At 38.9% G+C, this 288358-nt stretch overlaps 3 protein-coding genes across 3 annotated transcripts; 1 reads left to right on the forward strand and 2 right to left on the reverse strand.

Annotated features, from left to right (window-relative positions):
- Nucleotides 1-4746: 4746 nt before the first annotated feature.
- Nucleotides 4747-127874, forward strand: ADAM22 (ADAM metallopeptidase domain 22). Its single transcript, XM_062494725.1, has 33 exons — nucleotides 4747-4804; nucleotides 4980-5137; nucleotides 20936-21012; nucleotides 62759-62825; nucleotides 76038-76120; nucleotides 79684-79747; nucleotides 80327-80396; nucleotides 84733-84803; nucleotides 85316-85390; nucleotides 87424-87495; nucleotides 88430-88596; nucleotides 90492-90576; nucleotides 91026-91116; nucleotides 92928-92979; nucleotides 94832-94931; nucleotides 97667-97738; nucleotides 98169-98261; nucleotides 100664-100744; nucleotides 100966-101016; nucleotides 101288-101351; nucleotides 101855-101960; nucleotides 103034-103150; nucleotides 103823-103991; nucleotides 104960-105068; nucleotides 105915-106005; nucleotides 107305-107322; nucleotides 110220-110414; nucleotides 113210-113310; nucleotides 113863-113929; nucleotides 116741-116851; nucleotides 118931-119017; nucleotides 126473-126596; nucleotides 127854-127874. The coding sequence occupies exons 1-33, from the start codon at nucleotides 4747-4749 to the stop codon at nucleotides 127872-127874; spliced, it is 2967 nt and encodes a 988-aa protein (XP_062350709.1).
- Nucleotides 127875-137576: 9702 nt separating this feature from the next.
- On the reverse strand, nucleotides 137577-145716 carry SRI (sorcin). Its single transcript, XM_062494737.1, has 8 exons — nucleotides 145543-145716; nucleotides 144830-144916; nucleotides 141699-141768; nucleotides 140958-141001; nucleotides 139779-139926; nucleotides 139511-139624; nucleotides 139012-139070; nucleotides 137577-138337 (listed from the first exon to the last, which is right to left on the reverse strand). Exons 1-8 carry the CDS (start codon nucleotides 145588-145590, stop codon nucleotides 138311-138313), a joined length of 597 nt encoding a protein of 198 aa, XP_062350721.1. The 5' UTR covers nucleotides 145591-145716; the 3' UTR covers nucleotides 137577-138310.
- A 17555-nt stretch (nucleotides 145717-163271) lies between these two features.
- On the reverse strand, nucleotides 163272-167613 carry STEAP4 (STEAP4 metalloreductase). Its single transcript, XM_062494751.1, has 4 exons — nucleotides 167158-167613; nucleotides 165276-165803; nucleotides 164552-164716; nucleotides 163272-163541 (listed from the first exon to the last, which is right to left on the reverse strand). The coding sequence occupies exons 1-4, from the start codon at nucleotides 167611-167613 to the stop codon at nucleotides 163272-163274; spliced, it is 1419 nt and encodes a 472-aa protein (XP_062350735.1).
- Between the last annotated feature and the right edge of the window lie 120745 nt (nucleotides 167614-288358).

Here is a 288358-nt window from a genome sequence, read left to right on the forward strand (position 1 = left end):
TACTGTACTGAAAGGTGGAAAGCACTTCCTTGCCCTAGTATCATTCTGTAGATGCTCAGAATCCAAGAACTTTAAGACATGCAATTAGATGGTGTAAAGAATTATGGAAAATTCCTGAAATAGTGAAGTGTAAGACAAAACTACAATTAAATATTATCAAGCATTCATACCCTTCTTGGGTGACTAGTTTGGATGTTACTTGCATCACAGCAGGAAATTGACTCCCCTTTATCCCTCTCATTTTTTCCATTATGTTTCTTCTCATGTAAATATTCTGGAAAATAAGCTAGTTTCTTTCAAGTCCTTATGGCCACTTACATTTAGATTTAATCTCTATATGCATCTAATCACCACTGTTGAAGACAAATTAGGGAAAATTTCACCAACCAATTGATAAAGCCAATCGTGCAACTTACTTGCACAGAATATACGTAGGTGGACTAGAAAATTAATAACAAAGTTTATTTCTTAGTATAAATATGTCCTCTGGACCCTGTAAGGATATTATTTTTGCTTGCACTTAATAGCAAAAATTAATGTGGTAATACCACAGAGTCACCACTGACTATCTGTAGCAGGTGCAGATATATGTGAGCAAAGTCCATTAACCAGCTTGCTATCTGTGAAGGTGATATGAGATTAATAATTTGGGGTTTTTACCGTGAATTCTCAATTGTTGCTTTTTGGTTCTTTGCTTTAGATAATGCAACTATCCAAAGTAAATGCTGAGCACCCCAGATAGAGCACTATAAAAATACTTCGGATGGAAGGCAGATGTTTGGGTGTAGTCTAATTTCATTTGTGATAAAGAAGTAGATTCAGGTGGCTGTCTGTAATTTTTTTTTGTTTGTTTGTTTGTGGTTTATTTTGGTTTTGTTTTTTTTTTGGGGGGGGGGTGGGGTTTTTTTGGTGGTTTTTGGGTTTTTTTTGTTGAGTTAAGGGGAGATCTCACTTCAAGATTCAGTGTTGAATATTTGTTGAGTATGTGGATAGCTGGCCACAAACCCCAGACTTTGTCTGTGACCTTTAGTACTGCAGGCAGTGGAGGGCAAGGTGCTGGTCTTCTTTCTCTGGAGACTAGAGATAGGACACAAGGAAATGGGAGGAAGCTGCAATGGGAAATGTCCAGATTGGACATCAGAACAAGGCTCTTAACTGAGAGGGCGGTCGGTCACCAGAACATTCTCCTCAGAGAAGCAGTCCCCAGGTCAAGAGTTAAAGGATTGGATGACACCATTATATGGTGTATTTTTAGGTAGTTCCATGAAGAGAAGGGAGTTAGACTTTATGATTTTTATAGATTTCTTCCAACATGAGATATTCTATGAGTTGCTAGAAGAAGAAAAAAATCTGTCCCCTGATGTGAAAGAGCTCATTGCTCAGAGGTGGATAATCTGCCACAGTCCTCAGCAATGTTGAGGAACTCCCAGGAAGGCAAAACTAGGAGGTGAATCTCGATGTTCTCTGTGTGATTTCCCAAATGAATGTGAATTCATCATCAATGAAATTTAAATGTTTCTCTGACAGATTAAACCTGTCAAATCATCCATTTCTAGTCATTGTGTGCAATAAGAACAGACTTCAGACATACAGATAGGGATTTACTTCCTTGTGATTTAGATCCTTCAATATAGAAATTTTCTGCAATGTATTTAAGTCTTCTCTTTAGAATTACTCTTCAGTGTTTACCACAGAGGTGATAAATAAATAAGCCGAAGAGTAGAAGATTGTTGGGGGTTGGTTCTTTCCCCGTTTCCCTCTGTGGAATTTTCCCCATTGTCATGCTAAGATACCTGTTGACTGGGCCCTGGTGGCAAAGGGGGGGGAGAGAGGAGGGAAACCCCGGGAGATTCAAACAGCCAGAGAAGCAGATGGAAGGCTGGGCCTCAGCCCATTTCCCCGCGGAGTTCGGATGAGAAGGACAATCGGTGCCTCAGCCCCATCGCTGCCATCCCAGCGTCGGGAGCCATCCTCACTGCTATCGGACCCTGCCCTGCTGCCTTCTCACTGTAACCTGCCACCATCCAGCACTCTGCTGAGCACCAGGACCCACACCGTGAGCGGAGAGCTCTCTCTCCATCTCTCTCTCCCCCTGGGACAGCGCTGCCATCACCCCCAGCCCTCCTGCGGCTCTGCGGGACCCGCCCGCCCCCAGCACCGGGAACTGCAGCTCAGGGAAAAGGTGCCTGCAGCCAAAAAACACTGGGACTGAGTTACTGTTCTGTTTATGGGTAATTTCATAGCTGTTGTTGTTCTAGTTTGTCTTATTAGATATACTAGTAAAGAACTGTTATTCCTATCCCTATATCTTTGCCTGAGAGCTCCCTTAATTTTAGAATCATAATAATCTGTAGGAAGGAAGGATCATTTCCTTAGCAAACACCTGTCTTTCAAACCAGGACAAAGATATAAATGAGAGAGGTTTGCAAGGAGAGGAATGTAAAGCCTTTTTCATCTCTGTTTTGGCTAATTGCTTCTAGCACACACACTTTTAAAATGCCTCAATCTTTGTATTACTTGGCTGTATTAAAAAAAATAAAAAGTCCTAAGTATTATTCTTAAAATTAGTGAAGGGTTGGGCCAATATAGAGTTGGCATGCTAAAAAAAGGACTGCATTTATGAAACGTATCATACCTCACCATATCCACCGAGCACACAGACTGGATAAAACTCTGCTTTCATAGTTATTAGCTTAAAGCAGCCAAGCTTTGGCTGTGGCTGTGTTGGAGAGCTGTCTATGTGTGTGTAACACCTACACTGAATCTGAACATGGGTGAGCAAGAGAAAAAAAGAAATATATGATGCACTGATCTGGGAAATGGGTGTATAACTGTACTCTGTATCTGCTGCCACACAGTGTAATATATACCCAATATCATGACTTCTCACTGAAATACTGACAGAAGCAGCTGTGAAAGTATGCCAGTGGGGAAAGCTTAGTTTAACTGAAATAACTGCAACCTGAAATGTGAGGATTTATGACTTTTGTAAGAAGATTGAAGCATCATATTAATAACACTGATTTTTTTCTTTGCTATAAATAGCACTTTCTCATTTTCTTTACCCAACCCATAGTCTTTTTGACACCCCACACCAGAGTTTTATAAGCTGATTTTGCACTGTTTCAGCAGCTGCTTCAGGATGGATACTTTGAGGTATTAGTGCTTCTGGCATGTAGTACCTGACAGCAGTGTAAACAGGACAGCATAAAACTTACTAGCCACTTTCTCCTCAAAGTTACTATATATTGTGCAATGCCCTGCTGTTATCTTCAGCTTGCTGGACTGTCATTTTGTCTGTTTTCATATCACAGAAACAAACTCTGAGAAACTGAATTGCCTTTATCTATCCTCTAACTGGTTCCTCTAATAAAATGGTATGTGTAAGTAAGGTGAGCCTTACAGAGAAATCGGGCCAGGAGCGCCGGCATTCCCTGTCGGGTGGCTCCGGGGAGCCAGGCAGGTGCTGCCGAGCCGCTGTGCCCGGAGCATGGTGCTTCCCGTGGGGAGCAGAAGGCAGCCCGGCGGGTGGAAACGCTCCTAGGAGCAGAAATAGAGATGCCAGGTGCCCTGGCTGTTGTCTGTGCTAGCATTGCAATTAAAATTTATCTGCGTAATAGTTGAATTTTGTTTGTTTGTTTGTTCTTTGAATCTTTGAGACTGCAACGAGCAGCAGTTTTCAATGGCATTATCTGTGATGCCACCTCCTCCTTTATTATGTGTTTACAACTGGCACAAGCCTTCCAGTGGGGAGTTAGACTTGGTGTCCTCTCGGCTGGATGGGTAACGAGCTGCATCTGCCACTGCTCTGACATCCCTCCTCCTTTCTCTGCTCACCTCAGCTGCCTGCCTTGCATCTCCCCGTCCGAAAACGGCGGGGAAAGAGGTGCCTCAGGCGACCGCCAATCTTGTCCCATTTTCATAAAGAAATGTAGTTGAGGAAGGTGAGCTACACCGTGCTGAGAGGCAGCACTGCTGCTCTCGCCTTCCCGGTAGGTGGGAGTGTAGAATTGGGCTGCAGATGCAACCATCCCTCCGCCGAGGGAGAATTATTCTCGCGTTTCAGGGATCGGACAGCGTGGGGACTCCTTGACAGGCACTTCAGCCTCTTGCTTAGTCCAGGAGAGCATGTTGTAACGTGAAAGGAAGGATTCTGCGTCGTAATCCTTTCCTACACTCTTTGCTAAAAAAGCGGGGAGACAGTAGAAAATTAAGAAAGGAAGTAAAAAATGACATAGAGAAGGAAATGAAGGTTTGCTCAGAAAATGAACACGTAAAGGAGGAGAGAGGAGCTGACGGCGGTGCGGGCGGGGAGGGAGGGAAAACGCCCCGGCCGCCTCTCCAGAGAGCCCCCGCCCTCAGCCGCAGCTGTCAGCGAAGGCAAGTTTTGCGGCGGGGGTTCCCTCAGCCCCGGAGCGGAGCGGTACCGGGGCCGCCCCACGGGGCGGGGGCTGCTGCGGGATCCCTGCGGCGCTGCCCGGGCCTCGGGGCTTCCCCTCCGGTCTCGCCCCGCTCCCTCACGCCCTGGCAAACGACTACATTTCCCAGCACTTCCCTCTTCCGAGCTGGCTCTGCGGGGAGCTTCGCCGGCTCTCGCCATCTCCTCGCTGGCAGGGGGCTCGGCGCGGCGGCGGGGCGGAGCTCGCCAGCCCCGGCCCCGCGGCAGCCGCGGCCCCGCAGCCCCCCCCGCTCCCGCTCCCGCCCGTGCAGGCGCGGGGCCGGCGGCGCTCGGCGGCGGGCAGCGCCATGCGGGCTGCCGCCTGCCTCCTCTGCCTGGCGCTCGGCGCCCTGACAGCGGCCCCAGGTGAGTCGCGGTGGCGGGGCAGCGCCGCGGCGCTCGGTGCGGGGGCGGCGGGGAGGGGGGGACGCGGCGCCGAGGCTGCTGCGGAGCCCCATGGAAACGGAGCCCCCGCTGCAGCCTGCGCGCCGGGGGCGAGGGCTCAGCCGGGTGACAGCAGTGCCTCTCCCCTGCGCAGGAGGCGCCGGGCCGGCGGCGGCGGCGGGGCGGCGGGGCCAGAGCCCCTTCGCGGAGCGAGAGAGCATCAGGCCCCTGCGGCTGGTCTCCGGCGAGGGCGGCGGCGGGGCGCGGTGGCCGGCGCTGAGCACGCGGGTGCGGAGCGAGGCGGCGCGGGCACAGGTAAGCGCCGGGCGGGGGGACCGGGGCCGGCGGTGCTGAGCATCGCCGCGCCCTCCGCCGAGGGGGTTTGCACCGCCGGAGGATGGATAGCGCTCGGTGCGGAGCGATGCTCGGTGCGGAGCGATGCTCGGTGCGGAGCGGCGCTCGGCCCGACGCGCGGCTCGGTTTCCCGCAGGAGCGCGGGGAATGCCAGTCCTGTGCGAGGGCGCCCGAATTAGTTAAGATGGTCCCCGTGCCTGTTAATGCCCTCCCCCGGCCGGCAGCGGGGCCCGGGCGGGCACAGCCCGCTGCCTGCGGCGGCCGGGGCGCCCAAAATGAAAGTTGCGGTGCCTTTGCGACAGCGGGGCTTGAAGCGCTGCGGCTTCTGGCCGAAGCGTGGGCACCGTGGGTTGGTGTTCTGTGGACTCGGATGTGATTTAAAAAAATAGAAATTGTATATCGGAAGGGAATTGCTTGAAATGTAACATGTGAACTAAACACAGGACTTAACTTATTGCCTGCTACCCAACCCGGGCAGCAAATATTTCCAAATTCCATAGAATCATAGAATTATTAAGGTTGGGAGAGACTTCTAAGATCATGGAGTCCAACCATTAATCTGGCCCTATTTGTGTTAAAAACCATATTTCTGTTATAGGAAGACCAATCCCTATAACTTTAATCAACCTCATCTTGTATTAACATGCAGTGACTTTCATCTTGACCCCTTTTGTTTAAGGTGGTACATTGCTGTTACATCTGAAGGAAAGAGACATTGAGTCCATATTGTTATAGATGTAGAACATAAAATCTGAGCATTTGAGGTAACTGCTGACATAGAGGATGAGCTGCAGGCCTCTGTTTCCTCCTTTTCTAATTGGCTAGTCTGTGTTTAAAAAACAAATTAGGTGAAAAAATTCTCATTTTTTTTATAATCCATGAAGTATAAGAACCAACAATTTGCATCCTATTTGTTTAATTAAATAATAAACAAGCTCTTCATAGCAAATGTATTTGCCTCTGAATGTAGCTTACTCTATGTAAAGATGTTTTTAGATATGAAGACCATATTTACAGTACAATAAAATGTGAATCTCAAAGTTCATAGTACTTTGTTCAAAGGAGAAAAAAAAGATCCTTCAGGCATTTCAGGATTCTTTGAAGACCCCCAAAAAGTCAAACGCTTTGTCACGCGTCTGTTTTAAACTTAGTAATGGTTGCATTTGGCTTCAATATTAGGCTTAAAATACTGGTTTTACAGAACAAACCTCTAATTAATGGATTTTGTTTTTCTGAATGTCTCAGCTTTTATTCACCAAATCTTATGCTCATAAAATTTTCAAGGCATTCTGATCTAATTAAGTTGCTAGTATGAATATTAGTCTAAGTAGAAAACAAAAGGTAACAGGTGGTTTGGAAAGGGTGAAATACATTTATTTCACAACAACCTCCACAATAAACCAATGTTAATGTGTAAAAACTCCGATGTAAAAGTGAAAGGTTCTACAACTTTTACTCTTGATCAAGAAGTTTCCCTGCTGCTGCTTAAAGTATTCCCAGCCTTTTCCATGGTACCTGGTGGTTGTTACTCACAGTAGCTTACAGTGTTTTGGACAAAAAAAAAATAATAAAAAATTGCCAAGCAGGCTGAACCTAGCGAGGCTGTACAGATTTTCTGTTATTCTGGCACAGAGCATGTTGCATCCTAATTGCAGGATATTGCATCCCTTGCCCAGGGATCTGAGTCAGCTCGGCAGTAATGGACCAGCAGCATGTCTGACTTTGCTTAAGTGAAGTTGTGTAGGAGCTGCATTTAGGAGGGTAATTATCAAACTTATGGACTAACTTCACAGAGTGAACTTTTATGGTGCTTTTGGGTGTCTGGTGAACATCTCATTAAGTATAAAGATACTGGATTCTGCTCATTCTTGAAGAGACACCCATGTCTGCCCTGAAGAGTTCACAGTCAGTGGCATAAAAAGAGTAGGGGAACAGAGGTGTCCTCTACATCAATAACATTTCCATATGTATTTGTTTGTTTTATGATTAAATACACTCTGACTCTCTCCATGTTCTATCCATTGCTAATAGTCTTTGAGTAGCTGTATTTGAGAGTTAAAAAAGCAGGTCTTGACTACAGATTTCAAACCAAATGGCCTTCTGGATTAGTTAAGGGAGCATGCTTCTTTGAGGAGGTAAAGGCATTCAAGAAGAATCCCTGGTGAGTGAAAGACTAGCAACCTTGTCTAGAAAAACAAAGATACCTGAATGGGAAGGTGCATTCAGAGGACTAGCCAACAAGGCTGCAGTTGAATTAATGTAAAACAATGTAGTTGTGTTTTGAATTGGATAAAGATAAAAGGGGGGCAGGGGGGGAGACAGATAAGCTGGAGAGAAGGAAGCTGCATTAAATCGGATTGGATTCCTTTAATTCCTGGATGAAAGCTGTAGCTGCAGAAAGGGCAGAAGTTGAACAAGAAGGATGCAAGCCTGAGTTCAGAACTGCACAAAGGGAAATTAAGATGATCATGCAGAGGAATGCAGAAGAAAAGCATGGCCTTTGCAGATCAGGAGTTTTAGAACAGGCTTATGTTGGAGTTGAGCCAGAGGAGCGCAATACGAGAACAGGGGGGTGAAAGGAGATAATTGAAGGCAGAAGTGACTGGGAAGTGATGGATGGCAGATTTCTAAAAAATAATGGTTTGTTTTCAGCATTTGTTGAGGTTTTTCTCTAGCAACTTCCTTCATTTTGTTTGTTTTGGGGTTTTTGGGCCATTGCCATCAGAGTTGAGTGACTTTTCTACATGCATGCCTTACTATTAAATAGTAAAGGAAATAGTCCATATACTCATCTTAGAAACCCAGAATGTGATTGCCTAAAAAACATAATTAATATGCTCACAATTGTAGTTGTCCAAGATTGCTGAACCTCGCAACACAGCACAAGGAAAATGTGTTAAGCTATTACATGCTCATGACATTAATGTTTTAATGTACATATATAGTGGATGCTGGAGAATTCACGTGACTTTGGGCTTCTGCTTTTAATTCCATTGCAGAATAGAGTCATTACTAGTATCTGTGACACTCCTGTATGTTGATTTCTCTGTTCCTCAAAGGATGCCTGCTAGCAGCTGCACAGCACTTAGTGTATAGAATAATCAAGATAAGATATAGCTGAAAATACACTAATATTATATTATCGTGTATGCAATCCAGAATTTTAGCAATGGACAACTAATTTACTGTTGCATAAATAAGTGTATTAGAAGATGAGATTCTTCTATGTCAGGGGCATTCAGGGAAGACTTATCTAATATTTTTGTGTTTGAAAGAAGGGCAGTTCCCATCTGGGACATTTTTAAGGAACCTTTAAACTTGTAAGAAGCACATGGGAAACCACAAGTTTTATAATATTTTCCTTTAGTCAATATGGTGTAGGTATGTTCTTTTTTAAAATGTGGGAATATGTAAGTATTGCTCCGCACTGCCTGTGTTATCATTATCCATTTTTGATACAGGGAAATTAGTGAGATTTGGTGTGATTTTCAATGGGAACAGGGTTCTGACCTGCTATGGATTGAGATTCACTCATCTCTTCTGGTTGTGCCAGAAATCCATGATATTGCAATTTCTGTGTCTCAAGCTTCTGTTTTTTCACTTGCTCATTGCCCCTTGTCATGAAGGTACACTGGATTCCTTCTGAGAGAGTGAAGGGATGACCTGGTTGTAGGGAGTCTGGCCTGAAGGGACTCCAGGACTGAGCTGCATCTGGACACAGAAATGCATGTTGTTTGTAGTCCAGAGTGAGTCAGTAGTTTTCAGTAAATAACTTATTTGTCTTCTGCCGCCTGCGTTGCTTGTGAGCAAATGATACAATTGCGTACACCTATTTGGAATCATGGCTTGCAGATTTCTTAAATGATTTCTTATTGCTAATAATCAATTTCAGAGAAGCTTTGCTCTGTCATGCTGAATTTGCATAGCCTCTGGATTTGAAATCTTCATTAGTTATTCAAATGTTGCCTAGTCTTTGCAATTGGATTCTCTGATTTCCTGTTGTTTCACTCTAGTCTTCAAACAGCTTATCCCTGTTCTTTGCAGGTGCTTCTGAAATTGCTGACTCTTGCTTTCTCTTCTGAAGCTGTCAGTTTTTGTTGGTGTTGCATGTTACTGTGTTGGGTAGCTCCAACAAATAGTAATTTTTTTCTTTAAAAAAAGAGCTCTGACTGTTGAGCAACTTATGAAATATCTCTAGAGTTTGGGACAGATGGATGGTGACTCTTGGAAAAAGAGAAGTGTCATGAGAAAGTGCCTGATTAAAAAAATCTTTTTCTGCCCACTTAATCAAATGACTTCTGTCTCTTGAAGAAACTTAGGCATGATTTCTTTTCGTCCTAACACAAAACCAAAGGGAAGGAGGCTAAACTGGGAAAGGGGCTATAGTGAGTAATAACATGCATTTGGTTTATTGCTGAATTTGGTTTTCTTCCTGCCTTGTTCCCTCTTAAGGTTTGTAAGGCATTAGGTAAAATGTGTGTGATATTTTACTGTATGTTCAGTGTATGCAGTTCTGCAGTATGATAAGATACTTCACCAACATGGCACTATTTTATGAATATGTGAATGGTGATTAAAATATTCATACTCTTGATGCAGGTCTTGCTTTCCTGAAAAGGAAAAAAACCTGCTGAAAGCTAAACTTTGCTGTAAATAGTTTGTTGAATGATGTAAGGGCATTGAGGGTGTCCTTTGATTTCTGATGTAGGAGGCACTTTCAGGTACACCCTCTTATAGAAGTACTCCAAGTGTATTTTGGTATTTTATAGGCAAATAATAGTTCAAATTCCCAACTTATCCTTCTTTGCAAGCTCATATCAGGAAAAGTCTGATAATGAGATTTGTTGTGACAGTAAATGTATAAGTTCAAAAATCATCCAGCAAAAAAATCTCTGGTAGCTGCTGCTTCTGAGTTCATGTTGTCATTTTCTCATGCTAGTGCCATAGCAGACTGGAAAAGAGAGATATTTCTAAAGCTATGGCTTAGCTTCATAAAACAGGCTTATATACAGCCAAAAAGGATCTTAAAGGCTCAGATGTAACAATTTGTGTAGAAAGTATTTTCCCAGCATTTGCTTGTTGCCATGATTAATGTAGCAACTGCAAAGTCTGACAGAGTGATTTCCAGCTCTGGTGATGAATGTGTCTGTATTCACTCCTGGTCTGTGTTGGTGACCCTGAGTGCAGGACAGGATCACACCAAGTATTCTTTCTGCCATGCTTTCACCGTGTTATCTGTTTTGGGGCTTCTACAGTGGCTAATGAGCTGTATCAGCTATAACACATGGATGGTGTAGAAGTGTGTTGCACCCTGAGCAGTATCATGATAAACTTTGATGGGATTTAGCCATATTCTGGAGGAACTACCTGTGAAGTTAAGATTCACCCTGAAATATTTGCTACAAGAGCATTATGGATGTATGTGTTAAAAGGTCATGGTAGATATATTATCCTTCTGATAGTTCAGGTCCCTTTTGTAGTTTTCCCAATAATCATACCAGTCTTTAAGTGACTCAAAACTAACAACTTTTTTAGGGCTCTGCTTGTGAAAACATTATCACAGATATCCTGTCAAACACTGCTTAAAGGTCAATCAAACTGTGTAAAACCTTCAAAAGCCTGGTAGGTTCAGCTCTCTAAATTGTGGGTCCTTCTAGCTAGCACTGGCTCAGTGTTTTTCCCTCTCCAGTTAGCTCTGCTGAGGTTTGAAGTCCTTCCACTTGTTGTTGTCTCCCCTGGAGTTTCTCCCCTGGAGAGGATGGAAGATGAGGATCCTTGTCTTCCTCTCCCATGGGTTTGAGCCAAGGCTGCCTCTCCTCCCAAGCAGACTGTTCTTCTGCTTCATGGGAAGTAACTCACATGTCAGATGATTTAGTTGCCAGCCCAGGCCCATGTGTATTCTCTCAGTCTGGGTAAGTGTGGATACAGAGGGTGAAGTCCAATACTGTCAGAGGCTCAAGACTGGACACAGGATTTTGGTGTCTTCCTATGCAGTCTTTCTCTTAATCTACTGATACAGTTCAGTGTTTTCATCTAGACAAAAAAAGGACTAGATAATATTTTTCAGTATTGTTTTTTCTAGAAATAGTGTATTAGTTTGTTTCTTGCATGTTAACCATTCAACGTCTCCGAAAATTACCGTAACTCCCATCCTGTCTTCCTTTTCTCTAGTTTTAACTTGTGTAATTTATTTTAAACAATGCCAAATTTGCTATGATTGTCTGGGGAACAAACTTTCAAACAAGAAAACCTCCAATGCCCCTCTAGTTACCTTCTTTCCTCTGGCTTGCCAGTTGTCTCCTAGATAGTGCATGGATATGCTGCTCTGTGGAGATGTCTTTTGGAGCACATACAGGATCGCAGAGATCTGTCGCATGAAATTTAGCTCTTCATAGCTGCAGATGCTCCCTGATAGTGCTCCTCTGAAGCCACTGCAATAGTTGCATTAATCTGCAGAGGAGAAATAATTGCTGCAGGGGTGAACTGTGCAGCAGCAGCTGTGCTGATCCATGGCCAAGCGTGGATGCGGAACAACATTGTCCTCAGATGGAAGCATGTCCAGTGCAGATGAGAGCTTTGGACACTGAAGATTACATCTGTGCAAGCTTTTAGTACTTTAGTGGGAGGACTGTGCGAAGGAAGGCTTATGTTTTTTTTCTCAGAAAATTTATTGTTAAGCACTGAACAGAAAGGTGGCTGAAGTGCGCGTAGACGTGGTCAGGATGTGTTCTGCCAGGCTGTGGCATGCACTGCCATGATGGGGCTTGGCTGGTTGGGTAAATCCAAGTGGAAAGTCAGGGCCACCTGAGATTAAAGAATTATGAAGAAATCACGGAAAGCAGCAAATGAGGTAGAGGTGATTTAACTGTTGGGTCACTAGGAGTCCAGCTTGAAAATTGGATTCAGTTACAATAAGTTAAAAGCATGGCATTGTTGCTGTGCATTTGCCCCCAGACAATGAAATCTGTTGATTCATCTGGTAATTTGACCAGGTCAGGTTTCTCTACTTATGCTAAATACACTGTGAAGTCTCTCTTTCTTCCTTGCTTTTAACTGAAATGGGCGCTACCAGACCGGAAAACTGTAGCAAAGGACCATGCTTTAGAAAAAGTGTACTCCAGAATGTGATATTAATACAAAGTTTAGAAAAAATTGTGTGGGTAAATGCCTTCTAATGAAAGTGTGATGTTTAGGAATGTGGATGCTAGAGTCCTTACTTACAGCTCAAAAATTGCCCAGAAGAATAGCAGTATATAGGAATACACTCTGTTCCAGAAATGTCTCCTTAGAGTATTTCAACTCAAGTTTGGTGGGAATAAAAAAAGTCCATTCATCAGTTGTTTCAGAAAATATATACAGTGAAAATGTTGATTCATTTTGATCTCCAAGGCTGTATCAAGGGGAAAAGGAGTTTTGAAATTTGCTTTTCTTGCACTTTTCTACTTGAAGCAGGACTTTGATACTTGAATGTAAAGGGTGAGTCATATTTAAAAAGTATTATCTGTGGAATTGATTGAGCAATGTATTGGCATGCCTAAGAGTCTGCAAGTTTTGTCAAGCTTTTGTTAGCCTCTAATGTTAACAAGATGTTGGCAAACTTTCTGTTGGTGTCCAGGGTCCATTCCTGGGAGAAGTTAACCATGTTGGTAGGCTTTAGGTGTCAAGAGTGCTTGTTACTTCCAGTGGACGGAGCTAATCTTTTGGTAGTAAGCTTTCATTTGTATGTAAACTAAATGTAAGACAAATTAGAAGGTGTTTGAAATATGTCACTGTGCTGCTGAAAAAAGGTTTGGTCACTGATACTGGTATAATGGAGCAAAGTTAGAGGGGACTCTTTTTACTAGATTTGAATGCTTTATTTGCAATGTAAAGGCAGCTTAATGGAGGGTTTTTGTAGATTTTTCTCATAGTGGAACTCTGTTCCTTCTTTTCTGAAGACTACAAGAGACGCTGAAAAGTGTGCCTTTAAATGTTATTGATTCCTTTCAGAGCTTGAAAAACACATAGCTAAAAATGACCTCAAGGAACCATCTGCTTCAGCAAAGGAAATGCCTTCACTCCTCCCGGACTGTTGGATCTGTTGAGTTTTCCTTCTTGCCTAAATGGTGTTCTTGGACAATAGTCCTTTCTCCAGAGAGATGACACAGAGCTGCAGATGGGTTCACGCTCAAGGGTTGCCCACAGCATGTGCAGTGCTGCCCTTGTGTGCTCTGTGCCCCTGCAGATGGGGGCTGTGTTGGTTGTTTGCCTCTCACTCTGCAGCTGTGCACGAGTAGCGTCTCCTTTAGCATCTCCTTTGGTTTCTGCCCGCTTGAAACTGCCAGGGAGAGGGGGTATTTTACTGGGGATAGATTGTCCTTGTTGGAGTTCTTTCCCTCTGATCTCATGTTTGTTCACAAAGTAGTTTCCACCTCTGACTGCAGCCAGGTCCTGGGCTGCTGAGTGATGCAGATAGAACACGTTGCACTAGTGCTGCTGGACTATTTTTTCTGACTCCTAGGCGTTGCTTTTCCTGTTAGATCTGGCTTTCTGAAAATTACAGCCACTGTGGGGAGCAATGGAAACTGGTGTTTCTGGGTCACAGGGTGAGTCTTTGCTCTGCTTCCTGTCTTAGTTTTAGACTTGTGATCTTCAATGGTCATCATACTTTTTTATGAATTATGGCAGGAAAAGATTCTGAACTTTTCAAATTTTCATTCACGACTGTCTTTGTTTTCTATATGGAACCCTGTAATTGATTACTCACACTTTTAACAACCTGTTTGATCACAATTTCTCTAGCCATTAGTACTTGATGAAGAAGATTTCTGGGCACATTTTAAAAACATGAAGTTGAGCCATCAACAATTTTCTGGTTTTGCTGCAGGAGTGGTATATTTAAGACCTCTAGCACTGTACTTGTATATAAGCTTTTGTTCATGTATCCTTTCTGCTTCCATTTCAGAAAAAGAGGGCAGAAAAAGACTTCCCAAAAGTTCTTGCAGTTCTTCCTTTCACAGTGATTTGAAGACTTGCAGTAATTAGTCCCACAGGAAATCAAAACTTATAAACAAAATCTCAGAATCAAATTAACATCATCCTCTACACTTAAAAGCACAACCAATGTGAGATCTGGTGCCACAGGGCTTTACTGATGCTGGGAACAAGTGTTAGATTGCCTCTTGGGAAGCAGCATCTTGCCCACCCAATTACTCAAGTTTGTCCTATTAGATATGTGAGACCTAATCGTAGCTTGTGCTAAATTTGCTAGCAGTGACAGCCCAGTAGTTTTCCTGACTTCATTGTTCCACTTAACAGTTAACCTTGGGTGAATTTTTGAGAAAGATGAAATGGAGGTGAGGAAGGAGAGCAGGAAGAGAAGCTTTCAGGGGTCCTCAGAAGGATCCATGCTTGGAGCAGTGACACTTGTGTGACATCTTGTGCCAGTTTGTGCTTGGGACTTTTTTCCCCTTGTGCTCTTCCCCCATATATATTGAGCAAATTCAAGCAGTCTCTGTATTCAAACACACAAATGGAAAAACTAGGGGGGGTTGTTGTGATTTCTTCCCCTGCTGGGAAGATTAATTACTGGCATTTTAGAGGTACAAGTGGTTCTTGCTTCTGAGTTTGAGTTCATTGATGCTATGATGTTTATAGGGAGAAAAGCTATTTTAGGTCATGTTTATGACCACAAGGAACTGGGCCTTGGCACTACGCTCTAGCTGATGGTGTACACTCTAGTTCTCCCTGTGCTCTGCCCTCACTTGGCATGGAGGACAGATGTGTGATCCAGGACTAAAAAATGAACATACATCTGTTAAAATATTTTCTTATTTCTAGCTTTTCTTCAGAATAAATAATGGACTTACTAAATGTGCCCCAAAGAGGAAGTTGTAAAAGTGTTTTCATCAAACCATGATTCTATTCTGCAGTATTTTCATTAAATAAACTCTGCCCCACCAAATGCCCCAAAGAGATTTAGATTTATGCATTGGATAAAAAGAGAGAGCTTGCATGATGTCAGATAATGATGATTGATACAGTAAATGAATGCCTATAAGTATTATGAGAATGCTAAGGAATGTAAAAAAAAGAGATTTTGCAGTTGTTCAATATGCTATGACATGTGGATCCAGTTCAGTGATACTGAACTTTTGATTAAAATTAGATATTTTCAAATGGCAGTAGAAAGGGCCTGAGGAAATAATGTTGCAGTTATATTTTATTGTGTATTTTTGAAAGAAGATTCTTTCACTTGGGATACATATTTTTAGTATTAGAGCTAGGCTTATTTCTGAATTTTGTGTCTTAGCAAAGTTTTAATTATTTTTTTCCCAGTACAGTGAAAATGTAATTTTAAAACAGATTTCTTATTTTACATAAAGCAACAATATTCTGCAGAACTCTGAATTTATTACAAGAAAGCTGAGACTGCAGATTGTCTTTTTAGAGTGTGTACTTTTTGTGTGTTCTTTTATAGAGTGCTAATTGGCACTGCATTTCTCTACTGTAGCATAAATTTTTTTGTAATGATTATTTTCAAAACAGCAAATGTAGGTAAATCTGCATTAAATTTTAGTGTATTTTTCATTTAATTTCATAAATACATTTATTTTGATTTCCCATTAGCTTATTTCTGTCCTTAATGGACTTAAGATAACTTATATTATTTCATACACACTTAAGGGACTGTCAACAAGCTGAGGTTTCTGTTCTATGAAATGGGGGGGGAGAAATTAAATTTATATCTAAGGAATCAATTATTCTGTAAATTTGACCGACTCACCAAATGTCTGCTATAAAATCTCATTGTTCTTGCAATCTCTGAAGCACACTTCTAAAGCTTTTTCTTCCTGTAACGTCCTGTGTTATTTTATCTCTTGATTCTCTTGATGCTTTTCTTTCAAATCTACAAATTTGATCAGAATCTTTTAATTAGAAACTACAATGCTATATATAGTAGTAAATAGAAATTTTTTTACATCAAAGGGCAAACATATAAATAGGATTTTCTTCTTGATTTTATATGAGACTTTGTTCTTTTTTGACAGAAATTTTTGTTGTCTCTTCCAGGAAAACTTATAAAAATGTATCTAAGTGCTTTATTAAGGATACTTCTCAAGGAAGAAACATGTTATGAGGAATTGCACTTTGCATCACAACGTGTTTTTAATTATTTTTCCTTATTTTTTGAGGAAAAATCTTATTCATCATGTTACTGTGCTGCTTTCAATGCTCAACTAATTATACACAATGTGAGGAAAATGTCTAAATTTTTCTATTTGAAATTCTTGTTTGTTTCATTATTCAATAAAGTGCATGGCTTGTAAATGTTTCACTGGTGGTTAAGATACTTGCCCTGTTTGAAATGAAAATCATAGAAATATATAAAAGGTTAGCTGCAGAGCAGTGCACTGATGTTGATCTGTGGTGATGTGTGTTAGTTGTAGTTCATGTACATTTGCTCCCTTCACAGGTGCTCATTCTTTGGGGCCGGTTTCTGGAGAAGGCTGAACCACAGCAGGAGTACCAAAGGGACATCATTATTCTGTTGTGTTTCTCTGTAGTAATAGTCATATTTGGTACTGATTGTCCATCTCCTCTGTTACTGAAGTGATCTCTGAGGCATGGAGCAGGTGATTTAAAATAATTGGAATCACATTGCTCTTGGTTTGGCAGGAAGGTTTGCATACCACTTTTGTTTTTGTAGAATTCAAGCTTATAATCTTTGCTTTAGATAAAGCATCTCTCTGTGCTTAGTGGTTTGAAATAACCTTTTCCACTCCATTTACTCTTGATTCCTTTCAGACATTCACTGACATGCTTAAACCTCACAATCTTTAACAGAAGTTAGCTCTGCAGAGTTGCATTATGTGCATGGGATGCTTTGTGTTTTCTGTAGCGGGCCTTGCAGGTCCAGTGCAATTTATGCACCACTAGAAATTGCACCTGAAGTACTGCAGCTAGTTTCAGAGCTGTTATTGGTATTTTTCTTCTTCAGTTGCATGACATAAAAATTTCAGAACTTTTTGATTGTGTCGGAGGCATTGCATTGTGCTCTTCCATTAAGTTGTTCGATTCTCCTTTCCTGGCTCTTGTTCATGTTCTGCTTTGAGTGCATCTTCTGGTCTCCAGGAACTCCTCTTTAATGACTCAGTTGTCAGCCACTGATGTGTCAAGCTGATGGTTGTTGCAAAAGCCTCACATTTTCTGAGAGAATTGCTGGGTTTGAGAACTGAATAATGTAATTGATTGTCTAACTTCTGTGGTTTAGGGAAGCCTTTGCAAGTGTCCTTGTTACTTCTGTTTGACTGAGGTGGTATAGATGGAAAAGTACTTATTTCCTCTCCTTGGGTTCTTTAATTGACAAATGTCTATGAATGTAAGCTCCTTTGCAGCTGGCCATTTTACCTATTCACTAGGTAGATGTGCTTAACGATAACGTAGAGCCAAGACTTTAAAAAATCCATTTCTTTAAATTGTGGTTCTTAACCAGATGTTTAGAAGAACTGTAACCCTTAAAAATGCATTGTCTAGAATTCTTAAGGTGCAGCTTTTTGTTACAGTGGATGAGATTTTTGGCTGAGGGGAGAATCTGTCTTCCTCTTCATTCTCTCTTTTGAGTGTCCCCTTTGACTTCTTTCTGTTTCATCTAACCTGTGGTTTATTTAGATCAGTTTATTTGTCTGACAAAAACCAGGCCCACTCCAAGTGGTGATTAATTTTCTGCTGCTGGTCTGACTTTCTGGCTAGCCACATGAGCTGACAAGGGAGAGTAGGTAGGAAGACATGGCCAGGATGGGGCAGAACTCTTCATTTTCAGCAGCAGCCCACAGTGTGTGGTGTGACACAGACATGGATCAGGAAGGGATGCAGTTTCTGGAAAGGGATGAGTTTGTCAGGCTATCCAGAATGTCTTGGTATCTTGGTAGGTTTGAAGTGCTCTTGAGATACACTTGGTTGCACTTGAGCTTAAATTTCGTGGTAAGTTTCTGAGTTTGCATCATGTGTCTTGTGGAGCAGTTACATCTGTGTAACATTTTTCATATTAATTTATGCATGTATATTTTCTCCCTTAAATCCACATTAACAGTTTCTGTCAGGGAATAACTGTGGTCCAGGGTCACCTTAGAAACACATTAGCTTGTAGTTGTTTATCTTAGAGATGTGTTAAAGAGAGGAAATCTCCCAGACCAAGTCGATATGGTGCAATGTACCTAGCAGTTAAAAGCCAAACCAAACTGAAACAATATAGTCATTTTGGCTCTGATGGTCTATGAAGTGGCTATATTTTAATGAAATATGTTACATTTAATATATGTGCATTTAGAAATCCAAGTTAGGCTTTTTATATTCTTTCTTACTCACTAATTCTCTTCTGGTACCAGCATATGGTCATATAGAAGACTTGGTTATACTCTGTATAGAGATCCAAAGGATGACATATGTAGCTATGTTGTTAACAAGCAGGAATAATAAAATGCTGTAGAATGTTCTTTGCATTTAATGATGTAATGGGTGAGAATCAGAAAACTAGGGTGTCATTAGTCCTTTGATTAGAAAGCAGTTGTTGCAGTGCAGATGGATGAGTGAAGGTTAGCTAAGGTTGGCAAATGGGGTGCAGTGGAGCAAGGGAATGACAGAACTGCCACTGGTTCCTTGTACCTTACTTGATTCATGGCCTGTCACATCCTGTTTGTGAACAGCAGCCTGAAAATTCACATCTAACAAGAGAAGATGAAATTTTAAAATCATTCAAAGCAGACTCTGCTGCCTGAGAGGTGGAAAAGAAATAACAATGGTAATGTGATAATTTGCTGATGGTTGTTTTTGCTGTATTTGTGGTTGCCCTAGCTGCTGCAGGCCAGAAACAGCTAAATGATGGTCCTGCATGTGGATGCCATATGTGCTGTGGGTGTCTGTACATTTTGTGGGTGTCTGTCATTGCAGATGCCAGCTGGATGTGTATTTTTTAAATTTGCTTTTAATTTTTGATGCTTTTTTGATAGAAAGTAGGCTTTTAATATTGATGGTAATTATCCACCTATTATTTACCCAGATAAGGTAAATAATATGTAATATATATATTAATTTGGTCAAAAATTATACATTTGTTCAAAAAAGATGATAAATTGTCTAGAAATTGCAAGAACCACTTAGCAAAGACCTAGTGGCTTGTGTTACAAAGCAGGTTAGATGTAGTGGGGATAGACAAAAGGATATCTGACATGGAGTTACATCTACTGAGGCTCCTTCTAAGGAGCTTTCCAGTTTTACTGCATCCTTCTGAAGTGTAATGTAAAGTTGTAGTGTTTCTTGTCATGGAATTTTGTGTGCATCTCCACAGCAGTGACACAGCCAGGCATTTTTATAGAGGGCCCCCAGCCTGAGCATCTTCTAGTAAGAGAAACTGTCCCAACTTCTGGGGTTTTTTGTAGGATTCATCTGCTTGTGGATATGTATTAATGACTATTATCTTTTTTTATTTATTAATACTCAAGTTTATATATGTAAGATATTACAGGAAAATTTTGCTGTAGGGTAACTAAAAGATGTAATAAACAAACAAACAAAAATATCATGATTCCCTCAACTTTCTTTTTCATTGCTGCTGTTCTTTTCCAAGGAAGCTGGTATTCTCAGCTCTTCTGGATTTAATGCTTATTGAAAGCCTGCTAGTAATTTTAGAAAGAGTGAATTTGATGATTTGCATTATCCCATCCTGTTCTGTGTTTCCCAGAGTTTTCAATAAATCGTTTGTTACAGTTGCACTATCCTGTATATTTATTTGGAGAAGTCCAGTTTAGAGTGATAAGTGGTTCTTCAGCGTTTCCTCTTAGCTCCTCTGTCTACATGCTTCAAATCTTAATGTGCACATTTCAATGGAAACAAAATAGGAACAAAGTTGATACTGTTCCAAAATGTCTCTAAGTAGCTCTTCTTATTAATTAGCAAAATAACATGGCTGTTGTGTTTCTGGGGTGTTTTCAGGTCTAGAAACAAGTGTTGCATTTCTATTGGATAGCTGAGTATTTTCTTTTACTGTAATAAAACCCTGTTTCTGGCAGTTGGGAGTTATGAAGTGTTCCCAGGTTTGCTCAATATAGGACTGAATTAAAGGAACTAGTTTGGGGAGAATATATGGAAAAGAAAGGAAGAAAAGAAAGGAAGCAAGGAAGCAAGCTGTTTCTCTACCACTTATTTTTCTTTGGTTTTAGTAGCTGCTCAAGGGTTTGGAGTTTTGGGAACCTTTTAGAGGGTTGTGAGTCAGAGCTTTACAGAAAATGCAGCTAATTATATTTTAGCCCACTGTTGTCCCCTTGCTGTATGAGTGTCTGTGTGAATGAACAGTTTCTTTCAGGCAGCGTTGGTAAGATTTGTGAGGGTACAGTTGTCTGACCAAGCCATAATGTCTCAGCTGTGCTCTCTGGTCTGTGTCCAGTCAGGGTAAGGAACATGTGAGCCAGGGGAGGTCTCACTTTTGCTCTCTTTGCTCAGCTTTGCCCAGGATGGGAGTTTGAAGAGCCATTTCCTAGGGTGTAGATGGGTTAAAGTGGGGGCTACTCTGTGTCACAGATTGTGTTGCTGGAAATTCTTGAATAAGTCTCATAGATTCGGAAAACTGATCTTTTATTAATTAGCATACACTGTTTCAATGCAATTTTATTTGTTTAATGACATATTTTTACTTATTGTATATATTTTGTTTCTGCATTCTCAAACCAGTACAAAAGGTTTTGCCATGACTTAATAGTAATTCCACTCTTTTCCATATTGCAGTCTACCCACATTGCTCGAGCCAGCTTCCAGGTTGATGCTTTTGGATCATCTTTCATCTTAGATGTGACACTAAACCAGTAAGTAATGATTGTATCTTACACTACATTTGTCCAAGACCTGGTGCCTGTGAAATGGAATTTTCCAGTGGATTTTTTAGAGGCTGTATTATAGTAGAAATACTATTTTAGGTATTGAGTTAATTTGTAGTGATATATGTTATGTTCTGTTACTTTCTTGAGTAACACTGTAGACTTTGATGTTCCCATTGTTAGTACTTGGTAGCTATTCCACTATAACTGACATTTTAGTAGTATAATTTCACTTCACAGAATCACAGAAAGGTTCAGGTTGAAAGTGGCCACTGTGGGTCATCTGGTCCAACCTCCCTGCTCAAGCAAGGCCGTCTTAGAGCACAAGGCACAGGATTGTGTCCAGATGGTTCTTGAATATCTCCACACCCTCTCTGGACAATCTGTTCCAGTGCTTGGTTACCTGCAGATAAATAAACTCTTCCTCATACTGTGCATCAGTTTCTACTCTTTGTCTCTTGTCCTATTGTTTGGAACCACTGAGGAGAGCCTGGTCCATCCTCTTGGCACCCTCCTTTCAGATACTGACAGACACTGGTGAGGTGCCCTCTTTGTTGTCTCTTCTCAAGGCTGAACAGGCTCAGTTCTTCCAGTTTTTCATCCTAAGAAAGATGCTCCTGTCCCTTAATCATCTTTGTTCTCCTCTGCTGGACCCACCCGAGGAGCTCCAGGTCTCCCTTGTACTGATGAGCCCAGAACTCAGGCTCATCAGTACAACACTCCAGGTATGACCTTGCTTCTGCCAGTTTACCATAAAGGCAAATTACAAATTTCACACAGAGCCTCCCAGGATATAAAAGGATGGATTTCCCAAAATCTGGTAGCTCTGAGCATTGTAATAACCAAGCATAAAGTACTGAAAATACACCAATTGCACAACAGCTAATCCTCAAAAAAACCAATGACTACTTGGGAATGAAGTTTCTCCAGATGTTGTTTCCAGATGAAGTTTCTCCAGCCTTTTGGACCAGAGTAGCATTATAAGGCAGTAGCACTGTGAACTCCAGTCCACGAGAAAAGATTGAATAATTGTAAACTTACAGTGAAGTCTGGTGTGTGGCTTTCAGTAATGAGTTTTTGAACTAGTCTTTTAGCACAGCTGTTTTAACATAGGACTTTCTTTTCTGTCCTGAAGTGAAAAGAGAATAAATAATAGAGTAAATAGAAGTGTTTTGTTAAGTAAGTCAGCTCCCAATAATTCAACACTATGTTTTGTGGTTTGGTGTAAGAGTTTGCGTGCAATTGCTGCAAGTTTTTCTGCTGTAAGGACGAACTGTTCAGGTTGCAATGACACCCACTCAAATTTCAGGTTCATTTTTTCACTCGTAAATATTCTTGAAACAGTGGCAATTTCTTTGCATGCACTGATATCAATTAAAAAACACATGTGAGTCTCTGCTGGTTACAGAGAGTGGAGACACTGTGCTGCCGGAAAGAGAAGGCAAAAGGCTGATTTAGATGTATGATTTTATAACAACTGTATTTTAAAAACAGCTATAGAGGAAAAATTTCCTGCTGAAAAGCACCAAATCCTTGACACTGCAATGTTTCTTGGAAGTAGAAATTTTGTATGCATATTTATACCTTACTGAGAGTAGGCTGCACAAACTTGTTTTAATCTGGGAGGTTGGTGGTGTGGTCACAGTTAGTTTCTAAAAGATCAGCATTGTCCTTACAGTATAAATTTTAGGTCATCTTAAAAAAAGTAAACACATTTGCTAATGGTCTATGAAAAGAGAAGTTAAGGCTTTGATTTTATGAGCTGCAACTTTGTATGTATAAGGAAACTTGTAGGTAGAATTTTTTTGTTTATGCACATATGCACATAGACAAATATATGTTTGAAATTTTATTTGTTTTGAGCTGAGTACCATTTTATGTCATTCCTTTGCTGTCTTGGATCATATTGCACAAGTATGTGTATGGTAAGACCACGAAAATGCTTTCTTATTGTTCTTAAGAGTGCTGGAATCCAACTTAATATTAACTTTTCTTGAAGAGCTACATTTTTTACAATATGAAAGAAGTTCTATCACAAATGGTGCAAAATGAAAAGAAGGAGGCTGAAGGGAATCAAGATGCTTGGCTTCTATCATGATATGTAAATCAACTTTTAAACTACCTCTGAAATATCATTTGAAGATCATCCAATAAAAAGAAGGCCAGGTATACCAGAGCAACATTTAAAATTTATTTTTAATTATCAATCCTGTGAAAAAAATCATTCAGAATGTTGTAAACATATTTTTCTTTTGCAGTTCTCACTCTCCATATTGTATTCTATAAGTATATTTGGACCATAGTAGCTCTATAGTTGAAAAGTAGTTAAATTCTTGTAAGCAGCAAGGTTCAAGATTTTAGTTATCCTCTGGGAAAAAAATAGCAGTTTAGTATTCGTAACTGAACCTCTGCTGAGGTTCTTAAGCATGCTGAAACCACCCCCTGTGGTAAGATTAGCTCTTAAGTGAGAGAGCTCTTAAGCTCTCTCTCATTTGAGAAATGTTAAAGGAGGTATGGGGGACACAAAGGGAGAACTAATTTAAAACACATGGGTTATCAGAAAGGAGGGACACTCCTTGCTTATGTCAGTCTCCTTTCCTGCAGTCTTCATGTTGTTTAAAGCTTAGTGTACCTGAAAATACCTGAACATCATCTGTAGTTACCATATCAGTGGTGGTCAGACACAGTGAAAGTGTTCATTTTCCCATATGGTTCCCCAACTTATGGAGGAAAAAAGTTCAGAATTAAAATCAGGCTAGCAAAAAAGGGAGCCTAAAAATATCAGAAATTAAAATATGCTCCTGACTCCAGATGTTTGTCCACAAATATTTTTTCTTCATTTGCTGCTTTGCATGTGTGTGTTAATTTCTCTGTTCTTTTCAAATCCATATTTTTATCTGTCAGATTCTCTGTTGCCTCTGCTGCATTTGCCTGTTCTCTTTTATAAATACTCCTGTTGTGTACCCTATTTTATTTTAGATTCTGTTGCATTTGTGTATTTCCCATCTCTGTTGTTATTCAGTTCTCTAGAGTCACACATTTCTTTGTCATCTTTTTTTCATCAGGAATAGTTGTCCACTCAGCACCACCATAGGTACTGCACAAATGTCTTATTTTTCTTTATCTGTTTATTTGTTAACTTTCTATACACTCACAGTTAAGGTTGGCAGAAATGTTTGTGGTCTCCTACCTTTTTCTCTTCCCTCCTTGCCTGATACTTTCTGTTTTACCTTTTCATTTCACTCGCTACTATTGATTTGGGGTGTTAGTTGAAGCAACTTTCCCTTCTTCTGCCACCACCTCCCAGAACAGTGGTCTGCAACCAAGGGCTCACTGATTTCTGCAGTGAAACAAGCAGCGAAGATACAGGAACTGGGCAGGAAAATAAAGAAGCAGAACTTACACCAACATTTCACACATCAGGAAAACTGATGTCCAGGACAGGAGCATTTTGCATGTCCTGGATTGCAAGTGAGAGGAAGGAAATGCAAAAATTTCCAACTGGCCTTAAAGTGTGGCAGTTTAATTTAACACTGAAATACGTGTGCTTTCTTCTTGCTTATTTTGGATCTCAACCAGTTGTGAATGTGTATTTGTTCACATTAAATGCAGATGTAAAATATGTTCAAATATAACCTGGAATGATAATAAAAAGTAATAACAAGCTGTTGAAATTACAGTGTAGTTTCATTTCTTTTTCTTTCCCTAGTGATTGTGGCATTTTCTCCATATACTTCATCATATTTTCTCCCTCCTTTTTTCCCCTGAGTTGCCATAGTGTTTCTACAATGAGCTTTTTTCTAAGATACAGTGTTTCTTTTTAACTTGCCTTTTCAACTGTCTGTAGCATTTACAAAGGACCTTTCAGATCGAATCCGCTATATTTTTAAAAGATTCAATCCCTTAGGCAGAGGTTAGGGAAGCATTAGGGCTTCGGTGTGTTTGTGAGTCTGTTGCCTCGGTATCCTTACGTGTTCAGAGCTGCATCTAATGGAGCTGTTTTCTCTGGCCGTCCTGATTTTAGCCCTGCCTCCAGCAATGGCACAGCCAGGGCTGGCCAGCAGCACAGGCAGGTGATGCTCCAGCCTTCCCACCCTCCACAGGTGTCCAGCTCTGGCTGCTGACCCAGACCTGTGCAGGAGTCACGCAGACACTAACTGTGCTTCCTCATTTCCTGTGTTTTAATTCCCATTCAAGTTTTTAATGCTGAGGGGCTATCTGTGGCTCAACAAACTGTAACTTTTTGTTGTGTCCCCTGCCCTGTTGTTGGACAGGGGACAGTTCCAAGGTTTGTGAGTGCTGGCCTTTCAGGCACTCAGCTTCATGGTTTCTCACAGAAACCTGTAGTTTCCAGCCGGCATAAAAAGACCGGGAGAACAGCTCAGACTTTTCCCACAGGCTTTATTATTGTCCGTGAAGGGGTCAGGCTACAAATCCAAAGATGGGGGATCACACATGTACTTTTATAGGGTTTGGGGGGATCACAGGTAAACCAATAGAAAACAGGGTTAACACATTTTGGCCAACTACATTACCTTTCTTTGTTTGGGACAACCAATTATAAAGAGTCAAACCTAACCAATAATATTCTAGAAAGATAAGAAGACCTTACATTTCTTCTAGCAGGAATCATTCTAAGCAAGTAGTTTTTCTTATGTCAAAGAAGGTGCCAGGGGGCCTTCACAGGGGTATCTGCAGAGGGATTGTCTCCTCTACAGCAAACAGCTGTTTCTTTTTTCATGCAGAATATTTCTTCTTAAATCTAGTCACACAACCATTTACACTCTCATCTTGTGTTGTAACTATGCAATTAAGCAGCAGAGCTCATCAACCATGGGAGTCCCTTTCGCTCATGTGTTCCTGTCTTAGAGCACCTGAATCAGGGTATGTTTGTTCATGGGAGAAGCAGCTGAGACCTGATGTCAGGATGGCCCAAAGCAAGCTGTGGTCATGAGCTGGGTTTGGAAGGAGCCTGCTGCTGGATGGGTAGTTGGAAAAACTGCAGTATCTGTGCTTTCTGTCTGCAGGGTGGATGGGCTCTGAATTGGGGGATCACCCCAGGTTCACTTTATAAAAGCCATGGTGGGCAAGAAAGGTGATGCTGCAGCATCACCCTTCGTATAAAGGCTGTGGTATCTCCCATCATGGGGACAAGCAGAGAGTGTTTCTTGAGTGTGAGTTTGAAATGTGGTCACTTCTGAGGTGCACTTCATGTGGACACTGAGGAGTTTCTTGGCCTTCAGAAAGCTCCCTGAAGCATCTGACCACCTGTGTGTGCCTTGGCCTCTCGTGTTATAACAAGAAGAGCTGCGTGATCATGTCCTTTCATTGTGAGAGTCAACACATTGGTAGCCTGGGATCTTCAGGTTTGTGGTGACAGGGAAGTGCTCTGAAGGGTCATAAGCATAAATAAGGATTTCAAACCTACATTCAGTGCTTCAGGGCTGTGCTGTCCTTCCTGGTGTACAGTCGGTCTCTAGGATGGAGCAAAACTACCATCTGCTTTCTTGTCATGCAACACAAATTTAATTCCTTTGGTCCATGTTTTTGTGGAAGTTAATCTATACAGAAGCAGTAGGCTGGGTGAGATGTGATCAGAAACCCTGCCACTTCAGGAAGCTCACATGTCATCTGTTCCAGCTGAGCACCTGGCCATGTCCTGAAGGAAGACCAGCACACTGTATAAATTGATGGTTGTCATGTCCAACTACTTTCAGAAGGATGAAAGATGACATATGAGGCAATTTTTAAAAACTCTTCAATAATTCTTTTCTCTATGTGGAAAATAAACACACTTTCTCTCAGTTTATTAAAAGGTAGGCAAAACCAGAAAAGCTTAGTCAGAAAATATTGATAGATTTTTTTGTATATGCCAATCTTAATTTAAATTATTTCTGATAAGTGACACTGGAATGTTCCTGGCACCCCAGGAACTGAATTGTTTTGCTTTGCCATTGAATGTGTTATGCAGCAACTGCTGAGAAGGATACAGACATTCCTCATACCTTGTGGGGAATGTTTATTAGGAATGTCTTCTAACTAGAGTTTTGAAAACCTTACAGGATTAGATTGTAAACTTCATCAAAAATTCTGGAAGAAGAAGCAAAATAAAAGGCAGCTTGACAGACAAGTGCCAGCTTTTTCATGAGGCAAACTGCTGAAATTTTGCCTGTAATTTCTCTTGGCAAATGGTCTTCAGCACTAATATCAATGTGTCATGTAAGCTGTAAATGAAAACATATTCCTAAATTTGCTCTAAATTGTAAATATTTGGCTCTGTGGAATTCAAATGGATTAATTTCCCTGAGTGGTTTAAGAAATGCAGTTGCACTGTTTGCAACTGCTGTAGTTTTTGGTGAGTGCTTCTCCTGTTCTGCCCTTGTGAGTCTCATCACCTGCAGGACGGGAGGGAGAGAACCTGTCTGCCTTTCCTGCTCTGAAAGTGTTCTGTGCTTTCTGGTCTCTGGCACTTTTGAAGTGATTCCTGGTTACTGTTTGGGTAACTGTGTGTAGTAAGTGATGGTCAGATCAAACCTGAGGAGGAGCAGCTCTTCCTCTAAGCCCTTTTGGGCCTCCCTCTGGTCCAACTCAATCCCTTATTAGTTACTTTAGTGAATGTTTTGGCTGCACACAATTCCAGTTTTTCTCACCAGTGGCTGCAATTCACTGAGATCAAATGAATTCAAGCTCTGTTCACTTTCCTTGCTCGTGCTGCATTCAGGCTGAGGAGCCCCACTTGGGTATGATCACATTTTAGTAATTGGTTCTTACTTAAAGTAATATATTTTCACCATGTGAGAGTGCTCTGAAACTTTAATTGTAATATTTTTTGTCAATTCATGGGTAGCATGATGCAGACTGGATTCAGGTCTTCTCAATGAGGTACTGAATCATGTTCTGCACTATCTCTGAATTATTTGTTAAATAATGTTTCTCATGTGCTCTGTGATCAGGACCCTGGCTCACCCAATAGGACTGTTCTTTCTCTCTTTTGAAGTCATTCCCCATACCACTCTGTGATGGAAAAGTTACAAAACCACTATCTAGGGTGATAAGTGCAAACTCATGCAGACTCAAGAAACCCTTCCTTGCTGATACTGTTGCTTAATGTCAGATGTTGATTTTGTTCTCTGGGAGGCAATTATTCTGTTTGTTGCTAGCGCATATTTTGTACAAACTGTTTTTGAATGACTTCTGTTTTTTAATGCTTAATGAAAAATGTTGATTCTGCAGAGATTTCTGACAACTGATTCTGTTTGATTGGAAGACAAAGAAGGGTAAGGCAAAAATTCAGTGTTTTACTGGTGTCTCACTAAACATCCTGAGACGGGGGAATTTGCCTGGGATTATGCAGTTAAGTCTGTTTGTGGTATCATCACTCAGGGTTCCTGCCTTTTGTATTTGTTTGTTAGTTAGTTTGTTTTTGTTTTTGTTTTTTTTTGTGTGTGTGTGTTTCGGAAGTGTGGAACTAAAGAATTTGCCAAAATATAAGTTGTTTTGATTGCTAATTACCCTAATTGCTAAATATTTGAACCACAGCTTCAGCCTGAAAAAGCTCTGTAGCATCGAGTTTTCCTCCCACCTCAGTATGTATAGCATAGAGTGATTTTTGTTATATTCAAAATCTTGAGTTCCTGGATCTCTGATAAAATGGCACCTCTTAAGACTTTTAATAATTTCTTTACCTTTTTGATGACCTCATCAGTGTATCAGTATCCTTGCTGAATTGTACATTCACTACTGCCTTTTGTCATTGTGATGTATAAAGGTAGCACAGCTTTGGCATTTCAGATTGAAATCCTCTTTACATTGTTCCCAAAATTTGCCCAGGACTTAATTTTTTTTTTTTTTAACTTCCTTTCTCTAACCTTAGAGTTGACTATTAAGTAAATATGAACAATGTTCCTTAATCCTATTATATAATCACTATTACTTTCTAATTTGTAATCCCATTCAAAACAATACCTGGCTAATTTGGACAAGAAAAATTTTCAGTAAACCTATGCCAATTATCTGTAAGTTTATTGCCTTCCTTCAGTTTGTTTTGTACTGTTCTATTATGCTTAAAATATCTCTTGAAAGGGTAAATTGCTTTTGATAACTCAATTACATTTTGTGTATTAAAATTTAGTTTTATGTTAACAAATTTCTGTTACCCTTTATTTCTCTGTTATTGTCAATAGATTTGATTTAGTACCAGCTGCTGGAAAACACTGTTGAAATCATCACAGGTTTTCTGCTGACTTCAGCTGGATATGAAAAGTTTAAGTGATACCTGTGAAATTCCAGTGAGTGCTTTATTAGATTTTTGGTTAAAATGAGAACAAAAAGGTAATGTGTTTACCTATTATTTCCATGTGTGTCATTGCATTCCCTCATAAGATACTTCCGTGACCCCTTAAAATTTTTCTGAAAAGGCCATTCCATTGTTTTCCCCTCAGTGGATGTGATAAAGAGTATTTTACTGTATTTAGGCAAGTGCATTTACTGGAAGCAATATTTGTTTGTTTAGAGTAGACTGATTAAAACATATGGAATTATCAGCACTAAATAAATTGTCTTTCCATGGCCTGAATTTTTTTGACACAAAAATAATTAGAGAGAATATATTAGTGTATATTTGTGACTGTGTTTGTGTAGGGGAAAAAATGGTTAATTATCCTGGAGAGGTATTATCATTCTATTAGCATAAAGTTTTTCTTTCTTGATGTTATACCTTAGATTACCAGGTCATTTAGGAGAAATATATTTTACACAGAGATACCTTGTATGTACAGATCAGTCACGTATCAGTGCTATATTTAACATGTTTAAGTAAAATGGCTCAAACTAGGGAAAGAATCAAATAATGTTTCAGCACCAATGAATTTATCTTCTAAATGCCAAGTATCTCCAAGTGACAGTAACTTTAACAGTCAAATAACCTTTAGCCATTGTGAGAGATTTTACAAGAAAATCTATATTTTTGTTTTAGCCTGTAAAAGGAGCTGTGATACTCAAAGTGTAATTTCTGGATTTACTGTTGAAATAGAATGATATCCTTATATGCTAATATCAGTTTAAGCACCAGAGTTTTCACGTGAATGCTTGATTTGTATTTAGATTACTGCCACAACCGTAAATAATACAAAACAAACCCTTGACCTTTCCAATTATTTCTTTATTTGGTTATGGTTTAAGGGCTGAAATGTGATTTGTGTGTACAAGTGGCAGCCATACAAGTTGGTCTAATAGCAGCATTATTTTTTCTTATTTGCTTTCTGCCATTTAAGTTCTCAGACCACTGTGGCTACAGCACTACTATAGTCCTGTGAATTGGTACTTATAAATAGTAGGCAGAGAAAAACACAGGGAGAGGGTAGTAAAGAGGAAAATGCATGAAGTGGAAGGTGAATAGCAGGTATTTTCTCTACTATCATTTATAGGGTGTATCTTCCCTGAGTCAGCAGCCTTCCTGCTGATACAGTTTCCTTCATATGCCTCTACTAGTCTTGTCCAGCCACTGTACCCTGTTTTTTACTTTCTCCTTGAGAACTCCTTTGGCATCATAACCTTCTGTAAAAATAGCACTAACAGAAGCAAAGGAAGTGCTGGAGGACTTTTGTCTTGGGGCTTAAATATTTTCCTCAGCTAAGCAGTGAAATGAATTGAAATTTACTTTTCTAGACAAGGAGTCAAGGGATGCATGGAGATAGGAATGAAGATATGAAGACTGAAAATAGTAAAAATGATTACACTTTCTGGTGGGGAATTGGAGGACCTAATGGATGTCTGGAAAAATCATCAACATACAAATTCATGGTCTTTAACTCTGTAAGTTTATATGAGGAATAGGTTCTTCAGCCCTTTTCTATTCAGGATAGTGGTTCTTCTTAAATGTGTTTTTAGTCCAGAAACTGAATCAACAGGTGGTATTAAAACAATTTGTTGTTAACATATGGAACATCTTAGCCAGCAAATAACAGTGCTCAGCTTGCACACACAAACTCTGCTGTACCTGAACACTGGACTTGTTTGCTTTCTGCAATATCTATTACAGATGTAACGTGCATCTTTGAAGTCCACAGATATTTCTTTCTGTGGTTGTGTGAAATTTATTCAGCACTTTTTAATGTGTTTTGCTAGTAAGATTCAATCTGGGTGTGCCCATGTTTCCTCACTCAGTGGCTAGATACAGGCTTCTTCTGCCAGACATTCTGTATGGCATGGTTTTAATGTAACTGCATTTGGTTGGGACCTGCTAGAGGGTAAAACTACATTTGCAGACAATCATGTCACCTTAGTGCAGAAAGGGTTTCCTCGAAGGAAACCACAAGCAAATAAAATTCTGCACTTTGCTTTGAGAGGTTTTTCACATAGTGATGCAATTTGCCCTGGCTGTATTAGCATGAGAAGCAGCAGGTAAACACCCCAGCGTAATAACCCCTCTATGTGGCTAGACTTCTTTCCTCTTCTAAAACATACACAAAAATCAGATTTTCAAATCCCAATGCACAAATTATCAGATGCAAATCTGTCAGGAAATACTGACCCTGCTCATTGCCCTGTTTCCCAGGGGTGCTGTGGCCAAGGAAGCCAGAAGCTCCCCTCACCCGCTGGGGCTGGGTCCTGTCCCAAAGGTGCCACTGCTCCCAGCAGCTCACTGGGCTGAGCCAGGGGCATGGCCTTTTGTCACAGGGTTTTCACCCTCTTCCACCTGCATTGGAATTGTAGATGGCTTGTTGTAGACAAACATTCTACTGGTAAATCTCTTATTTCTTCAGTATAACCAAAAGCTACTCTGTTTATGTACTGTAGGTGAGGGTTTGCTTGGCTATAACAGGATCCTCTCACAATTCAAACCCCTGGACTCTTGAGACTTTGCAGGCCTTGGAACTTAACAGTTTGTGATTCATTGTTATTGTGATTCTTCTGTAAGGGCCCATCTATTTCTCTGCTTTTTCCAATTATATTAAACTCAAATTTTCCTTTTAAATGATTTTCTGTTTTGGACAGAATTCACTATGTCTCTAAAATTCTTCAAAATATCTAATTGCTTCCTATTTGGTTTTAGCTCTTTATTGCCCAAGTTGTATGATGAAATAGTAGTAGATAAATGAAGCAGTGAGAGATACCTTACTTGTACATCTTATCAAAAGAACTCTGTTTTAGCTTTTCTCTTACTTTTCAAGTGTTTTAATGAAGGATTATGGAATCTGCTTGTATTACTATGAAATAAAAGTAAAGTCATGTCAGCCAAAAATGATCCCTTTATCACTTGACTGAAGTACTGGTTGTATGATAATAGCTCTATTTCTTAAAAAAAAAAAAGACAAAACAATGTTAAAAGAGTGTTTATCTTTTGTCCTTGTTCTGTTCCATTTACTTTATTTCTATCGTCCCAAAGGAAATAAAATACTGTCATCTAGTGTGATATACAATGAGATGCTGAAGAAGAATCCTCTTGTATTTTTATTAAAGATGACCTACAAAGACATATTTCTTCTAAATTGGGCTTCTGCCCTTTTTTGAGATGTTAAAGGTCATTTGAAAAGATAAATCGTTTTTTCTCTTGATCTCCTTCACTTCTTTCTCCAGAGAAACAAACCCATGTAAAATCTAGCTTTTATAATATCTGAATTTATTTTTACCCAGTGTTTTTTACCTCATATCAAATCTCCTTGTTCTTGCTGAAGAATCTATTGGGGTATAAGTGTACAGGAAGTATTGCAAACATATGGCCTGTACCCATCTCCCAAAGTAAAACCCCTCCTGATGACATGCTAAAGGCCTAAATATCAAAGATACGAATTTTGCTTCAAAAGAACAACATTAAAACATTCCTGTCCAAAGGGCATGACAGATTTTAGGCTCTTGGTTGTGGTTTATCAGATATACCATAGTAAGAGTTCTGAGACTAAATCATGGTAGGGATAACTAAATGCCTCGTCTTAACGATTTTCTCTCTAGAAAACAGATCAGTTAGAGCAAAACTGTGCCCTTTCTGGCTGCAAATGTGCTAATTCTGCGTGGTAGCCATTCAGCCTTCCTTTCACAGGGACAGCCTGGGTGGCGACAGTAAAATTACAACTGTCTCACTGCTTATTACTGCTCTTGTGGTGAATCATGCTTTCTATTTGGTCTGTCAAATTTAGATAGTATTCAATGAAGTTTGGATGAGGGAAAGGAGAAAAAATGAGCTTGATGTAAGATTTCTATAATAGAATTATGCATGTTTTCAGAGCAAAGAAGTAAGGAAATTCTGATGTAGCTCTGCTTCCTAAAAGGACAGCTATTTCTGCATATCATCAAAAGGACAAAAAGTGTTTCTGTTTTTTGGCCATATGTTTTAGCATCACCTCTGTTTTTGCTTAATTTTAAAAGCAAAAGAATTGATGACTTGAGAGACAGTAATCCATCCAAAGTCATCAGATTATCAATGCATTTCTTCCTATGTCAGGTGGCCAATTTGATTACAGAAGAAACTTCCTAGAAATTAACCAAGGAATAAATTTAGTAAATTGTACTTCACTCCAGAAAGCTGCTCATCAGTAAGTGGCAATAACGAAATGTGAAGCTGTAGAGAAACAGCAAGATCAAGCTGAATATGATACAGTAACAAAGCTGCCAAGTCCAGCTAAAGAGATTATTATAAGTACATTTCCAGTGTTAATGAAAAACGATGGCTGGAACTTTCAATTTATATGTGAACAGTCTTTGCTTTGGTACTGGGTTAGATGGTTTCTTTTGTCTTTTTTTTTGGAAGGGTAGTTAAATCTTGCATTACAATGTATTTTCTGAGCTTGCTCGCTGATCTTTAGCCTCTACTTATCCATAATCATTCTTTGATCTTCATTTCTTTTTTGCTGTAAGAGGATGTATTTCTCTTTGGTGGTTTGCCAGAACATCACTGCTAATGGATTTCTGGTGTGCTAGAATTTTTACAATAGCCAGATAGAATTATTCCAATGGCCTGCAAATATGTGATGTACTGCCACTTGAATTAGGCAGCTGTGCTGTTATCATAATTTGCTTTCCCTTTTGCCTGTCTCTTAGCTAGACTGTGGAAATTGAAGAGATGTAATTCATCACTTCTTATGTTTCTTTTCCACATTTGGTGGTATGATTGATATAGTTTTGCAGCTGGGAATCTGAAAGACTAAGAGCTGATACTTCTGAATTTCTGCCTTTCCCTGTTGTGTTTCTTCCCAAATAGTTTGTTAAATTTTTATATTTTTTTGGCAAACTTACTATTATTCCTGGGTAAACTCTTTGTTGAAATATAGTAATAAGTGTTAGACAGCAAATGTTTGAAAAGTTTATTTTATTTTCCTCCTTCCTTAAAATCTCATATAAATAGCCACTAAAATATGGTTTTCATGTAAGTACAAACAAGGGAAGAAACTTCATTGAATGTCCCCTGAAGCTGCTGTCTAAGTTAAATTTCAAAGATACAGAAAACTTGCTGCTTCTGTTGACTATTTAGACTTTGTGCAGAAAATGATCTTCAGTCAAAGAGAAAAAGCAAAATTTAGATAGTGTATTAATAAATATTAATATATATTTACATATATTTATATCTTGGAATTGTTGTGATGGCCTTCATGTTGGTGTATGGTGTAATGCCCATGGATTACTTCAGTATACAGTTCCACTATTAGCTAATCATATAATTCAGTTGGAATGGGTAGAAGGTGTCAGGAAGTCCAAAGAAACATCTATTATTTGACGGTTCTTTGCAAAGAGCACAATGAATTGTATCAGGATCTGTAGTATCTTCCTCTGTGCTTTGTTTTTAATAAACTGTGTACACACACACACATACAGGTACGTATACACACACACATTAAAACAGAGGAAGGGTTATTTCTGCCCTCCCTCCCTCTCTCCACAGGTAGGAATGCATATAAGACTTTAAATAATTAATGAGTGGCTCCTGTTCCTAATAGCAGCACAGAAAGGCTGATACTTAAAATAAAATTGTCTAGACATTGTCCAAGTGTGCAGACAGAAGAACAAGGCAGGTAATACAAATTCTGGACTTGGCTTCTCATGTGGGAGGTGAACTTGAACACCTACCTCCTAGTGGGATTCTTTCAAATTTTCTGCTTTCTATTTCTGTCCCACCTCGCACCCCAAATGGGCAGATTGAACAAGAGGCACTTTGGCACTTCTGAGGAGCAAGATCTTTACAACTTTTGTTTTCCCTTTTGTTAAAGGGAATTTTTTATATTAAATACTCTACTTTTATTTTGGTTTCAGTTTTTGCACCTTGATAATAATGCAGATAGTTCCTGAGAGCAGATCTCGTTTCTTACTAGACGAACATGAGAAAAACAAGGCTATTTTTGCTTGGTCCTTGCAAAGCCTGTCATAAGAAAGTTTGCCTTTGCCTTCAAATACAATAGTTAACACAGTATGATTGTGATTTTTTTTTTATTTCCCTCTGCACCTCTTTCTGTTATGGAGAAATGGAGAAATGGAGAAAGGCAGCAGCATGCTGATGCTTTACTGTGCTAGCAAGAATAAGGAAAGTATTCAAACTGGTGTTCAACAAGGAAAAGATATTTTCAATAGTTTTGTTACATGGAAAGCAGCTTTAAGCTGTTTTCAGAATTGCTTGCAGGTCAGTAAATCACTGAGGAAACAATCTTTTCACCCCATGTTGCTGATAGCATAAGCTCCTTCCTGCACACGCTGGGAGAAGGAAGACCACCATGGTGCTGTCTAATTGAGAGTGTGGGTCTTGGGGAAGTGGCTGGGGAATGAACAAATCACCAGCTGGTCTCTGTATTGTTGGCCCACTACTCCTTCAATATTTCTAGGCAGTAGTCTGAGTGTTATTCAAACAAAAATACACCAGAAGATGTTTTAATACTCTTGTTTCAGCTGTGTCACCTAACAGAAAAAGAGAATGGGAATGGAATTGCACAAGGGCTATGGCTAACTAAGTCATGCTCCTAATAAAAGAACTTTGCTTTAGACCTAAAACATCTCTTGGTGCATTGCATATTCCAGGAATGTGCATCTCCCTGCTTTCAAAGTCAGAAGCTACAGGAATTATTAGTCTCTTTCACTTGACCTTGGAAAGCCAGACAGAAGGAGCTAAATATTGTGTGGGGATAAGAGGCCAAAGTTTGATCACTTTTGAGATCCCTGAAATCTGCTGCACCTTAACATAGCATTTAGGATTTTGTAAATCTGTGTGGACAATTAACACCCTGACCAGAGCACAGCAGTCTTAAACACCAGCTGTCTGTAGAAACTGCTATATATATATATGCTCACTGGGACATTGTAAGTATTTGTATAGTTTTTAAGCTGTATTTTTATTGTTATTGTATAGTGACTGTGCAGTCAAGGTTTTCCCTGGGATTTCTGAATGTAGCTGACAACCTCTGCTGTGGCTTATTGTTGGTATTTAAGAGGTAGAAGACCAACCTGTGGGAGACACCTCACTGCTGTCAGCAGTGGAGCTGGCAGAGGAGCTTTTCAGAAATCAAGAGTCCTTCCCTCTCCACTTAGATCATATGGCAACCAAAATCTTCCAGTTCATTACAAAGGAGCCATAAGATAAAGGAATTTAAATTGCCAGTGAAAGACTAAGCCAGAGCTAGGAATAATCAATATACAGAGAAACCACTTGGAGAAGTCAAAAGGCTGAAGATGTGTTAGGTATTTTGCAGCAGATTCTGATGGCATTTTATGCTGTTTTAAATGGGTAAAGCAGAATTGCCTGCTTGCTTTTAAACTGGGGACACAGCTGTCAGTAAACTAAATCTGGACTAGGAAATGTTTCTGTGTTCCTACAAGTTTCTTCATTAATGGGAAGGAGAATTCCCAGTGCCTGATGTAGAACTTGGACCAAGTTTGCCATCCTGACTGGGGGACTGGAGTTGCTGGCTGCAGAATTTGCCTTTTGGGCACCATAGCTGTTGAGCATGCATAGCAAATCAAAAGCATTTCAGCTTCCCAGTCTTTAGAGTGTCTACCTCAGATGTGAGAAACCTGATGCGAGGTTTTTGTTTTTTTTTTTTTTTTCAGAAAATCAGCCTAAGTAGGGATGTAAAAAACAGGTCTGCTATCTGTCTTGTTTTGTTAGGTGTCTGTTACTGTGTGAGAATTGACCCTGGATAGATGTTGAACTGAGATAGAGAAATGCTTCAGCAATCTGTTGTAGCTGTTTATTGATTAATCTGTTGTTAGCATCAGTCTGAAGAGCAACAAGAATTTGCTGCTTTAGTGACTAACAAAAGTTGCATTAAATTAGAGGGTGAACAGATTAGCTCCTGTTTATGTTTTTTTCTTGTTTTGCTTTTCCTTACTGATACAACAGATATGCCTTGAAATAATTTTTTAATTCGAACTGTGACCTGTCTAGTGACTTGCAAATAAATGGTCATATTCCCAATTTGTACAATAAATGAATAATGAGATTATATGAATATAATTCCAGGCTTTAATGGTGTGTGAAGTGCAAGATTGAGTGGTCCTGTTTAGTCCCCTTTGTATAAAGGTAGTTTTCTCCCTTAGAACAAACTTACTGTCTTCAGGGTTATTGGAATTTTTATCTGCAATGTGTTTTATAAAAGGTTTTTTACAGTTATTTTTTTAAATATAAAAAAAAAGATGTTAAACACAAAATACAGGTATGAAAAAAACATTAAAATAGTATCAACAACCCCAAAGTCTCAAGCAGAATGTCTGGTAAGAAACCAGGAAAGGTTTAGCAACATTTGGAAAATGTCATAATTGTTTTTCATCCAGTGTCCAGTTCTGAATGAACAGGATCTTATAATTTTCAGTTGACTCTTTCATTGTCTTTTAAGGAGGCTTGGCTGCCAAAAGATCAGTTTTGGATCTCTTTCAGCATCAGTGCGCCTGTGCTACAGAGGAGGCAGCTGATGCTGCCTTGTTGATACTGTCATCTACCTTCTCACTCTGGTATTGCTGGATCTCAAAAGGTTTAGAAAATGGCCGATTGCTTTTTCTGTCCTGGCTGTTACTTGGTGCAAGTATTCACCTGTCACCACTATTGCATTTTCCATTGCATCCTTTCTAAACCTGTGCTTCTCCCATTGATTGAATTTGTCATTTGGTATGATTTTATATATTTTTTAAGAGAGAGGCAATGCATACATGTTGCTGTCCTGGTATCACACTCAGCCTGGCTTTTTTTTTGTTAACCCAAGCACTGTTTTCTACTTGTCAACAGTCACGTGCAACACTTTGACCTGTATAGCTGGAAAAGCATTAATTTTCAGTGTCACACTGGTGCACTCTTTGTGATAAATTTTGCTTCAATTCCATGATACTGAATGTGGAGGGTCTGTGGAATTAGACACTTCCCAACTGTTACAAGAATACTGGGTGCAGGAAAGTATACCCTTTATCAGGTGCCCCTTTGAAGTCTTTCAGTGTGAGCACTGCAGTTACTTGGCTTGACATCAAGAGCAGCTTGACATTGCTCTTGCAGTCCCACAGGTGACTTTTTCCAGCAATTCTTCTCCTATTTCCCTTGGGACTTTGCCTGACTGTCTTCTTAGCTTGTGTGCTGGATTGTCTCTTCTCACATATGGTTATTTTTGCTGAGGACATCAGGTCCAGGACATTTGTGTCCCTTAACTTTATTGCACATTAATTTCAAATTGGATTTGCACTTGGAAAGAATGAACTGTCTCCATGCTGGAGTCATAAGGATCTAAGTAATCAAAGGAGTTTTTCATTTTGCCCTCAATATTTGCTTAAAGTTTTAATGTGGTTCTCTTAATTTTTAAAATTTCAGGTACCATGTGGTATCTGCTGGACTCTGGGGCTACTGCGCTCCGTATGGGTCTTAGTCCTGTACCAATTCTGCCAAAATACTGCAGAGCATATTTCTGGGTTCAAAAAAGGGAGATTTCAAGGTGACAATACAGGTATATTTATATACAAGCATTGGTTTTTTTTTTTTTTTTCCTGTACTGTTTTGTCCTTAGCTACTGTTACGTTTAGAAGCTTCATGGTTGTTTTCACTGAATGCTCAATGTTGCCTCTGTAACAAGGGGTGCCTTATACAACAAATTACCTATTACTTCATGGCAACAGTTTCCATGCTTGCAAAGTTGTGTAAGGAAAGACCTCTCTAAGACTCTGCCCAGTACACAAAAATCAAGACATTGTCTTAGCAGCAGCCCCAGTGCTTTAATCCTCACCACTTCTCTTGAATTGTCCCAAGATTTGTGCCAGGAGCTTGATGGTGATGGTGGGGTTTTTTCCCTCAGAAGTCTTGTGTTCATTTGGGATTATTTTTATGGTTTCAAACTGTTAGAACACTCTTGTTATCCAGGGATATTTTTATACAGTGATAACTTTGTTTTCTTGTACCTTCGTCATGTAGGGTATTGCCCATACAGGTTTCCAACTAATACTTAACAGAAGGAATACTTATCACATGATGAATTTTGAAATATTTGAACAACCTGCTGTATTTTAAACAGGGTAGCTCTTCCTGCCTGCTCCCCTCTCCTCCTTTTCTCCATTTTTTCCTTTCTTTGGGAGTAAACATTCACAAACACCGCTTAATGTAGTGTATAGGATCAGTCCTTAGCTAAACTCCAGAGAAATGTTTTGGACTAAAATCAACATGTGTATGTTTCTCTTGCACTGTGGTATACTCTTCCAGTTCTGAGGTGTACATAGTTTTTACATGAGGATTGCTCTTTTCCTGTTGTGGAGCTCAGTGCTGCTGCTTGTATAAACAGGAGATTATTAAGTACTTCCAGGCTTGTATTATTCTGGATTTCAATTTATAAATGAAATAGAGCCAGGATCATTGTTGATTTTAGATTGGTCTCAGATACTTCTAATTGCTTCCTGATGCCCCAGGATGTTCATATTCTGGTCCCATTTATGTTTTTTGCCTCAAGTGTCTGAGGAAGGATTAGTGCTTGCACAGTGTACAGTTAGTGTGTGCAAGAGCCTCTTCTGTGTTTGAGCTGCCTTGGTAGCCCACCCATCCTGCCTAGTGTCTAGTGGCTGTTTGCAGTTGAAGGGAGAGCAAGGGTGATTCAGTAGCCAAAAAACACCACTGGAGGTGTGCAGTCCCCAGAGCTACCATTGCTTCACCCACAGTCCAGGGAAATCACTTCATCCCACTTTAACTCCGTCCATGTCTGTCCAGCAGGGTAGTAGACAATCTGTAACTTGAAAGGGTGTGGTGGGCATTAGCATGTTAAACAGTGTAAACTGCTCGCCTAATGGGTGGACTCAAAACATGGGGGTTGAATGCAGAACGTTCAAACATGAAGGCTTTAACTTATATATAAATATATCCCAGGACCTAGTGTGGTAGTAATTTGCTGTCTGAGTGGTGCACAGAGACTTGTAATATTCACCCTCAGGAATGAGCTATCCTCTGATACTTAGATGGTGAAAATGGGTGGGCATATGTCAAAGACAGCTACTAAATGGAAATGAAAATGGGAGAAAGCTGTGATGCCTTGTGTGCTGAAACAATTGGCGAGAGAAACACTGTGGCTTTCAGCTCACTGCTTTTTCCATTTTCCCTTGGCGGGTTAGAGCTATTTTTAAACTCAGTATCTTTTAAATAATGCATAAGTTAACAATAGAGACTTATAGTACTGGAAAAAACCACACGAGTGAGCTTAAAAAACCCCAGAAAATCCTACCCAGACTGCTTCCAGGAGGGTCTCTGGGAGGCATAGAGCACACTTGTGTCTTCAGTTTCCAGACGTCTTTTGCAAAATTCCTTTTTGAGAGCAAATCTCCTGTTTTGAACTGAGATTTTTCATTTGCAAAGTGCCTTTCCAGTCAAAACAAGGGAATATACCCTCTGCTGAGAGGGGTACATCACTATGTGGGCCTTATATTTTGATGTAGCAGAGCCCAATCTGGCTGTGAAAGTACCTTGGCACCTTTTGTGTGTCAGGGGAAGCACAGGGAAAAATCTTTTCTTCTGGGCGTGGTATCCTTGGATGGTTCAGTTGAGCTGTACAACTACAGCTACTCTTGTTTCTCCAAGCAGCACCAGGTCTGTGGTCCATGTGCTCCATCCCATGCAGGGGCAGCCAAACCACCACAACTCATATGTCCATGAACCTGAAGCACTAAATGGCTGCCTGTGGAAAAGGAGAGCCTAGGAAAAATGGCCAGAAGGGGTGGTTACGTCCACATGGCTTTTGCAGCCTGTTTCCTGTGGTCACACTGGTCACACTGGTTTCTGTAGCTGGCTTGCATCCTTGGAGAAGGATCAAGGGAAAGTGGTGGCTGGGAACATTGTCACCACCAGCCCAATTTATCTGGTCCTGATGGCTCTGAGATAAAAGAGGTTGCAGGGTCTGGGCTGCTGGGCAGATTAATTATCCTGGCAGCTCAGAGATTTGTGACCTCTGCAGTCAGGAGCACAGCATGGAGCTGAGAGCATGTGAGCCCTGCCAGCAGGCAGGGACTGCACAGCTGAGCTGGTCCCTCCTGGAACCTCCCGGAGCTGAGCTGGAGGGCTGCAGCTGCTCTGCCCTGACCAGCAGGGGCTCAAGCACTGAAGTTAGAGGTGGAGCAGGACTGTGAAATGAAGAGCATTCCCAGCGGATTTGGGACTGCTGCATTTTTCATGTCATCCAGATCTAGTTTTGCTAATGATATCTCTTACTGAAGGAAAGGGAAAATGTCAGTTTCCAGTAATCCTTGTTTGCCTTTTTTTCCTAAAAAGTGAACTATAATGATCTAAAGGGGAAACGAGGAAGAAGTTGCGTATTTAGGGATCCAGTATCAATAATGTAATTTTATTCCCTTTCACTTTTGTCAAATGCTTTTGCATTATCTTGTAGACAGTAATAAATATTCACGTGGGTGGAAAGATAGCACTTCTTTTTTTTTTTCCCCAAGTACATTTGGAAATAATTTGCACTCTGGTTGTCACAAAAATTACAGTTCTGTGCTGGTTTTCAAATATATTATTTTAATGCTTTGTGAGATATTTTGGGTGAAATGGTTAGTGATTTGGAATGCTTTCACTGTAAGAATTATTTTTTATCTCTTTCCTTAAATTTCTAAGAATATGTATATAGATTTTTCTATTGATTACACTTGGTAGAGAAGGCTTAGTAATAAATGTCTGTTCTTAAGACACTAATTAATATTAATATTAAAAATAAATTAATATTAAAGAACATTAATATTAAATAATTAATTAGTATTAAAAATAAAAGTAGTATGAAGTATGTTAGTTATAGTCCAGTAATTGATGTAAAAGATAAAAATAATAATCAGCCTTATACCACCACAGCAAATTCTTTTAAGAATATTTGTAATTCCTTTTTATGTCACTGACAGGGGTGACAATTCGTGATGTCTGTTTAATTTCAAAAAACTAAGCATAAAGCGGTGGGTGTAGTACATGTAACTTTTCAGGCTATTGCTCATGGTTTTGTGTCAAGGGGAGAACTCTTAAGTGTTTCAGGATGAATCTCAGTGGAGAGTTGAACATATTCTTTCATTCACATAGTAACAGTAAGAAATGAGGGCTCTAGTTCAAAATCTATGTGTCAGTTACAAAACACTTTGTAGAGGTTGTAAAGAAGGGATCATTTTGACTCTATCTTGCAAAATCCGTTGTCCTGTTTTTGTAGCATTGCATGCAAGTATCCCTTTGAGTATTCCCCCAGATGTACAACTGGGCACTTCAAAGAGTTGGGTTTTACCTATTGCAGCCTCACAGGCTGCATGTGTTTCTTGTCTTCCCTCTTGCTGAAGGCCTAGGACACAAAAGCTGGGGAGTGTTCCCTGCTGTGCCTCTCATCCAGCTTTGGCTGCATTTTAGGATGCCCAGCTGCTCTGCAGCTGTTCTCAGAACTCTACTTTTCCTCCCCCCTTTCTTGCCCTTTTTTGTCTCATGTTGGATTCTTTCAGAGAGTTGCACTGTTGTTTCCTCTCTCTTCAAGCTTGTTGCTGCAGGTGAAGTGACACAGAACAGTCTTGTGGTCTCTGCCCTGTATAAAGAATTGACACTCCACTTTGGCTTTTCCAGGTTGCCTGGCTTCAAGTGGAGCACTAAAAATTGTTCAGGTGAACTGTGTCTCCAGGTTGTATGTTGTTTGTAATATTTTAATAATTTTCAGACCTAGAAAGATGCCTTAGATCAAAGTCCAACTTTACATTGAGGAGAAATCCTTGCCCTCAGTCTCTAGTCTCCAGGACTGTGCACAAAAGCTAGAAGAACATGAATGCCTTCATGCTCAGAGAGGTCTTTGTCTCTGCAGATGTTCCCAAGAAAGAAAAGCAATCTGCAGCATCCTTTGGAAGGCTGTCTTTACTCTGTTCTCCTAGGAGACAATTTATGTGCACCTCACACCTTGTGCTTCTGGCATCTGCAGTGGTGCTGCCCTGAAGGGTACTCTGGGCTGGGGGGATTTCTCTCATGCACCCTTTCTATATCAGCATAGATGGTCACACATAGCCATTTCTTTTTTATGACAAATGGATTGAAAAGTTTGTCATTCTAAATATTTAGGCTAAAATAAAACCTACTGTTAATGTCTTTATTTTTTTGAAGTGGAAATACTTCTGGTCCTTGAAGATCTGAGAGCTACAAATCCACATCAAAGTTCTGACTAGCTATGAACTTGTCATGGTAGAATTCTTCCATCTGTAAGACAAATATTTAAAAGTCTCAGCAATTTCAATTGAAATTCTGTCTAATTAGTTTTTGGAGTTGTGTGAACTCTGTTGTGAAATTCTACAGTAGGCTTGCCAGTGGTAACGTGTCTTCTTATCAAAACTAAAAGAAATAATTCCTGTAAAGACAAGATGATTTTCTATTAGAAAAACAATGTGCATGTTTGCAAAAATACCATCCAATATATTAGTTTTTCTGACAAAACCAACAACAGTAATGGAATTTGGGCTTTTTTTGGGCAATAGTTTCTTTTTCTTCATGTTGGGTGAGAAACAGTGGGAGGAAAGGCAGACAAAAACGTTCTCTAAAAATATTGCAAAAGCCTTTCAAGTCTTGACTTGCATCAAAAAAATACACAATATTTTAGCATTTTCACCAGCTTTGACTTAAAAAACTACTTTACTTTTGTGCTTACTATTATTTTGGCTGTCTTCTATTTCTGCAAGCTTTCTTTTTTCTTCCTGGATGAAATACTGCATTCTGTGTTTCATTCACTGATTTGTATGTTGTTGTTACTCAGTAATTGACTTCTCTTTGGTTTTAGTGTAGAGTTCTATGCTGTACAACTCTGAAAAAATTGAGTTTAAGACAAGAGTGCTATTGTGCTTTTGGAAATGATACTGTGCAAGTCTGGGATAGTAACTCATGATTCTTTTTCCATGTCCTTTTATAAACCCGTATCAATAGTACTGCTAAAATATGTATTTGTATCCTGGATAAATTACTTGGGCTCAAGTGGCCAAGCAGCAAAGAATAATTGCTTATTTTGAATTGTTTTCCAATTCATTACAACAAGTTGCTCATTTAGAAAAGATGAATAAGATTCTATTTTGGTGTTTTTCTCTTATTTAAGTGTCTTTGAAGATTAAAAAAGGAATTGCTTGGGGGGGAAAACTGATTTGGAAAAAAATGTTCATACACTCTTTCTCATTAGACAAAGGGGTCTGGTGTTTGTGTGTTGAATCACCACTAGAGAACGGAAACTCCTGATTAAACTGATAAAAGTGTAAAGCTTCTTTGCCATTTATGGTCCATTTAGGGCATGGCAAAGATGGTAACAAAGTAGAGCTTTCTGAGCTTTTACTGTGTGGTACTTTCTGTGTTTTAAGATACAGAAATGAAAATGAAATTAAAGGATTTTTGATACAAAGTTATGATGCTGCTGAGAACTATATCAACATACTGTGGGCAAAAGCTTTCAAATACATGGGCTGTGTTTAGATAGTGTGGAGGGAGAATGCTGGTCAGATAGCTCAGGGGGCTTCCTTAGGCTTCAGGAATGGGGTCACCCCTGGAATACTGAATGGGTCTGCTCTCTGCTCCTGTCTTCTGCATCTTAGTTTATTTGCAGTTCCACATCTTGTCACCTTTCTGAGGTGATGGTGTGATAGTATAAATAATACTACTTTATTATAGTACAACCAGAGTATAAATAATATAATAATAAATATATAAACATGAATAAATATGGAGAATTGTTGTACAGTATAATAATCGTTCTTTCACTGCCATTTCTCTTGAGTGCAAGGCTGGGTTGTGCCTTGTTCCCATGCTCTACTGCACACCCGTGCTTTTGAGTAGCAAGTCTAATTCTGCGTTTTCTGAATAAGTGTCACCTTCTATTTTGTTTTCTGTGAATGAAGCTGCAGCACATACATGGGTTCAGGCAGATGTACCCAATCATGCTTGGCATAGAGCAAATCACTGTAATCAGAAGTTAAGATGGCATGAGTCTTGCCTCATCTCAGAGGGTTTAGGTCTTTCAGGGCGTGGGTGCCCTTGACTCCCCCTCAATTTAGTGGGAATTGGGCAGCTTCACCTTGTGCATGCTCAGATTAAATGGACTGAAATGTGAACTTCATGTCTCAGAACAGTATCATCACACCTGTGTATTAAGAAAATGTTTCAAACAGCTTGCAACACCTTGAGTAGCAATACTTCATCTCCCGCTTCTCAGTTACCTCATTCTAAGATGAAAATATTTTCTTTCTTCACCATATCCTTAATGTGTGCTGCCTGATGATATTATATATTAATCCTGCAAATGCATTATTGAACATCAAAGAGCATTTTAGGCTGTAAACTGTTAAAAAGTGAAATGGATGTTTGAGTTAAGGGAGAACATATCTACTCTACTTTTCATTTGTTTAAATAATGTTTGTTAATTTTATACTATTTTTATATATGGCTTAGGACTTTGTAGAGAATATATCATTACATTTCAGGAGTTTGCTCGTGTTCCTGGTATTAAATTGAGTTTTATTTGAGATTTTAAACTCTAGTTCATCACAAAAACTGAGCCCATATATATTTGGATAGATTCTGTGTTATTTCCCATGTTTTCTGCAATTAAAAGCTATAGGGTTTATTGTACCCAAATGAAATAAGCTGTGGAAATGCTGGAATTCTCCATAAGAAATTAATCCATACCCCAGAGACTGTTTACCTCAATGAAGAGAAAGCCTATTGTATTTAGAAAAGGGCTCTGTTAAGATTTATGTCCTTTAAAAATACTTCATAAGAAAGTGTAATTTCATAAGAAAGTGTAATTTCTAATTTCATAAGAAAGTAGATTTCAGGCATGACAGGTGCTTCTTGTAACACAGAAGGTGTAGCAGGTCTTTGCTCTGCTCTCTAACCAAAATACGAAAAACGGTTGTGTAAAGTGTGAACTCAGTAAGGTGATGATACAGATGTTGGAAGAGCTGGAATCTGCCTGTTCTGCAGTTCATCACCAATCTGCCACTGTTTTAACCATGTTTAAACTTGGTTATATCTTTAGGGCTCCCTTACACGTTTGTATTCTCATTTTGCGTGTTTTTGCACTTACATATTCTTGGCCAAAAATATCAATCTGAAATGCACAATGCTTATTCTGGATAATGAGCTGATTTTCAAAAGTGCTTTGTTAATGGATATAATGAATGCTTAGCAGCTCAAAATACCTCATGTGTAAGTTCTTGAGAGAAAATGTCAACTTGGGAATGAAGAGGGAAGATAAATGACAGTAAGTCCAGGAGACTTAAAGCAAAGCCTGTTGTATCTCAGACTTGCCAACATTTTCCAGTTAGTCTTGTTTTTGCTTCCTTTGGTCCAATGAATCACTTGTATGGTACAAAGTAGAAATGATGGAGCTGATTACAATCCAAGTGTAGTCTGAAAAGCAATGGTTAGATTACACATCTTTTTAGAGATACTCCAGTTATACTCCTTGATCTGAATCAAGCAAATAAGGGCTTTGAATATGAGAGTACAGAGCTGGTTCTTTGGCTATGTGGAGGTACTTTCTGGGGAAAAAAACTTAAAGCAAAACAAATAAACAAACAAACCCTGCAAGAATTGTTTTAGCTGTTACGTTTTGGATTAGGGTTTCACTCTGGAAAAGTTGGGGGAACTTTTTTTGGTGTAAAACCATTTGTTGGAAATTGCTGGCCAGCATGTATTAAAAGATATGTTTTCAGGGAGTCTGAGGTGTCTCAGACATCTTGCTCTGTCCTTACACTCTAATTCCCACTTGCTATACAGCATAGTTGATTCCACCTTCACACACTGCTGGTCCATAAGGAAAACAAATATAAAGGGAAAATGCATTTATTCATGAAATGCATTGCTTAAACTTAGTCACTTCTGGGTTTTTTTTGTAAGTTTATGATTATGGCAATCAATGTTTGAGATTACATCAAGCCTCCCCAAACACTGATAGCTATATGCAGAGTCAATAAGCTTGGAAGAAAATATTCATCAACACATGTATCTTTGTGATTTAAGAAACAGCTATATTTATTTTTCTGAACTGCAGTTTAATTCTTGTCTCCAAATATTAAGATAGAATGCTGCAGATTTCAGTTGTACTAGCAGTGTTACCAGATGTACTGAAAACATTTCTATGAAAAAGCATTACAGAACTGATTAACTGGTAGTAGAACTGTAAATATATCTGGCTCTGTTTTTTTGAGGGGGAAAAAAAGTCTGGGTGTATAAAACTATATATAACCATGTATGTTTTCTAACTTAAAAACCATTAGCATTCTTGGAGGTTAGTTAGCTCTAATTTATATTTTAGCCCAGAATTAAATTCTACAGTATTATGTGGAGCTTTTGGAAGGATTTTTCTTGTTCTGCGGGCCACATTAGTGTCCATGATGATTGCTTATCAAATTCATTGCACTCTAGAACTTGAGTCTTAAATCCAGCTTTTATTATAAGCAACACATGACATGTTAGGAGAAATATTTTTAGAAACATAAATAATTTAAAGTACTGAGCAAGATTCTATAAATATGTAGTAAGGATGATGATAAGGATATTCTTATACATTTTTGGACTGAAAAAGAGAATACAGCCTTGAACATGTGCTTGTCAGTGTGAGCTGTAGGCATAACCTGTGGCTCCCTTTATCTAAATTATTGTTGTCAAAACCACACGTGGTGTTCCCTGAGAACTGATGAGCACCGTTGTGAGAGGCTCTTGAACTCTCTGCTGAGGTGCTGGGTTGTATTCCCAGAGTATTCCCCTGCCTGATTTTCAGAGGTGCCTAAATTAGGAAGCAGATCTCCCATGGTATTTGTAGGCAGCAGGGAGGGCGTGGGCTCCTGCAGAGGGTGGTCAGGGCAGGAGGCTGGTGGGAGGGCAATGTCTTGCCTTTGTCTGCTCTCTCTGTCTCTCTGCTGATTGTGGAGTAGGGCATCCCATAGGGACCAGCTTCCCAGCTGGGGAGGATGGTTTCCTTGTATCTTTAGAAAAGTCCTTCTATATCTTTGTTCTGCTGCAGAGGTTCCTTTAGGACACTGGGTTACCTCAGGATGAGGACAAGTGAGGAGCTGGAGCAGTTCTTTTGTTAGAACAGTGTGAGCACATCACGGGGATTGCCAAGCAAAGATGACAGGAGATTTGAAAGTAGGTTTCTTGTAAAAACGCTTGGTCAAATTCGGACTCGTCATTCACTGAATTAAAATTTTAGTTAGAGGCAGCTCTATGTTCAAAGGCAGACCACAGCTGGAGCCTTCTGCACTGACCATGTCCCTGGTGAGGGGATGGCTCTGCACATGCTGGGTGTGCTCCCAGCCACAGACCCCTTCAGCCAGCTGTGCTTCACATCCCACTTCTGCATTTGCCAATGGATCCTTGGATAAGCAAAAGGACAGGACTGCAAAGAGGAATGGTGGCTTTCAGAAGTGACACTGAGGTCTCTGTCCCTGTCTCTTTGCTGGGGAGGCTGTTAGAGGCCTTGTGATGAGGTGCTTTATGGAAGGAGCCATTCAGGATTAGAGTCAAGAGCTCTGAGGGGAATATATTATTCTGTGCTCTTCAGGGCAGTTGTGTGTTCTTTCGAGGCTTTCTAACACTCTGCTGTGTAACATTTAAAAGGGTCTGCAGCTGTTCTGCACCTTTAGATTTTTTTTTTTTTTTACTATAAATGCTGGCTATGCAGTTGCTTTGTGAAAATTAACTCTTTCTAAACAGACTTAACATTTCATCTTGATTTTATTCAGCTGTTTGGAAAGACTTTAACTTGGAGCCCTTTGAAGGAGAAAAAGACATGTCAGAATGGCAGAATATGTTTCTTCTCACTTCTGCATCCACTGGAATTGATTGCACACTTCATCTGCTCCTGCAGGATGCATTTTGCACCATCGCTATAGTGCTTTGCTGTGCCACGTTCAAAATGTAACTGTTTGATGCCAGATAATTGCCAGATTGCAAAGAATGCCCAGGTCTGAAAAGCCAGGTGCACAGCCTGACCTACAGAAAATATGACAGTCCTGGAAAAGAAAAAGGAATAGATAAGTAACCTCTAAGTGAAGAGGTTATTTCTTTGAAAAGTAGTGTTTGGAACTGGCACACTCAAGTATGAAGATCCCTTTTCATCTTGAAGAGAATAAGTCATGATAAAAATATATTAGATTAATAGATAATAAATAATATATTTCTTAGAAATCTATTCTCATTATAAATGAGTGTGTAACGTTTCTGTCTATAGTCACATTGTGGCTGGAAGATGAGAGCGTACAGGAAAAGACAAAATAGTCATAAGGATTTGCATTATCACAAAAAAATTTTTTTGAGTCTCTGCTGGAATCCTAAGCTTGTTTCACTGTGGCAAGCATTCTGGAGATCTAAGGAGGTGGTGATTCAGATTTAAAACTCAGTGGGAAGATTTCAATATACTTGGATCTGCTTTGACCCTGCCAGTTTTTCCATCCCAGGATATGTATTCTGAAATTTAAACCATGGCTTAGGTGGCAGCATGAGAAGTTAGGGGTGGTTTATATTTGAGCATGACAGAATAAATCATGTCAAATGCTGAAAATGTCTGTTAGCACAGACATTAGACACCGTGGTAGGCATGCAGGATAAAACAATTTGGTTTGTGTTTGAGTCTAGAAAGACAAATGTAATCTGCTATTTTCTAATCATTAGAATTTTGAGCTAGAATTCTCCCAACAGACAATTCTGCAAGCAAGGCTATGGCCTGGTCCTGATTTAAGAGAGATGAAAGATGAGAATAAAGGGATAGGAAAAAGGTGTGATGAAGGAGCAAGAGAAAATAAATAAGCAAATTGGATGCCTCATGCATAGTGTATTGTTGACAGCTGCCTCCTAGGGATGTAAACTCTATCCTATATAAATTTATAGGGATATATAGTATATAGAGGAGCTCTGTGTGTATATATATACATATATATACATGTATAATGGATGGTAGGAGCAGAGCATCAGTTAAATGAGAACTTCTACCAATGCTGAGTGACTGAACCAGCTACAAACTCTAGAATTTTATTTTTAACTTCTTTTACCAATCAGTGCACCAATGTCAGCGTACATATGATCACCACTGGTGGATATATGATCACCACTAGTGGATATATGATCACCACTAGTAATGCCAAAGATTTGATCCTGTCCCCTTTCTTACTTCTTAGAAACCAGCCAAGTTATGCCATCTACCAGCATTACTGGTCTTAATACAGAGTTTTGTTGTCTTCAGGGGTGCGAATATGGGGAGTTTTGTATATAGAGGAATAAAGCTTGTCTTAGGGTATGAAGGTTGTGAGAAATATGATAAGAAAAGGGAGAGACACGTGAAGCTGCAGGAGTTTTGCTGTAGGATTGTCAGCATGAATTGAGTCGTGGTCTCATCCATGATGTAGCAGATGGAGAACTGTCATAGCTGCACTTAGATAATTGGATTTCCAGTTGCAAATGTGGATGCAGCCAGCAGAGTGATGCTGGCCACTGTTGCTCTGTACAACTATTTGAGGTTGCATGATATGCATATGAACCATGTATTTAAAAGCAATCCTGTGCTAATAGGTGGAAAAATAATTTGTATCCTGTAAGCACAAATGTATTTTCTCTCAGTTTCAGAAGATTACTTTGGATAGAAAAGACAAAATTACTGTATTCATTTCACCTTTAGAAACAGTGACAGTGATTACACACAAAAGAAATAAAACTGCATCCTACCAGTGGTCCATCTGTCCTGGCATTGGAAATGGGAAATGCTGCGAAAGAGCACATGTGCTGGGCCACTTTCAGGTTCCATTCCACTCACCCCCATTACATCCATGACTGATTGGAGATGCCAGAAGGCACATGCCTGTGTGTGCCTTTTATAAAGTACCTGTTAATGAACTCATTCTCCATGACTTCAGTGCCTTTCAGAGGTACATTTTGATACTGTTTTCCTGTGAAGCCTCCTGGAGGCTTCCTGGAAATGTGATGCAGAGATTCACAACTTGTTGTGTGTCATAGTGCTTTCTATGATCTGTTTAAATTGGTCTTCTAATTTCTTCAAGTACTTCCTTATTTTACTAATGTGGAGTAAGGGAAATAATGGCTTTGCATTAATTCTGTCTATGGCTCACATGATATTTTAAACCTCTATCATATTCCCCCATCCTCACCCTATCCTCTCTTCAAATTGAACAGCCTTTTGAGCTTAGAGAGGATGATTTACTGGTAGATAGCACACAGGGAGGCAAAGTAACCTGCTGGGTCATCGGCAATGCCAGAGCCATCTGGCAAGTCAGACAAATTTGACTTGGTGCAGCATTAGGAGATGGATTTTTTTTTTTGCCTCTGAAGCTAGCTGTACTCTTGTAGTTGTTTATGCTAAATGATGATTGATGATTGTAAGTTTGAGGGAGCTGTGATAATTTCTTGGACTGGGGTTAAGTGATTAGTGTTGTCTCAGAATCTGGCTCCTGAGGATTCGGTGGTTAAGGGACTCTTGTCTTCCCACTCTTCATTCATTTTTAAGATGTGCCATGAATTTTATTTCACAAGTATTTGTGTCATTTGTCCTGTGTGGATATTTTGAGGTATTTTTCCAGTAATGCAGCCTACTTCTTCAAGAGACTTCCTTCCATGTCTCTCTTAACTGTGCGATTTAATTTTTTTGCTTAGTTTCAAGCTAAAATCCTGGTTCACCCACAACTGAAGTGTGAGACCTTTGACTTCTGATCCACACAATGATCCATGCTATTAAGATTTACTTTCTTTATCAAAATAGAGACATTATAATGCTACAGGAGGTAATTTAATCTTATTGCTCTTTAAATTGCCTGTCACTGAAGATGTTCTTCATGTCCTGAGTAATTTTTTCTTAACCCCTCTACCAAGAAGAGGCTTTTTCAATATCTTAGAGTTTCAAGCCATTTCTGTCCTTTTGAAATTCTAACATATTTTAATCTTCAGAACTGTTTCTGGAAACTAATCTAGTTCCTGGATTTAAGGTTTGAATTGTTTTAAATTGAAGTTATTTTCAGGTATACCCTTTTCTATAGTTAACATCTTTTGTGAACAAAGATAAAAGCAGTGGTAACCTTTTCTTCTGGTCTTTTTTTTCACTGAAATATCTCAGGTACTTCAACAGTTCATGCAATAACTAGATTAACAAAACCCCAAAATTTATCTATATTTTTTCAATCTATTTATGTGAATAATACGTATATAAAAACACACTGTTTAGAAGAAGTGATTCTTGGTGACTACTACATAAAAGATTATTGGGGCATGCTACCTTTCAAATATTCAGGATAAAATGCAAAGTTCAAGCAGCGCGTAACCATGAGTATTAGGGGGGTGATTGCCCTAAGTGCTTATAAAAGAAATGACAGCACAGTGGGGGAAAGCTTTGCTGTCACTGAGGGTGCACATTTTAAGATGGGTATGTTCAAAGTTAGTGCCAAACTGTATCTCTCTTGAAGAGATACTGACTCCTCTTCTGGTCTTCCTTGGCATCATGCAGACGTAGGAAGCAGTGGCATGGAAGTGCTGGTTGGCAATGGGATGGGCTGTGGATTAAAGGAGATGTAGGAATGTGACTAGGGAGAGGGAGGAAACTATGGTGAGGGGGAGTTTGGAATAAGGTGATGAAAGGCAGAAGCTGAGGCAAAGCATAATTTGGCCCCTTTGTATTCCTATTTTCTGCATCTTACTTTTAAAATTTTATTTTTGTAATTACACACTGTTTGTTGGCAGTGTAAAGTAGTTTGGGAGTGAAGCAAGGCTGTGCTGGCAATGAGGTGGTTTGCTGGACAGTCCTGGTTTACCTCTTACTGGGTTGTAAATTGTGTTTGTGCAAAGCAAGTGGTGATGCCTGGTCGCTTTGACAGGAGTTTTTTGCGTGGATCTGGACAAAAGTCTCCCAGACTGAAACCTTCACCCTTTGCTGTAGTGACAGTTCCTTGTTCTTCAGGTACCATGAGGAGGACACTGGGGATCAGCTCTGAAGAGCTTTAAGAGCTCCAGAGTTGTCCAGACTGCAACACAGAGCAGGACACATCTGAAATGTGTTAAGATGGGAAAGACATTGTATTTCTGCAATAGATGTGTCTGTCAAGTTTCAGACTGGGCACCCAAGCCAAACAGATTCTTTAGAGCATTTTAGTGTTGAGGGAAGTGCTAACTCTCCCTAGGAGCAGTGTGTGGAGGACTCAGTATTTGTGTTGTGCAAATACTTTGAGAGAGCATCAGGGAAATAAATGTTTGTGAGTGCAGGAATATTTTATATATTTGCTCCAGGGCAAGACTGTGTATACAGTAACTAGAATTTGAGGGCAAATCTTGAAGTAAGCTGCCAAATAAAAATATTTAATAAATTCCATTCACTAAATGATAACAGGTGTCCTATACAAAATGCATGTGCTGGTTTTTAATAGCATGAGGTACTGCTGGGGCCCTGTATAATACTTATGCATTCAATTTTTCAGTTTTTGTCCTTCAAGACAGCATTTATGGACAATACACAGCGAGTTGGATTGAAATGTGGTTGAAATCACAAGTGAGTTTACTTGGGAAATGATTTTCCATGTAGTATAAAACAGCTTTACTGTACGAAGAGACATATTAAAAACCAGGATTAGACCACACTAGTACCTTTATGCAGGGAAATGTGTAGCCTGTGCTTCTTGTGTGCATTCCTTTTCTCTGTCTTATTAATTTACCAGCCTCTCAAATACTAAAATTAACTGTTTTTATCCTGACTTTTAAGTAACAAGTGTATGAGCAGAATGGCATTGATGAAACTGCTTTGTAGTAAGGGTATGAATGCAATCTAAAAATACTTGCTCATTTTAATAGGATTTCTGAAATTTCTGTAAGAAAAAAAACAGGTAATTGCTTGAAGAAATACTGGTGTAAATTATTCATCAACAAAAAAAGAGTGAGGTTTTATTGACACTTGCATTGCCATTATTGCTGTCAGGAAAGCTCCTGGTTAAGTAGCAAAGTGAACCTTGCCCAGACTGGTTTCAACTCTGCCTGTAAAAACAAGAAATTTAGAGCTAGAAAAATCCCATTTCACCTTTCTGCCTCACAAGAATCTTGCAAACACCTGCTGTCTGCTCTTTCTGCTTGTTAAAGTCTCTAGTCTAGCACTCAGGTATCCTGAGTAGCAGTGTCCCTCCATGGATACTGGGAAGGCTGTCTGTGTGTGTGTGTGTGCAGCTTCCTTGTTAGGACAGTAGATTAAATCTCTCTGCTGTCTGAAGGAGAAGACTGTAATCACCACCCCTCCATCAGCAGCAGCGTGAATTAACTGCCATACTGAATTTGTGCCCTTTGCAGTGCTTGTGCCACATAATATTTTAAAATACCTTGTTTAAAAAAAACCCCTGTTCCTTATACAGCATAGCAGATGCTGTTTGCCAATTTAAATATTTGTATTAGAAAATAATAATATTAATATTGATTCAAGAAATATAATAAAAATATAGTTAATATTTAAGTTGCCATAAAAAATAGAACCTGAAATTATGATTTCAGAGCTACTTTATCTATGTTTTGCTACTAATTTGTGGGGTAGGGGGCATTATTCATATTTCCTTAAAATGTAGTGGTAAGAAACTTGTAGTGATATGAGTAAATGGTTAGTTTGTAAGTATGCCTCTTCCTAGCTGCATAAATTAAATATGAACTTCTAAGCTTTTTCTCCTGGAAAATGCAAGAGTTATCTGTCCATCATTACATTCTCACAAAATTGCCTGTATGGTCATTTAAATAGAGGAGCTCAAACTGAATTGCAAAGATTGTAAAGGACAGGCCAAAAAAGTCCATGGTGTGGTAAGTACAGATGGAGAGTGGCACGGTAGAGTGGCACTGGATGTACTTCAGGTGCACTTCATGAGCACAAGGCATGTCCAGCAGGGTATGGTCATTCCAGCCTGACCTTTCCAGCAACTGCTGTTGCTTCACACGCCATTGTTGTGTACTCTCCTTTTTTTTTTTGTGCTAATAATAGGAGCCATGTGTGCAATAGAAATTTGGTGAAACTAAGGAAGAATGTCTTCAACCTGCTTAAACCTTTTCCCAGCAAGAAACAAAGCCAGTTGAGAAATGAAACACATGGTGTTTGTAAGCCAGAACTGTGAGACTCCTTCTCTAAAGCCAGAGGTGGAGGCCCTGCTCAGGGCTGCAGAATTGCTCTGCAGTTTGATATCTGCACTAGGGTAATAACTATCCTATCCTGCAGGCAAAATAGATATTAAGGGATAAAGGACTAAGTGCATTTTCAAGTCAGATAGCTTTAGGGATCTAAGTGAGAAGTCCTAGAGAGGAAAAAAGTGAACAAATGTTAGTATTTAGAAGAAACATCACCAGAGATTCAAGTTGTGTAATTTTGTGAAATGTGAAATTAAGCTCCAGGAAAGGACTTAGTGGGTATTACTCAGCATTTGTATATAATCCTTTGAGAACTTAACCCATTCTTAAGCCCCTAGTTTATTTTTTAAGAAAGTCTTAAATAGTTAGTAGGAGTAGAAAAATTAGGAAATTTCTTACTCCACTCTGCCTTTCATATCAGCTCCAACGAGGACAGAAAAGCACGGTAAGAATATTTTAAAAAGGGCCAAAACTTTTGTGTAGACAAGGACTGGCTCTGTTTTTCTCAGTTGTTTTTTCCTTCCTCTGAGCAGAGACTCTGAAAATTGCTGCTGTATCTATGAGAAGCTATCTAATTCTGATTGATTAGTCCATTTGGCTAACTTAACAGATACAGTCATTAATTAAATTAAACATCCACATAAAAAGAAATTCAGCAATTCTTTTGATGGGAAAGAGGAGATGAAAGTTTCAGAGCTGTGGCTGTTAAAGCAGATTGGTTCATGGAGTACAGAGATAGCTAATCCCTCAGGAAGTGCAAAGAAAGATCATGTATGAGCAGAGAGGAGGTTTTTGGGTAGGCATGAGGATAAAGGAGAATTAAAGTGTCCCATGTAGTGAGATACAGAAATCTGCCTGCTAAGTGGCTTTTTTGAGTTTATCTTGCTGTATGTTTTAGTTAGCTTATGGCTGATACTGTAAATGTTCCAGGGCTAGAGTGTAATGCAAGATAATAAAAATTGTCCTTTGTACTCTTACTGACTGGTAGAGAGAAATGTCCATTCTGTTCCCTCTCATCCAGTTTTCCACTATCTTGCTCTTCATTTTATAACAATCAACCTACCTTATCTTTCTGGGTGTACAAGATGGGCTGTACTAAAAATGTCCCCTGATAGCCACTCCTTCTATAGCTATTATTTCTGTTTAATACTTGTTAGAGTGTGTACATCACTGGGGGAAATTATTACATTTTATGGGAAGCTTCCTCATCTTCATGTGCCTGGTACCCTGACACTGCCCATTCCTCTTACTGTAGCACTCTCAAGCATGATGTTGCAGGAGGCTTCCTTCTCACAGCTGGCTCTGCCCCATGGGCTAGCATTAATTGTGAAGTTGATATGGCATCTATCTCATACCAGTGGCTCCATCACTTCCCTGAACCTGCTCTTTTCTCTTGAAGGTCTCCATATATCTGTCGATAATTTCCTGCTGGCATTCAACTCACCCAGACCTTTCAGCTGATTTCAACTAAGACCTTGTCTTCCTTTTCAATAATGCATCATCCCTCAGATCTCTCATTTGATGTCCTTGTCTGGTACCATATTTAATCTGAAATTTCAGGTGTGTATAATGAAGAGTTTGTGGAAACAAATGAGGGTGAATAAATGATAACAAATTTCTGCAGTGTTCAAGGAGATATAGCAATGATATCAAATTATCATGGAGCCAGTAATTTTTTTGTTGTTTATAACACTGATGCTGACAAAGATACAATATAGTACTGTGTTTATGAACTCCCTTTATTTCTACCTTTCTTAATTTAGTAATTCTTCCTATGGCCCTTAAGAGAACCTTATAATTTCTGCTCCTTTTCTTCCATAGCTCTTAGGCTTTTAAATCTGGAGAGTTAATTTTTGTTCAGAAGCTGGCAATAGGCATCATCCTTCTCTATTTGAAAGTGAAAATTCTATTCAATTTGCAGGGATAATTCCCAGGATTTTCTCCATTTCATACTCAAATGCAAACCTCTTCCTTTTAAAAAATCTTTACTTACTTCCTTTTTTTCTTCTTTTGACTTGAAGTACTTTGTAATCTCTTATTTTTTCTTTCTGTTTCTTTAAACACTTGGCCTATTCTGTCCTCTTTTCTCTTGCTACCATATTTTTTAATCTCTTTTTCTTCCTGGAGCAGCCTCTTTCTGCTGGGGAACCCATCTATATCCAAGACTATTCTGTTTTATTGGATTCCCAATCCCAGTTTCATTTTGGTAAGCCTTTGATTCAAGGTAGAATTTAAGTGCATGTGTATTCATCGTGTTGGATAAGGATAATTTCCTTAGTTGGGGGTCTATTCTGTAATAAAATTCCCCCAGCTTCTGCCTCTTGTGTACTGTTGTGACTGGGAAGATTAGAAGAGCAAAGAGGAGCTTACTCTTTTTTTTTTTTTTTTTGTTTTAGCCCTTATGCTATTGAATCTGTATGGGATAGGCTCATATGGACTTCAGATAATGCTTCAAAAATGCTGTTGGTGTAAACAAAATGACACTAGTTAATTTGTGTACACTGAAATAACAGACCTCTGACAACAGAATTGCCATTATTAGCATAACAGTGTGTTTCCTTCTAAAAGCAACAGAACACATGTACTTTGTTTTCCTGTGAAATATTTTATTTTTAGGTCTTGGCATATGCAGGTTTTTTGCCACGCCTTTTCAAAAATTTTGTACCAATGCCTCAGAAAATATTTTTGAAAATCTTATTCTGCAATATTGTCAATTATAGTGTTGGTGTTTTTTTTCTATGTGATTTTCTCCATCCCTTCTATTTCTAGGATTTTTTCTCATAATTTTTTTTTTTCTTTTTGACATGCCAGTTTTATATATAATTAATACTAAAACTACCACTTATGCTGACAAAGATGTTTTCTAGGATAGATCAGCAGACAACCTAAATTATTCCTGTTTCATTTCTACCATAGGAAAGTGTTTGTTTATTTATTTATGTTGAAATTAATATTATTTTAATGCTGATTGTCTTCTCTTGCTTAAATAATTTTTAATCATGTTTTGCAAGTATATTAATCTAGATTTTTTGTATGTTTTAAAGGAAGGCCTTCTATTAAAATTATGCAGTTCTGTGCCTGTACTGTTAATGCAGATGAAACATGACTCCACCTAGGACGTGATACCTTTTGGTCTGAGTTTTTAAGATTGTGTATAATGATTAGTTTGTAGCTAAGTTTTTAATAGCATTGGCTGTTTTATTGGATCTGCAATGGTGTTGTGGTTTTTATGATATTTTCAGTGCTGTGAATCATAATAATAAAGCATAACATGACTTCATTTATGGGTTTTTCTACTGATAAAATATTCTCAGACATATCCTGCCATGTTACTTAGGATAGGCTTTAAAAATGTCTCTACATTTCAGATCTGTGGTCTGTTTGCAAGCTGTGGGCAGGACCTGTGCAGGCAGGTGACCTTGTGGTGTTTTCCTTCCAGACAGGCTCATTTCAGGAATCAAGGCACTTGTGACAGACCCTGAGAGGGGTTGGAATGCCAGCAGCTCCCCAGCTGTTTCCAGCCCTTTTGTCCTTAAAGTAAGGAGGGAGCAGCAAGACAAAATGGATGGACCTGTTTAAGAATTGTTCTTTTGGTCTAGTTTGAAAGTAAATACAACTTGAACAGCCTGGGTATGTCCATCACTGGAGTGGTGGGTGGGAGAAGAGCAGCTGGCTGACCATCAGCAGCCCTGGAGCTGGATGCTACAGGACACTAACCCTGTAACCCTGAGGAGAAACAGGACCATGCCAAGGTGCAGGCAGAGCAGCCCAGGCCAGGTCAGAGGGGCATTTGGCCAACTGCCCAGTCCCAGTAGCCCAGGGCCAATGGTGAGGGGAAAGTGGAAGAGCTGAACAAGCATGTATGAGGCTTCTCCCAGGCCCTTTTCCAGACTCCAACACTTTGAGTCAGGTGCAGTTGTCTGTGTGTTTGGCAGCTCCCAGTTAGATCCACAAAATTGTCCATTCCCAGCTTGAGGCAGTACAAACCTCCAGCATTCATTGCTTTCCTGCAAAATGTTGAACACATTGTAATCAGCAGCTATGCCAGAAAAAGTTCTTTTTAATTAGTTTTGAGCTTACTGACCTCTTTTGTTACCTTCTAATTCTTGTGTTGTACAAGGCAGAGGATGATCAATGTCTTTGTTTTCTCATGCCAGACACAATTTCCAGATTTTTGAATACATAGCATATGATCTCCCAGAATATTAAAACATTAACAGTAGTGTCTTTTAAAAAGCAGCAATTTTGTTAGACCCACATGAGAAGAATCTGTATTTCTCCTTGTCATCCCTCCAAATACAACTGTAAAATCTCCCTGAGTTAAGCCATTCTGTTTGATCTCAGTCCTTGCACTATATACTTACTTCACTATCTTTCATTTTATAATCTCTTGCATCTTTCTTGGCACAAAAACCTTTGTGTCCATCTGATAAGGAGGAGGACATTAGTTTAACTGAGCCCCCCTGAAATAATGAAGAGTAGAAATAGAGCCCTAAGGTATAAAGGAATCTTTATTAAAGTTATGGAAACATAAACTTTTGCTGAAAGAGTATAATAAATGCCAGGAAACTATATAACTAACTTCAGCAAGCTAAATGAAATACATTTTGAGAGAACATCTGTCTAAATTACTAAATCTGGAAAACGCATACAAGAGCTTATCGAAGACTTTGAGCTTCCCTCAGGGCATGAGTATCCTAAAATATTTAATATTCACTTCTAAGAAGAATCAGAGTCTTGTAATCAGTAACTCAACAGCATCTCTTTTAGCTACTCCTAATGGGTCATCTGCAGGCAGTGGTGCCAAGCATCAATATAGGAGGCATTGGGCCTGGCCAGAATTAGAGGGGTTCATGCTGGTTCTGCAGTGGTCAAGGGAGTCACTCTTTCTTTCTTCCATCCTTATTGAGAGCTGCTCATTCCCTCCTTTACATCAGCTCTGGGGCTGATTGTACCTCTTGTCAAGGGAGTTCAGTTACCTAATGCAGCAAAACCAGGGTTTTGTTGGATCCTCCCGAGTGTCCCTTGAGGAGTGGCAGTGCTGACACCAGGAGTATTTTGAGGAGCGTTGGCTCTGATGCTGGGAGGGTTTTGATGAGTGTTTGTGCTGACAGGAGGAAGGCTCGGTGCTTGCTCCTGGGGGAGCATTGAGACTTCTGCTTTCAGGAGGGACCAGCTGTGAGCTCCCTGAGTCAGAGGAAACCCCACCTCCAGGGACAATTGTCCCAGCCATGCTCCCCTTCAGAAACGTGGTAGCATCCCCCATTTTGTTGCCTCTGTCCCTTACACTTAGATACAAAGTATTTTTTTAACATCCAATTTCCATTGACTCACTGACAGTCTTTATACCTTTGAGATTCTGCCAGTATCTTCTATAGCCTAGTTAGTTGCTCCTGTATCTTGGTGTGCAAACTGTTGTGCATTCACATTCCCTCACAACTCAATTTTTGCTAGACTTCAGGAGCCTCTCTGTGTTTTCAGGTAATGGAACTTTGTAAGCAAAGCTGTCTAGTACCTGTCTGCAGTATTTGAAAAGAGGTCTCCTTTGGGAAGTGATATTAATCATACCTCAGTTTGACTGGAAATACATCTTCTTTGATGTATTCTGGGATGACAGTTGTGTTTTCCAGGAAGACATTCTATTGATCTGCCAAATCATTTTGCCAGAAACTGGTGTGGTCATGTCTCTCTTCCTTATAAATCAGACCCTCAAAAAAAAAAAAAAAAAAAGGTAATAGAAATTCCCTCCAGCCCTTAAGTGCATAAATTTGCTGTTTGTACAATTGAATTTGATCCTATTTCAAATAACCAATCCTGAAGATCATTCAGGTCTTTCCCATGGGAGTTTTTACAATCTTTTTAATTTTTCCATGCTTTCCAATTTAATGATATCAGCATATTTCACTGGAATGCTGCTGGGTTTTGCGTCTGGGTAATTAATGCAAATACCAAGCTGGCAGTTTTTAGGGTTGATATTGGAGGACCCATACTTCAATACTGTTTGGGTCTTACTCAGGGCAGTCACCAAAAACGTCCATGGTCCTGCTCCCTGTTTGGCCAGGGCGAAGCTCTGGAAAGCTGAGCAGCCACTGCCCTGGGTCCTGCTCTGCTGTTCCTGACCTCCCTCATCAGGTCAGTTCATGTCTAAGCTCAGGTGTTTTGATGTTTGAAGGAGAAATACTAAATTTTTGCCACTTCTGCTGGGCAGGTGTCTGCTCACAGCCTCCTGGCCCAGTGGCCAACCTGCCTCTTGTCAGTTTTTCTTTACCAATTTGTCATCTTTTCCAGCTTAATTGTCACTGAAGTGGAACAAGAGTGAGATTTTATACTGATTAGATCTCAGTAACATTTTGTAGTCTTTGAACATTGTTAGTGAAATTTATGATGCAGATAATGTGGTCTCTTCCAATCTTACCAACTCTGATTCTGTGGTTTGCCTTACTAGAAAATAGCTATGAGGAAGATAATGTGACTGGTTTAGAATTGAGTGGCTTAGTAAATACAGCCTGCATTTAACTAATATATATTTGCCTCAGGTCTGATTATTTTTTCTCCTTGGTGTTTGTTCCAAGTCCTTGTGTACATGGAGGCTGGGATTGCTATTGCCCAGAGCCTTTTCCTCTGGCATTGCTAAAGCTGCAGGGCTCCCAGGGAGTGTGCACACCTGCACTGTGAGCCTGCCTGGGCTGCAGCTCCTGGGGCTCTGCCTGCCCGTGCAGTGCGGACCTGAGCTCACCACCTTGGTCTGACAAGGTCATGCCATTGTTGTGCCATTGTGTCCTCTGAAGCATGCCAGCACAGCTGCTGTTTTCCCTCAGATTCCAACTGGTTCCCCATCTTTCTGCTTTTTTGTTTTTTTTGAAGTTCACCTAACTTCTATGCTGCTCTGAAAAGTCTCTTGAATTACAATCAGTGTTAGTGTTTGGATTTGGACCTTCCATGAAGAGACTCCCCTCAGTCTTCCTTGTCCCACCTTCTGCTAAAAGTTCCCACCTTCTGTTAAAAGTCTGTGTATCCAATGCACTGTGTAACTCCACTGGAGATGGTTGTTTCAGTGATTTTTATGAACATTTTAGGAAAAGTATCCCACAGATTTTGCCCTTTTCAAATGTAATTGTTAAATTGGTGCTTGCTGAGAGGGAGTACAAGAACACATGTATGAGGCTTATGGTTCTTTTTTTCTTCTTCTTGCAGTGACTTGCTGTCTTCTGAATATCTTGAGAGGCATATTGAGCAAGGTGGGAAGACAGTGGAAGTTAAAGTAAGAATTTCCTTTTTATGCTTTTCTTTTAAAATTTGCTTAGCTTTTGATGTTCATAAAAACTCACATATTCTTGTGAAAAGAGGGATAACTAATTTTTCAAGTGATTTGTTTTACTATTCTGAAGCACGCATGTTTCACGTTTTTTAACTTTCAGCTTTAAACAGGGAAAGTGCACTCCATTGTCAAATTTAGTGCATTAAAGTTTATATCAAAATGGTATCCATGAAAAATGTATTCATAATAGTTATTTTTTCTAATAAGTGTGCTTTTGGTACTTATGGAAGAAAATATTTTTGTTTTAGTATGTAACATTTTCTCATTGTACTAAACTCCAAAGTTTTTGGTTTGTTATGAGCTTCTTTGTAAATTTAAGAATAGCAATATTTATTGTATAGTATCTCCAGATACCTAGTCACCAGCTGTGTGCTTCTTTCTCTGTGTGTTTGTTGGCATGGTGACTACAAGATGCTGTTTGTTGCTGTTGTCTTGTGTGAAATGTCCCACAGCCTTTGCAGAAGTGTTTTGTTGTTTGCATGCAACATGGGAGATATTTCTTGAGGACTCTCTCTTTGTTAGGACTTATTTTGTAGATGTCAGCTATAATTTTTGTATCAGTTGCTGTAGATTATGTGGAATGTTCAGAAATATATGTGGTACAAAATGGAAACTCTAAATCTGCCTAGGAGGTAAATACTACGTAAAATTTTGTTCAAAGTTTACATTTTATTAAAAGAAATTCTCCAAATTATTTAACTAAACCTAAGATCATCTAAATATTTCAAAACAAATGTATTCATCTCTGCAATGTGAAAGTGGAAATGGGAAAAGCAGACCTTTATCCACTGGATAGCTGAAGATGCAAGTTTCCTTTGGTTTATTCCCTTCTGTCATTTGCAAATAGGAAGTCTGCTCTTCCACTATTAACAAGATAATAGTCTGCATGCATTATCAGACTGAGGCAAACACATACATGTTCCATTAAGTTGTAAAGACTAATTTCTCAGTCAGCTCTGCTCTGCAGTCAAGAAGTGTTGCTTGACTGAAGTTCAGAATATGAGTCAAAGCAGAAATAAATATAATAGCTGATATTAATAAGAACAAAACAAGCCACTTGTCTGCATTAAGATATATACACAAGTTAGCTAAGTTAATCCATCCACACCCTGTCACTGAATTGTTCCTGATGAGCAAGCCTTAATCAAGCAAGGAAATGTTTGAAATCAGCAGCTCTTCATATCTAAGTACTGTTTAATTGAATGGGAAAGTGATGGGAGGATCAGGCCTTTTAGAGGAAGGGTCAGGAAAATGTTCTGGGCAAACAGCTCCCAGCCTCGAGGGTCACAGAGATTATTTCCCCTTCATTTAGGTGCTGACCCAGAGTCAGGCTATACCTGCAGGGGCTCCTATCACTGCCTTGCTCAGTATTCTCAAATCTGCTTTAAGTACAGAGCTATCATTGCTGCATTGAGCTTGATGCTTGAGGTGAACTGAACTGGGAGTGAAAAGGGGCTGCAGAGGCTGTACTACAAAAGAGAGGGCTTGCTGCTTGAGTGGTGAGTTTGCCACCCCATGCAGCCCTGTACCTTGCATAGCCATGGGCAGGGGTGCAGGGGTAGCCAGGCTGTACAAGTGAGCTCCTCTGCCCCTACCAGTCAGCTGCTCCGGGAGTTCTGCAGGCAGCACTTGTATGGGAGCATGCTAGGAAAGGGGATGTGAGGTTTTTGCTTGTTTTGTTGCATCTGAGTGTGTGGGATTGGCAGGGAGGAAGCAAAGAGCTGCCATGACAAAATGTCAGAAGAGCCCGGTGGCCACAGTCATGGGAACATTTTCATAAAAGTTCAGATACCAAAAGAGTTTTGGAGAAGTGCAGGCTACTGAGTACACTTAAATACCAGACACTGAGTGAGGCTGATCTCAGTACTCAATAGCTGTTTAAAAATAAATCTGGTTTCCTCTGACCAGTCAGTATTTTTCAGAGACCTGTAAGTTCATTTGAAAGCTATGTTTGTCTGTTGAACAATTTCTGAAAAGACTGGCAGTATCTGTTTGCTTTTGAAAAACTGGCCTTTGGTTTTACATAAAATATTTTGAAAATCTTATTGCAATGACAAAAAATTTCCATGAAGGTGATTTATTGCCTTAGATTACTGTGGGAATTGTTTACCATAGCTGGTAACATAATTAATATACTTGATTTTAGGGAGTGTGCATATTGCTTAGATACTTATTTAAAAATAACTAGCAAAAGGGTGCAACTTATGAATAAATCACTAAAAAGCACTCTGCTATGCAGCATATTCCTAAGCAGAAGCTGAAGAGGTATTTCAGAAAGGAGACAGGTTTCTATCAGTTGCTTCAACATGCTGCTCTTCACCCACCTCTGTGCAATTTATCTTGGGCTGTAGGCAGAGACAGAGGCGGCCTGGCAACATCTCTCATGCTGCTCTGGTGGGAGAAACAGTGACAGAAAGAAAATGTCCATCTGCCATGCACTGCCAGCTGCAGGCTTTGAGCAAGCCTGTTTACACAGAGAAATGGCCTCCTCTGTTCTTGGCCTTCTAACTGGAGAGGTATTTTAAAACACTGACAGATTCCCCCTTGCATTTATTTCCCTGTGCAAGAAGATGCACAGACATGCAGACCATTGGTGCTGCTGTTGTGCCATGGGCAGTATAGGAGAAGACAGGAGCCCTGAGCCACAGTGTGAAGGCAGCTGTATGTACATGCAGCAGTTTGGGAATGTGTCTGGAAAGCGGGTCCTGCCTCGGCTCATAAGCAGTGTGGAGCTCATAACTACTTTTTCCACTCCTCCCCCTCTCCTGCTCTCCCAGTAAAACTTCCTGTGCTGTAAAATACATATGGATCTTCTGCCATTACTGAGGATGATTCAAAGGGGGGGGGGAAGGGAGAAATCTTTATACCATAAAAAATACCACTTTTTAGTAGCAAAGGGATTTTTACTTTGAGAAGAGTCCTCAGTTTAACATACCTTTTTATCATAAAACATTACATTATATTTGATTTCTGCATAATTATTAATACATTAGACCACTGTGAAGGTGGAACATATTACATGTTTTTGCAGGGTGCTAGCATTTAACTGCTGCAGAGGAGAGGTTTCTTGTTAATTTGGCACACTTAGGCAGCACCTAAGACATTCTTATTAAACCAGCAGCAGTGTGCAACGCCTAAAAAAACAAAAGGAGGTTGATGTTATTTCAGTGTTTCCCCCCACACTCTACTGCACATCACGTCTCTACTGAGAGAGCAGCAGTGTTGGCCTAAATTCCCTCTGGTAGCAAAGAGAATAATCAATTAATAAGAAAGAGAAAAACCCTTCTTGGCATTGCCTCTTCCTGATTGTGTCATTCCAGATCATCCTATGCTCATAGCACATCAGTACACAACCTGTGTACACCTAAGGTTGCTACAATATATCTCTGTGTCCTTTTATCTCTCTTTCTCCCTTTTTTTTTGGTTGTCATTCTGTCGCTGATGCTGTCAGTGAGATGAAAGGCAAAAACCAGCTATAGTGCTGAGTAATTCATATTGCTGGATTTTTCACCCTCAAAAGGAACAACTCCTATCTATTTGGTGATATTTTCTCAGTAAAATGTTTCAGTTTTCCTCTTCAGAGTGTGTAGAAATAAATGTTTCTGCTTGTATTCCCCCAAAACAATGGACACTTCTGCAAGTTCTTAGGAAATTGCTTTCTGAAAAAAATTGAGCTGTGAAGATAATTCAGTCAGAAAATTTCCACAGGTAGAGATGTGGTAGATAAATACCAGAAAATTTTGATGGCATGTTTAAATATGACTAGAAGGCACTATATTTCATATGCAGTCCTTAAAGTCTGAAATGCTTTAGTGTGGTGGTGTAAACACAGCATGTGTATTATGGGCACAAAATTACAGTGAGAGTGCTTACAGCATAAATCACTGCTTTTTGCTTCAGCCTCGCAGCATGTTCGTATGATAGCATCAAACAACATGAATGGAGACATATCAAATGCTAGGTACTGTTTTTCTCTGTTGCAGCATTAACAGAGGAGCTTTGGCCAGGCTTGTGCTGTGGATGAGGACTGCAGAATGGCTTTGTGTCCCAAGCTGTGCTGAGCCCTACTGCTGAGCCCTGCAGTGCTCAGACTGTGCCTGCTGGGCCTTTTTCAAAGCACCCCCAGCCATCCTGTCCATCTGGGGTGTCCCAGCACAGCCTCCTGCTCTGGGGAGGCCCCAGCAGATGGACCATCACTGTAGTTTGGCCAATGGGGGGTATGGGGTATTTGGGGCAAATGCACATTAATGCTGTAGAGCAAAGCAGAACTGTTGGCTTGCTTTACACAGTAGTCATTATGTTTGCATTGTTTGACCAGTAGTGTGTGCAAGATGACTTATTGTAGCTTACAGATATTTTAATGCTTCTGCACGGGGGAAGTTACTGTTCTTGCTGTGCTTGAAGCCTTGGCTAATGTGTGCCATGATGTGTATTTGAAGGGCTCTTTAAATGCCCTTTTTAATGAAAAATTATATATAATGGAAAAAAGTATTTAAATCTTGAAAGACTAGAGGAGTCTGAGTACCCTTGATATGGTAGATATTGCTTTTTCTGTTGAACTTTCTCCTTCAAATCTGGTCTGCTCGAGCAGCTGTTAAGGTACAGTCCCTTGGCCGAGGGTAGCGAGTGTCTGTGCACACCTGTACCTGTGTTTGATGAGATCTTATCTCAAGTAGCATTTCAACATTTCATTCTTATCTCCACAGGAACAAACTGATCATTAGTCTACAATAATTTGTGGTGCAGCCAGATTAAACACTTAACCAGCGAGGAGGTCATTTTAATAATTGACTGTTATGTTTCCAGTCTCATAGCGAGGTGCTTCAAACCATTAAGTCCCAGTAGGGCACTCCCTGTCTGAAAAGAATCTCTTCTTATTTTTCAGATTTTGGTAACTCACCATTTTGTAGCCAAAGAGGAAGGTGTTTGAGTTGCCAGGGAAGCCTGTATGCTAAACAGGCTTTTCTGAAAGGGAATACATTTTCTCCTGAAAAGCAGAGTGCCATTTGGGCTGGCAGAGGATGGGATGGAAGTGCAGGAAGACAGCCCTGGAGCCTGGGGCTGGTGGGGAGCTCCATGTGCATATACCTGAAACTTGCACAACCCACTGATGAAAACTGAAAAGGAGCAAATCATAAATAATGCAGGAATTATATACACCTGTTTCTGGCAGAGCTTTTTTGGCTGCGTCCAGAGACTAGAGAAGCTGTTATTATCAGAGAAATCACTCTCTTTTTTTATTTGAGAGTAGACTTTCAATAAGGTTTCCTGTAATGTTGTCAGATCTCCTCTCTCTTATGCCCTCAAAAGAGCTCTGTTGCCCTCATGGCAAATTGCTAACAAATCTAGGCCATAATCTTCTTTTAAGTGATAGCAGTAAACTAACTGAAGAAGAACTGGTGGGGAATCTGTGAGACTGACACAGTTTAGCAGGGGGTTCCTGCAAAGTTGATCTTCAGAGTGCTCTCATTAAATGTTTTCATTAATGACTTATGTTAAAAAAAGTATGTGAATATTAATGATATTTGCCAACAGTACAAAACTCAGAAGCATTACAGTGCACAGAAGGATCATCTGGAGAACTGACTTCTTTTGACCAATGGAGTAAATAAAATCCAAATAGAACAAATGGCAACTTCTTACACTTAGGGACTAATTATAGGTGTTTGGACACTACAATGAAAGTTCATAAATTGAAAGTTCCACAAGAAGGAGAAGATTAGAGTGTAGTAATGGAACAGGAATGCCAGGATGGAAGCAAACTGTGGTCCCAGAGTACACCAGTCAATTTATTTCCTCTAGGTTTTGACTGTAATTAATGTTACTGTATGTGTCTTGATGAAGAGTTGACAAAATTTTTCAATTTCAGTGTGTTTTCAGTTACTTTGAGCATACTTGGTTTTTTTTTTTTTTTTTTCTGCAGTTTAATGCTGTCACTCCAAGTCGGTAGGCACTGAGAAATATTTCATTTTCCAGTTGTAGCATTGTTTGAATTCTGGAAGCAAGACTTTTGGGATTTAGAGAATGTATCCTCTATTGGGGTACCAGGGCAAGATAATCAACCCTCATGTACAGTGCATTTGCCTGACCTAATGATCCTGCAGGCTGGCATTTTTAATGTACATTTACAGTAGCTTTTTAAAATATCTAATTATCTCCCTGCTATTACTAGCTTACTTTTTACATACATCCTGCCACTGAGGAGAAGAAATTTGAAAGTAACAGCTTTCCGTATTCCAGGTCATTCCCAGGTCATGGTTTTGAATATACTACACTAGAATGAATCCCAGATCATGATTCATGTAGGATTTTGCAGGTTTAATTATCTTGTCTCCCTTTTCTTTGTGACATGAAAAAAATAATCCTGTGGGTTTAACTAGTCCTGCAGGGGGAAAATGTCAGAAAGTGGAAGTCTTCCAGAGCTTAAAAAGTACATTTCACTGCAGATGGACTCCAGTGATGATGGGTGGTTCTGCTGAAGTGACAAGTCAAGCGACTGTGTGACCATGAGAAGTCACCTCTTGAGTACTCTGCTGCAGTTTTCTCTTCCAGTAGGAGGATAGCTTGAACTTGCAGAAAAATCTTGCCTGACTTTGTGTACCTCATGTTATTTTCCATGAGCCGCAACAACATAGGGCATACATAGCCAGAGAGTGGTAGCAACCAAGTGTTCTGTAATCTCAGACCATACAAGGACTGAGTATGACTAAGAGAAATTAATTACAGCTATAACATTAAAGAACATAAAATCACTTTGTAGCTGCCCTTATTGAAAAACAAAAGTATCTTTTTGGATTTAACTTAATCCCTTTGAGGGGGAATTAAGCTAAGCAAACAGAAGCTGCTGTACTTCTGAAGGAGTGCTTCCATGCAAGGCTTCAGTGTGCTTTAGCTTGACATTACTTTCTTCATCTTGACTTCTGTAAGTAGCTTTGCCTAGACATATCTGTTGTTCCCTATGGATACCAAACTGGTGCTGTATTATAAACAGTAGGTTAATGTTTCTAGACACAGCCTCAAGCTCTGTGAATTTTCATTTAAAGAGAAAGTTCTGTCATTCAGAAATAAGGAGCCAATAAGGACATGGGAGTTGTATTGTTTTCTGTTTTCCTCAGGACTTTATGTCCTGCTGACTGATTGGTATCCATGTAGATGTTGTGTTATGTTTATAGTAATGTCATCAATCACATTCTTACTCCTTACTCAGACTCGGGGTAGGCTGATGAGCTGATGTAGCAGATCAGAATGTGTAGATTATAAGGAATTTTCATACTGTCCCTTAAAATGTTTGTTTCCATTCCCCTGGAGCAGGCAAGCAGGAGTGGGGGGTAAAATGACTGTCATTTAAGAATGACTTATATGGCATGACTAAGAGACACCAGCCACTGCAATAAAAGCTGTCTTAAAGACAGCAACAGAGTAGGCAGGAAGAGGAAACCTCTTCTCCTCTGCCTCATCTTTGCCTGGCAGCTGATAATAAAAAATAATTTTCCCTAACACCAAGGTAAATCAAGGCACATCAAGAGTCTGTTTCCCAAGCAGATGCCAAGACAGCTTCCAGAGCAGATGGTGTTGCGTTGGCATGAGCTCTCCACACCCTGCAGTGTTTTGTGGAGCATCTTCTCTCATAGCTACTGGGCAGTAAACACAACCCTCATTTGGCCTCTGAACTGGGGAGCTGGGCTGATATCCTGTGCCATCTGCTGAAGGCTCCTGCTGTGAGTCACTGATGGCAGCAGTTGGAGCGAGTCGCCTGTGTGCAGGATCCTGTCACATACACGTGTGTCTCTGTTTGTTAAGAGGGTTGCCAACAGTCTTTAAACATGGGCATTTTGTGGAGAAGGATTAGCAGCGGCTGCGCCTTATCCTAATTTTGGAATCCATATCTCTGATTTCAGAATCTGAAAGAGCGTTGTAATCTCATGTCACTACAGCCTGTTGGCTCCGAGTTGTATGAGCACATGTGACAGCCATCCTCCTACAAAGGGACGCCACTGTTCACAATTTCAGAACATTTGGCTGTCAGGCGTCTGCAGTCCAGAAACTACTCTGCACAGAGGTGGTGCCAGGTCCCTGGTGTTGTTACTGAGCTGAGTAAGAGCTGAACTCAGGGCTCAGCACAGCCCCGCAGCAGGGACCCTGCCAATTGCTGAAGTACATGTCAATTAAAAGATGTTTTCTCTCCTTGCAGACACACATGTCAAAGTGCCAATTTGATTCTTCCATTTACTAATAGAAACCCCTTCATAACAAGTTGTTTTCTGCCATAGATGTCAGGAACGAGGGTGCATTTTCTTTCCCTTTTTCTGTTGATCATGCAGCCTTAGTTATGCATTTTTGCAGCTAGTGGCCCCACAGTGGTTAGCTCTTTAAACAGCTAATCTTTATCTGGCAGCTAATTATTATCTAGCATTCACAGAATGGTGGCTTGAACCTTAGCTGGTCTTCTGGGAGCTTTCTGCTGCAAGGAAAGAGGGAGATATGTTACAAGGATTTGAATTAAACCAGAAATCTCCTTTCCTTTGGATTAAAGTGTTAAAATGAGAATATGTAGGAGAAGGAAGGTATTAATTTTAAGGTCAGTGCCTGTCATATGAGTTTTACTGGCCAGCACCTCTCTTAATTGCAGAAAATGGCTTACTCGGATATCCGATGTAGAAAGCAGATGAATGTGCATCCTTAATTTCCTCTCCTGGGAAGGTCATAGTGTCTCTGAGGCAAATAACAAACCCTGCCAGTGTATGGTCAGCAGATGCTTTCTGCACTGTGACTTCAGAGAAGAGTGAACTGCTGCCATTAAGGACTGTCAGGGCTGTTCTTATGCTTTACCTACTTCACCCTTTATTATTAGTGTTGGTTAATGTGTTTTTTGTCTCTTTTGTGTCTGCTCAGCAGCTGATGCCTCTCAAAGCAGGGACAAACTATCCTAAAGGATAAAAAAGGAAACAGATTTTATTTGCATTGCTGATATTTGTGTCTTACTATGTTTTAGTATCTTTGTCATGCTGCATACCCAACAGGTTGCAAGAAGACTTGTACTGACATGGGTAAAAGGGTTGCATTTGGTTAGACATTAACTGTAGCAGTTCACAGAGTAAATAGCCCTAATTCAGGATTTTGCTATAATTGTCCAACTTAAGAATCAAGAGGACGGCTATGAACTGACTACAACTATCATAGTGGTTAACTTGTTTTAATTGATCCTGGGGGTCACTTTTTTTTCTACATTTTTTCTTGTTAAAAATCCATATTTTCTGTACTGCCCTCAGACATCACCAGTAGGTTCTCCCTCATGTTGAGAAGGTTCATGCAGGAAGAAAGAACTTACTGATCCAAGCAAATGGACAACGGAATGCTATGGGCATTGGCAGAAAATTTTCCTTGTGTGGTGCAAACTACAGCATGAATGGTGGCTGTGTGTCTCATGGAGGCAAAAGTGTTGAACTTCTGTCTGCTGTAGCATTAGCCTGCCTTTAGATATGGCATAAGGTCAGCCTGTATGTGTTGCAGGTTTGTGTCACAGCCATTGTCACCAGGCTGACCTTGTCTCGTAGGAGATGACATTTAGCCTAATTTTCTGCCAGACTCTAGAGTGACCAGGTTCAGTCTTAGAGCAGAAGTGGGTAAATGTGCTGCTCAGACTTACGTCTGGCATATATTCGAAGAGTGGTCTGCTTTCCTCTCATCTTACACTGAACCATTCCCCAGGAGCTGGCAAAGGCCAGTGAGGAGGTTTGATTTGCTGAGGTGGGAAATCATTGCTTTGGAGAGAACACAGAGAGGCTCTGTTAGCTGCAGGAAGCCAACAGCTCTTCTCAAAAGACCCTTGATGTTCTGGACTGAACTTTAGTTGGCGCTAATTTCAGCTCTTAAGGGAAGTCTTAATTATACGGGACCAGAATATTTGTAGGAAAAAAATGAAGTTTTTGTCTCACTCCTAAAGATACCAGTAGATAAGAGACACAAGCCCAGTCCTTCAGGGAATGTTTCCAAGAGCAGAGTAAAAGAAGATAGATATGAATAGTGTTTGGTGGTCTTAGGTCTCTCACACACTGTGATCTCTCCTCTAATGCAGTGCATTTTATAGCAGCACCTGCTGTAAAACAGCTTTAGTACAAGTCAGACACAGCACAATTTCAGCCTCAGCACTATAGTGAAACAACAACAGTAAACTTCTTACCCAAAATTGCAGGTGCTTGAAAAAACCTGCCCTGGAGGGTCCCTTCATGTGTCCTGACTCTCAGTACAGAACCACAGAATCACAGACTCATTAAGGTTGGAAATTACTTCCAAATTCATTAAGTCCAACCTTTGACCAAACACCACCATGCCAAATAAACCATGGCACTGAGTGCTACATCCAGGGGTTTCCTGACCTCTTCTGTTCTCAGAATTTGTAGCTTTAAGTATCCATACAGGGGTCAAACTCAGAACCTTAGCATTATTAGCAAGATGCTCTAACCAGCTCAGAAAATCTAATGCATCAAGTACTTGGAAAAAAGCTATCTTCATTTAAATAAGTGAAAATAAATTATTTAGCCTAAGTTAATTTTATTAACTGGTTTGAGGTGAGTTGTGTTATAATGATAGGAACATAAGTACATACATAAAAAATATCTCCCAGATATTAACATATAGAAAGGAATGTTTTGTAGTGATAAGAACTGGTCCCTGAGACTGAGATCGGAGTTGTGTTTCTACCTCCACCAGAATTACCATAAACTCTAGCAGATTGTTGAGTTGAATTGATTTGACTAAATAGAGTAGAATTTGTGTTTCTCAATCTTATTTTTCCCAGAAAATAATTTAGAGCTGTTTTTCTTATATTTTTTTTCTAGATCTGTATGCCTAATTTTTTTTTCCCATGGATTTATTGCAGAATAAATTAATTTGGAGGTACTGTCATGGGACATTTATTTGATTCTCATTCAGAAGATCAAAACACACTTTTGAGCCACAGACTGGATTCTTACTATGAAAAAATGTTCCTCCTGATTGAAAAGACATGGTTTTGCAAACTAATGGAGCCTGAGATTCTATTTCTGGTACTTATTAACTACATTTTCTGAGAACAAACCAATTTCTGTAATTACTCCAAATTCCTTCCACAGCTAGAAGTCTGTACAACTCCCTACTGATAGTCCTTTCAGTATTATTCTCATATCTATGCACTTATTCCAGTTATGTCTTTTACAGGAATACTACTTCAAAAATTCTCTTTAGAGAGTATTTTATTGCTCATAAGGTTTTAAATCATCCATATAGTTTGATTGTTAGTTTTGTTACTTGCTTACTGGAGTCTTTCTTTTTTTACTTCTTATTCATGTATTCCAAAAGGACCTGAAAGCCTTAAGCAGTTCCATGATCCTGTAGTGGGGGACACCCTATTGACTGAAAGAAAGAAAATCTCAAGTGAAGAGAGCTTAAAGTAGCTAAGATATAGGAAGTAAATACATATATAAAAGGAGGATAAAATGGAGAAAATAAGCCAAGGTTTCGGGAAAAACAAATAAGGATGTATTCTCTCTGAAATCAAATTAATGTAGGATATTGGTGGCTAAAATGTATGTGAGTGCAAAGAAGAAATTAAAACAATCTCCACTGATACTTGATGTGTGTCCCAAGTTCTTTATAGCCATGAGAAATGCTGGTCCAGGTGTGATGGCTCATACACCTGCTGCCAGACACACCTTGTAGTAGCCTGGTGTGAGTCAGCCCCAGAGCTCCTCACCACCGTGAGACAAGGAATCAAACCCTGCCTGTACGGCACCAGTTTTCCTTCAGACACCTGAGCAGCGAGGTGCCCATGGTGGGCAGCATGGTGGTTCCTCTGCGGGTCAGTGTGGTGAAGGACTTCCTTTGACCAGGCTGAGATCAAGTCTGCTTCCCTGCAAGCAGCTTTGCTCCAGCAAACAGGCTCCTATACTCTCTTAAGGGGTGCACCTCAAACCAGAGGCACCCATACAGTGTAGCTGCTTTCAGCAATAGTTTCCACATCTCATAGAAAACAGAACAGGATTTACTGATCAAAACTGCCAACATAGCCTACGTTTTCTTACCTTTAACCTGATCTTCATTAATTTTTTTTTTCATATTTAAAAAATAAAATCCAAAATGTCAGATGTCTGAAATGAATGTGCTATTCATCATGGAATATTCATCATGGAAGTGACTGCTGGCTTCTGAAAAAGCTGCAATTGCAATGCCTTTCCCTCCCTTGAGTAAATAGACATAAATATTCACAGGGCTAGGTACATTAGGCTAGGTAGATTATTCATTCATTTGTTGGAAAAAGTATTTGCAAATAAATGCTATTAAAAAAGAAAAGCAATGAAAATCTCCTTCATAGTCCTTTAACCAATCTTAGTGCATTAAAGCATAGCTGAATCTGGTGAGACACTAATAGATAGGTTCTTCTGAAGAGCAGATATCACTGAGAATTTAAGGCATGTTTGAATTGTTTTTCTAATTTTGCATACAAATATTGATATTGTGCAATATGGAATAAATTTGTTGCATGTGCAGTAGGGCTTACATCCCTATCAGTGTAACCAGGGGGGATTTTTTAAGTAGAGCCTGCTGGATTTTATTTGAAAAGTATACATTTTATTTGCAGAAGAGGAGAGGCAAATATTAATTTTCATTGTTTTCCTTTACTAAGATGTTCTTAGAGTTTCTATTAGTTTTGGGGCATTGTGACTACTTCTGATTTATCTTTTTTTTTTTTTTAATCAAGCATTATTATTATTTTATTAGCATCCTTTCTCCTCTGAAGAAGGAAATTGCCTTACCCTATCCTGTCTGATGTAGTCATGTGCTGAGCAGATGCTGAGTCTAAGCCCCCTATTTCAAACTCTTTCTCTAGTCAATGAAGAAAGATGAGCAGCTCTGGAGTAATTTGTCTCTGAAATACATCTCAAGGCTTTTGCACTGAAATTGTGAAATACACCATTTGGTGTACAGTGTCAAGGTAATGGTGTTTGTCTAAGTACCAAACCAAGGCTCAAAGAAGATGGGATGAACACCCCTATGAGTGATAGTCAATTTTTAGTTCCATGTCTTGGCAATGTGTTTATGAAAAAGCAGTCTTTGACAGGATGGAGTGTGATGCTGTGGAATGTCCCGTGGATTTACAGTCTCAATTTCCAATTTCAGGGAGGAGAACATTGCTATTATCAGGGAAAAATTCGAGGAAATCCTGTATCATTTGTTGCCTTGTCAACATGCCATGGATTACAGTAAGTCTGCTGCTTTGTTTTTACTGACCTTTGTTTTTTATCCTTTTAAGCAAAATCAAGTTGTTTATACTAAAATAATACATGTATATAGTAAAACAAGTGCTATTTATTTTCCTACTAGTTTGTCACCAATATTAAGTAATCAACAACCTTCAGAAGTTCCTTATTTTTTCTTAAACTGAGGACTTATGGCAGTGACCAGGTACTGTTTTAAGATAATTTATTATAGGGATGGCAGAATATAAGTAGATGAAAACATCCTATTCTACAAGAATAAAAACAATGCCAATGAATTATTTGAAAATTATGTTCTTTTCTTGTTGCTATAATGATATATACTTTATTTGCTTTCTAGTCTCTACAAAGAAAATGTCAGTTTTGAATTTATCTTCCACTATTAATTTTTGTTAACAGAATTTCTGTCCTTAAGATGTGTGTATGGGATAATACCTCGCATATAGTAAAATCTTGAAAAATCTAGAAGAAAAGGTATAAGAGGGTGCAATAATTTCTAATCGAAGTACATAATTTTAGATAAAATATAATTAAAGCATCTGTCAACTGAAGACTACATGAAGCTGTGTATGGATTGTACAGCTTTTGGACCTGTCTACTTTCGGCACTATGGAATAATGCTAGTCAGATTTTAGGATCAACCAAGTTCCTGTCACATCTGGGAATTACAGGATCTCAGCACTTCTGATTCTGACATCAGCTTGAAAAGTCACGGCACCAAGTGAGCCGTGTGGAGATCACGTGCGCTTTACCTTTTTCTGTGGAAGCAGGGTTTAGCTGATGGAAATCTTCTTCAGCCTATTGTCTACCTGCAACTATTCTGTATATAGTTCTGCTATCAGTCTCTAAGTTCTTTTATTTGAATAGTGTCTTTCTTTTCTAGTTGTATGTTCTTTGTTTTGAAGGGGAGAATGCATGCAGAAGACTTGTCATCCTTGCACTTGTCTGATTTACAGCTGTGCAGCTCAAGCAACTTGAGCCCAGTTTGAAGTATGGACAGTGAGCCTAAAAATAGTAGCTTCCTAATGCATCCTGTGCCACTGCATGGCTTCCATTAGCAGTGATCCATTAGGTCTTGGCCCCTGCTAACTCCTAGGAGAAAAAACAGGGATGAAGGAGAGCTTGCATATGTCTTTCCCTGTGCTCTTTTTGTGAGTTTATGCTTAAAACTGACTGTTCAGCTGCTCTGTATTCTTAAATGGCCTGATAGCCAAATTGGTCCCTTCTAAAGTTACATGATGGATGATACATTTTTTTCATTGTATAATTCAGCTCTCTCTTGAGAGGTATCTCCCTGTCTCCTTCCTCCCCCCATCTATTTTTTTCCCTGATACAATAAAGTTTCAGTTGAGTTCTTTCACTCAAGCTTACTCTAATCAGGCTGGTATTCCAAGCATCCAGTATGAGAAAATAATGTCTCCTGAGCTGAATTAAACTCACTTTCTCTGGCACTGCATTTCCATCATTGCAGCTAACTCCTACACAGTTGATTTTAAATTATAAGTAATTACAAGAAACTAACACTGGCAATCAGAACTCCTTAGCTTCAAACACACTTCGGAGTATCTTGCTGGAATATGGGTAGCTGCAGGGAGTTGTCTTCTTTAAGGTCCGTGGGGCAGGAGTTTTGCTTTCATGAATTTTCTGAAGTACATAGGACAGAACAGATGCCTTTAAGAGAATAACAAGCTTCATATTTCTAAAGGTCATGCCAGTCTCCTCTTTTGTGTATTAGTACCTCTAGATCTCGGCCAGCAACAGCAGAAATTTTTATGTGTGAAAAAATGCTGGGTTTTTAAAATTATGAGTTCTTTTAGTAATGCATGCTAAAAAAGGATGCATTGCATATTTTAAATAAAGGATGCTTTGCATCCTTTTATTAGTTAAATCGATCACACCTGGCTGACAGAATACCTGAAATTATGGATGTCTTCTTAACGACTTGGCTAACGACTGAGGTATCTCGGCAGCCTTAACTTCGAGCAAGCCATTCTGCTTGGGTTTTTGTTGTGTTTGTTTTCCGTGGGCTGTGCGGTGACCGCGGTTCCCTGCGAGCCAACAGGAGGAAGGCTGGGGGCGCAGGGCGGCGTTGCTGGGATGGACGGCCGGGCTGGAGCGGGGCACGGCCGGGATCCTGCTGCCGGCTGCTGGTCGGTGCCAGCACTGCCGCCAAGGTGACCGCCCCAAGAGCACACGCCATCAGAGTGACGGCTTCTGAGACCTTCTGCTTTCTCTTTAACGAGCCCAGGAGCGTGGTTTATTCAGAGCAGGTGTGCGGTAGCTGGTTGGAAAAGAGCCGTGAATGCTTTCAGTGGGCAGGTCAGCTCTGTAGGTCAGCTCCGACTATTATTCTTGTCACTGCTGAGTGACTTGATCAGAGGTCAGCGCTGCTGGGAGCAGCAGTCTCACCAAAAGCTCTTCGCTGACAGCGCTTCAACTTGCAGACCCTGCTTAGCTAAAGCTGCAATTAGAGGGAAGTCAATTTTACCTGGTAAAGAGCTGCAGGATCTTCCCCAATCTCATCTTATTTCCGAGAAAAGAAGCTTCAGCAGGCGCTAAAATATTTTGCTCAAACTGTATAGACAGTATTTATTTCTAAAGAATAGGCACGTGTAATTAAAAAGGTGAAACAGCTTTCATTGTAGTAATGCTCATACTTGATATATGATACGCAGTCTAACTCAGGTTACTTCTGTGAATGTCAATTTTGCTGATAAAAAAAATGCTGCATAAGAAAAAAAGTATATTCTTTTCTTGCTTGTAATTTCTGTTTTCTTTGTGTGTTTTTAACAGTAACCTAAGTAAATAAATAACCTCTCTTTCATGCTGTTGTAGTTGTGTGCTCTGTGCCAAGTTAGAAGTTACAGCTCATATTCAGGGCCAGTCTTAAACACCTTAGTAGTAGCCCTTTGAAAGGGACATGCTGATACAGCCTAATCCCAATCATGTGTATATGCCACTGCAGTAAAGGCAAAATTTAAAAATATTCTGGTTTGATTGAAGATAAGAATGTATTGATATAAGAAATAACCTTTGTTTTTCTGCTCTTGCAGAGTAATATTTGTATCAACATTTTCTTTAAATGAAATGCTAAGGAAAGAGTTAATAAAACAGCCCGTTAAAACCTAAGGATAATTCAATTCAATTCAGTTCAATTCAATTTTTATTTGGGGAAAGTTATATATATGTTCCAAATATGTGCTCCTAAAGACAGGTGCCTTATTTATCTGTTGCAGGTAGGTGTCTCCTGCATGGGAGTGAGGTTTTTGCACTGGATTTTCAGTAGCTTAAATTAGTCCATTTTGTTTTTATATGTATTATAGAGAAGGTTTGTGGAAGAAAGAAGAAATTTTGTGGTGAAAATCTTTCCTTCTGAAGTGAAGAAACAAATGATTGATCCAGATATGCATTCAGTTCCTGAAACCATTTTAAACTCTTCCTTTCCCAAATACTTAATTTTTTAAAGTGTATTAACTTTAAGAAGTTACTTCCATGTTGCACGAGTGTTTGTTTATTAAATCTGTATTTACATTTCCTGCTCTTGACAGTGGGATGTTCTATGATGGAAATCATACTTACCTTATTGAACCAGATGAAAACTACACTTCAGATGTAAGTAGAATTTACAGTAGTTTCTGCTGTGTTTTTTTGAGTACAGTCATCCAAGGGTACAGGGTAGGCATAAGACTACTCAAAAGCAGACCTCCAAAAATTGGGCAGTGGTGTGTTCTGTGTGTGTGTGCTCTGTAGCACGTGGCTGTAGAGCACTGCAGGGCTGGAGGAGGGTCCCTTTGAGCCAGCAACAGGAGCCTGTGAGTGCCCAGTCCCCTCCCCTGGCGCTCCCTGCTCTGGGTTTGTTACACCGCTCTCCTGGTTCATCCTTGACTCCAGTTCAGAAGCTCCTGGCACTCTCATTGACTCTCCCTGAGCAGCTCTGGGAGCTTGATTTAGGCCTAGCTCTGTGTGCTCAGCCACTGTGTTTGAGACACTCAGGTATAAAAGGTGATTAAATGTGGCACTAGCCATCACATTGGAGTTGGGAAAAGAAGAATGTAGAGTAATGGTGCCCTGCAACTTGTATGTTCACTGGTGTATGTGTTGGGTAACAAGAACCTTTGTCTATTTAATGCTCATGGGGAGAGATGGATTGATTTTTCCTGATGTAATATGCACAATTATTTACTATTTCAGGATGACTTCCATTTCCACTCTGTTTACAAATCCAAGTTGTTTGAATTTCCTTCAGTCGACCTGCCATCTGGTATGATTTTTTAATATTTATGACTTATTGAGTGTTTTATCTAAATTTTTTGATTATATTTGATACACGATCTTCTCAGAGTACATTATTTTGTTATATATACCTTCTTTTACCCAATTAAATTAAAAAAACACTGAACCCCCCCCCCCCCTTTTAAAACAATGAAAACACAGGAAAATAATCTGAAGCGATGTGAAAATCCTGAAACCAATGAATGAAACCTCTCCTAGACCTTCATATTATGACACGTATTTCTCTTAACAGGTCATGTGGTCTGTGGGCTGGATTATGTGCTAGTAATTGTAGAGAGGAAAGGTAGCCTAGAGGTGTAAAAATAAACACCACACTGATGGTGGTTGATAACTCTTCATGGGTTTTCCTGTTTTGAGATACGGGATGAGTACCATGGAGTGAGCATGAGCCTGGGAGACAAGAAGTTGTCAAATGTCATTGCTGTTCAGCCACTCTCATCTGCAGTCCAGTCACCATCTTTTGCAGCACTGGCAATGTTGAGGGCCATGCATTTCAGTGCAAATGAATTTGGAGGCAGAAGTGGTTTCAAGTGCTCGTAGTGATGAATGCCCATGTTGTGTGTGGAGGCAGAAAGGTTTTTTAAAAAATTGGTTTTCATCTGAGAGGCTGGCTTGTTAATTGAAGCTAAAATTGCAGTATTTATGACATATCCCCATTCTGTCAAGGATTTGCCAGTTTTACAGATGCGTTTTCCTGCTCTACAACACATATCCTAGATAAATATAACTGTCCTTCATACACTTACATTTTGGTAGAAACCACCTGCAGACTAATTTCTTCAGGAGAGTTACAGATGTTTGGCCATCTTGTTCCAAACCATTTGTCCAATGGTAACAGTTGGATCTGAGATCTTAGGGTGCACTTAATACTGCATGCAGGTCCATCCCTGGAGCACAGTTTGTACAGGTTTGCCAGTTGTTGAGCAAAGTAGAGTCATTCAGGGAGCTAATGAGAAAAGAAAGAAAAAAAATAGGAAATTGCTGCGGTCGGGTTACCTTAATTTCAGTTCTGAAGAGGGAATCTGTCTGAATCCAAACAAAAACAGTGTCCCAGCTTGGTGCCTCCTGTGCAGTGATGATGATTACCCAGATGAGGTAGAGCCAATGTTGGGATGGAGGGACATGAGCACAAAAGGCTCATGACTTTTGTACAGGGCATTGACTTCTGTGTCACAAAACTTCCGATGTACCATGCCTTACACAGTACCATGCTTACTGCCTGTGTCTGCAGAGATGGTAGTGTAGTGAGAGAAATTTAAGGCACATAAGGTGAAATAATAAAGTGCCTCATTTATCACATTTTCTTCAGGATATATAATTCAAAAGATTGGAAGTAATGCAACCAATGCTGAGTTTAAAATTAATCTTCTGTCTCAGGTTGTTAAAATAAGACACTGCTAGTGTTGGTACTTACTTACTATCTATAAGCTGCTTTATAAGATTTCCTAATAGTGACATTTTCTGTTTTCAAGATTTTGGAATAAAATTGTTTTCTGCTTTTAAAATTATGAAAAGGGATTAATTGCAAATAAATGCCCCAACTTCACCTCCACCAAAGCTTCTTGATTTTCAAAAACCTGTCAGACTAGGGCTTCATGGTCTTGTTTTGTTTATTTGTTTTTTCCCACAAAAATCCAGACATGCTTGCACAGTTTTGATTTTACTGTAGATAACAAATACATAGTTGCTCCCTGGGTATTAAAAATCCCCCACAAGCTGAAAATAATTTACTGTACTGTATTTTGCAACGGTCTGAGGAATAAGGAGGATTTTAAAGAAGGAAGCTTGGACAGATGACTTGGCATACTTAGAGCATTTGACTGTATTTATTGGACTGTTTTTTCTCACAATCTCTGTTGGGATCTGCAATGCTCTGACATGGTCTTAGCAATAAGTTAGCAAAGGTGCTGTTTTTCAAATATTACATAACAGATGTCCTTTTCTTTTGGGATCACGTGGAAAATATGTAGGTATGACACTTAGGAATGTGGTTTAGTGGGACTTGGCAGTATTAAGTTTATGGCTGGATTTGATTTTAGCAACCTTTTCCAACCAAGATGATTCCATGATTTTATGAATCTTCATTGCATTTTTTTCAACGTAATATATCTCCATCAAAATATCTGCTTGGCTCTGTCAATGGTCAACATTCCCTGTGATTTTGCTGATTGTGTTCTTTTGCCTGAGGGTCCTTGGCTGGAAATGCAACCTGTGTGCATTTATCCATCTTGTGAGTTATAAGGCAGTTTAAATGCGTGTTAATGTGTTAATGGTAATGGCTGCACCATTTCCCTTAGAAATGACTGACTTCCGATTGTGAGTAAAATAATCACATTTGCTGGTAAAGTTAACCCTATATAGAGACCCTACACATATACTCTAAATTATGATTTTATTTATTAAAAAGTTTTATTTTTATCAGTTTCATTATGTGTGTTATAAAACCAAAACTGACAGGTTGAGATCCAGGTCTGTGGCACTAGAACAGAATCTAAACTAATTAACATATATAAAGCATAATCAAAATTATTCTTTGATAAAATGGATAAATTATGAGAGTAGTTATGACTACATACGCCGGCACAGTGCTTTGTACTGCTAATAATAATTTTGTTGCAGTACTTCAAAAAAATCAATCACAACAATCAAACAATGTTGAAAGGTTTTCAAGATTTAGTTTCTCATCATTGCAGGTTCAAGAGTCTGCAGGTCATTAGGCAATAAATAAGGAGCTTGGGTACGATTTAATTTATCCTTGATCTTTTTTCTAAAGAAAATTCTCCTAGTGCATCAGTGTAACCATGATAACATTTCTCAGCAGAGAGCCTGTGTCCAGGTTGCTCCATGAAAAGATATCTGCAAATTTCACATAACAAAATGACATTATAGTCCCTAATTTACCCAAGACAATACCAGTTAGTCATACTTTGTTTCCCTGGTTTGTCTTATTAGTAATTTGCCATTCCTGGTTAAGATTATCACTCAGACCTGGCAAAGTCTTTTCAGATAGGCAACTCAGCTTTGTGTTTAAAGATTTTGCTGATATGGCAGCCCCATCAAATTCCTATCAGCATGGCTTTTAATCCTATTTTTAAACCTCATGCAGAAATTGCACAATTAATGTGCAGCAGGAAGTGAAGCTGTGAGAAACTTTCCTGTCTCACCAGCAAAACTGAACTGGTCAGGAGTTTGTAAAACAAGCAGAGGTTGTATACAAAGATATGTGAACTGGAAGTCCCTTAATTTACACAGCTCCATCAATCCTATAACACAATAGGGCTGCTCTGTAAACACTATAGGACTATTTACTTCTCTGCAGGACTGGTAAAATCACTGGAACACTGAAAGATGTTTTCAGTTCCTTGAAACTGAAAGGATGTCCAAAGCTGCAGAAAGCACAAAAGAGGGAAACCAGTAAAAGGAGAAAGACATTGTTATAAACTAAGCAACTGCAAACATTTAATTTGCATGAATCAAAGAAAGATCTTCTTGGGGTTATGTGAATAGCAAACACATTTATACAAGATAAAGAAAGGGCTTTATTTTGTATAGGGAAAAGAGAGACAGGGACCATGAATCTAAAATTAAGGATGGAAAATTACTTCTTGGACATTTGAAAAGGTGAGAACATGTGCTGTCTTCTGCTTAGTTTATGATGTGTCCTTTTCCATGAGAGGCTAGTAATAGATTTGGTAAAAAGGATTAGGCAAAAAGAATAAACTACTTGATGCTTATGATTAGAGGTTTAAGAAGTTAAAGACACAGAGGGATTAGCAGGGAAGAATATTGTGTTGGCAAGTGAGCATTGCCAAAATCTCGTAAGGTTTCTCCCAACTCTGACATATTTTGCTTTGTGAATATAATCATCTTAAAGCATTAATTCTGCCTTCCATGCTCTTGTTATTAATTTAGGTAGCTATTGCAAGAGCTCTGTGTCTGCTGAATTCCCAAAAATGTGATTCACTCCATGGAAAGCACTATGCTAATAATATTTCATGCCCAGTATTGGTGAAGTTTTGGCATAGAACATCTGCTGTGCTTTCTGAAGTGTGACACCCACAGATCATCTGTTTCAACAGACCCAGATTATCACTAGTAGAGTTTTTAATAAGAACCCTGTTACTGGGAAGCCTCTGTAGTCTTGCCTCCCTTCAAGCTGGAAACTTGAAAAAATCAGTTGTTTCTGCATTTGCATGCAGAAGTGCTGAAGAATGCCATACTACTGTCACACTGCATCAGGGTCACTAATTGCTGGGCTATATTTTTGTAAATATTGAAATTATTTGTCTGTGTTTTCTGCTTAGAGTTCTGGCAGATGAATACTACATCACAGAATTTTGTTGTAAGGCCACGACACAAAAGAAGGAAAAGGCAGGTATGTGCCAATATGCTTGTTTATAAGGAATATGCTATCAAGTTTGTTTCATGTCTGCTAAGATAATTTGTCCAGATGGAGTCCTGCTGCTCCTGCTGGTTTGGCATGAGATCTCTGTATCAATACAGCTAATATAAAAAGCAGTATCTAATGTAAGATAAACATTGATTAGCTTATCCATTGATTGTCCAAGGTTCTCTTGGGCATTGCCTACCTGAAGAGTTGGGAAATTTTTGAATACTGCTACATTGCAAATGAAAAAGTAGGTAAAATATTTTTGCTCATTTTGAGTGTAGTTTTATCAGAAACTCCTGTAATAAAATTGATGTGTTTTTTAATGTTGCAATAGTGACAAGTAATTAGTTTATCTCACTTTATTTTGTTTCAAAATAAATATTCTAAACAAACTTCGTTCTCTGTTTATTAAAGTGGGGAAGCTACTAAGTGCAGATGTTTGTTACCAATTACACTCTGTATTGTTAGACTCTCTTAGAGTTACATTCTCTCCATAGGTTCGTCAAATTCCACGTAAAGTTGAAGAGGAAACAAAATACATTGAGTTGATGATTGTAAATGATCATCTAATGGTAAGAGTGACAGATTTCAACATCTTACAATTAGCATAAAATTGTCTTGATTTATCCAGAGAGCATAACAATAAGAACACTATAAGGTTGGAATAAATTCAGTATGTCCTTAGTAGAAGAGATTATGGTCTCATTAACCATTGATAAAATTGGGTTTGGATTATGGTGAGTTAATTTCACCAAGAATGCAACTAGGCCTGAGGATCAGAAAGTAACTAATATCAGTGTGACTTAAGCTGATGATTTACTTTCTGGATTTCCTGATAATTTGTCTTAGTTACAGGCACTCAGCAATTCATAGTGCAGTTATTTCCATAGTGCAGCAGTTGTTGAGAATGGGGAGATTAACAGTGACTAGATTTTTTTGATATGTCCCAATCAATGTAGAGAAAATTATTTTGTCAACCTTTTATACTTTCTCTGGGAGAATACAGTGGAGTTTTTAACATAGTGGAAATAGACATAATAACAGTGTACTGAAGAAAAGCCAGACTCATTCAAGTGGGAGAATGCACAGATTTGTGTCAGTGAAGATGATTTATTAATCATCTAATGAAGGAAATATCAAAGGAAATGGCAAATTCTTCATCAGTTGCAGTGTTCAAAGGTAGCTTCAAACACAAACAATGGAATTACTCTTGAAGTAACTGGATAAAGTTCAGCCTGTTAGTGCCTATTTGACTGGTGACATTAGATGATTTTATGGTCCCTTACGGCTTTAAAATCAAAATATTTATACGAATCTTGTCTACCTCTTCTGTAATGTGCAGTAATTATCTTGTGCAATAACTGAACTGACAAAAATAGACCTGAGAGTGTACAAGTGTACAAGAAGTATGCCAGTGTCCTTAGTGTACTCCTTCACCAGCTCAATTTGGTGAACACAGGAATAAGTTCTGGGATTAAAACTAATAATACTGGATGAAAATTCCTTAAATCAATGTAACTGTGTTTGATCCTAAAGACCTGAAGCCACAACATGCAGATTTTCTTCAAGGCCAATGTTTTCTAATTTTGTCTAATTGCAACTACTGCAAGAGTCAGTCCAGTTAGGAGCTTATTCTCTGAGATAAGTACCAGTGATCAAAGAAGCCAAATAATTTCCTCCTGTGAGAAGGAAATATCATTTGCTGTGGGCTTAACTTCCTGTTTCTGGTGTTTTTCCCCTCCAATCCTTCTTGGAAGGATGCCTTTTCTATACCCTAATTGTGGGAAACTTCTAGCCTACTAAAAGATCTTAACTTCAAGAAAATATGGACAATTTTCAAACATCAAACCAAAACCAAACATCATGGGGCACAAGATGGTGAAACATTTCTGAAAATCTTTTACACTTTGTCTTGAATTCTTCTGAGATACCTGTGATTATCCTGCCCATGATGCTCATTCATAACTTTTTTTTTTTCTGCAAGTAGGAGTACCTGGACGGATGTTTCCAGTGCCATTTTTATAACACTGCAGTACAAATTTCAGTAAAGGTGCCATCACAAAAGTGTCTGATTGCTAAAGTGGTTTGAACCAGTTACTGTGACATTATGGGAATGTGAAACTATACAAGAAGAAAACCAGAGAACATCTTAAGAGAGAAAAGAATAAAAAGGGAGGCTGCTAGATTAAAACACTAATACAGGTGCTTCTGGGATAACACACTTAAGGAGTCTTAGCTATGGAAATTTTTATTGCTAATCTCTCCATTGGCATTTGTGATTAATTTTAAAATTGCCAACAATAATGATAATGCAGAGAGTAACAGAATGTTCCTGTTCTTATATAATTTTCCAGTAAAGATCCCAGGGTACTTTCTAAAGAGGAATTCATACATCCTCACAACAGCTGTTGGAAAGTGCATCAGTAATGTACATTTCTGAGCAATTTTCTACTACTGGTTATTAGTATTACACTCAGCACAAGAGAAAAAACCTTTCACAAAGGCTTTATTGTTGATATAATTGTTTTTTACTTCATGGTGTGTTGGAAATACACCTTGTTTTTCTGAAGTCTGTACCTGTTACTGGTCTGTGCTTTTTTCACAGTGTAAAAAGCACCGTTTGTCAGTCGGCCATACCAACAGCTATGCTAAATCAGTTGTGAACATGGCAGATTTAGTAAGTATCACTCAACTATATGTTCTTTTACATGTGAGATGAATAATAAGATTCTCCTGATGGTAGATGCAGTTGTCAGTGCATGGTATAACAATATAATATATGTGAAAACTACAAATTTTCATCTAGAACCACCATTATTCACCTATAAAACCTTTGTCTAACATAAAGCATCAGAAGGGGTTTATTTTGTGGCTTTAAACATTTAAATATCCTTCTGGATTGGTCCCTTGAGTCTGAGTTTTAAAGAGCACCTTAGGTGTGACAATTTCTAGCACAGGATCCATTTGAGTAAATGAGTTACAGTAGGGGCATACAGGTGAACTATGTGGGTTATATTTATGATGCTAAATCAGACAAACTTCTGGCTCTTGCACCTCACTGCAGAAAAGTATTAGAAAAAGAAAAGTATTACTAGAAGAAGAAAATAATTGAAAATATTTGGTGTGGAGTGTTAATGCAGCATTGTAGGGATGGCCCTTTTTTTGTGATTCAGCATGAGTTGAAATACTCCTGTAGACATATATAATAGTGAAAAATATGGCTTTATAGATCATCATTCCACATAAAAAGGGCCCTTGTGTGTCATTGGGTGAGCTGGCTGTTATAAAACCCCATTAATTTCAAATATTTGAACTATTTGGAATGTAGTAATTTTTTAAAAAATCACATTTCTCTTCTATGTACCTCTGCCTGTGTAGGATAAGAGAAGGCTAAGAGAACTGATTGAAGAATTAAGCCTAAAATTTTGTTTTTACTTTGCTTTATATCTGCTGGTTTTAAGGGAGATAAAAATCCCTACAAGCATGTAAAGTGTGCTAGAATAAGCTAAATATTTAGTTATGTAAAAATTCAAGCTATTACAAAAAAAGGAGTAAACGTCACCTTTGTTCTCTTTGACATAATGTATTTGTTCATTCTGTTAATGTACTAGATATATAAAGAACAACTTAACACCAGGATAGTATTGGTTGCCATGGAAACCTGGGCTACTGATAACAAGTTCACCATATCTGAAAACCCCTTGGTGACTCTACGTGAGTTTATGAAATATAGGAGGGATTTTATCAGAGAGAAAAGTGATGCAGTTCACCTTTTTTCGTACGTAACCTTGTATGATATTTTATTACTGGGGTTTTTTCTGTCCTTGGGGGGTGCTTCTCACAAGTGGCTGATGCATCTCTTTTCTGTTGTGTGTGTAATCCACAATAATTCGGAAAATAATGTTTGGGATGGGGAGGTGGGAAAAAAATTAATGCACAGCGCCTGCCAGTGCAACTAGATGTTTGATTCTTGTTTTAGTTTTAACCTGCTGAACCTGAGCTGCATGCGCTGTAATCCTTTGTTACTCTGTGCAATCACTTACTCCACCAGCGCAGCTATCTGAAGAGTCATGCATGGTTCCACCTCAGGGGCTGGCTTCTTTGGCAGTAGAGCACAGATTATTTAAAGGCAGACGTTTGTTGTGAAACCAGTGGTGTTTTCTGCTTAAGTGAACTGTGGCCTGCTTTACTTTGTTGAATGACCTGCATGCTGCAGGATTACTGAAGTGTTTCAGGTCCTCAAAACAGTTTGTTCTCCCAAGACATTTGAGCAACAAGAATACTAAACTGAGATAAATGTTATTTTCTCTAAATATCTTAATTATTTTGAAAATAAGATTGATATAATAAAATATATTTTCAAAAATACAGGAGAAATACATGCCTGAGATTTTTGCTCCACATAAGGCATACCAGATGAATATCTCTGAGTCCTTTTTTCTCTCTGCTGACTGTTTTAAGAGCCTGTAAGAATAAACTTAACCTAAACACCTTACTTGACATGACTTCAGTAGGATTCCAGGATACCCAAGCCCAGTATCCACCGTCCGAATTTTTGCATGTACTTAATTACTGCCACTGATTTCTGCCTTGAAGAAAGCTAGTAAGATCTGCAAGTGGTGCTTGCAGCTTTTGGTTTCTCTGTGTCCCCAGATCTTCATCTCTTAAATGGGAATCAGGTTTTCTCATATCCTTTGTGTTTCTTCTCTGGTGACTCTCTAAAGTCTCTGGTGGGGGGAGATCTGGTTCTTGTGAATGTGTGTGGATTGACTAGGACAAAGGGGAGCCTGATTTGATCTGTGGCTCTGGATATCACTAATGCTACTTCCAATTCTATCCATAGCACCACCACCAGTGGTGTTTGTGGTATTGCATTCATAGACAGTTTAGAAACAGCAGTTTCTGAAATTGTGTCTGTGAGTGAAACACAGCTAAATTGGGAGGTGGGGGACAGCTGGTGTGATGGTACAGTGGTTACAAATGAGCTTCCACCTTTAGCACAGTTAGCCCACTGTGATTCTTCTTGATGTTTTTCTCTTTTCACCTGTGAAAAATAATTTGCCGGATGGATCAGTACTCTCAGGTGGAGCAGGGTGTATTTTCTCTCCGGTAACTGGCAGTCATTCATGCTGATGTGGTCAGCACCAAAGAGGTGATTAGATTCCGAATGCATCTGTAGGAGTTTTCCCCTACCTCTGCATCTTCTGCTAATGCATCTCCCCTTGAGTTTTACCACATCAGCACTGCCCAATTGGACACGTGTCTTTTCATTAGTCCCATGCCTTGGGAGCATGGTGGCCTCTCCTGAACTCTGCCTGGAGCGTGTGCCAGTGGGAAGGTACTTGCTTCAGTATAATGTCAGGAAGCAAGAGGCTGGGCAGATCTTGGTGGTTTGGAAAAAATAGTCCCCTTCTTCTTATATTAGATAGTCTGAAAAGGAGGAGGGAAGATTTTATAAGTTTTCTGGAGATAACTTGTCATGAGAGGTTTGTGAGTGGTTATCTGTTTTTCCCATTTGATTTTGCATAGTTTGCAGCATAGTGGTGGCATCCAGCATTTGCAAATGCAAGCTTCTCATTTGGAAATCAAAAAGGCATATACTGGAATAGGCAGGTGCAAAACTCATGGACTAAGCAGGGGGTAAACTTCTTTTTCTTTTCATTTTTGTCAAAGGGGGAGTCGATTTCAGAGCAGTCGAAGTGGTGTAGCCCACACTGGTGGAATCTGCTCCTTGCTTAAAGGCGGAGGTGTGAATGAGGTAGGTGGGGGTACTGGTATGAGAAAAAAGTGGTGGAAATTTATCTGCATGGAATTTATCAGTGCAGACATGTTCTTCAAAATATTTTGCTTTTTTTTTTTTTTTTTGCTGATGTAGAATCTTAGAGCAGCTCTATAGAAGGAATGCTCAATGAAGAGTGATGAGTGAATGAAGTCAATACACTTTAAATACACTTTTAAACAAATTCTGCAATATCCTGTCATTCATATTTCCAGTTACAACGCCAAGAGAGAAACAGACTTTTTCATACTTGGCTTGTTTATAAGCCAGTGTTTAGTTTTCATCCAGCTACCCTGAAGCAAGAATTCTAACACTGTGTATCTATCTGATTTTTCCTTTTGTTTGCCATTATATGAGAAAAGCTTCACTTGAATCTGAGATACCTGTGTGTTACAGATTACTTTTCCTACCCTGCTTGTTTCTTCCAGTTTGGAAAGCCAGACTTAATGGCAGTTACCTTGGCTCAGACCTTGGCCCAAAACATTGGCATCTTCTCAGACAGAAGAAAACTTCTAAGTGGTAATTTTATTTACTTTTCCTCTCTGTCTCAAGAGAAAAATCTTAAAAAGTGGAGGATCTTATCAGTGTCTTTCTGATATGTACTTTTTCCTTCTGTTTCTCAAAATGTTGAAATATTTTTATTTGTTGCTATAACATGAGAAGGGACATACTAATTTTCCTCCATTTGTATGCTCTAGTACACCCTTGCTCATAATTCCTGACAGCACTGGTGTTTCCATTCCATCCAAAATAGACCGTAAAAGTGCTTGCCACTTCCATTCTTTTCAGGGAGATTGGTATCCCACCCACAGACCAAATGGCTGCCATCTTATGACACAAGGGTAGGAATATACATTATTAGATCTGAGGATAATGAGGAGCCTCCTCAGCACTGTTTTATAGAACGGTTTTAACAATACATCTTTTTATCTATTTTCCTTGATTTATTTCATCTTGTATAATACCCAAATCCCCTCTTTCTCCTGTAGATTACCCAAATCTCCAGTATTTTCTACCCTACTGCTACCATTCCTTTGCTGTAACCTTGGCATTCAGCTACTTTGCTATCCCTGTTTATCTGCAATGCTTTAATCTCCACCATTGTGCCCACAACAAGCACCTCGCCTTCCCACTTCCGTGTTATACAAAGTCCCAGCTTGATATGGTTAAGATAAAAATACAGTTTTGAAACAATTTAGATAATGAACTGGAGTGCAGATTTACAGGATTGTGTGTGCTTATGTGGCTTATATTTAAAATTGATTAGTGGATTTTTTTTTCAGGCATTTTAAAGACAATATATAATGCAGAGATACATCCTCATTTAAAAGTTTTTTTTTCAGATTATGTAAAATTATTTTAAAAAATACTCAGAAATGTAGGACAAATGTTGTATCCTACAAACATGTTCAGTATTCATTTTCCAGCCACATATTTTTGAGTGGATGTAGGGGCAGGGTAAAAGTGAAAATTATAATAATAGTGGTGATTCCCTTTCCTTATGGCTGAGAGGGGCACGACACTGTTTTTGTAGGGAGAGAGGAGAATGCTGTTGTTAGACAGAGCTTTGTCTCCTTTCCAATTGTACTTTTAAAATGGAAGCAATAAGCTGATGTTCATATGTACAGTAAGAGAAGTTATGGAAGCTGCAAGTGGAAAGCATTTCTACTGAAATTAAAGCAAGACACAGCTTTGAAAGAGGAGGATTGAGACTGAAGCAAAGTGATCCCATCTGGCAGGGCAGAAGGGAGATGCATGGGGAAGGGGAGAGGCAGGAGAGGGAAGAAAGGAGGGAGAGCAGAGGAAGAAGCTGATAGATCCAGCTGTACTACCTTGTGTTCATTGATTATTTCTTCCTTTTTTTTTTCTTTTTTCTTTCTTTCTTTCTTTAAATCTGAATTATTGTTTGGGGTTTTTCAAGGGAAGATTTTCAAAACCACATTACTGTAGTTGAAGAAGAGAAGTAAAAAAAATAGAAAAGTAAAATGATTTTTTTTTTAACTGGAAGTTTGGGAAATGAGTATCATCACACAGGAGATGAGAAAGCTGACTGATGATTTGCAGGTGCTGAAGGCTAACACTGCAGTTTTCTTGTTTTCTTTAAGAGAAGGAAAGAAAAACAGGATATATTTTCAAAGCTCAGGATTGCATAGGATCATGTAGAGTTTTAAAAAAATTTGGCAAGGTGCACTGATACACTTAAACTAAGGTGTGCAATAAACCAGCAAATTATTCTTTTCAACTTGTGATTTTTATGATAAGAATCGTATTATTTTGGACTCAGAAGACTTGAGATATAACTTTTTATTTTATCTTCTTTTTCTTGTCAGGTGAGTGTAAGTGTGAGGACATGTGGTCTGGATGCATAATGGGAGATATGGGGTAAGACATTTCACTAGAGAAAAGTCATGTTCTTCATACAGTGACATAAAGGAAAGGTGTGAAAAATTTTCACTTTTATGGTTCAGCAGAATATTTTTGATGACTCAATTTTCAGAAATAAAGTATTAGTTATACACCATACAGAGATTTCTTCAAAGAAATGTGAGAATAAATGAGGTCATGAGAAGGGCATGTGAAGATTTTTGGTGAATGCTGATTTAACTTGGAAAGCAGAAGGCTCCACAGTCAAGCCAGGTCATTGCAGAGAAGCAGAAGCAGGTCTAGCTTTTTTTCTCATGCAAGTTTGTTACTGAGTTGTGGAAACAATGGCACACCCTCATTCTTGAAATTCCGTAGTCAAATTTCTGAGGTATATCTCTTTTAATTTTTTTTTTGGAATCTTTAATCTATAAAATTTTTTATCACCCAGTTTGTGTGATATTGTTAGAAAAACTGCCCCCATTGGAGGCTGAGCATGTTCATACCCACCTGTAATGTCATTGGAGAGATTTTAACATAATGACTGGTGAATCAGCAAATTTTTGCTGCTGGATGAAATTTGAGGCTTTCTGAAGTGTATGCAGACCCTAACACTTTATCATGCATATGAATTACCTTGTAGTCTAGTTTTAGATATGAATTACATTGAATTCTAGTTTTAGATATAGACAGGGATAAGTTTTTTATTAATTTTGAATGGATCCACAGATTTTCACAGTAGCTTTGTGGTCAGAAAAATTTTGAGCAGAGAAGTGTGTTCATTCAAACCTCTTTGAAAGTGTGAATGTGTGCCCTTTTCACCTTAATATGCCTGAGATCATACCTGGTAGGGTTTTTCTGATTTTTAATAAGTTGAAAAGCCAGTCTGAGAGGCATTTTTGATTCTTACAAAAATTATAAATTCCTGTGTTAGGGCCTTTAAATTCTTTATCTGAAGTTCAAACTTTTCAAATAATTTGATACATGAAAAAGCCTTGTATTTCCCTAGCTTATTGCTGAGCTCTGGTGAAATCCATAGCCTCTGCAGCATTTAGGCCTAATTCATGAGCATTACAGATGGAAAAAGCCAAATATGTTTTGGAAGCTATCTCTCCCAGCAGTACAGGATAGCAATTTGGCTAATATTTTTATATCCAGTGGTGAGCTGATAGAGGAAAGCCCTTGAGACTCCAAAATCTCCTTGAAGCATAAGTACTTTAGTAACTACGGACCTGAATATAAAGATCACTGCATTTGCCTTGGGAAATGTTACTTCCCTGTGGAAAGGATCCATGCAAAGATTCTCTGCATCACATTGTTTTTAGGTGGGTCACTGTGCCTCAGGGGCAGCCCGTACTCAATTGAAATTTACTGAGTGGGACACATGACAGAGGGAAGCTGAAATGTTAGGTGGTGTTAGCATGTTTAAAATGGCATATATCTAATATATGAAAAATCTGTGGGTCAGGGGAGCCATTTCCTTTAAGAGAGAAACAAACTATATGCTGTCTCCTGCAGTTTGTATAGGAGGAAATAAATGTATTTCTGAGATCAGGCCTGTTAGTGGAACAAGTCACACTTGTGCAAACTACACGTCGTAATCAGATTTGTGCTGCTTGGCATGTGAAAACTTAGTGAAATGTTCTAGAGCTCTCACATTCCATGAGTTCTGTGTCATTGTTGAAATGTCCTTATTATTTACTGGAAAGATTTTCAAATTAGATAGACTTTCAAACACATAATCATCTTGATTCTGAACAGCATGTTTTCATTCTTTTTCTAAAGTATAACACTATATGTCTTCTGTTTAGAAAAAACAAAATACAGTGTAAAAAGCAGCAGAGAAAGTAATCCTTCTACCTTATTCTGTTAGGTACTATCTTCCAAGCAAGTTTTCCGAGTGTGATATTGAAGAGTATCATGAATTTTTAAACAATGGAGGAGGAGCCTGCCTTTTCAATAAACCAACCAAAGTAAGCATTACATTATTGTTGAATATTATTTATATTCTATTGCTAATTTTGATGAAAACAAGAAAAATGAAAATTATAATGTTGGAAAAAAATCTGTAGTTTTGATAGTACTGGTTTTTCCTAACTATTCTAGTAACATATGGATGTAAGTAGATTATTTTAGTTCATAGTAGTTTAGAAATTCCTTTTGAACAAATTTCTAATAAAATGGTTTCATGTACAGTAGAGTATCCATAGCCTCCAACTGAGAATTATCCCTCCAATAAAATTTGTTCTGAATATTGTAAATACAATCCAATTTTGTATTTCCAACAGGTCTGCAATGGAGGACTCACAGCAGTGTTTCAGTATATTCCTGCTCCATTTACTGAAGCATATGATAAAATGTAAAGCAAGCAGGATAATGATCTTGACTCTTTTCTATATATAAATAATGTTAACCTGTATTTAATGGCTGTCTTTCACCAAGCAAAGGAAAGAGGCTAAGGCAGAAAGACAGCCCAATGTAGAAAAAAAGACTTATCTGGTATCTGAAGTGGTCACAGATGTAAAAGAGAAGAAAGTCAATTCAGGAGCGATGCACATTCCTTCTGGTGAACCTGAGAAAAAGTGCATCTTCTGACAATCACAGAATTTCAATAAAAGTTAAGGAAAGTGAAAACCTCATATCTGGACAAGCTTAGCCTGCTTATCTCTTAAAGGTCTCTTTTGGTGAAAGAGTATATTATTAAAAGTGGAGAGAAAGCACTCTAATTCATTATTAAGATGTAAAATTTATTTTTTAAAATGTACCTGAGTTTTAGAAGTTTGCTTTTTTCCATCTCATTAAAGAGATGGGAGAAATGCTGGTAGATTTATTTACTTGCCAAGTGTATTGTTTATGTAGTGTAATGTGTTTTACTTGGTTTTATTTTAGTGATTGTGTTCATTTACACATCTGTCACTTGGAAAAAAACCCCAACTACTCTCCTTTCAATGTAGTTTGGCAGCACTTTAGGGGTTTTTTTGATGGCATGCAGAAATGTGAGTTAGATGTGGAAGCCAGGGTGATTTAGTCGCTTTTATGTGTTGTGGTTTGGGTTGGTTTAAAGGTTTTTGTCAGTGGATGTCTATCTAATTAACAAAGCTGTCAAAGATGTGTTTCCTAGCAAGGGTGGTGAAACACTTTCGTGTTGTTTTTGTTTTTCAAGCACTATGAGATAAAGGATAGCTGATGTGACAAGGTGCAGTGTTTGGCAGTGCTCCACACTTAGATCAGCTATAATCCCAAAAATTACATCAATGGCTGGCTGCTGGAGCAGACTGAACATATGCTCTTTTCAAATGAATGGGTGAATGATATGTCTTTGGGCAAAGATTATCAAATTTGCTTGTAATGTTTGTTTTTTTTTCCTTCAATTTTGTTTTTAGCTGTCCCTGTGTACTGCAGTAAATTGACCCAATATTTCAAGGCAGAATGCTGTTATTTTGTCTCTGTTGTGCAACACACCAAGAGATACTGAGAAAGTTAAGATGTCTGGAAAAATATATAGGAAACAAGCAGTTTTAACAACTCTTTAATAATTCTAAAGGCTTGCATACATTTTATGTTAAATTCTACATATGCATTGCATGCTGCAGTCCAATTTCCATTTCAGTAGGGGATCTAATAATAGCACATCAGTCTGTGCCAGACTGTGGTTTGTGGCACAGAGAAGTATAGTGGGGCGATGCTCCATCCTGTGGGCTCCTGACAGAAAGGCAGCAGCCAGTGAGAAATGCTCTACACTGTGTATGATGTACTTGTGCAGATGGCTCAGGAGCAGAGTGATTTTGAAATGGTCCTAGTTTAGTTGGAGAACTTGAAGGATGATGTGAAAAATTTTAGTCTGATGACACACTTAAATGCCTTCTCATTTATATAATAAAAGCTACTATTATTTATGTTTTTGTACGTCCGAAGGAAAAAAAAAATTCGTTTAGAAGAACTGCCTTTGAAATTTTTAGGAAGACAGAAAAAATTAAACCGGAAAGAACAGAATGTAAGCGTCCCTTAGAAGAGGTTATGGCATACAAATATAGAGATTTTGATCTTTTAAGTTACAGTCCAGTGGGAAGGCTGAAAGGAAAGGGAGGAAGCCTCATCAACAGTACCCCCTGTGCACATCTGCCTGTGATACATACTTATAGAAAACTGTGGAAAGTTCCCAACTGTGGTAGAGGAAAATGGAAAGAAAAATCCAACTGCTATAATAACTGACAAAGAAGCCAAGGCTCTCTCCTTCCCAGGCATTTCTGAGCCACATAAAAGGACTACTTTTATGGCTATTACTTCTGAATTCACAGTGCAGGCTTTAACCTTTCAGCTCAGATCACTTGAACTCTAGAACAACAGCAATTGCAACTGCTGTGAAGATAATGAAATCGTAATTTCTTTAAATATTTTTTCCTTTATTGTCACACCTTTTGTTTTTCATTGTAACTTCTGCTCAAACTAAATTTACTGTAAAGCTGACACCTATGCACAGAAGATATCATGTGCCTCACCAGCATTGCTGTATTGATTTTCAGGAGTGTTCATTCTCTGTATGCTTCACTTGCATCATTTGTGTCAGCCTGAGTCTCCCTGAGTTGTGGGTACTGTTTTTCAGTTAATGCACTTGGAGTGCTAGCTTAAAAAACATGTTGCACAGAGCAAATATGACAATGATTACCTTAAAAAGACACACTGTTTGATTTTCTGAATTTCCATGCAGCTTCTGGATCCTCCAGAATGTGGCAATGGCTTTGTGGAAGATGGAGAGGAATGTGACTGTGGGACAATAACAGTAAGTGGAATGTACTTTAAATTGGCAACTAGACTTATCCAGGACCTGGTACTGCACATTGCTGCTGTTTGTGATAAGTGGAGGAAGGCAAGCAGGGTGAAGGTTGTGTGCCCAAGGGCTCCTAGTAATAGTTGCCCTTGCAGAATCAGACCTTCAAAGACATGAAAGAAAGCATTTTCCTAGACAGAAACACTGGTCAGTGCTAAGATGTTAGTATTTGATGGTTGACAATATGAAATTAGAAAAATTATTTTCTATCTTGCACAGGAAGCAGCAGTTTCATGCCCCACAAGTACATGCCTTTTTCTGCCTCTAGGTGCCTAAAGGAATGAATAAAAATCCATTCAGGTAGCGTGCTAAGATGAGAAGCAATAAGAGCTTGGGGTTCATGTGCTTTTCCCATGTATTCTGTTCTGTGTGTGTTCCTCAGGAGTGTGCCAGTGAAGGAGGAGAGTGCTGCAATACCTGCACCCTGACTGCAGGCTCCCAGTGCAGCAACGGGCTCTGCTGTCGGAAGTGCCGGGTAAGGGCAGTGACCTTCACTGCAGCAGCCTGGTGGGAACGCATCCAGGTGGCTGCAGGCACTGCAGCACACGTGTTTTCCCTTGCAGACCTTGTGATTACACTTCTGAAAGCTTACCTTTTAAAGCTGGCTGAAATCTGATTTTTCAGAGGCTGTACTCTGTCTTTTAGGGTTGGCTTTTTGGGGCAGGGACTGTCATCAAATCCAGAGGTAAATTGAATCCTTCCAGTTTCAGGCAAGTTTGAATCAGGTTGAAGTTCTATGAGATCTCATTAGACATCCTTGCTTAAAAGACATACTAACCATAAAGGTTTCATTAGAAGTCCTTGTTTTTTCACTATGAGAATGGTGAGGCACTGGAACAAGTTGCCTAGAGAAACTGTGGATGCCCCATCCCTGGAAGTGACCAAGGCCAGGTTCAATGGGTCTTTGAGCAAGTGGAAGGTGCTCCTGCCCATTGCAGTGGTGTTGGAGCTAGATGATCTTTAAGGTCCCTCCCAGCCCAAATCATTCTGTCATTCTGTGAACATGCACATCCTTATCCATGTGCCACTCCCAATTCCATATGTGTTGCTCTGGGTTTGCCCCATGAGTCTGAATGGGGAAATCACATCACAGAGTGTCTGAGGGAAGGATATAGTAAAAATCACAAAAGCGCAGCCAGCAGAATTACTGAGAAGGTTTCATTTAAAAGACACCTGACTTCAGTTTCAGTTTGGTCTGCCTGTGTCTTCTAATGTTTGGACTGACTGAAATCCTGTTGAATAAATGGAATCAAGCCCTATTTAAACTGAAAGTTATTCTTCTTGATACATTAGTAAATAGTAAAAGGAGGTTTAACTAGATTGTGGCTGTAAGGGACCCCTGCTAAATACGAGTTCAAATAGTTGTTTATACTCATTTAGTAATAAAGATTATTAGTATAAATGTTGTTAAAACACTGCTGTACTATGTGTGATACTTTTATCTTTGTCTATGCACATTTGAGAGTTTCATTTCCTTAGGAGTATTATTAATAATAACTGTGGACCACATTCTTGACTTTGTGCTCATCCTAATGTTAAAAAAAGAAAAAGCACAGATTATGCTGGAACAGACCACATTTCCCTAAGCACATTCCTTTTCAAAATATAATAGTAAAAAAAAAAAATCAGCGTATTGCCAGTGTGGGTGAATTTTGCTTAAGAATCCAAGTCATATATGCATCATATTTAAGACCATCAGAACAAAACAAAGCTTTTGTATACCTATCTTATTTTTTTGCAAATGAGAAAAGGATTTATCTACTTGCAGAGTGGCAAGGGTGAGTGAATGAACAGAAAAATAGAATTTTCCAGAACATATATCCCTAGGAGCCATTTATCAGGACAACTCAAAAATACTGTATATAGTAGTCCCAAAAGTTGGGGTAACCTTCCCCTATAATATCCTGCCTGAAAGCAGGAGTGAAGGAGGGGTTGCAAGCAATACATAGGATTATATGTCCCAGAATCCTGTAGTGTCTCTGATAAGGTTTGTGTCTGTATTTTTCCAGTGACAGGTAGAAAAAAGAAGCTGAGGGCTGAGAAAGTATCATAGTCTCATTCTTCCACTGATTTGTGCCCATTTGCACCAGCTGTGGAGCTAGCAGTGGTCCTCCAAAAAATGTATGTGCATGCAGATAAAAAAAAACAAAAACCCAGGCCTGCAAAATTAACTGGGTATCATGGTCTTAAGAAGACTTTGAGGAAAAATAAGGAGTTTGTAATATGTCCACGACCAGAAACACTAAGAATTGCTTCAAATGAGATCTTTCTTTTTCCAGGTCTTGAGACTTAGCACGTAATTCTTTAGCCAAAATTTCTATATTAGGTCACTGGTACAGTTTTCATTGTTAAATATCCAGTCCCTTAGAAAATGGTGTCAAACTGTACAGAATTCAGTGCATTTATTAATAGTTCCTGTTCTTCAGCAACAATGGGAGATTAAAATAACCTAAGTGTTTCTACATAGAGCTCTGTGGTGTTCTTCATCCCTAGAGAGAAGATCAGGATGACTCCTTCCGTTCTGTAAAGAAGAGTAAAATAGTCACAAAAAGGCACAGTGATCTGGTAGGATAATGCTGCCAGCCACTGCAGTATTGGTTTGGACACTCCCAGGGGTCCTCTGTCCCAGGAGAGATTTCTCCTGCTCAGCCCCACAACCCATGCCCTCGGAAGAGAATGCTTCAGAGTGTGGTACCACTTGCACCAGTAAATGGCTTGAGTGGTGCAGCATACAGGGAAAAGGGAGACCTCCCACTTCAGTCAGCAAATGAATATTTCCCATTTTTTATTTTAGATAAAGCTGTAAGGAAGCATTGCATTTAAGGCAGGATATAGAGAAACCATGACACTAATTTTCTGTCCTTTTATTTTTTCTAGTTTGAACCTAAAGGAGTTTTGTGTCGAGAAGCAGTGAATGATTGTGATATTGCAGAGAATTGCACAGGAAATTCCAGCCAGGTGACTTTTGTGTCTTCTATTCATGAGACAAAAAGCCCACCTGTAATCTTAAAATCACTATGAGTGTTTTGTATAGTGTGCTGTATTAAAATGGCGTTAGATTTGTTGATGCTGAAAAAGCCAGAATGATACTGAAATAACTTTTCATATGACTTTTGTTGTATACATTGCTTTCATGCTTGTCTGATCTATGATTTATTACTTATTTTCTCTTTCTATAGTGTTCTCCTAATATCCATAAAATGGATGGATACTCATGTGATAACAGACAGGTAATTAGGACTGCAGTTAATTTTACATTTTTTCTGCTGTTATACATTGCTTTTTATAGATTTTGTTTTAAGATCTTTGGAATTCACCTGGGACAGTTCTGCTGACATTCATGAGTTTTGGGTGCTAGTAATATTTTGAATAAAAAGAAGATAGAATCACATATTAGTTGCTCAATATAAAGCATGTGACTAATCTTTATATTAAAGAAATACATATTTTGGGAAGTCAAGTACTTTGAAATATTTTCTGTACTTTTCTCTTTCTTTCTAGGGTATTTGCTTCGGAGGAAGATGTAAAACCAGAGACAGGCAATGTAAATATATCTGGGGTGAAAGTAAGTGAATGTTTCTGTTTCTAAGTTGGTTGCAATACATGTGGCTTGAAAGACTATCTTAGCTAAGAAAAATTATGGGAGAGACATACAGAGAACCATTGAGAACATCTAGAACAGTATGTCTCTCCTTTTCTTCCCCAGTCATTTTGTCTTTCCATCCTCTTTCTCTAGTGTTGGTTGACTTACTGGTGTTTGTTCTGAAATCTAAAGCTTTAGTTCTCATTAATAATCATCTAGGGAGCCTATACTCATGTTCATTAGTTTATTTCAATAGCTTCTGGACATTTTTGGCCAATAAACTCTCATCAATCTGAACAAAATTTAAAAACAGTCCTGTGGTGCCATCATAGGGCTTTTAACTGAGAAGAGCATTGTGCAGAGTTTCATGGGCCACCTGCAGTTCATGCTATTTCAGTTCACAAACTGGGAAGCGCTGCTTGCTTTGATTGTGTATGCCCATTTCTCATGACATCACCTTAGAAGAGATTTGTTTCTGTTTTTAGAAGTGACGGCTGCTGACAGGTACTGCTATGAGAAGCTTAATATTGAGGGGACTGAGAAAGGAAACTGTGGAAGAGACAAGGACTCTTGGATACAGTGCAATAAACAGTAAGTTGATCCATTTAGAAAGCTACTAGAATGAGGTTCATGCCCCGGATCCAGTTTTTCAGCTGCAATGAAGAGACTTGAAAATCCTCTGTATGGATCAGATTTCTGGCCTCCTTCTGCAGACCTTTGTGCAAGAAATCCTGGAGGGAGAAGGGTGCCAAGAAGAGATGATCCCTGACAAGAGAGCACCTTTTGAGCTTGGGAGAGCTTGACCAAAAGTGGTCCTAGTGATTACTGAGAGTTAGCAGTGCAGGGGAGAGCAGCTTTGGTTTCACAACTTGGTGTGGCGTTTACTTACTATGCTGTGCCATTGCATTGCTAAGTTGTGTTCACTTTTCATGATATTGTAATTTTCCAAGTATATTCCCGCAAGTTGCTGCCAAAAGCAACTTTTCACATTTTGCATATATGCAGTTGATTATTTCTGCCAGTTTCTGAACCTTTCACCAGTCCTTATTAAACTGTTTTTTCAGATTTCTCCATTCTGTCTATGACATTTGATTTCTAGTTCTGCCTACAGGTGAACTAATGTTCTTTCCCACTTTTTAAACACAGATTTGGTAACCTTATTTCTGTCCTATTACAAATTCATAAGTAAAAAATATTCAATAACATGGGAGATGTCAGACCCTACTATTCTGTCAGTGCAAAAGTCTCCACACATGAGTAGTGAAGTCCCTTCAGCAGTTGAATTAAACTTGTTGTCTATAGTTGCCTTGTATAGGTGTCCTATGAGAGTATATTTAGAACCAGTATGTACTGTTGCTCCTCTATGGACCAGTTACTTTATCCTAATAGATCATTAAATCAATTTGATATGGTTTGTTTTTGGCAGTTCCCTGCTTATTATTAGTAGGGGCATTTTTGATAAAATGTTATAAAAACAGAGTTTTCCCAATGTAACTTCCATGAAGAAGAATTTTCTCAGGAAACAGCATCATTTATGGGAGTTATTGTCAGTGGGAGAAAAGCAAGGAATAACAAATAGATTACCAAGCAAGTAGTCATATTTTTGATTCAAATTTCAATTGAATTTTATTTTTTATGAGTATCTGATTATTCTTTCATTGCAGAGATGTGCTTTGTGGCTACCTTCTGTGCTCCAATATATCCAGTGTGCCCAGACTTGGAGAACTTGATGGTGAAATCACAACATCAATCTTGCACTATGGAAAAGTCTACAATTGCAGGTAATTGGAAATCCTGAAAACAGGACAATCAATATCCATCTTGCATAGAAAAGCAGCTTTCTCATTCCTAAATGGAGAAAAACGGTTTCCATTAATTTTTTTCCCTATAAACACATAACCATTATTTCAGTTCAACCTTTGTAAAGCTTCAGAAAATTAACTGCCTGTGGAGCAGTTTCACAGTCCCCTCAGTAGGTAATTTTGCCTGTAGAGACATAATGCTCTTCTCAGGCCCTGAGATTTTACATTCTTTAATATTTGCAAAGTAGTTCATGTACCCAAAATACTTAGACATATGCCTGCACTGCCAAAGTTAACCGGCAGCCCAATTCATTGCTGTACTGGAGCCGAATTCTAAATATAGATGTGGTGTGTTTTCATAGCTTCACACAACTGTAAGAGGAAATGACATCCTAAACAAGTAAACTGAGTTTTATCTAACTCTAGCTGTTTCACAGGAAAAATGGTCCTTTCTTTTTTTTCATGATTGCATTTGTTTGATGCAGATAAGCTGTTTTGGTTTGCTACGTATTAGGCCCAGTGAGATCACCGGTGCCTGGTCCTGGGCATTGTGCAGCACAGAAATCCAGGCAGCAGCCCAGGGCCCAGTTTCTCAAGCAGCACCATCTGAGCACAGCACAAATCTCCAAGGTCCTCTTGGTTGCCTTGCAGCGGTGGCCACGTGAGGCTGGATGAGGACACGGACCTGGGCTACGTGGAGAACGGGACGCCGTGCGGGCCGGACATGGTGTGCCTGGACCATCGCTGCCTCCCCGCCGAGGCCTTCAACTTCAGCACCTGCCCGGGCACGGCCGGCAGCCACGTCTGCTCAGGACATGGGGTATGTTCTCACACTCTTCAGCTTTTGGCTGGTTTTGCTGGGTATCTGGCCTTGTGGAGTCTACTGGCTGGACCTTTCAGGGAGCCAGCAGTGTGAGTCTAGATGGCATAAAACTGGAGAAGTTATTGAAAAGGAAAAGGGAAGGGAGGTACATAAATAAATACAATACATTCCAGTCAAGGCATCCTATTCAATGAGTCATAGCTAGTATGTGTTAATTTTTCAGAGGTTTTATCAATCAATGTGTTTGCTATCACTTTTGCTAACTTGATTGATATTTCCTCAGGCAATGTGATGGAGAAAATATAAAGGTTCTGTGAACTGAGAGACTTGGGTCTCTGTTCTTTCAGAGACCTGTTCTTTTTAATTCCCTCTTTATTACATAAATAGCCAAGAAGATTAATAAAAATCAAAGTTGCTGATGATGTTGGATTTTGTGAACCAAGAGGTCCTCTACCCTGTAAAAGAGGGCAGTGAGCTGGCTCATGGCTGGTTTCTCTGCTCAGTGTGCACTCTGTGGCTTCTCTGTGGCCCTGGCGAGTCCCCTTGTCCCTCACACAGTTTGACACAATGTCCAGGGCCCTATGACTGAGCTGAGATCAAAGGAGTTGTTCTCTCATAACGTCTTTTGCATTAAAACTTCCTTGTTTATCTGAAATCATGCACTTTATCTTATTCAGAAAATTAAAAAAAATCATTGAGGTCAGTCTCCCAAAGCAATTATAAATGGTTCTTTTAAATATAGATTACATTTAAGTATGTACTGAATAAACATTACATCTATTTATGTAAAGCATAATATCACATAACTAACATAAACATTAAAATTGATAAAGATTAAAAATTATTTTGCAAAATTTTGTGAGCAGAAAAATCATGGCTTTATCACTGTACCTGTAATTGAGGTATTAATTACGGGAATGGATTAATGATCTGATTTTTTTTCTGAGCAACACTTTTGACTGCAGGTTTGTAGCAATGAAATAAAGTGTGTCTGTGACCGATTCTGGGGAGGAGATGACTGCAGTTCTCGCATCAAAGACGATCTATTTTTTGATAAAGATGCCATCAATAAAGGTATGTTGTTATAATTTTTACCAACAACTGAAAATGCTTGGATTTGGGGAAAGTTCATTAACAAAACCAGATCTCCTACTCTTTCAGCTAGCACACAACATGCTGCAGCATCAGGAGCCTTTTTCCCCTCTCTTCCTCCCACAGCAGAAGCACTCAGTGTCTGTAAATGAAACCCCAGCCAGTGCATCTTTGGGAACTGGTGTCAGTGGGTCCAGTCCTACCACGCTTGTCCCAATCATCTGAGTGGCCTTATTAGGCATATTGATAGATTAGGACAAGCAAGAGGTTACTGGGACATTCCACATCTAGTTGGAAAAGTAATGTTTGGCTTTTACATTTTTTGAGTGGAAGTTTTTATTCAGGTTTAGTCTTGCGTACAAAAAAAGACATATTGTGGAAAAATGAGCTTGCAGATGTTGGTCATTAGAAATCCTTGTGGGAGGACATCTTCCAGAATCCTTCATTTGATAATTTATTCAGCTACAGAAGGGATCTGAACAAAACCAAACAAGTAGTCACTTCTATTCCATGGTAAGCATGTATTTGCTACAGCAGGTTGTGAGGATGTCATCTACAGCAGTTTAATATTGATAATATGATCTGTTTTTGCATACCTGGCACAGGTTTCCCACGTAACAAGCATTCAGTTAATGGAAACAGACACAGAGGTCAAAGCTTGATTTACAAGTGGTCTTTTTATGTAGATTCTATGCTTCAGGAATGTATCACAGATTACAATAATAAGCCTAGTGAAAGTTGTTCAAACTGGTTTTTGAAAGATTTTACTGGTTTTGTGTATTTTTCTCCTAAAACCATGTATATTTTTCATCTTTCTTGTGTTTCCAGGTGTGGTTAGCACAAACATAATAATAGGGGCAATTGCTGGCACCATTTTAGTGTTGGCTCTCGTTTTAGGAATAACTGGTTGGGGTTACAAGTAAGTACATTTTGTTCTTTTTTATAGAGTTTAAAAATATGTGTATTTCATCCAATAGCTGATTATGTTATGAAAAGAACAATTCAACAAATCAAAAAAAATCTAAATTCAACAATATTTTACAGTAATATTTTTATAATATTAAGATTTTTCAAGCAATTTTTATTCTTACATTTGTAAGCAGTTTTAGAGAGCTTGATCCAAATTTGAAATTTATTTCTCATTTAGTAATTTCCTTTTTTTTTTAGATGATCAGATTATGATTTTACTGTATATGACAAAGGAAATACAAGAATATGATCTGATTAAGTTATAAATGTTTCCTCATGGTGAAGTAATATAGCAAGATTAGCTCTCAATCAGTCAGCAAATCATTTAACCATAGGCTTCATTAAATAGATAATTATGTTTAGTTGGCTTAACCTGAAATTAATTTTTTGGTAGGAAAGATCTTTGCAAATAAGGCTCAAGTTCTCTCCTGGTATAGAGCTGTCAGTGGCCACTGGGAGGCAAAATGGATTATATTAGCCTGGTTGGTCTTTTTCAGTTTTAATTATTTTGTGAATTTCTTATAAAAACAGAGGGATTTATGTTTTTGCTTGTAGTAAAAAAAGATTTGAGGTACTGACTTTACCATCTGTGTTTGGATGAGACTCTCTTGAAGTCGTTTGTCCCTAGGTCCCTGTTGTCCTTGGAGGGCAGGGCAGGTTCAGCTGCAGGCAGTGCTGTGGCTGGGGCACTGCCCCAGTGCCTTGGCATAACCAAGTGGCACAGCCCCTGCTGGTTTGGACTGAGGTAGCTGAGGGCAGCTCAGAAATACGTAAGGAAGAAGCATTTGGAATAAAAATTAAGAAGATGAGTATAGTAGAAAAGTAGGTTACACTATCTTGGTGTGTCACCCTCAGCTTATGGCAGTATCTGAAAATCTGGACTTTTATTTCAAGTAAAACGTTAGAAGTTAAGGGTGCATTTTGAGATCATGTCTAGCTAGGATTAATTTTTGGAGGTTCAGGTTGAGTGTACCTCTCACTAGCAGCTTCACAGTAACAGGCTTAAATCCATCATGAAATGCACCTGACATTCAGTGCTGGCTAGCTATCAACACAAATACATTTTTCTTGTTTATTCTGATATAGTATATTTTAAAATATGCTTATTACAGAAATGATTTTTGTAGAAATATTTCGAGCAAAAATTTCATTCTGTATACAGTGCTTTTCTTGTTACATTTTTTGGTCTTACTGACCATGTATACTAAAAACTCATTCTTCTTCCTTTCTCTTCTGTTTATATGGAAAGAAACTACAGAAGACAGAGGTATGTGATTAAAGTAGTGGAATGTATCTTAGAAGTCTGAAAATAGCTTTTCTTCTCTTTTGCTCATTTACATGCTATAAAGAAAATATTGAGATGGGTTATCATATTTTAAATAATATATATGAAATCAGTATTCTATAATGCATTGCTTGAAATCCTGATTTCACTGGAGTCAGTAGCAAAAATAATGTTTTTTATACTTCTGCAATAGACTGTTTTATTTAGGAAAACAGGAGAATATTTCCAATAAGAGAGACTGAAAATCGGCTATTAGAGATGAAAGTGTTCTTGGGAGGCTAAGAACTGAATAATTAATAGTAACATGACGTTCAGGAGCCTTTTGAGAAAAAATAATTCCTGGAGCTTCTTTGCAGTTAAAAATACAAAGCAATTAAATTGCTGTGTGGACAAAGAACCCATTCTTTCCTGTCACCCTGTTCAATTGATTCATAGCTAAGGCGCAGTGCTGGCTTCAGCACAGGGCTGAGCTTTCACCATTTCAAGCTTGTGGCCAAAAATAAACCATTTTCCTAGTGACTTGTGTTTGGCTCCTGGAAGACCACCTCCCTTTGATCAGGCATCTGCCTGGCAGATGGATCTTGTGGGAAGGAGCTGGCTCCTTCCTCTCCCAGTCCCCAGCAGATAAGAGGATTTCTCAAATTCCCCTGTTTTCTGCCTGTATCGTTGCCTTCTCTTCCAAGCTGCTGCTTTGTTTGTTGCTGCTACCCGTTGTGCTTGTTCTCCATTTCCCTTTGTGTAATGCTTTCTATGCCAGGCTCAAAATATTTTTAAAATGTGGAGAAGCACGGCCAAGTGCTGGTTGTCTGCTACAGGGTCAGATAGGCCACAGGTACGGTAACAGGAAAAAGGCAACGCTATTGAACCCAGGCCTTAGGCAAAAGTTGGTGGGTAGGGAATGCCACCCAGCACAAGGAAGGCAGAATTTAAGGGCTTGGTGCTGCTTAGTGGAAACTGATGTATCTATAAATGGAGACTAACATGGCCATCAAGTCATTCTACTGTGGATGTTTCAGTATTGGCTGAGGACAGAGCAGACAAAGCCTCGAAACAGAGACAGGTCTGCCCCATGTATGTTTGCGTTGGAATATTTGAGAATGTAACTTCTTCAGATATCTTCATCTCCAGAAATTACTTTATGGCCAGAGATTTGTGAGTGTGCAGCCAGTCTGTAGCTGTGTCTGAGAGCACAGGCAGAGTGGAAACCAGCGTTAAGCTGAGGCTTCTGAAGCCAATGAAGACTATGTAATTTTAAAGACGGGGAAGAAATTTAGTAACTAAATCTTCATGCATAACTAGTAACTTTAGTAACTAAACCTTCATGCATAAAATGAAGTTCTGTAGGCTGACTTCTAAATAGAATAATTTTGGATAAGTACAAGGAGTGCTCCATAAATGTAAAAACATATCCACCAGATTGTGCAGACTGTCCCTTTTTAAAAAAAACAAAAAGAAAAAAAAAAGAAAATGAAAAAAAAGACTCCTTCAATAACAGTGAAAAGAAGCTGATATTTTTGAGCATGACGTAAGGTCTAATAAGCAAGTGAAACAAATAAACTGAAAGTGGTAAGTAGAGCAATTAGCAAGGATTCTGCCAGCTGAATAGTGTGGATTTAAAGGGCACAGCTACATGGGAAAAGTTATTTCTGATGGAGTAGCAAGAGAGCAGTCTACTAGAGGAACCCTGGGAAGCAGAGCTGCCCACACTGAGCCAACTCTAAACACACCCATGTGCCAGCTGAGGAATGGGACAAGAACTGAAACTCCAGAGGTGCTAGAAGATGGAGTGTGGAAGTTCTGCGTTGCACTAATGATTTATGTGCCATAAAGTTGTAGACTTTACATAAGCATTAGAAATCCCGATGTAATCCAGACATGGAATGGAGACGTCCCAGTTTAGGTCTGTAGCTGGACACAATCTGAATGTGAATCAACCTGATAAATGTGTGTCTTAATAGGGGCAGACTGTAACAAAAATGTCTTGGAAAGTGTGAGGTTGAATAAGTACTGATGCTGATATTATGAAATAGTCAACTGTCAAAATAACTAACTACTTGTACCTGGGAGGATTTTTAAACCTGGTGGAAGTATAACTGGAATATTTGCATGGTAGGTATTCTCTACTGGTGATGAATTCACTATCTGCAAAAACTTTGCATAACTTGATTAGAACTTTCTAATGCACAGATAGTTTTATGCGCCATAACTGAACTTCTAGTTCTGGAAAAGGATAAACTACTGTAATAGTTTTGTGTGTCTTGGCAGATTGAGTCTACTACTGTGGTAATCAGGAGTAGCTGAGAATCTCTGACGCTGGTGTTAGTACACTTCTACGAGCAACCAGTTTAAAAACTGGAGGATTTTATCCTCCTGAGTTTTAAATAACTTAGCAGGTTGCTACTCTTGAATTCAATCGCAATCACAAAAGTTACATCTACCTCAGAAGGAAAAAAGCATTCACTTTTCCTGGGCTCCTCTTTGATGGAAGCACGTATTCAGCACAGGCTCAGTATTGGTGCTGCACCTGAGGGTGCTTTTTTTACAACCAGCATGATGATCTATTTAAAATGTCTGGACTGGTTATCCAGTGTCTCAAGAATCAAAAACAGCTCACTTTGAAAGCTGTGATCAGAGTTAACCAGTGAATTGTTCCTTGTTTTCTCTTTCCAAAACCACATAATCCACTTTTCTGCACATAACAGAAGCGTGTGGGAGTTTTCTCTCAGATGGTTGAATTATTTATTAATAGTCTTATTGTGTGTGGTTTTCTCAAGGATTGCTATCCTTACCTTTTTCTTTTAAACTAATGTTCATGCATGTTTGTGTGCGTTCTAGTTCCTGTCATGTTTTCTGACTCTACAATGTTTATTACACTTCAGACAAATACCCCAGGGAGATTATGTAAAAAAGCCGGGAGAGGCCGACTCTTTTTATAGCGACATGCCTCCTGGAGTCAGCACAAACTCTGCATCTAGTTCTAAGAAGAGGTCTGCTTTTCTGTCGCATTTTCAGATTTCTACCTGTTCCATCACCCATTATTCCATTAGTCAGAACATTTCATTGTTTTGCAGCAGGTTTGACTCTTTCTTCTTTCTCTGTGGAATCTTTGAAATAACATCCTTTTTGCTTTGATTACTGATTTTTCTCCTGTGTCCTAGTTGAAAATTAGTATGATTAGGCCAAAATAAAAAAAAACTTTGCATTGTAAACCAATTTTTGTTTAATAAAATTTCCGTAATATCTCTGCTTGAGAATTGATTTCAAGTAGCTGCAATAATAATAGCTGGCTAAAAAAAAATTAAATAAAACGCCAACAACTTTTTAAATCATGGTCATGTAATCAAAGAAAAGGAACGTTGTCTTGCTTCAATAATAGTTATAAACATAAAATGTTAAATATAAATGTTATTTTTATATCTTTATTTGTCAGTGTCATTAATCCAGTGTGTTGACTTAGACTTCTGCTGTCTCATATAAAAGATGATAGTGATTGCATTTTGTTCCACTTATTAGAGTAGCATATGAAATGGTCACCAAGTGTTATCTTAGAAAATAATTCTACAAAGACTTTCTTTAGTTTTCTGCTTGCTGTCATTAGATTAGAGAGAATTCATTTTATCCTTGATCAGATTTCACAAATTCCATTATTGTTCCAAATAATGTTGCCTAAAAAATCCAACATTTTAAAAGGGAAGATTGATTTAAAAGCATTGAGAGCCATTTGTAATTGCTAAGATCATGTTCCTTTGCAGTTAAAGGTTCTTTATATGAAAATTTCCAGCTAGCACTCTAAAACAATTTAGGAGAAGCACTGTGTCCTAGAAGAATTGACAGCCATGAACTGCTTCACAGGAACACTGCAATTCTCAATTCCTGTCTCACTAAGCAGCCTGCAACTGTGCAGTTGATGAAGCCATTTTCTTTGCTATTATTTCAGTGAAAGTAAAGAGAAATGTATCGAAGGGACACATATGTAATGACATTTGCTATTTTGGTATAGCAGTTTGATCTTATGTAGAACTACATCCAGTGTGTTCTAATGACTGTGTTATCAGGAAAACTCCAGTAATGATTACTTAATTATCTCTAATTTTTAAATTCAGCTTTTTAGATGTGTGGGTTGGTTTTCTTTTTCAGGAAGCAAGCATTAATCTTAAATGATGTGCTGTTTGTGTTGGAGAATCTTTTTTAATTCGGTTAAAATTTTGAAAGAACATCTTGGGAAAGCAAGTTTTAATAACTTTTTCTAACAGGTTTAAATACCATTTTAAAAAAGTTATTTTTAAAAGACTGTAATTTAATGTGTTTCTTCTTTCATGCAGTATCAGTGTTTCTTTTCATACTTCATTTATTTCATATGTCTCTCTTTATTATTTGTTCCAAAAAGCTAATGGTTTCTAAGGTCTGTCTGTACTAGAGAGTTTTGTTGTTCCCACCACCAGTTCAGGTGTGTTGTGCCACTGTCAAGTCTGGAAAAGTAAGTCTGACAAATATTCCATTAACATTGTGATACAGCTGACATAGCCGTTCCATTTGAATTCCCAGAGTGCTACCTCCTACCTTCCAAGCTGGTTTTGATTTGCTCTGTGTGCTGATATGGTTGGCATCTCCTGGGAGATGTTAGAGTGACTGGACCATCAACTGCCTGGGCTTCGCCATGCTGGAAAGCACTATGAAGTATTAGTTGGTATTCAGAGGATGTTCAAGGATTAAGACATAACTTTATGATAACTCTTGCCATTATGAAATAGCAAACACCAAAACCATTATATGGAAAGACATTCCTGTACCTGAAAGAGACCTTGAGGGGGAGGAAATGTTTGAAAATCTGTCAATGGATCTGTTGTTTCTCAGATCTTTCATGATGTGATTCAGTTTCAATTAATGAAACCTTGGGCTTACTTCAGTGTGGCTGTGATGAACCTGAGTTTCTGGAAATTTAAGAGCATCTCTCAGATGCCTCCAAGGAAAGCAGAGACTGAAAAATGCAAGTATCCAGACTTAGACACTACAAAAACAATCCCTTTAAGCAGCACTGTGTATTAAGTTAGTCATCTAATAGGAATTTTTCAACTTCCTCTTTTGGAAATAATTGTAGATCTAATGGCAAACAGCTGACTAGCAGCTCTAGTTCAACAAGAGGCAGCCTATTTTGAAACCCCACATGTTGGACTTTGCCACATACATCTCTGCCTCTTAGAGGGAGGACAAAAGGAAAGAAAAAACAGTTTGCGCCAAGCACCTAGATAAAAAGGCTATTTTTGGCTTTGAGTTTAGCATTAGAAGTATAACACTGCATGAATTGGCTGATAAAATATAAATGTTCAGAATTAGCAAAATTAAAACAGAGTTACATCTCCACTGGCACTACCAGCTCTGGGTGGGAGGATGCTTGTCACAAGTTCCTGAGCCCCTGAGATTGGCAGCAATGGGATGAGGGAAGCTGTCCTGGCTTTCCTGCAGCAGCATAAGGAGGAAGTGGGCAGCCTGCAGGTGGGATGTGCTTGACTGAGATCAAAAAGCCTTGAAATGAGCACAGTTGTAAGAGCATCTTCCATCTAGGAACTGAGGCAGATCTGCAAACCCAAAGGAAATCTGGTGTACGTCGGTGTTTGTGCATTCCACAGCAGACAAGTGAGAAAGCAGTGCCAATGCCTGGCTCTTGAACGTGGGCACATGGAACCACTGCAGGGACAGCTGCAAGGTGTAACTGCAGGGTTTAATCAGAAATCCTGGATGCTCTGCTAGTGCAGACAGACCTTAGGCTGTGTTTTGTCACTGGCCTCGGGAATGTGACCGAACCGCTGAGCTAACATTGATATGAGACAATACCCTTGACAATAACCGCATCTGAGCCCTCCTATTCCAGGTCAAATGGATTATCTCATTCCTGGAGTGAAAGGATCCCAGACACAAAACATATTTCAGACATTTGTGAAAATGGGAGGCCTAGGAGTAATTCTTGGCAAGGTAAGTGTGAACCACTGTGCTGGCCACAGTGGAAACCAGCCTCTAGACCATTGCTGCTGTGCAGAAAGTTTAGCTGATCTTAGGACAGCAGCATGACTCCTTAAAATTGTGCTAATTGTTATTAACTTGGAATTAGGATTTAGCAGCACCCTACATAAGTGCCTTTTTTGCACTGTGCTTTGTCGCAAAGAAATTACATTTAATTTCTCCCTCCAGTGTGAGCTAACATGAAAAAGAGAAAGAAATCTATTTACTGTTGCCAGCTTCCATGATTTTATCAGGCAGTGTTTAGTGTTTTTCTTGAAGTGTAGTGATTTTGCCAAATGACAGCTGAAATAAAGGAAATTTTTGCTCTGCACAGTTGCAGCAAAAAGTAGAGAAAAGTAACCTTAGTGTCTGAGGTAAATCAAGAAGAATAGACTTGTGAGATTTAAATGGTTAAAGTTAAAGGTAGCAACTCTTTTGCTATAGATCAAAAAAGAATATAAAGTTTGACATGGGGCAGGTGAGTTTCAAGTTGTTTTACTGTCTTTGTCCTTTGATTTCTTTCAGGTAATATAGGAGGAAACAGAAAGAAAGTCAGAGGCAAAAGATTTAGGCCACGGTCTAATTCAACTGAGTAAGTCTGAAATAAAAAAAGCAAAGCCAAAAAGTAGAGTTTTCATATTTGTGTTTTGTAGATGGAAATTAAGAGTACTGAAAAGTAGACAGCTGCATTTTTGCTCTGTGGCCCATTCTTATTGCTGACTGATAATCTGGTAAACGGTTTGGCTAATGTATATCAACCTCCTTTTATGTATTCTTTAAAAATTAACTATTAATTTTCTTTTTTTATGTAGGCTTCCTCACAGTCGTTCCCATAGCAATTCCCAATGATGGTGGCAGCCTGCACCATCACTGCAGGTTTTGTCTACAGTAAACTGCCATTGCTGAGTGTATCCTGGTTCAATACAGAATTTCTCATAACCTGAATGTTTCCTACCCTTGTCTTCACCTTGGGTTGGGCCATTGTAGAATTAGAGATTTGTATCTCTGCATACCTTCCTGGAGGTTTTAGGAGAGGTATCTGTCTGCTTTGAGAGTACCTTGAAGTTTGCCATTGTGAGCCTGAAATAGCCAGTCTTGAGTAAGCCCCGTGATAAATGGGTAATTAAAGTCTCTACCAAGTGACTGATCCCCCAACTTTTCCATTATGGCTTAGAGTTGCTGGCTTATTGATTTATGGGTTACATTTCCTGAAGAGCCCATGCGTGCAGTTCTCTCCACAGGGAAAGAGCCTTTCTTAGGTACTGAAGCCTGTTGGTTCAGGCCCCTCTTGTGAATGAGTGGTGAATGGCTGGAAACCTGAGCTTGTCAAAATGCTAGCCTGTTCCTACAGCGTTTATGCACTACATGAATGGCCCCTTTTTTGACCATAATGGCAGTGACAATGTCCTTCCCCATATCACGACTACTAACTTTGCACCTTGATGGGCAAATGGGCTTGATACCAACCCTACTGGAAATTATTAGTGCTAACTGCTCTCTGGGACCCATTTTCTTTGGTTTGGGCGATTTTGAGTTTGTTCCGAAACTTTTCTTTCACCTGCAGTGCAGTCTTGAGGTGAGTAGGCTCAGAAAGGGTTCATAGAGAAAACCCTATGTTACAAATTACAGAAATAATACTGTGATGCACTTTGCAATTATAACATTGCATGGTCAAAATGGCATCATGGAATCAGAAATTTTAGCCCTTGGAGGAGTTTATCTCAAGAGTCTTTGTGCTCTTTTTCTTTGTTCTGATAAACTCTTACTGAAATGTTATTTTGCTTGTTTTCTTTCCTCTTTGCATGAGATAGTTTGATAAAATCAAAATTAGTCTGCACCAACTGCCAAAAAATACAAATGAGATTTGCTCTGAGAACTTTGGAGCATTAAATAATCAGGCAGACAGAGATAATGTGAGTTGGAAATACTTTTCCCTGTATATTTGTTTCTCTTTTAAAGGTGCCCCTGAATTTCCACCTAATTCTCTGCTTTCTTTCTTGCTGCTTGTTACGGTGGTCTCGCAACCTAGAAGCGGCCCTGATGCTACAGGGAGGAGGCTTGTACTTCCCAAGGGTCATGCAGCAACCTTTCAGGGATGAAGGACAGTCAGTGTGTGTGCTCCTGGGAGAGGCTGCCAGGCAGGAAAATACTCTTTCTCCTGACTGGGTCAATCCTGGACTGCACAGGCCTGAATGGCTTGTGTGAGTCTCCTTGGAAGTCCTGTCACCAGCTGGAGAGAGAGCTCCCACTGAATGATCTACATGCTGTGTCAGTTCAGTGGGGAATTGAGAGAGGCTGCTGTGGGCTATTAGAGGGCAATTTTCTCTCTGGTTAGAAGGACAGCTTTTTTTGCAAGGAGAGAAAATGGACTGAGAATAATCTAACTGTGACCAGCATTTAGTCATTTAGGAAAAAAAAAAAAAACAGCACCAGCTTCTTTGAGGATGCTGCAGGATACATAGAGGCTTTTCCCAGACCACTTTAGCTTTTTACTTTGTCTGGGAAATACACAATAATATTGAAATCTGTTCTTAGTATTTAGAAAGTCCACCCATGTTGCCCTTAGAAGCTCAGTAAAGCATACTTGTTGAGATGGAAGAAAAGGGTTAACAGTATTGGTCTCCAGTAATTAGCAGATTGTAGTAAACCATTATAAAATTGGGTTTATTAATTTGTGCAGAATTCAATTTTTTTTGAAGCAGGAGCACACTAGTGTGGTTGCCTACAATGATACTTGTATGCCTGAGTATGCAGTAACTGCACACATTATGCCGAGGGTTCGGTTTGTTTTTTTTTTGTATACAGCCAAGCATCAAATGGAATTGTGCCATTAATAATTTAAGCAAAATTTCTTATGGACTGAGCAAGGTTTGAAGTCTGCAGCCCTCGTGAGCACCAAACAAGGAGTTGCAAACACTTTGGGCAGCTCCTGAAAAAAGTCCTGCTTGCATCCTTGCGTGACCCTTGGACCTAACATACGTGAACAAGGCTTATGCTAAGCATACAGCTCTGAGGAGACTGTTAAAGATATTTTGGGACACTTTTAATTGTTTTTGGATGTTTTATAACAAAATAATTATTATTTACTATAGGCAGATGGTTCATTACATGTGAAAGGAATGCCAACTGGCCAAATGCTTTTTCAGAAACATGGCTGATGAAATGGCCTGATAAATAACTCTCTATTAAAATAAATTAGAATTATCCAGGAATAATGAGAGTTTTCTGAATAAGTTGACAGCTTAATTGGGAGCTTGTGTTAAAACAGGTCCCAGGAACAGACAGCAATTCAGACCTTTGTTAATTTGCACTGTTTTTCCTGTAAGCATTTGTCTTCCTCGTTGTTATAACTGATACGAACATCTTTGGTTTAGACTTTCTATTATATATTGTCTTTTTGCAGCCGGGTAACCCATGCATCTGAGCCTGGGCTTTCTCTCGCCCACCAAATCCCTGCCCAAGGCATAAGCCCAGGGGGTTCCGACCACCCCCAAACAGGGAGTCGGGATCAAAGGTCAGTCTCACCTGCCCCTGCATTCTGGGCTGCCATTTGTCCCGTGAAAAGTCCCTTCCCCAGTATCCGATAGTTTCACTGTGGCAAAACACCGTGACTGCTTGGAGGTGCTCCTGCTGATGCAGCGCTAGCTACCCTTCCTCCTCGCCAGCCTGAGGAGTATGAGTACTCTTGAGCCCAGGTCTTTTGCCTTGTTGCATGTCGCGCTACGAGCCAAATCGAGCTGTCAGTCTAGCTCTAGGCTTATGCGTAAGGACACCTTCTTTGAAAGCAGAATTTCTCTCTCAAAGGAAATGTGGATTCCGGCCATTACTAACGAACATGTGGCCAGAAAGATCAGCCTGAGGGCTCTCCAATAATATCATGTAGTGTTCTGCAGTAACTTGAGTTTAACCTTTTTGTAACAGATGGATTGAGGTGGTGAATGATGGTCTGTGATACACCCAGACCCAAGAAACCCTGCAACCTGGTTGTGCAACAATTGCATGCTTTGATAGCACCTTACACTGTTTTCTAATACAGGAAGCCAGATTGGGAGTGTTTCATGGTTACCAAAAGACCCTTTCAAATGAAAAAGCACAAGTTTAAAGCACTGCAGCGAGTACAAGAAAATGTACAATTAAAGCTAAAGCAGATGTTTATTAGCTCCTTGTGACACTGGCATCAGCCTGTTGCTTCACCTGTGGATCATCTGGTTTGCTGCACTACTGCTTTTGATGTTTTCTTTCTCTAAGACATCAAGCTGGAAAGCATAAAGCACTCCCGATTCTTGATAAATAAGTGAGCTGAGGAAGCTACTTAGAAGCACTTGTGGCTGAGGGTGAGAACTTTCTGAGAGCTGTGGCTGTGCTTGCGCAGGGTGGGGAGGAGACGTTCCAGAGCAAAAAAGGAGCAAAAGAAGTTAAAAAGTGCTGCTGCTTTTGTTGTCATTGTTGTTTGAAATATGGAGGGGGTTGAGTGACATGATTTGGCCAAACTTTTATTAATCTGAGCAATTCCTTGCAAGGCCTGTTCCCATGTGTGAGGTCATTGGAGTCACTCCCATAAATAAGGGTGGCAAGAACTGGACCAGAAGTATTAAAAATAACTTAAAGAGGAATTTTCTTTCCCATTTTCCTTGGTTAAAATTTGTTTCCTATTTCATTGTGCTAGTTTCTATTGTGTACAGATGGTGATCACAAATTATCATTTGTTTGTTGCCATTCATATGTAACAAGAACAAACTTTAAATTGGTCCAGGCAGACTCCTATTTTCTCCATCACCCTTTTTTATTAACATGACGGAGGGGGAGGAATTTGCTTATCCTGTTATTGGGAAAAATTTGCTACAAAAAAAATTTCGTCTTCCCCGGTAATTTGTTGTCAGATAATTAAACATCGTCTTTATTACATAATTTTCATATAACTAATATGAGTATACAACTCAGACTTTTTTCCTTAAAAATGTGGTTTTGGTGTCAAAATTGCTTCTGTAAAATGTGAGATAACTCTGTAGCCCACCTCCATTAAAACCAAACTAAATGAACATTGAAAAATCAGAGGGTGGTTTGCCTGTAAGTGTAAAAATTGTCACTATAGTGGCAAAAAATTAAAACTTTTTAACACAATGAGGCTGAAATTCAGTCCTGTAAAAAGGGTCAAGTCCAGCATTCTGTGCTTCTTTAGCTATTATTTTGCAATTTATCTACTTGGGTGCAAAAGTGTGTCTTTGGCAAGCAAACTTCATGATTGAAGCCAAAAATGCCCCTTCATCCTTATTTTGAGATCATGAGGGAATTCAAACCATGAGCTTAATGCTGGCCCTCTGCATAGGATTGAATTTTACCCTTAAGACATTAAATGAATGATGTATCCCAAAGAATTTCCAAATTATTCAAACATATGAGTCTTGTTATAGGTCAGATTTTCTCATGCAGTTGTACACGTTGCCTAGTCCTCACCCAAATCCATACTGATTTATTTGCCATATTCACTTACATTTTGGGGATGAAGACATCCTTGCTAAGCTTGTGCTGTGTGTTCTCAGATTTTCTATTCTTGTTCTTCTGCTTTCTCTGTTCCTTCCATTGCTTTCTGCAGGTATTTAAACCCATGGTTCAAAAGAGAATATAATGTAGCTAAGTGGGTAGAAGATGTGAATAAAAACACAGAAGGACCATACTTTAGGTATTTTGTAAATTAATTCTATAATTCTCATTTTTTAGAGCTGTTCCAGCATATACAAATATCTTGGGACTCCTACCTTGTATAAATCAATACAAGTTACTTAGGTGCAAAGGGCCCCTCTTCTTTTGCTGCATTTTGATGTCTGTTTTTGGCTTCATGTGCAATTTATAATTCTTTTTCTGAATGTTTTAATGAAGCCATTGAAAAGGGTGTGTGTAGTGCATGCGTTCCCACCATCATCTATAGCTTGTAGTAGCTTTCTCATCATTTTATGCCAAATAGTGTTTTATGGGCATGAGACATATTTATCACTAATAAAGTAGTATTAACTTAAATAGAATGTTAATTTACTGAAGCAAGTGGTTTCATAACATATTGACTCTACCTCCTGTCTTATATAGTGCATACTAAAATGTAAATGAAAAAAATAATAAAAAGTAGTGGTATTTTACCCTCAGCCTGCAATGAAATAATTTATATATTGTAATTGGAAAATGAAATGTATGAGAATATACTCTGTGTTCTAATTGTCAAACTGCTAATTAATCTGTTACAAGTGAGGTAGGGTTCAACCAAAAATATCACTTGTTTTTGAAAGGGAAAAGTGTGCATTATCTGATAACATTCCAAGTTACGGGGAAAAAGCATGAGGCTGGGCCCCTGTTGGACATGAATCAAAAGACTGAGAACGTTGCAGTAGATTCCCAAAAGACACAGTCCCACAGCTGAGATAGATCTCTGCATTAGCTGAAAAAATGACCCATCATAGGAGAGAATGTAAGGCAATTTATGATGATTAACATAAAGCGTGAACAAAATTCATGAAGCTGTAAGTTGACATGAAAAATGAAGATAGTTACAGAAACAAAATCAAAAGAATGATAAGCAAAATCTACAGCCAAAACAGTGAAGGATGGTAAGAACAAGTAAATAGAATCTTTATAATTTTACACAAGTAGACCTAATAGTAGTGCAACAGGGCAGAAACATGTACTAAACGTGTGCAGTGTGCATTTGGGGAAAAAAATGTAATGGGAGTTGTATCACAAGGTACTGATGAAACACTTACTCCAATAGTAATATCAGCAGACATTAAATGGCAGAGTAGGAATTTAGTCATTTTTAGAACAAAAGACATCTTAAAGTCTTAAAACACCATAAAATTGTTACTTTTAAAAACCTTTGTGTTTGTTTTCAACACCTCATAAATCACTGACAGAGTAAGCTGCATAGAAGGTTTCCAGTGAACAAATAGGAAAAATGAGTAAATTTTAGCCTGCCAGCCCTGATCTCAGTCCTGAAAAGGGAGAAGAGATCCGTGATGCAAGAATCCAAGGCTTACAGGAGGTTGTTGTGATTGTGCAGTTGATATCAGACAGGTGAGTCTGGTTGATTCAGTGCTGGGATACAGGGTCCAGTTCTGGTGTCTGCAGTTCAGCAACCACGTTCTAGGACTGGGGTGATTTAAGCCCAGAAAAACCACAGAAAGGACTGCAGAGCCTCAGGTTATTCAGTTTAATGGAGCAGCTGAACACTAGCTGATCATGAAACCCACATCACTGCATATGGAGCAAAATCTCTACATGTGTGTGGGAGGTGCTTTAGATTAGCAAACTAAGATTGATAATGACCAAAGGTCACTGGAAGCTGAAGTTAGGCAAACTCACATAAGTGAGGTGTGTTTTATTACCAAATCTTTTTCTAAAAATAGCCTCTTGACCTTTATTATTCAAGGTCAAGAGTTGCCCACCATAACATATAACTCCACAACTGTCTTTCAGGGTTTTTGTATCAGAAGCCCTGTGGTAGCCATAAACAAAGACGTAGATGGAATATGAAGATAGCACTGTTTTAGAATAGGTTACTTTAAATGGTTTAGTTAAACAGGTTTAAAAATATGTTTGCATACTCATAATTTGGTTTTCATTTTTTGCTATCAGTATATTTTTATTTAGTAACTACATTAAATTGATGGAAGTGTACCCTACCCTTGAAGGTATTGAGTTGTTACACTGAATGAGTCACATTTCTAATTGTATTTAAGATAAACCAAGCATTTTTGGCATGTAGATGAGGATTAATCTAACCCATGTGAGTTTTAAAGGCTATATATAGGCAGAGATGAAACATAAATCAACTTTTTTTTTGCACCATAGAAGCTTACTAAGCTTACATAGAGCAACTAGAATAAATTTAGAAATCAATATTGTCCTAATTAAATGAGGTAATTATGCGGAAGTATTCTGCAGACACATTATGGAAGGCAAAAGATCAGATCCCCTGAGCTGAGTTGCCCTGGGTTTACAAGAGGTTGAACTAACAGTTTCTCCACAAAAATCAGGTGCAATTTTGCTTAATCATAGCATGGACAGGAAAAGACTGTTCTTAAGAATGGTGTGTCAGAACATCTCATGGCTGGGTTTTGAGCCTGGGCCTGTGAAGTGATTCACAAACAGAACAAAACAGATCTTACTTGGTAAGCTAGAAAGTCAGGCTGAAGTCAGACTGTCCAGCTGGTACTATATTTTATGAGTCAGAGTCCCAGGATAAGAAAGTTACACCACGTATTTTACTGAGCAATAGTCATACTTCCAATCATCTCTGATTTCTCTGGTCTTTTAAATGTGTCCTGAAAGTACTATTGCTGTTTTGCTTGTTTCCCTGTAGTTTTAGGAATAATATGCTGATGACTGGTGCTGTTTTAGGAAGAGTTGAAATAGAATGAGGAAAAATGACAAAAGCTCTTGCTAGGACTGGCAGGTTTTCAGAAAATAGAGATATTGGTCATCACCAAGATTTTCTCCATCTACTTAAAAAACCCTGTATAAATAATTTGTCTCTCTAACACCTGATTTCCTAGTAATTTTTTTCTAGTCTACAAGTCTGATTTCTATATAATTACTTTTTATTAATGATAGTAATAATAGTAGCTTGTGTCTCTGGCACCAGAAAACTCTAAATGTGGGATTCCCATCTGTAAGAAAATAAGATCTGTGAAGAAAACTCATTTGCCGGCTCAAAGTCTTGTCTAGATTTTAATTTTGTGTGCCAGCTTATAACCACATAACCTCAGCAATAAAGTCATGCAGGAAGCCTTTCCCTGATTTCAGCTTTGCTGTAAGGGGCATTATTTTATGAATGTGCTACTACTGCTTATTCTTGTTACTGCCAATTACAATGTCCACTGCACAGGCTGACCTTGTGGAATATGGTTAAGGATTACTCAGAATTCTCACTGAATCTGAAAGACTTGATGGAGCCATGGTGGAATCAGAAGACAAACTGTCAGAAGCCCCAAACATGGCATTTCTGTAGATAGTTATAAACAAAAAAGGATAGAAGGCACCTTCTAAGGCATTGAGTTGCCTACATTTGATTTAATGAAAGTATTTACAATAAGTTATATTTTGTGAGAGTTATTTAAATACAAAAGTAGATTACAAACAAAGGGTTTTTTAGATGGAGAGCCAGAGCACAGATCATCCCATATCAGAAGGGCATTGAGAAGGGGCATGGGAGGAGGAGATACTAGACTGTCATTTCCCTCCTATTTCTAATGTGTTTTTGTGTCCTTGATTATTTCTCAGTTCCTCTTCAACTGACCATCTCCATTACCTTCTTCTGTGAGCATCCAGCTGAGTCCAGAGCCATGACCAGCCCTTGGCAAGCTGCTCTTGCTGAGGCAGCTCTAGACTGTGCTTAAAGTAAAAAACAAACAAACAAACCTTTCCCCTCCTACAACCAAAGCAAAATGCTGTTATTATTGGCAGATAATGAAAAAATGCCTACTGAAGTCAGTAGGATCAGGATTTTGTTTCAAGAGTTAGGGAGAAGTGTTTGTTGAAGCATGTGAGTACCTGTTTCTGAGGCATAGCTCACTGCTCCAAGTGACAGCTCAAGCCATAACCATTGTCTGTTCTGCAGCCCCTCCATGAGCCTCCTCTCCCCTCTGCTGCGGCTCTTTCTGAGGATATGTGTGCACACCTGTGGCTCTTAGAAGGAACTTAATTTAAAATGTTTAGCCACACCAGTGTTTTTAGAAGATCCTAACTTCCTAATGTAGGATCTAGGCTGTTGATGTCATACAAAGAGTTGAATCCACAGCAGCAAAGGTCAGATTAGGCTGATAGGGTCTATAGTTGGACCTGAAATGCTTTCACCAGGTTGAATGTTAATTGAATTATTTCATACCTTATTTCAGTCTGCAAAAGAGAATCCCTCACAGTTCATAACCAGTTCAGATCCGTCAGGAGCTCCTGCTTTGAGTTCAGCTAAAAAAACACTCAAAATTGCAAGATGTTTAGTTGTGTGACCAGGTGACACATTTTGCACTGTTTCTTGTGCAGAGTTGTTTAGGGAAAAGAGGCCGAGCTGGTAGGCTCAAGGCTGCAGGGACTGCTTCCAGATGTCTTCCTGCTACCACAGTGTTTGTTGTGAATCACAGAATGGTCTCCACATACTCTTAGTTTTAGCATTCAGGACAAAAAGCCAAAAAGTGGTCACTCCATCTTGCTTTCTGGTCATAAATTAGAATTTTTGCAGGTGAGGTGCATGGCTTCATTTGGGATTGGCAGTAAAACCTCTGAATCTCTGTTGTGGTGTGTACTAGTTTCTTGTGTAAGTTTCAGCTAGAAGCAACATTTGGCATGAGAGCTAATGGACTTCATTGCAGGAGAACTGAAACCCTATTGAAAGCTAAGTGGATCCCACCCTTGACCCAAACTGCCAAGTTTTCCTACCTTTAACCCCAGCATTACCTGCAAGTGTCCCTGAATGCTGTCTCTCCATCCTGTAAATGAGAAAGAGCCAGACATGACCTTTCTCATTTAAAGTATATGTAAATCTGGGATACACAGCACATACACAATTGCAGGGCACAACCTGAAAGGTGATCAACACCACCTCAAACAATGTTATCACAGAAGATGCACTGTAAGATCTGTGAGCGTACGCTGAGTCATGTATGTTCACAGTCTCAGTAGCTGGCACTAAAGATGACAAAACCCAGCACATAACTCTTTTGCTATAACACATAGCAAAAATAAGTGGTGAGGCCCTGTGAGGGGAGGGCAAGGTTGTTTCTGTAAGTGTGCAACTGCATTCTCCATGTACTGGCTGTAGTGTTGCAGGTGCAGCTGAGCAGCAAAGCTCATGTCAGTTAGATGAGCAAACTGCAGGTGAGCAGGCAGTGCAAAGGGGGTTTGAGAAGAAGGATGTGTAGGCAGCTACACTGGAGGCTTGGCCTTCAAAATCTTTGGAAAAGGAAAATGCTGGAAAAGGCAGCATTGTGGTTGAGTTATGGTGCAAAGCTTCCTGGCTAAAAGGCTCACTTAGGGATCCTGGTAAGAGGACCTGGTTGTGCAGGGAAAATATTCAAGATGCCCCATCCTTCAGGGGATTATTACTCCTTCCAGCATCACCTGCTCAGATGCATGGACAAGAAAATTGGCTTTATCTTTTCCTCTCACTGTGGCCTTCTCTTAGAGTATCTAAAATGTAAAGAGCCTGTGGTGTGTTGGAAGTGTCGTGCCTGGTATGGTGAAAGAGATAGGAGATGCCTTCATTCTGTGCGGCTCCATTGCTGTGCTACCTTATAAATGGCTCTCTGATAGGGCTTGCCAAGTCAGATTCCACTAGTCCAGTTCCTTGTTTCTGATCTCCAAGTGCATTGTTACAAATTTTAAAATGAATATTTAAAATTCTACTGCAGCAATGGGGTAAAATTTGTGAATAGTTGGATCATTAATAATATGTAAAATGTGCTCTCCTTATTTTCTCCCCTCTCTTTTCTCCTTATATTCTTCATTCTAGATCCACATATAGTTTGTTAGTGATCCATACTAGTCCAAGTGGGGGCAGAGATGAGAGGTCTTGTATGGATAATGAACAGCAGGACACTGTTGACATCCTTTCCCTGGAATTTTTGTTTAAAATTAACCTTTTTTTTTTGCATGCACAATTTGGTGCCCAGATCCATGGTACTGGACATACAAAAACCTTGTTTTATACTGCAGTAACTGTTTCAGGGATTTTTTCCTGAAAACATCAGTGCATGTCCAGTTCATCTTAATGGGTGATCAATGTGCAGGTACTGAAGATGTATGCTTCCATATTTGGATAATTGTAGCAATGTAAATCTTTTAAGTGCTATTGAACTTAGAGACTACCACATGAGGCACTAGAGGATCATGAGCCAGACTGGAGAGCTCTCATCATAGAATTTCCATTGACAGCTTGTTGCTTGTGGCTACCATCAGTCATTGTTTGTATGGCAGACAAGAGAATATGCTGTTGTAGGGAGCTACAGACACAACAAAATGATACAATAGTCCAAAATAAAAGTAAAATGATTTAAAGGTAAATAATTTTCACTTATTATTATGGAAACTTTCCATCTTCAGGGACACATTAACTCAAAGATACTAGATAGCAGTGCTCAGGGAAGGCTGAGTGATGTGCCTGCAGTATTAAGAGGCCTCATGTGGCAAATGCCCCTGGTCTGCACAAGAGAAAAAGGTGGCCAGGATAGCTCAATTTTTCTACTTTGAGGCCTTTTTAAAATTTTACTCTCCCAGATTTAGAGCCTGATAGGAACCTCTCAAGTGGGAAAAGTGCTGAATCTCAAAACAGAAGCATGAGTTTTTCTTGGGTATAAAATTTCAGTCAATAATGTGCTGTTGCCTTATTGACATGAAAAGAATGCCTTTCATGTGATACAAACATTTACTTGCTCCTGCTTACTCTACTCACCTTGTACAGAAATGCTGATTGCCATTGACTAATCAGTCCATTTTTGTATATTCTCATCAGACTCTTTCTTTGGCTGGAACAATATGCACTGTATGATGCTTGCATGTATAACAATTTGTTATTAGCACTTTGTATATGCCTTTGTTACTTCACAACTAACAGTTTGGCCTCCAAATGCATGCATTTGTGTAAATTAATGTTACAAAAATAATAGATTTATTTGCTATGTTTGTATCAATTTAGGAGATGTGCAAGATATTCATAAAGGCACATAATTGCCATTTATTCACTGGGAGAAGACATTTGTTCAGCTTGTATTTATACAGCTACTGGTTCTATTTAGGCTTTATAATGCCATGTTTATCTTTTAGTTCTGTATTTATTCAATTGTAGATTTGTTTTTAATAATTTTATAATTATTAATTACAGTATCATATAAAACAGTTTAAGAAATAATTTTTGCTATACAATTCTAATAAGAAGTAGCAAATTTTTTTTTCTTCCAGTGTTCCTGAAATCTCTAAGTACCTTTATTCATATAATGAAATTATAAGACTACTGATCAAGCAATTTTATCCCCCTGATATTAAGCTAATAATAAGCTATATACTTGGCTCTGAACCAAGGTTCAGAGTAATGGCAGTTGCTGTTGCAGTGCTAGAATGCAAAGACATCACATTTATTTTGTGTGTTTCAACATCTCAGGACACTGTCTCCTGCAAAGTCTCCGTCTTCATCCACTGGATCTATTGCTTCCAGCAGAAAATACCCTTACCCGATGCCACCACTTCCTGATGAAGAGAAAAAAGTCAACAGGCAAAGTGCCAGGGTATGTGTCCCTCTTCTGTCTGCATTTCTTCAGTGATTTGATTTAATGGTAGTTTTTCAAAAGGAAACTGTGGCAGATTAACACCTTTGACAAACAGGGAGGGTTGGAGTGGCATTTCCTTTGCACCCTGAAGTTCTGAAGCTGCTCATGGCAGTGATGAAGGTCCCGACAGCTGTGTTTACAGGCAGCTTTTCCAGGTTGCTCTTAAAGCTGCCCTGAAGCCCAGATTTCCCTGCTTTTCTGATTTCAAGCTGAAAACATGCCCTGGAGAGCCTTTGGGCTGCAGAGTACAGGTAGACCTGGAGCAAGTGGTGTGTTTGGCTCTCCTTTCTTACCCCTTCTTCCAGCAGCTCTTGTTCAGGCTGTGGGGATAGCTGCTTACCAGCTTTATGGAAATGTAAAAAGTTCCTCACATGGAGCATGTGGAGAGCTTGCAGGTCTGGAGGGACTTCACTGCTCTGTGACTTGTGGCCAGCCTGGCACCCCCTAGAGTGATCAGGAGCTGCTGGAATGTGTGGTGGATAGTAATGCCCCACATGGAGAGATTTCCAGCTGCTCCAAATGGCTTTTGTTTCCTTTGTGTCAATTCAGACATAGCAGGTATTTGAATATGCAAAAAAGTCCTGAAATTTGCTTTAGGAGCTTTACTTGCAATACACTTGGCTCATGTTGCTGATGCTGATGAAATTCTTATCACTGTTCTCTGTCCTTTTTTTTTTCCAAGAAAAAAGGAACGGATGAGGGAACTTGCAAGCTGCTCCCCCAGTGCTGCTTGGGGCAGAAGATTGTGTGAGGTGCAGCACAGGGTCTCCCATGGCAGCTTGGAGCCTGGGCTGTAGTGATGTGTCTCAACCCTGGAGCTGCTTTGGCAGCAGCTCAAAACCACAGCAGGAGGTCATGCTGCTCTGAGCAGAGATAGGCAGATGAAAATGGGAAGTTATCTCTACACTAATATTAGTGTAACTCAAAAGTAAAAGCTGTCTAGTACAAGTTTGATTCTACACTGACATTTCTCTTTCAAACAGAAAAATGAATTCCCAGCCATGGGCATTTACTATGCTGACTGTAAGTTGTGCTGAAACGCTTGAGTCTGTCTCCTCACTTGGTGAACAGATACCCACCAGAGGCTGGGAGGAGATTTGGTGACCCAAGTGACGTAGATGCAGTTCCCCAAACAAGCTCCTTGCACTGTTTGGGTGATAGCCCATTTTATCTCGGTGTACAATGTGTGTTTGTCTTCATTTTCCCCCTCTCTAGCTATGGGAGACATCCATCTAGCTGCACTGTTTTCCTGGGGTCACATCAGAACTGTTAACTCTGGATTTTATAGAAACTCAGCATCACTGAGTCACTGCATATTCATCTGCTCTTCAGACAATTCGAAAGATCAACAGAGATGCCCATGATATCGCAGTGATAACCTCCTCTCATGTGGAAAGGAAAAAAACAGTCTTTTTCTTTCTTTCTTTCTTTTTTGTTGGCTCGTATTTTATGGATTTGATGAACAACCAAAATCATAACATTTGACAGAGAATAATTAGCCCATATGTGACAAGGCTGCTCTGCATGGTGACCTACAATCCCAACTGCAGTCCATTTGCCAGTCCTGTGTAAGAGAGGTTTTTCTCTGGTTTATTGCAGTCCTGAGTCAGACCAGAGTGGAACTGGGAACGTGCCTCACGGAGAGCCCAGCTGATGTAAACTTGTACACTGTATGCATGAACCTTGTGTTCTTTACTTTCCACATGTAAAGGAAAAACAACATACTGTAGTAGAGATTAGCATGCAGGGGTAAGAAATATAGGATTTTTTTTTTTTTGGTGACAGGATTTCAAGCTTTGAAAGGCAACTATTTGACACAACGGCAAACAAACAAAGATTATACCTTTTTTTTTACCTTACATGTTTATAATCTCAGTATACAGATTGTATATATGTAAACATTCAATAATGTCAAAAATAGCTGTTATACGTACGTGTATTTTACCAAATGCCTAAAGAAACAGTCATGACTAACATCATCACGCTTCAGATTTTCTAATATTATGAGCAGACATCCTTGGAAATACAGAAAGTACAGTACTGTAAAACTGTGTCTTTCAGAAACTGGTGTTTGACCAAAATCTATACAACTTTTTCAGCATCTTACACTGTCCTGACAATCTCAATTGTACAGTAGACTGCAGAAACCAGTACAGCAGCACTTTGTCTTAAATCATCATAAGAGGAACCAGCCAAAATCCCTTGTTTAGTAAGATAACCACTGTATCCTCTCACAGGTGTGATCAAGAATGATTAGGCAGACAACACTCTTTAAGTTATGTGCAGCACAAACTTACTGGACGTTTGGGAATACTTCTAAGTAGTCAATTCAGGATGTGGTGATGTGAAGTCAGTCTGTGAGAGTTGTTGTGTATTTTTGATGGAACTTTTCAGACACTGTTTTTGATGGCAAGGCATAGACTTATGAGAAGCATAATGATTTCACTGCACTGGATAACAACAGTGCTGGGCAAGTGGCCAGTTTCATTGCTGTCTTTCAATTGTATTTGTTACTGGAATCGCCTTTACCATGTGCTTGAATGCTATGCTTGCTGCCCCTGAAATCCCCTTGACAATTTTTGGGGGCATTAAACTGAGCACAAGTGAATTTAGCTAAAAAATAATGGGGTGGGGTGGGGGAAACAACTCTTTACTATGTTAATCTTGGATGGTTGTACTTCTAACACCTGAGACTTCTAAAAGTTGTTGTAGAGCAAATGTCTCCTGACTGGGAATTTTCAGTTAGTAAGAAACTGGACCATATTAAATCAGTTTATAATTCTCTTGTTTTCCAAAAATGACTACATCTTAGCTTCAGGAAATACCATTGCAGAATAAAACACCCGACTGTGTGGTGCAGTTGAATACCCTACCCAACAGCTGTATGTTGAATTAGATATTATTGTAGTGGGAACATCTATGGTGTTTCTGAATCTTCTACCTCTTTCATGTATTTCCTTTAGTAAGTGAACCCAACATTTGCAGCCTTTTAATGTATTTTTTTAACTTTTACGTCTCTCAATAAAGTCAGATATATGTAAGATTAAATTAAGAAATGTTTAAAGATGTTGGCAGCTGTAAAATATGTAAGATTTTTAGAAGCACTATATTTTATGATTAGGCTGTATGTTAGATTATGACCAAATATTGGCCTTGGCATTCAAATAATTTTCTTTCACAGTCAACAGGTTCTGGTAAGTATTTGGAAAAAGACAAATATATGTGAACACAAGTGGGTGCAGACTGACCATCTGGAAGGAGACAGTCACTTGCAACTGCTTTAGGGAAAGATTCTGTATTTTTGTGAAAGGTAAATATATCAATCAGCACTGAAGAATGTTTTTTGCAATTATTTACTTTGAGTGTAGCTATCTAGATTAAAGATAGTTGATAGCACGTAGCTTGTGAAATTAGGGTCTGAGCCATAACTTGAAACCAGTATGTCTTTTGTTGATTTCACTGGACTTTGAGCAGGACCCTCAAGAGGTGCACCCACATTAGGACATTATGATAACCCGATTGTCTCTGTATTATTCTGTCTCCTGGAAGCTGGTTTTCCCTCCCATATTCATATCTTGTCTTTAGTAACTGGACTGTTCATCATGTGCCTTTTATGGTATTTTTTTGGATATAAATGGGTGTGTAGTTTTGAATAATCCTGTTAGATTTCTGTGCATATCTTATGTTATGTTTTGTTCCCTTTCCATTTTGCCTTACCAAGAAGAAGCAAGATTTGGCAGACAGAACAGGATATAACATACTGGCTCTTTCTATGCTCATAGCTTCTTGTTTTGCAAACAAATGGCCCTCCTGACTGTATTTTCAATGTAGTATGTACTTCCAGATTTTTTTGTTTTGGTACAATTCATTTGTAGCATATGATAATACACTTATGTGTGTAGTGTACCTTGAACAGTCACCTTCACATTTGGAGATATGTAGAGACTGGAAGTCTAGTTCTGAGCACTAAGTTTAAGTTAAATAAAGGCTGACTTTCACTCTGGTGTTCTAGAGTATCAGAGGACCTGTGTTTTTACAAAATTCTTCTGCAGAGAACTTTGCAACAGTTTGATAACTTGGGAGACCTGAACTGGCAGGGCTGGGTGAGCCTCCCAAGCCAGTGGAGGTTGGACAGAGAAGTTGTTTGCTTACAAGCTGTCATTTCCTACTTTTAAAATGTAGTGTGTTGGAAACCTACCAGATTAGTAACCTTGAAGACTGCAAATATTTTTATCCACTGTAATTAGTTACTCTGGCAATAGCAATATAAACTGCCGCATAATACCTCATCCAGACTAAAATAGAGTACTTGTCACTAATATAGCTCAGTCATTTTGACTCATTGAGACTAATCCTTTTATTTTGGTTTTATTTTAATAGATGAATTAGTTATTGCCAACTATGATGTAGATGCCTGTTGAAGTGAGGAAGCTATCAGTTCCCAACTAGAAGTAATATTTTATATGAGTGTAGGACCAGCAGGATGAGATACACTTAAGTTACCTTTATGTATTTAATTGTGGGAGAAGAATCTTGTGTAGTTTATAATAAAATTAATATGTCTAACTGATGTAGACTGGAAAATTGAGATTGTATCTAAAAATAATGCTGCACAATGATGCCACAGTTTAGTAAAGTAAAGATTTACCTAACTAATTCTGGATTTGTTATGAACTATATTAATCTTAGACAGTATACCAGAGATGATTGTGACTGATAATTTACATATAATTTTGTTACCTTTAAGTAAGTAGATTCAAGAAGATTGTTAATTTTATACAGTCTATATTAAATTATGAACTAAGGTCACAACTTGCCAGACACCTAAAGTGTGACTTGACTTTGAAGATGGCTTCTTCCAAATAATTTAAGAGTTCCTGATTTATGAGATGTTGAACTTGCTGAGCTCATGTGCTCATGAAATAATTTTGATTGTGCTATTGAAAAAGCAGGCCTTTGAGGTATAGCCTGAATTAAAATCAGAAAGAAATGGTGTTAATAGTGTACTGAAATCTTCTTACTCAAATCACTATTGTTGGTTTGGACTGATTGGTCTTGTCAATATTAATGTGACAACTCTTTTCAAATCCTGAGCTAAGAATGGCTATGTACACTATTATAGACATGCATATACTAAAAATCTTAACCAAATTTGCTGTAACATCATTACTGAATTGATTAATGGATAGAATGTAATGCCAAAGAAGGATGAGACTCCATAATCCTAAAGGATATTTTCTTCAGGTAGCCCTTAGGACTTGCTCTGTTATTGAATCCCATACCTAATTGTGAGCAAAGTTATAACACTCCAGTGTAAAACTCAGCCAGCTCCTGTTCTCTTCCATCCCCTTTTCACTCCTACTGAAAAGCATTTTCATGAAACATTCATCCACTAACAGCCTCTGTGAGTTTGCTGACATCAGAAAGCTACTAAGGTGGTCATCTTTCCACACTATGGATAGGGTCTTTCCAATGCTGTTAACAATAGTAGGTTTAGATGAGGTTATCAGGAAGAAATTCTTCACTGTGAGGATGGTGAGGCACTGGAACAGGTTGCCCAGAGAAGCTGTGGATGCCCCATCCCTGGAAGTGTTCAAGACCAGGTTGGATGGGCCTCTGAACAATCTGGTCTAGTGGAAAAGTCCTGCCCACGGCAGGAGGGTTGGAACTAGATGATCTTTACGGTCACTTCCAACCCAGACTGTTTAATGATTCTGTGATCTTTTGCTTGTGCTATAATCAGGTGGTGATGCCTCATGTCATGTAGATTTTCCACTGGTTTTGCTGGGGATGAGTTAATTTCTTCACAGTAGCTGGTAAGTGGCTGTGGTTTGGATTTGTGCTGAAAACTGTGTTGATAATACAGGGAATTTTTTAGTTACTGCTGAGCAATGCTTGCAATGAGCCAAGGACTTTTCTGCTCCTCACATGCCCCACCAGCAATTGGGCTTGGGGTGCCCTAGGAGTTGGGAGGGGACACAGCCAGGACAGCAGACCCAAAGGAAATCCTAAACCATATGATTCCATGCTCAGCAACAATACAGGGGGGAAGGTTGGCAGTGAAGAACTGAAGCTCAGGGACTGGCTGAGCATGGGTCTGTTGATGATGAGCAATTGTTTTCATTTGCATCACTTGTCTTTTTTGGGTTTATCTCCCTATTAATTCCCTTTTCATTAATTTTAAATTATTTACTACAATTATTTTATTTTAATTATTGAACTGTTCTTAATGTCAACCCATGAATTTTCTCACTTTTACCTTTCCAGTTCTCTTGCCCCATCCCACTGGGGGTGGGGACTGAGAAAGTGGCTGCTCTGGGGCTTAGTTACTTGTGGTTAAACCAGAACACTACTGGTACAAGCACTTGGTGACTCAGCTATCCTGTGTCTCTGTCACTCTCTAGCATTTTTGAAGGCTATGCCTCTTTAATCACCAAGTCTGTGAAACTAACAGTTGAGCTGTTTCCTGTTTCTCTTGCTCCAAGTCTGAAGATCATGTTTCTTTCTCTAAACTGAGTATCACTGGCACGGGGTAACAGTGGACTGTTTGGGTCACTGTTTTCAACACAATATGATGTTATTTGCCTCATTTTTAAAGAGCTTGAGTATTTCAGTCTCCACTGAATACCAAGAATGGATGAGCTGATGACCCACTATTTGCATGGCTTCAAAATCATAGGACATTTATCAGCAATGTGGGATTTGACTTTGATCACATTTGATGTGCTCAGTTGGTCAGAGCACAGTGTTAATAACAGCAGGGTCAAGGGCTCAATCCCCATATAGGCCATGCACTTTAGAGTTGGATTATCCTTGTGGGTCCCTTCCCCAGATTATTCTGTGATTCCTGAAGACAAATTTGAATAATCTGCAAAAATATGTGCAGGTTGTGATCCCATAGCTGCACAGTGGAGTGAGGTTGCTGTGTGCACATAACTATTATCCGAATAAGGCAAGAACAAATAAAACAGTGAAACTAATTGTGTAAACATAGCTACAATACAGACATGACTCTCTTAAGTGTGATTTGGTCAGAAACGGGAAAGGAAATAATAGTTTTTATCATCTATGCTAAAAATCTCCTCTGACATGAGTATATTCTAAGTCAGCATATGAAAGCAATTTCTGGTGTCTCAAATATGGATGCTGATATAAACTGCAGCTTTGGAAACAGCATCTTGCACCCAGCACATGGTATCTTGTCATTCCACAACAGTTTTCTGCAAGGATTTAGAGAAAAGCACTGTATCAGTCAACATTCCTATGTTATCTCTGCCAAGTAAGAAAAACAAGCAGCAAAAATAAGTTCAGAACACAGATATTGCTCACACTTGCGAGACTCTACCTGGCTTCAAAATTGGCTCATCTAGCCAGGTCTGGCAGTTTTAGCTTTTTAAAATCCGATCTATGGAAGCTTCAAAATCACTTCAGCTAAACCAGCTTTAAACTGCTAAAAAACTTCTTCTGCTTAAGACAGGCCATAATTGCCATATACCTCAGAATGAGATGAGGAAAATTTGGGAAAATAAGCACAGAGCAGTTAAAATGAAACATGTTCTCTGAGGGAGAAGTAAAGGTGTCAACACAATTTTTAATTGCTAGAGCATAAAATGTCAAAGCAACAAGCTTTTGGTTTTCTGTTTCTGTATTCCTCTGAATAAAAAAATAAAGCTTTTGTTTAAAAAAAAATCAACATGAGGCCTTAAGACCTTATATACTCTAACTTTAGCATGGAGAGTCTATTTTTACAGCCATGTTAAAAATTCTGTATATAGGCCTGACTGACCTTGTGAGTAGAGTGGTGCAAGCAGCTAATCATGCAATATTGCAAGGCTCTGTAGAACAGCAAATGCTGATTTAGTTTGATTATTGGTACAAGAACTCCTGCTCACTGCCTGTGTAGACCCTGCATACTTTACACTTGGAAATTCAGTCCAGAACATACTTAAACTGTGAATATATAGCTTGATTTTTCTTTTCTTAAGGATAAAAAAATATATTACAAAAGGTAATGTTTTATATAGAATACAGTACTTATTTTTATTGTTGCATAAATGCAAAATATTTTTTTCAGAATAGCAAAGCATAACAGAATTTTTAATCTGCTGGAGAAAGCACTATTTACTGTATGACCAATTCTTTCAGCAAAGCTTTTGGGGTGGTATATACCAACTGGCTCTGCCAGCTTCATTTTGTTCTGATGTTTAACTTGGGCTTTGCTGTAAAAAATATAAATGCTATTTTTTCACTCATACTAGCCATTATTGAGAGAGGCAAGGAGAATCATGTTTCACCACTGTGGCTGGGCTAGTATTGGCAAAAACAATGATTTGCATCATATCATTGTCTTTGCTAGCTAAAATCCTTTAAAAATCATACCTGATGTAATAAAACATCAAAATGAACCATTACCATTTACAACATTTTAGCTTTGAGTGTGATATTTTTGTCATAAACATTACAGGCATTGTGCTGTTGAATGAATCTGGCTTTCATGTAGCTAAACAAAATGTTGCTTTTTATAAAATCAAATGGTTGTAATTCAGGATTCTAAATTCCTGCTCACTTTTAATAATAACAGCATCACAGTATCCACTTCTACAAGAGTATTTAATACAAATGCCTGTGGTTTTCAATGTTACTAACATATTGTAACATCAGTAAAGTGACTTTCAATGACAAAGACTGTTGTGTGTATTTTGTTCTTCTAAGTCATTGTATTTAGCACTTTCTGTTTTATATGTCTCTACAAAAGAAAGATGTTGCATGCATGGGAAAAGGCTAATAGTAGAATATAGATGTTATGTTCCAAATTCCAAGGTTGAAAATGACCCAGTGAGCTTCTCAAATCTTTGTCTTAGGAGCCTAATGTTCTCAAAGTAAATCTTAGTTTGCATATTTGAGGACAACCTAGGAAAAACACCTGTTTGAAACTATATCAGTGGTTGGCTCAAAGGTTGAGAGCAGTCACCCCACATGGTGCCATGTAAGTATCCTTCCCAATATGCCTTGTGGGAAAGAGAAACCATTAATTCTGAGAATAGCTGTTTCTTTAAAGCAGGTAACTTGCATATTCAATCTGTCCTCTGAATCTACTCTTAATGGGAAAGCAATTTTCACAGAAGTTTCGGGTGGCTTTTTTTTTAGCAATGACAGCAAACTCTGTGGTAACTCCTTAGTATCTCTATGTATTAGCTTAGTTCCTCTCTAAATTTGAAAGCTGATGTATCTCATCAGTCCCTGTGAATACACTGGATTTTTGAGATGCTAATGTAAACAAAAAAGCTATTTTTTCTTGAGGAAGCCAGAATTTTCTCCTGGTTTTGGACAATTTTTTTTCCCCAGTTTTCTTTGGTTTATGTTTACAAGATCACTGAAGAAAACCTTTTTGGTTCATACTGTTTTCTTGTAGCATTTCACTGCCCAGTAGCTGGCTGGTGCCAAAATACCAATTCAGCCTAGGGAAATAAACTGAGCAAGACTTTAGTTTTAGGTCCTTGGGTTTTGAGTTCTTTGGCCCACTTGAGTCAGCTGTTCTCACTGAATTCCTTCCCAGCCTCTTACCCACACTCAGCCTACTCACTGTGATTGCGGAGAGAGAAACTGAGAAGACCCTGACACTGTGCAAGCACTACCCAGCAGCAGCTGAAGTACTGCTGTAATTGATGCTGATTAGTTTCAAATCTGAAACTTTGGGCTGCTATAAAGAATATTAATTCTATCCCAGCAAAGCCACTACAAGACCAGAAACACAACTAAGCAGAAGTAAAGATGTGCAGGTAATGAACATTTTGGTAAAGATCTCTTACTATTCTTAGGGTAAAATTAAGTGTAAGGATGAATGCTGTATTTATACAAAATAGTCTACTCAAATCCTTACAGGAAGAACAGCCTTTTTTTCACACTCTTAATAACCTCATCTGCTGTGGCAGAACTGATGTTGGCTGCTACACTCAGACAAACCTTTATGGATTTTGGTCATTCCATTAGAAATATTTTCAGTAGTATTCCATCTGTTTCCCAACTTTATGTGCAACAGGACAATGTAGTACCAGAATGTGGATGTATAATGCTGTCTATGCCTTTGAAATTCATTATGAGGGTAGAAAGAGAACTAGCTTCTGAAATGAAACTACAAGCAATATATAAAGGATTCTAAATTTAAACAGTAAGTACAAGTTGCTTTTTGGGGGGTGTGAATTTGAATTAGCAGCCCAGAAACTAAAAACCTGGACTTAATAGGCACGTCCACAAAACAGGATATAATACAGTATCTTTGAGATTCCTGTTCTGAGGAGCTCGTTTGTCCAATTATGCATATGCGTGTATATATATGCACATATGTTTAGTTTTGCTTTCATTCCTTAATGTAAAGGTTCCTCCCCAAAATTTCCCTAAACTACTTATTTAAGAAATATACTTTTTTAACATTCTTCTAGCACTGTATCAAGCAGCAAAACAACATCTATCACTCCTCTGCGGTAGGCAGAAGTAACCAAAATTAATGGAAGTTTCATTAACTTATTTAATTGGAAAAAAGTTTGTACGACCTCTGTACAGTGTGCTGCTCCCTCTTTCCATACAATGTCCATCCTCCTCTCAGAAATCCCTACAACAAAAGCAACAAGAAACATCCCCCCCCTCCCAGCTTTTTTTTCCCCCTGAAGAGCCTCTAAGGCTAACTAAGGTAACTAAGCCTTGCCTGTCTGTATCTGTTTTCATTGGTAACTACTGCTGCGATCTGAAACAGTAACCTGGCAAAGAATTTTCCAAGTGGGATTTGGCCCTTGTGTGTTAGTTGGCAGATTGAGGCAGGAAGGCCACTTGCTAGGGGTTGAAGTGGAGGAGACAGAAACATTCATTTACATGTAACTGAAGTCTGTCTGTCTGTGACAGGACAGTTGATGCACAAACTGACGCAGCACACCTTTTTATGTTTAGAAGTGTTTTATGTAGTGACACAAAGCAAGAATCTAACAGGAACAAAGCCCCCTGTACCAGAGCACAAGGCTAGAAGAGTTCTCTGCTATGTTTTGTTTCATCCCTGCTTACAAGAAGTTCTTAGCAGGTAGTCTTACACTCAGTGCATGGTGTCACAGGCTTCATCTTCAAAAGAGCTGGCAAAGCAAGTAACCAAAACTTATTGATGTTCTAAAAGAGCAGTGCAAAATTACCATCCCAAAAGCCCTTTGAATTTGTACATCTCTTATGTTGTCAAAGACAAGAAAATATGTATCCTCTTAAGTCATACACATGTTACTGTTTAAGTCATAAAAAGGTACGTTGCACTCCAGAAACTGATTTTTGTTAACCATGGGAAAAAAAGTAGACACGACTGAAAATCTTACCATTTCTGTGATCTGAGTTATACATAGTGAACTGCAAGTTTATGAAAATAAAAGCATCTTTAAAAATCACAGATTGGAAGTTGAAGACAACAGTACATGAGTGGTCTATATTCATTATAGAGACTGAAAAAATGTGTGTAAAGCGACACCTTTGTAAAATATGCAATTTCCAACACTGAGACACAATTATTGGAGGATTTGGCAAAGCAAAAGACATACTGGAATGTTAAATCATGATCATCCATGTCTTGCTTCCTTTTGATTTAGATGCTCATAAAACTGGAATGTTAAATCATGATCATCCATGTCTTGCTTCCTTTTGATTTAGATGCTCATAACACACTGTATGAACTGAAAAGAGAATAACCACTTATTAGATGTATGGCAGAGAACGAGTTTTTTACTTTTTCTCCTACAATAATCACTGTCACTATGCTTTTCTGTAAAGAAATTCAGCCCATGGATAGTAAAGCTTTAAAATAATTATCAAAATAAGCAAATAGTTAATTAAAGCAAGGCATCTCCTTAATGATAACAACAACAACAACAAAACTAACACACACCCTCCCTCCGTTCCAAATCCAGGATGACTTGAATCTAGTGCTCTCTTTTTGCTGCATAGATGTGGCTAGGACACAAGACCCACAAGCCTGACTGTGTGATTGGTGTCTGTTCCCACCAGACCTCCACCAACCTTTTCCCAGGAAAAATGTCTATCAAGCTTTAAAACAAAAAAATGAAAAAAAAAAAAAAAGAAGCCACAGAAAGTGATGCTAGCAATTGATGTAGCTTCTTGGATCTTCTAGAACCACACTGGAGAGAAGTTCATAAAGTACAGAACATTTTATAGAACTCTGTAAAATACACAAAAGTTTTTTGAGACAATACTCTACAAGCCCCAGAAGATCTGGGTTCTCACTGTATATGTAGGGAAGATAGGCACAAACTCAAATCATTACTGATTGTCTTTAGTTCTTCTTTTGTTTTACCCTAGAATTTTAATAGATTCCTTAAAATTTACTTACATCATCATAGTGGAAGTTCACAAAACCCTGCTGAGTTGCATCCCTTCTTCTAAAGCATTCTGCAAAAATTCATTAAGAAAACAGAAACTAGGTAAGAAGAACTACAAATAAACCATTTTTTAAGAGTATACAGTACTTTCCTAAAATTCCCCAAGTCACATGAAGGAGAACATGATGAAGAATACTGCAATTCATTCCAGGCTTAATTTCCCATTCTAAATTTTTGGATTTATCCTATACAAACCTTTATGTTCTGTTAATAAAGTTTCCCAATTTTGCTAACATAACTCTTCAAGCCTCTGGAGTAAACCCTGCATTAGCATAAAGTCCTTTTTTCATGGGAATTTAAAAAATCCTGATCTACAATTGTCTGTAGACTATTGATAGAAACCTCTTTTGTAGTATGCCAAAGTTGAACTTGAGATAAGTGAACAATCAGGTTTCATTAAACAAAAATACGTTATGGGGCTGACAGTAAGGAGGCTATAATCCAGCATACCAGTGAGAGCTCGGAGTTTCACACAGCAGGCAATGTAATCATCAAATGCAATCTTTCCTTGAGTGCTGTATCGCTTCGTGATTGCAGTCACAGCCTGTGGGCTCAGTCTAAATCCTATTTGAAAATAAAAAGTCTTATTTTGAAAAGACAGGAAAGTTAACAGAATCCAACACGTTTTCATTGGCAATATCACGTGTTAGTTACTAGATGATGATAACTGGAAAATGGTGTAATTCAGAGTCAGAAGCAAGAATATTTTACAACTTACCCATAGTTATCAAGGCTTTCTCCAGTTCCTGACGATCCACTGTGCCACTTCCATCGCTGTCAAAACTTACAAAGTGCTGCTTCCAGCCATTGACCACAGCCCAGAGTTCTTTAAACTCATTAAATCCCAGTGTGCCAGACATATCCCTCTGATTTCAAAGCTAAGAAAAACATTTCTTAACTAAACAAAATACCAACAAAAAGTGACAAACCAAAAACCAACCAAACAGAAACGGCATCCATCTGTAGTTAAAAACTCTTCCTTAAAGGCCAATATTAATATGTCTACTATTATTCATTTATCTTGCAGAAAACTAACTAAAGCATCCCCCAGCACAGATGGAGATAATACTACCCAAAATGTAGGGTCAGAGAACCTCAGAGAGCCTGCTCTGCCCACTTCTTCCCAGTTAAACCCACTAAAGCTATTTCCTCTTTGTGAATTCTACTTTTGTTGACACACTTCTCTTTTACCTGCTGCTACATAATTGCAACCAATTAAATACATAGCTTAAATAAAAATAGATGCCAAAGAATAAATTTTTATAATTATCAATTCTCTCGTATTCTAAGCGGTTTGTTCAAGATGAGCTAAGAACCCTTCCAGTTTAATTTCTGCTTTTTTCTTTTTAAGCAGCAAAACTTTCAATTCAAGTTTTAGCTAAAGAAATTCCAAAGACTCCAACCTTACACAGGACATCTAAGTCCTCCACAGTTCCTACTGCTGAATGCTCTATACCATTCCATGAGATACTCAAACCTGATTCATTCATGGGAACAGGATTTAGGGGGACTTAGATTGTATTCAGGCTGTGTACTACAAAAATTTGGATGAGAAATTGGAAAGCTGTCCTATTAGAAAAGCACAGTAAGAGATTTGCACAATACTTTATTCTGTGCCACCAGACCTGACCCTTCATACATTCAATAGAGTTCCCCAAGTTTAGAGGGATACCACTTGCTGTGAAACAATTGGTCACCGAGAGCCTCATTTATTTATTATTTCTTCAATTGTTAAAATTAGCGAGAACAGAGTTTTGCAGCTTCCCAATCACAATGATCACAAGACTTATCAAGTAAAAGCTGAATGGAAACTACAAAGCATTTCCCAAATGTTTTGGCACTCTCTCATCTTTGCTTACATAATGCAAAAATGCTTACATTTTATACTAAAGGATACATCCAGCATTGAGATCATAAGTCTGCAAGTCTCTAAGTTGAAAGCTGTTAAAGTTAGAAAAAGGAAAAATAAATTAAGAGCCTAATCTTCAGTTTTATCTAAACATAAACTTTCAGATTTACTATATATATAATTATATGCTGATTATATATTATAAACTATTATGTAATTAGTTCCCCTGTATACAGCCATACCATATTTTTGATCCAAGTAGGAACCATTACTTGTTAGAAAAATTGACAGTAAACAATTTGGAGGCAATTCAAGTTGTATTTAAAATTAACTTGCACTTATCTTAATCCACAACAGTTTTGGGTTTCAAAGTGGACATTTATATTCCCCTCCCCCAACAGACACCACCTGAACACCAGTTTCACTCACAGAAGCTGTAAACTGAACAGGAGGTATCCCAGCAGAGGAGTCCTGCCACAGATTTTGGTCAATATCAAAGCTCAGCTCAGACCAAGGCAAAACAAAGAACTGTCTATCCATTACAAAACAAAGCACTTCAATTCCACAGCCCAGCAGAGTGGGGAACTAAGGAGGCCAAGAGGGCAAGTCCTTGGCATACAGAGCTGAACACAGAGAATTTACATGTCCAAGGTATGGAAAGGAAACCCATTTGCCATGCAAAGAAAAAACCCCAGCTCTGCAGAAGGCACAACTACATGCATTTTCTAGTAATAGGAAGAAGAATTACTGTGCTTTAGATTTGCTTGTTTATTTAAATCATTAACTTACGTTTATATGCTCCCGCAATCCCTGACTGGGTGAGACATCTCTGTAGCTCATCAGCATCTATTTGTCCATCCTTTCGGTAACAGAAGATGCATCAGCTATTAATACCCTCTCCCAGGATGCTTACTCCCAGTACCCACTCCCTTTCCAGCAGCATTCAATTAGTTATCCTTCTCAAGACAGCCTCATAACTCAAAAATATAAAAATTCCTGGGTTTTTTTAAAATATTAAGTTGCTAGCAGAACAAACCAACATCAAAAGCAAAGAATTTTGAAAGAAAATCAAAACAAACTCAGTAAAGATACCTATCTACATGATTTGGAAAATGCCTCATTTCCAACAAATCCTGCTCAGGGCTGAACAGAGAAAACAACTGCCAATTCATGGAAAGCAATGAGCTGCCAGAAATGGAGGTGGCATTCTAAGTTTTATTCCTCACATCCCCAACATGAAGTTTGGTTCACACAGAGTTTAATTTAACCTCATTCAGGAATGGAACATTATGTGTCTAGATATAAAAAATGATGACACTTCTGTAAAGCATTAGAAGATAAAAAGATAAGTCAGGGGAGGTTTAGGTTGGATATCAGGAAAAGGCTTTTTGCCTAGAGAGTGGTTGAGCACTGGAGTGGGCTTCCCAGCAAAGTGATCACAGCACCAAACCTGACAGTTCAGGAAGTATTTGGACAACACACTTGGGCACTTGGTGTGACTCTTGGAGTGTCTTCAGCAGAGCCAGGACTTGAACTCAAAGATCTTTGTGGGTCCCTTCCAAATCAGCATATTCTATGATTCTGTTTGCTACAGCATTTTCCTAATGTTTTTAAACCCACTTTTGAAAGCTCTTTTTTCCAAGAACTGAGACATGCTACTGAATGATATGGTGGAACAGCACAGCCTGATAGCTTTCAGAAATAAAATATCATTGTTTATAAGAGAAAGAGTGGTTCTATGTTAAATGACATTTGAAAAGGTGTGGAAAAAAAGGCAACTATGTTTTGATTCTATGTAAAGTTAATGGCAGCTAAACCCAAATTTGCTTCTTATCGACTCCATCAGTCTAATTATACAGATGTATTTCATACTTTATATTCACAGGGAGGGAAGAAAGAGATTTGAAATAACCATTAATATTAAGTAACTAATCTCTTCAAAGGCTTTGTATCTTCTGAAATACAGATAGGAATTGCATACCTTTAAAACAGAGGAAGATAGAAAAGCATGACTGTAATCAAGATTAACACAACCAAAAAGATGCTCATCTTTTTTGGTTTTTCTAGTAGAACATAAGCAGGTTAAACTAGACAATGCATATGGTCTTTGCAAACAGGCTGAAAAAATTTTTTACTTCCTACAAAGACAGACTCAATTGAATAAAGATTTGAAACAATACTTTTTACTTTCTTCTGTAAATAAAGGAAACTAATTCATCAATTCAAAGACAAGATCCCTGTTGATAACTACTTCAAAGAAAGTTCAGTGAAAATATTATCTATTACATAGGCACAAAAACAAGACAGCAGTACCTATGGATAGCTGAGATGTGGCTTTTTACAGAGTTGCATGGATGGCCATAAATGCAACTGATAATTTATCTGTTCCATTTCACTGTCTCCTTACAGGGTTTTCACTTCTGCATAGCCACTGTTCCCAGAAACAGACACCTCAGATCCCAAGGATAATTTCAAAGGCTACCCAGTTCATTTCAGTAAGGAATGATTTCTACTAATAGAAAGAATTTCAGAGTATTAACTTAAGTATTCTTAAGTGCTAACTTGATCACATCCACCAACCCACTGATTCCCCAGCTTCCAGTTTCCAGGCCTCATTGAGAAACCTGGGCATGGTTTATGTTTTGCTGAGATCCAGCTCCTGACACCTCTTCTCCACAGTGCCATATCCTGTTTGCTGCTGCCTCCCTTTCTCTTTGCAATAGGAGCTTATTAATTTTTCCAGCATCAGTTACTGGCTCCACTGCTGATTCCTGGCACACATCCAGGTGGCACCTGCATGCAGAGGCATCTCAGCTGGGAGACAAATTGTCAGCACCTTCAGCAGAACTCAGCTCTGGGCTTCACCTTCTCAGAAAGGCCTCACTACACAGAGGTCATTCCAGTGTTCTACAAAAACACACGGTCTAAATATTTTCATAAGCAGTTAGAAGGAAGTAAGACATAGACTGCAAAATGCATTATTAATTCAAGAGAGTAACACAGAAAACAAAACCAATCCAAGTTATGGTGGCAATCTGAGTCTCAGCTAACACTGCTGAATTAAAATTTTCATGTTGTGGTGGTATCTACCTGAGGATAACAGATCCAAGAGCAGAGTTTTACATCTGCACAGACCCTACAAGTGTGCAATAAATAGCTATAATATGGCAAACAAACAGGGAACTTCAGCTCAATAAACCTAATTTAATTGCTCCTAGACTCTGTAGTACAAACAGCACTTATTTCCAGTAACATGCATGATTGTACACAAACAATATATGCCACAAAATTACAGGAAAAAAATGAAAAATGCAGTGCAGAATGACAGGGAAGGAAAAAAAAGTCGTGAATATCTTTCCTCTAAAAGAATAATCACTCTGTGTTACCAGTAAACCCAGATGTTGGCACAACCTATGACTGCTTTTCCATTCTTGAGTCTAATAAAATCATGTAATGACCTCTTTCCTTTTAGCATTTCCTGCTCTTAGCCAGGCCATCTCCACAGCCCACGCTTTCCACTGTTTCTCTTTTCTTTCTCCTAAACCTGGCAGCATTCACCAGCCCAGAGCTGAGTCACAATTCAGCTACGAAACGTCATGCATCTATATATTCCCTGTATACACCTATATAGGAAAAAGAGGCATACATGCCTATGTTTATGTACGTATTTACACATACAATACAGAAACTAACAGCATTATTCAAACTCTGTAGTTCCTGGATGTATACAGCCATAACATAGACCAATACAACTGTATGTACCAAACAGCCAAGTAAAACAATTATGGATTTGCTTTTTTTTTTAACTAGAAACAACAGTTTTTCTCACCACAAATACTAGGCATGCCTCCTTCCAGAGGCAGAGAGTATTCCCCAGGAAAAAAAAAGTCCAAGAAGTAAATAACACTTTATAAGTTTACCTGCCCTCCTACTGCAGCAAAATAACCATACAAAGGATCCTGAGCTTGACCGGGGAATGCTGCAGGTCCTCCTGGAGCTCCTCCATACTTTGGAAATCAAAAAGAAAATTGATTTTCAGTAAGCGATTTCATTGAGGAACTGTACTTATCAACTTATGTTTTTATGTGCACACGACACAAAAAAAAAAACAAAACACAAACTTTTAAAAAATCATACCAACCAAAAATGAAACTCCTCATGAAAAAAATCCCACAAACCAACTCTCGGTTTCAGTACTCATATACTAATGCGTTGTAATGTAAGCAGATCAGTGTAAAACCTTGCAGAGGAACAACCGGCTGATCTAGATACAACCTGGTCTATTTCACCAAGGTTTCATTTCATCCTACCCCTAGCAGAAAACGGTGCGCTGAATAAATACCAAAGCACTACATTCCACTTCAGAAAAGTTGAGCAAAACAGATGTCTACGGCAAATACACGGAAGAATATGCATTAAGTGTGAAAACCTTTAAATGAAACTGATTCTTAAGGGAAAATCAACAATGACACCCTCAGCAACGACCTTCGCCCCCGGCAGCAGCTGCGGTGGATGTGCCTCCTCCCTCCCGGCGGAGCGGCGGCCGCAGGCCGGGCAGACCCCGCCTCACCCGGCTCTCACCGCTCCCCCCGGGCCGCCGGCCACATCCCCCGCGGGCCCCGGCCCCGCTCACCCCGCCCTGGTAGAACCCGCCGGGCGCCGGCTGCCCGGGATACGCCATCTTCGCCTGGCACCGGCTCCGGCGGTCCGGCCGTGCCCGGGAGCAACCACCCGGATACGGAGCGAGGACGGCGACTTCCAGCCCCGGCCCTTCCCGGAGCCCGCGTCCCGCCACCGCCCGGGCGGGGCAAGCGGCGACCTTCCGTCACCGGGGCAGCGGGCGGTGCCGGGCGGTGCAGTCGGGAGCTGAGGAACCACCCCTGCCGCTCTCCCTCCCTCCAAGTTCCCCCTCCGGCACGGTGGTACGGGCCCGCGGCGCCCTTTCCCGGCGCAGGCAGGGCGGGGCGGGCGCGGCGCTGCCTCGGGCCCGGCCGTGCCGCGGGGCGGGACGCGGGTCTGTCCGTGGGTCTGTCCGTGCGGGATGCGGGCAGGGAGCGCTGAGGGCGCTGGGGCCAGGGCGGGGAGCGGGCTCGGGTCGGCAGCGGCTCCCGGCTGTCAGACACCCGCGGGAGGCAGCGCCCGTGGACGGAGCGCTGCGCTGAGGAGGAGGAGGAGGCGGCTGCGGCCCAGAGCCAGCGGCCGCGGGCAGCGGAGGTGGAGCCGGACCCGGCGCATCCCGGACTGCCGCTCCCGGGAAAGCGGTGTTGTGTGGCGGCTGTGACCCACTAAAGCGACAGGAAGGCTCCAGACATGTTCACCGGTGAATCGCCTGAGTTGATGTCAGATTGTTTCAGAATCACCGGCTGGTGATTTACCAAAAGGCCGCCAGGCTCATAGACTCAGCAGTTCGTGCCTCTGTATCGTGTGTCCCGAAACGCACCCTTACGTGTTGGTACACATCCTCTGTCTGTACCCTTGCTTTTTCTTCAGCGTATGACCACCCGTCCCTGTTCCCAAAGAGCAGGGTATAATTTATTTTGGGTCTTCCAGGTCCAAATTCCGGAGTAGGCGTTGGGGGAATGCCCGTGTCCCACTGAAGCGAGGGAGCCCTTTTGTGTTCAGCCGGGGCCGCTCTGGGTTTGGGGTTATCAGAAGAGCGCCAGCTCTGGTCCGACAGCCTCCTCCCGGCTGGCGGCACTGGTACAGCCCGTGGATTGCACCCAATACCCCTGGGAGCAGCATCAGCGGCATGGCCACGGCTTGCTCTGAGCTGGTCTTGCGACTTGCAAAACAGAATTCCCTCCCTCTCCTAGGGAGAGCTATTTAATTCAGTCACAAGACGATGAGAAATCAGTTGCTGGAGCCTATATGACTGAAACAAATCTCCTAATGGAGACCTTGCGGGTAAAATGGCCTGCTGTCAGAAATCTGGAAACATAACATTTTATTTTTCTGTTTATTAGCATAATTTGGAAGAACATTATAAATTTGAGTAGAACCTTAGTTAATTAAAGTATGCTGTTTTATAGCAAACTTCCCATTAAAAGTGAGTCACCCTTCTCACTTCTAAGTCATCCAGTAAACAGGACTTTCAGATATCTACGTGGCATATGTTTTATTACTTCAGCACTAATTGCACCTTATATCTGCTAACAATTGCCAATGGCATAAAAACAAAATTGGTATTCTGTGTAATTTAATAATCAATAGAGTTGCCAAATGAGACAAATCAATATTTAATACCTTCATCACACAGAATAGCATGTATGCAGCTGTGAAGCAGCTGAGAAACAAAGTAGTGGCCCTGTCTAGTTTCTTGGCTTAAGAAATACCTGTCTGACAAGGGTATTTAACTAAGTGTGTTGGTTTCAAGCTGTTCTGTGGTCAAATAGTTGTATTGACCAGACTTAATCACGTGTAGTGCAGGTTGCTGGAGGCTTTGTGCTGGCCTTCGTTAGAGTACCTGTATCAGTGTCTGGGCAAAAAGCCCTCCTAATTAAAATAGGACCTAGAAACAGTGCTAAAAATATTAAAGGCTGGAAAGATTGAAAATAAGTGGCAAATAATATAAGTGATACGATTTGAAGTGTTATACACTGATAAACAAAATGTCAAATGGTATATATATATTGCCAGTAACTTAATAGGAATGAATTTTTGATTGCTTCAGTGAGAGAAGAATCAAGATATGTTTCATACCAGTTGGTAAATAAAGACACTAAACTATACAGGTGTAGCTGTGTAGAAAAGGAAGATGTGTTTCATAATTTGGGGTTGGGTTTGTCTGTACTTAGCGTAAATATCAGGCCATCCTTCATTTTCAGTGCTGCTACTGAGACTCCTGGAATGCATCAAATCATAGAGTTTAGGCTGGAGAAGATCTCTTTAGAACATCGAGACCATCTGTTAACCCAGCACTGCCAGGCCCACCACTAAACCATGTCCCTCAGTGCCACATCTACAGGTCTTTTAATATTTTAATACCCCCAGGAATGGTGATTCAGCCACTTCCTTGGGCAGCCTGTTCCAATGCTCAACACAGCTTTCAATAAAGACATTTCTCCAAATATCCAAAAACCTCCCTTGGCACAACTTGAGTCCATTTCCTCTCATTCTATGTTTTGTTACTTGCCAGAAGAGACTGACCCCCACCTCACTGCAACCTTTTTATCAGGCAGTTTTAGAGAGTTATACTGTTCTCTTTCAGCCTCCTTTTCTCCAGGCTAATCACCCCAGGTCCCTTAGCTGCTCTTCATCAGATGTGTTCCAGACCCTTCATCAGCTCTCTTGCCCTTCTTTGATCTTGCTCCAGCACCTCACTGTCCTTTCTGTAGTGAGTGGCTCAGGTGCACTGCTGTCAGTAGTTAGCATTTGCAAAATTATTTGTATTTAAATATACATGAGCAGAAGAGCTAGAAGACGGATGTAACCAAGGGATGTATTTTTAACGGATTATTGGGTAGGAATTTTGCTTGCACTGGTGCATTTGCTTATTCCATATCTGAGGAAAATGAAGGCTGCAGAGGAAGGCTGTTTGAGAATAAGAGTATACACCTGCCTTCTGAAGGGCTATCAAGCTGTAGTAACCTTATAAGTTTCGATAAGTTCATGATATTGCAAACCCACCAGTAGGAAATCTGTGTAGTATAAATAGTTTCTGATTTTGCAGATCTCAAAGAGTGTGTGATCCCTCTGGTGGGAAGATTGAAGTCAGTCAGCACAGGATGGTAGTACTATTGCTCGTTCTTTTCCTTTTTTTTTTTTTTTTTTTTTGAGGTAATTCACTCTCTTTTCCTAAGAAAAGGCCTAGGTAAAATAATTTTGTTTAGAAAGAGAAAATTATATGTGCAGTTTTCATTCCACAGCTTTTTCTGTATTCCTTGTACTAGGATTTTAAGAAAGAATTCAGAGCTACAGTAGTAGTGTTACTGCCTTAAACTCTGGTCACAGGTTGCATTCATTATGTGTGCCATGCTTCCTCATAGTGAACCAAGACTAGCATAAACCCGTGACAAGTCACAGACTTTCTGCTTGCCCATCTGCCTTACTTCTGTTTCTTCTAAGTCTGGGTACATTTAATCCTGACATGAGCTCACACATGATGTGGGAATTGTCACCCTGAACTGAAAGCCTTGAGCTGGATCGTGCTGCTGGTTACATTCCCATCTGGTGTAGTGGCTGGGAGCTTGGGGCTGCTGTGCTGAAGCGTCACGCTTTCCTGACAACTGCAGTAAAGCTAGGGAGGAGACAGGGAATTAAAGTGTAAAGTTCAATTTTCTTGAGGTGTTTACTTAGCACAGCTGAGGGGATAAAAATTTCAGAATAAGTATACTGCTTAAGGAATGCCAAGAAATAATCTCTTCACCCTTTTAATTGCAATACTTGAGAAGAGGCATAATTTTAAACAGTGGAAAATAAATATAGTACAGACCAGATGTCTCTAATATAATGCCTGACTTGGTGCCCAAAGGAATGATGCTTCTGTATTCTGCTACTTCTTTTTCTCTTTGATGCCACCCTTTCATTTTTTATTTACTGCACATGATTTATGCTCGGTTCTGCAGCCGAGTTCTGCAGTATTTTGTACAGGATTTCCTTTAATAACCAAGTTTTATGCTGGATTCATCACAATGTACTTGAAAGGATAGGGGACAAGGGGAAGGAATTTCTGTCACTTTATGGATACAGAGAATATGGAGAACAAAATTTTCTATAGATTGTAGTCATCCAGTTTGAGCTACCCTCAGTTTTTCTGCAACTTTATCTGTCTTCCAGACTTTTCTCTTCTAGCTGCAACTTCTTTAATAGATAGTTCAGAGGTCATCAACTCCCATTACTCCATACTCATTCCCCTCTTTGTTTCGTCTGTGTTCAGAGTTGTGGAAATTGTTCATCACTCCCTGGGCATCAGCAAGAGTATCACTGAAGGCTTAAAACAAGATAACCTTAATTGTGGATGGTTCAGCTAGTGAGGTTTTGATATTGAGATTTTTTTGAGGCTAACAGTCAGCTTTTATTCAATGCAGTACAAGAACACAATTTACCACATCCATTTAATTATAAATACAACAGTTTGTGCATTCCCCAGGCGTGATTTCTTTACAGAACAGAATCTGAAATGCATTTTTTCAATAATGATATTAATATCTTAGATCTGGTACGTTGCAGTCAGATGGCTCCCAAGATGGGCCTTAACTAAAGATATAATTGCAATAAAAAGATATCTGATGATAACAGTGATATGTGCCTGTGACTTGAAAGACATTTACAACACTGCTTACTTTGCATATCACTTTTCAACTGATCTTTATTCCTTTACCATCCGCATACCTCATTTCAAAACCTTCAATACCAAGATCTTGGATAATTTAAAACAGATTGATGACAACCAAAGTGAGTCATGCAAGCTCTTTTAATTATTTTGTTGAATAACATGGGGTCAGGATTCGGGTCTCTGTTTTTGCTGGAGAGAAGCCAGAATATGAAAATGAAGTGTGTATAAAGGATTGAAGCATGGGACAAGTTCAGCAATAAGGCATCTGTTTCTTTCTGTACAACACTTTCTGCAAGCCCATGTGCTAGCATATATGTTCTCATATAAATTAGAATATATAATTCTGCTACTTAACCTGAAAGGCTAGGATTTCGCTGTGCCAGCTGGATGGTAAGCAAAGGCTTGTAAAACTCGCAGGTGCAGATGGAAAGGAATTGCTTTGAAGCCTTATTCTTCTCCAGTATCATGGGTATCCAGCTACAAAAGGGATATTCCTGATGATTCAGGCATTATGCTCATTATGGTGATAAGCTGGTGATAGCTGAGAAATTAGCTCATAACTGGTTTGTTAGCAGTGGGACAGGGACAGTACTTCTGGGCACAAAAATAGCATACAGAGCATAGAAATGATGCTTCAGGTGTCTGAATTCTATGATTGTCACCCGTTAGGTGCCTGATGTCCATTTGGGTTCTCATTCTTAGCTCCAAAATTTGTTGAGAATCCAGGTAGATAGCGTTTATTCTCTCCATGTCTAGTGCTTGGATAAATTGACACCAGTGTGGTACTACCAGAATTCATTTTCATTTGCTGGTTTGCAATTTCCATAATCAGTGAGACTGGCCAAATTACTGGGGAAACGTCTTGGGCTGGTGTGCATATGATTCATATAGCAGAAGGGACATGGACATAAACAACTCCAGGAAAATGAACTTTAGGTTTTATTTACTTGTTTTTAAATGCCCCACAACCACTTATGATGCAATGTAATTTTTAGCATTTGGGGGAATCCCAGGTTTCCGCATACTGGAAGTAAAAGAGGTATGTCGCACTCTGTGGAGAAAACTCACTTTCCTAATCATGATGTCTCCTCTTGGTGCTTGTTTTGGTTAATACTTCTGTTGCAGCATGGGGTGTGTGTTGAAAATTCCTCAAGTATTGCAACACACATCCCCAAGTGGCCAATATGAGATATATTTTCAATTCCTGTCAGTCGTATTTGAGTACACTCTGAAAGCAATACCAGTGAACACAAAACTTCTTCCTCCACTTCCTGCTTTTGTAATACTTTTTCCTCACCTGTATAGTCTGCGGATGTTTCCTTTGTTCCTTGTATTAGCCTCTTTTGCTCCTTTCGTTCAATTTCTTGAAACCTATTATCTCAGTTGGTAGAGCATGGTGCTAATAACGCCAGGGTCATGAATTCAATCCCTGTACGGGCCATTCACTTAAGAGTTGGAATTGATGATCCTCGGTCCCTTTCAACTCACAATGTTCTGTGGTCTGTGAGCTTTATGTGTTGCTACCAAGGAATAAGCCTATTGCTGTCTCAAAAAGAGCCCACTAGATGTCACACTGCTACTTCTAATACAGGCACATCAGCTCTTGCTTGTTGGCTGTCTAACCTATACCTATTTTTTACAATAACCAAATGTAAGTTCTACCAAAAGCAGAAGCAGAACTCACCTAGACAGGCCTCTGGTACTAGCTGTGGAAGCAGCTCCTTGGGTCCCAGTGCTCACCTCTAATAGGAGCCGAAGTATTCCTGAGCCTAAAGAAATTATTAGTGCCAAAAATCCCTTTTAAAATGTCTAACAGTGGTTTAGGAGTTTATATATAGATTTTTCTGTTGGAAAAAAAAAATAACACATATTTGTGCATGTATTTTTGGGAATATGTTCTGAAGATTTTGGGTAATATGTAGATGTTTTATGATGTTCTAAATGTATGATAGTTCTAAATAACTAGATTGGTTGAGAAGTGTAATTTCTAAAATTAGCCAGAAATCTGCCACTTAGAGTATTCCGGTTTGCCATACTTTATGTGAACTGTATCACAGAGAACATTTCTTCTCCCTCTGTTGAGTGTAACAATCTTTTTGTCCACCTAGAAAGAGGGAGCATGATGTGTAAAGGAGGTCATAATTAGTCAAGTGAAGTCAGAAATCATTAGCCGGTTCTACATAATAATGTATCAAAACATGAAAATATTTAATTCAGAACATGGAACATGGTACCATGGCTGTTAGGAGAGCTGATTATGTACAGTTTGTTCTTACTTCATGTTTGCAAGATGTCTGGTACAGTTTTTTTTTTTTTTTTGTTGTTGTCATATTGATGCTTCTTTCTCGCTCAGTCCTTTTTCAGCTGAATGCTTTCATACATTGTTAATATGTACATTATAGCTGATTATTCCTTATACTTTCAGTAAAATTATTAGAATTTTCATGAAGTTAAAAGAACAGTATTGTGTCACCTCTAAGAGCATTCACATATCTTTCTAAAATCATGCACAGGACTTAGGGAAAAGCAAAGGGGTAAATAGGCCAGCCAGGCTTTCAATTGTACTCTCTGCTCCAAAATGTTTAGGGCTTTCCAGTTGAAAAAAGATACAGAACTTCACGGTTTTTTTTCCTGATAATGGATATTGTTCTTAAAAACAATACTGTGTTATATAACAATATTGTTGTATGATCGACTTGTTCCTCGAATCTTTGCAGATGCTAATAATCATTTGATGGTTTCCATTTCTGTTGTGTGTGCTTAGCCTGTTGCAGACAGGAATGAATTGGCCTTGAACTAAGAGCACTCTGCAAGTTAACAGAAAAGCTTTCTGATTTAATTTGAAATTTATTTAAACAAAAGAACAGTTAGTTGGTGGCAGTAAACATGAAAACAAGGCTCTGAATTTTAGAGCTGCTCTCAAGTGTGGGAGCCCAGTCTGTTTAAGCATAGTCATCTCCACACACTTCTGGATTAGGGCTTTTGTATAACTCTGAGGATGTCCCCATCCTCTTCCCTTTCTGCTTTCATCCACAGGTTTTGTGTTTTTGTTGATTTGTGAGGTGCTTTTCATCACCTTTTGTACTGGCTAATATCTAATAATGCCTTTCAATAGTTTAGCTTAACCACAATACCTCCACATCTAACACTCCAAAGCACTGGCAGACTTTCACACACGTATTTCGAATACATACTTAAAAAAATTGGTCAGAACTAGTGTTCTCATCATGTTTTGGCACGGAGGCTAACAAAACATTGAAGACTGTGAAAAAAAACCCCAAAACCTAGAAGACATGGTCTGAAAAAGCCAGAAATATGCTCAAGGCAGAACCACAGTAGTTCTGACATGTAAAATGATTTTATGATAGCTCATGATCACCATTGTCATGGACTTAAGGGGTCCCAGTTATTCACTGGTAGTGGGCACAGTGAATTATACTTGCAGAGTCCTATTTTGCACAGGAATCAGACTTGAGAAGGTCTCCGCTGAAAACCTAGCTGGGACCAGAGGTATCTATCTTCATGCTTGTTGAAGTGGCCAGGCTTGTTTTATCTGAGCAGTAAATAAGTCTGCTTGCTCTGGAGGTTTGTGAGTGCAAGAAGAGAAGGGTGGAAAATAAGTATGGAATAAGTGCTTTAATTTTTTTCCCTCGTGGGCTCTGTTAGTAAAACCAGTCAGAAAGAAATTATCTGCAAATACTGCCCTTTCCTCTCTGGAACATTAGGATGGAGGTGTGTTAAAAAGTGTTATTATCCTGACTGAAAGATCTGGTTTATAAGTTGTCTTCACTGTAGATATACATTAGGTATAAGTATTAAGTATTTTGTACCCAAAGAGAGGTGCTTGATTTTATTCTCTTGCGGTAATTAGAGCTGAGAGTGTCAGGAGTGGTCAGATGCTTCTAGTTCTGTCTGCTTTTGAACAGTACCTCTTTACTGCCTTGTAGACAAAGCTGGTGGGCTTTTTCCTGTGAGTCTTTCCATTTATTTAATTTGTGAAATATTTAGGTAATACTTCTATAATTTAACTAGTTGCAGCATGAATATTCAGCAGAAGTAATCTTATTTAAACCTTTGTTATGTGCAAGGTAGGGCTTTATGACACTTTCCCAGAGTACATTAGCACTGCGCCTAGTATTAGCAGTGTGACACTTTCTTAGCTTGCTCCTTCTGTCATGTGTAACAGATGGAATTTAATTAGTCTACGTTATTATTAGGTGTTTTCTAAAAACTTAACAACCCTACTTAGGAAGTTGTTGCTATTGTATTTTCTGCTAAATTTATTTTTACTGTTTTTCCTGGCACATCTCTGACAAAACAGTGTTTGGACTGATCACTGAGGAAAATCCATGTCTCTTTATTTACCCATACTCTGTGCTTATTTTAGAGTGACCTACTTAAGAAACTTTTCACTTTTTTCTCTCATAACTGTGTGGAGAAAGAAAGAGAAGATGAAACAACATGATTGGTTTCTCAATTATCTGTTCTTAGAAAATCTCATAAAAATAAACAAAAGTTATGCAGGTGGTGGCATTCACACACTCCTTCCCCTATTTTGAAGAATAACAAGGATTTTGCAATGCAGTGTAACCTTCTGCATTACACAGGCAATTAACGTTTAATCTAATGCTGGTGTCCCTCTGCTAAACTCAGTGATTTAAGCTTGACTAAAGCATCCATACTTGACCTGGTGTTTGCAAGAGTGAATCCACCCATACAAAAAATAGTCACCTGAACAATGAGGATAATTATTTTCACTCTTTTTGTCTTCAAGGCACATCCAGAAGATTTTTAATATAATTTGTATGGTTTTAAATCTAAGTTTTTTTGTTGTCATCTTCATGTATTGGGATAATGATATTTGATACTGATGTTTTCTTTCTCAAATGGCTCTAATACTTCTCCTAACCCAAGCATTTACAGCTTATTAGCCTTTATGTTCTTTTCTTTAGAAAGGGAAGTTGTAATTGAACCATATATTTCTTTATGTGTGTTCTTTGAAAATAAGTGCAACATCACCAAATGTCAAATACCTAAACTTGGGGAGCAATGAACAAGTTTCTTTACTCTCAACCTCTGGATGGAGTGATTTAAGTAGAATTTCACCTTTAAACCTAGCCAAAGCTGCCTAAGTACACTTGTGGTATTAAGCTGAAGCTTATGTGAGACTTGCTGTGTACTTCTCTCACACCTGGTGCTCTGTTAAACAATCCCAGAGTTGCATATATTTGTATAGATTATGTTTTTTTTCTGCTGTCTCATAGAAGAGACAAGCTGCTTTTCCTCACTTTTCAAATTACTGGATTATACATTTCATCAGTGGAGTAGTGACCTATTCTAGTCTTTATTGCATTCAACTATAACTTAAAAAAAAAAAAATTAAATTACCGTAATCTGTGGATGTAAGAAATTTTTCCACATTCTTACAACAACAGTGTTACTCCAACATTTTTTGGTGTTAATGGAGATCATTCCAGAGACTTCATTGTCCCTTTCACAGTGTAAAACAGTGTGCAGCCACTGCTCTCTGCAGCAGTGGAGTTCTCTGTGCATCTGAAAATCACAAAAACCATGATAGATCTTTCTCCTGCCCTCTTTTTCCTACCCCCTTAGCATTTTTGAACAAGGTTCATAACCTACTGTCTAGTAGGCCCTCTGTGAATGGTTTTCAGCTGGTGCTTTCCAGGCTGCAAGTCCTTGGGCTGGAAGCATGACAAGGCTTTGTTCCTCTGCAATCACCTTCTGGAGAGCTGGGTTCAGTGGGGCTGTGGCTGAAAATGCACCATCCACTGAATCGCTTCCATCTGTTTCTGTCCTCATTGCAGATTTCCAGGGTACTACAGTGTGCACATTTCTTCAGCAATGATTTTATGCTTGTTGAGACTTGCTATGCATAATGGTGGGTCTGCAACTAATTTCTGAGACGCTCCCTAGAAACATGCTTATGTGGTAGTTGTACTTTGTGTGAATTTAACAGAGTAGGTTACAAAAACTGTTAACCTGCAGGTAATGTCCTTGCTGTTTCCACACTGTTATTAACAAATATTTATTAGGATCTGGGAAATTTTTTTTGGGGGGTGGAACTATGGTTAAGTTTGAGATTATCCACATTCATGGTGAATATGTTTTACAATGGTGAATTGTTTTACTTTACTAGGTTTAAAAAAAAAAAAAGATTGGAAGTACATTGAATCTTTCACTTTCATCGCCAGGAAGTTCCAGTGTGTGTTTGAATTTCCACATTCACAGAAGGAGCACTAGAATTTATATTTCTCCATACATATATATATATGTATATATATATACACACACACACACATATAAATCACACTTTTTCTTCTTACATCTGGGCTTCTTCTCAGGAGCAATATATGTAGTCTATATATAGCTACCATTCTTCAGATAAAATCTGAAGATAAATCATGGAAATCATAAATTATGTTTCCTGAATATTATAGTTAAAAAACAAATCCAGGATATGTATTGAAGTGAGGGTAATCAGCTGTCAAAATAATTTGCCAGAAGTTGTGGTGAGCTCTCTAATGTTTAAATCAAGTTCAGCAGTTCCTTCAGACTATCTTGAATGCAGCCTGTTTTAATGGATTACCTGCCAGCAATAACAAATAGTAGCTAGGATGAAACTACATGTTGTCAGGAAGCTTAAACTTTACAGCAATCTGTATTACTGTTGGAAAATTTGTAACAGGTCTGTGAACCAAAAAATATGACAACTCCTCATAATTCAGACAGGAATTAATTTAGGCAGCGTCTACAGCGCATGTTCTGCAGGAAGAGAGAATAGCTAATCACAAGGTTGCCTTCTGGCTTTCTAATCTGTAAAGCTCCTTGTAATTAGAGAACTATCCTTAGCTTCAGGAAACCTGCATCAAATTCCTCTCCCTGCCTCTGACTTCCTGCGTGATGTTGTATGAGTCACTGACACAGGGATCATTAAAGAAACTTGGGATATGTCTGTGAAGACAGTAAGTGTGGATCTAAGTGTCAGCTACTTTGTAAAAGACAGGGAAGACAGCTTTGCCAGGAAGCATGGGTCTTTGAAGAAGAGATGCTAGAAGTCACTCAGTAATATTCAGTGATACTTGGGTATTTGGTGTTGTTCCAAGTCAGCCGCTTTATCCTTCCCAGACTTCTGTATCTGGACAGGAGGCATCCCTCAGGCAAGACTGAGTATCCTAAGTTCTTGGGTTTATTTATGTCAACAATGCTTGGCAGGCTTGCCAGCAAGACCAGACTGGAGTTTCTGAAGTGTGACTTGAGGTTTAACCTTTAGACCAATCTAATTAAAGATGGGATTTGGTTTCAAGATTTTACTTACGGGATTGGAAAACAGAAGCTACTGGAAAACCAAACAAACTATAATCCTGTATGTATTTAACATAATTCACTGCAGTTACTTCTGCATCCATCACCTCTGATTGCCTGGGCTGTTTCTAAATGACAGTAACACTGCATCTATCCTATTCCAGTGCTCCTGCAGCTCTGCTTCATCACTAGACAAGTGGGGAAGGGAAGGACTACCCTTCCAGTCCCCTCTTCAGGTTATGCTCAGCCTGCCCAACTCTCACTTGGTCTTCTTCACCAAGTACTGCAGGATTTCTTTTAGTTCCAGTTTTCATGCTGTGTGAATGATTTACTCTTTCTTGGTGAGATTCTATGTTTGATTTTGCATTTTTGACTATAAAGTGAAGGCGATGGTGGCTTGCATTGAAACAGAGCAGTCCATTAAGCAATCTGTCCTCATCCTGTGCTGTTGGGCTATGGCATCTTTTCTGGTTTTTTTACCCCAAGGAAATAGTTCTTCCAACTATATTTAATATCAAGACATGCAAGCCCTGTGTCTGATGCACAACTGGGTTTACTACTGCTGCTGTTCAACTGTGAATAGTGTGGTGTGAAGTGGCAGCTACCTTTGGAATGGTTGTTGTAAAGAATGAGAAAATATGCATATTTGTACCTGTTTGGACTGGGGAAAGAAGGCTAGGGTGAGATCCTAAAGGGTAGTTTGAACTCTAGGGCTGCCAAGATCAAACTCTTTAATTATTTACAAGGTAATGAAATAATAATTGGTAATTTGATTTATAATTGCAGTCAAAAATGTGTGATGTTTTCTGTCATGCAACCAGTAGGAAAGAAGAAAAACAGCTTTTTGTCCCACCTTGTTTCCTTCTCTCTCTCTCACATTCATTCTAATAGCTTTTTATTTTTGTTCCATATACTTTTCTCCATCTTTCTTTGAAAATACCTTCCCACTTTGATGCCAACACTCTGTCTTAAATAATATGTCCCAAACATGCCTTTTTTTGGGACATTCTAGTTTGGTCTAGTCGTGTTCAACCACTTGTGTCCTGTAATGGTTAGCATATTGCAATAACTTATACTCCTTTCAATTTTCATTTATCTATTTTCTGAAGGCTCTTAAGAGAGAGGTTTATAAAGACTACATTTTCCCAGCTTCCATGAAACTGGGGCAAAAATTTAAGGGATAACTAGGAAACTAGGAAAGGTCTCTGCACTAATACTACTGCTGCTGCTACTATCTTGAGTCTACTGACTGCAGTTAAGCTATTCCTGGTTTAAATCTGAGCACATGTGAAGTGAAGCACAGTGAAGGGATTGTATCTCGAATAATAAGCAAATCTGGATGTGGAAGCAAAGACAGAGACAGGAATAAAGCATGTTTGTGAAGACACATGAACAAAACTTACCACTTCTCGCTTGCAGTGTTTGGAGATATTAGCTAAGTTTCACGCAGTTCACTGAGGTCTGTGCATGTCCTGTCAAGATTCTGTAGTGTATTTTTCTTGTAGCACAGAGGTTGCTTATAAGAAAGTAATATTTAGGGATCTAGTCATGTCAGAGCTAATATTTATGTAAATTCTGGGTTCTCAGAGTCAAGAACATTAGAGCAGTGTTCAAGAATAAGAGATGTGTCATTTTCCACAGTGATAGGTAAAATTATATCTTGGAGAATGTCAGCTTCCTTGAGGGAGAAAATCATTCATGTTAAGGTCAGGAATTAGTGATACAAATGGAGATCCACAACAAAAATCTGTATAATGCAGATTAAAAAACTACTCTCTGTAGGAGGGAAAAGCTTCCAAATTGTGTGGGAGAGAAACCATATTTAGGCTATTATTGTTATACTGAATGCTTATTAAATATGCAAATCATAATAAGGAAGAACAGGGAAACAAGGGTTACATAGCTGCTGTGAGTGTTCATAATATTCACTAGTTCTTTATTTGGGCTAGTGAATCCAACATGCTCAGCAGAGTTTGAAACAAAATATGCTCTTGTAAAATCTTGTGTCTGGTAGGAGCTTACAAGGGTGAAGCTGCAAAAGCCTGACATACAGGAATAAAGGGGCTTTGTAGAGTGGGTCACAAAGTGTCATGTCTTGGAGTGAAAGGTGACTGTTAGATAAAGCAGAGAAGCCTGGCAGAAGGCTCTGATGCAGAGCAAAAATAAGTTGTAAATCTCAGGACTTCACTGTGCAGTGTGGTGGAACTGAAGGGAATTGCTCAGATCTCCATGGTTCAGGATCCAACAGTTTCTAGTGTCAGCTGCATCCCCTGGGGCCAGCGTGTCTGAAATCTCATTCTGTTTCAAGGAAATCTCATTAATTAAAATACTTTCTTTTCACTAGTAAGTATATTTTTTGGTTAAAATACATATTCCCCAGGTATAAAAAAAGGCAGAGTTAAATTAACCCTATCACGAGGGATGTAGAGGTCTACCCACACTATGTTGTCTATCCCACTCTGCTGTACTGTGTCAGAATAAAACTTTTTTATGTAATGAAATCCAAACTTAGTTGTTACTGTGAAAATATCCATGTGACCATTTATTTAAAATGCTGTAATTTTTATTTTCTAAATGTTGACTCTGATTTAGCAGTAGATCTAAGAATCAATGCTGTATTCCTGCAGGAGTTCTTAGAATGGCATTATGCTCATATGCACATAAAAGCTTTTCTTGGCTTCTGGGAACGGCATGGAAAACACCCTTTCCAAAATTCCTTTCGTGATCTTTCTGGTCTCCTTTTTCACCAGGCTTTGTCAGTACATAAAAGAAAATAAAATAGAAATACCAAGATCTCAGCCATGAGTAATGAGTACAAGGTACCAACAAGTTTCCTGGCACTGGCTATTGTTTTCAAAATACTACCATTGAATACTTTCTCTACCAGTATGATTACTGAATTTGTTCTCTGTACTATGTTCAGGAAGTAAATCTGTGAATTTGTAAAGCAAATCCTCCCTAGCTGCCCAAGTACAAGAGGATATTAAGAGAACATGAAATCCCTCACTCAGATCTGAGTGTTGAAGATCTGACCTATTATCTGCTGAAGTCAACAAAGCACCTGCTACCGAGTTCAGATGTAAGGGCTCTGGATCTGCTCCTGAGAGCTGCTGTACAGCCCCCCAAAAGCAAACAGCATTGCCTTCTCAGTTTGTACACAGCCAATATTGGCACTTTATCCTTGGAGTAAACAGCAAATTGCAAATCGTACCCAGCTGCTTTACATTTCCAGTACATCTTGGTCTGTTTCCACTTGACAAAACAACGTGATATCCATCTCCAAATAAGTTCCTTTGTCTTGCCTGCGGAAGGACAGTCCTGTGGGTGTTTGAGACTATGGATTAGCTGTGAGTGAGTGTACAAAGCAGCATTCAGTCAGGCCATGCTTCCTTAGTGCTAGTTCCCGGCGAGGGTAAGGGAGACTTGGTTTGGCCTCTTTTAAAACAAGGCCCTCAGAAAACACAAAGGAGCCTGTTTGCTGGGAAGAAAGGATGCAGAGCACTTACACTGTTTGTATTTCATAAAACACAGCTTTTAAATGGGACTTGCCATGGCTGTCAGGGTTTAAACTCCAATCTGCCGTCTCAGCTGTAAGAGAGGAAGGGCAGGTTCTAAATCTCTTTTGGGAGAGAGGCAGAAACCCTGAGAACAAATCCTTTATAAAGTAATATCAAAACTCAATATGTGTCAGTGCTTTGGAACTGTTGCTACTGGTAATAGCATAAATCTGAAGTAACTGTCACTGAGACTAGAATCTACCACCAAAATGGCAAATCTAGAGCATTTTCACTCCGACTGCTGCTAGTTATTTTCTGCTCTTGTCTGTCCCTTTGTACTCATGCAAACACAATCTCTCTCTCTCTCTCTCTCTCTCTCTCTCGTCCTGTCTTGTTTTCGTCTTCTCTTTCTGCTGCTTCCATCTCTCCTCCAGGAAGCTGTAAAGAGGTGTTACAGGCATCCTCATAACAGTGTTGTCACTTGAGCCTGTTGAGCCTATACCTGATCCCTTCTGCAATAAGTGATTCTGTGGAAAATCATTGAAGTAAGCTTGAAGTGTAGTACTACTCCATCATGGCACCGGTCAAGAAAAACTTCTGCAAAGACTGATATCAACATATATATATATATATATATATATATCAGTTTAGGAGATATATAACATATGCACCAGTGCTAGTTAGTAAGAGTACTTGGTGCCAGAATTCTTTCTAAGAAATCTGGCTACATCAGTTGCTGATATCCCAGATTACTTTACCACTCTTTTGTGCATAAAGAACAGATTCTGGGATAGAGGATGCCATGAATAGGAGGTATGTTGCCCAGAATTTAAAAAGACTCCATTGTTGAGAAATATTTTTAGATAGTTGTTATGTTTTTTTCTTTTTTTTTAAATTTTATTTTTTAAAGCTGCTTGATAATGCTAGCTTGTATGTGAGTGTTCTTTGCATGGGCAGGGAGAACAGCAGAGAGGTAAAAAAAATAGTAAACAATTCTCTTCCTTTAAAACCAGCACATTTGGCCTTTTCTTTATTCTCCAGTCCAAAGGAGACTGTTGGATCTTCTCTTTGCAATTTAACAGGAAGTCACCATCCCAGCTGGAACCCGTTTTTCCCCAACATCCTCAGCCTACTTGGACGACTAAGCAAAGATCTGCTTATGTGAGCATCCAAGAAGCAAACAAAGATGGAGGAAGACAGGTCCAGGCAGCTGGCTGAAGACGGGATCCCATTTTATTATTGGTTCCAAGGCTTCCCAACACCTTTGTGCAACTGAGCACACCAGCAGCTGCATCTTAGCAGAAGAGGTTCCCAAAATGATAACAGAGCCCAACAGTGTAAAAAAAGTCTTTATTGTCTTTACAATAATTGCATTTTTATAGAATATCTGTAATATCACATCCAATGATTTGGGTTTTTGAAAATCAAAAGTATTATCTTAATGAAATATGACTGACATATCCCTCAAAAAAAGGATTTTCCTTCAGTTTCTTTTCTTACAAGTCACCGCTTACACAAAAAAATCACAGATCATTTTTTGCTTATCCTTGAAAAGCTGAAATTTACAAGCACTTTTCACTTCTCTGCCATTTTGATCTCTACTCCTTCCCCTTGTCCCTGAATTTCTGGTAGAGCAGTACAAGCAAAGATTCAGCAGTCCTTGACCCACGCTCTTTGAACATCAGGGCTCCTGTACACAAACCAGACATATCTTATTTGACTATCTCTAAGGCATCAGCATAGCTCTCCTTGGATCAGATACGAATGGAGGATAAACAATGCTAGAAGGTGAAGTTCTTTTCCTTAGCTAGCATCCATCATGCTGGTCTGTTGGTGCTGGCGGCTTCTGGGGTTAGAAACAGGGAAATGTGTGGAAACTCGTGCAGGTGTGCATATGGATCTCTGTGGATGTGTGTAGGTGCACGTAGAGCTGAGCCCTGATGGGCAGGATAAGAAAGAGGAACAAACAGTCTAACACCAAAGGTTTTTGTGATTCCACCCAGCTTTAGAGGAGTTTGGATGCAGGGTAAATTGGCAAGGGGAAATAAACAAAGCAAAACAAAGGGTCTGCACCTGTGTGCAAGTATGCTTGGGGTGCAGATACTCAATGGCCTCATTTGTATTTAAAGCTTGTTATTGGGGTGGCTTTGTTTTATACAGAGCCTGGCCAAGTTTTCACTTTTTCTCTCCCTCTCCAGATAGAGTAGGCTTAAGACTTCATTTTAATATGCCCTTGTAATATTTTTTAAATAATACAGTTTAGTCTAATTATACAGCAGACTTGTTGATAATATAATTTGACTGTTCTGAGTATCTGGGATTTCTCTCCCAGCCCTGCCGAATTTGTGTGAGAGGTTTGTCTACACAAGGAAATATCAGCACAAATTTGACAACCAGTACAGCACATGGAACAACGAGGGAGAGCATATAGATGTCTGGAAGATACCATTTGTACGCTGATGGGTTCAGGAACCATTTTCCACCATAAATCATTGCATGTGCAGTGCACAAAATCAGTGCCAGATATCCCAGTTTGGACTAAAAGAGAAGGAAGGAAAAAAACAAGGGAAGAAATGGAGGTTAAAACAGTAAATTAAACCAGAACAAATGCAAATTTAAGGACACAGTAAAATTTGTGGCATGTGCCAACTTGGGGACTGGTGAAATGAAACTGTTTTATGTAACAAAAAGGCTCTTATTATTTAAAAAGCACCAATTAAAATGGATATAGATTAAATAGTTTGGTTTTTTTCTCCATCAATAGCCCTTATAATTTTTCCTAACTCACATGTACTGCCTAGTGGCTGTCATATTTGTGAAAAAGCAGAGAAAAATGCTGACATTCAGTGGAGAGATCCAAGATTTTTTTTTATGCTGTAGTGCTAAACCATCCAGAAGTAACATACTGTGCAAGATTTTTTCCTTGATAAAACATTCATTGATAGTAATTTTCTCTTCTCTTGCCTCCCCTCCCCTCCAGCACAGCTCCTGCAGAGGCACGGCAGCTTGCACCAAACTTCCTCCAAATGGAGAGCTGAGATTATAGTGTTACCAAGGGCAGCCTGTTTATAGTCACAGCAGTTTTTACAGTCTGCAGAAATTTCAGATTCTCTTTAGATGCTTGCAATTGAGAAGATTTGAGTTATAAAGTAATTTTCAGATCCATTTTAACTAAATTATCTTGTGAACAAAAAAAATTAGCCCAATAAAATGGCTAAATTATTTTGTGGCTTAGTAGAATTGTGGAATTTGATGTCAAAATCAGCTTTCCGTTTTTCATTTAGGAGCTCACATCTTCCCAGCTTTCTCTTGTTAATGCAGTAATCCCAGTTGTACCATAAGCAGCCATCAGAGCAGTTGTGGGTTTTTACAGCTATATGGCCATGTAGATTTTTTTTCACTGTGTGATGGTGGATAATGCACAGATCACATTTGGAGATACCAATGGAGGAAAGCTTTAAGTCTCTAGTAAACCTGCCCATGGCCGCTGTTGATAAGGGAAGGAGGTTTTTGTAGAAGAAGGTTTTTTTTAGATATGGTCTTCTTACCTGAATAAATCGAAATTCTCGCCAGTTGACACTGTTACTGACTGAAGGCAAGGAAGTTATTCCCAGAAGAACGAATAAAAAAAATCCTAATATTCCCGTAGCCAAATAAGAGTCACTAAGCCAGGCATTAGTGTGGTCGAGTGGTTCTGTTTCATTGTTCAGTGCCTGAAGGAAAGAAGACCAGGTGTATTTTACTGATAGCAGTTTTAGCACCAATAAGTAGAAAAAGTTTCCTTACAGGTAAGTAGGAGATAAATGTTACACATTAACTCTCTGATCATCAGAGATTTACTTTAAATGCCTGCTCAAAACGCAGGAGAGGAATTATATTACATATGGGTTCCATGTAACTGTAATTGAGGTACATATTTTACTCTTCTATAAACCTGTTGAAGAGAGATATGTGGTCCTTTTTTAAGACCAGAAAGCCATAATATATTCTATTCTTGAAGGCATATGAAGAAATAGTGTTTACATTTTCCCTGATTATTTTATTAATATGTCAACTATCTAGGAGGAAGACTGAGGCCAGAAATCCTCTCAGCTCAACATAATATCAACAAAATGTAGATATATCAATGTCTAAAAGAAACACAAGCTAGGAATATTGCTCTATTTTAAAGAATATTGGACTGTCCACATCGATTTCTGAAGCTCAAGATAGATGGTGGTACTTTGACAGGGCCAGAAGAAAGGAAGGCTTAGAGCAGGGAAAAAAACTTACCTGGGAGATGATTTTTCTGCTGGTTCTCCAACTTGAAAAGGCACGCAATGGAGTAACAAGAGTGAACACAGCATGCAGGGAAGCAAATGCCAAGGCTATTAGTCCAAGTTGTTTCCTACACAGCATCCATTTGTCCAGCCAGTCTGGAAAACGGCGGTATTTGGTACCTCTGTATAACTGAATAATTGCAGCAAATACACCAGGAAGATAAACCAAGCCAAGAAGGGTGAGTGCCATTGCAGGGAAGACGCGATTTGGAACAGTAATTGCAATAAAAAATGAAAAGTTATTGTTTTCATAAATATAAGTATGAATTACATCAAGAGCCAAACAGTAGAAGAAGAAGAATAGACCTAGGCCAAGGGACAAAAAGATGGGAAACTTCCACATTGGAAAGAGTTGCAGAGGGTAATTTTCTATTTCCTGAGCAGCCAAGAGGGATCCCTTATCTACTGGAGTGAGACCCAGTCCACGAACAATATTCATGACCATTTGTTTAGCTTCCACATCATCTCCACAGATAAACACCTGCAGATAAAAACAACCAGAAGTTTATTTTTTACAGATTTTTGTGACTTTCTCTACAGCCATCCTGCCTGGACAGTAAGCACAAGCTTCCTAGGCTGCTTCTTTGCTTACTTGGCTTACTGCTGACCTTAATTAATATAGGCAAGAAACTAGCCTAAAGGTACTTCTGGCAAACAAGTAAAAGAATTTTGAATATGATCCTTTAGGGAAGAAGATTGTTTCAAGTGGAAAAAAATTTATATCTGGAAAGAATAATGTATAGCAGGCTTAGAATATGTCTGAGTAGAGGACTTGACATTTCTGAAAATCTGCAAGTAGTTTGTAAGCATAAGATTTTATAGGACTAAATTGATGCAAAGTTTTCAATAGCAGTAAGTAAGAGCAAAATTTTAAGTTGCAGCTACAGTGGTTTGTAGATTCTTCAGGGAAGTGAGGACAGAGATCTTTAAAACATAATTTCCCTGTTGCAAAAGTAAATATTAGTTCTTTCCAGGTCTCGTAGAATAGTGAAGAAATAATAATTTCTGTGAGCGTGTAAGATAATAGTCCTTTTGTAACTGGGACAAAGGGGGCAATTTCTGCTCTTTTTGAGATGGTTATAGAAGGTTATAGAACCTAGGCTTGGCAGCACTTGGGTCTCTAGCCAAAACCGTTTTTCTGGCAGTGGAGAGCAAAGCTAGCAATGTTTTGACTAGCTGGATGATTTAATGTGTTGTACCAGGGCACTGTCCTTTGAAGTGGCAGAAAACAGGGCAATAATGAACAATTTGTCTTCAAGTAATCTGCTGCGTTGCTTCCTATGGCCAGCTCTGTGCTTGCTGTCCTGTGGTTGAGGAGCTGGTTAAAACAGTTTGCACACACTGATGTTGTGTTAAACTTAGGTGGTGATGATTTAAAAAACTGTTAATTTTTCACCTTTCAGCATACTTTTTTGCCCATGCTCATTGCCCTAATCATATCCCTTGCCTCCCTTGTTTTGCTTTCTTCATTTTATTCTTTCTTTGAAAATTCCTCCTGTCTCATTTCAGTTTAACTTTAGAACTCTGATGAACAATTGATGTAACCCTCCTGATTTGTTGTCTCTCTTGTAGCTCTGCTATCTTTTTCTCTTGCTTCTCTAGTGTCTCTAAACACCTTTCTGAATTAAGAGGCAAGCTATTTATATTCCTTATCATACCATATCAAAAATCTAAAGTAAATTTTAGCTCACATTTAGTTTGAAATGGGAGATTATAGTGAGAATAACATCTCAAATCTGCCTAATTCCATTGTCCAGGTGTGTTTTTTATGGCTGGTAAGAAGCCATGCAGTGTGTAACTCAGGGACAGGGGAAATCCCTGTTGTTCAGCCTTACCTGCCGGCTGGCATCCAGCGTGCCTGACTGCAAGGCCCAGGCTGACACGGTGTTAAAGCCTTTCACAACCTTACTGCCAGGCAGCAGCTGAGCCAGGTACTCTGCGTTGGACTCTGGATACTGGTTTAATTTCAAGTTGTTGCTTATGTCCACCAAGACTTTTCCATGGAGAGCTTCTGCTAGTGGTGTAAAAAAGTTGTAATGCTGCCTCTGGATTGCTATAATGATGACAGCAGCTTTCTGTGCTGCCTCCGCGTGGCTCAGAACCTCTGCATCCTTGGGAATCAGGTTGGATATCTGGGTGCTTCGGCTTCCATACACCACGGGGTAGCCAGACTGGATCATCTTGTGCCCCAGAGCTCGTCCAAAATCTCCAGTTCCAAATATGCACACTGTCTCTCTTTTGTTAGGAGTGTTAGGAGCCAAAGCCATTATGTTCGAAGAATTTTTATTCATCTGTTAAAAAAAACCCAAAACCAAATCAGAACAAACTGAGCAAAATATCAATCTCTTTAAAATAGAAGGTTTTTATTTTTTAAAAAATAGGCATCTTAGACTCTTTTTGTCCTTTAATATGATTCCCGCACACTCTTCTGAATACACACTCTCAGAAGATTTATGTACAGTTTTTAAAAAACCATTAAGAATTTTCAGTCCTCCATCTCTTACAGCACTCTCTTTTTCATCCATTTTATGGATTTTAACGTCCAGCTGAACTGTTTCAGTTTTCCTCTCTCAAAGAGAAAATAGAAGGCAGAGATGCAGGAACACAGAGGGCAAATGTTGCACACTTTTCAGAGTAATTGCTGCTTACTTATGCTATAGAAAAGCATTGAGGAGGAGTCTGTTTCTAATCAGATTAGAACCTGTAAATTCTTTTTCAATATACTTTATGAAGGGTTATTATAAAAGATAGCTGTAAATCTATCTGTTGTTTTCAGTATTTCCTTAATACAAGTAGTCAGTGCCAGTTTGTTTTATTATGGTTCTTCAATTCCCTGAAGACTGTTCCATGAAGCATTTGGACAATGGACTTGAATATTTCATGTTGAAAATAGATTTTTGGTATTTATGTATTACTCATAGTAAAATTCTCTTTGAGGTTTTATCTCTCTTCCTTTATCACTGTACCTGGCAACTTCAAAGTCTTTAATGTTTTATCCATGCAATAGCAGTGTGTTTGCCCTGTACTTGCAGAGTGAGACTCATGACAAAAACACAGAATCAAAAAGGTCTGTTCCATAGGTTTTGCAGTAGGTCCACATGCTGGTCTCCCTGAACAAAAGGTGAACTCAGAGCAGGAAACCTAAGACATCCATCAGGAGACCCTGGTCTCAGGGTCTGTCCATCAGGCAGACCTGTCTGACCTGTCTCTTGGACTATCCATCAATTTGGTTCTTGGAGCAGCAATTTAATTTGCAGGACCCCCAATTCAAGTCTTTTACTGCCTCATAGCTAACTGTCCTAATTAGAGCTGTGGGAATAACAAGTTTTACAATATGCAGGAAAGAAATGCATGAAGTGGTTAGCTACAACCAAAAATAACTTCTTTGCTCCTGTTTTTTAGGAACCTTTTGCTTGCATTTTTCTGTGAAGTGCCATTCAGAATGCTGCAGTATATACATACTGCCTTTTAAAAACACTGAGATTGTTCTTCACTTTCTTTTGTGTTTTTCTCTATCAGAACAGTTTTTCCTTTTACAAATCTGACATGATTTTAAATTATTTGACCCAAAACTTGCATTTTTGGGTGAATGAAAAAAATCAAGCCTCAGCTTTCCCCTACCTGCCATGACTTAAGGATAAGAGCTGTGAGTCAAGGATGCAAACAACTGTAGCCTATGCTGAAGGATGCAATCTTTGTTAGCAAGACAGACACATAAATTCTTGGTCTGAGAATCACAGTGTCTTGGACTACTTCTGTATGTAGCTATGTAGCCCTGAGCTGTCATCAGTGTCTGCCCAGCCACATTCTTGCACTGAGCTGTGGGAGCCCTGATTTAGAGAGGTGCCAAGGCAGTTGCTTCTGGTCATTAGGGAAGGTGAGGATTCAGGTGGGGAAGGGCTGAGCAGCTGTGTGCTGGAGGGTCTGTGTGTCTTGGACAAGTCCCACGGGAGGCTTTGCAGTGCAGCAGGGTGTTAACCCTGGCTCTCTGCAGCTGGACTCCATGTACTTTGACAAGTAGTACACTGAGCATGAAAATAGATCCTCAAAGGACCCATTTGAATGTGTCTTGCATATTTGTGTGCTCTAACACATGCATAAAATTGCCAAATCCTTTGACATATTTGAAAATCATTCTCTGAGAGCTTTATTAATGTCTCAGGAGGTTCTAATATGACTAAAGCTATGAAATTCCTTTCTGGGGATAGTCTGTATTTCAAAAAGAACAGAAGGGTTTCCTATGTAATATTAATAAATGGTCCAACTCAGTACCTAATAAGACTCAACTCTCTTTCCTTAATTTTAGTTTTTAACAAACTTTACTTTCCTATCTAAAATAAAAAGTAAAACTTATTTATAACATGCAATCACCCGGCTGAAAAAAATCTGTATTTGTCCTCAAGAAATCCTCAAGTTATTGCTGAGTGAACTGCGCAATTCATTCTCCTCTTCAAACTAAGGCTGGAAAAAGCAAAACTCAGATATATGATATCAGGTGTTATATTTGGCAGATCAGTTGAGTTATGTTTTGTTTGAGCTTATAAACATATTTAACATAAAAATGGATCCACCAGAAGAAATAAGTCTATAACACATCTCCATTATTCACTTATACTGAACACCTCATTTACTAGTGAACACTGAACTTGTTTTGCCAGAGAAGAAAAAAAGAGGGAGATGGAAACAAAAATAATATAAGAAATGTGTTTGGGTTTGGTTTTTTTTTTTCAAAATACGGTTTCTTGAAGTGCTATCTAAGATGTAAAGGAAATGTACAAGGCATACAAAGCTGAAGAGACATAAGGTTTTCTTTAGTACTTGTGGTCTAATATAGCTTAATACCATTTTTAACAAGAGAGACAATTTACTTGAATAAATTGAGCTGAATTTACGTTTTCTTTTTTAAGAGATAATAAGGGTGCCCTTCGCTGTTATGAAAGCACATATTATGTATTAGAAATAAACTATGCACCAATGAACTTTTTAACAAAAAATTCTATTGTAAAACAGTGCATCTGTTATTTCTGAAAATCACGTGTAAGACAAGGCAAGTTTACTTTTAAATCCCAGGTCTTCTGGACCATACCTTTTAAAAGATACAGCAATTAAGTTGTTTTTCCTCTATACAACCCTTCTTTTCCTTCTTTTCAACATGTCTTTGTGTCATCTGGCTCTAATTGAACCAAAAGAAGGTGGTAGGCTTGGCAGTGTATGTCAGGAGGTTAATTCAGGCAGTAGGATATGAGCATATAGAGTGGATAGACACATCCTGGCACTGCTGTTTGTGTTTGAAGAAAATGCAGCATCTCATGGCAAATGTGTGGTTGTAAAGTAAAAAGAAGGAAATTGGGCTTCCAGATTCATGACAGCAGTAGCTAGAATTTAAGAAGGTAGTAATTTTCTATAGAATGAGGTGTTTTATTGTGGTGTAGAGTGCAAAAGATGGGAAGCAGAAATATATCACAAGGGGTGCAAAGGTTTTTTTGGAGCTCAGCCCAAAGGCTGACACTGGTCTATCACTCAGCAGCCTGTGGCCGTGGAGCTCTGCTCCATGCCCATGGGCTATGATGGGTGCTCTCAAAACACCACAGGAAAGCAAAAATACCAGCAAAGAAACGTGCAGTATTCATTATCTGTTCTTTTACATATGTAGCTGTATATTATTTGAGAGACCCATAGAGATTTGTAAGCATACATAATATATTTCCTTATATCCATCCCCTTAACATTAGAGCACTAGTAATGCCCGTTGATATTTGCAAGATAATTTATGTAAGCTTCTGCAATGATCTTTTCTCCTCTGAATTGTTGTATTCTTCTACACTGAGTTATCCTATTTTAAGGAAAATGGTGATAATCTCTGAGTTTTCTTGGTCAGTAAAGATAAAAGGAGATGCTGAAAGAAAAAAAAGAAGTCACCTGCAACAGTCATTTTCCCCCATTGCATAAACAGTAAAGGAAGTGAACAATCAGGAAGGGGAAGGTACAATGTTTAGTTAAGCAGTTATATGCAAATACTTGATTGTGTAGGAAATTGAATTAAGACAGGCACATTGCTTTGCACATGGGAAAAAGAAGCGATATCCTAATAGAAGCAATACCACAGATGAAGTACAATGCCAAAAGTGGAAAGTGGAGATGGGATGGATAATGGAAATATCAGAAAGATGTAACCTGAGATGCTGATGGAAGATCAGTGGAATGATTGAAAAGTTAGAAAGACAAGATGAAAAGAGCAGGAAGTAGTAATTTTACTAGTTACATTTCAAAAAGGAACAAAAAAAATTGCTCTGGTTGTGGTCTCAAGAGGTTCTCTATCTAAGGCAGAATGAACCGTGTTTAAACCAAGTCTGACAGATGCTTGTCTAACCTGTTTGTGAGACCTTCCTGTGTTGTGGATGTTGAAGCTCCTTGCTTACTGCTCCCTCAGCCATTTTATTAGGGAAATTTTTGTATGAGCAATCTGTATTGCCTCCCCTACAGTAGACACAGCTGTCAAAACTGTCAATTTATCCTCCTTCTCTTTGCAGCAGCCTTTGTTGGACATGGAAGCTGTTACAATTTCACCCTTTTCTTCTAGAGAGAAAACAGTCCCACGTCCTTCCTGCAGCTTGTGTTTCCGAGAGTGGTGATCTTTCTCCTGGCTTTCTTTTGATCTTTCTAGGCTAAACTGCTCCAGCTGTTAATTAGAAGTGTGGTGCTGACTGCAGTACTCTCACAGAGATCTTACCAGATAGAAAAGGATTGCTTTAGTTGCCTCACAGCCCACATGTAATCCTGCTGTCACATTTGTCTCATTCACAGCACAGCCGATTCCATAGACAGCCTCTGATGCATTAAGGTGATGGGTGGTTTAACAAGGGGTGTGTGGCAACAGGGACCAAGATGTGGAGTGTAACACCTGGTGCTAAACTCATGATTTGCACATCATCCACGTGTTGGATTTCCACCTTGGACTAACTGTACCATAGCACTGCAGCCTGTGTGCCCAGTAGCTGCTGGATGCATTTGTGTCCACCTAAAACACAACTTCTGGCTCACCTTTTGTGGTAAGGAATCTAGTTTTGTATGTTCCTAGATTACTCTGTACTGTAAAGCAAAGCTTAAAAAGTGATGATCTGTTTCTACATCTGAGCAGAACTGAATATTAATGCAAATGCATCCTCTTAACACACAGTCCATTAATTGGACTTGTCCCACCCCTCTTGCTTAATCCATGATTTCTGTAGTGTTTGCTGACTTGAAGCTGTATCATGCACTTGTCCCTGTTGAATAGTACAATTTTTTTTTTCCAAACTGTAGCTTCAATTTGTAAAGATCATTCTTATTTCCAGGCTTTCCTCTAACTTGCTTGCAGCCCTTTTCAACTTTGTCTGATTGTCAGCTTTACTGAGTCCAGTGTCTATTCTGGCGTCTATGCCATTTAATGAAAGGAATAGGAGTTTTGCCAGGAGAAACTCCTGTATATGTGCAGTAAATGTCTATTTTGACAATGGTTAACTGAAAGACTGAAAATGTTTCTTTTGCTAGTTCCACAGAGCCCTGCCTTGTATTAGTTTAATCTAAAGTGCATTTTTGTAGTTTGCTTTTGAAATTTTTTTCTAACATTTACCATACCAAAAAATTTGCTCATGTCCAGTTGTATCACTTCTGTGATTCACAAGGCCTGTTATCCTTTTATAAGAAATAATGTGTTTGGTTTGGAATGAATTATTATTGATTATTCTTGATTGGTATGCCTATCATTTGTTTATTTCTTATTTCTATTTGCTTCTTCTATTTGTTTGAGAATTGTATTTAAATGGATTATTTAAAAGGGCCATAATTCTGCACCTCCTCTTTCTCACATTTAAAGATAGCTGTTATTACCTTTCCAGTCTTTCAAAACTTCAAAATTCTTAAATATAGTCATTTACAACCATGGAAATGCTTCAGTTGCCATCTGAATGGTGAGAGGTGAATTCCATCAGCCTCACTGATCTCAGGTCATTTAACTCACATAAGCATGGACTAATCTCATTGTTCTGTCATTTAGCAAGTATTTCCAGCTCTTCACTACTGATGTAAACCCTTCTGTTATGGTTGACCCTTCCAGTGAACAAAAGCAAAATAGCCATTATAGAGTTGGCTTTTTTGGAGTCAATAGTTTCCCTCAGTTGAGTGGGGGATCAATTCTCTCCTTAATTTTTTCTTTAACAATTTATGTTTTTGCAATAAACTTTTTGTTACTCTATATGTACCTTACTAATTATATTTTTTGTGCTGTGGCTTTCAAATCATATCAACCTATTGGCCAAATTCTGTGCTTGCCCATAGATTTTGGTTTATGTGTGTTATTTGAATTTGAAGTTTGAAAGAACTGACAGCTCCAGCCACATAGCTCTCTTATGGCAGTCCTTGCTCTGCATTGCAATCTTTATGTCTCTTCTTTGAACTGAGTTTCTTTAAGCAGCTGCCAATCTCCTGACCTCATTTTCTTCTCAAATTTTACTTCTCATGTAACATCACCTTTCCACCTTCAGAATCTAGTATACTCTGCTTGTTATTTCTGCTAGGGGAACAAATCAATTTTTGAACACTTGATGTTTCTCGGTCGCCTGTGGTAGCTCCAAGCTGTGATAGAACCTCTGTATTTCCCCCTTTTTTTCCCCACAATCTTTTTGCTGGGATTATATTCTTTTAGGTTTTGATTCAGGGCAAAAGTTTAGAAGACAAAGCAGGATAAAAGGACCATGAGAAGAGAAGAGGCCAAAGAAATTTGACCTGTTGTCTTGTGAAAGAAAGGTTTATAAGTAGGCTATGGTAGGTCATGGCATTGTGTGCTGTAGGAACTAGTTCCAGGACTTGCAACACTGATCCATTAATGTTTCTCTGGTTTTTGTTTGTTTGTTTGTTTGTTTGTTTGGTTTTTTTTGGCTTAAAGCTCATTGTAAGAATCCTGATCTCAAAGGTGGACAAAGGATTATACACACAACAAATATTATGTGATTTTTACCATAAAAAATGATGGGTCAAAAGCCTTCTTTTTATGTGAACTAATTACTTTTACTGCTATTTCCATGTAAATAGCAGCAAGGATTCTGTTACTCTATGCAAATAATAGGGAGTGTTAGGGATGGGAATGGCCTTTCTGGACCAGCTTGCCATTGCTCTATTACAGCATCATGGGAGCAAATAAGAGTCCTGACATAATAAATCTTGATCATTGAATTCATATATGGTTATACATAAGTCATGACAACAGTATTGACTGCATATTCCAGTGATTCTTTGTGGCAGAATATGGGTATGAAATCTGTTTTCTAAGTTCACTTGTCCATAAAAGACTTGGTTTTCCATATTTCAAGAGGGTTATTCTTCTATAATGATGGAGAGACCCTTGGATTAACAGTTGGGAACTTATTAAATTGAATGCATTGCACTGATGAACTCTAAAAGTACCTTGCTACATGGAGAAGTTAATTCTTTGCTCAGGTTCACTAACCTGCAGTGTTTATCCCTGCTTGTACAGTAGTGATCCTGGGCATCTGGGACAAGTGGTTTAGGTTCAGACTATGCCCTCCTTGTAAGCTACTGACGTGACTTCTTATATTGCATCATAACCACACTGCTGTGCTCTTTTAACATGGAGGTTTTAGTGTTTTTTTTTGTTTTGTTTTGTTTTTGGTGTTTTGTTTTGTTTTGTTTTGGCTTCTACGTCTCTTGTTTTCATTACAGCAAAGACCAGCTGAGCTTTCTCATGCAGTATCCACACAGATAAGTCCTCAAGCCTCTGCTAGAGGCTTTTTTCAGTCAAAGTTCTGTTTTCTCTCTACTCAGGAAAGCATGCAGTTCCTTACATGGATTCAGGAACTTGCTTACCTAGTTTGAACAACTCAGGCAAGGCTGAGCACATGACAACTCATTTCAATAACAGAGGTTCAGAGCATTCTCTTCCAAAATATTTTGAAAAGAGATTCCCACCACCATGACAGAGAGTAAGCCCTGGACACTGCTGGACTTGATGTGATTATTCATTTCAATTTTGCTGGGCTACTGCAAGCTGATCTTGAGTTGGCATTTAATGTTGAAATGGTGAAAATAAACCCCTGTCTCATGTCCTGCAGACCTTCCTCATACCTCTTTGAATAGACCAAGCAGGTTCAGTCAGGTTTGCTCTCCTGATGCCTCTGTGCACAGCTACTCCCTTCCTACCTGATAATCACACATCCTTCTCAGTCGTGGCTGAGCTCTCCTGGTAACCACAGTGCTTTGACACCATCCCAATGGCACGTACTTATGCTGGTGGCAGTAAAAAGCACTGCCTATGACCAAAGGTGCCAAAGGCAGTGGACATGGCCAGGATTAGTTTTTAATTATTTACTTTGTTTTTTTAATATCAGGCCTCTGTTTATCATAGTCTCTTAAATGTTTATTGCATGCACTGACAAGCAGAAGTCATGCCCAGCAGCAGGGTTTTTTGTAAGACTCCTGCTTTGTCTTGTATATGATCAAAAGGTGTATATTAGATAAAAATGCCCTAGTACAGTAAAATTACACATAGTAGCTGATTAAATATAGTACAAAGAGAGTGAAATTATTGCTTTATTTCTTGCATAAGGAGTACTGCGTCTTTGGAATATTTTATGAAGTGTTTCATACATGCTTAATATACATTGTAACATGGAAAACAGGTGAAATGAGATTTAGAAATTCTCTCAGAAATACAGGTAGACTACTCTGAGGCAATCCCATTTACCTAAAATTTCATTTTATTATTCCCACAGAGAGAGAAAGAACACACTCTATAACAAATACTGTTTCTTATAAGCTGACAGCTGTGGAACCAAATCTGCCCTAAACTGCAAATTGCATTTTCTGTTTCTTCATACACCTAAAACTAAAAGGCATGTGGCTAAACTACCGTCCTATGATTAATCCAGTACTTAAACACATAAAGAAAACAGCAGAATAGCTCCAACAAGCCTATTACAACAAATTATGCATGAATTTTCTTTCAAGCAAATGAATATCTGCTGTTCTTCTCAGCAGAAAATCCTGGGCTCCAAGTTTTGACAATGCTGATGAAAATATTTTTTTTGAGACAATAAATCCTCCTATGGAGGACATTGCATTTCCCACATCTTCATTTTTTATCAGGAGTACACTAAAACTGCCTGGAGGCTCTTCAAGCAGATGAAATATAGTCCTAAATAGATGTGCTTAATGTTGTCTAAATCATAGCAAAATACTGAGGCGGCTGGAAATCTCACCACCTCCAGCTGCTCCCATAAGTACGTAATACACAGCTATAACTTGAGTAATTTCCTCAGTCTCTTCAGGGCTGATGTTCTATTTTGAGGTTTGTAGGTATTAAGCTTTAATCCAGCCTATTCAACTTCAGGAAAAATGAAAATATTTCTTAAAACACGTGAAGATGAGCAAGTGTGAGGGAGAGAGAGACCTGCCTGCAGTGCAGGGCTACTGGGTTTATCCCAGCTGGCCCAGGAGATGTTCTGACACCTTGAAAGCCATGCTTGCAGCTCCAGCAGGCATGGAGAGGCATCTCTTGCATCCCTGCTGAGTCATTCCCTCACTGTGAAGCTGTTCTCTTGAGCATCTTTTGTCTGCCATTTAGACACAAGCAGCTGTATCTCACAGAGAAATAACACTAGAAATAATGAAGCCTGGCTTCCTAGGGCTTCGTGTTTCTTGGCTGATTACAGGCGCTGATTGAAACTTTCTAATCACAGGAGATGACTCCTATAATATTTCTTCCAGTGGATTTTAGGTATTTCAAATGTATATAGTCACATTATAGTCCTTCATTTTTCAAGACTCTTGTGTAGGTCTTCAGCTGCCCTCATTCACGCAACATGAGAAGAAGCAACACTCCGCCCTCCTGGTATATTTGTTTGAAATCATCACTAAAAAGTTGATTGAGGAACAAACATAAATGTGAGAGACTCATGTACCTCTGCAAGAGTGAGAGGATTTCTCACTTCCTACAGATATCAAGCTAAAGTAATGAACCCCCTAAAAATTTGTGAAATACACGCACCCAAATGCATGTATGCAGCACCAAAAGAGAAGGAAGCGAGTGAAGCTGTTTTGACCCAACGTCATTGTAGTCTCTTGAAAGTAATGCAGAATGAGGCAGGGGGTGTTATTTGGGAGGCTTTTACTGACAGCCATCAGTGCCTTGCAGTGAGGCTGGAATTAGCTGAATTACTTCAGCAACCTACCAAAACCAGACCTTCCAAACACTGAAAATGTAAAAGTTCATATGCCACATATTTATTATGAGCTCTAGGAGAGCATGAAAAGCCTGACTCTCTTCCCATTTACACTAATGAATTCTTGATTTGCAGTTCTCTTGCTTTTGGACCAGATTGTGCAAGTGGGGAAATGAAGCCCAATTGTTTTGTTACGCCTTTCACAAAAGAAAGGGCAAGGTGGCTGTAGTGGTACAGTGACAATGTTCTTGACTGTCTTACGCTCTTAGAAATCTGAGAAGTAAGAATATGATGGAAGATTTGATGAAACAGAGTATGAAGTTTTCTTGCCAAAACAAAGAAATGTGGATTTGCATTTGTGGAATGGGTCCAAGCAGATTTTACAGAAAGTTCATTAGTCTATGTTTAAAGACATATGATTGGACAATCCAAGAAAGTGATAACTTCATCATTTCCCTTACTCACTTGATGGGAGGTGTACTAATTGTATTTACTTACTCCTTTTGGTTTCCTTTCTTTATTTTATGTAGACGTTAACATTTTCCTCCCTCACTTGACTGAATTTGAGTGGCATCTGCAGAGAAATGCCTGCCTCTAGGACAAAATGACCACTGATATATTCAGAAGAAATTATTCCTCAAAAGAAAAAAAAACAAACAAAAAACCCCAAAAACAAACATAAAAGGAGAGTGATAAACAATAAAAAAATAAAAGAGATATTTTTATATGCTTTTGCATTTTTCAACAATGAAAAATACTTACCAGGCAATCTTTTAAATTCTTCTCAAGATGGAAGAAGTTTCCCTTCTTACTGAGCCACTGATTTCAAAACTCTTTAAGCAATAACCTTAAGTTACAGGCTTTGAAAATTAATTGCTGAGAAGCCTGATTTTAGAAACATGCTTTTAAAATACATAAAAAAGCCCCCAACGATGGGATTAGTAAAAAACTGAGAGAACTCTTCAGGGCAGCATCCTATGCTGAGAAAAGGAAAGATCTAGAGTTTGTAGATCTAGAGTTTGTGGGGTGTTTTTTTTTTTTTTTGTCAAAGATTCCTTTGAGTTCAGCCCAGGTTTTGCAGATACCCAAGCTGCTGCTGTTGATTCCTGCCTGGCAAGCAGGGATGGGTGTGCACATCTGTGAGTCATTAGCTCCTTTCTCAGCCCAGATGTTGGTACAAATGACACCTCTCTGCCAGAGTACTGCTTTGAGACACTGCTCTTGGAGCACAGCACTGCCAGCAACTTGCTTACAGGGCAGCCAGAGTTATCTCTGCCCCTGCATGGGGGACAGGAAATTTTGCAAAACATCTCTTATGAGTCCCTGCTGCCTGTGCCCTCTTACACAGGGGCTGTGGCCTTCAGAGAGAACTCACCCTGATTTCTGCCTTCTACTTGCTCCTGAGTCTCAGTCAAGATCACTGTTCCTGCCCCTGTGAAATATGTGGGGTAGAGGCAGAAGTCACTCTTGGTTCTGCATGTCAAGACCATGCAATAAGGAAAAAAGGAGTGAAGGAAAAAGTGGATATTTGGAACAGAGACAAATGAAAAGCTTTTTACTAAATTTATCTGAAGAGTAAAGAAGAGGGTGACAGGAGGTACAAAACAAAGTGTCATGCTGTTTTTATAATTGCCTAATTGGACAAAATAATTCCCTCCTGCAGGGTGACCCTCTCTTGCATCTCCAGCAAGGAAATGCAATACAAAATAAGGAACTGAATTTTCTGTATAAACCCATTGTCCTTATTGAATTACCATTTTTATGCTACTATGATTATTGCATAATTATCCACTTGTTGTGAGTACTCATGTCTTTTTACGTATTTCCTGCTCTCACAGTCATCATAGCATGGGACCACCCCAGAGAAATCATTTGTCAAACTATCCTCTGCTTTAATGATGCCAGAAAGTGTTTTGCTCTTTGGTAGTCAACTTCTCCACTTAATTTCTTAGCTCTTAAGGCTGGTTTATCTAGAGACCTCCAGAAACTTGCTCACATAGGTGGCATCACTACAGGTGAAAAGTAAAAGCAGTAAAACACTTTGATCCCAGTCCTCAGGTGCTGTAACTTGTCTGAATTGGATGGCTGAACCTTTTCACCTCTGATCAAGCAGTTTGTAGCAGATTATTATAATTAAGCACCTTTGAAGTGCCAAGTTATATGAAGCTCTGGAGCAGTTCAGTTTTCAGGACTCAAATAAAATTTATTAATATTCTCCTTTTTAGGGGTATCTTACTGTTTATGGAAATGGTTTTTCTGCATGTTCTTATTTGTCCTGGTGAGGCTGTTCCACTTGGGAAAAGCTCATGTAGGGAAATCATGCAAAACTAAGAATCTCTCCTCACTCCTGACTTGTTCTTAACCTCATGTTTTCCAAAGACAGCCATGGGACCTGCATGTGCCAGAGGAAGGTTAGCCCTAGACTTGCTGGTCCGTGTCACTGTACCAGTGCAGCAAACAAGGCAGCTCAGCCAAGCCTTGGAGGAGCAGTCCCAAGCCAGGCAGCCTGTGCCTGTCTCCACCATAGTGCCACCACCAAAATTTGGGCATTTCTCTGCTAATGCCACTGGAAGAGACCACACCTCAACAGCTAGTAAAGTAAAAAATAGCTGAAAATCACCTTTGTAATTGTGCATCCTGGGCTGTACTCAGTAGTCACTGTGAAGCTGGGAGGAAGCTTTGTCATTCCTCTAATGAATGCTTTGCTGGCAGCTATTGCCTGTTTCCAAGAAGCACCAATATAACCAGTGCTTACCTGGGCTGCTGCCTGGCACAGTCCCAGCACCCTTCCCAGACCTCCACGTCTGGGAGGAGAGAGCTGCTGGGAGCCCAGAAGGGCTCAGAAGGGCATTTGGGAATGCACTTATTCCTCACAGACCTGCCTACAAACACCTAGTAAGTCAATTAAATGAGTATTTTACTGACAGTGCTCTCACTAAGGGGAATACATGTTAGAGACATTTTAAAAAAGAAGACAGAATCTGGTTCAAAACAGTGATGTCAAAAGAGGAAAAAAAAAACCCCAGTATTTTGTTACAGAGCATGCAGTGATAAAAAGCTCCCCATATTTGAACTGCAATAAGCATGCAAATGTTATGTTTAAGTACCTGTCCCTACCTTTTCTTCCCAAAACCTGGCTTTTGAACCCCAAAGTCAACATACATTAAAATCTGAATAGAATAAAAATAAAGTAAAAATGCCAGTGCCTCTAAAACGTCCCACAGAAAATAAGATATTGAAAATGTTGTAGTTCCGCTTTGCTAGTTCAGCAACAAAGACAAGAAAGGAAGAAATGTTGTCTCAAATCTTGAAGCTACGAAACAAAGAGGTTTAAATAAAAATAGTCTGGGGAGCATTGAAAGAGACCTTAAAATATGTAGATTTTAATTGCTCCACCTGAAAGTCTCAGTTACTGCCTGCATTTCTGAGAGGCTGGGTTTATAGAGAGCACTCATGGCCACGCTGATGGGGTTTTTACTTTGGAGTAGCTCTGGTCTGGTCCTGTGAGCTTAGTTGCAATTAGCTGTGAGATTGTTTTGTTTCACCCATGAGCAGCTAAGATTTCATGTCCCCAGCTGCTCTGCAGTGTGAGACATGGAAGGATACATGGTGGAGGGCAGTGGATTCATTCCCAAGTGAGCTCCTGCTCCGAAACTGGCTACAAGTGCAGGCAACACTCTTTGTAAATAATTCCTCAGCACAAAGTAGACCCTTTATCTGATTATCATTTCTGCCTGTAACTAGGAGGAGAAGTAATTAAAAAACATACCATCTGCCTAAAAAATGTACAAATGTGAAAAGTGCTTAATATATTTTTATGAGAAAATTCCAATATGGAAGAGGAAAACACAGCGATGCTTGATTTCTCAATGACTATTGCAATATTTTGGTATGTAGTTACAGTGCTACTTCATGCTAGTCTAAATCATTGCTATTAACAAATCTAGGAGCTTCATAAAGGCCACATTTAAAAAAGAATTTTCATCTTCCACTAATTGCATAATTTCATGAAGTTTTAACAGACTTGAAAAAATTGGCCTGAAGTCTGAGTGACAGTTTGTGTTACAGATTTAGAGGGGATAGGAAATTTTCCTATATCAAAGCTGAAGAACAGTTCTGACAGCTGCAAATGTTCTCTGAATTAATAATGTGGAGCTAGTATAAGACAATATTTAAGAAAAATCCATTTCTTTCTGCATCATTGAAGCCCCTTGCTTATAAAATATTAAACAGGATTAAAATTGGTATGCTGCTTGAATGGGAAAAGAAAACTTGAAACCCACATAAGAATCATTAGTTCCAACTTTTATTAGTGATACCTTATAATTTGGGGTAAAACAACGGCTGCTAAAATTCAAACCAATATTTTGGCTCTGGCATAGGAAAGAAAATCCACTTTCTAGTTTCATTATTAAAACCCCACTGACCAACCCTTATTTGCAGAAGCTTTCTTCACTTTAGCTGTAAAAACACCTCTGGAAGATTAAATAAGCCTGTTATCTGCTATGTAAGCTCTCTGAAAATTAATTGACAAATCTGAAGTTCTGGTTTGGCCTGACTTTACACATAAAATTGCTTTCTTATTTCTCAGTGCTTCCTTACATAAGCTCTTAGTTACAAATAAGTTATATAATGTCAATAAATCCCAGGAGACATGGCCTGGCTTTGTGGGTTTTTTTGTCTAGCAGAGAGAAAGGCTGGGCTAAGGTTTCATGAAGAGATGTAAAAATTTAACTTCAAGCCCACCTAAATTTCTCAGGTTGACAGTTTAGCCATTTTGTTTCCCATTCTCACCCGCAGAAATGAGTGAAACCTGTGTCATCTGTGTAAAACTCACCTGCGCACTCAGCCTGATGCAGTCCCTCTAAGAAAGGCAGTGCTTTCCCAGCTGGTGAGATGCTGTACTGCAGAGAGGTCCTGCTGCCTGGAGCAGACACAGAAACCCTGACAGCCCAGCTGGTATTTATCTAGTGGAAGGCAGGGTGAGTGTACAAGGCTGGAATATGTGAGAGGATGTTGCAAGCCTTTTCTGTCTGCATGGGATGAAAGAACTTCCCGTCAAAGTCTCAGGGAAAGTCCCAGCCCCTGTATTTACAGCTGAGGTGAAGCTGTGGTTGCTTTTGTCATGCTGGCGCTGACTTGCCCCTTGGCTATTGGCTAAAGCTAAGGTTTGGCTGCCTTTCCCCACTCTTGGAAGACTAACCAGAATTAATTAAGCCAGAAATGTTGTAGAAGCACAACATCAAATATTTGTCTGGAAGGAAAGCTGCCTTTTTGTGTCTTGGTTTTCCTGTGTCCTTCCACCTAGGTAAGTACAGGTGAGTGCAATCTTACCTGTAGTAAGATTGCCACATTGGGATGAAAGGAATTTGGCAGGGGGATGGTTGAAAGTAGCTGATCTCTGAAGTTCTCTGGCTACTCTTGGTAAGTGTAGTTATCCTGTGATGCCAGATTCTATGACTGATAAATGGTGAGAAATGAGTCTTTAAGGGATAAACCACTGTGTAGATGCAAATTTTGTGATGTTACGTATCTGTTTGAAATGGGACATAATTCAAAACAGATGACTTGAGCATCATCGAACTAGATCATAATCCAGATAAGAGCAAGGGGCTAAGAGAGTCTCACTAATACTGAAATTTTGTTAAGTTTGAAAAATTACTTCAAGGGGGGTTTAAATAATATAGCACTTGACTTCTGACTTTAAAGAAGAAGATAATAAAAGAAAAATATTTTTACACAATCTGGACTTCAGGAGATTTACTGGAGAAAAAGTCATAGAATATATAAAACACAGAGATAATTTCTAAAAACAGAAAGAAAGGACAATAAGAAGTTTCATCAGAACAATCTGTGACTGCACTAGGGCTGAAGAAAGTATATTTGAGAGCTTGAGTTCTAAAGAAGCCATCGGGTCATATTTGAGATTTGGAAGAGGAATAGCTTGTGTCACTTGTACAGTATGATAAAAAGTACAAACCAATGTGATGCCTGAACCACTGGAAGAGATGCAGAAACTGAAAAAGATGATAGCACTTTGAAAGAGCTTGGAATATTCAACAAGGTGCACCTGGCATGTGCAAAGTGTACATGGCTCAGAATGTCCAGTGAGGCAATGGATGTGTCTGAGGATAACCAGTGCAGTATTAATTTTCAGCTTACCCTTATATAAAAATGCTGCCAAGAATTGTGTTTTACACTTAAATTAAAGGGAATGGAGAGGAAGATAGTTGACTCACAGAGTTTACAAGCACAGGGCTAAGACCACAGAAGATATATGAGAAATAAATGTAAAAATTCGTAATAGATGGGAAAAAGGGCAAGTGCAATTCAGTGCATCGTTGATCTAAGCATTGAGTTCTCGTGTAATAACATGAGCAAAGAAATCTGAAAATAATTTGAAGCTGTTTTCTAGTGGAAAAATACCTTGTGAATACTAAAAAAAACAACACCAAAGCAGGAAAGCATTGAGTTGTCCAACATTTCTCACACCTTCACATTGTAAAGCAATGTTTGAAAGAGGAGCTGGATACACTCATTGCTCTGGAATGACTGGGAGAACAGACAAAATAGTTCTTGTCCTTATAGGAAAGATGAATGAAACTCCTTGTTTGTCCATTGATAGGCCTGAAGAAACAAAATAGGTCTGTTACAGGGGTCCTGGTGCATGTTCATATTAGCAAAAATTAAAGAGCTTTATTTTTTAACTTTTTGAAACATTGGTGAGCTGCACTGTTTTTCAGATATGTTAGGCTGCATTTAGCACCTGAGCGAAATCATGATAAATTCTGTAAACCTTTCAGGTTAGTAAGATTTATACAGATGACATTTAGATTTGATGAAAAAGTAGAGCAGAGCAGCCATGGAAAGAAACTGTGCTTCTGGGCTGAAGGTGGACAAACAACACTGTAAATACCATGTAACACAAACAATAACATACTTGAAAAAAGTTGGCACAAACCCAAGTAAATAACTGGAAAATATTCAGCAATTTGTGTTCTCCAAAAGTATTTGGGTGCTGAATTATAAAGAGAAATATGTAGCTAATGTAACTTCTTGAGAGCACTGTCATGATCATCTCACATGTAATTGTTGAAGAAAATGAGAAACGGGAGGAATTAATTAGACATTTCGCACCTGAAAGTAAATTATTCATGTAGGATTTCAGGGCAGATGTTGATAGGGTCATTTTAGACAGAGTAGAAAATAAAAAAAAAAAGAAAGATTGCAGCAGTTTATGAGTTAACAAAACTTAGGTATACTCATAGGGGGAAAAAAGATTTAATCTTAGTCATGGAAATAAACAAACCCATACATTTTTATTTACTGAAGGCCAGTGTTGTTTGAAACTGATTATAAATAATAAGGAAACAAAGCCTGGCCAATGGCTATTTTTCATTATTTTTCAGTTATGGAGTGTGACTTGCAGCTTCAATATATCCTTGAAATTGCAAGCTGGATTTGTAGAGCATTTGACAATGGAACCAAGTCCAGAGAGATATTTGCTCATCACTCTTATTGCAACAATAGTTACTGAGGCTAAGATGCTTTGGCAAATAGATCATATCATTGAATACAAGATTGAATTTAGCCTAAAACATGAGAGTGGTGAACTTGAAAGGAGTATTGGAGAAGGTCTTCCAAAACATATGCGCCAAAAATTTCAAGATTCAAATGCATAAGGAAAAGGCCATGGATATGGAAGGAGTGTGATCTGCTCTCTGTCCATCTCTGGGGTCCTTACACTTGTTTGAACTCTCATCTCTCACACTTCACTCTTCCTTTTTTTTTATTTCTTTTTTTTTTTCTTTTGTTGTTTCCTATCATCACTTGTCTGTGCTCCTTTTTTTAAGGAAAAGAAAAAAAAGAGCAGTGGTGTTACAAAACTGCATGTTGTTTGTAGGAGGTTGTTTCCCCAGGCTCATAGTTACTGTGGAAGAAGATATGACAACCTTCTAAAAAAATCCAGAAGGGAAAAAGAGGCACAAAGCCTGTCACTTGGTGCTGTGAAATCTCCATCAGACAGAAAGCTCACCCTGGGACCAGGGACACTCGGGTAGCAGTCCTGGTGCCCTGGGGGAGCCAGCATGCCCACAGGGCACCTCAAAGGCTGCTGGAAATTTACTGATAAATGCAGCCTCGAGGCTTCTGATAAACATTTTTATCCCTCTATTATATCCCTGTTTGAAATATACTGGGTTTTATGTTTTCCTTGGCAGGGAAGGTATAGTCTTGGGAATGTACATTAAAGTTTTAGCATCTGAAAAAAAAATTCTGGCTATAACTTTGTAAAGCGTGCCTTTACTATGTGCAGCCTTCACAGAGAGAGGAACATCATTTTGCTGGGGGTTTATTCTGAGGTCCGAGATTACACAGATATTCAGGATGGAAGTCAGCATGTCTTTGAGGATTTATGCATTAGAGATGGCAAAATACCACCAAGCACACTAGTTAACCCAAATCTCAAACATGCTAGAGTAAGTGGATTTCTCCCTGAAAACAGGGTATGGAGTAGCATGGTTTAAACATAAGCTTTGTCCTGTATTCTTTATCCCAATCATGGTGTTTCTGAACAAAGCACAATTTCTTGAGAGTGAAGTACTGATTCCTCAGTGTTTAGGGATAGCTGACTTGACATCAGCTTTCCCAGAAACAGGAAAAAAAAAATAAAAATCACCCTTCACAAAATCACAGATACAGGTGTCACTTTCAAATCCATGGATTTCTCATACAGTGGCGTTGTCTGTGATTGGAAAAAAATCAGAGTAATTTCAGCGAAACGTGATTAAAAAAACAGGTGGTTAGGAGACAAATTAGGTCATATTTCCCATTCAAATAAAGTCAACACACGTTCTTGAACTTTGTTTGACTCTGTTTCATGTGATGTTTCACTTGCTTCCTTGTGCTCAAACTGAAGCTCTTGACTTGAAGTGTTTGCTGTCAATTTCGACAGAGTGGGAATATCCACACCATTTCTAAACATAAGCTCCAGAAATTTTGACAGCTTAAGATTTCTTTCTTGCACAGAACTTTATCCATGAAGCCTAGGAGGGAAGCACTGGGCATGCCAGCAAGTGAGCAACACAGGTCACTTGAAGGTGCAGACCAAGATAAACAGAATTTCTTAAGGTACTCAGCAAGTGAAAACGCGAGCCAAAAACATGCATACATAGATGAGCTGTTTTGTGACCAGATATTCAGAGCTAGGGAATAGGTGAATTTTTGGAAGAGACAGTAATTTCTAACTTCTTTCTTTCTGTATAAATCGCTAACCTCATCCAGCCTCTCCATGCTTTGTTTTGATCATCTTCTGTATCAGTGTTTGAGAAGTGAAGATGTGAGAAGGGGTATAATTTTTCTTGTCAGAGGTGAGACTGACATGTGGGGGTCTGAAATAAGTTATGGCTGAAGCATTTTTCCATTTCTTGTTGTTATCTTGGCTGAAGCCAAATCCCAGCTTGGAATCCTTCCTCTAAAGTAAATATTTTCAAAAGAACTACACTCAAATATGTGTGAAATGTCTCAGGTTTTTATTGTGTCTCATTAATTTTCAACACACATGCGAAGATCAGTAAAGATCCTGGAGGGATCTCTAATACTGTCAGTAGGAGAGGGAAAAATGTAACTGTGTAAGCTTTTACATTCTTAGTGTTATTTTCTGTTTTTTGGCTACCTGCCATTTGATTTTAAGTGGGAATTAAAGGCACTGAAGACACATGCAGCTAAAATATCACGGGTTTTTTATGCTAAATAAAGGTAATTTTGTTCAGCTGGTGTTTATTGCCTATTCACAGTGACACTTCCATTTCGGAGATGATAATAATCATTCAGTACCAGCATTCCTTGCTGTTTCAGCAGACAAAGTTATGCTGTGACCAGAGGTAGCTGTTGTGCATGATTTGTGAAGGCTGCTCTGAATTCCTGTTGCATTCAAGCTTGTTGCTTCATTTCTAAACATTAATTTCTAGTCTTTCTTTAAATTACAACTAAGAATGTGACACTATTGTTTGCTTAGTTTCTGGGAACATGAAACATGAACTCTGCTGATGACAGTGCCTACCAGGAGGCCAAAATATCCCCCAAGATAGTTACTGTCTGATGTAGAGAAATATGCAGGATTTTAACTTCTTAGCGTTTCACAGATGAGACATACTGTGATTTTGAGTGAGATGGAAAGCAAAATACTTGTTACAAGTATTCTGGGAAGAACATTTGGGTACAGTTAAAGAAAAGCATGCAGTAGAGCACACTGAAATATTTTAGCCGATGGCCCAAAGCAAAGCCTAGATTATGATCTTCTGACTGATCCATTGTGGACCTGGAAAGGTGTATTTTTCCTTAGGCTGTGGAGGAGGCATGAACACTGCACAAAGGTAATGGTGTCATACTGGGAGTGCTTTAGTTCTGTAGAGTGTCCTCAACAACTGGAAACACTATAGTTTGAAACTCATGGGAATGGGTGCTGTATTTCAGACTGTGTGTTAATGTCCAATATTATTTCAAAATGAGGCTAGGAAGAAAAGGTGAATTGAAGAAATATTTATTTGCAGACTCTAAGGCTTTTGACCTGAAATCTACCTAGACTGCGTTGAATAGATCTTTATGGTATACTAGCCAAGTGTATCCAGTAAGTCATCCCAGTACATCTAGTGATTTTTCTTAAAAGAATTTACAAATATCCGTAAGTCAGGGATGACGATTCTTCCTGCTTCATGCTTCTAGCTGAAATGAAACTGAACTGCCATATTTAGAGGAGGGTAACAAGGGATGTTTGACGTATTCTGCAAAGATGAATATCTCTTTTGGATATTTTTACACCTGAAAAATTTTGTATACCCTCCAGTTGAAACTATTTTAAAAATTTCACTTGTCCTCCCCCTACCCAACACTGTATCCTTTTCCCACATTTGGGATGCAACAATATTCTGAAATTTAGAACTGCTTGTGAGAGAGAAATAGGCTGTAGAACTTCTGCCCATAACCATAGTAGATCTTTGTATCCTATTTATGTAATGTCTTTACAGCTACTGCCTAGCTAATTAAAAAATGAGCCACAAGGAAAATATAAAACTTAATAATAGCACCATAGAAATGCAGAAAGATCAACTGGTAAATTTTATGGCCTCAAGAAGAATACAAAAACCTCAAATCCATTTTGAGCAGCTCACTGCAGCAGCAAGATATACCACTGGCATAGCCAGACTTTTTACTGAGTTCCATAGCTGACGAAATCACCCCTACTGCCAAAATGCTCAAATATATGACTGAGTCACAGGAGCTGAACAAATTACTCCATATCAGTTTAGCCATGTTACCTCTTCATGTCCATGCTCTTGACTTGCTCCGGTAAATACTAACGTACTAATTTAAATGTCTTCCTCTGAGCTCTGCAGGCCTAAGTCCCCCATCTGACCAAGCCTGATTGCATGTGCATAGTATTTGTGTCCTGCTTTAATCCTTCCTGACACTTTGCAAAAATAAATTTTCCAGACACAGTCTTCTTAATATATATCCCTTTGTGTCATCCAGCACAGGAAGAGCTTGAAAAGCCTCATTTTTCTTCCAGGCTAGTTAGACATACAGAACCCTTTTTTTGTTTCTCTCCTTTTTCTTTGGTTTCCTTTTCAAAATGGGGACTTCATTATCCTGTAAGCAATAACTGGCTGACACAGACAGAAATAAAAGTTAACACTTAGTCAAGGAGAAATAATTATGATATTTTCATAGCTATGCTTCCTTTAGAAGGGTAGAACTTATTTTCCAGTGATACATTTATGATATTATAATTAATCAAAGAAAAAGAAATTGTACTACATTATGAAAGAAAGCAATAAGGACAGGACATGAAGATGAATAGGCTACTTAAGTGAGTAAACGATTTCTGGTGCCAGCCTGACAATGACATAGAGGACTTGAGTGTCTGTAGTGCTATCAGGTCCCTCAGACTCCTCAGCAGTTTTATCCAGGGCTTTCAAGGGCTTATGTCATTACTGGTCATCATTGCTATGCTTGGCCACCAAGCAGAAGACAGAAGAAGTGCTGGTTTCACTGAGTAAGATGAGTTTCACTGGAAAGGATGAGTTTGAGTTCTTCAGAAATGATAGTGAGCTGTTATTAAATGACATAATTCTTCCAAAAGGTCTTGCTTTAGATCATGGCGCAATATATGTTCTGTCCTCAGAGTCTCTTCCCTTCACAGTTTCTTCTCACCCATCTCACAGCGCTGACCATTCTGCTCCTCTTCACTTCTACATTCCCTGTCCTTTCAAATCCTTTTAAAGTATGCTTATTACTAGCAGTCCTCTCCCTGGTTTCTTTGTCAGACAGTATCCCAGCCACATTAAGGTTACTTTTTGTGAAGGTGATGTTTACACCTAACTCAGTGAAGTGGGAATGAGATGTCTCCTAGAACAAGTAAGGATGCAGACTTTCAGGTTTTACAAGAAGCATTTCACAGACAGGTGAATATGGACAGAAAAATATGCTGACAGCAGCCCTGTATATAAGAGACTGTACATGAACAAGAAGAAATTTTCTGTCCTACATTCTCCCAGTCCACTTTGTTATTTATAAAAATCAAAACACTGGTAGTCGGAAGGTTCAGGTAGACTGTATTTGATGCTAATAATGGGACTGGAAACACTGGCATGTACTGCAGTAAGCTCTTTTCATCTTGACCATTCTCATCTTCTTCCTTTTATTTCTGTAAGAAGTTATTTAAATGTGTGCATATACCTCAGAAAAGTAGTCTGTGTTTTGCATTTTTTAAAAGAATGTCAGGAAGTTACAATAAATATCTCCATGAAATTTGCTTAATAAGAATTTTCAGAAGCATTTGTCATATTTCTGCTGGCAAACTCAACTGAAAGACTAATTTTAACAATGTGAAAATCTGCTTCTATTGTGACAAAAACTATGACCTAAGGGACAGAGCCACCCCCTCTAGAAATTAATACTTGCAAAACCACATTTCTGTCAACAATCTGATGGTAATGCCATGGGAAGCTACTAATGGGAAAGCAGACCTGTCAGAATAAAAAGTGTTCATCTTTTCTAAACCAAGGAGGCTTTATTTATTCTTCCAAGCAATAAGTACAATTGAACTGTCTCTGAAATCTGTCTCCTGTAGATAATATGCTTGGTTTAGCACTAACTCATTCTTCAACTTCTCTTTCATGTACTTGGTATTTTTTGGAGTCATGTAGACCTTATGCTCTGGGAAGTAACAACTTAATTTATGTGTTGCATCCACAATTGCAACTAAGCAGTATAGGTACCAAATACACAAGAAAAACCCCCACACCATGAATTTTATATGGGCTGGAAAATGAAATGTTACATATCAATACAAGTATTAAGGTATTAGCACTCTAATCAAAGCATTCTTATTAGTCCCATTCTGTGAAAACCAGCACTTCAAATTTTCCAATTATTTTAGCTCACTCCTGGTCATGATGCATACCAACCAATTTCCTCATCTCCACCCCTTTCTCCAGAAATATGCTTACCCTTCTGTTGGTCCTCAAGAAGCAAGGGAGAGGGTTCTGATGAGTTGTTAGTGTCCTGGGTTCTTCACTGGGAGAAGTATGGTGCTGCTGAGGATTTTTTCCATCTTACTCTAGGATCAGTGTGGGGCTACTTTTATATGGTTCTTAGCACGTACTACACGTTAGTCTTTCCTCATTGGTCTGCAATGCCTCTTTATATCTAAATATACTATATCTAGTGTGTTTTAATTACCTGTGTTAAATATTTGTTCTTTGTTCCCTTTGTTATCTCTAAAGCCAGTTTTACCAGCCTCCCAAAGGGTTAATGACCAGTAATTAATCTTTAGTAATTTGGTTATAGTCCAGGAGTGTCTGGTTCCATCCCATCTCCACACTTCGAGAGCCCCTCCTATAATCCGTTACTCATAATCCCCTACACCAGTTTTATTTCAGATCATAGCTGCCTCTCTGCAAAGCAGCTACTGCTCCTCTGCTATCTATTACATACAGAAACAGCAAAAGTCTCATAAAAATATGCATTAAAATGCACAAACCTACAGATCTAAACTAAAACTTAAGTTAGGTAATATTCACCAGGAAGGTAAACAATTTTTAATACAGCTCATCTAGGTAAAACAAAGGAAAAGGCAATCCAGGATAATATAAAGTCATCCTGATGTGTCCTAGCTCCCAGGCTTTGGAGCTGTAACACAAAAATTTTGGGCTCTTACTCACAGTTGAAATGCCCTGTTTTTCAGGCTGTGCTGCTCTGCCCTGTGGAAGCAGGCAAAGAAGTCTTGGCCATGGCACCCATCAGCCTTATGAGGTGAGACCCAGAGAGAAGACCCTGGAGGAGATGGGTTCCTATGTTCTGGGTTGGTTTGTGTTGTCTAAGAGCTGAGAGCTGTGGTTCCTCAATTATACAGCAAATTGCAGGCAATCAAGCCCCATCCAGTGTAAAATCTGTTATGGGGAATGAAAATGAAAATAAGAATTTGCTTCAAAATAGTTTAATTTTCTTGCCTAAGTCCTCCTGATGTCTGTAGCTTATCTTTACTGAGGAGTGTGGTCTGACTGACACACCATAAAAGTAAATATAGGTGTCATGGAAATGAAGGCCAAAGGGGGGATTTCTAACCACCTGCTTTATGGGATAGAATTCCTTCCAGGCTGGAGCTTGGTGTCGCAGTTTGGCCTCAGGCTGATTCAGTGCCTGCCCTGGGAGGGAGAAGGTCAAGTTCAATACGTGGAAGAAGGAACACTTTCTGGTGGAAAGAAACAATTCTTCTCTGACAAAACTGACTTTTCACTGGCCCCTGCCCTGATGTGTGGCTTGAATCAAGCACAAGAGGAAGCAGAGTTAAATCGGTTGGTGGTGTTTTTTAAACTATTCCCAGAAAATCATGTTCCTTCCCAGGGTTTGTGCTGTCTTAAATGCATTTTCCTTTTCAGAGTTTGGGTGAGAGCCAGGGCAGACAAGACAGTGCAGAGGTGTTATGTGGATGTACATTTGTGCATCTCCTGGCTGGCTGGATGTGTGTTGCATAGGGGGGCACACTTCCAAACTTTCCTCATGGAAGTGAAAACCCTGCTCTTTGCTGCAGAGCTGTGAGCTAAGAGCACTGTCAGGGAATCCTCATGTGGCCTTTTCTGCAGCATGCAATAGCACCTCTCGGTACAACTCTGGTGTAATAAATGACATGAATCATAAAGTATCTGCCAGTAAGGAAAGTAACTGTCCCAGCTCAATATTGCAGAGACTCCTGTTAGTTTATTATAGCCAGTTTACAGGATTTATTTCTGTTTGACACTGGGAATAATTCTCAAAACCTTTCTAAGACAGAAGAAAATAATTAAATGTTCAATGGCTTCTACCTTGATGGTTAATGTAAACTTCTTACATCAAGAAGACAGGTTTAATTTAAATGGTTTCTTAAATTCTATCTTAAATTGTCAGAACTGCATATATTCAATATATCTTTTTGTTTCAAATAGAAGAATATGCAGTTGCCACGTAGATTTCTACATTCTGTTTCTCATATAAAATAAGCTTTTAAAAATAAAATCTAAGGCTAGAAAATTACCAGAGGAAAATTAAATGCTTCTTTAAAAAAAACACAGGGGGCTTGGTACTCCAATACTTTGCATGTCATGTGGTCACTCAACTTGTAACATTCTGATAGCCACAAAAAAATTACTGGTTTTGTCTGGTAGAGTGTGATTTTTATGCTATACTGACAAATCTATGAGTACTTGAAATTAAATTTATAATAACTTTTGGAAAAATCTGGTTTATTGTTACATTTTAGTCTTATGATCAGGTGTACACTTAACTGATGCATTTACATCCTATATTGACATGATATACCCACACATGTCATGTTGATATAGAATTATTTTATGTGCACTTGTTTCACAAATGCCATTAAGAAATAATGTGGAAAAATCTTTTAACCTAACTTTTCTTTTCTGCCTATTTTAGCAGTAATTGGGAAAAACAAGGATTGAAGTTAAATAACCTAAGCAGAAATTATCCAGTTACAGGAGCAAAAGTTCAATAGGGAGATGGTTGCTGAATGTGTGTTCATCACAGAAAGTTGTTAACATTGATCATCACAAAAAATATTCATTTGAAGTGTGCTCAGATGTAGGACATGGAAGAGACATTCCTTTTAAGTGACAGTGATTGAACTGAAGATGGAAAACCCCATCTTGTTATGTATGATGTAATAATTACTTTTGCAATGATCCATTATAAACTGAGAAGTGTGTATCTGAATAATTGCAATTGGTACACAAAAAGAGCATGTTGGTCATCTTATTACAACTATGATGTCTGAAGCCCATTTTATGATTTTATGATTTAGTTATAAGTAGCTAGCAATCACAGAATAAATCATCATAATCTACCTAAAAATCTTGCACATTGGTCATAAAAACATACTGAACTGTAGTGGGACTACACATACAGATTACACTGCAAACTGGGAGAGAGCATGTCAGATTGAGTGGGTCTCACTCTCCCCAGAAACAACATTCCATTGTGAACAGGTAGAAAGCAAATATGGAAATACAGGCCAGCAGTGGAACTGTGGGTGTGTGAGGTGACAGTGCCACTGAAGTAACAACAATAGTTTCTCCAATAGAAAGCACAACATAAATGCAAATATAAATACTATTGGTACATGATCCTGCAGACCCAGTGAAAAACCTGCAGACTTGTGAGTAACCCTATGGTAGATTTGTAACAGGAAAACCAAGCACTGTCAGAAGTGATATTTTCTGTAAAAACAGAAAAAACACATCACACAGAAGAATTTTCTTCACTTACAGAGGTTTTGTGCTTCTAATATATAATTTCATGTTGTAGAAAACTCTGCTATCAAATATTTCCTGGAAAACTCTTTTAAAGGGAGTCATCAGTGCTGGATCACTTGGCAAAGCAGATTGAAGCACTTTGAAAATCATGTGAAGAGACTGAAAAGACAGTTGAAAGAAGGCAATGTAGAAGCCTGTTGTGGTCTAAGTAGTGTAGCACACTGTTGTAGGAGTTTATTCTTTTCCCAGGAACAAAAGCAGACAACCTCAGATAAATGGAAATATCTAAACCAAGACCCACTTGTGCTAGTATTCTCCAGGCATGACAGACACTTGACCTTGATTAAACCAACAGCTAAATATAATATACATAAGTATTTTCTTGCTATTTCATAGCTGAAGAAGTGTCCCTAATATCCACCTTTTCTTTGCATCATTTATACAATTTATTATATGATAAGTGCTTAGTCACTATTTTTAAGTATAATTTAGCAAGATACTTTCTGGCCTTATATTACTCTGGGAGCCTAATGGTTCTCACTGGCATGACAGGTGGCAAGATCTAATTTTTTTAGGAAGGGGCCTTGTGAGATGTGCAATCCAGCAGAATGTACACTTCAGTATCATGAAACAGCCTAAATGAAAAAAGTAATTGTTGTTTTCCATGACAAATAGAAAGCTAAATTTTTTGGCTCCCAGTGTTTTAATTGTACCTGATAGTTTGGATGACTTAGTGATAGGGTCTCTTGTACTTGAAACTTTATGCATTGGTATGGTTAAAATTACATTAATCAGTAACCTCTGAGTCAAAAATGATTTCCCCCTTCATCTGTGCCTTTTAATATTCTAAAAACTACTGTGTAAGTATTGTCTTTAATTTTAATTACATGGATCTGATATATTAGCATTAATGATGTGCTGGATAAGTACTTAACTTTAATTTTGGCCAAGGATCCAGGTTGTCTAGAGGGTCCCATCGAAGTTCCTATTGACTTCAACTCTATAATTTGGAAACACTAATTTATGTATCCACTAATCACACCGGTTGGAATTTTTTCCCCTGTGAGTAATTCAAAGGTTCTTGGATTTTTTTTTCTTCATGGGTGTAAGTAGGGCTGTAAGATCTAGCTTTAGGTAGTTGTATTATCCCAGCTTTAAACTGGCAGGTTAATATTAATCAGGGGCCAGTTTCACACCAACAGATAAAATCCTACTGGATTTTGCTGGGACTCTGTTAGCAATCCAAATAAGGATTAAGGATATATTCTTAAGTCATACAGCTGTGTGAACAACCGAAATCGATTGCAGCCATTATTGAGCTCACTTGGATCCCTAGTCTCACAGATATTTATGGAGACAATTACACAACTGAAGTAAAAAAAATAGCATTAAGGGGGATTATGCTGATATACTAGTTTCACTGTCTAGGGGTGAAACCACATCTCTTATCTACTCATGAGCAACAAAACATACTCTTCTAGAAAAAGAAGTGATCAGTATAGAAAATATTTTATTGTATAATGTATTTAGGTGTAACCAGGGATTTGGCATGAAAAAATGCAATAGAAAGCTCAATGATTAATCCAATTAGAAGAAAAAGTCTTGCTATTTATTTCAGAAGGTGGGCCAATTGTTCACCCCTTTTAAAATTGTTGATGATTTCATATTTGTTCATGCTATTCCATTATCCCTCCTGGAACTCTTTACTCAAAGGCTGGTGTTCATTCCCTGTTTGCCTGCTGCACTCAGTGCTGCTATTGAGCTTTCTGTTTACTACTGAGTGAGGTGGCACTGTTGATAGAAAGCAGGTTTGGCAGTGCTTTTGCAAGTGGTGCAAAGATCTGAGAATATGCCACGTCAGAAGATAAAGCCCACATCAAAGAAAGACTTTTAAAATTCCACTCTGTTGCCTTAAGAGACTCTTATTGCCTACAGCTTAATTGGCCTGATAGGAAAGATTTGATTTCTGTTTATTGCACTGTTATAACTGGATATTACTCAAGCTGACATTATGGGTTATCAGCACTGCTATCACTAGTCAAGGCTGTTTGTGGGGAGCACCCAGCAGCTCCAAGGAGCCGGCAGGACTGCCTGGGAGCGAGGCCAGGGCTGGTCCCACGGCCGTGACGGGGCGCAGGGACGCGGTGTGATCACAGCGTGGTGGCTGGATGTGCACCAGGGCACGGTGCTGCCCTGCAGGCGTGGGCTGCCTTGATTCCTGCCCAAACCTGCACACAGAGAGGCACGTCCACACCAGCAGCCCTTCTCCACAGAGGAGCCTTGTGCAGGGGAGGCGCAAGGATGCGGGAGATTGCAACAGGATATTTAATGACTCATATCATGACTGTGCAACTGGAGATCATCTCCTGCATCTCTGTGTCCCGCTGTGGAATGTTGCATTCAGCAGTACTTTGCCAAATCCCTTGTCAACTTTCCAATCTCCATCTTCACCTGGCTTTAGATTTGTGTTTCAAACTCTCTATTTAAGGAATAAATAGTACAGTACCTTATTTTCTAATGTGTGGGAAATTTGGCTCCTATTTCTAGCCTAGGCAGGCCAGAGTGGTTTCTAATACTTAAACAGTTTTTAAGATATAAAAGTAGCAGCTCCTGTATGTGAGAAGAAGCGTCAAAACAGAAAAGAATAATAAAGGACATATATGTACCTGCTTTCTTTTGAGAAGAAAAATGTGGATACCTCTGCTGTGATTGATGTTAATGCATACTACATAAATATCTGTAGTTCTAAAAGGTGACAACCTTGCCTGAACTGATGAATGCTCAATTTCTGTAGAGATAATATAATAAAATATTAGCAACATCCTTTACAATAATAATGTCCGACTCAATTTGAATGATCTGAAAGCCTTAAAGAGGGAACAAATGAGTACTGAAAACCCTCCAGTGCTTTTGTGTTTGACAGTTATAAATATTTTTTTAAGATCTCAACTAGTTTCTTGCCTGACAATTCAATTATTCAACCTTGTGCTGGAGAACATCATAACAAAATTTGTATCTGTACTGACACTGTAGTAAATCTGAAAGAAAAGATGTCTTTGGAATGAACAAAGAATCTACTTGTTAATTTTATTTATGTGATATCAAAGGAAAAACCAGCCAATTCACCTCCTCATGTGATATCTCTTTCAGCAGTCTAGCACACTAAAAGGTAGAATTTTCATCCTTCCCTGGATGGATGTTCTTAAGTTCCCTTAAGAACTGCCTCTTTTCTGACTGCACAGGAGTTCTTTGCATGAGCTTTGCACTGGATAAAAATTGGAAAATTAGCCCTTAAAAAATCAGGAGCCCAAGGAGGACCTGGATGAAGCTGCTGGAGGCAAAGATGTTTCTGCGGGGCCTGAGCTGGTGCCTGTCCAGCCCAGCCAGGAGGTGCATGGCTGCAGCACTGTGGATGTGGTCAGTGCAGTGTCAGTCCTGCAGGAGTCCCCCTGCACACAAATGCCCCTTCTCCATTCATGGGGCAGTGAAACCCTGTGTTTCTGAAGTCCTTCACTCTCCACTAATAGCATATGAGCCAGAAACAGCACTGATCATACACTTTGGAAGACCTTCCCAGTGGCTGAGACAACTTTTCTGTCAGTATAATATGTAGCCATCACTCTGGGACGTCCATGAGTTTTCCCAGCAGGAAGTAGTGCACAATCCTTAGTGATGGCCATCCCTCGCTCTGAATCTTGGTAGTCCACCTCTGTTCTCCAGGAACCTGTGGAGAAAACAAATTGATACACTCAGAAATGCTTACCCTCCTGCACTTCTTACTGTAAGTCTGGGAGGAACATTGGCACCAGGGTGCAAAAATTGTAATTGAAATATGTTAAATTCCTAAAAAGGTTTAAATTCTGGTCTTAAGCTCACAGACATAAATGGCTTCCTCCAATTCCTTCACTTGCTTTTTTATGTAGCGGGGGGAAAGAGAGAGAAAAAAAGGTAAAAACTGTTCTTGAAGACATGTGGGATTTTTAAGGGAAAAGCCATAACACATTATGGAGAAAATAAAAACCTCAGATGTTAATGTACCCTTGATCATTGCTCAGACTTATGCTCTAAGACCAAAAGAGGAAGAAATCACAACAATATGGATCAGTGTGAGAAGGAAATCCAGAGGAGACCAGTTATAGAGAGGTAACTAGCTGGTGACTGCAAGGAAGAGAGGACACATCTGAAGCTCGGTATCCTTTTTGTGCTGTTTGTAGAAGAGCTTGGTTTACTAGAGGCAACCTCTGCTCTTTGCATGGGAGCAGGTATGGGCAGGCTTCCAGGGCAGAATAGACAAAGTGAAAGTGTATGGAAAAAACCAAACAGTTGTAAAGATAAGGAGTATCTTTCTGGAATGTTCTGTCTTATGACTTTGTAAGCTAACACTCAGACCTTGTATTTGACACTCATAACCCAAAGCTTCTGTCTCCTTCTGAGTCTCAGCCATGTGTCAGTGTTGCAGGGTGGTAGACCTGACACATTGCCAGGGGGAATACCTAATGAGTTTAGCTGCACCTGGCATGAACCTGGCAACATTTCTTGAGCACTTTTGCACTAGTTTCTCTTTCCTGGTATTACTGTTTCACTCATATCACTCTCTGCAAAGTGGTTTTGTTTATTTGTATGGATAAAACTCTTATGGATGGCATTCTGTGGGCAAAGATGAAAGGATGACAGTGTAGATGAGAAAGGAGAAAGGAGTAAAAGGTGTGTTTTGAGAAAAATGCCATGGTTAAGTGTAAGATATTTTCAGGGACTACTCTACTTGCACTGATAATTATATTTCTTGTATAGCAACAGACAGTACAAAGATAAGGTTAAACAGCCCTCTCCATGAATAGAAGTTGGACTTTAACATTCTACCATATCAGCAATAAATACAGAAGCCAAGGACTGTATTTATATTGATTCCTGCCCGAGGAAGACTGCCAATGGTTAACTTCACACATGCTATCAGTTTTCCCTTTGCTGGAAGATAGAGCCTGTGATAAAGGCTGAAGAAGAGGAGGAGTGTAGTATACAGAAGATGAGGAATGAGTCAAAGAAAGTGCTCACATCTCCCCAGATGATGTTGTGATGAGCATGTAGGTCTTAGTCCAGCTCCAAAGCACAGGTGAACTTTGTGAGCGTGGTGCTCGGATGCGAGGCAGGGCATGTGGGAATGGGCTGGACACCTCCTGATGCTGCTGCTGTCCCGCCTGCAGTAGGTGGGTGCCGGTGGTGCAGGGCACAGTTTCAGTGCAGACACTTTAACAAAATTCATAGGTACCAATGGCCTTGTTAATGACCTTCTTTTTGGCTTTGTGAGACGTAGAAGAACTTGTGGTTATCAGTACTGCACAGCAAGGCTCTCCTGTGCAAGGCAGCAGGTCACTCAGGTGAGGACAAGCAGCATGGAGTGCAGGTCACAAGCCTGGGAATCTGGCATTTTTCCATCAGACCTCTGTGCTTACAACTGTCTTGGGTGATGGTTAAGGTGGATGATGTGCACAGGAAGATGAATCACAAAGAATAAAAGGCTTGCACATTAGCTGGAAAGAGAGTTTGGTGGTGCATATGAAAGCAGTCTGTGTTTCTCACTAGCCTCCTTGTTTTGTGAATGCAAATTATTCTTTATAAATCCTTTGCTGCACCACATAAGGGCAAGGGTAATTGTTTTTCCCTTCAACTGATTGCTCATCATTATAGGAAAAAAGCGTGGGATTGCTTAGAAGGAAATCCAGTCCCACTAATTCTTTCCCTGGTTGTGTTAGTACATTTTTTATTGGGGCTTTTGTCAGAAACACAGTTTTATTACTTCAAATATTACTACACCTCCTCACTATTGGTCTTTTATGACATTATCTTTGTTGTGATGATGGTTGTCATTATGTATCAATTTGAAGAGATCCTTCAGGAACATCATGCTCAGGTTGTTTTCTCTCACCACAGTGGGCAGCTGCTTTTCTTTTCTGTTTTCTGGTAAGGTGCCATTTCTTTCAGTCACAAGGGTGTATTTTTGCTAGTGCAGATAATGAGTACAAGATTAACTCACAAGGCAGACACTTGCTGAGAAGCTTAGCATTAGCTCATGGAATAGGAAACCAAACACTGTAACTGCCTCTCCTGCAAAAGCTGAAATTAAATGAGCTTCCATTGTTATGGGAGCAAAAGGGACATGAATTGTCTTGAAATGTATACATTTGCATTCTAATAAATTACTCATTTTTATAATAAATATAAATATCATGTTTCATATGCATATGAAGAATCTATTAAATATAAATATAAATAATATAAATATACCAAAACCTTCTCAAATTTTATTGACAATTTTGAGGTCTCAGGACATGTGACTTCTCAGTGTCCCTCAGAAAAAGAAGCTGATTTTCAGGAAACAAGGCAAACTGAGCAGTCTTGTGCCTAGTTTTCAGAAAATTCCACCTCTACACTGGGAGTCAAGCATTTGGTAATCTCTAAAGGAAGCAAATTAATTAACATGAAAAATAAATACAGAGAGATTAAGGTCTGAACTTTTTAAAGCAGATAGCCTCAACCTAAAATATTTTACAGCAGATTTCCAGAATTTTTAGAAATATTTATGAATAAGAATAGTATATTTAGTTATACGAGTTCAGATAAAATTATTATTGCAATTATTTCTCTGAAGCATCTGGTTCTGCAGTTATAAGAGACTGCAAGCTTCAGAGACTGGAAAATGGAAGATCTGTTGCATCATCAGATTTGGTGCTGATTTTATCTTTTATCTTGTTCTTTGTCTTTAGAGAAAGAAAGCAGCAAAAAAGAGATTCTAAATTGTCCTCACTAGCCAAAGTTCACTGGGAGCTGGCTCAGCACCACAAGTGCATATGCCCACAGAGGAAATCCAAACTGGGATATGGATGCTAAGGCAAAGTCTGCCCCACCTTCTGAGTTTGTGGCAGTCATGGGCTGAGGAAGGGCACCTTCAGGTAAACCCAAATCAGAGTCCTTGAACCCCCTACTCCTCTGGGCTGCAAACTATGATGCTACAGTCGTTGATTTCCACTAAAACAATTCTCTGCTGGGAGAGACAAACGTGTCTCAAAGAGGTAGAGCCATACCTGCAGATAGTTGTTCAATTTCCAGCTGGTTTAGCATATTGGTCAGGATGTCCACTCTGGCATGGGCAGAGATCCTCTCTGGTGCCTGTGGTGGCCTTGCAACCACTCTAGTTCCCAGGACAGGGGAGGTGAGTGCTTAGTGCTCCAAGAGCACTGAATGCAGAGCAAAGCACAGTGGAAACGAACGGGTTTTGTTTAGAGACAAGACTGGCAGTGGACTAACTCCCACTTCCAAAAGATCTTATGAATTTTACATAGGAGGAATTGTTGGATAATGCACACAGATGCTGTTGGGAGGTTGGTGAAAACATCAGTGTCCCATGTAGCACTGTCCAAGTTAAAGCAGATGTGGTTAGCTTAATATTTTTCTTAGTTTTGTTCGTTCTTCCTATTTCATGTTTTTGTATCCACTGAAGTCATGCTGACCTGCTTTCTTGGGGCTTAAATGCTTATTTATATAAGACAGATGCCAAGGCTGTAGGATAATTACAATACTAATTACTACTTTTGACATATATTTCTAGTGACTAGAAATGTTTCCAGAATGCCTTTTATGCTGTTTTGCAAGGGCACTGAGCTGAGATTTTATTTTTCATGTTATTTTTCAATGCTGACGTTTGCTTGTTCTGTTCTTTTAGATGTAGGAATATAACAGCAGACAGTAAAGCAAATTCAGCCATAGGTTTTCTATGTAATAAGAGGCACGAAGTAAACCAAGCACTAGATTTTTGCTACAGGGAAAAGATATTTCTGTTTTTCTCAGTAGTTTTGCTATGCAATTCCCTTATTTAATTTACTCTTCTTGTATCCTTAAAAACAGGACAAGAATCACCTAAAGGTAAATGTTGAGAATCTCTGCTAAACATAACCACGTATCTCTTAGCAGTTTCCATCTGCAATCTCCTTGTCACTAGTTCTTTCATGTCTACGTTCCTTCTGCTCTCTTTATCAAGGAGAGACTTTGCACACATGAACTGTACTTGTCCTGTGGGGAAAAACTGAAGGACTGACACTGGTTCTGCTGGGAGACCAGATGACTTCAGGAGGGACCAAACTATCCCAGAACAGACAAAGAGGTTATGAAAACACATCATGGGGATGTGTGCTGGGGAGGGTATGGGACAGTGAAAACTCAACAACTTTGATCCAGACTGGATGGAGTGAGAAGTTTGTTCTCTGTGGGAACAGTGGAGCTGTGGAAGAGCTGGACAATACAAGTTGTGCTATCTCTGTCCTTGCAGGTTTTCAAGACCTTACTGACAATGCTCTAAGAAAGTTCTTATGTTCTCATATTTATCCTTCATTGAGCAGGAAGATGGACCAGAGACTTTCTGGAGCTGGTTCTACCGTGAGTTATCTGTGAGAAGTCCTTGAATTCTGTTCAGAGCTCTGTTATTTCAGGGAAGTCAGAGAAGTATTGGGAAATCAAGGGATCAAGACAGATGGGGAGCATGTGGTGATTGCAAGGCTGGCTGTTTGTTTTAAAATTTCCTTTTTGAAATGGACTTGACTCATCTTACTGCCTTGAACAGCATTGTTCCTTACAGTGTTTATTCCTCTGTAGGACTTCATAGGCAGGTGAATATGGAGTGGCAGATGCAGCACAGTTTCTAGTGGATCTGTGTAGAAAAGCAACAGATTGTCCATTGCTTATTTTTCTTTTATGAATAAGCAATGAGTTTTTGAATACTTTTTTCCTAATGAGTCTCATGCAGCAGCATTTCCAGTCCTTTACTCATAGTGCTGAAACCCATTTTTGGGTTTCAATAGAATAATTGCCACCAAATGTGTGGGAGCATACTAGTGAAAGGCTATCTTTAAAGGCCTCCATCACACTATTCCTCTCACTATTTTGCTTTGTTCTGGGAAGAAGGATGAATGAGAGCCTTAGTGATATGCCACCTCTAGATGGCATGATGATACTATAAAATGTGAAGATTTTTTTATATATTAAGCAATCATTAAACTATTGCCATGGTAAGGACATATTCCAAAGACCAACTGTCAGGACCCCTATTGGATGATATTGATTCCTAACATGCCTGGAGTGATCATGATGCTAATACTCAATACAGATTTAAAGAGCCAAAAGAAAATAACTGGAAATGTAGTGCAGACACATTTTCAAATATTACTTATTCATTCATTTTTCAAGTGCTAAGAGGCAATGATCTCATAATCTATGAAAGCATCAGTTCCTGATTAAGTTTTTGTGGCAGTCATATTTGTGTTGCAAGAATGCAAAATAAGACTGTTTTTGCTAACTTCTGACACCATTTTCATTCTCTAGATCAACTTGTGGTTGAAGAAAAATAAGATATAGTAATAGCGTATATACTGGTCATGTAGATTCTAGCATGTCTGAAAATAAACGTTAAGAGGCTCACAGAAAATCATTTAAACTTCTTTAAGTGTATGAAACCCATTACAAACTTCTGTGGGATGTGTGCATGTGTTTGACTGCATTCCTAAATTTTGCTTGCGGGCATGAAAGAGGTCCAAATGATAATTTTAAAGATAAAAAAACCACAGTGGTTTTGTGTTTTGTAGTTTTGGTTTTGGTTTTGGGTTATTTTTCTTTTTTTGAATATTGAGTTATTTTTCTGGATGGTGCTTTCTCTGAGCTCATCAGTTTATAGATGTCAAAAAATGCCTCAAATGCCAAATCGCTAGTAGTCATAACTTTTGAACCATCACTGAAAAGAGTTCCATAATAAGAAGAATTTTCACTAGCTCAGGAGATCCCCTGTGGTTCTCTGCTCTGAAAACTAACAAAACCAGGACTGAGATAGGTAGATAAAGTACATTATTTGACAGAGCAAACCCCGTGCTAGTGAGAAATTGCTTATGGAAGCAGCTGGAGAAATGAAAAGTAATTATATACTGCAGAAGAAGGAATAGTTCCAAAAATAACTTTCTTCTCTGCAGTCTCCTGTGATGCTAGACAGCCTCTTAGGGTCTTGTCATGTTTTGCAGAAGCCACTCTACATCTGCTTCAGCATTTAGATGGGCACTTTTAAAACCAGATGTGCCAGGCTGGAGATTAGATGCCTGGTTTTGCAGACCACTCAGTTCCTGTATCTCAGAAACCACCACTGCTCCTTACACTATAAGATGACTTTGAAGAAGAGAAGCAATTCCCAGAAATGCTTAAAACTGTGGCACACTGCCTCTGAAATGAGCTTACAACTTCCCTCTTCTGCAGTGGTTAAAAATCTTGGTCTGCTTTGTAAGACAGATGATGAGATGAGATGAGATGAGATGAGATGAGATGAGATGAGATGAGATGAGATGAGATGAGATGAGATGAGATGAGCCTCATGGCTTGTGCACTACAGTTTGCACAATTCCCACACTACACTACCCAGTAAGCAAACACTAAAGTGCAAGTCAAATTTGGAAAAGTCGTGAAATTCTAGACTGAAGGTTTTCTTTGCAAAATAAATTCACCTACTTTGGATTTATGCAGGATGTTACTGCCTTGTACAACATCCTCCTTTCTCCAACGGGAGCCTTTGCTCACTTCATGTACAGATAACTGTGGAATATGTCTTTTAGCTTCCTAGAATTGGGTTTTTAATGCCCAACCAAATAACTAACAAAACCAAAAACCCCCACCAAACTGAATACACAGAAATTCAATCATACAATATGTGTGGATTTATTCCTACGGTCTGCCAACATGAATGCATCCTCATTTGTCTTCTAGCCATTGTAAAATCCATTAATATTCTGAGTGCCTCGGTGATGGCAGACCCTCACAAGGCATAATCATGCAATGCAGCTCCCAGTTGCTCGCTCAGCTCACACTTATGTGATGGATTTCAGATGACTGGCCCTCAGGATAAGCCCATATGGTGTGGTATGACATGCTTTCTGTTTCTTCCAGCCTGGCTGAGAAAAACAGTACAGAAGAGGGATTGTAAGAAAGAAATTCAGAGGAGCATTCTGTGTTGCCTGTCCTGCTTTGCCCCCTCCTCCCATCACTGCAGGACCCTGTCCTGGTCCCCATCACCACTCTGCCTCCCACCTATATGCTGCCATCCCACTTATCCTCCAGTCCCCTGCTTCTGAACCTTCTCTGTTTTGTTTGCTCTCTCTCAAACCCCAGCTATTTATTCCACTCTGCTAATAGATTACCTTTTGTTTTCTTTCTCTGGATGCTTTCTCTGTTCTTCTGTATTCCCAAATAGATTTCTCCTGCTGTGAGGTCTTGGTTACCTCTTTTCTGAAGTGCATGGAAGACGTCTCAGGGACCACAGAGAGCAGCCCTTAACAGCCTGAATCCTTAGTGCTTCCTTCCCCAAATGGATCCCTCCTGAGACTGTCTCTACTCTTTACCCAGGACTTTCATAATTTTATGTCAAATAATATTTTCTTTGTAGTTTTGGTTGTATTTTGAGTTCTCACAGGAGCAATGTCGTTTCCAACACCTCAGTAGCCCCTGCCATGCTAATTTTCAAAACCTTCATTCAGTTCTTAACAACAAAACAGATGAGAATAATGTATAGCCCAGGTATTGCATATTTTCCTATGCTCATGGGACTGGTGAGAACACTCTTGTGTTCATACCTGTGAACCTGAAGTTTTAATTGCCTTATCATGCCTAATCATGCCTGTTACTCAGTAGTAGTTGATGGTGCAAACTTTGGTTGCTGCAGTGGTAATGGAAGCTGCTGGGGAGGTGATTTCTCAGACCACTTGAAGCCAATTGCACTCACCTCACAGGTAATGCCCTTGTTCTGGGAACAGAGAAAAACATTTGATCTGAAATTTTAACTTAAGACAGGCATCTGGGTCAGAAAACAACTCAATAGCAAAATTATAAGCAACTGAATCTGGAGCCTGATAAAAGACCTTAACTGCAGGAATGTCTCACACTTCAGCTTCCCTAACCTCCCTGTGCAGCTTCACTGGATATATTGTTCACTGTTTGGTGCTTACAGCTACCATGTGGTGTGAGTTGTGAAAAGCTGCTGGACTGAGCTTCAATAGTGGCAGAGATTTCTGTAGTGCTCTGTATGAAGGTTTGTTTTTGTATAGTTTGTTGCAATTTGAAAGCACTTTAGATCTCTGAGTCTTGGCAAAGCTCAGTTAAGGATGTCAAAATTCAGGTTTTGTAATAGTACCTAAGAAATGGCAAATCATTCATACTGTTTAGCTAATATATCCTGTTCTGCTGCTGCTGCTGGGAATGCAAAAAGTTACAAAAGCAGCCCAAACAATAACAACACAGTATTTCCTACTAAGAATAACATAGATTGAAGTAGTGATTTTCTTGTTCAGGCAGTCAAACTGTAGCATGTTGTCAATAGTAATATATTGGCCTGCGAGGTGCTCTAAGCAGATTCAGCACTAATATTAGGAAGGGCAGAAAAGTGCGTGGAGGAGGAATGTGATTGTTGTTTTCTTCTTCCTTATTTATAAGGGAATATTACGGGACTCCCTTTACATTTCTGGGAAATATGCATGTTGGTTTAGCTTTCTAAAAGAGCTGCAAACTGATGTCTAAAAAACACTGCTGTATGTATTTTTCCCCGATTTATGTTTTAAAAATCTTGGTTTTTCTTAAATTCTCACATGACTTGAAAACTTTCATATTTAATAAGATGGGTTTGCAACTACTGCGGTCTTATGAGTGAATGGATTTGTACAGCTTCCAGAGGAGAAGCTTAGTGCACCACAGGCAGTGAGGAGCTGGGGGTGGCTGTCCATCTGCTGATCACACTCCAGGACTGAATTTGGGAATGTCTTTTTTATAGAAAAAATTCTTCATAATCCAGTCTCTTAGAGAATTATAAGGTCCTAGCCTTGTGATATCTAATACCACTAGACTACATTTTTTCAGGCATGAGGAAAAAATATAGGTCCTGAAATAGATTCCAACCCCCATCCACAATAATTAATTAAAATAAATTATTTGCTTCAACATGGATTTCCACTAGTGTAAATTAGGTCTGACTCCAGCTATATTTCTTTTGAGCAGTCTGCAGATTGCTAGAGCCTGAAAATTATATCTCTCTGTGCTGAGGTTGGTTTTTTGTGATGATCTCCCTGTAATTTTCTTTAGTTGAGGGACATCTGTTATCTCCTCAGTGCATTAGTGATTCTTGTAGCGATGTTTAAATCAAGGGGAATTTGAGTGAAGAATGTGCTTTCAGTGTATCCACCACCTCTTTAATTCCTTTAAAAAAATCCTATATCCGCATCCATATCTATTATAAAGGTCTTTATTATGGCAAATGTAAACCTCTTTTCTTTATAAGATTTAAATATCACATCACTTATTTTCTTTTTAAAAAAATAGAAACAAAAGGGGCACATGATATTTTTCTTCACTAATTCACTTACTAAATCCCTAAGGCAGCTATTTCACTCCATTTGGACAGCACCCCCAGTACTGATCTTTCAAACAAGCCTGCACCAAAATCATAATGCTAGTGCTCTCTCTTCCTCCCCCTCAGCTAGAAATGCCTGAACAGACTAGGGGCTTGTTAATTTGGATGTGGATTTTATATCTTATTTTAATTTTACCTCACTGGAGGTCAAGACATTAACTGGACATTCTACAACATCAGCTCCATGAAATGTCAGAAAATTTACTGCAGCCAATGGGAAGTGTGAAGTCTGTGTGCATTCTCTCTGTGCACATTTCTCTAGTCCTCGCAATCTTCCTCCAAACTGACTGCTGTTCTGCAGAACAGCCTGGTAATGTCACCCACCCCCCTTTCTGCCACTTTTTCCATGTGCGGGGTTGAGTAAATTATTTAACCTGCCCAGGGTTCAGTGTCCTCTGCCAACATGCTGGTCATATCAATACCATGTTCACAAAGAAAGTCACCACACTCAATATTTATTATTCACACTTAATTAAAAAAAGATCTGATATACTCAGTAATAACTTGAGAACTCTGAGGTTTTTTTTTTTTTATGAATGATAAGCAAAAGTGGTAAAAACTGAAATGAAGAAAAGTTGAAAAATGTACAGCTTTAAAACTAGCTTTTGGTTTGTTTTTTTTTCTCTGTAATAGAATTGCACTACTGTTGCCCCTGTAGTGTTAATTGTTATCTAGGACTTTAAATTTCTGCCATTAGGAAAATTCAGGAGGCAACATACTTGTGCATTTATGAGAAATATAAAAAGAAGGGATCCAACTGTGAGTGCATCTCCCACTGAGCCAAAATTTACTGTGTTCTCTCTTTTCAAATTGGTCTTTTTGCAACATCAAGGAAAAGTGGCAAAGGAAATGAAAGTAGGTATATTTAATACAGACTTCATTGAAATCCAAAGAACAAAAACTCTTCTTGCTTAAATTAATTCAGGATAGATAAATAATGCTAACAGGGCAATTAAGGCAAACAAACCAACTTGCAATTTAGCTGCTGTGTAGCACACCCAGTGTCAGTGTTAATTAGTTGGGACAAAACTGCATCTTTGTCACAGGATAGCAGACCTCATAGTTTTCATATTTTTAAAACTCTGTTCCTGCCCATTAATTACAGGATTCTCTATGTTAGCAAGCCAATGGTTGGGAGGATAGTAAAGGACTTCAAATAATGTGCTGAAGATCAGATAACTGCAAAATATAAAACAACATTTGGATGGAAAATTAGTAAAAGCTGGTGAAGAGAAACCTGAGGCTGTCATGAATTTTGTATTGGAGTAAAAGTTTTGTGTTAGAACATGGAACATATTGATGGATCAAGCTGGACCTTTGGTGCTCTGAGAGGCTGGAGTTTCCTGCAGTGAGTACACACACACACAAACACACACAGTGACATCACTGGTTTTACATGACTAACATCAGTTCCGGATGGATGGCTATTAAAAAAATGCGGAAAATTATCACAATGTGAGTCCTTGTTGCTTGATTAAAAATGATTGAAGAAATTATTTTTGATTGAAGTAATCCCTTTGGACTTTCCACTATGTATTTCTGCAATTCTTCTTGTGCTACTCCATCCCTCCCTTCCCTTTCCTTATACTTAGGAAGGAAAGTAAAACAGAAACTATGTGGTGATAGCAGGATGCAAAGGAACATGAATCAGGGAGAAAAAGTAGAGTTAGAAATAGCATCAACTGACATTTTCAGTAGGTGGCTTGAGTAACTTTACAGTTTAACTCAACTATCATGCACTCTGAAATGCTGCTTATCCCTAATTGGCCACAAAATAAGTAGCCACACATATAAACAATTTGGCAAATGTACACAGTTGCAGAAATGAAAGAACTTAGAAAAAAAATCCCCAAACAATTAGAGATTAAAGGTTAATGCTGTATAAAGAGTTTTTTTCAGCTGGTGTATGCCATGCAAGCAATGAACTCATCACTCAACATACATGATGACTTGCCCAGTCCTTTCTAAAAAAAATCACTTAAAATTTGACCGTGTGTGCAACACTGATAATAAAAAGGGATGAAGCTGATGTGCCATTAAAAAGTTTCATGGAAGTAACTTCAGATCTTGCATAACATCTGGAGCAGGTGCTCCAGCTCTGCGGAAGGTTTACAGCATCATAGTCCTGTAATATCTGATGTAACATTTGATTCCTTGTAAAGCAAAGATCATGCATTTATGATGCATGCTGCAGTAACTAATCACTGTGCATCAGTTCACCATTGTAGATCACGTGAAATAAAATAGTTTGGTTGTATTTCTGGGTTGTCACCTAGAAATATTTTACAGTCGTCTTTCTAGAGCTGTGGGATGAACCAAGGCTGTGGAGTTGGTTGGGTCACTGCAGATTTAGCTCTGTATTTGTTTACAGGTCCTTCTCAAACAAATCTTGATTTTCCCATCTCTAGCTGTTATTTCTCACCATCTATTTACCAGATAGTCTGGACAGAGTTTTTCAGTTCATAAGCTTTACATGACCACTTGTTTCAGCTATTTTCTTTTTACCAATCATAGCATCTATAGGCTCACCTAAGTAACCTACAAAAATAGATCGATTTTGTTTCTCCTATTAGAAAGTTTATTTACTGTTCAGTGAGCTCCAGTAGATGATAGGGATTGAATAAAGGTCTTCAAATGCCATAAAATTTATGAATGCTATGATTTAAAAGTGTAAAGATACAGAATGGTGAGTCTCTTGGATTAAATTTTGATCCTCATTTAAATAATTCTATATCCCTTTTTGCCAGCTGGCTGTAGGCATTGGTCCATCCTGAGCAGTTTTAGCACTTTGTGTTCTACCTTTCTGACTTCATCCACAGTTCAAAGTAAGCTCTTTATTTTAAATCAGTTTCAGTAGATTTCTACCTACCAAGCCTTAGGACTGACATATTATGCAAAATTTACTCTACTTTGATGTTGTTGCTTTTTCAGGCTTTGTTTTATATTTCACATGGGTGATTTCCTGGTTGCATAAAGACTCTCCTCAAATATACTGGTCACACTTTCTTTGTCTTTCCCCTGGAATGCATATGAAACAGTGTTGCTTTTCCTGCAGCTGTGTGGCTTCCCTTCCTGTGCTTCCTTCTGCATTTTCTCTGCTGCATTCATTCTTCTTTGCCTAATATCACCCTTTTCAAAGCTGGACAGTAAAGGAATGGTATTTCCAATATCTGAAATATACTGATAGCATCAAACTCATCACCCCAGAAAATCATGCTGACTAACCTAATGTGTTTAGGTGATAGGGGAGAGTAGGAATGATGGCTGCAGTCTGTCTCTCTCTTGTACTGCTCAGTCAGTTCAGACTCCATTCCTGCTCTGTGCCCCAAGCAGTAGCAAGCTCATCTGTCTGTCTACAGCAGAAACACTCAGAACCCTGAATTTCTCTGTGTGGAGGAGCATTAAATCTTGCTGCAGAAGGACTAGAAGATAGTGGTGAATTGTGTGTGCTGTATTGGTATCTGACAGAAGCCGCTGTGGTTGCCAAAACAATTTGGCAATTGTTTTCTAATTAGACTTTGCTGTAGCCTTTTCCATCCATGAGCAAGCAACATGTGAGTCTACTGTCACCAGCTGACTCTTGCTCTGTGTCACTCAGAGAAGTCCTCATACTTCCTTCCCTTTTGAAAAAGCCTTCTGCTGGGAAAGTCGTGAGCATCCCAAAACACTGGCATGAAGGGTGAGAAAGATTCAGTGAGAAGGGGATGGGACAAGAACGCTGCTGAAAAAAAGATGATGGGTGGATTAGCTCAGCAGGACTCTGTGGACGCAGGAGTATGTGGATTTGGAGCTCCTGCACCAGGGGGTGGCTAGAGAAACACACAGGCCTTGAGAGAAAATATTCCTTGCTGGCACATGTACTTTTCTTTATACACTTGGATTTTATTAAGTGATTTGCCACCTAAAGAGCAATGATTGCAAACAACATGTAGGATTAGGGACCATATGTTCAGTGCACTGATCCACCACACAGTCAGTACAGCAGCCCTTCCCTAGGCAGGGAAAAAAGAAGAATAAGGTATTTGTAAACTGCAGTTGTAAAAACTGCTGGGAAGCTTACAGAATCTATGCTTTTGTTATGAAGGTGAGGCAATTCCTGTTGTCTGGTGATTTCATAAGCACCAGATGAAGAGTTCATTCTGCAGCCAAACTTCCCAAGAGAGAACAAATTACAATAATAAAATCAGTATTGTAAGGATAAGATGCTAATGCTATGTACTCATAGAATAATTAAGTTGGAAGGGATCTCTGGAGGCTATCTAGTCCAAGTTCCTGATTAAAGTTAGATCAAGCTGCTGGTGGATCTGTACAGCTGACTTTCAAATAGCTTCAAAGGTGGAGATTTACTATGCTTTCATTAGTAACTGCAAGTGTATGTCTTTGTGTAGATCATGAGAAAAATTAATTTTCTGCAAACATCTGCCTATAAATCAACTAATAAATGTTAAGATTAGTGTATTTTTCACCCAAACCCCATGTCTGAATGCATATAATTGTGAAATAAATGAAAACAAGTTGCTCAGAAAAGTGAACAGGACATCACAGTTTGAACCATGCGAAGGCTGAAGACTCTTTTGGTGTTACAAGTGTGACAGAGAATCAAAGTCATAAAGTAGATCCAGGACAGGAAGGCAGACTCAGTTCTGAGGTTGAGACTGCAAATATTCAGCACATCTATCAAGCCACTCAACCCCAGGCAGTGACATGTGAGAACTAAATTGTGTTGATTTGCTTTGGTAGGGTTTTCGTGCACTCTCTGCTCAGAGGATAGTAGCAACAATATTGCCTCATAAAACGTATCATAAGAACCATTGTCAATACTGCAGCAAAAGTTGAGAGACCTGCCAGTATGAAAGGAAATGTGATATTTATTAATTTCAAGCTGGATAAGGATATGGAGCTAGCAGCTGAGATATTACTTCTGAAAAAATATCCACAAACAGTAGAGGGTGAAGAGGTAAAATTCATGCTTGCTAAGGTAACCTAACCTCCATAAAGAAATATATGAACTAAATTTACCAGTAAATAAGCTCAAGAAGATGTAATTTTTAATACTATCAGGAAATAAAAGGCCCATTATTAGTTTAAGAATACACAAAATCCTTCCTTTCATATGAGGGTGTGTTCACTGGAAAGGGATCTAAGAAGGAGATAAGAAAAAATTCAAAATATCTTTCTTGAATACAAAAATCTCTCAATAGAATATGGAAAAATACACAGGAAATGTCATACATTTCTGATGTTTTTAGAGAGTTCACCTTAAGGTAAAGACTGGAAAAGCTTAGTAAGTTGCTGTCTCTGGAAGTCATAAAGCCAGAAGGAGGAAAGAAAAAAGATGTGGTGATGATTTTATTGATCTCTGTATTAGCAATAGCTGAGCCCTCCACTTGAGAGTAAACCTCAGTCTGAAAAAGGGAAAATAAAAAGAAATTAAGCTGCATACGCTCAGGGATTTATTAATAGAAGAAAAAAAAATATTTTTCTTTTCTTTTTCTTCATTGAAAAACCAGGTGGCCTCTGACAGTTTCCATTAGAGCAATCAAATATATTTTAATGTGCTGTCAGTATTTTTTTTGTGGGGGCACATCTGCAGAAAGTAATTTTTATGTGTATGTTACCCAAGATGTACCACAAGATGATGTCAGAAGTGCATACAGCAGACATTAAAATTCTGCTCCAAAATTTATTGGATAATTGTATAAAAATAAAAAGGTGGAGAAATTCCAACAGGAGAAATGAAAATGTGGTTTCACAATCAGGATATTCTTGCTGGAAGTCTGTGTTTATGCTGAGATTTCTTTCAAGGTGGAAGAGGAGGAGAGATTTGGATCTGGCTCTTCTACATCAGGGGTGAACAAGACAGCACCAACCTGCCTGAGGGAAAATGTTGCTGTTCACTATTATTATTATTATTGTTGTTATTATTATTATTATTATATTAAGCCCAAGGTGGTGGTTGACGCTCTCTGAGAATCTGATGGTTCATTTCCATTGGACCAGCATGTGGAAGGGGGGTGGGAATGGAGTTGTGTGAGGGTAGTGTGGGGCACATGCTGGCAGCACACAGTTCAGCAAGGGAGCATGGATGCCTCCGTAATTAGCTAAACATTCAAGACAAAGACAAAGTTTCAGCCGAAGTACCACAGCCTTTTTTCTGGGTCTGGATCAGAATATGCCAAAATTTCCTCCAGATGGAAAATTAGATGGACAGGAGAAGGTTAATTCGGGATAGGTTAGATAAGGAGTTAATGTGTGCACTTCCTATCAGTATTGCAAGTTCATGGGAGGTTTTTCAGAGTGCTCAAACCTAATTTAAGCTCATGATGAAAAACTGCCACCTTTCTTATTTATAGAGCAGGTTTTTCAGCTCCAGGATTTGAGCTATTGGGAAATTCCTCTCTCAGCCTACAAACTGTAGCCATGAGCTGTGCCCACACCTGCTCACAAGCTTGAAGAAATAAGAGGAACAGAGGCTGAGAAGAACTAAGCTGGTGAAGCCATGGAAAGTACCTTTGTCTTAGTACAGACTGCATCTTTTTCCAGGCTGCTGGTGCTGGTGGGGCTGCCTCGTGTACAGCAGTTTAAAGTGACAAGCTTCAGTGCAGCTCAGCTGCATGATGAGTTGGAGCTACATGCCCACATTGTGGGAGGTCAGCCTGCAGCTGGACAGTAAATCTGGCAGGTTTTGTGGTGTCAGATTGTTCCTGTGTATCCATGGAGCAGCTCTGGGCAGCTGTGCAGCCTTTGAAGAAGTAAGAGGGATTCCATTTTGGTCAGACTCTTCTAGTCATGGCAAGTATCTTGTAGAACAAGATAAGAAAGAAAAATATGTAATTTTTATTAATCCTGCTGGACAACATGAGATATGACTAATTTATTTGGTATCCTTGAACTTCACAGTGCAAGATGAGAAAGGTGGGATTTAGACATGAAACACTTACAGTGTCTAAAATGTCCCTATATTGTCTGACAGAGTCAGTGCCTGCCTGCCACAGGGGTGTCTGCTTCAGCTGTCAGCCTGCCTTAAGTGAGTTGCAGTTTTAGAGGATATGAATGTCAAAATGCTTTGGGGGCACCAGATTGTGCAATCCTTTTACAGAAGGCTTGGAAAGCAGGTCCCTCCAGATGGAGGGGCTGTTTTCCTTGTTGTGGTGGTGATTTATCACCCTCCCTTGCTTTTTCAGCACTATTTAGTAATGAACATTTAGTTTGGCCACTGTGCAGATAGATTACAATTTCTATGGTTTCAAAGGGTCAAACTTACTTGATGGTTCATTTTAATATGTAAATTTTTCAAATACATAGTGTAGGGGTAGTTGCTGTCCAGTTCTGTGAACTTCACTGTTTCATCAGGAAAGAAACCTGCAGATTTGGAACTTCCAGTCTGATTTTAAAAACAGGATAAATCTTTATTTCTTTTTTATCTTTATTTATTTTTATTTTTTTTTACAAAGCCTTAAAGACAAAAAGCCATTTAAAATAGAACATATCTCTTCATTTGTCTTATGTTGTCATTCATAGAATAGCTTTTGTTGTGTCTGTAACTTTAACCTGTCAATAAGTAAGTGAAATAAAATAGAATAATAATATCCCTAATGAGACATGATTGAGAACTTAGCCATTTATTAAAAAGGAAATATTTATGATCAAGATTTCAGAAGCAGTCAAGAGTTGTTCAAGAGCAGTCAAGAGTCAAAGTCTGGGGCTTTCCACAAGGAAAATGCTGAAACTGGACACACCCATTTGATTCCCTTGGCATTGATTCACATATTGTGTGCCTGTAATGGCTGAAGGGCCTCAGTATCCTCTATGCTTCTTTTGATTGATTTTGTGATAATGCAGCTACAATTAGGTATGCTGGCAACCTGGGGTGAAATAGTAAAGGAAAGCATGGTAACACTGTTATTTTACCATATGACTCCTTTGCAGTGTTAAGTCCTTTAAAGCCTGTCTTCCTGGAAAAGAAAGGCAGCTCACCTCGTTCCTCACGGTGCAATGAAGGATGCATATTGTTAGAAGCAAGAATTTCTCTGAATCCTTGCATGTTCAGTCAGTACTTAGAGAAAGGTAGAAATGACTGTCATTAACTCTTGCCCCCAGCTTCACATTAATATATTTTTAAAGCTGTAAAATTTCTGCTTCTGGTAGATGGTTTGAGGAGGAACAGGTAAATCAAGTTTAAAACAAGTTCTTGCTCTGAGTAAGGGAATCTGTAAGACTGTTGAATTGTTGATTACTAATGGGACTTAGAGAAACAACAGAAAATGGAAAAATGTGACAAAGTTACTGGTATTGCAGTTGTATATTTTATTCCTGACTGTCATAGCAGCTGGCATGCATTTATAAAAGAACTTAGTGATCTGCTGTCAAATACTGTTCCATCTTGCTCAACAGTGGTAATTTTTTATGATATTAATAAACAATAACCTTGTTATTCAAACACTTGTCTATCTAGCTCAGTATTTTGCCTCCAGTAACAGGAGGTACCAGATGTGTTCCAGAAATACAAAGTTTCCAGTTATTTAATACTCTGAGTCTAGAGAAAGTTTCTTTTTTCGTCTCCTTGAGTGAGAATCAGTTTTGTACCTTGAAGGAAGAAGGAGGAGACATATCCCACTGAAGCTCTTGGCGTTATGACACCTCTGGGTATTTTCTTCATCAGTATGAATGCATAATCATTTGGGAGATCTGGGAAAGATGTTGACATGGAGGAATATTGTGAAATAAGGTGGCTACAGGCTATTCGTGCTTTGCCTGGAGAGAGTGTTCCTCATCTGCCGTTCGTTATTAGGAAATTCCCTTTTCTCCTGTATTAGGAGAGAGGACAACAGAAACACGAGGAATCATTTTAGATGTTGTGTAGGAGAGAAACATGCATGGTAATCAGTGGAAAACATCAGAATAGCTCATAATCAATGCCAAAGCCCTGCTGCTGCAAACCCCAGGCTCAAGCCTATGCTCATGTGCACTTTTGTGAAGCATCCAGGGGAAAACAAAGAGGTTTTGTGAGTGAGGGTGGAAAGCAAAAGGCACAGATGTGCCAATGGTGACAACACGCAAGACATGTTGGCTGAATGATTTGTACACTGGGCCTGGCACGGCCCTGGCCTTTCTAATCTTCCCTTAGTTTTCTTTTGCACAAATTCTGACATTTACAGAAAAATTCTGAGAAGGACAAAGGAAGAACTGTGTTAAACAGACAGCATGTGCAAGCATGTCATCATTGAAACACTGGAGGAATATAATCATTCAGGCCATAAATCAGGCCAATGGTTTTTAGGACTACACTAATGCTTTTTGCTTGGATCTGAATACCAATGTACCTGAATTTGGTTTCTTCCAAGTTCTATTCAGCATCACTACTACAAAAAGGCCTTAAAGAAACTTTAAGAAACTATTTTTGGATATTGTTCACATTCTAAACCTGACTGTGAATTACAACCAGACACTGGATGGGCAGAATGCTGCAGTACATTTCAGTATTCACATGAGAAGTGGGTTTTAAATCCAGCAAGAAGCGAGTCAAAAACATGCCTAGTGGTCCAGTTATGCTGCCTGGTCTCAGGTATCATTACTGTTCTCCATAGTGCTGTTACAAGACAGAGCTTTTCTCCAGATGTACAACAGCAATACAGTTTCGCCCCAGCAAACCTCTCTGCGATGGGCAGGTTGTCACTCCCAGGTCCTTTGTGTGAGTGGCACATTGGTGCTGCATTCCCGGGGCTCAGCTGGGCAGCTTCCACAGCCTCCTGCATCCCAAATCTCCAAAACACTTCATGTATGCTACACCACTGACCCAGCTTCTGGCGTTAGTGTGGGAGGATACTGAAGAGATGTGTAACAGTGAAATAGAATGGGAGAGAGATTCACCACACAGAATGGTGGGGGAACACAGCAGAAATAACAATTTCCTCCTTAACAAAAACAGTATGAGCTGTTTGGATGCATGCAAAAGGCTGCTAAGAGCCTGCAGTGGCCTTGAACCTTGCAGTCAAAGGTGGGTGGGATTGAAAACAACCAAAAATTCCAAGTTTAATAGCTCTGGTGATCTTTAGCTGAATATGGCGGCAAAAAGGAAAACTTTGAACAAAATTATCTGACTCCAAAAGCACGTAACATATGTTAATTATGGAGGAAAAGAAAGGAGCTTAAAACAGCCATCAGTGAGAACTTGGACAGTCTCTAGCAAATGAAAGGAAGAATGGAAGAAAAATGGTGCCAAAACTGTAAGTCAGAGCCTCAAAGCAAATATTTTTGTCTGAAAAAACATATTGCTAACATCCCAAAATTGCTAATTATCTTCTTTTTCTCAATCTGCTACTAGTCTGGCTGTGCAGATAAACCCACTATTAACCTCCAACAAGAGCATCTCCAAGATATTCTGTGTGCTATCTTGGGTGTGTGGTTTTCTCATGGGCACCATGGATAGCTAAGTAACTGAGGCAGCATGTGAAATGCTACTTGAAACTTTTTCAGACCTTTTCGAGTGCATTTTGAGACTGAGGTAGGGCCTAAAATGATACTGCACCCAGATCACCATGCTGTCAAACCATGCCTTCTCTCACAGAAAACCCTACAGGCCTCAGTAAGTCTGTAATGTTCTGTGTGCTATCAGAAACCCCTGCCATGCCTTATATTGTAAAGAGAAAGGATAAAACAGCATTGCAGACCAGAATTCCTTGCTCTAGTCATGTTATCCCTCTGTTGTCAGCCCAGAAGGAGCAATTCATCAAAATCAGCCTGGAGGAAATTTGGGAGTTTTTCTGTGCATTCGTTGCTGCCTCATGTTGGAAGAACATCAGGTCCACATGACAAGGATGGAGCAGATGTTTTCCCTTCCAGTGCTGCCTTGACAGAGTGATTCTGATCGTGCACAGGACTTCCAGAGACGTGTGCCTGTGTGTGCACTAGAAAACAGTGGGATTACAGAGGGAGCATTGAGGGAGGAAAGCTGAGTCCAGGAGGCTTTGGGGGACAGCATCATTTTATGGGCTGCAGTGGCCACCTGGCAGAAACATGAGAGATACAGCTGGTCCTTTCTTGTTGTTTAGTTGGGATCCAGCTGTGCTAGCAGATATCATACACGCACAGACACAGCCACAGAGACACACGCATGCACAAATGGATCTCTCTGGTAGCAGCTCCATCCCTTTGGTGTCCCACACCTCTCACCTCTGGTCCCTCCCTCAGTCAGCTCTCAGACTTCTGACAGATTTGCATGGACTGGAGAGCACCCTCACCCAGGGTAGTATTGAAGAGTGGAGTGTTACGATGACAGACCGAAGTGGGCAGGCACGGGACTTGGTAGCACTGATCTGCCCTCCTCTGCTGGCCTTTTCCACATTATTTGTTCTCCCCTGTCTACAATGATGTGTGTATTTCCCCTTCCCTTAAATGTTTCATAGTAAGTTTATTGCGTTCCCACAATTTCCTCAAATATCCCATAGTAGGTTTGCTTATGCCTTTAAGACCTATGGTGATATTGGTTCCCCCTCCTTATCAGTTAAAGAGTTTTGGTGGAACTTGTCAATGCTTTGTTCCAGCAATGTCCTATCAATAATCAGCTTGAGACCTTGACTAAAAATATATATTGTCTCTCTAGCAGCCAAATCAGTTTCAATATCAAGGAATCCAGTTAATGGAAGGAAAGAAAACTAAACATAAGTTTTGTATTAAGGCTCATTAAATAACAAATCATTGAATGACTTGAAATAGGATTAAAATGTGACTTCTCTGGTCTATTTTTAAGCTGTTCTACTTTTATGATTTTTTATTATATAAAAGTTAAGTTAGCAGTTTATAAAGTCATCTAAATGCACCTTTTTTCACCTTCTGTTCCCAGATTTGGCAGTGAAAAATTGTTCTGATTGTGGTTTCTTGAAGTGTAATTACTTTGTCAAAGGAAAATATAACTAGAACTGATATGTGAAATGCACTATAATTGTACTTAAGCAATTTGATAATTTGATCACGTACTGAATGTTTTATTAATTTAACAACAGCTAACAATACTGAAGTCGGAGAATCATCAGACAGTTTCTCTTTCCCATTTAAAAGAAAACATAATTTGCTTTAGTCTTCCATCTACTCCCAAAGAGAAGCTGTGGACACCCACTTTCTGTGAGCAGTTTCATTTACTTCACAATGAATTGTTCACAGTAGTACTCCTGTTGATAGCTTGGCTGGATCAGGTTCTGTTTGAATGACTGAACATCTTAATTGTCCACTCTAGGATTTTAGAGGAGAGAAGTCTAATATAAACAACTATGTGGGGGCTGGGAGCTGTGTCTTCGAGCCAGCTTTGTCACACAAGCAAATTCACACTCTTCAGCTTTACCTTCATGTAACACAAGGTTGTTAGATTCTTACCAGCTTCTCTGAATGGTGACAAGAACTCAGCAGATGGTAGCTTAAAAGCTGAAAATAGTTATTCTTATATTAGTTATTTTCTCTATTTGGAATGGACTTTTCATAATGCAAAATAAGGAATTCCCATGACTCATCTCTAACATGTCAAAATACTCCAAGCAGCACTTGCCTTTCCTTGCTAATAGTGGGCAACATCCATCAGTCATCACTGGCTCATTCAGATTCATCAAATCTTCCTCACCTGGTGAGGAGCTGCCTTCTCCCATGAAGTCAGTGACACGTCCTTTGCAGTGACAGCAGCCTTGGGACAAGGCAGTGGTAGGCACTACCCTGCAACTGCAACCATGGCAGGGGACATGCAATGTTCTGATCTGGGAAATTCAGATCTTTGCATCTCCTAATGCCAAGCACTGTGACCAGAGACATGTCAGATATAAGGAAAGGCAGTGTCACCCCCCGGATGGACTCCAGTAAGATCTTGGTAGTGGGCACTACACAGCAAGAACCAGGACATTTGGTGCTGCTCAGTGCTGCCCTGGACAAATTTCCATTGTGGTGGAGGACAGTACACAGTACCCATTTCTGGATCCAAGCTGACTCTATTTGGAATCAGAAATCACATATTCACCTTGGCAAGAGAAGGCCTGCAATACATAGGCAGCTGTTGCATTAGCAGTCATGAGCAGGACCAGACCAGGCTTTGGGAGGGAGCTCAGCAAAAGTTCAGCAAGCAGTGGTGATGGGTGGTGAGGATGGAAGTTCTATTTCTGGTGTTCCAGTAAAAGGGGATATAGCACAATGCAAGGCTGGCATTCGTATGTCTGCAGTGTTTTGTAAGGGTGGTATTCAATGTAGCAAGATGTTATTTTTGTAAAAGTATTGAGAGAAGAGGCCCTCGTGAGGGAGCTTGCAGCAAAGATGAGTGTTTGTGGGTGTAGCTGTGTCACCAAAAGAAAGAGACCAACATACTGCACTGTCTTGTGCTCAGAACTACTACTAATTAGTCTTATCCTCAAGTATTTTCTTTAAGAGAGAGTATATACATATCCACCCATCTTTTCTATAAGCTCTCTTGAAAACTCCTCTAAAGAGTATGTAATTCAGTGGCAGAAGCTGTCTCACGTGGAACTTGTTACCCCAGAGGAATTTTGTTTTCTGGATGTGTTCTTCCATTCAGCCCCCAGGTAGAAAGCTATAGCCACATTCAAGAGCCTATGCTATGGAGACAGTGTTTATTGAAACTTCACTAGAGCTCTTCCAGATGGTCTCTCAGCAGCTGATGAGACTTCAATTCAGTAAGAACTGATGGGACTGAGGAGAATTGTGGTCAGGGATATTTATTTGTCTATATTTTTTTTCTGTATCAGAAGGTCCAGGTGTCTTTTTATGCTCATGTTCTTCGTAGAGGAAAAGCCACTAAGTCACTCCCTCAACATAGTATTTTTCTTTTTTGTCACTCTATAGTATTTTGCTCTTTGAAGTTTTTCAAAAGACTTTTCATGGTCCCCATTAAAGTAGTCTTTGATTTGCTTGAGTCTCAGGGTATTTCAGCCTGTTATCACTCAGTCTAGTTTTCATTTCAGGCAGCCAAACAAAATTTAGTAACACTACAAATGTGTTTACTGTTTTGCTGATAAAGAGGTCTGGTCACACAGCCTTTTTGCCTTGAACAATATTAAATGTCAGCAGTGGAAAACCATTCACCTGAGCACAAGATGCAGGGTAAAACATCTCTGCAAGCAGAGGGAGAGAGGAGGGTCTGGCCTTAATGTGCTGAAGTATGAGGGCCAGCAAATTAATGATTCTGATATATCCATGAGAAAAAGTGCTGCTCCTCAGCTGAGAGTTTTCCCATAAATGTCAGGGAGTGCTCTGCATCTTACTGTCAGCTCAAACTACATGCTGATCCTTGGGGAGTTTTAAAAGTGGACTGCAGCCCCAGGAAGTTTATGATGTTTTCCTGCACTGGTTGTGTTTGTGGTTGTTTTGTCCCTCAGTCTGTTTTATTTTTTCCCTCCACCTCCCTTTCTTTTATTCTATCTTTTACCACTTTTCTGTCATCTGAATCACTCCTTCCCATTTATGTGCCTCATTTCCATCTTTTCAGATCCCTTCCTGCTGTGTGATGAGCTGTTTGCTTTTAACTAGTGGTAGGTCCCTCAGCAGGACCTCTCAGGTCCCCAAAGCCCACTGGGATCAGACAGTTTCCTCTGATCTCTGGTAAAATCTGTTACTCTCCTCTTATCAAACAAGAAGAAAGGAGGCAGCGAGGAGTCTCACGGGCTGATGGGCTGGTGTGTTCCTCTGGTCTCTAAACAGCCATTCCTATTTGGAAAAACAGTTCCTCAATATTCATGTTGCCACCTGTGTTCCCACAGCTCCCATAGCTATTGCTTTAACTAGTGCTCTGTTGCTTTTTTACTGAACAGGAGAGGTTTCAAGATTAGGTTCCAGTAAGTTTCATGAAATGAGGTTTTGTTTAGACAGAGAATTCCATTAACAACTAGAGAAAAGTAAAAGCCTTACTTCAGTAGTTGTTTCGGTTTCTCATAACACCCAGAGCAAAGGGACAGAGGTGCTGTGGACAGGTGAAAACAAAAAAGATGAGACAACAGACAAGGTAGGCTGGTGTCAGCACAGCCTTGTGCTGACATCAGGTACCCTTTTGGTCCCATTTCTATAAATAATTGTTTATTATTAAAAACAAATTTTATTTTTTTTGTTTTGTTGCTTTATCTTGTTTGTTTTGTTTTGTTGTATAAATACAGTTGGTGTATTGTAAAGTGGAGACTACGAATTTGAAGATTCTGGATTATTTGAATCCCTTACTTGAGTGTCTTTTCTCTGGTGGGGCTAAAAGAGTATATCACACACAGGATGAATGGCAGTCCACCAAATTGACTTTTGATTTTTTTTTTTTCTCTTCCCTTCTCCCTGGCTGATAGCTACCCAGCTATACATGGATATAAGTTGTACCAAGCAGCATCAACTCCTGAGCAGTGCACTGCATTGCACAGCTGCCTTTCACATCTGGGGCTTTGTCTGCCACACACAAGGTGGCTGTAGTACAGCATTTTACACACAGATTTATCAGCTTTTCAGCTGGTACCTTGGACTTCCTGTTCCTGGGAATAGCTCTCATCCACCTCTGAGTAACATGTTCAGGTTAGGAATACAGCACTGTTAATGAAGAATTATGCTATGGTTATAGTTAAATATGTAACATGCAAGTAGTGTTATTTTAGTAATGATACTGATGGTGACGATGTCTTGAATGATGCAGATGAAGCACTGCAGTGATGCAGGCTGGTTTTCCTACATGATATGAAAACAACTTTTTTACTGTACTGGGAATTTAAAGGTTTGAAATATTTTATAAAATGTTTTATTTTATCACCTTTTGATTAAAGCATAGTTTAGTTTTCTTGGTCTTCAGGAAACTTACAGTGTGGTAGTGATCTCTGTGATTATAATGCACAATTTAAAAATTAGTACTACATAAGAGGATGACAATGTGGAAAAAAATAAACATCTTTTCAAGCGATGTTATAAATTCTCACTGCATTGGAATGAGATACAGAAAAGTGTTACTTTATCAGTTTCTTTTCTGTGATATTTTGAATGATTTAAAAATATGCAAAGGCCCAGAGAGTTCACAACAGATTCTCTCTGTTCCAGACTTCATTATGGACTTTGGCAAACACATTTTGCAGAATAAAGATGAGTTAAGTGCAGCCTTGGGTGCCAAGGGTATCTTAAGGGAAGCAAATTGATGTTATGCCCGCTGTTTTTCCTATATAACAATTTTTCCTTTTTTCTTTTCTTTATTTTCTGTATCTTTCTCTTCCCTAACACATACTTCTTTTCTGTTTTCCTAGCATTAATTACCCCTTAGCTTACTTCTTCTGTAACTTCATTCTGCCATGTTATTTGTTTTCAGGATTTCTTGCCTTCAGTCTCTTTTTAGCCCCTTCCTTTTTTGGAAGTTGTTATTTTAGTTCTATAAAGACAACATTTTGCAAAGTATTTTACTGCATGTTCTGCCATTTTTTTTCAAGTTTTGAGTCCGACTCCAAGCCTCAGACCATATGATTGGTCTGTAGTTTCCCAGTTTTCCTCCTTTCCCTTTCTGAAGACATGTGTGACAATTGCATTATTTTTCAGCCATGGTGAATAGTCTCTCTGCTTCAGCATCCCAAACTATATGAATAAATTGATGGACCTCTAGCTGAAATGTTGCTGAATCACCTATCTATTCAGCTGCAGCCAGACTCATGTTAGAGCTGTAAGAGATAAAACCCAAAATGGATGGTGACATAAGTAAGAACAGGTTTCTTCTCATTATCCATATCTCCTCCAAGCTTGCATTGATTAACTGGTTTTACATGCAAGTCTAAATTGTGCATCTTCTAAGTAAGTTTAAATAAATAAAACACTCAAAAATAATTTGAGATCATTTGATAAGGAGAAACGCGAATGATGATTTTGCTCTAAACACAGCAAAGCAGGGAGAACAGGAACTTCTGAGTATTTGTGCAAAAGACAGTGTTGTAGAATGACTGTAAGGGAAGAGATGATTACTCCTCTGTAAGAGAGCTGAAAGCCTTCTCCACTTTTTGATGTCAGCAGCTGTTGTTCTAATTCTCTGCCGTGGTAAAGAGAGCAAGCAGCTTTTATTGAGATATTGGCCCATGAGCCTGTAATTGTGGCTGTTGTTTCTAGTTTGATGGCATTTATCTAACTGTGAATTTCTTGTGTTTTAAATAAGGAAAATACATTTTTCCCCCAGATTAGTTTTAATTACTGGTGCTTAGACACAGACTTGTGAAAGGTATTTCGAAACTATGAACTAAAAAAAAAAAAAGCAAAAAATCTTTATTTCAGCCCAGGCAAGAAGAATACTGTAGTTTCTCGTAAGCAACATTTGTTGCATCTCTTGAACTTAGGAACAAAACAAGAGAAGTATGCAGACAGGTTGACATTGGGGAATAAAAAAGGTAGGTGCAATACTCAAATTTGTGCTAAAACCCTATGCTCATTATATTTATTTTAAAATATGCCATTATACATATACATTGTAGCTATTCTAATTTGTTTTGTTGGACAATATTATCTGTGTGACGGCAGAGTGGAATGAAAAAAGGAGATTTTTCTAGGAGATTAGAAGAATCAAAGTCTTTTCTAGTTGAGAATATAGCTGGAAAAAAAATTTTTGCTTCCAGATTTCAGTATAGGACACAAAGAAGATACAAGATTTAATATGAAAGCCTCTGTGAGTGTGTGTGAATGTGCAGAAGTGATAAACCTCCCAAATTAGCCAATACCCGGAGCGACCACCTCCCACCAGCATCAGCCAAGCGTTGGGTAACTTGGGCATGTCTGAGAGGGTAAGAGCTGCTACCCACTGACAGGGACTGTGGAGTCACACACATGTCAGATGTCAGGGGCCCCAACAGGGACTGTTCCAGCACTACCCAGAAGCCACCAGCGTGCCAGTGCAGTTGCCTTATTCTGATTGAACATCCAGCCTTGTCCTTACAGCTGTTCTTCTCACTGCTTGTTTGTGGGTGAGCACCTGTGGAAACTGAGAGAAGCACATTGAGAGGATGTACTGTCCAAATAGTAACTGCTGTTAGCAACAGCTTCATATCCACTCAGTTAACATATGGTTTTCTGAGAATTGCTTGGTTTGATCTGTGTCTTCCACAGTTCTACCCCAATCAGAGAAAAGGGAATTCATTACATATTCACAGTTGTCCTGGTTTTTGCTGGGATAGAGTTAATTTCTTCTCAGTGTCTGGCACAGACCTGTGTTTTTTGGGATTCAGTATTAGATGAGTATTGATAACATATGGACATGTTTGTTGTTGTTATATAGTGTCTATCCTGAATCAAGGACTTTTTAGTGTCTGATGCTCTGCCAGTGAGGAGGGGCACGAGGAGCTGGTGGGGAACACAGCCAGGACAGCTGAGCAAACTGGCCGAAGGGCTATTCCACACCAGAGGATCTCATGCCTAGTGTAGAACTGGGGGAGTTACCCAGAAGGAGAGCAAGGTCTGGCATATATCAGTGGGTGGTGAGCAATTGTATTGTATACCACTTCTTTTGCCTTGGTTTTATCTTCAGCATCATCATAATTTTCTTCTTCTTCTCCTCCTCCACCTCCTCCTATCCTCTACTTCTCAAAATGGACAATTTCTATTTTTGATTCTCCTCCCCCCACTGTGCTGTGGGAAGCTGAACCATCAGTTTCTTGGTGCTTAGTTGCTGGCTGAGCTTAAGCCACAACAGTCCTTTTTGGCCTGCAATATGGGGCCAGAGGGTTGAGATAATGTTCCAGCTACTGAGGTGAATGTAACTCTATCCCAGCCAAAACCTGGACAACAGTGAAGCAATAAAGCAAACATTTGATGGTTTCTGATAATGACTCATTTGAAAATTTATTTGATCATTGTAAGAATTATACCGAGCTGCTTCAAGAAGTGTTCCTCTAGAGATTTATTGACAGCATGTCAGGAAAACTCCCAGAACTTGGTTACATTGTTAACAAGGTGTTTAATGGCAAAGAAGAATTTTAAAAAGGCTTAAGAAGCTTTTATATGTTAGATATGCTACGTGTTTAATCAGTATGCAAATACAGCAAGGCGGTGGGCATGAATGAAAGAAAGCTGCATCCACCTTAGCAGGCAGTTCAGTGCAACATGCTCTGTAGGGGGAGAGAGCTGGTGCCAAGGAGCCAGCAGCTCTGTCACATGTACTGGGACTGACTATCTTCTGGTCCTGCAGGCTGATTACCTGTCTGTCAGTGGCTGGAGCTCACCAGGTGAGCATGTGAAGTTCAGCTCTTCATTTAGGCCTATACAGTGAAATGGAGTCTGTGTGCTCTCAGGTTGCCCTGAGATCTGAAAGAAAATGGGGTAATTGGAAATGGCAGGAGATTTGATTCAGAAGTGCACTCCTGCTTCAGGCTATCACATTAATGTAGACACACACAATACTAATTAAGAAGCAATGGACCAAATGGACCGAAGGAACTGGGAGCACATAATCGATACAGCAATTCCTGTCATGTCATGTCTTTTGTGTTACTTTTTACTCCATTTACAAAGCCATTCATTTCTAGTACATGAATGTCTACATAAATTTAAATGAAACAGAGAAATGATATTTTCTTTGTAGGAATCCCTTTACCTTCAGTAAGATTGTCTTTTACTTTCTAGAACTTGATATCAGTACTTTTATAACCTCTGCTTAAAAAGGTAACAGTACTTAGAAATAAAAGGTCCAGTAAAGAGACACAGTGGTCATAAATGTCTTCTGATCACCAGTCATCTTAAGAGAAGTGGAACAGATTGACTTCAAAATGAACTGGAAGCTTTGAGGCAGTAATTTCTGTTGTTTTTCTAGGTCCCCATAACTTTTCCCTCTTCCTCTCACTTCTTTCCCCTGCAGTTTGTTTGAGCCATTTGTATCTACTGGAAAATTCCCCATAGGCTGTATTTATTTTCCAGAGGGAGCATAATATGAAGCTGTTAGCAGCTGCTTGTACTTTTATGGTTTTCTTTTTCAGAACTCCAAGGCTGCAGTTTTTGCTGGTATTTTCTATAATATCTTTGCCATGCAGTTGACTGAGCCCTACTGAGTACCAAAGGTACATGACTCTCCAGGTGAGATCTGGGGCTGTACATCTGTGCTGGGAGTATTCACTTGAGTAAATCTCAATGAAGCCATGGAAAAGCACAAACCTGAAGCTTCTACTTGGTAGGAATATGTTAGTCCTTTAAAAGCTTTTAATTTTGTATTTGTAAAATGAACTTAAAGGAAGTAATGTGCTTAAGGAATGTAATGAATTTAAGGGAAGCAAAGGGAGATGTTAAGTGTTAAGGGTGCATTTACTAGGAAGACAAACACCTTTATGGTTCTTCTGTCTCCTTCACCAGGAACACGTAACTTGCTCATTTCTGGAGCAGTCCCCATGTGTCAGGTGTAGCAACCCACAGGATTGCCTGAATTCAGGGCAGCAGCAGAGAATATGCAGTGTTGAGCAGCAATCACGGACTGCTTCATGGTTGGACCCTTTCAATTTTCTCTTAATAAGCCCAGAAAATAGTTTTGGAATTTGTCAGACACCACCGAGCTGTAAAAAAGTTGTCAGCATGACAGGAGCCCTGTCAAATACGTCCAGATGGGCTCTCATGCCCGTAGAGTTTCCCACACTCTCTTAAATTTCTGCTGCTTTAATTAAAAATAAAATAAGATGTGGTACTTTGATCTGGGTTAATCTTAATATATATAAGTTCACCTCTGTTCTTAAATGCATGGCCAGGCAGTCTGCTGCCAAACAATTACAAAGAATGTCTGTAAATTGGATACACTACATTATCTCCAGGGACAGCTACAATTGTCAGCTCTCTGTCAGCTAAACGAAAATAATGAAATGTAAGTTACAAGCAGCAGGAAAATTGGGTGAGTCATTCTATTTATACATGTAATTACATCTAAAGGTCCAAGTGCCTTGAAATTAAAAGAAGATTGGTTCTGTCAGGTGCTTAACAAGGTTTTCCCGGAAAGGGTCTTCCTAGAGAAAGAGCTGTAGAAAGCATCTCTGTCAGCAAAGCATGAACAGCTTGACACTGTCTGCCAGGATTCAAGTGCGATGGTGCTGCAGTGCACACGGGCACACTGCTGGGACAGGCAGAGCAGTGGGACCGGGATGGGGAGTGACGGCCACGCCGGCTCTGCCTCCCTCCAGCTCTGATAATGAGCAGCAGCCAGAAGTTGACAAAAGGAGGTAGGAAACGCTGAGGACAAGTGGGATCTCCTCTCTTCTTTCTTTGAATCTCTCAGAAGGCCTGGGGGCTCTGGAATCTTAGTACCAGGGCGCATTGCATATTAATAATATATAAAGCACAATTAGCACACATGGTGCTTTGCAGGCTTGTAACTCGTGCTTGGCTCCAAACTTCAGCACAGCGCTATGGGGGGATAGGGAAGAGCTACATCATAAATACAAAATAACAGATTGATGCATTATTGAACAATTTAGTTCAGCAAGTCTTGTCAGCCCAGATTTGAAGGGGAAAAATAAAGAAGTTCCATGAGACATTCATACAAATAAAGTAATGGGATTTTGAGGATTGAAAAATAACTGCAGAAGTGTTGGGTTTTCCTTTCATCCAGTGATTATAATTTCTTTAAGTAAAAGCTTATAGGATAAAGATGTTTTTGAGTATTGATGGAGAGACAACATCTGTGGCTGTATCATCAAATATAAAAATTATAAATTGAGTCTTTGTCCTAGTTGCAGCTGGGAAAGAGTTAATTTTCTTCCTAATAGCTGGCATAGTGCTGTTTGGATTTAGTATAAAAATAATGTTGATGACACACGGATGTTTCACCTGCTGTTATTCATTGTTTATACTAAGCAAAGAACTTTTCAGCTTTTTGTGCCCTGGGTGTGAGAAGGCTGGAGGGGACAGCCGACCAAGAGACCGAAGGGATGTTCCATAACATATGGCATCTGCTGAACAATAAACTGGGGGGAAGGCTGGCCAGAATCCACTGCTCAGGAACTGGCTAGGCATGGGTCACTGACTGGTGAGCAGCTGCCTTGTGCATCACTTGTTTTGTATATTCTAATTCTTTTCTCATCATTATTATTTTTTTTTTCTGTTTCTCAACCCATTGGTTTTCTCTTGTTTGTTCTTCTGATTCTCTCCCCCATCACACTGTGGGGCAGGTGGGGAGGGTGAGTGGGTGGCTGTGTGATGCTGAGCTGCCAGCAGGGGCTAAACCATAACACACTTCCATGTGAAAGAGTATAAAGAGTAAAATATATATTATATAACTCATGTTCTTGGGCTGCAGCCTATTGCCTCACAGAAGTCCTGAGTTTTGCAGATATATTGCAACAGTAAGCATCAGTAGGCTGATGTGACTTATTTTGTGTGTCCATTATAGTATGGTGATTTTATTAACATCCAGAGTGTTTTAAAGCACTGCTAGTTGGCACTGTAATTTATGGAGCATCTTAAATATTCACTTACAAAAGCTGAATACTGGATGTTCCTGTTCATATAACATGAATTTTTAATGCTTTTCAAATAGCTGAAAATGAGCCCATGTGGTACTTTATTTTGGCAGTTTATATAATAGATTTAACAGATACATTGTGGAACATGCTTTTAATGTCCATTATTGTACTTAGGAGTATATATGTTACGTTACAGACATAATTTTGTAGTACGGTGTTGCTTAAGAAGTTGCTGGAGTACCAAGATCATGGTTACCAATTATGGTTCTTAAATTTTTTTCTGTTGAAAAGATAACCAAGTAAATTCATTAGTAAAACGTAACACAGTGACAGGTTGTCACATGAATATTTGTTCTGTTAACCAGATTTGATTTTTGCTAAGAAAACATCTAGCTCTTTAAATGTCTATTTGAAATCTGGATTGCTTCAATGAGAGATAAACATGATATGTGTTTCCTTTCGGCAACAAAATAAAAAATAGACTGGCTGTCATTACTTGTGCATACTAGTAGCATATTTGTTCATGTTCATTTTTATATTCACCATTATTTTACCTTGTAGAGATTTTAAGCAAAACTTATTTCTTTAACTAGAATATTCTGCCAAGCTAAGCTCAAATTTTCATTACTTTGAGTATTTTTTTTCCCTGATAAATAGCAACACATTTGAACAGTTGCAGTATCTTTGCAAGGCTGAGTGGAGCTCAGCATGTCCATTCATGTGGCAAACTTCTGTGACCTTGTTTGGGTGGAGATGATCAGAATAAAGGACATAACTCCCAAATATACTGATAAATACCTGCAAAAGATGTTTAGATTCCACTGATGTTTCAGAAATTTGTGTTATTTTTCTACAGGATCCTCTAAATCAAACTTCATTGAAAAGAGCTCAGTTTATCTGAACTGAGTATGACTGGTGCACCTGTAAAAAAACCCAAACCTCCTTCTTCTCTCCCCCCCCGCCCCCCCCCCCCCCCCCCAAGCAAACCCAACCCCCAAAACATTTCCAAAGCCCTAGGAACAGGCACCATGGACTTTTTCTCCTTGAATGTATCTTTTAGAACCACAATCTTGCCGTCCCAATCAAGGGCTGCATTTCTGGGTTTGGATGAAACAAAACTGATCAGCAATTTGAGCTGTGTCAATGGAAGGAAGTAAGTTTACCCTTGAAGAGTCCCAGAGTGTTTTATGGTAAAACATTAAATTTTGCTGTTTCTGTGGCTCACACAAATTCTTTTGAATGGTCCTTAGAGAAAACTGACTTATATATTGACAAATTATTGGTCCTTTCACATCGTGATAGGTGATATGCTTTTTCTCATGAGTGTGAAATGCCATGTTTGCTAATCTTTTGAGAGTCTCCATTGCACACTGGGTGCTCTCATTTTGATATGCTTTAATTCAATTTACTTCTAACTCTACTGGCTTAGTGCAAGTTGTATTTAAATTTTATACTAAAAAGGTAAATATTTGGATAGAGCAGAACAGTTCTTGAAGTCCCTGAGTTTTGCCATTTTATTGATAACAACCAACAGTGCATTAGGTAAAAGATTAGTATAGATGTTTTTTGCTTAGTATCCAAAAACCATTTATCTCCTCATCTAGCAGCCTTTTCCACTGCCTGACCTACTCATCCTTCTGTGGAATCAGATGAAAATGAATCAGTCAGCACTTACATTGGGGGACTGCAGCAGGAGTTTTACATTGGAAACAATCTCCGGAATGACGGAAAGACACATTTGTCAATTCAAGAATGGCACCGAGAGGGATCTTAGTTTTTGAATTAAATCAGGACGTGCCTTTATCATACTTTAAAGCTTCCCATCATATTATATCAGGCAGGCTGAGTGGCAACATAAAGAGGATTGAGATCTTGAAGGCATGCTTCTTTTATTTCTGCCCCTTTGCTTTATAGGCAGGTAGATATTTGCAGCATTTGGCAGCCCCAGCAAAGCCAAATTGTTACAGATTTGGACAGCACCATTTCACAATTACAAGTGTTGAAAGCTTTCTGTCGAAAAAATTGCTCTACATTTTTCTCTTCAATCAAAAGCTACAGGGGTCCATTATACCATGCAGGATAAGTGTAGGTGTTTAACAGACTGCTTGTAGGTGAAAGGTTTTTGCTTCAGCAACTCATTCTACTTTTACATAAGTTACAGACTTTTATATTGTACTGGACTATTACAGGAAACCTTCAAGATTCATATATTTTTTCCCCACTGCGTATCTGTGTCAGGGCATTCTGGGTTATACTGAGCACTAAAAGACATCACCTTTAAATCAATAACCTGTTTTTCAAGTGCAGTTTGATGAAGGAATAGCCTGCTAACACATAGGGTTTCTTGATCTTATACTAAATAGTTGTTCATGTGTCAATATACAAGATTTCTCTTTACAGACCTCTATTTCCCTGTGAATGGTATCCCAGTGTGTTTCAACCTCCACATCAAAACTTTCAAGGGTAAAAGGCCTTTGAAAACACTTTTACAATGATCCAAATACTAACAGTACAGCTCACTTTTGCATATACAAATGTGTACAATGAAGGAGGATCATACCCTGCAGAAAATCCAACACTGCAGGTTTGCCATCAAAGATTTTCTACTTTCTCCCAGATAAGGAGCTAAAAAGGTCTTGAGCAGATATTTAATCTGAGATCCAGCTATTAGACCAGATCTGAGTTGCTGGCACTGCTTTCACTGGGAAGAAATGGAATTTTTGACAAGCACAGCACTGTATACTCACTTTCTCCTTGAGGAGCTCATCAAATTAAGATCAAGTGCCCATTAAGATTTCATAGGTTTGGTATTTAGTCCTTAAAATCTGGTAGTTAATCAATACCTCGGATTTCAATACTACTCCCAATCATTACTGGCTGGTTTTAGACTGCTAAGTCCTTTGACTGTGCAAAGTAGAAAAATCTTGTGGTGGCCACACATTACAGGAACTGAAATGGTGACTGCCCAAATACCAACTCTCACTAGAAACCATTGTCTGCCCATTGTGGAGGTAGTGTTATTTCCTTTCTGACAGGGTGTGATTGGCCCTGTCTACATGCTGGAAAACTTGCTGTGTACAAACACATGCTCTGACAATCACTGTTTGCATTAAATACCATGGCAAATGCTGTATTTCCTGGACTCCCTATAGGCAGTAGGTAATTTTGAGGTAATACAAATTTTGGCATAAATTGCTTTTCACTCTATGTTGAAAGATACCAGGGCATGGAGGTAACACTTAAGATAGTATTCTGCTTACTGCAAATATAGAATTATGTGTGTCTTTATGTGTTAATAAATAATAGAATAATTGAAAAATATATAAATTAGTTCTGGCCCTATAGGTCAAACAGAAAAAGAGATAGCTAGATATGTATGTATGTGTGCTTATGTGGGAGAATTTGCAAAGCTAAAAACTGTTCACACAGTACCAGTTGCCAGAAGACAAACAAATATGGGAAAAGTCACACAGAGGTCCTTCCAGAAAAGCTTTACCTCGTTAGCTACTGCCTTTTTCTGTCCATACTCACAGTATCAAGTTTGTGGCAACTTTTATACTGGCTTAATCTGTAAAACAGAATTTTCCATTTTTTGAAAGTATATACTTTGATCAACACAAAGTATAACAAAATGGTTGCTAGGTTACTCTGTAATAAAGTCTCAGACATCGTTGTGTAGCATTATTTCCAGTGAAAAAAATAATTATTTGTTAATATAACCTTTTAATGGCAAGATATACAAATATTTGAAGATTACAGTAAGTTTTGTCAGGCAATTGCTAGTTTAATGTCTAAAAGGATGAAGATGAAATATCAGAAATGCAGTAACTGTCATTGCAATTTCACAGCCACAGGTAGAGTATTTTATATTAATTATATTTCACTGTATTGTATACTGTTTTTTTTTTCACACTGGGACAAGACAGAGGAAGAATTTTGGTCGTTTCTGTGAATAGAAACATTTTCCCTTGCAGTTTGCAGCATGGACACTACAGCAGCCAATGAAGACAATGCAAGCCTCCTGAAAGGCAAAATATTGTTTTCTAAGGCACATGAAAAAAAGAGTTTTCATATGTTTATCCCATCCATTAACAAATCCCGTGCTTTAGCTAAGTCCTTTTAAGGTGTACTCCCGGCTCAACTAAGGGCCATTGCAAAATTGCTATTGGCTTCAAGCAGAAACAATATTAATCAGAATGCTCCTCAGGAGGGTGACTCTCTTGAAGTCCTGGTGTATTAGACCAAGAATACAACCCAAAAGGACTAAAGAAGAAACCTGTCACTTCAGCCAAGTCCCAGGGGCTGTGCTATGCTTTCTCACGTGGTAGTCAATGAATGTGTGATTTAAGAATATGATCCTGATTCAGATTCAATTCTGTTTTAAAGTTCTGTGCTAGAAGAGTATTAACAGTATTACTTTGCTTCAGCTGCTGGGGATTTGATTTCACACATTAATTTCTCTTTCTGTGGTTATAATTTTCACAAAACAAAGTGAGTGTAGTTCTCCACGCTTTGTTGATTTGAGAGTACTTAGAAGCCCAAGGGTTATTAGCAGCTTTTGTGAGACCCTCCCCCCCCATGCATGTGCACCTCCAAACATCTCAGGCTGAGATATCCAGATGGTTAATGTGAAGTCCTTGTCTTGTTTTGAAAAATACATTACATTCACCTACACTTCTTGGTAGTCTTCTGTCTAAAATTGTTCACAAATATGTACCTCTGGACACTGGATGGGAACAAATTCTAATAGAAAGTTAAAAAAGAAGACCCACAAGAATTCTAAAATTGTTTGTACACTTCTTGGTTTTTTACTTTTTTAATCTGTTCCTAAAGTGGTATGTATTTTTCTCTTAGGACTTGTATCCTTTAAAGTAGTTTAGTTATTCCTCTGCTCTGGAAACTCCCAGTGTATATATTTTCAAGGCTATCAGCTCTATCAAATGACTAGTGCACAGCATCCATCAATGACAAATCTAGGCAAATGGGTAATAAGACTAAATAAACCTGGGACTTACTGGATGACAGGCAGCTGGAGGATAACTATATATGCTTTTGGATATCTATCTGTCCCTGGCAGAATTAATTTCCTGAACTTATACATTGTGACACACAACTATTAAATTAATTTTTTAGTTTTGCATTGGTAAAGTTTCTATGTCATTTTCTGATTCTCAATATATTTTTGTAGGCGAAAAATGCTGAGGAATAATGAAGGATTTTAAAATTTGTGTATCCAGCCAGTAGTTAGCTTGATATATGCTGCCTATTTTGTACATATGTGTAAATCTAGGCAGTGAAAAACATGCATGGCACATCTACAGTGGTCTTTATGGGTGGCAACTTCGCATCTTACTCTTTGGCTGCTCTGGCTTAAAAATCACTGGTATTCAGGAACAGATGTAGGCAAAGAGCAGGGTGTGCACACACACAGAAATAGGACTAAATGAGGAAATAGGATAGACTGCTGTGACCAAGCTCAGGCAGACAAATGAATGGACCAGAAGCCTGTTTACATGATTGACTGCTTTAGTGCCTTTTGTCCACTTCGTTCCCACCTTATTAATCCAGATCCTTCCCTTTCTTCACCTATGGTCCTCCCTCTAAACATCCCATAGGAAGTCTTGCATATTTCCACAATCCCTTTAAATGCCCCCATAATGAGTTTTGAGCAAAATCCAAATTCTCTTCCCCCACAAACCACAATAAATTCTGCAACCCTCTGGGCAACCATCCCTAAGCTTGCATGGCATGGCTTTGGAGAAGGAGCATGTATAAAGACTTTCTGGGATTTTTCTTATGCTTGTGCATCATTCTACCTGGCAAGTACATAAGAGGATCCTCGGTCAAGCATCTTGATTTAAGAATAAGAAGGGTAAGAGTAAGAAGAAAGCTTTGGATAAAACCAAGTTAGATGAAGCATGCAATGAATGACAGTTTCAAGGTGACCTCTAATTCTGAACACTTGATGTCAGCTGTGTGGGGCTTGTCTGCTGCAGTACTGAGTCGTCAGAGATGTCCCTGGGCCAAAGAATCCAGTGCAACTCTGATGCAGAACAGGCCATTATAAACACAAGTTTATTTGTGTGTGTGTTTACTATTTTTGGAAGCTGTTGCTAACAAACTAGTCACATTTCTTATTATCTCTGCATCTGTATTACCTGTGGGTAGTTGTGCCAGTGAAATGAGTGAATTGAATTTAGCTCCAAATTCACCTCACCCATCAGAATGTGACCTACAGTGTGCTTAGGTAGGCTGACAAATTACACTGTCATATATTTCATTTTCTCACTGTTTGTGGATTCCTTTGGTAGCCCTTCCATAAGTGATACAATAGCCCTAGAAAAGTATGTAGCAAATCAGTTCTGACACACTGAAAATAAACTTAGGCTTAATAAAGACTTTATAGTTCATCCTTGTTTTCAGATTGGGTAGAGGCTTAGGTTTTTTGGTGTTACAAACTGGCTGAAAAACCTAGCTGCTATAAACTAGGATCCAGAAGTACTTGTAAATAAAGTGAAATGTTGGATGCAGGGCTGGCATCAGGTGAAGCTGTGTTGATAGGGATGAACATCCTTCCTCACTCCCCATGAGGTTGGGGTTGCTGGAGCCCACCCTGAAAACACAGCTCCCAGTTTTCACTTCTTAAATCTCCTGTGTGGTCTCTAACAGCCAGAGCACTTCTCAGTGGGGGTACATGGGGCCTTGACAACAGCTCAAAGGAACTTCAATTCAAAGCAGTCCATAATTTTTTAAGCACTTATGGATATATATTTTTGGTGTATTTGAAAAGGGAACTATAACCAGGGGGAATGCATTACTGTTATTATTTACAGTTGGTGTAATCCTTTAAGTAGAAGTGATGCATGCAGAAGAAGAGTTCTCTGATGACAGCCTAGTCTCTTTTGCAGTCATCCTTGTCTAAGTAGGTTTTGAGGCAGTTTGACACAGTGAGGTGGATCCCAGCAGGTGAACTCTGGTGCCACTGACTGTTGCCAGTGAAGAGCCCTGTAACTAGACAACATCAGCAATCCTTACCCCCAAAAGCTTTCACTGTGTAGTCTTCAATATATGCACTGTAAGTGCATTGACTGCAGGGTCAAAGTAAAACCACATTATGTATCAAAATTACCCTGCAGATAATCTTTCTTTTAGTCATTTAAAGTCTAGGAGAACAAGTAGATTCCTTTTCAAAGAAGCTGAAAAGGAACAAAGTTAGAAAAGTTAAAGGACAAATGCCTAATTTGAGGGCACAGAACATGAGTGGGAAAATATTACTGGGAATTCTTATTAAGGATTCTGTAAAGTTGCATAAGAAAAAAATGAAATGTTTCATAATTAGACTGAAAGTGTCATCATGTTCTTGGCTCTCTGTTAGACATGAAAGGCAAAATCACTTTAAACTTATTTCTGAATCATATAATAGACTATTCTTCCCTTAGGTCAGGGAAACATTATGTGTCTTAGACGAAAAAAACTTCTGACACTCCTGTTGTGTTATGAAGTGCTTGCTTTGATAAAGTAGATGAAGAAAGAGCACTTGCCCATTTTATCAGTGGTATTAACAGGTCTTGCTGTTCCTCTGTCAAGTCCTGCTTTGTAATTCTGCTAGAGATTTAACAAAACCTAACTAAAAGGTTGCATCTCTTTTCAACAAGTTCATGAACCAACTGCAGTCCTGAACACATATTGGATGGCAACCATGTACCACAATAACTATTCCTCTCTGCAGCTCAATTATTTACACTAGACAAGTGTAGGTAACCCCTGTAGGGGGCCCTTGTGCAAAATAAGAAGAGTTGTGCATAGGAAAGAGCAAAAAAAAAGCACAGAATATGGAGATGTGCTGGATGCAAATTATTTTTAAAAAGAAATAATGAAAGAGGTTTTTAGCATGCCATTGATGTTTCCCCCTTTTCTTTTGTTTTTTTTTCCCCTCATCCTGTTAAAGGAAAGGGAGGGTTTTCAAGAATGACATAACTGTCTGCTGCAAAAGCTAGATGAAGGACTCCCAGTTAAAACTTGACACCTCCTGCAGCTGCCCTGCTCCTATTCCTCCTATTTGCTGAAAGTTCCAGAAATGCCTTCAGAAAGATGGCAGGTGGCTCTGCTGCTGATTCCACTGCAAAATCCCCTCTCTGAGAAAAATTGTATTTTTCCAGTACTGAGAAAAAAAGTTAAAGTGTCCCTCAAAGCCAAGAGAAGGAGATGTGTGCTGGCCAGGCTCCACAATATACTTGAGATTTTGTGTTTTTCATATTTTCTTTATTATATAGCAGTCCCTTTTCTCTGTCCTATTAACCTTGTCAGCAAAATGGCCTTTACTTGGATTTTCCTGATGTTGAGAAATTCTTATTCAGCTTATTTTTGAAGAGAGTATTATCTCAGTCAGCACCTCATCAAGTTGACTATTGCTGTACTGTTTTTCTTTTGTGTACTTTAAATATCTTTTGTAAAAAGTCCGTTTCTCTGTTAACTTTATTGGTAGGTAAAATTGCTTTTTGCTAGTTGTTTTATATCATACATACACCACTACAGATTACATTTTGAGATCTGCCATATTGCATGCAGTAATGATCTGAAAAAGAGCTCATTTTCATGGTAGAATTTTAGTTATTCACTTTATTGCCTTATTCTTAGTTTAGGTTCACGCTGCTTTAACAAAAGATGCAATTTACAAGGTGAGATGTTACCTTGTTCTTCCCATCAGCTCATCTCTGCTTACTCCTTCCTTCACTGCCACTCTCACTCTCTTTCTTACAGATTCAGTTTTTCATTCACATCTCTAACTCCTGCACTTTCTCCAGTGATCTGTTCCTTCCCTTTTCTTTTAATTTTCTCTTTGCATTCTCTTTCCCTTATGATTTTCCTCATTGCAATAGACTCTCCCAAGACTCTCCCCACAAATGGGAAAAAAACAGGAGACAAAGACTCTTGATCCTGCATTATTTTCTTCAAAATGCAAGAAGATAATTTTCTTTGCCTCTTCCTTGGTCTGTATACTCCTGTTTTTATTTTACTGCATGTTTCTCCTGCAAAAAGCACATATTCATTTTTTGTTGTTGTTCCAAGACCTTTCGTAGCAGCGCCTGTTATGTCCCTCCCTAGATATGAACTTCTCCCCATTCTGTCCCTTCTGTTTTGTCAGAAGAATTAATCTGCAAAGGTGCCTCATTGCCTTCTTCAGTTCTTCAATGAAATAATAAAATTCTTCTTCCTCTCCTGCAATTTGCTAATAGATGTGTTAGTCATCTCTTGGTTCTTGCTGACGGGCTGCCCAGTGCTGATTGACTCCTCCGTTCTGGTGCTATTCCAGCAGCTTTTACTCCTTTCCTGTGTCTGGCCTTATGCTGATGGTTTATCTTATCAAGTGGTGCAGCAGAAAGATGCCTAGGAAGCTGTATCTGAGCCACCCTGGGTGCCAGAAGAGAACAGTGCTGCTAATGCAGAGCTCTCCTTGCTGCATTTTCCCTCCTGCCATGCTGACTCCCCTGGGAAGGAGGTCAGAAGTGCTGCCCTTGGCACCTACAGCTAGCCCAGTGCTTGGATACACCCACCAGGGAAAGCACTGCCCTGTGATGTTAGCTCACGTGGTTTTGGGGAATAACATTATATGTTATTGTTTACTGATCACAGCATACCACTAGCCCAGGCATGAAACAAATTTGCATTCATAAAGCAAATAATAATTATAAATGTCTCTCAAGAGGGTAGGATATTCTTGTTTCTAACTTGAATTTTAGATGTTTGAAATGAAGGCTTAATTATTTTAATTTTCTCAATATACTTTTTCTTTTTTGGTCAAGGGGATTTTTAAAAATCAAATTGAAGGGTCTGTATACATGTTTGTAATAATTTGTCATTATTAGAGGTTTAAACTGTGTTGTGTATCTAAGGTTAATCACTGTCCTTTCAACAGGAAATCAAGAATAAAATCCGTATTGCATGACTCTGCCCCAAAGAGCTTATTATTTTTTACATTAATTCCAAGGAACATCAGCCTGTCAGTTCCTTTCCTGGAGAAGTTTTTGATTAAAGAAAGAGAAACCTCACTGTGTTAGTAGCTGAGCTCATGAGCAAAGTGAAGTGGCTGTTTTGCCTCAGAACTCTTCCAGTTCAGTGTAACTAATGTGGATACTGCCACTGTTATATATTTTTGTCTTAGCCAAATGAACACCAGTTATATAATTGTTTTTTCACAGATCAGCAAGGTTTTTGTTGTTCTTTACTTGAAAACATTTGAAATACCTGTGGCCCAAACTGGACTAAGAGGGGATTCCACATATTTAATTCCTTGAAAAGTAAGCAAAGTCCTCAAAATAGTTTTAAAAATACTTTCTTTAATTTACAAAGATCTTAATGTTAGCAGCATCCTTCCCTTATGTTGTCTGCAAAGGCAGAAAAATAAAAAAGTTTTCGTTATGTTTCATCACTCAATACAGAGGCTTGTAACTGAGAATTTTTTTTCTAATACTGGCAATTTTGAAATATGAAAAAGGCTGTATCAGCATAAGTACCTAAGGTGTTGGAAAGTGGTTGATTTGGCTTATTTTTACACATCATTTCCAGGCTGATAACTTCTGAGAGAAAAAAAAACTGTGACATTGATTTAAACAGTATCACCAAGTTTTTGGTTGGTAATAGAGGAAGTTTAGAAGAGAAGAGAAGAATCATGACATCCCTCCTCAATTCAAAGTGAAAATCATGTCAGTCTTGGGGCAGATTACCCAACTGTGATGCCACCTTTGTGACTTCTCTCTTGTTTCCTAGGGTTTCTCATTGCTCTCTTACACCATCTGAACTGTGGGACACAAACACAATCCCATGTGGCTGTTTGCATTCCTCACTGATCGATCTTGTTGACATCTCAGGGCCTCTTCTGGATCCTGCAGCTTCACTTATGCAGTACTGAGACACCCAGGCTGGAGAATCTATTCTCTCCACATCTTGCACTCTCCTCTCAGATCCAAAATAATCCCCTTTGACATGGAGTGCTGAAGAGGGACTTCCCACAGAATCACAGGAAATGTCAAAATTAAAAAATCTGTGTCCCAAACCACAGGATTCTTTCTTCTCTGTCATTTTCCATTACAGGTTTCAGAGCTCTGTTCATCTACATGAACTCATGTACCATACACACCTTCTCATGGCAGGTTTAAGTGGGAACTGATGCAGGGTTACTCACTCCCTCCTTACTTGGCCTTCCCAAAATTTAGCCTTTCTCTGCTGCTTTGGAAAAAACAGAGCAGATTGAGAAAAGAGTTGGATGCAGGTGCTCATAGTGGACAAGCTGATGAGCAAACCTTACCCCTTTTCCTGAGAAGAAAGAAACAGAAGATCCAATTAATGACCTGCTTCAAAAATTCCTCTTGAGTAGTGTGACAGCACTTCTTGGATGGAAGAAAGGCACAGACAAATGAAAAATACAGTTTATATTAAGACACACAGAGGGAGTACATTAAGTACAAGGTACATTTTTCCTTAGGTGGACCTTGCAACAGCCCTCCAATATGCAATTCAGCTACTATTAGCTTAAATGCACTCTTTCAAATGGTACTTAGGAGCAGTTTTTTTAAACACTAATGCAACTTTAAAAATGAATTTTAAGATTTTTGCCTGCTTTATGAAAGATAACTATTTTGAAACTCCTAATTTATTGCAGTCTGCCAAGACTTTTGTTTACACAGAAAAACAAATTACTTTTGCTGGACACTTGACCCAGAAATAGGTATAATGTATCCCATGAATTTTGAAAGTCATCAAGACATCCAGGACTTGAAAGCAGAATGGTAGAGCCTCATCTTCTTTTTATAATATGAGATTGATAAATCTCTAACGTACAGATTACACATTCTGCACACAGTAGCCTTTACTAAAACAAACATATCCAATCTTTTCTTAAACTACAGTTCTAATACTGCTTATAATTTCCTTATGGCATTTTCTAGGCAAAATGGCAAAATCAAGCTAAGGTCATTTGCAGAAATCAAATACCTGAGAACTAATATGTACCACTGTATTTGTTTTTATGCACCACCTTTTTTTTTTTTTTTTATTCTGCAGTGGTTTGATATTTTTAGATAATACTCCAGATAGCTTTGAAGAATCCTCTTGCAAGTTTTTTAGAGGCCATCTTTTCACCTTCTGTATTTTTTTGTTTCCAAGAAACTGAAAAGGTTAAGAGTTTTGTACAGATTTCTTTCTTTGGGCTACTTTTGTTTCTGCAGCTACCTCATTCGCCTGTTGTATAAAGCCTGTTAATACCATAAACACTTTCCCAGGTACATTACAATCAGCCAGCTCAGAGTGGATGACTTTTCAGACACAAGGAGCCACACACAAGATAGATGTGGGAGAACATGTACCTCCAAGGGAAGTGTTTTATGACATGGCCTTGTGCACTTGTTACTCTCTTCCTTGATCTGTAGGAAGTCTTTTCTTCAGATGTCCTGGACAGTGTGAAGACTCTTTTCCTGACTGGGTAATGAAGAAAATAATGGAAAGTATAACAGCTACCTATAGCAGCTGTGATCTGTGGAGGGCTATAACTCTACAGACAAAATATATATATATAAGCAAGCAAATACTGGAACATATGAAAGCAAACTTACATGAAACCAGTGGGATATTTTACTGTTTCTTAAATACATGTATATTATATTAGATGTGTACAGTAAGTTATTCTAAAGCTAGACATGAGAGAAGACTGAATTTACTTTTGAAAATTGTTTTCTGGAGGAATTACAGAATGAATAGATTTAGTTGAAACATTTAATAGAAACATTCCAGAATATAGATAACTGAAATACTATTAATTTTCCACTAATTGGAAAAAACAGGTAGCTATCTTTCCACTTGATATTTCTCATAACATGATTTCTTTGTAGAAATAAGATGAAACATTTCATTGAAGTGCAGCTCTTACTAGACATCAGTGTGGTTGCAGAAGAATATAATAATTTGCAATAGAAGAGATGCCTCTTGGGTCATCTCAGTCCATCAGACTGAATCTTTGCTGGATGGATTTCATTATTCTTAAAATAGATTTGAATACCTTTGGTAATGGAAACTCTGCAACCTTCACTGGCAGATTGCTTCATTATGTCACTGTTTCTCTAGTTATAAATTTTCCCTGCTGCATTTTAATCTAGTTATTAGCATTTATTGATCAACCTCTTTGACTAATGACAGTAATTGATCCTTATTCTCTTGATAGTGTTCTGTTAAGTATTTGCACATTCTTTGTGCACATTCTCTTCAACTTACTTCTCCTTAGTTTAGCATGACCATTTCTTTAAATCTGTCTTGCATATCTCATTATCCATCTTTTTCATATGCATTTGTAAACCCTTTTAAACCCTACCTTTTTGGAGGGCTTTTTAAATTAAATTAAAACTGAAGAATTCTGACAGAGTCTGTAATACTCTATGGAATTCAGTAACATATCACAAATCATTTAGTCTGGATATATATATAGGTTATATTTAATAAAAACAGGTCATTGCAGATGATTGGAGATACTTCTGGGAGTCATCAAACTAGGCAATTCTATAGTCTTGTATGGGACATGTAATTCCATTAATAAATTTATCAGGAACCATTTTAAACCAACATATATTTCTTGCACTTTTTCTTCCTACTGAAAAGCTGCTTCATAATTTCTGAAATACAAAAGCTTTTAAATTATTCCATTTTACTTCATTTTTTGGTTTTCCTGCCAGCACCATTCTGTATTTCAGATTTTAAATGTCTTTTTCTTACCTGCTATTCTCCTCCATCCATCCATCCATCCATCCATCCATCCATCCATCCATCCATCCATCCATCCATCCATCCATCCATCCATCCATCCCTTCCAAATCCCCTCCTGTTTATATCCCAAATACACATACAGAAAAAAACCCCATGCCCCGTTTTTCAATGCCACTTTAGCTGAGGCCTTTCAGGCTTTTATTGCAAACTGGTCTGCCAATTCACCTAGTCATCCTACCAGCCTTCCCAAATAACTGGTGAAATCACACAGAAGTATTCAAAATACTTTTTGGCTCTAATTTTTTTTAATATAAAATACATTAGTAGGTGAACTACTACATGCTTTAAATTACTTGCTAACTTCCCCATAGTGGTTGTGAGTATGAGCCATTTAATCAGCTCATAAAACTTAGATAAAATGGCAAGACTCCTCTATTCTTTCCTTTCAAAAAGGAATATCTCAGTGCTCCTTCTTCTGTAAAGAAATAACATTCTCCTGTGGCTGGGAGATGATGATTTGGTGAAGCATCACATTACAGAGCCATCCCGACCAGCTGTGCAGGGGCTTAACAAAAGGCAACTCATTTACAGAATAGTTGTGCTGCTTTTTTGGCACTCAGCTCTGGTGTGGAAGTGGCTGTAAAATAATGCACGGGCTGGCCTTTGCCTCCTGCATCATAAAGCTGTGATGTTTATTTCTTCCCTGTGGTGAAATACCCTAGGGATCTAGTGTCCTGACCTCCCTCTAGATATGTCCCTAGAGCACTGAACTCATTACAAGGTGGACAAACGACTGAAAACCACTGTGACTATTACCAAAAATTCTCACCATAAAAATACAGTCTCTATTAAAAATATTGGGTTTTACTTTCTTAGAAATGTTCTTGTGTTAATGCACCGTGTCAAGTAAAACATCCCAAATGTCATATTTTATGTGAGCTCTCTAAATAAATGGAGGAACTGATTGAAAAATGCTTTACAGCCCAGTTTTGAATTTAATACCATCTTCTCTTACTCTGTCATTCTAAGTGTTGCAGCCTTCTTCTGAATACATGAAAGCTCAAATATTTTATGCAACCAGAGATGTCACTGGGTCTCAGCCTCACTGCAGCACTCAGCCAGCAGCACTTCTCATGAAATTCTCATACAAGTGAGATACCCAAAGTACTCTCTAAGCAACTGAGTACATGTGAGGTTCACAGTTTCTATGTACTGTGGGAATGAGGATATGATTGTTGGTTTATGTTAGTTATAAACAATTTCAGAGTTCTTGTAAATGAAATGTATTTGAGGAATCAGTTTTATTATTACTGAGAAAAACCCTATCCCCAATATCTATCTGTGGATCATTGTAGAAAAGTAGCCTGGTGAAACTGGCTGAATGAACTTATCCAATTAACCCCAGAATATTTTATTCCTTCCAGAGTTGTACTCTGCTATTGCATCTGACAGTTTTGCTGCTCCTCTGATCTAATTAAGAATTTTTGGCAAGCATCACAGTGTTATAAATTTTGAAAATGTGAACCAAATCTGGCTCACAGCACTTACTTCAAATAAAGAGGAGAGCTGAACTTTCATTTACTTCTTGAACTGACAGATGAGTTTGCATGAGAAATGTTGACTTGTTTAGCCTGTATATAAATATATGCTTATTTATGTATTTATATACACACACACACATATATATACATATTTTTGTATTTATATACACACACATCACATTACATGATCATATTATAAATGCTTGTTTCTTCCTCAGAGTTTCTTTTCTCTGCTTTCATTAATGAAGATAACACTTTATGATGTGAATAAAGACAACTGGCTTATCTGGGTTTCCAATTCAATGTCAGAATATGACATTTCAGTCTTCCACTTGGCAAACCAGGGGTTTATGACTGGGCTGTGTGAAGCTAGCCAATTTTCCTGGGTCAGAGGACAGCAGACAGGAGAATTGTAGCATTCATGCCTTCTCTGAGAAAATCAGGTAAATAAAAAGTTTTAACCTGTTCTAGGCTTCTTTTCTACTCTTACGTGGTGTTTTTAAGTTCAGTGGCATATGAGATCTAGAGGTGATATCGTATGATAAATATGAACTTCTAATCTCCTCTATGCTTTCTAGAAAGAAATCATAAATCTACATGTGCCCCAAATGCTGGAAATTCCTCTGTCTGCTCTTTCTACAGCCCCATTCCTCACTTGACTCACTTGACTTGATCGCTCGTTTAGCAAGAATAAAAAGATGAGGTATTGCAGAAAATGCCTTTTGAAGTGAGGTAGACCCCTGGCCACCCCCAGCTGCAAATCCCAAGCTGGCTCCAGGCTTCTGGCAGATGAAGCTCAGGAGTGCAGGTCCAGCCCAGCACTGTGGGTGTCTCTCCCTGGTGCCCCTTGACCTGATGTAATGCCCCAGCTGCTGAAGCCCACCCTGGGACTGCAGTGCTTGCAGAAGAGCCCTAGAAGCCCCTGGTTTCACATGTCTGAAAGCTCTATGGGGACTGAGCAGGTGAGCCAGAAACACCTGCACAGCTGAGATAGAGACATGTAGCAGATCTTTACCATGCTTGCTGGCCCCAGCTGCAGCTGGAGACTGGCTGGCACCCAGCAGGACTTTGATGACTGGCTTTGGCAGAAAACCAGGCTCCTTATCCTCCTTTTTTGTTCTGAAATTAATTTGAGGCAGAAAACATTTTATGTGATACAGCGCCAACATATTTTTAAGGTTTATCAAACACTAACATTATTTTCCTGTTGCTATTTAACCGTCCCTGTGTTGTAGAGATGTATTAGTAAGGTACTCAGTGAAGCTGTTTGTGATGTCTGTTGTGCAGTAATGACTTGGGCTATGTTTAGGTTACCTTTCCTCTGGTTTTTGTTAATTGGAGTTCCTCTACCCTCATGTATGGCTGTAAAATCAATGGCTATAAAAGATTTAAGTACAGGTTACAGGTACGTGAAAATCAGTCCCCCCGTTGGTTTCCTGAATCCCAGTCCCTAAGATAGCACAGAAGAAAGCCTTGTCTGCTGTGTGATGCTTAGGGAAGTATTTAGCAGCTGAGACATGGAGTTGGGCAGTTCCTAGTATTATTCCAGAGCCTCTGCAAGTTGTTTTACAGCCATCTTTCAGTGAGTGAAAGCCTTTGATCTCTCTAGCAAGTACATTTAATAAGCTACAACTTCTCCATGAAAATACATCCATTATTTTCACACAAAAGGGAGACTTCCCCAAGAGATTCAGTGTGTGTTTCAGTGGAAAACATGCATTTGTCAACCTCTGTAGAGCAATAAAGAAGCTGGTGTGAAGTCACATCTACTGTCACAAAAGAAGAGGATAATACTTTTGTTGAGAAATGACCCAGAGATCTGTTACTGATGGTGTTAATGAGAATAGATTGTGTTAATGTGCAGTAATGTACAATAATTTTTGTGTTTTCATCAGTATGGAGGAGACCTTCCATGAATTTTCAATGACACCAGCTTCTAATTAGTAGTGGCCTCAGAGAAAGCTCCAGAAGTTCATCACCAAGAAAGATAAACACTATTGACATATTAAAAAGCATTTAGCATTGCTTTAACAATAATCTATTATGAGTCTTATTGGCTTTTTAATAATGATTTCAGTATAAAAAGTTTATTGCCGATGGCAAATATTAAAAGAATACAATTATAAGCTATTTTTATGAAATCTATTATCTTCAAACAAGAAGTAGGGATGACTTCAAGCATTCTGCACAAGCTGAGTTCTAACAGGCGTATTCTTTTAGAAGACCATTCCCTTTTAAAAGCAATCAATCATAAGGAGCCATCTGCTTTTTAATAACTGTATTTTCTTAAATGTCTTCAATTATCTGTATTCTGAACAAGCAAATCAAATTAATTTTTGGACTGAGATGTTCACATTCTTGATATAAAAGTACTCCTCGGGCTTAGCGCTGTAATCAATACTTGAGGTGCTCTGAGTACTTAGAAAGGAATTTATTTTTATGTCTCTGAAAAGATAGTCAGATATTAAATTTGAAGTGGATAAAAATAGAGAACAGACAGATAAGGTTATGGCAACCTTTTCTCCATCTGCTCTCATCCAAAGTTTGCTAGACCTGCAAGTGAAACTCCCTGAATTTTATATAAATAGTCGCTGTCTTAAAAACTGCTGATTCTCTGCTGTGAAACATTCAGTTATGGTTAGAAGGAAAAGTTACACTTTAACCTTATAGCATAATTGTTTAAAGTGGAGAGGCGGAGATTTCCTCTGCATTTTGCAGTAGCTCTTTCATTGCAAATGCAAAGGCCAGGGGTTGATTAGCAGAATTCATTAGAATTTCCTGGTTTGCATAGAGCAAACCTGAGCTCAAGAGCAATTATATGGTTAAGATAGATAACTTAAACATACTTAATCATACTTTGTTCTCCTTGTCAGTCAGAAGAATTTTCAGTGTCAGACAGAAAATCTGTGTATTGGTGAAAAGTAAAATGCAGTATAGAGACTGTGTGGGAGGAGTGGCTAAGTCACCAGAAGATAGTGCTCCTATCCAGAGGAACCTCTACAAGCAAAGTCCTGCACCTGGGGAGGAAGAAACCCAGGCAATAATGTGTAGTGGGGGCCACAAAGCTGGAAATCAGGTTGGTATGAAAGCACCAGGAGGGCTTGGAGGAAACTAAGCTGAGGCCAAGGCAGCAATGTGCCCTTGCAGCAGAAGGTGAGTGGTGTCCCAGGCTGCCTTAGGAAAACCACTGCCAGCAGGTCACGGGAGTTGATCATTCCTTTCCATTCATACTGGTGAGGCCATGCCTGTTGTTTCCAGCTCAGCACAAGAGAGACATGGACATGCAGGAGAGAGTCCAACAAAGTAACAAAGAGATGATGAAGGGACTGGAGCATCTCTCCTATGAGAAAAGGCTGAGACCTGGAACTGTTTAGCCTGGAGAAGAGAAGGCTCAGGGAAACACCTGAATAGAGCAGAAAGGTTGGAGAGAGGCTCTTTTCCCAGAGTCAGGACCAGAGACACAAGCAGAAACACAGAATTGTTCCCTCTGAACATCAGGAAACTCTTCTTCACTGTTGGCTGACTGAACTCTATCACAGGTTACCCAGGAAGGCTGTGGACTCTCCAGCCTTGGAGATATTCAAGAGCCATCTGGATACAGCCCTGGGCAAATAGCTCTGAGTGGCCCTGCTTGAGCTGAGGGAATTGGACCAGGTGATGCCCAGAGGTCCCTTCCAAGTTCAACCACTCTGTGATTTTTATGGAGATGATGGTGAGGGGTTTCACACAAGACATACATTGGGCCCAAGAAGCTGGGAAGTGGCTGTGGAAAACCTCAGTTGTACTTCACAGGTAGCAAGTAGTCCCAGCACTCAAGGCAGACTGACCAAGCAGGATATTTCAAAGCTGCTGCTTTACAGCCTAGTTTTGAATTTAATGCCAGCTTGAGACCTACACCCTAAACACGTCCTGCAAGCATAGGCCTACTCCTGCATCACACACACAGGAAAGATTCATCTTTATTAAACACCTCTACAAAGTGCACAGCCTTTGAGTCAGACATCAAGGCTCCTCCTGAGATGTCAACAAAACATCAACTACAATAGAAAGAGATAAACTCCCTGAGAAAGCCCTTGATCTGTCCCCAGATTGTTTGCAGCAGATAGTATATATCTGAGTCTCTGGTAGGGGCTACTGTATTGGACATTTAAGGAAAACAAACTGCTTTCTCCAAGTCTCCAGCCAGCAATTCCTGTCCCTTACTTCCCAAGTGTGCGAGTACAGCTGTGTCATTGGCAGCCCTAAATTACCTTATACTGATTAGTTTTGGATCAGTACAGCTTAACATTTTAAGACACATGCTTAGAGGGTCTTTTCTAGATATGTCACTGGTTTTTTAAACTTTTGTTCCAAACAGAACTCTTCAACATGGAGCAAAACATTTATAACTGGGTAAATACACAAACTGTTCAGTTTAAAGCTGTGTAAATCACATTGGCTTCAGTTAACTTTATTCCATCTGCTTTAATCATCTGTTGTCACACTAACTTATAATTCCCCCCTAATATTAAAATGTCAGTGAATCAAAAAAATAAACAAATCTATGGGCCTCTAGCAGCTGATGGCATTACATTCAGAAAGTAAACCAAGTCATATAATTAATTATATCTCATCACCATAGATTCTTGTAATTGTATAATTAATGCATATTTGCATAATCACATAATGAGATATCTATGATTCATGCTTTATGGTAATCTGGATGCACAAATTTCTATCCCAGAATTGTAACCACTTGCAAAGCTGTTATTGCAGTTTCTTTTTTCTCATTCAAGAAACATGAAGATACAATGAAGGATCTGCTCTTGTCTCAGACCTTTTCTGTGACTTATTCAGAGAAATATCTTTCCATGCACATTAGTTACATATCAAGAAATTGCCAATGATAAAAAAATTATCACATGGATTAATCAATTATATAGATTGGGAAAACATATAATGTAATCTCACAGGGTTTCCTGTTTTTATTAACTACTTTATCTGTTTTCAGCCTTTTTCAATAATTGAAGAGAGGATTCTAGTAGATCAAGTTTATGGGAAGGAATGAATGTATTTTGATTCTACAGACTTGTGTCCTTGATAAAAATGATTTTTCATTAACTTACTGAGGCATTTTATTGAATTTAACATTTAATCCACTGTGCTTAATTACATCTCCTTCCAGACAAGACGAGCTAACCTGGGCAGTTGGGTGGTATTCAAATAAATGTAACCACCTTACGATATTGTTTAGAAGATGCAAAACATACTCAGCTTTTAGACACATTTTATACAGACATAAACATTTGTATTTATAAATACACCAAGTAAAATATAATAAATATGTAGAATAAGAAACCAGAACTTGTTTAAATCACTATTATGATCTCTATTCCTCCACAACGTAAACCAAGAAAATATCTACAGAGACCTGTGTGGTGACTGTGAATGACAAGGATTGCAGTCAGGAGCAGAAAAGATGACAGTACCTCTATGAATTTACAAAGGTTGACATTATGTATTAATGACAAATCTCTTCTAAACGGCAAGGGAATGTAAACAACATCCGAGCTGGACAGGAATGTTAACACCTACCTCTGTGCTTGGCTCCACTGCCCACGTGCTTCAAAGGGAGATTTATTACAGCAGCCAGGGACTACATGGGTTGGCCCTGTTACCTTGTGTCTTTGAACATCAATTTTGTTCTCAACCACTTGAGTTTTGTTTCAAACGCTGTTTAGAAGTTTTTTATGTCTTTGTACTCAGAGGTTTCATTTTTGACCTGATACATGATCCAGGCTAGCTGTATTTATAACCCTTTTTTGCTGAAACAATGGCACAAAAGCAGAAGACAGGAGTTTTTGAGAGGGGTTGCAGATTGCCAGTGTGACAGCAATGAGGTGTCCTTGCCCTTAGCTATGCATAGCACCAGAAGGAACCAAACCACATGAACTTCAAAAGCTGCAAAAGTGATTTGAATGGTTTAGATTCCAAAACAAAAAACTATTAAAACTCTTACTTATTCATAATGATGTGTATTTTGATTTTCTTCACCAAGGGGGTTATCAAAATAGAATTCACAAATTTTTTTTACCAATTTCCTTGAATATACCTAATATAATAAAGGATAATTAAAATAATGGCAAAATTTGATTTTCCCAAATCTCCCACACACTACTCAATTATTACTTACATCTCATTTCAGTCCTGCAGCCTACTGCAGTCAGATTGTCTTTTGTTTACATTACCACTGCATCTCAGACTCTGTCATTTGTGAAACATTTCAGAGGCAAATCATAAAAAGTATTTCTGCCCTTTAAGGTCCTGAAAGCTGTCCTCTCAGAATCAGTAGAGTGCTGCCAGCTGACATGAAGACCAGAAGGTATGGATCCTAACTTTGGACAAGTCAAAACCTTAATTATGGGGTTTGGCAAAAATTCTAATAGTGACATTTTAACTGACTTTTAATTTGTATTATGGTGATACACTACATAGCTAAACACGTTACTTTGGGGAAAGCTGTTCAAGCATTTATTAGAAACAGAGCAAGATGGGGAAATTTTGAGGAGGCAAAGATCAGATTTTTTCGGAAATTAAGTAGGGATAAATTTGCATGAGAAAATGTGCTTTTTTTGTTTTGTTTTGTTTGGCTGTTCTATCTCCAGGCTAGAGGGTTACTTCCTAGCAAAATATAAAAACAACAGACAGCAAATCCCTCAGTGAAATGTCAGATGAATGAACCACTGAAGATTCTGGGGACTTAATACACAAATCTGTCAGGACCTGTACTCACAGCCTAACAGACCTAGCACTCATCATTCTTTGGCATCTTTTTGATAAGCTACCAGACCCACATTTATTTAACCCTGACACAATCAGAGTTGGAAGCCCATTTTACACACAGAGAAATTAGTCAAGCAATAGCTCTGCTAAAACTCAAAAAGCCTCAGGCTAAGATGGGTACAACTCCGTTTTTTGTATAGCAGCCAGCCCTCTTCTCATGGCACCATACATTTCTCAAATTCCTACTCCTTCAGTTCCATTTCTCTTAATATCTTTTATCTAAGGCCAAGCAATACAGATTTCCAAGCTAATATTAATATCTAGCATTTCTCATCTGTAGATGTGAAGGCATTCTATAAAGTAGATAAGTATCATCTTCTGTGGTAAAGCTGGAGGCAATGGCTTCATGAGCTCTCAAAGAAATTAAGCTGCCTGTGGGAGAGAAGTAAGTCATTATAGATTAACAACAGATTAACAGGTAAGAAACAAAGAGAAGGAATGAATGTTTGGGCTTCATAATGGAGGAAAGCCATAGATCTCTGGGATCTTTGTAGTGTCTGTTGGAGTATACAGAAATGGAAAAGGATGAAGAACAAAGAGACTAATGATGATGTGAGATTATTCAGGGTAGTAAAAATGGAAGCTGATTGCAAATAGATGGGGAAAAATGTCGTGGTACTAAACAGGCAATAGGATGACAGATTACATTCTATAAAATAAATATAAAGTAACACACAAGGGGGGAAAGAGTCTGAAACAATGGATCCTAAACTACCTATTTCCATGCAGGAAAGAGAACTTGTGGTTATAATAATAGGTATTTTCAAACATCGGTACAATTCTCAATAGTGGATAAAAAGCCCTACTGTGTATTGTAGCAATTACTGTGAAAAATAGGAAACAAAGCAGGAAAAAAATTCTCAAGCCATTAATACACATTGTGAATATATCTTGAAATGTGGTGTAGAACTGGTCATCTTCACCTCAAGCAGGACTTAGTGGTACTACAAAAAGTTCAGAGAGGAGAAAGAAGGTCAAAGGTTTGGAACATTTCTTTTTGAGCAATGAAACTAATCAGGTAGCTGTGATGGGAATCCACAACAATACAGATTACAAGGGTAAGTGAAGAAGGGGCAGCTGTAGCTTCTTCTTGTTATCTGAAAAAAAAAAAGAATCAAATGCAATTGAGAGATGGTATGTTCAAAATAATCAACAGGAGGCTTTTTTTTTCCCCACACTGCTTCTGTTTTAACTGTGTATCCTCCTGCCCCGAGATGTGGTAACACAGAGTGGCCTTGACAAATGTATGGAAGAAACTTCCTTCAACAGCTATGAAGAAACGAAAGCACATCTGATTTAGAAGTCCCCTACAGGTCTCTGGAACCTGAGAGCCCTTCTGCTCTTAAAACGCCAGTCACTCCTGGCCTCTGTCACAGACAGGGCAGATGGACCCTCAGTCTCTTCCAGTGAACTGTGCCTCAAGCCTCGAGCTACCCAGATGGGTAATGGTTTAGACCAACAAGAAAAAGCTTCTCTTTGTAATTCAGAACTGGCAGTGCAAACCTGTGGAGTACCTCTTGCAGCCAGGAGGGAGATACACTGCTCCTGAAGATATTGATATTTATTCCTGCTGCCAGGGTCTGCAAAGGGTGGCTTGTGCACAATGCTGTCTCATGAACTTTAATTTTGTGAAAACCAACACATATAATATATAAAATACATTATATAATGCAATATAATACAACATAATACAATACAATATAATATATAGTTTTTTTTACTTTTTACTATCTATTTTACCGTTTTAATTGTTGTATTTTATATATATTGTTCTGCTTGGTCAAAGAGCACAATATCTTATGGATTAACCAAATTTTAACCAGTTAACCAAATTTTCTTGACCAAAGACAAAAAGTTAAGACTGGTTATATAGTACTAGAAGTTTGTCCCCTCAAGACCCTCCCCCAAAATACCGCAAAACCCAAAAAAAGAGAATAGGAAAACCTCCCCACATTGAGGTTTTCATAGAACAATGACCAAAACATAACAATGACCAAAAGCAATTTTTGTATTCATGATGCATTCTGTTTTTAGTTCTTCTGTGGCACTGGCAAACCAGCAGTTTTAATGTATTCCCTTGCTTCTTCCCCTGACATGACGGCTTATCCTTCTCAATTTTCTGAAACTAAAACTCCTCAAACTTTACTTTTTGTAATTATTTTATTCCCTAAGCATTTGCCTTTGATAATGCTATGTTTTCTTGCAGCTCTTCATCACTCATGGCTAGAGTAGTTTACAAGTTCTTTCATTCTTTTGCTCTTTGGAGTTGGATTTCTTTCTCCAGCCCTCATGTTTAAGTTAACAAAGCCTCTTCTGTCAGACTGTAGAAGTGATGAAGTACAAATCTTTATTTGTATTTCAGACACTCAGGGTTGTTCAGTATGAGCACATGACAGCATCTTCTAGGATGTTGTAAGAGGGCATGTTCCAAGTAAGAAAAAATCACCATATGGATATTTTACCAAAAGAAGAGCTAATAGCTGGCCATTAGTTTTTCAAGAACAACATATGAAATGATAATAATACAACTGATGGGGCTAACAATCCCTCTTCTGTCTCTATATTTAATTGGTTTTAATAATTGTAACCATTTGTACAGAAATTTAAAAATTATGAAAGGCATAGAAAAATAAATGAGCTGGCTTGGTTGTGCCTGAGACAGGGGATTTTAATTCTCTTGTCTTCTGGTATCTCATTTCAGAGTCTCATTCTGAGTGAAGCTTGAATCTTACTCTCAATTTTATAAGACCTTGTTTTCCATTTAAAAACAAAACTTTTTTCCCCCTGTCATGGTAGGCATCCAATCAGCCTGGTTGTAGCTTGAGCTGTCTGTGTCCACAAAAAGATGCAGATGATGATAAAGTACATGATTTGGGGGAAATTTTGAATACTTCACTATTCAAATTACCTAAATTTCAAAATTCTTATAGGGTAAAGTTACCTCAGCAATAAATGGTACTTAAAAAGTATGCAGGTACAATCAAGGAATGGATATTGAAATTTTGGCTGTGGAAATACCACATACTCTATATTTGTCTGGGAGTGTGTTTTCCCTCTTCTATATTTTCAACTCCTTTAGGGTTTTTTGGGCCCTTTCATATTTACTGCAACCATTGAAGTGATAGTTTCTTTCAGCTGTTCCTACATGAAAGACCTCAATATCAAGACTAAGATTAAGGACTGTTCTTACATTGGTTTGTTGGGTTTTTTTTAGTATACTCAAGGCCCTCATAATCTCTACATCTCTGTTTTTACCAGGCTATTTCTTATAACTTTCAGAAAAGCATCACTCTAGTAAGCAGTTTAGTATCTTACACTAAAAAAAAAAATGCTGTGCAAAAATGATTTTTCAGAGTTAGCTCCTTCAGCCAGAAAGGAGCTAATAATCTATCAAGTGTGTCCAGCCACTTTAAGAAGCAGCAGATGCATTCCTGATGCAATATACTAGAGTCATTGTGAAAACCAAAAAATTATAACATAAATGAAAACATATGAAAACACTAGAATTTCCTCTACTGCATGGAAATTTTATCTACCCTTTTGATTGCACTGTGCTGCAAGGACACACATTCCTTTTTCTGAGGGATAAAAGACTTATATTTTCCTGGTATGTATTGCAGACAGTACATTAGATAACTGAGATAGGAGAGAAACATTAATTACTGCAAAAAAAAGAGATTTACGGAGTGATTTTTAATAAAGTGTCAGACTATTTACAATTAAAACAACAGGTCTCCTAAGTGCTACCTCCTAATCTTAGTCAACTTTACCAGTTGCAGCAACAACATTTAAAATGTTTCAGAGTTAATTTGTTGTATAATCTCCTCATATGCAATCTATATGCAATCTTTTCATCATCTTTCCCTCCTTAGTTAGAACACTGTGGTCTAAACTTCGGAGTTAAATCACTGGAGTTAAACAAGTGTCAGAGAAAGAGGGCAAATAAGATTTGTTGAATTAGACTTTAGACACAGTCATGATCAAATGGGGAGATGAAGACAGAATTCAAACTGAATTTTCAAACTGCAGGTAGGATTTTAGCCAAACAACAACTGTTAAAGCCAACAAAAATCACAGAACTCAAATAATGCAATGGTCTCTGAGAGAGAGACCTCTCTCTGAGAGTCTCAGATTCAAGCCTGTGCTGAAGTCCACCCACCTGAGGAACATAAAGGGACCTTGAATTAGCCTTTAATGGGCAGCAGAGGATTGACCTAGGATGGAGAAATCTGCGGCTGGCAGAAAACTGATGTTGCTATCTCTTCATCAGTCCCTCTGGCCCACGACATATAAGAGACATGTCAAGGACAAAAGGGAGGGCAGCCAGAATATATTGTGCACTGCCAGTCTAATGGGAATTTTTGATACCAGGCACTAAAGTAGCACAGGTGGGTGTTATGATGGAAGTTCTCTCCTTACCTATATTTCTTCTCCTTAAGAAATACCTCAGCTTCCAAAATGGTCCCTGCAGCTTGCAGGGGAAAATTAGCTTAAGGGTTTGCTGCAGGGGGAGAAGCATTACCAGAAGTCTTACAGGTTAAATAATAGAAGTTTATAGCTGTTAAAAAACAACAACTGGTAACCTTGCAAAGATTTTTCACTATATACCAGTCAGGCTTATTTTTGTTTCTGCTATGGCTGTTATCCAGCTGATCATTCAGAAAAATTAATGAGTTTACTGCTAGCTAATACAGAGGTTTCCAGCAAAGTGAGTTTGGCTGCAGCTGGCCTGGTGGAAGGGGTCAGGACAGGATGGATAATTTTGTTCTGTATAGAGTTCAATTGGGAGTTCATTTTTCATTCCTCTGGAAACACTCTGAGGTCAAACAGCTGTTCTGAAGTCCTGCATTGATTAGTGCTCTTAGGTCTTCTGGCAAGACAGACTGGATTCAGACCAAGTGAGAGCCTCTGATTGTATTTCTGTCAAGTTAACCATCACACTTCTTGGTGTTTATGTCAGCTGTTTGCATGAAGATGGATTATAACTGATATGGTATAAGATGAGATATATTTGGATAAAATAAAGTTTGCCACCAAAAATACTTCTATTAAAGCTATCTTCTGAAAAAAAAAAAAAAACTACTCATTTTGACTGGGAGAAACTGACTTCATTACTTTCACTAAGGTGACTGTGTGTACTCTGAATCTTTAGGCACTCTCCAACTAGACTTACCACCTCTAGGAATCTCAAATAAAAGATCCCTTCCCACCTAGAAAGACCTACTGTGCAAGATAATAAGTCATAAGAATTGTAAGTGCATATCAATAGATATGATAACCTTAGACTTTCACCAGCAGCAAAGCCAATGGAAACATTTCCTCCTTTAGCTCCCTGATTTCTGAACACTTCTCCCAAGCCACTCTATTTTGCCAGTGCAACCACCTGAGTGTTGGACTATATCCATGTTCATTAAAATATAAAATAACTCTATTTTCTCTCTGATGCAGTACAAACAACAGCATCATCATCTAAAGGAGGCAGAAGAATCTGCACAAGAACAGGGATGGTTTGCCAGACTAGGTGAAAGTAAAAATGCCTTAGACTGGTTTTGCCACTAAATAAAGCATAGTTTGAACTATTCCCTGGGACAATCAAGTGCACTTGAAGCTTGCTTTGTATCAGAAAGTAATCAGAAAAAAAAAAAATTCCATGCTGTTTTAAAGACATTGCAAAAAATAGGTGGGTCAGTAGCCAGAATCAGAGACTTTGATGACCCAATTACGTTCCTTTAGTGTGCAAAGAGACTGAGGTAGGTAGAGGTAGCACACTCAGACATTGCTGCTTGAGGGCTTTTTTGGTTACACAGAAGAGAGAACATATACAAATTCACAGTTCTGTAAGCAAACAATAAGCCAGGAAAAAATGTTTGATTTGCTTAGAATGAGACTTCTGCTGTGTTTTCCTTAGGGAGCTAGCCATGGTTCTGCAGCACATGTTCATGCAGTGCACATCCACATAAATCATCCTGCCCTGAGTCACTTGAGAGGAAATGAGAGGATGAATATCCTGTGGAGGTGTCTCCATCTCTTCATTGACTGTAGAGGGAGCTTAAATAAATAGCTTAAACTAAGATGTAAATGCTGCATAAAAAGCTTAGACTAACTTATGAAATTTAGGAAAGACGATTCCTGCTCTTAACACTTTTCCTTTGTCCCCTTTTGTCATACGGTGATTTCATCGTGTACCTTTTCAGCACAGATTCTTTAAATCAAAGCCTGTGATTACACCTGTATGTGCAGTTCACAAATATATATGCAGCACATACAGCTCCTCAGACAAGTTCTCCTGGGAGGATGGGTCCTGAAAGCTTCTGTGAGCAGGGAAGAGACCTTCAGGGAGGGAACAGGCCATAGTGAGTATTTCCAATGTGTACTTCGATTCAAATGGTTTGCTGTTACCTAAAAGGAAAGTCCTGAAAGTTTTATTGAGAAGCTAAATTCAATACATACTGCATCTGCCTGCTCAGTGTGCAGGTCCTTTGTGTCCATAATTCCTCTTTCTGTGCCCAGTCCCAGGTCTGCAGCTCCCTCAGTGATGCTGCACCGACCAGTGATAATACAACATTACCATTGAAACAATTTTCACTGAAAAAACCTCATTAGAACAGTTAGTTTCTCATAAAATTATTTTCTGATGAACGTTTGAGTGGTGGTTCTTAATTTTTTTGCTTTTTAACAGATTCTTTAAAGTTTGGAGGATAAGCAGATTTATTTTGATATAAAAATACTCTTTGTTTGACAGATAAGTTCTAGTATTTCTTTCTTTATTTTTGTTTTTAATGAAAATGGTTTTGTAGATTGATATTTTTGAATTCAGAAATTTTTTCCAGGAAACAGTAACTAAATCAATAAAAAACCTTCCTTTTTTATGATTTGCTATGAAAATAGAGGGAATATTTCTACTCAAGCCTGTTTTAATATCTACAGTTACTTCAAATAATAGAAAACTTGATTGTAAGGGGATATTTTTGCAATATCCCCTCTTTCCATGAGACTATTTAGTGATGTACAAATTTCCTAAATTTTACTTATTATAATCATTCTCATGTAAGATAACTTACATATTGTCTAAAACACATAAATCCTTACATTTCCATCTAAGAAAATGTGCTCATTCTGCAGAGCACTTTCTAAACAATTGCAGCTCTGCTGCCTTTTTGAGATAACTAGCACCAAGTAAGAAAGGATGATCCATAAATAAAAAGCCCCAAGAAACCTATGGTAATTTCTTCAGAAATCTGAATATACCCCAGAGCTCTTACCTCTGTTGCAATATATCAATATCTCTTTCAGAGTAAGATTACAGTTTTCTTTGCTTCTTTCTTCAGCACTGTGACAACTTTTGTTCCCTCTTGATGTCAATCAACAGGCTCACTTCAGATTCCATTAGAAAATCAATACTGTTAGTGAACTGAATCAAAAGAGGTCATAATTCCAGTATTTTTCCTCTTCAGTGAAGATATAAATGAAAAATTCTTTCTGTCCATCACATGCTGGAGATGAAAATTAAAAAGCAGAGCTTCAGGCTGCTACATTTGTAGACTGAATGTATGCATTCAGTATTATGCTACTACAAGCTTTGTGCTATTCCACTGCCACCAGCTTTCATTCTGTGCAAATGAGGTGCAGGGCCAGATTCAACGTGTTGCACAAGTGCAGATGTGGAGTTACTCCAAACCTGTGGACTCCTATCACAATTTATGGAGTGCCTGTTACAGCAATAATGAAGCACTCAGTGGCAGTAGAATTTTAATGCATTTAATGAAACATAGAAATCAATATAAGAATTTCAGTAACATTTTTTTCTGCCAGTAGAGTTCTTACAGATTCCTGGGACATGTAACATGGTTTCCAATGGCTTGTTTTGGTTGAGGGTTATGGAGCACATTAAGTTCCCATTCGTATCTGCATGCACTGAAATAATTTCCAAGATGCCATTGATTCTCATCTGTTATGCTTTATTAAAAGTTCTGAAGTAATTTTCCCCTTCTCTTGCCCAGCACATATTAAGAAAACACAGCCATTTCCATGATAAAATACAATATGCAATTAAATTTGACTAGTTTAAAGAATTAGTGTGGTTTTAATGTCAATTCAAAGAGCTCTTGCTATATTGTCTACATCAGTAGCAGTCCAGCAAATTTATTTACTAAGGCATTTGATTAATTCTGTTCTTGGAGGCTAATTCTGATCTCAGCACATTGTCACGATAGCCCATCTAGCAAGATTTTTGGAGAAAAACATGTACTTTGTAATTTCCACAAATGTGATCTTTTCCCAGGTTGGAAATTTCCCATGTCTGATTTCACAGTAAGCTGCTGCAACTTAGAGAACAAACTGCACAGAAAACTATTTGCACAGGAGAATTTATATTAGTTACAAGCTGCAGCAGCAGCCAAACTCCTTCCTAGACAAGACCTCAGTAAAGCATCTGCTCCTGTGTATGCCTAAAAATTCCTTGTTATGATTAAATCCCAGCTTCCCTCCAGGGCCTCTTGCCCCTCTATAACATATTCATTGTCCTGTAATCTTTGAAATCTCCCTCACTAATAAAAATCTCCCACATTTCAGCATGAATTAGGATGTTGTGATCCAAAATCACCACAAAGGTTTTGCTAGTGCACTTTCCATCTGCCTTAGCTGTTTTCCCTTCTTTATACATAGACTTCAGCTATTTTTCTCTCCCTCAGTGTGCTACCAACTGGATTCCTGAGTCCAAGCGAGCAAAATATTCTCTTTTCATTTTCTCCTTTCCCCATTGCCAGGAAAAATAAAGTATAAAAGTTGCAACCCCAAGCACAGAGCAGAACAACTCAATGCCTGAGGAAAAGGAAAGACTGCAGGGGAAGCTTGGTCCATGCCGGGCAGAGACCAAAGGAGTACTTCTGTATGAAAAGAATTCTGCTTGATTGTCCTTCACAGGAAGAAAAAACAAGAGGCAGTCAAGGCAAATTGGAGCATTTTCCTTGTGGAGAGACCAGAAAGCCTCCAGCCAAAGTGAGAGCCCCACAGTGCTGGCAGCCCTGCACCTCCCACTGCTCTCAGTGAAGTGCACGCATGAAACTGAGGGGGGAACCAACAACCTTTGAAAGACATATGTGTCTCAGGGCAGCACATAAATCCAAATTCTAAATCTGTATCCATAAAACATACCCAGAAAAAAGCACCAGTGTTGCCAACATGAACTTTGAATGACTAAAGCTGCTATTATCTGGACTGCTAGAGCCAGTCATGAAGGGAGCACAGCAAAGCTTCCACTCTTCTTCTAGTAGCTCTAGGATTTGTAGGCAAATAATGAACTTCTACTGGAAGAAACTCATTTGAGTTTCATGAATTTCCTGCTCTCAAAATCCAGTTTCTGTGGTTTCTTACATGTTAAGAAGAGTAATTTCTGTCTCTGCTAGTACTTTGGGCTTGATTACCCTAGCAAGAGTTGCCTGCAGGGAGGAATATATGAGATAATGTGGTGGCATGTATAAGACTCACTTAATAATTTAGTGTAATTGCTAATTGATCTCATTATACAATTAATGCTGAAAGGCTTGTGAAATCTGGCTTAATTTCCCTGCTCCCAGGAGCTAAATTGATAGGAATGTTTTTTTATTGCCAGGAATCATCAATATTTACAGACTTGTATATTCATAAACATCTGAGAGGTTTAAGCCTCAGAAGCCTTCTGCTCTATTGTTTGCTCTTTCATCTTCTTTCAAACATGGAGAGAGTGATTGATGTTTGGTCTGCAGAGACTAAAAATAAAATAAGTATCACATTCAAGTCTCATTCTAGAAGTTAAATATTATTTTAGCTGTTAAAGTGTCCTGAAATGAAATAATAAAATTCAGTTCATATTCCTGTGTGAAAACAAAAATCCACACAAGTTGAAACCACAAATATCATACTAGCTTGGTGGTTTTTCTCCTATGTTTCAGCTCTTTCTGCAGTAAGTAGTACCTATATGCGGGGACACATGGGCACTTTCAGTAATATCCTTTCTCTTGTCCTTGTACACAATATACAGTTTAGATTTTTGAGTCAACATTGAGCCCTCAGACCTCAATGCAAGCTTGATAAAAAGATCATTAAAAAGTGTCACATGGACTAAAAGTCAAAATATATGAAATATGTTGTAAGTAGGTTGGAGTAATGATGATAAATTACAGGAACACTTGTGTAAATTCTAGATGAGAGGGAAGATGCAAAGGTGTTGCATCTGTTGCTGTCTTGCTATTTTTCCCTTTGACTCTTATTGTCACCAAGTCAAAACTCCCAGTGGCTGAACACTAGGAACATTTTTCTTAATAGCCATTGTCCCAGATAAGAAGGATCACTCCCAGCAACAAGGTGAGCATACAATTACAGTTTAATTGTTCTTTTCACCTCTGAATTTAAGGAATGACAACTGTATCTCTGGTGTACTTGAGTGAAATAACTTTGGTGTCAAGCAAGGAAGGGAATTCCCTGCAAAAGTGTGAGAAAATCAGCTACACTTTTCCCCTGAGAAAGAAAATCTAATTGCTACAGGTATCATAAAGGCACAGAGAATAGAGAAGAGCGTTTGTAAATACTGGGAAGAGTGATTTCTGTGGAAATTCATTATGTGAATGTATTGATGAAGATAAATGAATATCCATGAAAAAATCCATTGCACTTATCAGAATCCAACACAGGTTGAATCTAAGCTGTGATAGCTAGCAAAATTTACTAAAATCTCTTTGTTTTATACACAAGTACATGTAAGTGTAGGGGTCAGTTCAAAGGACCATGCAGTTACCCCAGGTAAGGACATATTTGTGGGCAATTAATGGGAAGCAACTGACGAAAACTACTGACTACCAGCAAATTCTTCACCTCATGGTACATGCAAAGTAATTTGAGGAAGATCATAGCAGACAGCTGACCTTGCACACTGAACCAGTAAATACGTGAATTACTTTCTACCATGCTCCTTTGTCTCAAACATTTGTAAGCTACTCTACAATAAGAGCAGGACAAGAGGAGCATATTATGAGAGAGAAAAATGTGTTCAAATATTACTGACTTCTGCTGCTGAAGTCCTCAATAACTGAGATGCAACAGAAATTAATGAAAGGGGCAGCAGTGAGAGGAAAAGGCTGGGATGGAGTTCAGAGAGAAGTTGCCTCAACAATCTTGTTTGTGAGCATCATGGGTACTTAGGCTGTGAGCTGGTTACATCTGCATCTGTCTCATATGTGTGTTAGAGATCATTTGCAATGAGCTCTCACTTAGAACTTCCTCTGCAAGGGGAAAGATCACATTTTAACCTGATGCCTATTGACATATCAAAACCAATTAATTTCCCTGTATATATACTTTTTTATGCTCAAGGTAAAATTATTTTATATTATTTCAATTACCTTTTCACTATTTATAGACTTAAGTTCCTCATTGATTTCCATTGTTTTGACTGCCAAATAAATTTATTTAAGATTATATGTCAACTGGAAGTAAGAGCTTAATTATGGCAGAGTTCCATGGAAAATTTATTTTACAGCTGAGAAAAAGAATTTGGCAGGATTTATTTTCTTCCTACTATATAGAAAACATCTAACTACTTTACCTAGAAAGGCCACATATAAATGAATGACCAGTTAATCAGTTGAGTAATGTATCAGTATGAGTCAGATCTTCACAATCAATCATTTTTTTAATGGGACACTGCAGAATTACCTCATATCTCTCATAATTTTGGGTGTACCTGTGGTGTTGGGGCATTACCATTTCAGTGTATCTCCCCAGCAGTAACCACGTACAAAATTTAACTGCATTACATTTTAAATTATATTTATATTGACAATGTATATAACATAAATATGCTTATATTGAAAGTTCTGTTTGCAAGATCAGTGTATAACGTTGCCAGCCTTTTGAATGAATGTAGTAAAGGTACATTGTCCTAGAGCAAAGCAGAGAGCAGCATCTGATAACGAGTTACCCTTCTGGTGGCTTGTTCAAGAAGTCATGTTGGTGCAGCTGGGCTGGAAGAGAACACAGGGACTTAGGATCTTAGGCATTGTTTGCATCCTGCTGTGCAGTACGTGCTGCCCGTGCTGTGGTGCCCAAGTTAGTTTAGATTTAATGAGTGTAGTGGTTCTCTTAGATCCCAGTGTGAGCACACACCTTGGACTTCTCTGGATGGTTAGCAGAAAATGCAGAGATGACTGCACACATTCTTCCTCTCCATTTTCCCTCCTGCAGGCTCACAGGGTGAGATAATAAAAAAGGTACTTGGTAGAACTCAGGATTTAAGCCCTGTAAAAGTGAGAAGGCGCTGCTGCACCCCATCCCACCTGGGACTGGGCATCCTTAATTTTCACATATATGAGGCTGAAACTTGTGGTAGCCCCATAGCTGAGGCTTCACGGTGTCCTGATCCTAGATGTTTCTCATGTCTCCTTTTATCAGGTCACATTTTTGGAGACAATGGATTTCCTAATTAAAGTTGACAGCTAAATTTAGAATAGTTAATTAGTGGAGGCACCAGACTCACAGCCTGGGCACAGGTTCAAGGTTTGGAGGACATTGGTGTAGTTTGATTACAATGTTCCCATCAGGCAATAATGCCTGCTGCTGTGGGCAGAAATATGAGAGAGAAATTGATTGTGAGGTTAGAAGTGTACTCGGAGCTGAAAGAGAAGGTGAATGATGTCAATAAGGACAGTAATCTTGTCAATAAAGACAATAATCTCCCCACAGAGTAACAAGGAAGGAAAAGATCCTTGGAGCTACCCAAAATTTCCTCAGTAGACAGTGGCATTTGAGTGTTAGGTGCTTCTGAAAGTCAGGCTATATTAGATTTTTATTTACTTTCCCAACAGAAACAAAATCCACCCATACAACTGTATTATACAATTGACTGTATAGTTTATTTGTATTATATGTACAGCAATATTTTATCTTTCTATTAACAAGCTCAACATTAAAGAAATTAATTCCCCAATGGAGGATAAATTAAAACAAAAAAATCCAGAAAAGACAAAACCTATGAAAAACAGATGGTGCCACATATAAAATGCCATAAATTTTTATGCATCTGCGTAAAAAGGTTGAGATGTTCCCAGCTTTGATGTAAATTCTACCCATCAACCCCATCAAAATATCACAACTATATTAATGATTGCAACAAATGACTTTCTACTCACTAATCCAAACCCACCACACTTGTCTCAGCAAAGGCTGGGAGGAACTGTGTATGCTCATACATTACAGTAAGCCTGCAGTGGAACCTATTGCTCTTCACATCAAATGTAAACTTGTAAATTAATTACTTTGTTTATGCTTTCTATTTCTGCTGCCACTAAACTTCCTTCCTAATATCTGATTTAGATTTGGGCAAGGAGGAAGAATTCTTAATGACTACCCCTGGGTCTAGTTTAACAATGGATCTTTAAGAACTTTTTCCTTTTACCTTTCAATTATTTTTTTTAAAATGCCATCTGTCACTGTCTGGACCTTAATCTGTATTTGCTGTTTCTAAGGTCAGTGCTTTAATCACAGAAAAAAAAAATAATTAGTTTATATAGAAGAAGGTATTGACACATAAAATATGTGGTCAAAATCAATTAATGTAAGTCCATATCAGAATTAGTATCTGAGCCTGAATTCCACGGAGCCCAGAACAGCTCCAGTGCTCAAAATCACATTCTGGTACATCAAAACCTGGTGCTGATATATCTTGTCAGCTGTCCAGGCCCAAATTAACACTGCTGGACTGCATCATATCATGACAGTAAACACACAGGGGAAAGATGCTTGTAGGTTTAGAGTTAACAGTTGATGCCAACTTACTCCCAGAGGTAGAGCTTGTTAAAGAAAACAGACTATAGCATTTCAGAAAAAAATTAACAATATGTAAAATAAAATATGCATATGTGTGATGCAAAATTAGAGAATTTCTAAGGGTGAACTCTGAATTCTTACTGAGAAAGATACTTTTCAAGTAATGACACCATGGGGGCTACCAAACCTTCTCAGTTATCCTTTGAGTCAATAACAACTTTATAACTATCAGAATGACACGGCTCAGTACATCTGGTGTGACTCATGGACATCATTAGCTTCAAATTGATGAAAAGAAATCTTTCTTCCACTGTTTCTATATTATTAGCTGCAGCAATTTTACAGTAATTTGCGTATAGTCAGCTTTACTTGTCCTCTGTAGAATAATATATTTATGTTATTTCTGCCACTCAAAGTCCTGTGGTGGGTCTAAAGGCCTTTTAAAAAGTATAATCTACCACAGCTGAAGCTTCAAAGCTATATAATGTATATAATACTTTGTACTTAGACTTTTAAAAGACAGGGAAGTACCTGACAGATCATCAATCTTTTTTTTTCTTTCTTTAGACATGATGTCATCAACTTAATCTATTTTGATACCAAGTTCTGCTGCGCACAGGTGTTATTCTGGGTATGTATGGCTTTCTTTCTATATATAGAAAACAGACTTGGATAACATGAAGAACGAGTAAAAGAATAATCAGATACTCAACGATTTTTAGTAGAAGGAGGAGCTGTGGAATACCTAATCAGGGACATTCCATGATATTCCACATAAAATGGAAGCATTTCAAATGAAAGCTGACTAAGTTCATTACCACAGTCTGCCCATGTGATTGGTTTCTCCTGCAAAATAGGTAGGGTGACAAATTCTGGGTTTTACTCACTTTTCATTCAAGTGAACTCTCACTGAACTCAGGCCAATAACAGGAAATTTTCCTGTGACAATTTACCCTCCATCATGTGTTACATGTGCAAGCAGAAGTACATGTTCACATCTGCATGTTCAACCTTTTTGAAGTCTGGTCCTTAAACGAATTGTCTTTAAACAAACACAGAATGAATCAGTAAATCATGTAAATCATTACTTACATTTTGGTCAGTCCAGTCTTTGCATGTAATACTATAGTCATACTACAATAACAGTGTTCAACATTATGTTGTACACTTAATTTTATTTTCTGAGGTTTTAATGTCTTATTCTCAACACAATTAAAATAGAACATTTACATCTCTTTCTATAATGTGATTATAGCTCTTTTATCATTCCCTCCAGTATAATGTCACAAGGAATTTTCTTCTGCTTCATGTACAATTTAATTTCCTTTTTAATTGGCATTGTGTAGTATGGTGTTTGTCAGGAATCTCCACACTTATATTTTAATACCTGCATGTATTTTCAGAACAAGGAAAATTAAAAGTCAGTGAAGAGATTGATGCAAATATTATCTGACTGAGAGATCTTTAGGTCTCAAACTCTAACTTTCTATATGTGACTGCTGTACTTTCCTGAACTCAAAATTCTAAAGAAAGCCTGGCTCTTTCCTTGGTCAACATATAGTAAATTAGACTTGTCTCACTTTTCTGCACTAAGGGAACCACAATCTAATACCATACTTCAAATAAGTTTGACAAGTTGCCTTTATGTCAAGTTTTTTCACCTGAGTTAATCTATATATAGAAAGTTAAGTTCAGAAGATATTTAATTAAAATCTGCTAAACTGCTGGCATAGCTCAACCCAAAATTGCAAATCTAGTATTATTGGAAATCTTGAACAAAACTAGGAATATCAGTCTGGATGACATATTCCTCCCCCAGAAAATACATTTGGCTGTCTTTGATTGTCAGTGAAAACTTTGCAGAACAAAAGATATTTCTTCTGAAGGACATCAGAGATTCCAACTTTCTGGTGCAGTTCTAGCGTTCCACATGATTTTGGCACCCATCATGACAGAGTAGAGTTTGAAGTGAGGGGTTCTCAGGTTTTCCTTAGGTCTGTCTCTCTCAGATATTTGGTGAAGGCTTGGATACAGATCTGTGGGTTGAACAGATGTTGGAGGGAAACTTGGTATCATGACAGAGTGTTTAAAATCCATTTCATGAGTCACTAGTTTGATAACTATTTCCTTAATTCTGCTGTTTCAACTGAAGTCATTGCCTCCTGTGAGGATCAAAATTTGAGATGGTGAGGAAACTGTAGTGAAAACAAGTCTAACATTCCACTATTACAAGCAACAGGGATGTCATTCAGCCGATTCAGTATTTTAAGAATCTACTTTTTAAGTAAAAGTACTTTTTTGGCAGTGAGACTGCTAAAAGTAAGTATCTCACTGTACCTAAGGAAGAGGGCTGTCTTTTTTTTTGTCTGGTTGTCTGGGAGTGAATCATAGTCACTTGGGAACAAAAAAAAAAGACCCTTCTGGGATTCCTTAAAGATTGCATCATCTCATGATTCCATGGTTATTGTTATTAATGTTTTACTTCATTATGGTTTCAGAGTTGAGATCTTTCACGTGATATTTCTAAAATGTAAACATAGAATAAAAGCACTAAAATGTAAACCAAACTTCTATCAACAGGTTCTCCAGCTGAAGTATGACCAGTGGCCTTTGGGTCAGATTTGGGTGCCGATGTGTAATGCTGCTTTTTGAGTGAATAAAGAAAGAAATCTGACCCCCTCCAGAAAGAAATCTGACATATGGGTTTAACCTTGAGAAAAAGGTGAGCGACAATGGCAATGTTGTTTACGGCTCTATAAAATTACGAGGTACTCAAGCTAAGTTCTGTTCCATTAACATACTTCCTGAGTTTTTCATTTTACTTTGTTCTGTAGTCAGGGGAGGCACTAGATTTGAGTAGAACACCTACAACTGGTAAGAGAGAAGAAAGTGAAAGAGCCTATTTTTACTTGTGAAATGTAAATCATTGAACTAAATAATTAATGCAGTGCAGTCTAATTTCTTAGTCCAGAACATCAGCTTTTATAACTTGTGCAAAATCTGAAACACATCCACCTTTATTTTTGGAAATAAATGCATGTGTTAATCGTAGCTTGCAAATTTTATAACTGGATGAAATTTCAGTATATTCATATAAAAAACCCCAAAATATTGATATTCATAATTAAAAATGAAATTAGTCTAGAACCTAAATAAAAGCTTACTTACATAAATAATGAAAGAGTTTAAGTTCCTGGGGTTAGATTTATAATGTGGTGGGTGCAAGCAACTGTATTTGCATGGAACTATAATTAAAAATCTGTCTTAGTGAGGATAAGTTAGAGGACTTTGATTATTGAGAAATGAAAAAAAAGCAGTTAGTACATGAGAAAAATAGAATATATCTTATTTATTATTAAGCTTCTTCTATGGAGAACAATAGATAACAAAAGTTATCTTTTAAAATGATGATGTTGTAAGTGGTAATTTAAGAAAGAGAATATAATTTTCTTATTCATTAAAGTATAAAGCAATTCAACAGCTCCTGTGTTAAAGTGCCAGGGTGGCAGGAAAAAAAAGCCATGTCCATGTCCAAAAGGATCTGTTAATTCTCAAATTTCCTCAAGACAGAGAACTTCTTGGTGACCTAGTGCTGCTGCTGTGACTCTCTAGCACATCAACACACAGAGTTTTGTGTGTTTTGGATAAATTAGAAGGGCCCATCATATGAGTCTGCATGTGTCTACTGATCACTGTGTGAAGGTTCCTGGCAATGAAGATAAATTAGCATAAATTTTCTTTTTTTTTTTTTTTTGTGGCAGTCAGCATGCCAAGACTGCATGTCTCAGTGAAGTGAGGACGCACAGGGCATGTTGTATATTATTCTTGCTTTGCCTTACCTTGTCTCTATGCAGGACCAAAGAGTAAAACTGTCACTCAAAACAAGAGATGTGGTGGCCCCACTGAAAGGGAGAAGCGATCACAGACTTGTATCTGAGGGCTCCTGGTGACTGCTCCTCTTCAAAGGACCAAACTCTTTACTCAGTACGTGTCTTGTAAACACCAGAGACAGAACAGTGGTAATTCAGGGGTTGGTAGGGAAGGTGACTCTGGAAAATGGCACTTCTCTGTCCTCTCAGCTCCACTCTATGGCTGTGTGGGAGATGTGTTGGTCTAGTTTGTTTAAATGTGCTCTGGGAACCATGTGCTAACTGATGCTACTGTCACATAGCAGAGTTCAGTTTCAAGGCTAGACAGGTCTTCTACTTCTGGTGATTTCCTCAAATTCTCATTTCACTGCTCACTGGTTTAGCTTGGGGAAAGAAACCAAGCATAAGAGAGCAGGAGAAAGATCCCTGAAAGTACAGCCCCTGTGCCGAGATCCATGGGGAATATTTTTCCTCCTTCTTTTACTTTTTCTAATGTTCTGTTTGCTTCATAATTAAAGAGATCCTAATAAAGTGTGCACAATTTCTTGGAGTTCTGTGGCCCTTGTCTCTCTCCTCTTTGGGTTGAGTTGCCTATGATCCAAGGGCAGTTCTGATTCAGCACAGCTACATAACCTAGGTGAGTGCTCCTAAGAAGTCTGCTAAGTTGTGAGACAGCTGAGAGAAAGCATGTAGCCTGCAGCCATGTGAGATAAGAAAGATTGTTGAGATGGGGATAGGCAGCAGTTCAAAGATTCAAGAGGAAAAATGTTGACATGAAAAGGCATAAAATCCTCAGAGAGAAAACAAAGAATAGGCAGACGCCAACTCAGCAATATCAAGGGTCAGCCCACTCCAAGGAGATCAGCCCTTCCCCATCTGGCTGGCGATTTCTTGCCCAGCAAAGACTCACTGGGTGTGGTAAGCCTACTAATGTCTAGTCTGGTAGTCCTCATCAGCCCTATTTATTATGTCTATTAGGAAACAACCCTGGAGTTTCTTTAAAGGTGGCAAAATTTGCCTCATCAAACCTGGGAGGGAAGTGGAGGAGATTTATCCCCAGCTTCACCTTTTTTTCCCACCCAAATCTCTTACCAGAACTACTTGTTTGTCGAAAGCCTGCTTTCCTTCTGCAAATACAGACTGCTCATTTGGGGTTGAGCAGCAGACTTTGAATCTTCAGTTATACCTCAGGATGTAGAAGGCATTTGCCTTCCTAGCCCCTTGACCACACTGTCTCGTTTTCGTGAACTTTTGCCATGACTATGATGTAAATATTTCTATTTGCTCTCCCAGTTAAAATTCTACTGGAAAATACTCAAGCTATAACCTGGGTAATAGTGCCAAAACTGTGATGAAATAATTTTCTACTTCAAATTGTATCCAAAGATTTCCCAACTATATTTTTAAATGGCACATTTGCAGAGAAGTTGCAAAACCAAAGTCAGTCTATTTGCTAAATTTTCAACACTGACATGATCAATACTTTCTACCTATTTTTTTCAAACAATTAAATATCATTTTGTTAATGTGCATTTCACAGTAAATGTCATCCAAGCTGGCATTGCAGTGATCAAGAATGATCACAGATGTTAGGTTGCTGAAGAAGATAAACATGATTATTACACACGCTTTGGGTACCTAAAGCAATTGAACCTGATTTTTAGTTAATATACTAGTCCAGTCAGTTTTGATTGGTGTAGGAAAAACATGAAGGAGGGAACATGTCCAATGTCAGTTTGTCAGTTCAATTTCTTGTCATTGAGTAAAATAACTACACACTTGTCATTTTACTTGCTTGGGGAAGACATAATCCCTGCATGTTAATGGACTACTAAAGAGTGTTCCTTCTGCTTCACAACCTTTACACCCCATTCATCTGTCAAAATACGAATGCCAAGAGTAGATAGGAACACAGTCTATGAATTCACTCTCATCCATCTTATTCTTTAAGGGACGAGCAACAAAATATACACACAAGTTGTACACAGTACTGTATTCAAAATTCTGTATCATTTACAAATGGGCACCTGATAAGGCACAGAACATGTAATAAATGACTGCTGAAGGCATGTGAATAGACGGGCCAGCAGGGATTTGTAATGGCTTTCTTCCTCTACTTATTTTCATGATGAGTAATGTACATAATCTAAATCCCTAAGGATACTTCCTTTGCAGGCCATTGTCAGCAGTCCTGAAGAAGCTGTAGGTTTGAGTAGTAACCTTGAAAGATGCCTTTGAAAAACACACCACTAAAATCACACCATTCCCACTAATCAAGTCAGGATTTCTTAGATGGGAAAGTATCATCTGCTGATGTGGATATGGAATGAGGAGTATAAATGTAATTGTACACACCCAGCTACAGGAATTATGTCAGTACTATTTAAAGAAAATGCACAGGATAATTAGTTGGTGCTTTTTATTTTGGAGACTTCATTCAAGACTGATAACTACCATTCACATTTTTTCTTTCTTTTTGAAAACATGAGCTTTTAAATTGACCTTCCATTTACAAACTATGGAGAAGGCTCCTTTAATTAAGGAGGAAATTTCTGTTGTATCAGATGCCCAGTCAAAAACTTAGACATCTAGGATTTGCATCAGGTTTTCTTAAACAATGGCATCCTTCACAGAACAAAACCTACAAACACAACAGAAGAGAAGAGGAAACCTTATGGCATACACATTGAATTATCTTATGAACTTGATCCAAAGCATTCACTGAAGTCAATAGAGATCTCATTTAAAATTGGTAGATAGATAGATAGATAGATAGATAGATAGATAGATAGATAGATAGAAAATCACTAGTAAAATTTTGCTCCTACTTTAAGCAGGGAAACAACACACCAACTCTGCAGGAGTTATTGGTTAGGAACTGTGTAACAGAACGGAGGTGTTGATAGTCTTTAGTAACTTCCCACAGCTCTCACCAGTCCTTTGTTTTGTCACTTTTGTACCTCTTCATTCTTCTTTTCCATGATTGCTTTCCAGTTTGCCTTTCAGTGTGTAAGTAGCCACACATTCTCAATGGCTGTATCTTGATTTACCATTTAAAGCAACAGATTCCTGGAGATGCCACCTAGAGAAGCCAACACTTCCATGTACAGCTATTAGACATTGGAATGAATTCCTTGGCAGATTGCTGAGATGAAGCTAGCTAGTTTTCTTGAGCAGCTGTGTTTAAAGATGGGCAGGCTACTGGATGGGGGAAGTATTTTTTATGTACTAATGTTGGGTAAGGAATAATCTCATTTCTATTAATTAGGAGAAGCTAGAAGTTTCTGGAACTACTTTCACTCTCCACCCTGGCTAGGTTATCCCATGAGCCTGTCAGATGTTAGAGAAAGTGGTGGATCTGTGATCAGTATATTTAAAGTTACTGTAATAATGTTACTTAAAGTCTGTAGTTGCTCTGCAAGAAAATATTCAGTAACCCAATCCTTCTAGGGGGTTTTGCCCCTTTATATTACATTTTCTTCCTCTTAATAATGAAAAGAATTGGTCTGAAAGTTGAGAGTTTCAGAATCTCACTGAAAGTTGAGAGTTTTAGCAGCATGCTAGGTTTGGGTTATGTATGGCTTCAACCAGCACAGCTAACCAGTGACATCCACAATTCATTGATTTTACCTTCACATGTGAAAAAAAAATCCCAATATATACTTTATACCTTATATTAACAGAACTAACTGGTGTAACTAAGTTGCATTTCTACAACTGTACCAGAAGAGTGAAATTACTAAAAACTTCTTAGTGACTTTCCATTTAAATTTAAAATACAATTTTCTCAAGCAGATCTAAATTTTTTAAAATTTATCTAAGCTTCATACAAATTAAGACTACCAGAAGAAAAAAAAATCATGATTTAGGTTCTCAACTTTTGAGTGTGAATGCTTAAAGACAGGTGGGAAGGATATTTTTTTTTAAACTTTCTCTAGCCTTTTGCCAGGGAAATAAAAAGGACCTCCCACAGGTGTTTTGTACCACGTGAAAATTTCTAGGAAACTCCAATACAACTACATCAACCCAGGTTGCTGAAACAAGAGCTTAAACATACAGCTTTGAAAGGGACGAGGACCTCTGGGTCAAGCATGCTATGGTATGTACATCCACAGGCATTTATAGAAATTTATAACTAATCTGAGTTGTAAAAAGAAGACTTGACCACAGCCTAGAAATAGAATCTTCCTTTAGCTTTAACATTCACTGTGTTAGATAAATAATTCAAGTCAAGATTTTGATCAAGACAGTCTTCAGAAAGTCAACAATAATTATAGAATATACCTGCTTCTACTAAATCTTCAGAAGTCACAGTGGCAGTGTCATATTGAGTAGTGATTTGTGGCAACAATTTTAATATTGGTAGTAACAGCTACTTAATTGCTGTTTCTAGTTAGATTTTGAGGCAATATGTTGGGGTTTTATTAGACAAATCCTTCTTTATGTGTATATGAGAATCTGGGTGCTGGGTTTTGGAATATATGACATACTTTTTAAATGCCAGGAAAACATTTCATTTTTAGTATCTCTATTCTCTTTATCAAAGTGAATGTCAATATTATGTTTCAAAAAAAGCCCCTTCTTATAAAGTTTGTTTTGAAAGTATTCTAGGTGAAACTGGGAATTAACAAATAGCTCAGCTGTAATCAAATGTCCAGTGATTGTTTTGTTGCAAACCCCAAATGTGGTTTTTGTTGTTGATCTGCATCTTGCAAACCTCCAAAAGTTTAAAATGCTTCCATAGGCATAGTTGGAAGAAATTCAGAAGGGGAACTTAAGGTAGTGGAAATCAGGCATGGCAGATACAAGGAAGAACAATGATGATTCTTGGGCAATTCTGTGTATGCTGAACATATAAAAATCAGATCCTTGGGAACACTGAGAGTCTGATGAGACTGGTGATCAGGCTGGCAGTAAAGTACTTGATTTTGCAAAACTTATAGACACCTTTGGAAAAGGTGTCTAACTACAAACTGGTAGATGACAATTACTGACACGCTGAAGAGCGCAGGTGTGGTCAGGATGCTCTTCTTCAGGTTATATAATTTGACTGTCGCCTCTCCTACTAAAAAGGGTGCTGTGTTGCTGTCTCTAAGAGGCTCTTCTAGCCTGTGTGCAGCCCTGACATAGCGCCTCTGTCTCCCTGTCTTGGCTACAAGTCACATTTATGTTAATGGCACAATATATCTGGAATCAATTCCAAGCTATTAAATCTGCTCAGCACAGGCATGAGTGTTGTGGATCTGGTACTGCTTTCAGTCCTTTTTGGAGATATCACACCAGTTGGTGGTTTGGAGGTGAAAATCTCTAACTAGCTGTAGCTCAGCATTGTTTCCTTTGTCTGGGACAGGATGTCTAGAAGAAGAGATGGATGGCCTTCCCATTCAGAAGTGTAGTCTTTCCTCTAAGTTAGTAACTTTCATCCGTCAACTCATATCACCTTATTTTTTGTCTTGGGAATTGTAAATGAAATTCTCTATGCATAATCTGACATTATTGTTATGTTTCATTCTGGAAAATTTCCTTGTACCTATTTTATGTTCTGTGCATGCCACTCTTTCTTGTTTAGCTCAATTTGTGACATTAAACTGGAAAGTTAGTATGTAAAGTTTTTAACTTCCCTTCTATGAGATAAATTTTGAAAAGTGCTAAGTATCCTAAACCATATTTAGCATGGTTTTTAAAATCCTAAAAGACGGCACTTTGAAAGCACAAGATGTATAAGAAACACAACATTTCTGCAAGTGCCTTTTTGGTGAGAGTGCTCAGTGTCAGGATTTCCGCTTCACAAGATCCCTGTTTCAAAAAGAGTTAAATAATTTTAACAATGGCTTTTCAGCTTTATTTAGCCTGAAGTTTCAATTTCTCTGACTACCAATATATTCCCTCCCTGTTGATATATTATCACCTTCTGAAGGGTCTCACCATGATGCACTTAACACTTCAAATAATGACTGCAGACAGTGGAAGTTGGTGACAAATGACGTCTTTCAGAAGCTATACTGGAGAGAAAGGAGCCAGAGAAGAATAGCTAAAACAGTTATTCTTGAGATGACGCTATAAACATCAGCACATGTGTTGGTATATACAGTAATAGTACTAGACTGTAAGTTCTAATATATTTGTAGTGTCATGCAAGGAATTGTTCGTTAAATATATGTAGATCAAAGTGTGCTAAATACATTAAAAAAACCCAATTTTGTGTTTGGAATCAGAAGTACACGTACCTTGACTTCTGTTAACTCCAAGAATTTAGTACAATATTGAAGTTTGTGATAATTAAAGTATTAGATGGGTTAATGATACAATATGAATTTAATCAAACAACAGCAAAAAGAGGTCTGGGTAACTTGGCTCTCAACTCATGTAGACTGTTACTAATATAATCTTCTGATTCCATTCCTCTTTTTTCCAATTGCACCAACAATTTGGCATGCATAGTAAGAAGTTATTATGGATTCTGCAGCAGCCTTCCTGTGGCATGGTACAGATAACACAAATCTTGTTAACAGTCTGACAAAATATAAATGGCTTCATAATGAACTGCCACCCTTTTAATATCTCCACAACTTCAGAAATGTTATCTGGCAACTGCAGGGGGCTAAAGTTATGCTTTCAGAAGGCTGAAATTTAGTACCATACTTGCACCTATCGTGTGTCCCCCAACCTCCAACGTTTTTCTTAGCACAAAACAATAATCAAACCTAGTCTTCTGTATCAAACACAGGCAAGTCCATCCATTCAATTATGATCATGTTGGGAATGTGATAAAGCACAGCTTTTAAAACTGATGATATTTTACAGTTTTTAGAGGAATCAGCAAAACTCAAACTCTTTCTAATTGTCCATGCTTTAGTGACTGTGTTGAAATTATCTCATAATCTTATGTATGTCTTGACAAGATATATCCAATTGTAAGGTACCCTCATGAGGCAGACCTGGGTACCCCCAAGGCACAGGCAGGGTGTAGGAGAGATGCAGGATGGGGGGCACAGGCATGCTCAGTTGGGAGGAAGAGTAGGAAGTGTCTCATGAAGTGACTCACTCCACTGAGAACTGAGAAAGGCTCTAGAAAGGAAAGGCAGGAAATCTGTATGGGTAAAAGATGAGAGAACAGGTTCTTGAGCTGTAGGGTTGTGTAGATGTAGCTCCTCGTGTGCAGTCACTGTCTGCTCACTGGGTGCAAACAGGACCTGATGGAGGTGAATAGGACAAGAAAGTGAGGCTGCAAGAGGACCAGAAGGCTATGGGACAGGAAGGCAGGCACAGAGAAAAGGAGTTTATAATCTTCTTCTCCAGTACCAGAAAAACAAGATTGGAAATAAAATTTTATTTACTTGGCTCTAAGTTATAAAGTAAAAAATATTCCTAATGCGCAAAATGGACTTTTCCTTAATCCTATCTATTTTATATGCAAGCTATTTTGTCTGCAAGAAAAAGCATTCTGGAGCCTTTGCAGTGGGGATGTTGTGTAGGGAACAAATGCTGAATAAGGAGTTGCAGATGCCCTACTCATGTACAGCATCAGACTCTGGATTTCTTTCACCATAGAATGTGATTTTTCAACAGGTTACATCTCATATCCTGTCATTTACTCACTTGCATCCTTTGTTTAACAGCAACATGCTTTTAGTTTCATACAAACTTTAGGTATGACAGAAAGTGATATTGGTGTTTTAAAGATTTTTGTCCCTAGGGGAAAGAAAAGGAAGGATAACAGAGCTTGTGATATTATTTATGGCAGACAATTTTTTTGTGAATATACAAAGAAAATAGAAAATTATTAGAAAATGAGACCAACATTCTGGGAAAAATACAAACCACAAGAACAGACCCAAAAAACACCAAACTCCCCTGTCCTTAGGTATTTTCTACAGGGCGTGAGTTGCTGCTCTTTTCATGCAGTCTACAGTTATTTTCTGGTTTGGGCTAGATTCTGCAGCTTTGCTAGGTGGAGTAATTTCTTATTTTGACTTGTTCCACTGTAGTAAACAGAGCTGGTCATGAGATATTACTCAGTCGAGGCAGAAGTGCCAGAATCCACTGACATTTCAGTTTTGCATGTGACTGGCCATCTAATTTCCAGATATTGTTTTGTAAAATGCATGGTGGCAGGTTTTAGAATAGGTGAGTAAGAACCAAAAAATAGCAACAGGTAGCAATTGTTTTTGCTCTGAGAGAATACCCGTGTTTCTTTCTAAGTGCAGGTATTCATATGAAAAATAGCCCTTCAGTAAGCATTTGTGTGAACAAAAAGCCTGTTTGTATGAACGCTCATAAATAAAAAATCATAAGAATTGTAAACATGACTGAACTGAATAGTCACTTTGCATTCAAATGAGTGTTAGCAGACATTGAGCAAAAGGAAAGCTGCTGTAAGTGGGGTTTTTTTTGCATGGGGAATTTCTCAGCAATCACAGAAGGTGTTTCAGGATAAGTTGTGAGGACAGAGTGCCCTGTCTTTGAGAAGTGTATAAAACAGTGTAGACTTCTGACCTTGAACAGCTTGGACATTCCTATTTTCTTCTGCTACACACTGGTAGAAAGCTCACAGTCCTGTCTGAAGTCATCAGCAGGGGATAATCAACTGCAGGAACTGGAGAATCGTCAAAAAGGGCTCTGGCTGTGTGAAATGGGTGGGGTGTTTGTCTAATTCATGGTTGACTTGTGTCCACTTCTGTGCACCTGCACTGTAGTTTTGAAGTAGGTGCTGAAGAAATGGAATGATAGCTGTGTAACTTTAGATGACTTGTTCAAATGTGTGTTTCTAGTCTCCTCTAAGTGAGTAATGCCTCTGGTAACTGTGTGGACTTTAGATCAAAAGTGAGGAAGAATATCTCTGTTTCCAAGGAGACAAAAGCAGTCCAGACTACAAGAATGACAAATACTACACCGGAACTAAACAATGGCTTTTACTCTTCACAAAGAACATTAATTCACTTTGCATGTCCTACCAGATATGAAACTCCATGTGCTGAATGTGTAACACAAGCTTGCCAGGCTTCTCAGACGGTTTTCAAAAGGCCATGGCTCTGCCCAGTTTCCCTGGGCTATGTTGGTAGTGGTGAACCAGCAAGCCAAAGGACAAACGAGAGCCTTAATTGCTTATACAGCTAATTATTGGCAGACAGCTCATCCCAGGTTTGATCCAGACCAATCAGTAGCCATCCAGACACTGAACCCTGAACCTTGGTTCAAGGGCATTAATAGAGTCTGGAGATGATTTCCAATAGCAAAATGTGAATGCAATGGACTTAGAGATATATGTCAGCAAAGGCAACCCCACGTTGCTTACTTTAAAGGCCAGAGGATGGATATGCTTTAGTGTGTGCTCCTTATTAGTAATAAAATAGTCTTTAGCAATAGTCCCTTAACATCTCTTTTACTGGTAGTTCAATTCCCAAATTACTCCTGCCAGAGAAATCGGTATCTGGCCAACAGCAATCCCAGCAAGACAACAGAGGACTTCAAGAGAAGCATCAAGCAATAGTCTCTGCCCCCAGCAATGTCCCCTGAAAAAACTTCCAAGACATAACAATTGACTTAACCATAGTGAAGACCATGTAGTTCTGTGCTTTTGCCATGCAATACTCTAGACATAATTTCTGCATAGAAACAGAGCCAGTATAGTTCAGAAATAAAATTGCACTTTTTAAAGCTTTGTATGGGGTTTATTCATCTTTAGGTTAACCGCTGCATGCACAGAAGCACCCTAGGCAGGAGGAGCAAATATCTATAGAGGGTTTTATACTAGAATTTATACTAGAAGAAGCTGGAAAAGTTTTATTAACTGAGAAAAAATATTCAATTAAAAATATTTGTCAGTGTTTTGCAAAAGGAAATGAACCTCTGTTATTTTTCTTCATCCTTTTGCAGGTGAGCAAAGAGTTTCCATTTCCAGCAGAAAAAAAATCCAAACCCTGTGTATATGCAAAACAGCTATCTGGTGATGGTTTTGAACCAGCAGATAGAATAAGTGCATCCCACAAGGACTGCAGAATGCTAGATTAAAATGTCCATCCTGGTGTGAGTAAGCAGGCAATGATGCTACTTTGCTCTACCAATAAATTCAGACTGTCTTGGAGACTGACCTGTTTATGCAAGGTGCTGAGAGAAAATATTGCCCAAGTTTTCTTCTATCTCTTCCAGCAATGGTTACATATTAACTATTCCTTAGTCAGCAGTGAGAAATGAAAGAATGCTGCCGGTAATTTAACCTCATCATGTGGGTTTTTACTGTGCTGGCTGATCTTGGGCGCTGTTTAAGAGGTCTCAGGAACACTGTAAATGCCTCAGCCTTGGTAATGTCATCACATTTACAGGCATTGGAAGGCTTTTGCTCAGATAAACCTTGATATCATCTTCATCCTCAGAGGTTGTTCACAACAGCAGAAGCATGTGGAGCAGCTCAGTCAGTGGGAGAGGAAGACTTTGGGCTCATTTTGGTGAGCATGTTGCACTCAGTGTCTCTAGAAAAACCTGCCTCACTGGTGGCTTCCAGTGTCTTCTACTGTCTGAACAATGGACTATCAGAAAATTTGCTCTCCTGGTCATGCCTTCATGTCTGTGTGAATGCAGTGAATGTCAGGTTTTTTTCTGTAATTTCAAAAAAGGACCTCTGCACAACACCAAACTTACTTCAAGCAAGAATGGTTCTGCCTCACACTTCACATTATACAGAATACAAACCTGTCTGCAGGTAATAGAATGTTGTAGATTTCATGTCATGTTTAGGGAAAGAAACAAGAGTCTGTAATGGTCTAGATCCTAAGGAGAAAAGAATATAATCAATTTTTCCAGGGATATTCCATTATAAACAGGTATTTTTTGTAGACAGAGGAGAGGGAGAGAGTGATTTTTTTTTAGATAAATTGAAATGGTGACCTCATAATTCCAGTCCTGTCATCTACTTGTTAATGGGATGACGGTGATTCAGTTTTAGCTCCCTAAAGTCTGTGTTTATGCTAAAAATGCAAATAGAAGGAATCACATTCTGAGGGTATTTATCTCTCTCCATTTTAAGAAGTCTGTGTGGCTTTGTTGAGACAGCTAGAGTACACAAGACAAAGCTCACCCTGCCATATCTAGCCCCTTGGACTGGAAAGATTGCCAAGCTTAGGCATTTTTTCCAACTACTGAGTAGCATGGTACTCTAATACCGTTACAAATTACTCTCTCATATAAATAACCTCTTGACCTAGAGGTTTTCAAAAAAGATATTTGTGCATATGCAGCAAGATGAGATCCTTGAAAGAATGAAGTCAGTTTAAAACTACTTTCTATGATTAATTCTGAGAATATGAATACTGGAACTGGAAAGCAGTTGACTGATGCCTGTAGAGATAAGTCACTTTTGCTATTCAAGTAAGTACTGCAATGGAAAAAAGCCTATGGAAAACATTTTATTCCAAAGCAATATATGGGATCTTGTTGACATCACTGTGAAGCTGTGGATCTAGGATATTACAGCTACCAATTGAGAAATATCTTGTTTTCCTGTAAATATAGTTCTTGCTCTGCATTACTAAACTGTGCAAATCTGTGAAACCAGCGTAATAGACAGATGTTTTTAATAAATGTAAAAATACAGAACACAGTCTGTCTTCTGTTCAGCTTGCAAAGACAGCTTTAAATATCAATGATATTTATGATACGATCCCAAAGAAAGACAATACTGCATGGGCAACTTGTAGTGCACAATAATAACTAGTTTAAAAACTATGCATTAATACTCAGCATTGAAAATTAAATACTTCCTAGATTCAAATATTAGATTTTAATTTAGAACACCAGGGGAAAAAAAGAAACAACAAACCCACACAAATTATCCTTTGGCTGAATTATCCAGTCACAGCAATAAAAAAGGGTCCTGCTTTCCTGATACAAAATTATGCTGCATCATGAATCATTCAGCTTTAAAACAAATCAGGCATTGGATAAAAGTTAAACTTCATGCCTGTCCCTAATGGAGGAGGAGTACTCAAACCCAAATCCCTTTAAATTTCCCTTCTGTTAGAGACATTAAAGTAATTTCTGTGCTTGTGCAGACATGATGGCTCATGCTGCCTGCAAATATTTGGGGGTTTTTAGTAGGAAGTCTGAGGTTTAAAACTTTTTATCCTTAGCTCACTATATGATACAATCTTACTTTAATTTTTTTTTCATTCAGTCAAATGCAGAACTTTTCAGAAAATTGTCAGTATTATTCTAATACGTTCATGGTTTTTAGCTATCAAGCTAAAATTTAATATTTAAGCCAAATATCTTATTTGCAGTGATTTATCTTTGTTGTGCTAACACACTTTGGAGGTCTTGACTGAAGGCACTTCATAGTCTCTGCCCTAGTGAAGTCACAACCCCTTAAAGATATAGTTGAGTCAGAGAAGGATTAGAGCATATTAAATGGTACTGTGGTAGATAAACCCACCAAACTACTTCTCTCAGTGTTCCCAGGATTATTCTACAATGATATAATGGAAATCAAATGGGATTTTGTTAGGAAAGAAATACCATTAGTGCCTAAAATAAATTATATGAAAACTGCAGGAAAAAAATAAAATCCAAGGCAGGATAACATATTTTTAAATCACTTTCAATTGCAGAGAAACAAAAGGCAAACATTCTAACTTTTGCACCTGGCAAGTTGCTTTTGAATTTGGTAGCAAGCTCCACTAGTGCAGTATGAGTATGGTCTCTGCCCTGTTTTTTGGATGTTCGTTCCTGAATTTGGTTTGTTTCACTAAACATTGCTGGTGATCAGATAGCACCAAAGTTGTCTATTGATCTAATGCCAAGTAATTGCTAGTGGTCATACCAGCAACTCGATTTTCTTCAGCAGAGTTTAGGGACTAAGCCTTCTGATCTCATACTTCCTTTTTGTGATGATATAAGTATGATTTTAGCCAAGTGAGGTCTTTCTTCAGTGATCTTCTCTTTGCAGCACTTCTAGGGATCTGACAGCTTCTCTTTTTCCTTCTTCATGAGCTATACCACTGGCACATCCTTCTGTGTAACAGTTATAAAAAAGGAACAAAGCTTCATTAGCTAAACAAAACTGCAATTCACTGTTTCTTAAACTTTGGCTCAGATTCTTGTCTGTGTCTCAGAAACAGAGAAGGAGCCCAAGAAGCGGCTCTGGATCACTGTTATTTGTTTCAATGAAGGTGAGAAATGGTCTTGCCCATTTGTTCTGGCCACGACAGTGTTATCCTTCCCATATGCAGCTTCTGGGTTATGTTCTCTTCTTGGCTATAAGTGTACAGAAGAGCAAATTTGGATCCAGGCTTCCAAGTCATATTTGTTTGTGGAAAAATCTAACAGACAGGACCATATTCACTACTATGTTCACGTGCAGGGCCATGGTAAAGAAGGAATGCTCTAGCCAGGCCAGGACAATATTCACTATTATGTTCACGTGCAGGGCCAGGATAAAGAAGGAATGCCTTAGCCAGGCCTCAGCGAGCCAAAGGAATACCTACAGTAGTGGAGAGAGGTTGGAGTTTTGCTCCTTTGAACGAGTCTGTGTCAGCCGCCCAGGGTGATTAAGGTTTGTAGTCTCTAATTGGGGCTGCAGCCACTCACTTGGCCTCCTGGAGAACTCAGGGTGAGACAAACCTACCTGCTGGCCAGGGAGACTGCTGGGGGCTTCCCTCTTGTCCTGGCTGCCAATTGCATGTTCACCTGTGCTACTCTGAGCCTTGCTGCTGCCTTGCCCCATCCTGGACATCAGTCCTCTGGAAATCCTGCTTGACATCATTCCCAATGCTGTGACACCAGCAGGGGTGAGCATTAGGTACCAAAAATGACACAGGAGCTATTGCTGGCCTCATCTGCAGCATGATGAGCATTGAAATAGCATTAGTGACACGGCAACTGATAGGAATGCAGGAAAGTAGCTTTTGCAGAAACTCAAGAAGATTACCCATTTAGAAAGAAATACCCTTTTAATGAATGCACCAAAGGGAAATTTTAGCTTTTCACAAGCCAGCTAAATTCCCAAATTTCTGAGTGGTTTTATCAATGGTACTGAGGGTAAAAGAGAAAAAGATGTACTTTTATTTATGATGTCTCCAAAGTATATGAATTCCTGCTCTCACACATTTTATCCTCCCAGTTAAACCACATCAGTATATTTCTTCTGTTTTGACAAATACTAACATTTGTTCAATTGAGAATTAGAAACTCTAAAGAGTGTTTCCATTGGATTTTTAATCTGCAGACCTGACTCTACTACAAAGAATCTTCTTAGAATGAGAAAGTGACTGCTTAGAGAAACGTGTCATTTTTCTGCACTTGTCTATTTGATTACTATTGTCTACATTATTAAAATTCTCACAGAGTTCCATACCAGAGGAATTGAATAAATGCAGAAATATTAGCATGGTTATATTAAATTGCAGCCATTTTACGTTTTGATTTTAGTGAATGTTTTATTAATTACAATGATATCATTAATTTTTTGTGTTGAGGCCAATCTATACAGCATGCTTTTCTCCATCAAGTGGAACTTGGGAATCTGCTCTGTATTGTTAGACAAGAACAAAGCTGCAAAACCATAAATGTTTGATACAGCTCTGCAGGGAAATATATTTCTACTTAGGTGTTTTTTCAAAGCTATAATGGAAGAGCAATTCCCTATTAAGTTATTCTTTTTTGTCACAAATAGAGGACAGAAGCATGCATTGCCATTCCATTAACAACATGGTTAAAAAGACTAGCCTGGGCGTTCTGCTTTTTTTTCTGGTCTAAAATATTTTTTCCCTCTTTGGACTTGGTTGGTGGAACTTTTATTTTGCTTCATTGTTTTGCAAATAGAACACTTTTTGACTGCCTGTAGTCCTTGGCTAGAAGTAGTGGAGGTGGTTGTTTGGAAGTGACTTGAAATAGGGCATTGAGTTGACTTCAGGGTACTGGAGTTCAAGAATGCAGAAAAAAAATTCTGGGGTTCCCAGAGCAAACCTTGTTTTCTGCACAGAATTGTCTGAAACCCAGGCCCTCAGCCCAACTTGGGGTGAAAGCAGAATGGAGCTGCTGTGCTGTGAGCAGGATAATTGTTAAGAACTGGAGCAGGTGGCAGCACAGGCTGAAGATCCATCATGGCAGAGAAGGAAAGGAGCTGATCACACTGCCCTGTTGAGAGGAGCAGTGAAGGAAAACACAGCACTCGCCTTCTGCATGGGCAATTGGAGAGCCAAGAGCCAGCAGCTTGTGTGACAGCTGGTGCTGCTAGTTGTCCTGGAGGGCAATGATGGTCTCCTCCTCTCCTTTCCCCTGCCCTGGACTAAGCTCTAATTAACCAGGCCAAAAAAGAGCTTTGAGCCACAGTCTGGAAAACATCCCAAGACCCAAATGCTGAGATAATTTTTTTATAAGTGGCTAAATGAAAACTAAAGCAGAGGGACAATATTCTTACAGTTTGGGATCTCTCATACCATGTGGTCTTTGATGAAAGCAGTGATGATGAATTTTCTGTGAGCAGTTAAAATAAGGAACCAAAGTGTTGTTCTCCTTGTCAATGTTCTATGATTACTTATTTGCTTTCACTTCTTTCCCAGTTGTGACTTCAGCTGGCTTTCGTACGAGTTAGTTTTAATATTTTGCCTATCTGCCCATTTTAAAGTTAGAAGTGAAAAATAAGAAAATTATATATGTGCTGCAAGAAAGGAAAAAGAAAAAATCCTCACTTTACTTGGTACTCTCATTTGTAACTGCTTATGTTATTTTCTCAAAAAGCAAATATTTGAGTAAACTGAGAAGAAGACATTTCTAGTTATAACCCTCACTTCTGTTTTCTAAAAGGTTTAGGATATTCCTAAAAGCAATCCTTTCAAAATTTAAAAGGTCTGATTTGAGGTATGTGCTCCATATGATTGTATGTAAGTTCATGGCGCAAATATGGCACAAATGGAGGGGAAAAAGAAAGTAGAGGGAATACATCTTCCTATTTAATTAAGAAAGAAAGTACTCTATATATTGTTAAAATGTGAAAACAAAAATCTCTTGGGGATAAGTTCAAAACTGATGTGTTTTATAATGGCTAAAGTATTTGTGATGGTAAAGCCCAAATAAACAGAAGAACCTTGATTTTATTAAATTCACATAATTTCAGTTTTATGACTGTCTTCGCTCATACACAAACCAGCATGCCTGCTACCAAAAATGCTTATTGTGGCCCATAGCAATAATTCTTTTCACGCTGGCTTTTAGAGTTAATATTAGGATCTTTAGGGTTCCAACCCACCACCTCACCCAGAAAAAGAGACTTAATTTGTAACACAAATATCTTTAGGAAGCCAGGTCTTTTAGTTTTGTAAACTCTTCAAGGTAGCGTTGCATACCTTCCAGAACACTAGCAAAGCAAATTGCAAGTTGAGCTTTTGCTTAATAATGCTAGTTAGCTGAGGGTTTAATAGATACAATGAACAATATATACAATGTTTCACAGATAAATTAACATTTCACTCAGATCACTCAGGGGTTAGTGAAGGCTTTTTCTGTAACTAAAAGAATCTTGCTGGGCAGGCGGGCATACCTTAGGGATTTACTGACTGTCTTGGGAGGGGTATTGGAGAAATCCTTCTTGTAGTTACACAATCTTCCCTAGAAGAACAGACCTTGCCAGAAAAGTCTGTGGTAGAGGATTTTTACTCTGTCAGCCTCTTCTGTCTCTTTCTTCATTGTTCCCTCCGTTCCCTCTCTTCTGGTTTGAACTCAGACATGAGTTTCCAGCTGAGGCAGTCTCATCCTTTGCCTCATCTGCTTGATTTCCTGAATACTGGGATGGATTTTTAATTATTTTATTTTATTTTATTTTTACTTATGCTTTGAGGAAACATATTGTCCTTAAGCATCAACCAACTCTCCTAAACTTTTGGTGATTTGGTACTCCCAGAATTCTTCCTGCCTTCGTGTCCCCTAAACAAGGAAAAGTCTGCTCTGAACTCTGACATTTATTCTTGTCTTCCTTACTACCCTCAGGATCTTCCAGCTGAGACTACTCCACCATCTCATGGATGATCATTGCAGTCAAAATTGCTAGATTATTACATCCTTGACCTGTTAGATGTTTGTAAACATCTTGCTTTCATTAGTCTGGTCTGCACCTTTGTTGAAAAGCAGTCACCAGCACAAACTAGAAATATCTAATATTACTTGTAACCAACAAAACATCCATATGGTTAGAGGTTCCCATGAGCATTAAAGCACTAAAAAAACCCCAAACAAACAAATAAACGAAAGGCCCATTCTGGTTCTTGACATGGTGATCTGTAGCAGATACCCACAGAGATGTTCTGTTTGTTGATCTTTTGGATCAGATTCAGACTCATTGACTATGGACAGTCATGCTTCCCATCCCAGAAGATTCTGCATCTGATCCACTGTTTCACACAGAATATACTTGTCCCACTCATCCTCCCTGACTGATCTTCCTGAAGAGCCCTTACTCAACCAGCCTTCCAGCTCTGTGCTGACTCACAGTGTGTCTGTGTTTCTGATTATGTCATTGCTCTACATCTGCATATAGATGTTTGGGTTTTTTCTGCATTTTCTGTTTGTACTTCTGTTGTGTGAGATGGGCTCCTGGTCATCCTGCTTTCTTCTTGTGATGGTGGCCCTTACTGTCTCACCCCCTACACTCTTCTGCTCATCACTTCTTGCTCTTTTGTCTGTAGCCTTTAATCTCCATCTCCCAAGGAAGACAGAAGCAGCTGTTGATTAGGGCAGAATTGGTCCCACTGATTTCTTGTTGGTTGTATTTGAACTGTCAGGTAACTTTACGTGGGCAACTAGGATATTATTTTGAAGTACCAAACTGAAACTTGGGGGGAAAAAGATATGCTATAGTCAGAAGAATCCCCAAAATTTGTGAAGACCTGGTTAAAAGATGGCAAAATAGTTGCATTGCACAACAAATCCTTTTTCTGCAGAGACCATAATGGAAGCAGAAATTATCTTCAGTAAAAAAAGCATGTTGCTGTCTTGGCTATTAACATAATATTCTTCATCCTCTGTAGTTGTGCTTCACATGCAAACTGTATTACAGTATTTCAGTGAATTACTATGCTTAAACGGGGGAGGTTTATGCAGCAGTTCTCAGAATTTACTTTGCCGGTGATCCGTCTGTGTCGGTGTGAGGCCACATGGTGGAGTCAGAGCCGTGTTCTGGGGGTTCTGCTCTGATCCAGAGCCGTGTTCTGGGGGTTCTGCTCTGATCCAGAGCCGTGTTCTGGGGGTTCTGTCCCGGACCAGAGCCGTGATCTGGGGGTTCTGCTCTGATCCAGAGCCGTGTTCTGGGGGTCCTGCCCCGGACCAGAGCCGTGTTCTGGGGGTCCTGCCCTGGACCAGAGCCGTGTTCTGG

This window comes from Cinclus cinclus, chromosome 1, assembly GCF_963662255.1.
Source record: "Cinclus cinclus chromosome 1, bCinCin1.1, whole genome shotgun sequence".
Classification (NCBI taxonomy): Eukaryota; Metazoa; Chordata; class Aves; order Passeriformes; family Cinclidae; genus Cinclus; species Cinclus cinclus.

Bases quoted from the DNA above. Each gene is read 5' to 3' on its own strand.
- SRI (XM_062494737.1), bottom strand. From the start codon at position 145,590: ATGGCGTATCCCGGGCAGCCGGCGCCCGGCGGGTTCTACCAGGGCGGG. The intron at 141,769-144,829 runs GTAAACTTATAA...TGTTACCGAAAG, and splicing joins TTGCTGCAGTAGGAGGGCAG to GATGGACAAATAGATGCTGA. The intron at 138,338-139,011 runs GTAAGTAAATTT...TTCTCTTTTCAG, and splicing joins TGAACTTCCACTATGATGAT to TTCATACAGTGTGTTATGAG.
- STEAP4 (XM_062494751.1), bottom strand. From the start codon at position 167,613: ATGAATAAAAATTCTTCGAACATAATGGCTTTGGCTCCTAACACTCCT. The intron at 164,717-165,275 runs GTAAGTTTTTTT...TCTTTCCTTCAG, and splicing joins GCAGAAAAATCATCTCCCAG to GCACTGAACAATGAAACAGA. The intron at 163,542-164,551 runs GTAAGAAGACCA...CTTCTCTTTTAG, and splicing joins GAGAATTTCGATTTATTCAG to TCCAAACTGGGATATCTGGC.
- ADAM22 (XM_062494725.1), top strand. From the start codon at position 4,747: ATGCGGGCTGCCGCCTGCCTCCTCTGCCTGGCGCTCGGCGCCCTGACA. The intron at 62,826-76,037 runs GTAAGAATTTCC...TTCCAATTTCAG, and splicing joins GGAAGACAGTGGAAGTTAAA to GGAGGAGAACATTGCTATTA. The intron at 103,992-104,959 runs GTATGTTCTCAC...TTTTGACTGCAG, and splicing joins ACGTCTGCTCAGGACATGGG to GTTTGTAGCAATGAAATAAA.